The sequence below is a fragment of the Notolabrus celidotus genome, chromosome 23, assembly GCF_009762535.1.
Source record: "Notolabrus celidotus isolate fNotCel1 chromosome 23, fNotCel1.pri, whole genome shotgun sequence".
NCBI classification, from domain to species: domain Eukaryota; kingdom Metazoa; phylum Chordata; class Actinopteri; order Labriformes; family Labridae; genus Notolabrus; species Notolabrus celidotus.
In genome coordinates this window covers 15,159,146-15,406,131 of record NC_048294.1, presented here as the reverse complement: position 1 = coordinate 15,406,131, position 246,986 = coordinate 15,159,146, and the positions used below count along the sequence as shown (strand labels likewise).

Genomic DNA, 246,986 nt, shown 5'->3' with positions numbered 1-246,986 from the left:
TTGTAAAGCTTGTAACTGAATACTGCTGGAACAAATACAGATCCTCAAAATTTAAAAATGAACCATACATCTCTGGTGGTTCCTTAGCGAGTAAATATGTAGTTTCAGCAAAATGTTTCAGCAGTAGTGATACTGCAGTGAAATGGCCCCTATGACGAGTTTCATCTAGGCCAGTATTTAATTGTCTGAATGAGCATTTTGACGCCTTAAACTATCAGAGTGGACCTGACAAAAGCAGCAAAAGGTCAAAGGTAGAACCAGTGACCGCTGCAGTAAGGACTCCAGCTTAATATGGAGCGTATGCTGAAACCGCTTGGCCAACCAGCGCCCAAAGATCAGTCTTTGTTGTTGTGACTTCAGATGCTTAAATTATTACAGCTCCACCCCTCTAAATGTCTACGATGTATCAAGGCACAGGGAAGCTACGCTTTGTAAGAACTTATACAGAAAGCAAAGATTGGAGAAAGCTCAGAGCAACACATTTGTGTTAAGACTAAGACACTTCTTTATAACAACTTTCATAGCTCTGGATCGCGACACTATGTGACAGTTTAACCTGTCTTGAGGGTCTGACTCCTGGGTTGAGCACAAATGGTCTAATCCCCAAAGCTGTAAAAAGTAGGGGGGACTGGGGACAATCGTAACAAGGTGCAATTGCAACAGGTGGCAATTGTAACATTAAATTCCCCAAACAAGAAACAAGTTAGATTGATGACACTTACTCTGCACATGCTCAGTATGGTTCTCTCCATGCCTTGTCAAAAGAAGCAGGATCACTTCACCACAGCAGAAGTTTAATCTAAATAGAGATTTTAAAATTCAAAATGTTATTTGATATTTTTAGTCATATAGTATATTTCCTCTGCTTGATAAAGTGTAGATGACTGGGAATTTAAACTTCAATTTTAAAGATCAACTTTGAACACCAGTACAGGAACAACTGATGCTAACATACAGTAAGTATTTATAAGTGGGATAAAAGGTTAATCATACCTGTTGTATCAGGAGTCTTTATAACATTCTAAAAATTGACAAAACATAACTGCATTCAAACATTCATGCTCGTAAAATTCTGCTCCTTAACACTCATTTTATTAATGCAATGAGTATTACCTCCACATGTTTGGTTAGAGACTGACCTCAACACATCAGCTGATCTATCTATTTGAGTAAAAGAATCATTTGATTCAATTTAATTCATTTCAATCTAGTTACCACCAGAATAGTTGCTTAGTTATACCTTTGGTTTAAATACATACAATACCCGAAATGTGAAAAAAATTTAACCATATTCAACAAATGAATCTCAAATAATCTTTAAGCTATAAAGGAAATTGTGAAAAATAGAACACCCTGTCATAAACTCACAACTCCTCATCCAGTTACAACAATAAAATGATAGTTTCACTGCTATTGATGTAAAAATGTAATCTACCTTCTACCTTTAACTGCATAATGAGTCGTTTTGTTTTTTGATACTTAAAGAATGTTCAATCAATATCATTCAGTTCATCGATTTCAGAGGGATTTCAAATTAAGAGCTTCTTGTTGTAGATGAGTGAAGTGGAATTTGAATTTTAACCACTCAGATAACAAAAATAGAGACACATAGAAAAATACAGATAGGCCAAAAGTTAGACTGACTGACAGTGAATGCATCGTGAGTGAATGTTCAAAGTGACCCTCTACTACTGATTGGGTATTATCATTTAACACTCATTTTTTTAGCCTTTCTGTATGCTCACTTCATACATTATGCAAAATATTAGGATAAGCTCCACCTCTCCAAGTCTGAGGTTTTTTTATAAGCAAAGATGTTAAATCATATGAATGATTATGTTATCCCTGCCAGTTGAAAGTGATTTCATAATTATGTCCTGTTACAAGCAAGCTTTAATTTTGAAGGTCATGCAGCAATTTTCAGAGATGCTCCGTAATGGTGGCCCACTGATCATCCCAGTCAGGGAGACAGCACTGCTCCACCAGCTCCACTTTCTCATTAACAGCACATTAATAAAAGGCATATTTCACACAGGCAGAGATGTATTGCCCGGCCATCTTGGATGTGACAAATTATAATAAGACTTTTGAATTATGTAGCGAGCAGTTACGCCTTGATTGGTGGCAGCCTCGCCGATTCCCTCCAGGCATGAAAGAGTGATCTTCAAGTAATTGCCAAGGTTCTTAGCCGAGCCATCTGTCAGAAAGTTCATGTGAGGTCGTCTGCAGGGCGGGAACGATGAGCTGAGGATGTTTGTGCTGCGTGGGAAAAAAAAAGCTCATCAAGGTAAATAAACTGATTGGATCTGTGCTCAGAGATCAGAGGGACACCTTGGGTAGAAATCGATTATGAATTAAGATAAAATAAATTGAGCTATTCAGATCTTTTTTTAGTCTCAATCAGAAGCTTTGAGTGAGAGTCTCCCATCTCTGGTTTACTACGTGTAACATCTAAAGCCTCATATTAACCATCTGATTTGGATGCAGTTATGATCTCCTGCTCTTCAGCACAGAAGGCCAATCCACTTAAAAGCAATCTGATTGAACAAAAGCTATCAAACCTTTAAAAACAGGACGTTCTAAAGAATAAAAACTTCCAAATCAGACAAGAACAGGTAATCCAATATTTGTATTATCTGGATCACAACTCTAGTTTGTGTTGCTAAGAACAATTGTGAAAGGACGCCTAAGCATGCACGTACTGAGGCCACTGTTGACCCTGAGAGGTTGCCGGTTTGACTTTCAGCTGCTGGATGTCATCCCTCCACTCCACATCCTCCTCTTTTTAGCGTCATTGTCTAATAATAGCAAAAATACCCAAAATGTTACTTAAAAGATTGTTTATAAAAAAACATTGGTTTATTTAAGCAAAATATTTTACCAAGAAGCAGTTAATGACAAATATTTTTTATAGATTATTTTCTGTGGTTTTGGTGCCCCTGTAGACAAATTATACAGTATAAAGTCCCATATAGCACAATCATAATCCACAAGAGAAAACCTCAAAAGTCTATATTTGGATACCTTTTTCTTAAAAAAATTATCAGCACAAAAGTGAGTCTGATTACCTGATCCTGGACAACATCTCGATTTCAAAATCTCATTCTCCAGAATAAACTTTTGGAGCAACCCGGCTCGTTCCCTCTTTCTGTGCAGCACATTTGAGCATAACTCTAACCAGGAGGCCCTAGAATGACTAAAATCAGACAAGTGATGCGATGTTTACATTTTCCTACCTGCCTGTAGTGCCTGAAGGAAGCATCTGCCTGTGTTGTGGAAACTTGCCACAGGAATGAAGATTGATACTGTTTAGTGAGTGAAGCCATCTGACTGTGCTGACTATAATTAGGTGGCTCTGGCCGTCCAGGGAAACCAGATTTTTTTTCTCTTACTTGCATCGTGCTAATCACCTAAAAACCTCCCAGGCCTGATATACAGATGAAAACATTAATTAGGTTTGTCATGATGGCCATCACTGTCAAGCAGCTGTCTGCAGCGATAATTGGGGAATCGGTGTAGTTTGTGAAGTTCATGTGGACTGTATTTAAATGCTTGCAAATGAGGAAAAGTGGCATCAGTATGCAAGCTGAGTTTTAGCTAAGGTCATGGCTTTTGCAAATGTTTGCATTTAAGCACTTTGACATTCAGCACCCACAGTTACATCACACTCTGCAACTTTCTGGGAAAGACAAACGCATGGTTGTTTGGCAAGAGCTAGGCTCTGAATTACTAAAAAGTTTATTTATATTTTATGTTTTCCTCTCTGAGATATATCACATTCTTAAAGTTTATTTTATTTGCAAATTACTGCATAAAATTCTTCACCTCCAAAACGCGACTGACTGCAAGTCAGCTCTCTAAAATGACAATTTGAATTTTATTCTGATTGTGCAGCATTCAGGGGAAATCAAACCATTAAAGCAGAACATTTTCCCCATGTTATGTATAGTATTTACAAAATAAAAAGTCGATAAAAATATAGTTGAGTTAGAAGAAAATAAAAGTCAACAGCTCTAAAATGACAAAAATGAACATTAGTCATTTTACAGAGAATAAAGAGTGTTCAAAACTTGGGGGATATAGACTAACACAAAGGCCCGTCCACACTTGGGGAACCACACATGAATGAACCCTGAGATCACCTTTGTTATATTAAGTCTTGTGTCTGAACAACATGAATGCTTTATCTGTAAGCTTTATTTATTTTTGAATATCCAAAAGCTATCATAAATAATCGTGTCTGTTGTTGGAGCAAGCTCTTCCTGTTAAGTTGCACAAAACAGAAAAGGCAGCTGCGATTCCCACCTCCTAATTGGCTCTCCTCTCCTGTGTTAGTGGACCACAAAAATCCAGCCCTAACCTGCAGAGGTTTCCATACACTTTCATATCATGCTAATGTTTCAGCTGTGTGTTTAAGTGAATCGAAGAGATGGAATTCTAACACCAGCACAGTCCCCTCATTAAACACGGCACAGAGACCTTGTGCAAACCAAAATATATCATGATTAAACTTTGGGCAGCATCTGAAGGGAGGACTGAAATAGATGCTCATTGATCTCAAGGGTGGAGGCAGCAAGAGGAGCAGAGGAATGTGCTTCTGGTTGGATATCATTAGATCAGAATCTTATTTAAATTTGTGTGTATCGAAATAGCTTTCCAATGAGACCTCTCTAGTGAAAGTTCTTCCTTTGTATCCAGACAGCTTGGACTTTAATTACACATTAGAGTATCATTTTCATTGCCTAGAAGATCATGATCAAACCTAATCAAATGTTGCTTTATTTTTCTCCAAATTCTTCCTCCAATAATTGTAAAAATAAGGTTCAGTCCTTCTCTAATGCTATGTTCCATCCTTACACAAACACACACACTGCCATATAATGATGACATCAAGCCATCTGCAGAGCTCCCATCCCCATGTGTCGGTGGACCTGTACTCTCATTAATGCCCTCACATTGCCATCCATCTACCTGTGCCAGTGTGTCTGCGCACAGTTTGGCTTCATCTCTCTGTCCAGGTGCGCTGTTATTTATAGCCAACTCAAAAACAGTATCAGTCATTGTTCACACTGACAGTACAGACAGTTCAGCTCTCTCTCTCTGACACACACATGTTAGACACTGGAGGTTGTCTAAGTGGAATGCATTTGTCCCGTCAATACTCTTGGGGGGGGGCATAAACATACCATGGCAACAAAAATATTAAATAACTATTACTATTTAACTGATTGAAACATTTAAAACCAATCTGTTTTTAATTCTAAGGAGAATTCAATAACTTTAATTTGAAGTTCATTGACAGGCTAAGTCTCGTATTCTTGTATGTGAAATGTGCTGTCCAGGCTACAATCAGTTACTTAACTTATCATTGTGCAGTTTGGAAATAGAAGGATACAGCTAACTAGTTTTAAGAGGCTAAAATGAAGGCCGTATAATCAAGTAGTCTTGAATCAATTGTTCTAAAATAGAGGAAACCCTTATTTATGGTCCAGCACAGAGTTGTCTGTGAGGCTAATCCTTTTATTTCAGTGTAAATGAAAGGTTAGCCAGTTAGCCTCACTAGTAGATATGTAAAACATAAAGACACAGCTAACTAGTTATTATTTACCACAACACAGGTCAGTATACTAATATCAAAGGTTAATATGTTAATATGAAAGACATGTAATTACTTTCTTTACCAGAATAATTTGAGGAACTTATAATTTAATATCTGTCTGTTAAAAGATAGGCAACAACCAGACGGTTTGCCTAACCAGTGCATATCACGATGAATCAGCTACCTAACATACTTCTCTCAAGGCTAATTGCTAATTGTCTTTTACTTTCCCTTTGACTTAATAGACAGGATTTATTAGGACAATTTAGGATTTAACAGGTGCTGATGAGCAAATAAGCTTTCTTTTATCAAGTCAATATGAAGCTACCGATAAAGGTTACACGGGCACATAAATACATTTACCACATACAGAGCTGTACCAAGACTAACATTGAAATATCCACCACTAAGTGACGTATAATTGTAATGCCAAAGCTTTTGACATAGTGATTAGAAAATTAATGCTAGAAGTCCGTTTAATGCTAAAATGAAGAACAACAGAATACTACTTCAGCATCGAGCTCGTAGCTCAATGCAAACTGCCGGTATTCAATTTTAAAGTGAGAAAATGTCCCTTTTTTTAGGAAAAGCCCCATTATGCTTCTTGCAAATTAATATTTAAATCTAATACAAAACACAATTGCTGAGTTAAATAGCGTTTGACCATATCTAGCATGACAATTAGCTTTGAAGTGCTAATTTTAGCAATGTTTGGAAAAGTAATCATTGCTTTTACATAACTGAGCAAGTTCAGACTTTATTACTGTTTGGTGCTTGTGCTAATGTCATACTGTGTTTTGGCAGTAACTCTAAGCTTTCTAAAGAGAAAGAGGCTTTGAGAGCTGCACAATATTCTTTAGTGATGGTCATAATCCCAAAGCCATTTTCAGATTTTATACCAAATGTTTCAATATAATTTAATTACACACAATAAATAGAAGACAATACATTCACAATACACAACAAGTAAATAAATAACTCCACTGAAACCATTTGAAACCAAATTTACTTTCGTGCATCAGAACCACAATAAAACTGCTCATTTAAATATCTGACTGCTGCAGGAACAAAGGACCATCACAGTCATCAGAACACTGAGGTATCACTAGTTGCTCACTGAAGGAGCTGCTGAGTCCATTAAAAACATACCTGCACTGCAAGAACACAGACGTAAATATATTTCTTACTTCAAGTCAATAATTTCTCATTAGACTTAATATATGCCACATATATGTGAAAAACCCAGATTAACATCCTATTTCAAGATATTAGGAGACAAAATATGGCCTGATTTGCTTCTAATGAGTTAAAATATCTTCTAATGCAGTAAGAAAAATTGTACTCGTTAAGTGTTGAATAAACCTGCTAATATTTTAGATTTTGCAGTGTACAAGGCTGGTGTAGTTTTCATGCATGCTTTAGCCTGTCTAACATTTCTCTTGAAGTATCACTCTCAGTTTATAAAGTTCCCAGCTTTCCTTGTTACTGTCATTTATGCGCTGAAATCCACGTCACCTATCTGGAACATGAAGCATTGGGTGCCACTTTCCTTTGTATCAGCTGCATCTGATTTATGCATATTCCGGAAATAAATATGTCTAAAAATAACCTATTCATGACAGTAAAGTTCAAAGTAGCTTCTAACACACATCAAAACCATTTAAGGGAGAAGCTACTGTTTGTTAGGAAGTGTCAATAATTTCCCATTTTACCAGCTGAGTAAAAAGCCCTCCTTCTTGATGATATGTCTCAAGCTGTCTATTGTGTTTAACAAAAGTCATGGTCTGTTTTACAGTGAGATGGGAAACTTTATCCTTTGTGGTATTCTTCAGGGAGAGTTAAATAATCCCTCTTAAACTCTTCTTCACTGCTATGAAACAGATGTTGTTAAAAATGTTCTAATTTTCAAAAGAGCTGACAGTTGTCTAAGCTTGCTAAGCCGAAATCTGATTTATTCTGGCTTTATCTTTTCATTGTGGGCTTTATTGTCATCTGTTTTGGGATTGTGCCATTGTGATGAAATAAGTATCTGTGGAAAACCTCTACTTGACTTCTTCTGTCCATAAGCCGACGTATTGTTTATACTGCAGTTTGTTTGTGTGCAAGATAGAAAAGACAGAAAGGAAGAGACTGCGCTGTGTGTGTTTGTCTGCAGACTCCCATTTTAACAGGCAGCATCCCAGAGAGTTTTGACTTGCTGCAGACTTATGTAACTGTCTAAACTGTTTGTGCTGAGTAGGGAAAGGAGAGTTTTATGATAAAATTGCTGTTAAAGACCCCTCAGCCACACTTTGGGAACTACTATTTAAAAGTTTAATCAAGCCTTTGGCATGCCAAACAAACCAGACTGCAAAAGAGACACCCTGGATTCAGTTAATGTCAGTAGACTGGATTTGATGTAGGCTATGTGCAGATCTGCAGCACTAAAAATCACTTATGGACTGGGATTTGACCATCTGATAGGACATGGCAAGAATTATGTGGACACCAGGACATTATAGTCTTGTTGAGTAATGCCTACAGGGATAATACCTCTGAAGCTCCCAGATACACTGTTAGGGATGAGGACTGGCTTATGCATGCTGTAAAGGCTTCAAGTAAACACAAATGTGTTGGATGAGAACATGGTTCTGTTGAAGACAGCCAAGTTCTTCTATCCAAAACAACAAAACCGTTTCTTTCTTTGCTGACCTGAAAAGTGTGTATTAGGGTCACCTGATGATGAAGAGGGCATACTCTAAGCTGGTGTTGCACACATTCCTCCCTAAAGGACGCACTGTTTGCTTCAAAAGCAATATCACACGAGAGTGAGCGCTGTTACATTAAATATCAGTTCAAATGTGATCCTGTCATTAGCACAAGGCTGCTGGTCAAGTTCTGAAGATAATCACAGATACTACTGTAGTATAAAAAATAACGTTATTCAATTCACCTGAAGCACAGTGATACATCTAGTTTAAAGTCTCAGTGCTGTACCCAACACCAGCACCCATGGAATGCCATTTTACATCCAATTACTAAGGGATTCATAAGGCTTTTGAAAATGCTTATGGTTTAAATGCTGCTCTTGCTAGTGACTCTATAACCCACAAGAGGCACAGACAGCAGGCCCACATGGACAACAGCCATAGAACAAAAGTATTAATAATGTATGAGCACACTACTATAAAGGACAAAAAAGAGAGATAGAGAATTAAATTGTGTTTTTAATCTGTATAGTCTGACATTCCAAAGACTAACACTTTTATTTATTAAAGCTGCTGTTGGTAGGAATGCTGTAAAAAACGTTACTTTTTTTCTGCTGGGTTTGGAGAAAAGGTCATAATACCCATCGGTACTCATCGGTAAGTAGAGTAATTTGAGACTATTGCGAAATCTCTGTGTTTCCCAATGCCTTTGAATCAAGCAATGTTATTATTGCCCTCGTTCCCGTTATGACGAACCAATCATAGCTAATCTTCAATCCTCTATCCTGATTGGTTAAGGGGCGGCCCCTACTATGTTCTTTGATTGGTTATGAGTCTGGCACTATCAAGACTGCACACGTCAATCTGTGTTGGGGGGCTAAGAGGAAATCTGGTTGGGAAGGATAGTGTTGACATTCGAAGTCCCTCTCTCTGAACAGATGTTTACTCTGTGACTACCAACAGCAGCTTTAACTGATAAATCCCAATAATGTTTCTTCAGAGTCCGATGTGATGTCTCATTTTGTTTTTGCGCAAATTTAAACACAGGATGCAAAATTTTGATTCCTAATCATGTAAAACACAGGAGTAAATAGTGACGTTTTGTTTTTTGGTGCAGTAAAGTAATTGTGTCTTGACTTGTTGTTTTATCTTTCATTACCTAAATTATTCTATTCAACTTCAACCAAACAATCAGTCAATTACCATAACTTTTCCTTTTGGCCACACATTTCCAACCAAAAAACATTTTACTAATTTACAAACACTATCACGACCAGTGCCAAACAGAGCATGCGCGGCCCAGCCGAGAACCGCGTGAACTACCAGCGTTCCAGCGCGCGCTCCCTCTCTCTCAGAGCGAAACTTGGGAGTAGAGTGAGCAGCAACTGGTACCAGACGTTTACAACTCCGCGCTGACGAGCACCTGCTACACAAACAAGGCTGCTTCGTCGGAGAGAAAAGTCCACATTTGGAGGAAACTATGGACGCAAAGAGAGTGGAGACCATTTCTGCACGCGTGGACGCTGCTGTTTCTTCACCTGGTAGGACAGCGGCTGCATGTTTTGGAGTGTGCAGTGATTGTTTGGAGATGAATGAGTCTTTGCTGTTTGGTTTTGCACGGAGAAAAACGTCAAGCAAAACTCCTTGCATAGAAACTACCATTTAACGTTGCCTTGCTTCCGGGTCAAAAATATACACTTTTGCAAGCTATGAATATTTTGGAGGTTATTGGACCCATGTTTTGTTTCACTAAACAAAACATTTTTGAACGGAGTGAGAACTTTTGAAGCGGAAAACCAAAAATAAAATTTAATTTAAAAAGTTAAAATGTTATCGAAGTAACATGGTTATTAACTTACCTGAGAATATTGATTAATTGGAGGCATGTTACCTCTTAATAGTTGCACATTATTTGTTGAAAGGCAGCATTAGATTCATTCATTTTAATGGAGTTCAGCTTGAGTGTTTCTCATGCCAAAACTTGTATTGCATGCTTACATTGTGCATTTCTTAAGCTTGTGTGTCTGTTGTGACTTTTGCCTTCTCTTGAAAGTAAAATATAGTTGTGTTGTCTTGATCTTGGCGACCTGGATTAGTTTACCAAAAACAACAGCTCCAAGTTTTCTCCTTCTTTTTTTGCTGAATAATTTAACCTCCTGCAAGGTTTAGAACATTTACTAGTTTGGCCAGGTTTAAACAGTTATGTGTCAGTGAAGACAGTCTTCTGTAGCTTACGCAGTGTATACAATAAACTGCTGAATCCCATTGTGATAACTGACTGAATAAATTGGCATAAATAACATGAAAATCCAGAGTAATGGATTCAATTGCACAAATCCTTCCCTTGGTTCCCTGCTTATCAGTACTTGGCCTGCATCCAGAATAATGATCACTCCGTTATAGTCTATAGGTTTCCCCTCTGGCTCTTCACTGCCTCTGTCAGAGCCAGAAGAGCTGTTAAGTACTCATCATCCCTGGTTCAGGTTAATGTTTGTTTGCACACCTAATTGACTTCTAATTACCTTTGCTGAGGATGTGAGTCATACCTTCAAGGTTTAAAGAGATTTGAGCTGTCAAGGGGTATATTTCACATAGCCCCTTTTAGCAAATCTTCTATTCAACCATTCCCATGTATAGCCATTCCAAATGGAAAATGATGCAGTAATCAAACACTAAAATAACTACTAAAAGTTGGTAAAATGCATGCCAATGTATGAGGATATGCAGACATGTAGACAAACCTGCCAAAAGGCTGAATAATCCAGATCTTGGATCTTGGACATCTGTTACAGTGTCTGTTGTCTTTATTTCTCAGTTAAGTGATACAGCAGCACCAGGATGTAAATGATAAGGTTATTTATGCTATAATTTAAACACAAGTGCCTGCTGACCTGAATTAGCATTATTCTGAAAGGTTTTGTGTTTCACTTGTTTGCCTCTAGCACAAAGTGACTTGTAGTCTCTCCTTCTCGCTGTAACTAGTACTCCCAACCATGGTCCATGAAGGGTCATCAGTTTCTTGAGAGGATTATGTTACTCAATGTTTCTTCTTTGCCTCTTCACCCAGTGTCTTTACTCACTTCCTAAGGCCTCAATCACTCTTTACCAGTGGGTGACCACATCATTCCACCTCCCCAGGGAAATCTTAAAATGTAACGATCGCCCACGAAAAATGCTACAGCCACCCAGCCATGAGTTGATCCTCCCAGGAGCTGCTTCCTCGGTGCAGTGATTCCTTGCATCAGTGCCTTGGAGCTCTCTCAGATCACCATTGTAACTTCTGTCGGTGCCTGCCAAAGGCTCCCCCTAGACATTCCTCTCCTTTAGTACCGTCTCTCTGAGCTTCAGACATGCGATATATGAAGCGCAGGCGGCCCCGTAAGGTTTACTGTTCCGAATGAGCTGAGTTCAGCACCACGGCTAGCTCCTCCATGCTCATGCTCTCAAATAGTTAGAGAACGAGTTGTGCACATTGTGGGGTTTCTATGATGAATGTCCTGTTTCTCTTTCTTTCAATATGAATTATCATTTATAATTATGCCTCATATGGTCTATCCAAGTGCTTAACAACACTGAGTAATAAAACAAACAGTAAAGTGTTACCATGAGGCATTACCTCGTAGCTGTTGAATCAATGCTTCATTTACTCTGATTTACATTAAATCACTCAGGCTTGTGTTTGGCCTGCTACAAGCACTATATTTTCTAACTAAATGGAGTCCACTAAACCTCTGTAGGTGTGCTGTGGTATCTGGCACCAAGACGTAGCAGCAGATCCTTTAAGTCCTGGAAGTTGTGATGTTCAGCACATCCCACTACTACTCGTCTCGTCACTATCATCAATGTCTCTCTTATTCTCCTCTATCTCTCTTTCCAACCCCACCTTGGTTGAGGCAGAATACTGTCTAGAATGAGTCTGGTTCTGCTTGACAGTGTTGCAAACTCCTCAGTGAGGAAAGTAGCTATTGGCTGTCCTGAAAGTCGCTAGATGTCGCTAAATGATGTCATCACCTAATTTGTACAATCTGAATTGTAACAGACGCTGTAGGAGAGACTTGTAACGTTAAGGGAGAGACAAAAGAGGTTAAAAAACACCCTTAATATTTTTAAACTACACTTAGGAGCCTAGAAAAAATTTAAGTTAAACATTAAATTTTTCAACAGTATCATTTTCAAGGTAGTTATTGTATACAATCTACATTAACAATCTAAATGGATCAGTCAGCGGTGTCTTCGTACATGTGATACATTTGCAGTCTGGATGCTGAGGGGTGAACGCCTCCTGCTCTGAATGCAGCTAGGAGGGACTCACAGCAGCGTCCACTGCTCGTCGAGAAGAGAAAGGACCATACATACTTTCACGTCAGTCTCCAAAAGTGTCCATTTAACACACCAGAAAAAGTCGCTTGATTTGTCACTAGTCGCTTTTTTGAAAAAAGAGTCGCTAGAGTGTTCTGAAAACTCACTAAATACAGCAACAAAGTTGCTAAGTTGGCAACTCTGCTGCTCGAGGTTTCTGCCTGTTAAAAGGAAGTTTTTCCTTGCCGCTCTAACTAGCTAAATACTGCAAGGTGCAATGCCCATGGTGGATTAAGATGAGATAAGGCTGAGTCTTATCCTGTCTTGGTGTTGGGTCTATGTTAATAATTTAACATAGAGCACGGTCTAGACTAGTATGGTCTGCTATGTTTGTAAAAGTTTCTTAAGATAACGTTTGTTGTGATTTGGCACTATACAAATAAAGATCGATTGATTGATTGATGTTGAGATCAGGACTCTAGAGACCAAGTCAACACCTCCGACTTGTTGTTGTATTCCTCCATACTGTATTCTTCAATTGCTCCGCGGTACAGTTCTGATGCTCTCGTGTCCATTGTTGGTGATCTCAGTGGTGGACAGGGGTCAGCATGGGCACACTGAGATCTCACAGATTTGTAATTGACTAGAAAGTGCACAGACAGTGCTGAGTAAGCATTTGAATCTTTGAGCCCAGTGCGTTATGTACTTTGGCTTTGATGCAACCAAGTGTGATGAATGGGTTGCAGTACTTTTTTAAAAACTGTTTCAATTACCAGGACTAGAAACTGCCAATTTGTTCCTTAAGCGTTGGGTTGGTGATTTAAGTTTCAACAAGATGATGCTTGCTTTAGGAAGATGGCCCCAAAAGATAACTATTGATAATTAACAGTATACTGTATATAAGTTATATGGAAAGCCATGCATTTGTTAAGTAGAGGACAGGAAAGGAACCACAGTGTCCTACAGCTGTTTGATTTGAGTGTCCGTGGTGCTGAAAGCTGACCACATGCAGTGTATTTGTTTCCCCCGCATCTGTCAGCCAGGGGTCCAGAGATCACAGTGAAGCAGAGGGATGAAGAGGAGAAACTGCTCCAAATCTGTCACACTGCAAAACTGTGTGTGTTTGAGCTTTTCAGAGCAAAATTTGGACACCGCGCAGCTCAGGATGACTGATGTGAAAGTTTCTTTGTCTTTGCTTCTGCAAAAAGATGTCCTTTTTGTTAATTGTTATTATGACAAATGGCTTGTTCCTGAAGATTCAAAGACTAATTAAATAATTTAAAGGCATTTTAAGAAGTGAGTGCTCATATATTTTAACAAGTGACAAGACCAATTTAAAGGGTGGTGGTTTTAATTCGGAAAATTGTAGAAGTAATTGTTTAACTTGTTTGGTGGATAAACAAACAAATCTTAGTTTTGTTTTTCCTTCTATTTATAGATAGGACAGTTTGACTCATTCAGACATGGCACTTCACATTGTCGTGACGGCATACCAACTACTGTTAAGTTGGGAAAGTGAACTTTTTAGCACCAAAATCGGAGCCATGAAGATGCGTTTGTCCTCGGTAGATTTGTTTTGTAACCACCTGTGTGCGTCCACCTGTCGATAGGAAGCCAAATTCTTGATTTCATAACAAACTTGTCTTCTGGGTGTCCTCCAGCAGAGTTTGTTTTCCTTGGATCCAGCCTTTGTTTTCCCCCTTTGAGAGACTTGGTAGGGAGCATCTGCCTGCATGGACCATCTGCCTTGGGACTCCGGCCAGAGAAGAAAGAGGGAAGGAGAAATGAAGGGAAGGAAATAGGATGAGGTGAGAATGAAAGAGTCAGAGATGAAGAGGTGGAGTGGGACAGTGATGGATAAAGAGAAGGTTACTGGAAGGGGAACTCGTGGAAAGAGGGTCAAAGCCAAAAACTTTGATGTTAGCTGGAACCCAAGTCATGTGTTTGATAACTGAAGGCTAAAGGAAGTGGACCGTCTTTCATGTTTGTATTTCCACCCGCAGGCTTGTTTATGCCGCAGATTCACTCCATTTGACTTCCTCGGATAGAGTGCCAAACAGCAGATGCCATCTGAGTGGCAACATTTGGCCTCAGCTTGTGAACGTGTCTTTCTTTGTTTGTGCCAAGGTCATAATGAGGATGAAGCACATTCGCTAGGAGCCAACGGAAAACGGAAAAAGGAAACTTTGGTTATCTGATATTACTCACGTCTCTGTCAAGAAATTTAGGTTTTTCTTAAAATCATCATCCAAAACCGTCTTCTAATTATGGTTAATTGAGTGAAACTCATCCAAAACTTTCTCAGATCTGTCACATTGTATGTGAGTTAGATGATTATATGCTACAAGGCTGCAGTTCTTTATAACTTTGTGCTAACTGCGCCTCATTAACTTGTCATTTGTCATTTTATGATTGGGATTTTTGAGAGTAGGGGAGTCTCAGTGAATTACAAATGTGCTGTGAAAGATTTGGCTCTTCATCCTAAGTCTCTTAATATACATCAGTGTTTCCAACAGAATGACGGTGTACCTGTGGTGGCAACGCCAGATGGGCAAGGGCGGTGTAGAGGTGGGGGCGGTCATCTATTTAAAGTATATGAAGAAATGCATTACCCTATTCAAAGCTGGGTTGTATTTGTTTACCATTGTAATCGTGCTTTACTCTGCTTAATATTTTAGTGTTAGTTCACAAACTCCTTCTATCTGCTCGCCTTGCTTCTCTGCAGTTATCTTTCCACACACCTGCACCTGCTCTCTTGTACTATTACATCCGCATGCTGAGGATGCTCGTTAATGACGCAGCATATCAATATGATCCAAAACAAAGAGTGCAGAACAACATCCTCAGCAGCCAGCAGTAGGGTTGCAAAGGGGTGGAAAATTTCTGGAAAGTTTCTGGTAAATTTCCATAGGAAGTTAAGCTGGGGAATTTTGGAAACATTCCAAATTGGAAACTTTCCATGGGAATTATAGGAATTGAGGGTAATTTAATGGAAAGGTATCATATCCAAGCATAAATATTTGTTTTGTTATAAGCAGACATCCATCCAAAATAGAAATCCTCTGTGCAAGTGATGGAGGAATGCACAGTGCATATAGGGGCATGGCCTCAATAGCCCTGCAGTTAGCAGTGTTCTATGTGCATGTGATTGAGGAATAGCTTAGATATTCAACTGTATTTGCATGAAATCTTTTTTTTTTAAGTCAGGATTATGCTAGAATATATTTTCCCCAACTATGTTGAAGTTCCTTATAAAGAGCCAACCTTCAATTTGGTAAATTCCTGGTTTATTCCCATTTATTCCCATAAATTCCTGTTAATTCCTGTGGCAAGTTTCCAACTTCGAAAATTCCCAGAATTTTGCAACCCTAGCCAGCAGTACAAAATACTATTAAAATACTGGTGAAGACAGGTCTATTTCTTACATGAAATATCCCACTTCACACCATATAAGATGAAAAAAACAAAAGTGTCTCTGATTACATGCAGACCATGTGAGAAGAAGACACTACACAGGACACGAAAGTGAGGGGATTGTACATTAAAATATTTAGACTGTGAAAGTGATTTCGTAGAAGTCAAAATAGTTCAGCAAATGTACTTATGCTGCCTTAAATTGACTGCAGTGGCTTGCCTAAGCATGGTAGACACTTTCAATACACTGTTGTTTACTGGAATACACACAGTACTGCATCCATTCACCAGTGCTGACGACATCAGACCACAGGGTCCTCCACTGTTGTCACATTGTGTTTTAAAGTCAGAAAAAGCTAAAGTGAGTGTCCTGGTTGCACTGCTTTGGCTCATACGGTCCTCTTCACGCTACTCTCAGCTTGGATCCAAGTTTCCATTTTCTGCCACAGTTTGTGGTTAAAAATAAAAATCTGGTGACCTCTTGAACTGGTACCCACTTTCAGGATCAGCTGTTGTTGCTTGAAACTGTCCATCAGCCGAACACTGAACTTCTGTTTTCCAATGTTCTCTGAAAAAAAGAATAGAAATGGAAAGAGATTTAATAAAAAAAAGAAACAGAAAAGTTAGTGTTTTGGTAACATATTCATCCCTACATATGACTGTATATCTACTTCTATAATCAATGTGTCTTATATTGAGCAGTAAGGTAATTTGGCAGCAGACTTAATAGTTGTGACCTTGCTGCCCTGAATGTTTTTTCTCATGCAATGACTTTGTTTCTGCATTGAGACAATTAAGTAGTCTTCTGCTGCTTGCTGTGTTTACACTCTGCTCTGTACTATGTTGGCAACTTAGCATTCACACCCTATTATTGAATTCTGCTCTGATTTTGCTTGTTATCTTTTGTCTGTAGTGTTTCTTTGAGATAAGATACCATGGGACTTAAACTCATCACTATCAGTAATTAGCAATCAAAAGAGTTTATCAAACTGAAATTTCTGTCGTTCAACAATAAACTCAAACAATGAAGCACTACGTCCTCTTTGGGATTTTGGGATCAGTTACAACTTGTCATCTTCTCCACCGTGCCGCATAAAAAAAAAAGAATAAAACAGAATTATGCAAGTGCCATCACAGCATACGCCATATGTGTAGTAGTAAGAGTCTTTCCAGAGAGTCCTTGATGAAATGGTGTCAGTGCTGAACATCATACAGGCCATATGTGGAGGCAGGCCTGGCATGAGCAGCCAACTGGAGGGTCCGTCTGTCTTTCTTCTCATCCCAATGGGGGGGGCTCAAATCCTATTCTGGGCTTCAGTCTCTCCAAAAGTCTGTATCCTACAGGGCACAGCCAGGACTCAATATAGACCACATCATACTGAACATCTCTGTCATTCTAATCAGAGATTATCTCAGAAAGCATAAAGAAAGGAGCCATATGCTGGTTTGACTCAAGCATGTAGACCTGAAATAGGCTGGATATGTTTGCGTTGAATATCACTGACTGATTAGGCTTTTGTACGGTGGCTTAAGTAATTATCACTCGATGTGTAGAAATCATGGAAAGAATGCGTCTGCTGTTTGTATCTGTGGCAGCCATGCGGTGTGCAATGCTGACATCAAGTGGTTGAATAATGAAAGTGTTTCAGCAACAAGAAGAAGCTTTTTCACACACTTGATGTCTTGTTTTGAGTTAAAAGCCTGCATGCAAATGTGAAAAATTATTTCACTGGTTAATAATAATAATTATAATAATAATAATGTATTTTATTTATCACGCACTTTATATTTGGAGCAAATCTCAAAGTGATACGGGGCATAATAAAAGGGCAGTAAGAATAAAAACAGGGTTAGAAAACAAACAGTAAAATGCAGACACTTGTTAAAGACACTGTAGTTGAATAAAAACAAGTACAAGCAGTAGGGAAGGTCAGATAAAAACTATGGATATAACCAGGGAAATAAAAACTAGGGAAATGCCCTCTGAAATAGGAACGTTTTTAGTCCCTTTTTAAAAGAGTCGGTGGTCTGTGGTGCTCTCAGGTGGTCGGGGAGAGCCTTCTGGTGCGAGGGCAGTGGAGGCGGTTGGTGCTGGTGGAGCGGAGGGTTCTTGTAGTGGTTTGTGGGTGTAGCAGTTCTTTTAAGTATGTGGGGGCGTGTCCATGGATGCACTGATGTTTGAGCTGAGAAATTTTGAATTCAATCCTGTGTGAAACCAGGAGCCAGTGGAGTGAATGCAGGATGGGTGTAATATGTTCGTGTTTCCGCACTCTCATCAGGATCCTGGCTGCGCAGTTCTGGATGAACTGCAGTTTTTGAAGGCTTTTGCCAGGGATCCCGATGTTATATTGGTACACATTTACTTTAACACTGACATTATGAGACAGAGCCAAAGTACCCTATTTTACTTCTAATAGCCTCCTATCTCATATATAAAGATCAGATGTCTTTAAATACGCTGTTGTGTATAGAGAGGCGGCTGTGGCTCAGTGGTAGAATGGATTGTATTTGAATTGGAAGGTTGGTAGTTCGGTTCCCAGGTACTCTCTACATTCTCAAGTGTCCTTGTGGCTAAATTGCTCTGGTGGCTGTGCCAGCAGTGTGTTAATGGCACCAGCTAAAACTAGTGGCGCTTCTTTTGTCATTATCAAATTACCAATGGGTAAATTATTCTGTATAGTATTAGACACTACACTTTTATACGTCTTAGTTCATGATGACTATGTATTAGTTGGCCAGCAGATTTACTTCCAGAGTTACTTGTCAGCAAGTACACTTTTTAAATAACCCCTCTCTGCAAACACTTAGTATAACAGGCAGGTAACACTCCTGATCTCCTCTCTGCATTCATTATGAGCTGACAGAATAACTGCCCCTCTTTTGATGAGCTGAAAACGAGCGTATCCCCCTGAGAAAAATGAAAGTGACCTTACAACATAAACCTGCAGATAGGCTGTATTCTTTTCTATGCTTCACTGCCACAGTGACACGCATCCTTACACAGAAGGTGCCCCAAATCCCACTCGGTGCTTGTATAGTCACCGGCGCAGTGTCTCTGAACACGCTGACCGATAAAGAGCCACTGTTATCTTCAGATAGCAGGCGCTGCGGCTGAATAATTTATGGAGGCATTCCAACATATTGACTCAGAAAACGACACACAACTACACAGAGGGCAGGGGAGTGCGAAAAGGTCCGACATGTGTCTCTGGAGATGTGTGTGTGTGTGTGTGTGTGTGTGTGTGTGTGTGTGTGTGTGTGTGTGTGTGTGTGTGTGTGTGTGTGTGTGTGTGTGTGTGTGTGTGTGTGTGTGTGTGTGTGTGTGTGTGTGTGTGTGAGTTTCTCAGCCTTTGCTTTTTTGGATAGTGTGCATACATAAAGATGTGCAGTACCTTTATTTTTCTTGTGAATTTTGTGTCGAATCTGTACTACTTTTTTTCCGGGATGATTCTTTTCAGCTTCAAAAGTGGCAGCTAGTTTGTCACAGTTCATTAAACAAGTGAAAAAGGGAACAACTGACAGAAACAAGGCAAATGCAAACTGAAGCACCATCCAAGCTTTTCATTTTCATTAAATCGAGTTGCCTTCTCCCCAGAGCTTTGTCACTTACCTATTCAAAAAGTGCTGAACCCTTACTCATGCAATAATTAATATAGGTGCTTAATTAAGCATAATAATGAACAAACACTGTGATTGACACATAGTTGTATCAGCAGGATTGTTAGGAAGGTGTTCTTGCCTGGGTTTCGCTATCTTCGGTGAACCTTTTATTAGCCTTTGCAACTCAGGCTGTTGAAACTAAACCAGTTGCATTCAGGGGCTGCAGGAGTCCTGACATACAACCAAGCAACCAAAAAGTTAACTAGAAAGTGCAAGAATCTGCAGTTCCTCAAGTGGGCAGTTGAGGCGTGCTCCTAAAGCCAAATGTTCCCCATTAAGGCCTCTATCAATATTATTAAGTAATATCCAAGTGGTATCCTCTGCCGCGAGAATTGAAGCCAAGCCGGAAGTGTTAAAAACTGCAGTTCATCGAGTGTCCGCTTGAGGATTGCTCTTGGATTACCGGAAACCACATACACACAAATTCCAAAATCTTATATTTATACAGTCTATGGTATTATCACAGCAAAATTAAACAGCCTAGTACAAAATATCAAACAGTGCCAAATTTAATTTTTTGTGACAACTGTTCAGGTTTGATCCTTCCTCAATGCATCATTTTTGACTGAATTAAGGCTGAGAGTTCTACAAAACTAGGTATAATAAAGGGTGTTTCTGATACTACTGACAGGTGGGCTCATAGCCGTTTGCAATGTGACCTTCCTCAACCTTAGGTGTCTAAAGGTGTCAGTATTTCCCATATAGCCACCATCTTAAGGCTTTATTATGCCTCTTTGGAAACCAGTAGGTGACATCACTAACACACCACCCACGTTGAAAACAGCCAGTGCATTCAACCATGGCTACGTCTCATTAAAATCTTTCATCAAACTCCAAGCTAGCTATCATTTTGTAAGTGGAATATCTACAGCCAAACCGAGCAGAGGTATATCACCAGCTGCTGAATGATCCTCCTTTCTAAGTTTTGCACATTTCCATTTAATATCAATCTCTATCCAATGATCTTCAGTCTCCTTCAATGCACCAAAAACAGAGGGTGTCGGGGGGAACCTAAAGGTAAGCTGCCATTAGCCTGGTTGAAGTATCCATCTGAAACAGACAAACATATGAAACTTGCAAACATTGCAAAAATCAGTTTCATAGTGTTTGCTGAAACTCTGTGCCAGGGCTTTGGGGACTACAAGCCAGGCACATGCTAACTTCAGCTTGGTGGTAGAATGATGACAATAAGGCAGATGGAAATTGTTATTACATTTAATATCTTTCAATTAAATGTAATTTTCTTTTTTTGTATAGCTTCGTGTCAGTCAGAGTAGTGTGCATGTGTTAGCTAAACATGGGACTTATATAGGCTGATATCAGAGTGCACTGCTGATGCTTCGCATTGAATAACATCTGATTCAAGTGACTTGAGTCTGAGTTGACTACAGCCATAGAAAGTATTCTCTTCTTATAGGGTGAAGGGTTGTATAAAGAAGTGATAGACACCATTTCTTTTGTGAATCTGACACTGACCTTGGTCTGCTCATAGCCACTATAAGATTACCTATCAGATTACTTAGACAGGGTTCAGAAGGTTATTAACGATTTCAGGTCAGCGTAAGTGAATAAGTGTACAACCACTGTTCCCGCAAGGCCGTCTTTATGGAGCTCTCATGTTTCAATAAGAGAGAAAATAGATTTAGGTTATACTTATAGAAAGTGTGAGTCCACCGAGATCAGCCTACATCTTCCATCTTTAAGTACTGCAGTGCAGCTCGTTTAACCCACAGGGCTGTTTCCCTCATGCATTCTGCTAATTTTAGCCGCCACTTTGGAGGACAAGGTCACAGTTGGTGTGTGAGAAATTGAGCAGTGAAAGTCCGAGCTTGTGTGTGTGTGTTGGGAGAAGCCTAGATGGCTCTTTGCGTCTTCAGTCTAGCACTGCTGCGGCTACCAGCTGACCCGCTAACACTGAACCACAGGGTGTCTGACCACTGTGACGTGGGAGCTGGGAAGGGAAGATGGCATCGAAGCTTATTTCAAGCTGTTGCAACACAGAATAATGAGCACTGTGATTTATGGCTGTGCCTGGTGACAGCATCTTTTCCAGGATTCTGCAGAGGATGTGTAGCTGTTGTGTGTGGATGTGGTATGTTTAAAGTTTCACTGGAGGTGTGCTTGGATGAGGCAATAACTGTAAAAAGTTCTGAAATCCTAGAAAGTAGAGTTTTTGTTTTTGGAATATTTAATTTATTCATTTATTATTAACAGATTGACAGCACATACAAAATCTGTTTTCCGAATGAGACATTTGTAAACTTGATAAATAATATATTTCTACCTTCATTTATCTCAATTTAGCCGTCATTTGTACATTACGTTTCACTACAACCTCTTGCAATAGTTTCAGAATCGAGGCACCGCTCAGCTGCAACAGCCCAAATCAAGAAAACAACACTTGAGAAGTAAAGGTAATTAGTGAGTTCTACTTACGAATGTGATGAGGTATAAAAATGAAAATAAAAAAACTGAACTCAAGTAATGTTGCTCATCCTTCGCTATGGTTAATGGCTTCTGTAATGGGCTATTGCATTATCCTTTCAAGTTTTTATGGAAATGCAGCGCTTGGTTCAAATGAGCCTGTTGTCTTGAATGCATGTCTTCCATTATTGAAAACTGAGACAGCAGAGTTGTTCGCCTCCCTGAAACTTTTTCAGAATTACCCACAGCACTGTGAAGAAAATACCATAAATCACATTAGGTCTTAACGGGACGAAAGATGTGGATATGTGGAAGGCTCTGCTCGGTACAGTCGTGGTATACTGGTTTGAATTGTGGCTGCATTGAGCTACAGATGGTGGTGAATGATGCAGTTAAGAAACAAGACCACATATAGATTATAAACAAGCCTGCACTTGAAGGACATATTCAAATGATATTTAAATTAGAAAAAAAACAGATCTGTGCATCCACAGAAACATGGCTCAAATCAGGAATCCAGTCAAAAATCATTCAGGATCTTAATTATTTAACGTGCATTCTTCTTTGAAAGGGCAGTACGCAAACACACAACTTGTGGTAAAATATAAATGACATGATTATACGTTCATTTATTCAGGAAAAGGTGGTGTTCTGTTAATGTGTGGCCTCAGGCTGCTGTTGTGTCTTTGTTTATGATGAATAACGATGTGCTTTGTAAGCAAGCTTGTGTGCCAGATATATCATCTCCTAAGGACAATTCGAAGGAAATACAGTTAGTGTGACTCTTCCTCTGCTGCTGCCACAATTACCTCTTTAAATGTGCTTTCCTAAGTTTGCTGGACCAACAACAAGTTGCAAAATGTTTGCTCCTTGTCCTTCAGGTTTAGTTTGTGGAAGTTGTTTACCTGATGTGCGGTATGTTTCACTGGTGGTTGCAGGTATCCATTAGGCTGCCATTATATTCTACTTCCCTCACATATTGTCCTAACAGTTGTACAGAATAATTGCTAACTTCTTTCTGTTCATTCTTCCCTTTTGTTTGTTGTTGCCACTATGACACAAGTTCTTCTTTTTTTGCAATAATACAAATTGGACTATATGATGGCATTTACTTGAATGGGTTGCCTGCTTGGGCTGATATCACAAACAAGGTCCTTTTTTAAGTGACTTTCCAGCTAATGAAGGCTGCTAGGTAATGCAGGTAAAGATCACTGACCGCAGAATGGCATTTTCCTGTGTAGCATTCACGGTTTAGAAAGCAGTTGTTGAGCTTTCCAACCATAATACTTGGAGTTTCCAGAAGAACAGACACTGCAACCATATACTTTGGAAATCGAATTAAAAATACATGGCCTACAACACACTGGGGAACACTGAAGTAGTCAAAGTATTCTATAAGTTTGTTTCATTGCAAGCTCACATTGCAAAGTCTGTTTATTTTCACATCTTTCAACATGTTCACAGCAAGTGGCAACCTCCAGTCTCAAAATTTGAAGCCCATGCAGAAGTGTTGTAGACTGCAGTTTATTGAGCGGCCGCTTGTGGCTGGCTGCAGAAATACCGGAAACCACATACAAACCAATTAAAAAAAGATGATCTTTGCAGCAATAGTAAACATGTTTACAGCCTGGTTCAAAAAACTGTTCAGGTCTTAGTGGCTAATTTCTCTGTCCGCACACTCTCTACAAGGGTGAACATTTTTCTTACGCAATGGTTAAGAAGGTATTAAGATTTCCAGTTTTGCCCATTTAAGGACATAACTGACTTGACTGCCAGGCAGGAACACTGTAGCTGTTGGCTTGGAGGCTTAAAGCCCGCCTCTTTACCTCATACTAACTCACCAGCAGTTAGGTTGAGTTCAGCATTTCCAATATGGCTCCCGCCGACAATTGGCTTCAAAACAGCGCTCAGGAACAGATGGGTGACATCACTGATACCATGTCCATTATTTATACAGTATATGGTTCACAGTGAATGAAATAGAAAAAAGTTTGACACTTCTTGTTTTGTCAGCTGTACTTCATTCCCATGTATCTTATAGTCTCTCGTTCATATTTATATGGCTTCAATATTTCACTGCAACAGTGTTTGTCTTCAATGAACGCACAGTTCTCTGGCATCAATGACTTGACAACTTCCCTCTCTGAAACAAACACAAATACAAACACACTGGTAATATAACTCTAAATCTATTAACAGGATCTGGCTGTTGACATTGATTTTATGATACGTTACAGCAAAATGCCTCTAACATAACCAATAAGTTACTGTATCAGAGGAATGATAACAATTGAAGAAGGTAATGCACACCACAAGCTCAGTAATATGTCTCGCAATGCAAACCACGTAGCACCCACAAGCCTGCATTCAGCAGCTAATGTGTGCAGATTATATTTCAGTTATTTTTCATAGCTGAGATGAGCAGGACAGGATATCATAAATGAGAGTGATTGGATGGGAAGACTCGCATACAAACCCCAAATGGCTTCAGCTTTGCATCCTGTTTGCTCGCTTAACAACATACCTGAAGAACTGTAACATGTCAAGAGTAGTCAGTCATGGTACTGAGTATGTGAAAACTTCAAACTTGTTTCTGGATTGGAAGGGAAATGTTGATGATTATTAGCTTCATCTTTATTCATCCGACTGCAGTATGTGGGATGAAAAACACCTGCAGTTGTAGCTAATCTTCTCTCTGTCTCTGGGGTGTGGCTTGGTGCATCAATAAGGAATGATGTTTTTCTGGCCACCAGTGCTGATTTTGAAATATGTTTAAGGCCTTTTCAAACCTTCTCCTTTGCTTGTGTTGCAAAGAAGCTTCTACACTACAAAGAGTTTTACCCAAGTACGAGTGCAATGGATGTTACGAACCTGAATACAGTGATTTGGCTGACTTGCATGCAACCTCTATGTTGAATGTGCAGACGCTCACATTGAACATATGCTTGAAAATGTAGGAACTGCTTATTTTCAAAAACTGTGGAGCATGCATAGAAAAATGTATTGCTTCAATTTTCTACATTTTATATAAAATGATTGGACACTAAGATTGGATGAAATGGAAACTCCTTTATTTAAAGCCTCAATAAACAGGGAGTTGGATATTACTGAGCTCCAACTAACTGTGCATTTTTCTTTAGCTTTGTGTCTGCAGTATTGATTTTATACTCATCAACTTCTTCAAGTTATTTCTCACAGCTCCTCTAGAAAGTTGCAAAATTTCTTACTCTACTCACTTTCATTCTATCTGTTGGAGAGAGTTGAAGAATAACTTTCTGTGTGTTTTTACCACAAGTGATCCTGTACGATAAGTAATTTAACTCAACCTTATGAACCATACTCTTCAGCTTTAAGAAACTCTTCAGACACTTGACTTCAAAGTCAACTGTACCTGCCTGCAGTTTACTAGAACAAGACTATGGTGGTCTTGAATATCAATGAGCAGCGACGGCTACCTGAATATGAATAATTCAGTGTATTGAGGACAAAGCTTTCAAGCTGACACCCTTGGGATAATCATGTACGTCGGGCTGTGCTCAGCTAACAAGTGTTACCAAAGGATCTATATTACCGTAACACCACCACCAATCTGTTGGCTCGTTTCACACAGGCGTGTCTCATCCTGCCGGGAGAGGATGGCTCTATTCCCGGCTCACTGTCCTGGGCCCCCCTTTGTCTTCTCAGGTACAGAATATGGCTCACTTATCTCAGGGGAAGCAATTAGATTTAGCTCTGCTGTCTCCCCTAAAGCACGACCATCTATCACTGCATGCCAGTTAAAGCTATGTGCATTTAAATGGAAGCCCATTTTGTAGATGACCAGGGACAAATTGTTTGCATATGATGTATGTAAATGTATCACACTCACTGAATGGAAGGATTGCTTCAGGCGGTCTACTACTCTGCTGTAATGACTGTGCTGTGGTATGCATAATGTTCAACCAATCACCTGAGGACAGAGTTTTAAAAGGAGTGCAAAATTCTCCCTCCAGGTATACTGATCTACTACTTCATTTTTTAACTGTAACAAGGTGTCCTTTTACTTACTCCACTGCCTGTCTGCTTCATTGGGGTTAATAAAAAGGTTAAGTACACACAGAGATCAGAAGGCAGGATCAGGTGCAGGACAAGGCTCCTGGAGTTATTTGGATTTCCTTTATAAATTGCAGCCAAGTGTACCTGTGTGCTGACTCATGTTTGTACCTTTTTAAAAATCTCTTTACCACAGTTGCTCCGGAAATTATCCTGGCTGGCAGAGATCTGAAACAACAATTTATTTCCCCTTTCTCCTCTTGCCGTATAGAGAAGGCAGAAGATTTGCTTTTTGGAAAAAATATGTTTGCATCAGGATGTGTTTGATTCAATAAAAACAAAAGCTTGAAAGAGCTGGTGTCCTGTGCCAAAAAGTAAGTTCAACATACCCAGGTTAAATTTGGTTACCTGGCTTTGTGTGAGCAAATAGGGGAGACTCAGGATACTGTTTGAAGTACACCATTAGCTGGTGATTTTGATGATTTTGTCATCAACTGCTTCAGCTTTTGGGTGGTCTCAGGTAAACTTTTAATTGGTGCTAATGCTAGCTGCATCTTCTGCTACTTTGTTTTACTTTAATACATCTCTGCTGTGATGCCAACTTTTCAGGTGATTTAAAATATTTATGTTAAAACTTGCAGACTTTTTGCTCCACGGCATACTTAAGACACGTTTTGCATATTGCAGTTGTGGTATCCTCATTTGAAATCGTGAAATACACCAATGCAATGATATCATCTTGACTCTTGCTGCAGCTGCACTTCTTCTTCTCTGTGTTGAATGGCAGATTGCATACAACCACCTACAGTGTTAGAATGTGGAGGCTTGTAAATTCGTAGATGAAAGCAATCATTATTGTTTGTTATTATTAGATAAAATTGTAGAATCTGAATAATAAATGATAACGAAATATCCCCATTATCAGCCAATAGTTTATCAAACTGATATATATATATCGTGCTTCCCTAATAATACAAATGATAACTCATATTTCTTCCCTTATATGAATCTGTTGCTCTGATGTACTCTTGTGTTGTGTATGACTGTTTAAAACATGATACTTCAGCAGCAGATGATATGGAGCTATATGGGGCTACTTAGAAATAATATATAATTCCAAAACCACAAGCACGCTCAATTTGATATCTTAAAAGTACTTCAAAGTTGAGGCCCATGATATATCAGCAGAGCACATTAATATCTTTAAAACATATATTTAAGATGAAAATTCACACAGTAACCTCCAAACTGAGTCCTGCATATATTTGCATATATTTGCATGTATAGGCTCCTGCTTTAGTGACTACAATGCATTGTTTTTTCAACTTAATGAAGAGTTATAGCCAATTTCCTAATTGTGACGCTGCTCTTTTGTGAGGCAGGCTGAGGTGTGTGTTTGTGTGAAAGCCTTTCATGCTTTTCAAGAAGTTGAAGGAGGACGATCAAAGGGATCCACTGTGAGTTCAGAACCACCAACTTCACTGACTCTCTCCTCTTCCTCTGATACTTGAATAAAACGCACACAGGTATGGTCCCCCAACTTGAAGCAAAAGCCAGCGAGTCAGTCTCTCTCTCACCTGCTCGCTCCCTCTACTTCACAGAGCGGTCCTCCTCACACTCCTCCTCCTCCTCCTCCTCCTCCTCCTCCTCCTCATCATCATCCCACCCCCTTTCACACTCTGTTGATCAGCTCAGCAAAGGGAAAGTGACTGTGTGAAACCTGAGGATCACTTGCAGGCTGAGGAAGCAGAGAGAGCGTGCACGGCGTGGTTTAGCCTTCAAGGTAAGAAAGGACAAATGATAGCAGATAGTTTTTGTTTTGTGGACTTTAGATTCTGTGCATTGAAGAATACAAATGAAACGATTGTGGGAGAAAACCTAGAGCCATCCCAGAGAATAGTGGAGTGACTTGTGATCTCTTGATGTCTTAAACTTCTGCTCCTGTAATAGGACCTCAATGGGGATCGTAATTCTAGCACTGAATGGAGTAGAGTATCGTAAAGTGATGTTTTATTTAGTGTCATAAAATCTTGTTTGTTTTGCTGTGTGATAATTAGTGAGCGACAATAAGTGTGTTTGCTGGCTTAATTTCAAAATCTATTAGCATAAGGAAGTCTGTGGGATCATAGCATGCCAGCTTAAGAAAAATCTGCAGTGTATAGACTTTTTCGTCCATCATAAGTCCAGAAACTGCTGCAACAGTAACTTGCTTCCTCTTTACAATAGCTCAGGACACATAAGATGAGCATTTTCCAGCTCTAAAAGGGCACGCTGAAAGGTCTCGCATCTCATTATGGCTGTGCATAACTTAGGGCAAAAAACCACCCGAAATTAGCATATGTTCTCAGGTGGATTGCCTGAACTTGTGATGCTTTGTTTTGCATGCTGCAATAGCTGTAGCTATTTGTGTTCCGGTGTTTACCAGAGGCTGTTAAGGGGTCATCGTTAGAATCATGAGGCTAATAATACTCACAGCTGTGTTCTGATATTGTGTTATCAGCCACAAACCCCCAGGCTGTGAGAAGAACCTAGATTATGAGGATTGTGTGATGAGATTTTGCTCTCTTAAAGTTCTTGGAAATAATATCAATCTACGTTTCAAATTAGAGAAGTTCCAGTCATGTGCTCACCAAACAAGAGGGCCCAGTGGAGGGAGGACCTGCAGCATTTCCGCAAAGAACACGGCTTCTCCAAGAAAGTGCTGCTCAACTGCTGCCTGGTGCGACGCATCATCACCTGGGCATCCCCGAACCCAAAAGGTCAGAGTCAGTCTAGATATTTGTTCCCCTGTCTTAAGTGACCTCAAAAGACTACCTGATAGATGTTGATGAAGAAAACTTTTGGACGCACTGCTCTGGCTTGTGATTTTTTTCTGTTGTCTTTAAAGAATGAGGAGTTGAGCTTTCTTTGCATGTAGATCCGTCTGCTGCAATATCATTGGACTTTTGGTAAAATTCTTTGAAACAAAAATGGCAAAAACTGTATTTTTAGTGTTATAATTCTTTCCTCTTAGCTCTATATAACAGAGGTGATTATAAAACTAACACCAGCAAAATGTTTTAGAAAGGCCTGAACTCCTTTGTAACTTTTTTAATATCAGTCTTGATGTATTTGTTGCCTGCTGACTTTGGCAGCATTATACCCAAGGTGGATTGCTCGGGGAAACAAAATGAATGCAGGGTTAAAATGAGTTTAGCTCAAAGTCAGAGGATTAAATATCACACAGTTTGATTCAGAAACAAAAAAAGGAATGGCAAGTTGTGAAAGTCAAACAACAAACAGAAAGTCAGTCAAACACAGTCGAGAGAAAGCTTTCATCAGAACTGGGAAGACAAGGAAATGTCATCTCCAGATATGGAATGATGTAAGTGCAATGTGCACTTTAAGGAGTGAAAGTGTATGAATGAATTACAGGTTCAGGATCCAATTGAACAGCAACATGAACCCATATCAAATGTAGTGTTAACTTAAGGTGAGACAGAACCAACAGTGATGTGCAGAATATACTCAGACCAGGAAACTGTTAAGGTTCCCTTTGAACATATGACTGCTGTATCGATCAGCTTCCTCATCAATGTACAGGAACGCTAAGATTTATGATTTTTCTGGAACGAGAAATTTATCCAAACGCACTGCACCACCAGTCAGCAGACAGCTCAAGTAAATTAATTCACTTTGAACCTCGATCAGTATTGATTACTTCTCGGGTGATAAATTCACAATGGCCTTATAATAGGATTTACTGCCACTTTCTTTGCCTCTGGATCTGAACACCTATATCAGGTAGTAAAATAGAGAGGAAGAACATGATGATTTCATGGACTGATACCAGTGTTTTACATTTGGAACAAACAGAGCCTCAGTAAGATTGCGTCTCTTGTACAGGGAAATTGAAACTTGCAGATTTAAGATCTTTATGAGAACATGCTTAACCCTCCTCTGATCCTTGGGGTCAATTTCCTTTTTTTTTGGCTTCATATTTCATGACTTCTCCTAATTTAATGGGGACAACTGGGAAACGTAAAATTAAAATGTTGATCTGTTCCAATTTCCTGATATATATATATATATTTTTCAGATCAGTGTTCCTCGGGGTCAATTTGACCCCAGGTTGTTTTAAGTGTATATAATATAAGAATTATCAAAATTTTACACACATTTGTTTTGGTTGTTTTGGACGATATTGAGGTCACTATAACCAAGGACACTTCAGCATGTGACTGCAGGAGCTGGGATCGAACCGCCAACCTTCAGATTGAGATATAATATTTCCAGCCACCATGTCTCTAAAGACATTCAATGATGTGTCCTGTCATACGTTTTGATAACATGGAAACAAGGCAGGGCCGACGAGAGCATGACAAACTTGCAGCAGTTTGGTGTTCTGTTTTACAAATAAAGTCCTTCTGCATGCTTTACATTGTGTTTATGCTTGAAATATATTTTATTTAAAGGGCTATTTAGGTAGTCAACAAAGAAACATAATGTAACTGACACATAAACCTGGGTAACAATCAGTGACTGGAGGCTTAAATTGCTGGGGTCAAATTGACACCAAGGATAAAAGATGTTTGTAAATTTGAGGGTAACAGGAGGGTTAATCACATGTTCGGTGATCAAGCATGTCATCATTGTCTTTTCCTTCCTCATCTGTTTTATTGGCTTTATGAGCTCCACTTCCTTACTTTCTGTAATTGTGTTAGAGCTCAGTAGAGTGACATGTCGAGCATCACCATGAAACCCTCAGCTTTGTTTATAATTGGCAGGTGCTGTTCCACATTGATGTGCCTTGTCAGATAAATTGGTTCTGTCTGGATGATTTAAGATGCCTTTAAACAGTCATGAGCGCCACTGTAGGGACGGACTGAGTTACATCTGCAGTGAGCATTTTACTGCAGGGGAAAAATAACAACACAAGGAGCCCAAAGCAGCTGTTGTTGTCATGAATAAGAGACGGTAGATTATGCATAATCATCTCTTGGAGGAAAACAGAACTTTTCTTATTTCATATTGATTACACAGGTACGACGCAGGCAGGTGCAGTCTCCAGATCACACAATTAGTTTAGATTCTTCTCGTACCTGTTTGTGCATGTGTGCGCATGTGCTCAGTCACAGTTGTCATTTGATTGCATCCCTAGAATAACACACATGCTACCCACCTCAGATGGAGCCACACCAGGACTCAGGTGTTTCTGTCAGGCATATTTGTATTAGACGGAGCATTTTCTCAGACTTTCATTCCTTTCAGCGCTGCTTTATTATTTGAAACATACTGCGTCTATCCCAGGGCAGGCTGCATTTCCATACCACCTTAAGTTAAAGCCCAAGCCAAAACAGAAACAAAGGTACATACTGCAATAAGAAAGACAACTTTACTTTTACATTAGCTCTGCAGCTATGGACTTTCAAACCTTTATTTATGCATGAAATGGAACTTTTAAATGCCATGAGCTTAGCTCCTAAAGCTTTTTGTCTGCATTCTTTTAATGTATTGTAGATTAATTCATAAAATCATGAATTAATCAGCACAAATGAACACCATTTTAAATATTTAGCCACTAGTTTGGGTTTTAAGCTTCTTCTCTCAGCATTTGTTTGTTCCTCCGTGTTCTTGCCATTAGGTGGCGTCTTAAACCAACAGTATTATCCCCTGGCGTTGCCCAGAATAACCTCCCAGCATGTAGATGATGACTCTTTAGCCTGCCAGGTGGCAGTCGAGCCCTCCGGATGTTGGAGCAGTCTCCAGAAAATGAACATGCTCTCCAAAGCAGGTGTTTCTAGAAATACACAAGCCCCATGTTGTGTCCTCAGGACAGACGTCTGCTCTGAGGGAGCATTTTACAAACCCCTGCTGTCTCTATGACTCACTGAGACACCTCAGTTATGTCCACTGAGAGAAAATAAGGAAATGCAGTACAGTATGTAAAATGTTTTACCCTTTTTGGGGTTTAAATTTATCCACAACCATTTCATAATTTATGGAAAGCTATTCTTAACAGAGCGTTCACTGCAGAATTCTGATTTGTAACTCATGTTGGAGATCAGACAACCTTTTTATTATACACTCTTTCTTTGTATTAAAATGCAAGCCTGAATATCTGTTTATGGAAACCATGTGGTAGAAATCCATTGTTGTATCTCATCTTAACTGCCAGCAGAGGGCAGCAGACCACAGAAGAAATCACTGGCTCACATGATGCACTGTTCGCAGTTTTCAGATCAGTGTAGTCGTGGTTCCTAGAATATTATTTAGCCTGAATTGAATGAGAAGTGCTTTAATTGTATAACGTCATGACAATATGACAAAGCATGTATCACTGAACACATTATCCATTTGCTGCAGTTTTGCTGGAAAAAAGCAGCAAGCAGGTTTAAAGAAGACGCATGCTGATAGGCTGCCATTGTTCACCACCTTTGTTTACAAGCGTGGGCACAATATCAACACCAGTACAGTTCCATTTAATCCAAAACAACAACCCTGGAAGAAAGCACTGCCCCTGAATGCATCACATGTCTTAACACTCATGTGGTGATACTGTGTCATAAATTCAGTGATTGCCTGCACTGCAGCAGTTCAATGGCCCCAAATGCACTCACTGTAGCCAAGAGGATGCAGAGACCCCTGTGTTGTTGTGGCATGGCGGCACAGTATCGATACATGATAAAGCGGTTACATGAATACGGGTTCTCCACTCGCAGTCTGCTTTATGATTGAACATCAGCTTTTTCTATTTCACAGAGAGCGTATTATTATTTTCATTATATTTTCTGACCTTCATTCTACATACGGGATTTCTAACAGAACATATAACTGAACGGTAAATCTACAGTGCAGTGTCATTCCTATCTTATCACATACACTTTTATATTCCCTGGCAAATCCTTTCTTCAGATGTCTGCTGGATCAATATAGCCTTTGACAAGCAATCTGGACGTGCTACTTCCCAGTTCTTCCTCTTATATAAATCTCCACCTGCATCTGCCATTATTCTCCATGGAGGCTACTCTATGCTGCAGATACCCACCTTCTTTATCCGGCATTTCAGTGTCATGTCCTTCAAACAGCACACACACACACACACACACGGCATGACAATGGATTTGCTTACTGCTTTGGTCCATGACAACAGTAATGAATCCTCATGTGGAAGTTCACTGTTGCATGTGTTCCTTGATTTATCCTTGTTGTCAAACGTAGACCCCCGGCTTTTTAAATTCCGCACACACATTGGGATGTTTTTCACGTCACCCCATCTCCTCACTGATTTGAATTTAATTGCTCAGAGTTCGATCGCAGTGTGATAGCACATCCAGCAGTCAGACATCATGGTAAGAGGCATTGTTGGAAAGACCCTTAAACGTTGAGATATGATATGAGTTGCTATGGTGCTCTTTTCTGAAGGAAAGGTTAAATATCATCAGCAAGGTCCTGCGGTGTAGCTTCTTGATGAAAGTGACATACTTTGTAGAATTTATTTTTATTGGCCAGTGGTTTTGGGTCACAATTCTGCTTTCTCAAAAGCAACTTGCTTTACATTTTAATCTGTTTCCCCACTTGGTCAAGAGTGCAGGCCTCTGTAGATGTGAGGTGGAAATGGGAAATGGCAATGATGGATTAGAGAGGGAGTCGTGGCAGCATGCAGCCTCTCAGTTTCAAAGGAGAGCGATTGCCCGGGGATTGCTGGTTGCCTGAGATGCATTCATGTTCAACTGTTGTCATGCATTTGATTCATATGTTGCGGAAACTAGTGAGCGGGAAGGGAAGGATTCTCCAGTGATAACTCTCGCTCACATTAATCTTACTCATGGAGCTAGCTAGTGCTGATGACAGCCAGCAAGAAAATACTGCATGTTGTTTACAACGAATGAGCTCACAGATGACGTTAGTGAGTTTGTTGAAATGCAGTGCGGCGTGACTCACATCTCTGCATGTAATCTTGCATATTTCAGTCGCAGAGCTCTTGGATGCAATCGCAGATTACTTCTACGCTGTTAGACAGTTTTGTCCCTTCATACATAAGTGTTTGTATCTGTGTTACTGTCCATGTTTGAAGTGCAGGAATATGTTGGAAACCATCATTGCAGAAAAGCCTTCCCGCTAGTCCTTCTGAACACTTCTATAAATGGATCAAATATCAACTACCCGAAGCACACATGACTCCAGAAACACTTTCCATTATTTCACACAACACTGAGCTCAACCTTCTCTCTTTCTCAGACTTGGCCTTGACCCATGCAGCTCTGTTGATAAACAGGGATTAGCAGCTAATAGCTAGAGATTAGTCAGAGAATAGGCGACCCCTGCAAACCATGTTGTTGGTAAAACACCTTAAAGCAGCCTGTTGACAGACAAGAACACTCACACTCCTTCCTGACAATTGGATACAGATAATTGAGATGCTGGCCAGTTCGACATGTGACCATGTGCCAATCACTGCTGTAACCAAGCCGGGTCCTTTTCTCTCAGCTATACCATGAACTCATTCTATACATCATGAAATATGCATCTGGAACCGCATGCAGGTGTTTTTCCACTGACTTGGTCACATTTTGTTCTTGTGAGGATGCAACATGTGAGCCTTTGCACCACTTAAACCTGAGAGGGGACTATTTTCATTATTTATTTATCTGCAGAATACTTTCTGCATTTTTGTAATCATTATTTCCATCCCAATTGGACATATCCTATCTTTTTCTTTCTCTAGACCACTTTCTTACCCAAACAGCAGTTTCTTTAATACCATATAAGAAAACCAACATTTATTCAGATTTTAGGACTGGAAGCGAGCCAGTTGTTGGCATTTTTAATCTATTTTTACTATGGCTAATGAGAATGTTTTTTTTTTTTATCTAAATAAATGCATTTTTAATTCCACTGACCCATTAGATTAGTGTCACAGCATTTTATTAATCATTTTACCCACATAGTGAAACTTGTTGGGAGTGGACTGAAAAGGATAGTCAAACTAGAAGTAGTGGAGGTAAAAATATCCCCACTTTAAGTCCCTGGTATAGATAAAGCTCTGAAATCCTTTTGGATTCCTGTAATCCAAACATATATCTCCTGAGACCTTACCTGCAAGGTAAATGCAGGAAAACAAGTTTTCTGAGTCCCCAAGCCCAAGCTGAGATAACCCCCATGACTTCACTGTATTTTCATCAAACCTCTATATGTGCAGAGAATTCATTTTCCTCCTTAACGTTAGGAACAGCTGTTGCGATAACAATGGCAGGAGAGCTTTTTTTTCTGTAGCTGTCCTAAAGCTTTTGATGATATCACAATATTCAAGTCAAAAATGTCTTCAGAGAAGAAACATTTTTTAAACTCTTACAGTTTTGTGATAACCAAGCAAACTAAATATGATGATGATGCTGTAAGCAAAGTAATGACAGCTGTAATGATGTAATGCATGTTGCATTGACGATGTTATTCAGAGTAGGGATTGGCTCTTGAAGCACCTGAAGTGTGGCGTCCTGCCCCCTCTTCTATCAAAACCACAGTTTTAACTTATTGATCCCTCAGGCTGGGACAGTCTTGTGTAACAAAGCAAAACAGCTTTTGGTGTCTGTTTGAAGCAGACACTCATGGTTACTGAAACTTCACTGTTCCATTCTCTCTTGCTGTTCCTCCTCCACTCTGCTAATCTGGTGCACACAGCATTGCAGGAGCCAGAACTGTCAACAGAGCTGTCAATCATGGCATTATCCCTTTCTACAGCAGTGAAGAACTAATTTAAAATATACTTTTCAGAGAAATGAACACTTTGGCAGTAGGGATGGGCATTTCAAGCCAAAATACTATTCGATAATCATTGGCAACTATTGGAGGATTATTCCACCCCAACAGCCCGTTTGTGTGGCAGTTGCGTTAACCAGCAGTAGGATGAGTTGCTGCCAGTGGCGGGCACTGACAGCGTCTGCCTCAATCTTTATGTCGGTGTTTCTGTGATGCGGCGTGGCGTGTGTGTTTACATTTTACAGCCATGCTCAGTTTCTGGAAATACGTGTATAGTTGTGCGAGATTCAGAAATGGAGAAAATGTTTTCCTCTACTTTTGCTAATTAATGCAGTTAGCAGTCATCTTCTTCTTCTGTTACTTAATGCGGTTAGCAAACAGCTTTAAGACGCTCTATAGCCACCATCTGGTGGGAATACCTTATTACAACCAGGCATCGGTAAAACAATGAAAATTTTTACTTTTAAAATGAGAAAATATTGTTTTTTAAAAAGTGAACAAAAATTACAGCATTCGAAAATCATTGCCATTCCCTATTGGACATACATTAGTGTGATAAGAATGAACTGTAATAACAGAAACCATGTTTGAGAAACATTTATTTCACATTTATTTTGATTTTGAAGTTTGGCCCATGTCCCATCTGTTAACATGAAGGAAGCAGACTTATATTGCAGCCAGTCAGTAGGGGGAGCTCCAGATGTTTTGGCTTCACTGTTTGGAAGCTGCCATGTCATCCATCTATAAGTCTAACAGTCTGATGATAACCCGCATGCAGCTCTGTAACCTGTTAAATGCAGCAGGAGAAACACTGCTTAGATGCCAATGCTCCAAATCTTGGTATAAACGCAACATTAGTCTGGGAAAAGTTGGTGTGAAGTTGTGAGTGCCATTAATCATCAACCTGCCTCTGCATAATTTATACTTTAATAAGCTTCTTTCTTTCCCCCACACGTCCTCCTTCTGTCCTCTAGTCTGCCTCTGATTCACTTTTTTGCCGGTAACCTACTTCAGTCAAGTGTTTGTATTCTAGCAGCAGCCGGGGTCCTCTATAAAAATAACCCCCTGATTGATACCTGGCACGGTCAAACCTCGTAAGCCTCTGGCTGCCGCGGGGCATGAATGACTTTCTTGTGTGTGACACTCAGCTTTAACACACCTGTCCCTGTCACCGGTCCAATTTGTCTCCCTGGCTTGTTTGTCAGGCCGCATCCAAACAGCAGGCCGAGGTCCATTTCTAGACCTGGAAGACAATCAAGTCCCTCTACATTTCCCCATGAGATCTAATCTCTTTGATGTGTTTAATGTTCAACACAGAGGACAAGCATCTCTGGCCTTCTGTAATTAGCCTTTTCTGGAGATTCTACAAATTTGATTGAAGTAGTGCAAAGTTATCTGTAGCTCTAAGTCCTGTATACACATTTCCATATTGACTTAAAGCTTGAGTTTTCAAATCTATGATCTGATCATGACATTGTTGATTATGTTTCCAGTTAGTTTCTTCAATGGTTTGTTCTGGTAAAAGAGAATGTATTTATATAGAACAAATGTGTTGTTTCCCATTAGAAAGAGCAGCTGATTGGAATAAACTGAAGAAATGTCATCATGAAAAGCAGCACCATGCTACAGAAATGTTTCAACCAAAAATCTAAGGAAAGTTATGTCATAATAACAGATGGCAGGGTGGGTTCTTCATTAAAAATAGACTGAAAATATTCAAGTCCAAGCTTTTAGTTCCCTTTCAATCATTAGAAACCCCTTTAAAAGCAGCAAATTGCGCAGATCAGCTCAGGAAATCTTTCCCGCAATCTATCCTACGAGCTCTGTTTGACTCTAATGGATAATTTTGCCGTGACGAACACGTCATGTGACATGTTTGTGACAACTGTCGCACAAGGTGTATCAGTGTCCCAGATGGCTGCATCAACCTGTCATTGTGAGAAAACAAAAATGAGATTGAAGCCCCGCAGGGAGCGTCACAGTGATACCGTAGTCCAACAGTGCACCTGTCTGCAGTTTGGTCCCAAATGGCTCAGGCTGCTTGGACTGTGTCAAAGAACTGAACAATACAAGAAAAAACCTCATTCCACATCCCACATTTTGAGAGGTAAAGCTGCACACAGATACTTGTTCTGGAGTAGTTAAGATAGTAATTTATTGCACTGATCTTACCTGTTGTCAGGATAATACGCAGAATGAATCGAATAGAAGTACGACATCACAAGGATGGCCGCTGTGGGAATATGGTTTGTAGAGATTAAGACTTTATGCAAGTATTAATCTTGCTGTGGTAAAAATAACCCATTAAGTAAACAAACTTAGGGCAATAAAATTGATTATGTATTCAAAACAGGATGAAGTCATTACACAAGAGCTTGGCTTGGAGTGGTACGCATAGGTTTGTTTACCGTGTGTCTCATTTGCCCTCTCTGTTAACCTCTGCTTAAACTCTAATTGCAGCACTTTCTTTTTAAGAATACAAATTTGCTTTGTGCTCCTGAGTAAGACGAGAATGAATAATTAAATGATGGTCATTTTGAAACCTCATCAAGAGAACAAATCACCAACCCTGAAATAGAAGAGATTGTCTGCCTGTGAATGTCTCCTTACTGTCTGTCCTGTACTCTGATGAATACACTCATAAAAATGAAACTATTAACTGTTAAATACATCCGGAGCCCACTAATCATTCTTCATAAGTTAAAGCTTGAGTTGTTGAATGGAGTTTGTTAAAAAAAGAAGCTGCGAAGAAGTAGTTGGCGTGTATACAGGGAGTGCATGTGCAGGAAATACACTCACAGTTTTGGCGGCATGGAGCTCCCTCATGTTGCCAGTATCCTGCAGTTCATCCTGTGAGACTAGTGAGCTGTTAAAGTAACCCCTAAAGCTCAGCACTGCTGACCACCAGGGCCAACAGGGACATCTTTGAGCACACAAACACAGTGGAAGGTGAAGAATAGAAGACAGGGGGAGAGTCATTGAGACAAAGGAGAAGTGGGGAGAGAAAGGGGAGAGTAATTAGCAGGAGGAGAGGTGAAAGGAACAGATAAGGACAGTGTATGTACAGGAATAGAGGCAGGGGACAGATGGCTGGAGGTGGAAGCTCTGTCCAAAATGCCAGTGAAAAGTTGCATTTTACAGCTCATGCTGGCAGGCTGCAACAGAATGAAACCTCTCTGCTCCTCAGAGACACAAGCAGAAATCTGGAGTCTGCAGCAGCTGGACTAATAAACCTGGACCTGTTTGACAGTATCGCAACAAATGCTCCCATGTTAGCCTGCACAAAAAGTATCATTACTGCCAAAAAAAGGTTTGAAAAGTCTGCAGGTCTGTTGTGTACATTTCTTGTACAACACAAATTCCGTTTATGAAAGCTCAGAGAAAGGTACCAGACTCCGGCTTTTTTTACTCATGGATTAAAATGTGTCTGTAGTGTGGACCGCAAATTCTAGTTGCTAAAAGTAAGTATGAGACAAACATTGTAACGATTATACCATTCACAATATACTTTTCAAACTCCAAGTGTGACCACCGTCTAGTTGATAGCAACTACAATAATGCAATAATGCTCTACAATCCTAGTTGTATGTAGTCTGTGTCTGGTTAACTTGACTGGAGCCATGAGTAATCAGCACAAGGCTGTGGACGTTAACCCGAAAGAAAGGCTGAAGACTGGGAGTGATGTTTTCCTCACTTACAAACCAAGTTGTTTGAAAAATGTGCTTAATTTTGACTTTTTTCCTGAGCGTTTTCTTGCCTTTAGACTCATCTGTTAGTTCTAATTTAAATTTCTGTTTTAACAACTGGGAAATTAGTTCCTTCAAAGCATCCCTTCATTTTGATTAATACAGGCCCTCAGGGCTGTTGAATGTTGTGTATGTAAGCTGTAATGCAGTGTTACCAGCCTGAGCCTGTTCCTTGAAGAGAGTTGCCTGATAGGAGAGCAGTGTGTGTGATTTTTTTATGTTCCTGAAGAGCTGCTTGTAGTGTAAAGTGTTTACCTGTATGAATAAAGAGACCAGATTCAGCAAATGTTCTCCTTTTTTGTAGAGCTTAATTAGCTTGGACAGCTTTTTTAACGAATCCCCTTCCTGTGGATAAGGGACCGCAGAGCTGGTAGACTCATCACTAACTCGGCAAAGATGAACTTAAGTGCTAAGCTCCACTTGGTTGTGTTAATCTAGGCCCAAATGTTATTATTTTGTACGTCTTTTATTGGTAATTCTCTGATGACTCATGATTTTTACATGCGTTTTATACTATTCATATGTTTCATATTACATTTTATGCACTGATCTGTCATGTTTTTAAATTTAAGTTATATTTTTGGAGCATTTTCGCCTTTATTGGTAGGACAGCTGAGGAGGGTCAGGAAATGTGGGGATCACAGAGTGGGGGAAGACCAAGCGGCAACCTCCAGCCGCGAGATTTGAAGCCAATGCTGAAGTGTTAAAAACTGTAGTTTCTCAAGAGTCTGTTTGAGGCTGGCTCTGGAAGTACCAGAAACCACATACACACAAATTCACAAGAGACGATCTTTACAGCAGAAATAAACATATTTACAGCCTGGTACAAAAAATGAGTGTAGTCTCGATCGGCACACACTGTATTACTATTAAGATTACAAGTCTTGCTTGATTGACAGGCAGGACCACTGTAGCTGTTGGCGAGTAGGCTCAAAGCCCGCCTCTTTACCTCACACTAGCTCGACAGAAGTTAGGCTGTGTTCAGAATTTCCAATATGGCATACGCCGACGATCAGCTTCAGAAACAGATGGGTGAGGTCACGGATACTACTACGTCCATTATTTATACAGTCTATGGGGAAGACATGCAGCAAATGGTTGAGACCGGGATTCAAACCTATGACCTATGTAATGAGGACTATAGCCTCTGTATATGGGGTGCGCTTAGACCGCTAGGCCCCCGGTGCCCCATTTCCTGGGTATTTTCTTAAGTTTGGACAAGTCAGCTAGTCTGAATTTTAATTTATGCTAGATGACTGAGAAACTAAACGCTAGCAAAATCCCTGTGAGAAGATGCCCAGAGTTGTTACATATGAATCAGATAATTAATCTAATCATTGTTACATTATTTCACATTTGAAATAAAACGTTTATATTGGACTGAACATGTTCAGGGGTGCAGATTGAGCCCAGCATTCAGAGTGTACCCCACATGTATGATGGCCATAGTCTTCAACACAGCAGCCCAAGGTTTAACCCTGAACCTCAGCCCCTTGCTGCCAGTAACCCCTCCCCCTCTTTCATCCCAGCTATGTGTCTTTCTTCAGCTTTCCTATCAATAATGACAAAAAATGACCCACAAAAATAATTAAAAAGTGTAATATTACTCAAAGTAGGGTTCTGAAAGAAATATGACAGTGACCTTGATTTTGAATATAAAGTCCAGTTAAATAAGACTGAAAAAGACTGATTGTGTGTCCTTTGAAATCTCAACCAGTGTCCTGGATGGACCTTGGAGAATTAAATTTCTCATATTGTGGTATACCCTCTTGTGAAAGAAAGCTCACCTTGTTACTTTTATGCTAGGTCCTTTTCTTGCTGCAAATTGGTGTCTGGTTCCTCGGTAGTATTGACCTCATCTAGAACATTATTTTTAAATGGCACTTCAGAGTTTCTCTCTCTTTGACAGAGAACAAGGTTGGCAATTTCTCACCCATCTACAAGTTAAGGTCAGCCTCTATATTTGCAGCTAATGGCACCAGGCCTATTTCTTCTCACTTGAGGAAAGAACCACGCGTTATCAGTTCTCCCCAGTGGAATAGTCCTATCCTCCTTAAGTAACTGCTGCAGTTTGTGCATGTCAATCTATCGACAGACTCGCACCCTGCAGAAATTAGGTCAACAAACCACGCCAGGCCTCCTGCAGGAGACCAAACAAAATGAGGTCATGGAAAAGTGAAGGCTCTCAGCTGGCTTGCAGAGCTCTTTAGCATGGCACGATATATGCTCTGTTATGACAGTCAACTCCGCCTTAATACTAACAGAGGTCCTCACTAGAATAAATTGTGCGCATGACTTGTTGCTCTGTGTTTGTTTGACATTATGGACCCTGCTTAAATTACAGCACCCATTCTGGAGTAACAACATCTTTAAATTTGAAAAATCCTCAAAAAGAGGGTTTATATGAGAATCATTTAGTGCATGTATCATACATTCATATATGCAAACTCATGTAAAAAGCAATAAGCAATCCATGATTATTTTCAAAGAAACATGGCCAAATTTCCAGGAAATGCTAAATGAAAATATGACAATTTTTATAAAACCTCAAACATTTCCACTTCTGCATAATCCCCTTGTGATTCATTTCCTCGTACTTCTACGAGTGCTTACTGACAATCCACTTCTGCTGATGAATTCCAAACATGATGGGATCCCAGTAATTACATTCCTAATGATCATTTGTGAAGCATGGTCGTGGGTGTAATTTGCCCATTCCCATGACAGCAACTTTGTCGTTTTATTTTTCTCATGTGCAAAGCAGTCATTCAGCAAATAGCCTTTTTGCAAAAAGAATAATGCTGTGCCCCTTTATTGTAAAACTTAAAGAGAAACCTCCAGGAATAGCTGCATAAGAAGTGAATTAGAAGTTATTTCAGGATAAGCATGTCATGTTATAACTGCTGTGTATTTCTTTTCTGCCACCTACCAAGTCGTTATGCCACTATCTAGTGCCATTTCAGCTGTGGTATAATCTCATTTCCAGCATCATCTTATCGTTGATACTTTTGTATGAAAGGGAAAATAGAAGAGCTGCTTCTTGTGAGGGATTCTCAGGAAATAACAACCCCAGATCTGTGTTGCAGATAAAGGTAATTCTCCAGTAGTAGTGGGGAGGTCTGGGCTTTTATTTGCTTAGTGTGTCTTTGCCCAGGGCTGGTTAATAACACAGGCGACCATACACCAAATCCTAATTGTTCCCAGAGGGAATCTGAATGACTTCACCAATGGTTTAATGGCAAGTGTGATTTGAATAATGAGCAAGGTTATTTGATGCCGGGCCCCACTATACAGATCAGCATTGTCATCACTCTAATAATGTGGAGCACACCAGCAGCATATTACCCCTCCTAATGCCACTTGCCAAAGGTTTGGCAGAGTGTAAAATCTTCTCCTGTTGCTGAGAGTTCAACATGGCTGCAATAAAAGCTTTAATATTCATATCAGCTGAGCACAAATATTGGTAATAACTTTGTTAAAATCAATTAAGATCTTGCGCTAAGTAATGACATCTGTTTTACAGTTTTATGATTAAAAAAAATTACCTTCATCCCCTGAAGACAAATTCAACCCTGTTGAAAAAAAATCCACTTAAAGAGGCCCCATGAGATAAAACAGGAAACTGTGACAATAGGTAGTCTTTCTCTTTGATCCTGAGCATTCGTAGAGGCACATAGGCTTTCTTCTGAATACAATCAATATTTTATTCAAAATTTAAATAAGTAAACACTTATCCTATGAAATAATTGAATATGAACTTCTAATTTTCTTTGCAGATTTTGTATCCAATTGAGTGCAGTGACTTTTTTTTGAGTGTGACTGTGAGGTTACCATTTTAGTCTTGAACAAATTGTCTAAGAAAACAAGTAATCATTGCATAATCCCTGACTTTTCCTCTTCATCAGTAGTGCGGTATTTTGACTCAAATAAATGCTGATGATACGAATATGTATCATGATAAATGATTGGCAGTTTAATTACAATATTCAGCAGAGTTATGCTACAAGCAAGACAAAATTGTGCCCTCTATGACTGCCTGTTTCAACCACCTTTGTGCTTTGCCAGCTAAGCCAGCATTTGGTGCCTGCTTCTTCATGTCTTATGCTGCATTCATGCTGCTTGAATGGTCACAGTTTCTGAATTGGAAAGCTGTTCTTACGACTTCAGTTTGTTCATATGCTTTAAATTCAGAAGGTCGGGTTTAATGTCACCTAACTTCTTATTCAAGATGGAATGCTTTAAAATACTAGAACGCTGCTTCAGCTAACATACGTGACTTGTTATTGGGGGTTAAATACCGCACTAATATTGTAATAGTAATGAGTTTAGGTCACTCTATGTGGACAACAACTAATGGTTATTCTATATTACAAATTATATTTAAGTAAGAAGTTGATGTGTAATACGGTAATTAATCAAAAGTTCCTCACACTAGCCAAACATTGTTTGCCCGCCATGTTGATGACGAATAATACGTGGAGTTGGCAAGTCAGTCACCAAATTCTTTCCTGAGGTTCTCAGTTATTGTTCCGTCATGAGAAGGCGTTCACATTAATTCTTCAACTCAGAAGGTTTTTTTTCCCATGTGTCTGACGTCACGCGAATGCCACCTGAAATTCACCTCAAAGCTCCTGTGATGAGTTTTGAATCTGGTTTTAAACAGACTGAAATCAATACTGTTACCTCTTTCAGGGATAGAAAGTCAAATGGGAGCATAATGGATGAGCTATATTATTTCTATTTTGTTGTTTAAATGCCTGAAACTATTGCCGTGGGGTAGGTTACAGATTAAGTTACATTTCCACAAATATACCACAAATTCTTGATGAGTGGTACAATTGACAGATAAACACAGGGGCATTCATTTTTTTCATGAAAAAAAGACAACACACACAGGTACAGGAGAAAATAAATTTTAAAAAAAGATAAGAGGTTTCAGTTTGTCCACAGTCAACATAGTTTTTCAACACAATCCAAAAGTTCCTAACAGGAGCTTTAAATTCAGGAAGCAACTCAGAAAATGCATAGCTGCCGCATTGTTGGATGTAAAATGCTCATACAGTGTTTTTGAGAATCCATGCAGTACCTGAAAACATAACTTTAATTTTGTGATTGCATTCATATTTTCGCATAGTTTCACCCATAACCAACAGGTTAGATTTTCACAACAACTCATGACCATCACCCTTTATTATGCCATGTATTAAGCATCCATTTACAAATATAAGTACGCTAACATTCTGAGATAAGATGTTGAGCTTGCCAAGTATTTCCTTCCAAACTTTAAATGTTTGCATTGTTTTGGATTGATGTTAGTAAACAATGAAAACTGTTCTTTCTTTGCCATGGCTTTAAACTTGTGCTAAAATGTCTAAATAAGAACATCTAACCCTGCAGCTGTTGTGGACCCTGTCTTGTCTTGTCAAACAGGGTTCAGTATAGTTGAATCTTAGATCTATATTCTGCAGTGTAATGCTGTCTTCACTCATTTTTAACTGCTCCCCTAGTCACTACAGTATCTGCAGAATCCATAACAATGGCAGCTAGTGTGCCCCTGTGGGTTAGCTCTGAATTATGAAATAAAAAGCAGCCACACAGCATTAAACCCAATCTTCTGCCTTGTAGTTTTCTCTCCTCCATCAAATCTCAGGGCTACCTCTGCCACATTATTAGTCAGACTACTAGAGGTGGCCTTGGTGGGGTTGCTGCAGGACAGTAGAGCAGTTATCAATGATTTAGTGTGTAAGGCTTTAAGATCATGCTCTGTCCAAATGCTCAGTACATTTTTGAGATCAGTGTTTTGCAGATTTTGTGAGGAGCTTTTAAAGACATAAGATGGGGAAGAAGCCAAATAGAGAAAACATTGTCTTACATGATATAAACCCTGTGCCTGTGCATTGTCTTAACTAGCTTTCCAAAGCGTGTTAACAACATGCTACCCTCTTAATGGCTCTGCTTACCCCCACATTCAAAGCTCCTGAGAGACTGCAGGAAGACAGATTGGCTTCTTCTCTCAGAGATTTACATATTGAACTCCCTCATGATTACCATACACAACTAGAGTTGTGCAATTATTTGAAAATTAATCAAAGTAACAATATTCAAAACAACCATATTCAAACCTTTAGAGAGTGAGATGTTTCTGTTTCTCTGTGGAAAAAGGTGTGTGATGCAGCTTCATAAACAGGCTGATCTGATGCAGTGCCTGGCCGGCACACCGAGATTGATGCCCGAGCAAATCTGTGGTTTTATTCAAACCCAAGATTTGCACAAGATTTGCATCTAATTCCACAGTGTCAACAGCATTTTGAGAATTTTCAGGCTGCAAATGAAAATATGGAGATAAAGCGGTATCTCAATTCATTACCATGTCAGGACTGAACAAAAACAAATGCATGTTTTTTTCACTATCTCATAACTCGAGCCATACTTATCAGTCAGGAGCACCTCACTCCTTTGTATTATATTTACATGTCTTGTGTTCAGGATAATTATTATTTCCAAAAACAATATTTCTGGTCAGGGCTGAGGATAAATCTTTAAACATTGCATTTGCTATGAGTGGTTGTGTTTAATTCACCTTCAGATTGTGTGATGACCTTGAACACATCATGCTGCTACTTTTATGTTGCTTGCAAAACAAACATTTGCCAGTTCTTGTGATCAATCTGCAACAAAAGTCTTTCTGATATCACTTTATCAGCAGATCACAGGGTGAACTGACATCTGTGCGTGCAGAGTCAGTGTGTCACGACTGTAAACATGCACGTGATGTCAGCTAGATGATCGATGCACACGCTCAGTTATGCAAGGTGGCTGTTTTGATAAGAGTTCTGCAGTCGTCAGCAGCACCCTATGCTGCTGCTTCTTAACACTGTGGTTACATCTGTGGTTAGTTAATGGAGCTGATGTGCTGCAGTGTTTGCTTTTAGCAGCTGCAGTTCACACACTGCGCTGCAGGTGTGATTGTTTGAGTTGTTTGAGACATATTGATGAAAGCTGATAACTTAACCATCAACAAAGCAGACTCTTTCTTCTCAGGAGACTCAGGTCTTTTGGTGTGGAGGGGGCTCTTCTGAAGTCCTTCTTTGACTCTGTGGTGGCATCAGCCATCTTCTTTGGAGTGGTCTGTTGGGGAAGTAGCATTTCTGCTGCTGACAGGAAGAAGCTGAACAGACTGGTGAAGAAGGCCAGCTCTGTCCTGGGCTGCCCACTGGACCCTGTGGAGGTGGTGGCTGACAGGAGGATGATAGCAAAGCTATCTTCTCTGATGGACAACACGTCACACCCCCTCCAGGAGACCATAACAACACTAAGTAGCTCGTTCAGTGACAGACTTCTTCACCCGCGGTGTCTCACAGAGAGATATTGCAGGCCTTTTCTTCCTGCAGTGGTCAGACTCTATAACCAATATATATATATATATATATATATATATATATATATATATATATATATATATATATATATATATATATATATATATATATATATATATGTTGTAAGATATGCTTATTTTTACTTCTTTCATTTTAATTGCTAATAACTTTTTAATAATTGATATTTTATAGGCTCTTGTTTGCTTTATATACTTTTTTGCACTGTCTACTTTGCTACTGTGACACTTGAATTTCCGGATGTGGGACGAGTAAAGGACTATCTTATCTTATCTTATTGTATCTTATCTTATCTTATCTTATCTTATGACAGAATGATCAATGCTATTTAAGGAAAGTTTTTCCAAGAAATGTGTCACTCAAGTTGTTGCTTTCTTTTTTTCACGTCAGAGCAGTGGGGGTCAGAGTTGGTTGTAGAGATCTGAAACAAGTGTGGTCAAAGTAGAAGGGAGGTTTTCTGTTAAAGCAGAGAACAGACCTAACGTCCCAAATAATATAAGTATGATTTATCATTTTTAGTGTATATGTTTCTTTGTGTTATTGCTTTATATTGTCTAGCACTGTAAGGACAGATATTGCAGTACCTGTTGTTTCATATCGTGCAACCCTATTTCTAGTTGCCTTTTTAGTCACCCTTATTTTTTATGTGAGTATTAGTAATTCACAGAAATACTCATTAAAACTCGAAAAGAAATTACTCCTTGAACTGAACTTGGCTCGGTATTCTCAGTTACATGTCCTGCTAAAGACGAAATAATACGTCGATCTAAAGTTTCATCCTTTATGTCCCTGAAATGCTCTTTCTCAGAGAAATGAGAAAATGAAAAACCCTACTCTCTGAGATAGGACCTTAACATTCAATGCCGGACCAGTTCCATTTCAACTACAGGCTGCACACTCAAGTAAAAACCCATCATTTAAATACCATCTACATTTTCTTGGTGCCACACTCTGCCCCCTTTTCCTCATTCAGTCACCTCCAGAAAATAGTGTGAGATTCATGAGGCCTACGCCTTTAATGGGTCATCTTATTTAAAGCCCAGACTGGTCGGAGGAGCAGTAAATATGTGGGACTGATGCCTTCCAGATCATTATTGTGTTAGCTCGCAGTGAGGACGGATGCTGACCCGTCAATGAATCAAAAAGAGTGATGAGGAGAGGAGGAAGTGCATTGCTTTCCCTTTGCTTGATGTGTTCATTACTCACATATATTGTAATTTCGCTATTTTTCCACTCTTATCACTCTCTTCTTTCTCTTCTCACCTCCTTTTAGTGTCAGGAACGCTCTATGGGAGGTTGTAAGTGTCACAAGAAATCTAAAAAGGATTCAAAATGAAAGAGAACTGGCAAAATCTGCCACCAGAACCACCAAGATCTGTGAATTCAGAGGTCTGCAGTATTCTTCTCTCAGCTAGATATTTGCCAACTGTTGTGTATGGCTGTGTGGAGCAGGAGCTGTGGATATCTTTTTCTCTTCCTTTATTTTTATGTTGTCTCCTCACTTCCTTTAATCTAGCAGATGGAAGCCTCGTGGTGTTTTGATTTGGTCTTCTTCCTAACACTTGTGCAGCTGCTTCACTGTAAACCTGATGCTCTCTTGTTGCGTCTTCATTTCTTTTAAACCTGATTCTGTATTTTGGGCTGTTCTGTTTTGGTATTAAAGAAAGAACACAAAACTGGAAAACTGGACCAATGTTGCACAAAGAAAATGTCATTAAACAGGACTTAGAGGAAAAATAAAATGCTGTCAAACCAAGAAGCAACCTCCAGTGACAATTGACAAAGTGTGTAAAACTGCTGTTGCTTGTGTGTCCGCTTGGGACTAGCTTGAGGGAACCCTGCTGGGGCCCATGTAAAAATGCAAATGTTTGCAGCTGAAAAATTCTACCACATACTTAACAGTTGTAAGTGCTTTTAAATAAAACAATAATTGCATTTTTCACATATTATTAAAAATTACATTAATTGCAGTTAACTATTGAAATTCTGTGATTAAAAAAATTTATCATTACACAGCTGTATTAAGTACCACCAAGATTTGCATTTGATTTTTGTACTCAAAATTGCAGGGATTGAATAAGTGGTCCTCAAATTGAATTCAGCTTTATCCAAACTCAGGTTTTATTGCTTGCAACATTTCAAATGTTAGTGCAATTGGATCAGAACTCAATGGATATGTATGTGAACAGTGTAGATGCCTTTTAAACACTGCAGAATATCAAAATGTTTAATCTTCTTAAGTTTCTTGAATACATTTAAGAAACTTATTAGAACTCCAGTCAGACCTTGTTATCTGTCCAAATATAGAGTGATGTTCGGGGCTGCATACATTTATTTCATTTAGACGATTAGTTTGTGTTTTTTTGCTAGTTTGGTTTTGTAAAAGAAGTACAAAAAAAAGTGAGTATTAAAACAGTATTATTTATGAAAAAAGAAGCTTCAGATCTTCAATTTCAAGAAAGTAGAACAAGAGAATGTTTTGAGTTTTGCAGTGTCCACCAAAATTAAGCGAAAGAAAGCCCTCAAATCCCTGGCCTGCATCGTCTCTGTTGTGTGTTTTTTGGACCAACCTTAAGTGTTACCGCTCAAGCCTTCCCTCTTAAGAGGACGGTCTTCTCAGTAATGTATGACTGTGACGTAGTATGGCATGCGTTTGTTATGGGAAATGAGGCTCTCACGTTTGAGAGTTTCAGGAATGAAACACAGGCGTTCCCTGGGTGATGGGTCTCTGAGCGGAGTAGAAAATAGCTTCAGGTTCGAGTACAGCTGTTGCGCACAAAGCACTAAAGGAGCTGATTTTACCAACAGAGCTGTCAATCATGGCTTTAAACTCTACGCCTAGCACAACAAATAACACAAACAAACATCTTTGTGAAAGATTTCTTTGACATGCATGTCTGCCCCATGTTCCATCTGTCAACGTGGAAGTGGAGTTCATTACCTTTTATCTTCAGCTAGTCAGTAAGTGAAGCTTTAATTGTTTTGCTTCCACTTTTGGGCAGCTGTCATTAGGGTTGCAAAATTCCGGGAATTTTCAAAGTTGGAAACAACCAGATTTCATGCAAGTACAGTTGAATATCTATGCTAGTCCTCAATCACATGCACATAGATCACTGCTTACTGCAGGGCTATTGAGACCATGCCCCCTACAAGCACTGTGCATTCCTCCATCACATGCACAGATGATTTCTAGAATCCTGCAGAGGCTAGGTTTCAGAAGCTTGAGGGAAGATGCTTTTTTATTTGCATGTTGAATGGGACTTTTTTGGAGGGAGAGGGGCTCTTTTCATTTAAAATTTTGAACGGGACTTAGTTGAGATTGCATTTTTTGTTCATTTTTGAATGGGTTGGGTCGGGGGATGAGTATTATTTAACTCAACATTCATGTTTTCGTTCTTCAAAAAAAGAATTGATTGTTCAGTAAAATATTTAACACTTGATAAAGTTCTACTTACAAATAACTGTTTTAATTGTATTATTTTGGATGGATCTCGGCTTATAACAAAACAAATATTTATGCTTGGATATGATACCTTTCCATTAAAACACCCTCAATTCCCAGTTAATTCCCATAAATTCCCATTAATTCCAATAATTCCCATGGAAAGTTTACAATTTGGAATATTTCCAAAATTCCCCAGCTTAACTTCCCATGGAAATTTACCAGAAACTCTCTGGAAATTTACAGGAAATTTTCCACCCCTTTGCAACCCTAGCTATCATGTCATTCATCTTTTTATATAGTATTTACGTCAGACCAAGACAGCACAGTGTTTTAATTAGAAAGTACCAAACATTATACATGGATGCTTGTGACATTTCTGAAATGTACTAATTATTTAGATGCCAAAGTGTTCCAGCTCTATTGAACTTGATCACAAAATTTGATTCAGTGCTACTCACATTCTATTAATAACCCCATGCTTGCACTGGTATTTTATTTTTAATGTAGTGGGTCAGCAACCGGAGCTCCTGATTGGTTGAATGGGTCCTGATACATTGAGACAGCTGCACTGTTATTTGAAGATCACATGAGGTGGAATGGTTTAACACCTCCTTGTTTACTACACGACTACAGCTGCGTTATTAGTCATCTGAAACTGTTGGTGCTTTAGCATGTTTGCTAATAGGATGCCTTATCTGTTGTGCTGTCTTTTTAGTTACATTTTTGGGCATTTTCGCCTTTATTGGATAGGAAAGCTGAGGAGAGACAGGACATGTGGGGAGTAGAGAGCAGGGGAAGCCTGGGAGTTGAACCGGTGGCCGCTGCGATGAGGACTACAGCCTCGGGACTACTAGCCCAACGGGACCCCATGCTTACCAATTTCCAGCACTGCTCTCTATTTGTTGACTCCTGATACCATTAGCATAACAAATCAGACATGTTCAAAGTCAGGGCACCTGCATGCATTATCAGGCTGCAGGAGTCCCATGTATTAGCTTCTTGCCCTCAATTTATAAGATACACAGCAGCAGGCTTGGCTGTTTGATAAGCCCAGCTATTACACAGAGGGTCACCTATTCTGCTAACAGATAACACACAGAACTGTCTTTGGTTCAGAGATGCACAGGGTTTGTCTTTGATCCATGCAGCTGAAAAATTGTCCCAACCAGTATTTTCCCCATTCAGTATGACACAAATAGGATTTTTTTTTCTATTCTGATGTACTCCAGTTCACAGTCTCAAATCTGAAACATGACAATTCCAAAAAGTCACATTAGACTTCATACAACTTTGATTCCCCTCCAGCACATTTTCTGTCATGGTGGCTGCGTAACATACACACAGTTTGGCGGTACTCTTGAGCATGAAGGACATTGTTGAGTGGAAGGATAATGAGGTGTTGGACCTCGTGAGGATTTATAGAAATGCTCCAAGCGAAAATTCAAATGCCTTTTATGACCGATCCATGTTCCATGAAAGGATATCAAAGCTTCGGCTGGACAGGATCACAGGTGAATGTGGCTCCAATGTCGGCACCAAACCAAAAGCCGTAGGGATCAGTCCAATCATCCAGAGAATTCAACAAAAGGAGCATTCATAGTTGATCTTAGGTATGTCATCTTTTCACTGAAATCTGATCTCAATAATACATCAGAATTTAGAATTTGCCCTTTTTGTGTGTTTGTCAAAGGGAATAACAACAAGGCTGGATGCCCCTCAAAAGAGCGCTAGAAGCCAATTTAATCATTTCTTACAATAAAAAATGAAAACATTATAAAGTATTTAAGTTTGAAGTGGGACGATATCAGGCTCATCTAGTTTGGGGCTAAAATGTCCTAAAAATAGACCGTTTCATGAAAGGCCCCTTCTCAGCTTTGTATGAATGGACACAAAGCCAGTTTCCCTTATCAAAGTCTCGTTTGAGAGCCTTCATCTCCCCAAATAGTCTCCGCAAGAGACTAGAGTATAGATAAAACACTGCCTCTGCATTCGAGGAGCAATGACAGAGATATACAGAACTGTATTCTCTCTGGAGGGAAAGTGAGATTGCATTTCAGGCTTCATTGTTCTGTTATAAGTATCCGATCAGCAGATTTATAATAAAGGGGATTATCTAGTTTTCGGTAATGACCTTTTCCAAACACACTGCCTAATTCTAAAGAATGGTTATGAATGCAAATGATCGCTCTCTGCATTGGGCATCCTGATAGGCATATAGATCATAATTTCAAACCTGCCATATGTTCGATATGATGATCCATTACTCTGTTTTTGCACAGATTATACTCACTCTGTCTGAGTGCTCCGTAAAGCGCATACAAAGCAGGAGGAATGGATTTTAATGTGAGGAGGCATCCCATATGCTTTTCAGCAGTGCCCTAAGGGAGCAATTGTGCTAACATTAGTGCTCTGATGTCATAAGCAATTCATTACTGTCTGCAGATATCGACCTGGCTCTTATCTGCAGTGACACCCTGCATTGTCACATCTACCAGTGACCTCGTGATTCAAAAAGAGACAAATTTGCTGGCTCCGACTGTTTCCGAACTAGCAGCTTTCCCACTTTCCCAAGAAAGCTTATGACCTCTGTCAACACTTTGAAGTGAAGTAGTCATATGCTTTATACACTTCACTTTTCATTTACTCAGCCAGAACAGAACTACACAATTTGGTGTCGTCTCATCTGCAAAATGGTTGAAGTTGTAATGATTAGTTTTGACATCTTAGCTTTTCCAGTAAGGCAGCTGCTGGACTCTCTGTCAATGTCAAATTTCATTGGCTTTCAGTCACATGTGCTTAGTATAAAAATCACTGTGAACCTTCACACGTGTTTCTTACACTTAACCATGTACTTAACCAAAGTTACAAAGCTAAATCAGAGTTATATCAACTAATCAATCAATCAAGCTTTATTTATATAGCACATTTCATACAAATCAAATGCAATCCAAAGTGCTTTACAGCGATTGAAAAACAAGAAAGAAGCAGAAGTAAAACAATGGCAAGACATATTAGGGGAAAATAATAATAATGGTAATAATAAAAAATAGTACTAATAAAAATAAAAATAAAAATAGAATAAAATAGAGACTAAAATAGAGACTAATGCACACCAACAATAAGAAATGTGTTATTAAAATGAGTTAAAGCATCAGAATTAAGAATACAAATAGTTAAAATAGTTTTTAAAAGGATAAGAGTTGAAAATAAAACTAAGGCTAAAAAATATAAATAAAAACTGAGTAGATAAATGAAATAAATAATTGAATGAATAGATAAATAAAAATAGAACAAGATAACAGTTAAAAATGCTAAAATAATAAAGCAGCATTTAAATCAATATTACAGTAAAAGGTAAGTAATAAAATTGTTAAACCCTACATTAAAGCCAGACTGAGTAAATATGGTTTTAGTTTACGTTTAAAAGTCTCAATATCTCTGTCAGCTCCTCTCAGATCCTCCAGCAGGCTGTTCCATAGTTTGGGAGCGTAGTGGCTGAAAGCAGCGTCACCAAATGTTTTTGTTCTGCTCTCAGGGACAGCTAAAAGAGAGGAGCCGGAGGATCTGAGAGGCCTTCCTGGTTTATACACTAAAAACATCTCTGATATATAGTATGGTGCATGGCCATGCAGCGCCATATAGTATGGTGTCATCAAGAAATGTTTAAATATGTATGATTTTTCATGAATTTTCAAGAAGATTTGCCATGATAAAATAAAACGTGATTAAAAAACTTTATGTACACCAATTTGGAAATATCATCTTGGTCTTATAATACTGATCAATCAGTCATGAAGATGTTCGTTGTATCCAGCCTTGGTATTTTTTTTCATAACTGAAGATGCTTATAAACATTTAAATTTAACAAAACTACATAAATACAGTTTTTGTCTTCCTGCTTAGTCAGCAGTAGCAATGGTTATCTATCACTGGTCATTGATTTTTAGTTGGTACTGCAGCCCTGTACTTAGATGTTAGCCTTTGCATTAACTCCCAGATCACTAACTCCATCTGTCCAAGAAGAGCAGCACAAATCTTGTGTTTCATTGGGCACTTTGTCATTACTAATGTCAAAAAACACCAGTAGACCCTGTGTTTTTTCATCCTTATATGCTCTTTACAAATTGGCTAACCTTTTTCCTAATGGCAGCTTAACAAAATCGATCAACCGTTTTCCCTAATGGCAGCATTTGTGCACTTCATCTTTCCATAAAGGTTACTATAGCAGCCGTTTTGCTTGATAGCTTCAAAGTGGCCTGCATCTCCTGAGGCTGGGCTCTTTTAAACACACAATGTGGACCCAATGTTGAAAGCGATTTCAGTCTGGAGAACAATTCCTTTTACCATGTGGGACCACGAACATTGGAAATCCTTTCCAATTCTTTTGGAAATGTACAACTACTCAGCATTTTGTTTTTTACTCTTTGGCAGCAGTTTTGAGCCTTTAGCGACTATAAACTCCATGTGGAGAAAAAAAGAGCTGCACTGTGCCCATTCTCTGACTTTATTACATTCACCCCGACAGAAGTGTGAGACAGACACTCAACAGCCCACTCATCCATTCCTTTACATGAGGGTGTTTTAAAAAGCAGATTTATTATGGTCATGTAAGGCCAGATGCTAAAAAAAATGTGTAATTTCATGTTGCAGCATCACATCCAGGTTTTAACTGCCTCTGTAGAAGTGCTATGGATTCAGAGGTAATGGTTAGAGCACAGTCTGTACATTTTTCAAGCTTTTTGTTCATTTAGTTACTATTTTCTTCTGCGACTGCCTCTGCTCTGTGAGTGTCCAATTTTTCTGTCATTGTGCATGTTTGGCAGTGATGCATCATATTACCACCTCATCTTTGAGGCTCACAACATTGTGTATTCAGTAAGCAACTCTGGGCCAGGAGCCCAGACTTAACTGTTATTTGAGAGTGAATGCATTACCCTTAGTCTCAGGATATCTACTGTTTCCAGTTATTTCTCCTCTTACTATTGAAATCAACTGCAGTGGAAATGTTTACGCAGGCACTCTCTGAGGATTTATTCCTATGTACTCTAACCGCACACACAATTGATACTGCGGTTAGAACCACCCTCCAGCTTTCTATGCACTCAGCAGAATGTCCTGTGTTGAAGCCGTGTGACTCATGATGATGAGATTTTTTTTTATTGCGTTTTATATGGGATACACTGGTGCCTGGTTGTTGGATTCATGCTTATTTGCATGTTCTGTTGTAATGATCATGTAAGCTTTGCTTGAATCATGAATGCAAGTTTTGTAATTTTCCACTAGACTGCATCACCCATGTGAGAAGGATGCATATTTCCCAAAAGTCCTAGAAATAACTAAAATAAAAAAATCAATTCATTAAGATAATTAGCTGCCAAGTGTTTTCATTATCACCATCAGTACAAAGTATCAAATACATTTTTAATATTTTCATGGTGTTGTTTTTTGCGCTTGAGTACTAATCTGAAGTTTGTTAACCATCATCAATCATTCCAACTCCTTTATCCATGCACCACGGGGCCCTCATTGCAACATCACATCATCCACATCGTATCACATTCTCAATTCAGCACCACACCTATCTGAGCATCAGGAGTCTCACATTTTTATTTGTGACTCACGTTTTAATGCCGTCCTCTTTCATCTCTGTTTCATCAATATCAGATTTCCACACATACAGAGAAGAAAAGAGGTTACGTCCTCATACTCAGTTTTAAAATTGAAGCGCACCATGGCGTCTCAGACAACAGCAGAGCTTGTTGTAATGAATAATACAATCATCAGGTTTCCTTGCTGCCCACTGTTTGTGTCACCCTTTTCCACTTCTGTCATAGCAAGTCTCTTTCTTTGTCCCAATTCAGGTTTGCTTCCTTTCAAAGGATGCATTTTAAGACATAGTGTCACAGTGGTGTGGCAAGGCTGTCCATTTTGTAACCTTCTTGAGAAATGCATCCTCCAGAAAAGAAAAAGAACATCCATCAGGAGCAAGCTTAGTGCTTAAATATTCTCAACCAATGTTGAGATATTTGCGCAACTTTAGACCAGATGAAGGACCTCAGGCAGTCGAGGCATACACTTGAAAATCAACAAATTTAATTTTTAACTAAATGAAATACTTATTGTTATGTGGGACATTTCATATTATCTTTATCTATCTTTATGATTAATGCAAAAAATTCATGCATGTACGTTGAATTGTGTTGAGGGACAAGCCTTTTGAAATTTGGAAAATTGAAGGTTGCACTATTGAGCCATTTTTGTGACTTTTTGCACGGAAGCAAAAGAATATCACATTTTCCACCTGGCCTGATGTGATGAGTGTGTCAACTTTAATGAGTGTTCGGGAATGTTGAAGGCTCCAAAAAGGCAATTCAATGCGAGGGAAGAAAGAAAGAAAGAAAGAAGTCGGTGCTTGGGCTCTAAAAAAGTTTTATTGTGGTTTATTCACATCATATTATATGATAGGAGATAACCCATCAGCTGGAATGCTTCACTCAGCTGCGTCTTTTCCCTGTAAAAAATAAATAAATGAATCACTACATTTTCACAGTACATCCCTGAATACATATATACAAAAATTGCTTGATGAAACTTGAAATACAGGGAAACTTATCAGTTCAGATTTTGAATTTCTAAATATAGTTTTACCTTGCCAGAGTCACGGCTCTTAACTCTCAGTTTGTTAACCTGGGACTCAGCGATGTCGGCACGCTCCTCAGCCTCCTCAAGCTCATGCTGAATCTTCCTGCACTTGGACAGATGAACATTGGCCTGTTCCTCCTGAAAAACGCAGAAGACGACACAATGAAATTTTCAAATGTTATCAAACTTTACATAAAGACAAAATTTTGTCAGATGATTTTTGTTTGAACATGTGTGAAAACCAATCCGATGTCCTTACCGCTTCCTCAGACTGCCTCTTGTAGGCCTTCACCTTGAGCTGCAGCTTGTCAACCAGATCCTGCAGCCTGGTGACATTCTTCTTGTCCTCCTCAGTCTGCAATAAAAACAAAATAGAGATTTAGATTTGTATTTATTTCAAATTGTGTTTTATTTATTAAAATGTTACATCTTAATAAAAGTGACTTTACCTGATAGGTGAGCTCCTTCACTCTCCTCTCATATTTGCGGACACCCTTAACTGCATCAGCTCCACGTCTCTGCTCACCCTCAACTTCAGCCTCCAACTCACGCACCTTCAGAAAACAAAAGTACAGTAAGTAATGTAAAATAAACCTATTTTTAAAAAATGATTTAACCTCTTGACTCAGTTGTCCAAATTCTTAACACAGCCTTCTTACCCGAGACTCAAGTTTCTGGAGCTGCTTCTTGCCTCCCTTCATGGCCAAGTTCTCAGCCTCATCCAGGCGGTGCTGCAGGTCCTTAACAGCAACCTCGAGGTTCTTCTTCATTCTCTCCAGGTGAGCGCTGGTATCCTGCTCCTTCTTCAGCTCCTCAGCCATCATAGCAGCCTAATGATAACAGAATTTAACACTGGTGAGAAAGACAACTCATCATGACCAAAAATTAAGAATGAATGAAAGTACACCTACATCAGTGATGGCCTTCTTGGCCTTCTCCTCTGCATTCCTTGCTTCCTGAACAGTGTCATCCACTTCACCCTGAACCTGGACCAGGTCAGCCTCAAGCTTTTTCTTGGTGTTCAGAAGACTTGTGTTCTAAAAATTTAGAAATAAAGAGTTATTATTTCCCCAATAAAAATGGTATGAATGCAGAAAGTGGCGGATATAAAAGAATAGTCACCTGTGAGTGCAGAAGTCCAACACGCTCACTTGCGTCCACCAGCTCCTGCTCCGCAACTTTGCGGCATCTCTCTGTCTGTTCCAGACCAGCTCTGAGTTCCTCAATTTCAGCCATCATGAGACCGTTCCTGCGATCCACCATTGCAGCTTGTTCTTTGAGGTCTTCCTGGGCTCTCACAGCATCATCAAGGTGCAGTTGTGCATCCTAGTGAAAAATGTCAGGAAAATATGAAGATGACTGCTAAAATGAAAGAGAACTGACCACAAACTCTGCACAGTCTCTGTGTGCTACAGTACCTTGAGCTGTGCCTGCACATTCCTCAGCTGCTTCTGGGACTCAGCAGCCTGGCGATTGGCATGGCTCAGCTGAATCTCCATCTCGTTCAGGTCTCCCTCCATCTTCTTCTTGATTCTCAGGGCATCATTCCTGCTCCTGACCTCAGAATCCAGAGTGCTCTGCATGGAGTCAGTCACCCTCTGGCTGTTCCTCTTGATCTGTTCCATCTCCTCGTCTTTCTCTGCAATCTTCCTGTCCACCTCACCCTTGATCTGGTTGAGCTCCAGCTGGACACGCAGGATCTTAGACTCTTCATGTTCCAGAGTTCCCTAGTGACAGAAAAGATAATTATTAATCTCAATGTTCCTACCTTTTGTAAAGTATCTGACAACAGATTAAAATATTTTTGATTTTACAGAAGATTTCTCCAGAAAAAAAGTATACCTCAGCCTCCTCAAGAGCAGTCTGGATCTCAGACTTCTCAGTCTCCACCTGCTTCTTGGACTTCTCCAGCTCATGGATGCTCTTGCCAGTCTCACCGATCTGTTCAGTCAGATCTGAGATCTCCTCTGCAGAGAAATGTATGTGTTTTATAATATTAAGCCTCAAAATGTAAAATGAGCATTGAATAGAAGACAGAAATACAGCCTTTTTTAGCATAGTGTGTCGGAAGTATGTAGTGAGAACTTACGCTGCAGGTTCTTGTTTTCACGCTTCATGGTCTCCAGCTGATCCAGAGCTTCCTCGTATGAGTTCTTCATCTTGAAGAGCTCAGTGCTGAGAGAACGAGCCTCCTTCTGAGCTCCCTCAAGCTCTGCCTGTCCCTCCTCGTACTTCTGTTTCCATTCTGCCAAAACCTGAAGTGCAATTCATTCTCTCAGTAACTGATCAAAACAATGTTGAAATGCATCGTGGTTTCTTGGATTTCATGTAGAGCTGACAGAAGTTAACATTACCTTGTCAAAGTTCCTCTGCTTCTTGTCCAGGTTGGCAGCCAGAGCGTTAGCTCTCTCCACATCAATCATGAGGTCCTCCACCTCACTCTGGAGCCTCTGTTTGGTCTTCTCCAGAGAGGCACACTTGGAATTGACAGCCTCAATCTGCTCCTCAGCCTCCTGAAGGCGCTGGGCAAGCTTTTTCCTGTGTGAAAATTGTGTGGTTGGTCTCAGTGAAAACATGGAACTTACAAACACTGACAATATTTTTACATAATAATAATAATAATTCAAATATTTCTTCATGTGTTGTATGAAAATGAACTCACTTGGCTTCCTCAAGCTCCTCAGTGCGCTGGATAGCATCAGTTTCATACTTGGATCTCCACTGAGCTACCTCACTGTTGGCCTTGGACATTCCACGCTGCAGCTCAGCCTTTGCCTCCTGCTCCTCCTCAAACTGCTCCCTCAGCAGGTCGCAGTCATGGCGGGCCGATTGCACTCCATGAGCAAGAGCATTCTTGGCCTAATGTATGAAATCATATTCTGAGTGAAACATGTTTCTATAAATCACACGTACAAAGTTATCTTAACAAAGTCACATTTTTCTTACCTTAACCTCCTCCTCAATCTGTCTCTTCAGCTCCTCAATCTGCTGAGTGAAGGCCTGTTTGCCCCTGGTCAGTTGGGAGACAAGAGCCTCTTTCTCTTCAATTTGACGGCTGAACTCACCTTGTTAGAAAGATGTGTTGAAATATTAGTTTGTGTCACACTTTAACAACAATGGAAAAAACACCTTTCAGTTAAAATTTGTAGATACCATTTTCTGTCAGGAGACGTGCTTTCTGTGCACCCATGTCATTGTTTTGACGGACATTTTCATCATTCTTGGTCTTCAGTTCACTGAATTGGTCCTCAAGGGTACGGCACATCTTCTCAAGATTTCCCTAATGAGAAAAAGAGACATTGAATTAGTGATCAGATTTCCTTTTAATATCTATGACATTGTTCAATGTACTAACTTTGTCATGTATGATATATGTACCTTTGCTTTAGCTACAGCCTCCATGTTGCTGGAGAGATCATCAATCTCCATCTTGTATTCGCTCTTCTCCTTCTCCAGCTTCTGCTTGACACGCTGGAGGTTATCGATCTGCTCTCCCAGCTCAGCAACGCTGTCGGCCTGCTTCTTGCGAAGAGCTGCAGCTGTGGCTTCATGCTGCAGAGTGGACTCCTCAAGATCACGACGGAGCTTCTGGAACTCAGCTTCACGCTTCTTGTTCATCTCAATCTGAGCAGCAGTGGCACCACCAGCCTCCTCCAGCCTCTCACTGATCTCCTCAAGTTCCCTGGAGAGGTCAGCTCTCTGCTTCTCAACCTTGGCACGAGCAGCCCGCTCAGCCTCAATCTCCTCCTCCAGTTCCTCAATACGGGCCTGGAGAATGTAGGTATGTCGTCTTTCAGTAAACTTTTACTTAACTTAAAAATGTATGCATTTTCTTTTAACACAATATGTCACCTGAAGCTCCTTGATCTTCTTCTGAAGCTGAGCACCCATTGACTGCTCATCCTCAATCTTGCTGAGGAGCTGGCTGATCTCAAAGTCCTTCCTGTGGGGATTACACAAGATCATTTTAAGAGCTTGTGTGTTTGGCTATAATCTTTCAGTATTATTTTTGGTAGAATTGAAAGACAATGTTACTTTTTCAGTTTCTCATCAGACTGCTGCTTGTCATTCTCAAGATCCATGATGGATTCCTGAGCCAGTTTCAGATCACCCTCAAGCTTTCTCTTGGCTCTCTCAAGGTCCATACGCAGCTTCTTCTCTTGCTCCAGAGAACCCTCAAGCTGAACAGTAATATAAGTTTTTAATGACGAGGCTCATCACCCATGTTAATTTGCAAAGCTGAGTGACTATTAAAACTTACATCATCCACTTGCTGTTCAAGCTTGGTCTTGGCCTTGGTCAGAGTGTTGACTTTGTCTTCCTCTGCCTGCAGATCATCAAGAGTCTGCTGATGAGCCTCCTGAAGGGCTTTCTTTTCCTTGGTCAGCTTAGCAATGCTCTCATCCTGAGAGGCCATCTCTTCAGTCAGGTTCTTCACCTAAATTAGTAAGCAAAACATTGTTTATATGTGGTAATCTCTGGATTGTACTTAATGTGCAAGATATTCAGTTGTTCCCAAACCTTGTTCTCAGTGGCATGTTTCTCCTTCTCCACTTTGGCCAAGGTAAGCTCCAGGTCATCAATGTCCTTCTTGAGCTCAGAGCATTCATCTTCCAGCTTTCTCTTCTTGGCAGTGAGCTCAGCATTGATTTCCTCCTCATCCTCCAGTCTCTCAGTTGTCTCTTTGAGTTTGGCCTCCATCTGGATCTTGCTTTTGATGAGTCCCTCACATCTCTCCTCAGCATCTGACAGATTTTCTCCTTCCTGGTTTGCAATAGAAAAAAAGGTTGTTTGCAGATCCACATTATGCTAACAGAAGGAGACAGAATATAAATGTATACTTACTGATGCGACTTGCAGCTGCAGGTCATTCTTCTCCTGCACGAGGGAGACCATCTTCTCCTCCAGTTCCTTCTTTTTGGCCAGGGCAGCAGCAAGATCTGTCTTCATCTTGTCGTAGTTCTCCTTCATCTGACTCAGCTCCTTCTCAGTTTCAGCGCTCTTCAGCAGAGGCTTGATCTTGTAGTACACCTTCATCCATGGCCAGTGTTTGACATTCATGAATGAGCGGACGTTGTACTGGATGGTATAGATGGCTTCTCTGTGGACAAGAAACAGCTGTTACGGACAATGTCGTTCTTTGACTTTTCCATAGTTTTATTTTTATACAATTTGTTTTCAACATACCTCCTCTCTGTCATCTTAACATACTCCTTTCTCATGACGTAACCACGGCACAAAGCTTGAGTCATTGTGACCAAAGATGCCAGTTTTTCATCTCTCATCTCCTCAAGGGTACCCAGGAGACCAGCCTTGAAGAACACCTTGATAAATAGAAAACAGTAATTTATGGTTCATTTTGCATCATACACTACTCTAACACCAAATACTCCACTTTAGGACCTGGAAAGTGTGCACCCCATTCAATATAAATCTCTCACATGTAAAAAAAAAAAAGAATACTTCGGAGAATATTTTTCAATGTGCCAGAGATTAAGTTTCTTTTAAATTTCATACTGTAAAAAAACCAAGACATGTGTGCCACATGGCCAGTGGCAGTTATGCTTAAGATAACTTGAGACACATGTGGGAGCAGTAGCAGTTTTACAAGAGTGAATTGTTGACAAATTTCACTGGGGAGACACTTGTGAGAGTGAAGTTATTGTGATTGAACAGGCAAAAGTTCTTATATGTTCTATGCTGTTTCGCCTCATCTGCTTCTCTTTACTTGTTCCTTGGCCAGTGGCCTCAAACTCCATCACAATGTCTTCTAACTTGGAGATGTGATTTTTAATTAAGATTAAAAGCAAAATAAATTGCAACGTACATGTACCCTCCTTGGTAACTACAATTAAGTTAATTTATGTGAGAAGGGTGCTTACCTTGGTGTGTCCAAATCTGTACTCGTCATGGTTGACATCAATTGATCCAAGCAGCTTCTCTGAAGCCTTCTTGTTATCAATGAACTGTCCCTCAGGGATGACACTGGCATTCAGCACCTTGTATCTTTAAGGAGGGAGTTCATTATCAGTGTGAGCATTGTCTTTGTATCCACTGCATTAAATCTCCATTCATATTTCAATTGATACCTCTGCTTGAAATCAGCATAGACGATTCTGCTTGGGAAACCTTTTCTGCAGATTCTGATACCCTCCAGCACACCATTACACCTGAGCTGGTGGATGACCAGGAAGTTCTCCATAAGACCTGTTAAAAAAATGTATTATAGCAAATTTGTGTTAAATGATTGACACAAAATTAAATAACAAGAACCAGCAAAACCAAACTATTCCTCAAATAATCTATTTAGATTGTATTTTCCATGTACCTGGAGTCTTTGACTCATTTGGAATCAGGCAGCGCACAAAGTGAGGGTGGGTGCTCCTCAAGTTAGTCATCAGCTTGCCCAAGTTCTCCTGTGGATCCAAAATGTTAACTTGTCATGCGATATATCAGTGGTGCGTTTGTTTGTCATCTGAGAAATGATTGAATATCCAATTTTGCAATGGGAAACCTTACCCTGAACTGTGAAGACACAGTCTGCATAGAACCACCCTTCTTCTTGCCTCCCTTCTTTGCACCACCAGTCTCTGTTGACAATCAAGAAAATACTGTCAGAACTAGTAAAACAGTTCAGGTAAATCCATGCTAAAGTTTGTTAAAATCAACAAACAAAACACATTACATAAACCCAAATGATTTGTTATATATTGATGTTGTCACAATCATACCCTCAACTACAGGTGGATAGATAACAGGCATCAGTTTGACTGAGGACTTCTGGTACAGCTGAATGACAGACTCATTCAGTGGATCCTTGTTCTTGTCCAGCCAGCCAGCGATATTGTAGTCCACGGTACCAGCATAATGTACCAGGGAGAAGTGGGCCTCAGCCTTGCCCTTTGCGGGCTTTGGCTTCTCAAATGCTTTGTTTTTGCCAAGATGCTGGTCATACAGCTTGTTTTTGAAGGATGTGTCTGTTGCCTTGGGGAACATGCACTCCTCTTCAAGGATGGAGAAGATGCCCATGGGCTTGAAAAAAGAAGAAGGAAGTATATTATTAAAGGGAATAATAAGTAAAACTCAGAGTTACATAGTTACCGTAATGTAATGTAATCATTACCTTCTCAATCAGCTCAATGCAGGCAGCCAAGTCCATACCAAAGTCAATGAACTCCCAGACAATACCCTCCTTCTTGTACTCCTCTTGCTCCAGAACGAACATGGTGTGGTTGAAGAACTGTTGCAGTTTCTCATTAGTAAAGTTGATGCACAACTGCTCCAAGGTGTTGAACTGTGAGCAGAGAGATGAATCAGTTGTTATCTCAAAAACAAAGGGAATGATTGTTATATAGAAGGTCACAAAAGGAAAGCCAATGAAAATAAAATATGAAGCTTACATCAAAGATTTCAAAGCCAGCAATATCCAGCACACCAATGAAGAACTGTCTTGCTTGTTTGGTGTCCAACATCTGGTTGATACGGATAACCATCCACAAGAACATCCTCTCATAGATAGACTTGGCCAGGGCAGTCACTGAGTTTCCGACCTAAATAACAGGTATTATATGATTTTAGTCAGTCAAGAATTTCATTTAAAATACCAAGTTATTAGTTTTCTGAACTTTTGTTTATGAGATGAGTGACACCAAATATCTAAAATAAAAACTACATCCAAAATAGTACTCAGGATATGCTACAAAATACGTTTCATGTTTCATGTTTGAAACTCATAAAAAACATTATTACATTGAATTCCTTGTTTTAGTAAAAAAAAACAAAAACAAATGTAGTACCATAATACTTAAGTGGAACTAAAGTAACCCTAATTTTTGTTTATAGACATTGATATTTTATGCTTACCTGAGGTACAGTCTGTCCCTTGGTGACAAACTCATTTCCGACCTTCACTCTGGGATAGCACAGAGCCTTAAGCATATCAGCAGAGTTGAGACCCAGCAAGTAGGCAACCTTGTCAGCATCTGACAGAAATTAAATGACTTTAAGTTTGTACAGACAGCATGTGATAACGTCAGTCATGATAGAGGACAAGCTAGTCTAAAATAACATTTTGCAAGCATTAATTAACATATAGGAACTCACCCTCTGTGCCATCTGGCTCAGCCTGCTCCTCACGCTGCTTCTGCTTGAACTTCATGTTGCCATGGTGGAGCACAGCACCAGTCAATTTGTAGATGCCCATCTTCTCCTCACCAGTGAAGCCCAGGATATCAATAGCATTCTGTGTTTGAAATAAGTGTAAAAAGAAATCTTAATTTTCTGGAAATTTAGTAAAGGGCAATTTTGGTATTGCAAACATTCACAAAAATACATGTAAACATTTTGTAGTCACGGTCACGTACATCAGTGGCTTCCAGCTCAACTTTGTCATCAATGCTGGCCACAGTGATCTGACCCATGCTGCACATGGGGAAGTCATAGGGGTTGGATGAGATGAGTGCCATTTCTGGAAAACAAAGAAAAAGGTGGAGAGCTCAAAACATAGTTGTATAAGAAACTGAGGAGTAACACAGGGATATTTGAGTTCAGCTTTGTGTATACCAATCAGCTCAGGCTTGTGGTTGGTCATCATCTGGAAGAAGATGTGGTAGCCTCTTTCATCGGGAAGCTGGAATGTCACTCTAGACTTCTCCAGCAGATCTACAAATGTTCATAAGTCAAATCCTGGCCCAAATTTTGTCCTTGTTTTTTGGATGTATCACAGGATTTTACTTACATGTCTCAATATCAGCACTAGCCAGTTTGCCAGTTGTGCCGAAATGGATTCTGATGAATTTACCCTGTTTGGGGAAAAAGAGAGTTTTGACATTCATGAACATGGGCAATGTTTCACTAGACCTATCTGATTTGCAAAAATCCCAGCATACTTACAAAACGAGAGGAGTTGTCATTTCTCACAGTTTTGGCATTACCATAGGCCTCCAGCAGGGGATTGGCTGCAATAATCTGATCTTCAAGGGAACCCTGTAGTGAAGATTAAGAAGTGATTTGAGTTTTTCTTTTCTTTCCAATCGAATCATATGAAAGAACACTGAATTGTAACCATTAATCATGTTGATACTCCCACCTTTGATGTATCCCTCTTCTTGTCTCCACCAACTGAGATTGTTGCAAAGTACTGGATGACACGCTTGGTGTTCACAGTCTTTCCAGCACCAGATTCTCCACTAGGTATAGAAAAAGACTTTTAAAGACTTGTTCATTTTCATTGTCAAGATATAGAACTAAAAAATATCAACAAATACAAAACGTACGTGATCAAAACAGACTGGTTCTCCCTATCTGTTGAATAAAAAAACAACAAAGTTATTCATTCTGTTTTTCTTGCAGCAGAAAAATATAATATCTGACAAATGTTGTGTATGTCTTACCAGTAAGCATGAACTGATAAGCGTTGTCAGAGACGGAGAAGATGTGGGGTGGAGCCTCCATACGCTTCTTGCCTCTGTAGGCACTGACAACCTCTGAATCATACACTGGGAGCCATTTGTAGGGATTCACAGTGGCACAGAACAATCCAGAGTAGGTCTAAAAGGGGTTAGAAGGATCCAAAAATGACCCCAATGTTTCCTACATGTGAATCAAAGTGAAAAGCAAATTGTCATAAAGTTCATTTTCTTACGTAGATCATCCATGCTGCATAACGCTCTTTGAGGTTATAAAGCACAGAGGCTTCATTGAGATGGGTCATCATGGCCATGTCCTCAATTTTGTCGTACTTGGGAGGGTTCATTGGAGAGACGTCATCTTCCTTGACTGTCCTCTCCTGGAACAGGACAATTGTCAAATGAGAACTGATCAACTGAGGGAGCATTTGACTTTGTCTTAAAGATACCAACCTCCTGAGTGTCCAGGACTTTGACAACGACTTTGCCGCCATCCTTGCTGATGATTGTTCCCTTCAGGTACAGCTCTTTGGCATCAGCCACATAGCAGGCGGACTTGGCATCAAATGGTTTGCTTTGAGCCTCAATCCTCTCCCTCTCCGGCTTACGGAGGTAAATGGCGGCTTTGCCATAAGTGGCCATCTCCGCGTCTGTACTCATGGTTGCGGTTTGTTTCTATACAGGAATTACCAAAAAGAGAAATAAAATGTCTTTAACTTGTATCAGCCTGCAGAGCTCATTATAACCAAGTTTACGTAATAAATATCACTTTTAAATGAATGGAATTCCTTGGAAAAGTAAAACGTATGCACATTGAAACCTTGTTCCAACATTCTTACATTAAGTTTTTAAATGTCATAACAGAATAAGCTGATAAAGGAATCAAAGTCTAGCATCATTATAATTCATCCAGATCTTTGTATGAACAACTTTGGTCATTAAATGCAATATCTGTACAGAGAAAAGAATGAAATTCCAAGTTTTTCTTACCTGACCCTCTCTCTCTTAAATTGTCTTATTCACCAATCCTGTTTAAAGCAATTTGTTACATTTGTTAGGGTAGGTGTAAAATCATAGAATCACCAAATAATGCCTTGGATTTAACTTTTATCATGTCAAAACATTGTAAATGGGTCTGATGCATTGAAGAACGCAGCCTTACCACAAGCAGGAACCGACAGATCTGCTGTGACACACCTTCTCCTGGAGGCCTACTTATATTGTATGGTGTTTGCTGACACGTATAAAGTTAAATGTGGATCGTTTCCAAATGTGGTATGGAAATGCACACTGATGTGGTGATGATTTAAATGGCGTTGACAGGATGTACATCTAATGTTTCAGGTTTCATTTAGTCTAGGAAACATTGGATTTATGCTCGATCATTACTTGTATTCTGGTTTACTTTGAGCTCTCGGACATCTAGTATGTATGTGTACAGATTAAAAAAAATATCTGTTAGTTTTTGGTTTTGATTAAATTAAGTACAATATTTAGGAAACCAAATTTGCCCTGTTCCAAAATATAATCTACATATATTTTATTGTCTTTTATTTTTGTACAGTCAATTAATCTATGGACATAGTCGGTAGCTTATTATTTTTTAAATGGCATCCACATCCTTTAAAATAATTCATCATCACTGATATTGAATTGAAATAGATTCCTCTGGTTACAACTTTAGGACCCCAGCAGCACTTCACATTCTTCAATGAAAGCCATGTCTGGGTATCATTTTTTATTGGTTCCATTTGTGCACCCAGGAAACTGGAGTGCATATTTGAAACAGCTGGAAGCAGTAATGGAGTTCACTCTTATATATTTCAATGTTAATCTCAGAATTTTCAAAACCTGGATCCACTGCAATGCTCATACTAAAATCATATAGGATTTTTTTTTTTTTACATTTTACTTAACATAATTTAAAAATTGATCCTGGCTTTGAAGGAGGTCAATTTGGAGGTTACATTTTTTAAATAATAAAAACATATTTAAAGGACTTCCGGAGGACTTAACATTATTTCCTACAATGTAAGTTTAAATCATCCCATAAAGAGAAGGAAGGTATACAACCAACTATAAGAAATCCAATGTTCCATCGATTTACTGCAAGAAACAAACCTAACTGAGGAAGAATATAAAAAACTGAGAAGAGATTTAAGAAGAATTGGTAAATTAAGTTTTTCACGCCTCCTATGGTAAAAACAAAAAGGGGGGGGAGTAGCTATACTAATAAACAAATTCCTACCATTTTCTGCTGAGAAGGTGATAAAAGATAAAATGGGAAGATATGTCATTTTAGTGGGCCGTATAGGAGACATGGACATTTCTTTACTAAATGTATATGCTCCACAAGAAGAGAAAGGGATATTTTTCAAACATTTAGCAAATATATTATCAGTGACGGAAAGGGGATGATAATAATGGGCGGGGATTTCAATACAGTACACAATGGGAAATTAGATAGGTTACCATCAGATCAACAAAGTTTGTAATTTTCAAGCTGTTGCTCCTGCATTAGTCTATTTCGAGTGAGGAAGCCTGAAAAATAAGCTGCTAGTTGACTCGACAACTACCGGCCATTTTTCTTTGATTTTGATTAAAACTCATAAAGTAAACAGGTTCATCTTCAAGCTGCTCTGATGAGAATAGACACATTTTCTTTGCTTTCTTTTGGTGCAACAACATAATAAGCAACATGATGATCATCTGTAAAATTTCATTAGCATATAGAAAAACATATTTCCAGACATTTCACCGGCTTCATTCTTTTTAGATCTATAAAATGAAATAGAAAACAACTGTGACTGGGAGGCCTTCCCATGATTGTAAGATAGAGATGACATTAAACTGTTGTACTGCCATCAATATAAAGTTTTTTTGAAGTTCCTGAGTCAAGTCAAAGTTGAATGGGTCAAAACTCAACTGTGGAAAATAACATTAAAAAGAGTATCAATAGATCCTGACTCATGAGGCATTTGACTAAATATAGATGTAGAAAAAACAAACCTACAATACCTGAATGGTTAACATCACTTCTATGGCGTGCATCCACTGACTGTGTACTTTGACTTGTATTCACTCCGACTTTCCCTGCACTGTGCTGATGGCGTGTTGGCGATCACATTGTTTACCAAAACTCAGCTCAGCTGGCTGTTGCTGCTGAAAACTGCAGATGTTGTTAATCTCTGTGCGCACTGGTGTTCAGCGATATGTACAGGTACTGGAAGACGTCACACTCTGTGCTCATCTAATGACAGCCTGCGGATACTGTGGCTGCAGGGTTTTACAGCTTTGACGTTAATGAATTTTCCTGTCTTCTGTGTCTGAACAGTTAAATCATATCCATCATTTTCATGTCTGCTATACTCCCATGATGCAGGTAGCTGCAGTGTAATTTGATATAAACTAATACAAATAAATAAAGTGTAATCCTTCTCAAATATATAAAAATGTGACATCTCGGACTATCTGAAACACATGCTGTACAAGTAAACTGTAAGCTTTGGATGGCCAGTTGACAGCAGACAGCATCCCGCTCCACTTCAACAACTTGCACTGCCTTTTTTTCTGGATAACGTCAAGCAGGGGAAGGTGAGTAGGTGGAGCACTTACCCAGCGCAGTGAAGCACACTCCACTGCAGATGGGTGCTCTATAGATTGTTGCTCAGCTCTCTTGATGCTCAATTTGGTGGCCACAGTGTGAAAAGCTCCCACATTCTTACCTGCCCTGATTGAGATGTATTGTAAACTTTTATTTTTTCAATTCAGAGGTGGTTGTGCTGTCCTCTTGTCACGATAGAGCTTGTGCTTGGGTAAATTTGTCATTCCTCTCTCACATTTTTGTCATTTTACTGCTGTTTAGCATGCATACATCTCACAGTAAAATCATGCCTCCATGTTTCATGACAAGCCTCCCTCTGCAGTATTACAGTTGATCAGGTTGCTTTCATTCAGCAGGGGAAGAAAAGCTCTCATGGCAATGGTTGTGCAAAACCTCAGGCGCCCACGGTTAGTGTTTTCTCGATGGATCAATATATCTGTCAGCTTCTCTGTGAGCGCTGCGTATTTCATGTTGCTCCTGTCATTGCTGCAAGGCGCAACTTAAAAAAAGCTTCTGATCCATCAAAGTCTGGAAAGAAAGGAAAGTTTTCTGGTAATAAAACTGCACTTTCCTCCCCGACTTTTCAAAGAGTGCATGGCCATTATTGTATTGTTTGTACCATACAGCTTCCTACAGCTTAGCTCCCTCTTTACAGGAACAGAGGATAAATCAGTCCATTCTTCATCCCATAAACTCTGCAGGTAGGCTCAAGGGTACTTCAGAGCAGAGTGTCCAGACAAAGCCTTCTGCGGCAAGGCTCTAAAGACTTTGATGCGGAGTAGCTACGTCTGGCTGTGCTGAATACACATATATATTTATAGTTAAAGACAGTGTTTGCATTGGTCCCTGAAAGCCACAAATAGTATGATGTACTATTAGGCTATCTTAAGAGACAAGATTGAATCTTTTTATTAAATCTCAGGCCACAGAGTACAAATGCGATACCAGGGTTGAAGTAATGACATGTATTTCTCTCTGTGAGGATAGAACTGGGAATCATTTGTGTAGTCAAAATCAGGCTTTATTGAAAGGAAGCAGTGTGGACACTGTTGGATGGACATTGATTAAATATCTATATGTGAAGTATGGGTAGAGGGCATCTGACAGTGGTACGATGGACATCTTGTTAACTTGCCCAAAATGTCCTTGTTAATACTGGTGTTTGGTTACTCTCATTATTTGTCCATTATTTTATTTTTTTTATTTTTTTTATTGTCTGATACAGCATTTATCTTCTGTGTTTGTTGTTTTCTCTGTTTGTTTTTTATTATTTTCATGCTGGTCAAACTCACACATTTTATCGTTATCTTTATGTTTTTTTTTCATTCTTCGGCCTGGCACTATTTGGTCCTTTATGTTGTGGATATGTGCTGTGGAAAATTAAAAATCCAATAAAACTTAAGTCATTAAAAAAAAAAAAAAAAATCAGGCTTTATTCACTTTGTTAAACTTCCTTAATTAGATAAACACATGAGTAAAGCTGTGACATGAAATCCTCTTTAAATATGAGCTACTTGTGTGTGCAAAGTAGCCTTAGATACACATTCTTATTTTGTGCTTGGCTTTATTCATGATGCTAGAATTGCCTCGCTGCTGTGATCTTCTGTGACACACCTTTTCCTGGAGGCCTACTTATACTGTAAAGGGTTGCTGACACATATAAAGTTAAATGTGGATTGCTTTCCAAATGTGGTATAGTAATGCACACTGATGTGGTGTTGATGATTTAAATGTATGACACTATGTACATCTAATGTTTCAGCTTTCAGCTAGTCTGGCAAGCATAGGATTAATGCTCGATCATTACTTCTATTCTGGTTCACTTTGAGCTCTGGACCATCTAGTATGTATGTGTATAGATTACAAAAATATATGTTAGTTTTGGTTTTGATTGGATTAAGTACAATATATATAAAAAAACAAATTTGCCTAGTTCCAAAATGTAATCTACAAATATTTTATTTTCTTTTATTTTTGTACAGTCAATTAATCTATGGACATAGTCGGTAGGTTTAAATTTTTTTAAATGGCATCCACATCCCTTAAAATTATTCATCATCACTGATATTGAATTGAAATAGATTCCTCTGGTTACAACTTTAGGACCCTAGCAGCACTCATACAATAAGACTATCTTAAGAGACAAGATTTAATTTTTTTATTAAATCTCAGGATACAGAGTACAGTAATGACATGTATTTCTCTCTGTGAGGGTAGAACTGGGAATCATTTGTGTAAGTCAAAATCAGGCTTTCATAACTTGTAAAGTGAGTAAAGCTGTGACATGAAATCCTCTTTGAATATGAGCTGATTGTATGTGCAAAGTAGCCTTAGATACACATTCTTATGTTGTGCTTGGCTTTATTCATGATGCTAGAATTGCCTCTCAGGTGGACAATGGCTTTCTAGTCAACAGAATATGCCATTTATATTTGACATTTCCTTGATTGCTGTTGAAATTGAGTCACTTTTGTGTGTGAAACATGGAAATTTGTAGCTTGTAGCACTACACTGTGTGTCATGCGACTCATGTCCAGTGAACCAGTGTCCTGTTAATCGTGACAACAAACGTCAGAGCTCGAGATGTCTGAGGTGAAGCTAATCACTGTTTCATCTTTATATTTTTTTAAAGCTATATTTGGGGTCTTTTTGCCTTTTATTGGATAGGACAGCTGAAGAGAGACAGGAAGTGTGGAGAGTGGAGAGGGGGGGAAGACATGCAGGAAATGGGTGACCGGCCGGGAGTTGAACCGGCGACCTCTGCGACAAGGACTATAGCCTCTATACGTTGGATGCTTAGACCGCTAGGCCACAAGCGCCCTTTCACTGTTTCATCTTTTAACTCTGTGGCACACGTCTGCCTTTGTCTCATACATACACCCTTCACCAAAATGTGGTCGTCCTAAAAATAAGGCACAAACTCACCCCAGGGAACACACCCGGAAGTGGCACAGTCCATCATTGTAGTCTGTCAACCCAAGGTTTGTCTTTTCACAACGTGACCATATCCCCAACCCCTGCATCACCTCTTTATCACACCTGAAACTTTCCATACAGCTCTCTCCCAGAGGTTGGCAGCTTCCTCTTATCCGTATGTCCGGCGGTGGGGTTTGACGGAGTCCTGCAAACGGAAGGTCTCACTCTGTATGGAATGCTTACACAGAAAGTGGCGATATACATATTTACAGACAGAGAGAGCTACTCAGGGGGACTTTGGGGGAATTGTTTTGTTCTTGGCTGTGTTGTTGGTTGTTTGTACTCATTTTATATAACACACTGTTGGGAAAATGGAAATAATGTGAAAGTGAGGGATTTTTGGGCTTGCGTTGTCGTTGTGAATACTTCTTGTTTATAAGGGTTGAGCTGTGTGAACTTCTTTGTGGGGGTTCACTGGTCAAAACAGTATGTTTTTCAGAGGCCATCTCTTGCTGGAGAGTTCAGACTCCCTGAAAGATGTTGACATGATGGCAAACTGTACCATGGTCCCAAATGCTCAACCCAGCAACAGAACACCTCACTTTCAATGAGCTGCAGGGGCTGCTTGTCCAAAACAGTGAATCAGAGAAACTTGTCATTTTATTTGGCACGATGCTTGATTTAGTTTGTTGTCATATTTTGCTTTGCTACCACCACCCCTTAAAACATTAGCTTTGCAGGTGTTGCTTGAAGCTGTAGAAGTAGTTGGCATAACAAGCGTGAAATATGTCGATCCAAATCTAAAATTAAACAAATTTCTTTCTTAACACTGAAAGTCTTGGTGAATAAGCCCCCTTTGCCTGATATCTCTTGCACATGTTTTGTCTTTAAACTGACCCGCACATCCTTCAACTTTTTAACAAGTGTTTGTGTTGACCCCAGCCTCCATATCACATTTTCTCCTTGACCATACTCATCAAGGTAAACATGTCGAGACAGTTTCCTGACTGTATATGGACTTGGAATGTGCTGATTTGTTCCACACTTCACACTTCGCACTCAACACGACTGAGGGAGGCCTTGAGAGCCTTCTGCGAGGTTTGTCAATACAAATTATGGCTTCAGATTAAATACTGTGTTTCCTGTGACACAGTGTACCCGGATGATGATATTTGGGTCAGTAGTTTGTTTCCCAATCGCTCATGTGAGAAGCAGGACCTCAGAAATAGAGAGGTGGCAAACTCTGGTTATCTCATTTTGTCATGAACACGGAGAGATGTGTGTTGTGTGACCTGAAAGTAATCCAGGGTAGCTGCTGCAGTGGAAACTCCTGAGTGGAAATTTTAAAGACTCAAGGGGTGTTGTTGTTTATCGGAACCACGGATAGAAAAGGAAACCAGTGGCAAAGATGACAGGTGATTGAGTTGCACATGTGCTGGAATTAAATGTTCTCATGGGATCTGTGCAGACGATGATGTCTGCAAGCATGTATGAACTTAAGCAGACACTAACACACTTGGGGATTGCATGAGTATCCTAATTGTTTGTTCGTCCATAAATCTGTCTGCAGCAACAACCAAGCAAGAAGCTTTATTTTTAGAAGAAACACATTAAGTACTACATAGGATTTTTTTCTTTAGAAGCCTCACAAAAATAGAAATAAATAATTATCACAATTTTTTGAACCGCTTCCTGTAACAGCAGTTGGCTAATCAAAGTTTAGTCACTATACTTATTTGCAGTGGGTCTCTCAAGTATTGTATAGCTCCACATGCAAAATAATTAAATAAATAAATGAATAATAATTACATGGGGCTCTTATAGAATGCATACTCGGTTACAAAAGAAGTTCGAGGCTTGTGTTGAAATGGTTAATCAGGGTTTATCAACAATTTTTTAGCTGCAATCAAATACATTAACAATTTGTATGTAGGTCAAGAAAATGCAGCTGGTTTTGGGTCCAGATTGATTTTACTTCCCCAATCTGCTTGGAAGAAGATAGTAGTTGCACTGATATGAAATCATAAATATTAAAGACGTTCAATACTTAGGATCAGATATCCTGTTGGAACAAAAAGATAGTCAGTCAGAAGATAAGCTGACTGATGTAAGAAGCACAACAAATGCAGCCATGAAGACAGTAGTAAACGCGAAGCATCAAGTTAGATGGATGTCAGAGATGGAGGATCAACTTGTTGATTTGTGGCAGCAACATAAGCGTTTGTTTTTTAGGGATGCAACACTACATTTATCCCGCAGTTCAATACATACCTCAATTTTTTGGTCACGGTTTTCAATTTGATTCATTTCTGACTGCCTGGGCTGCTTTAGCACATTAGGCTAGTTTGTGTCTATTTTTACAGCTTTACTTTTAATTCCTCTTTTTTTGTCTGTTTAAAAAAAAATCTTGCAGCAAAATCTGCTGCGATGATGACGGCAAGGAAGGGAGGGTCTACTTTGCCAACTGTTAGTTATTTTATAGAAAATAAATAAATAAATAAAACACAAACCTCTGTTTAAATAAAGTTGCCACTCAGGAGATTGTTACAAAGATCTAAACCTTTCCATGTCCTTGCTGACTTGGATTTTGGTCACATCATGACAGCCATGCAAAGAATGAAAGCCTCTTCTTCGAGTGTTTTTTTTGTTGGTATACGCTCAGGTATTTCAGATGAATTTTTTCAGGATCAGCAAGAGGAGAAATAAAGCTTTTTTATAAACCAAATTTTTTTTTTTTTTTTAGCAAAAAGTAATAACTTTTCTATGCCATATTTATGCCTGTACTAACTGAATGCAGAGGCTCTGTGATGTGATGCAAACAGTTTAACAGCACAGGTTTGTTTCAGGGCTTTATAAAAGTAAAATTATAGTTTACATTTTTGCTATATGAATTTTATTTTGGCTTAGGATCCAAACTGCCCACTAAAAACACTGTCAGGGAATAATTACTTAAAGGACAACACTTTTCAGCCCATTTAAGCTGAAAGTCTGACTGTAACCTGGCCATGACCAGGTTAGCTTTACTAAGTAAGTTAGCATGGCGATCCAGACAGGCATTGAAAACTCTCCCTTTCAAATGAACTAATTCAATTTCCCCCTTGAATCCTGCTTTGTAGTACACCCCTCAGCCTTTAATTAATACATTTTTTTTTCCTTTTCAACACATTCAGGCAGAATGCTCATGCTGATGGTGCTACTCGGTGCTTTGGGAGCTTAGTGCCTTCTTCTGCCACTCATTGGCTGTGACTGCAGTGACTCTGCTTACCACTATGCTATGTATATTTAGCGCATAGTGATTGATTGAAAAAGGGTTTCCTAATGCCAGCGCATGAACTCACAAGCGCACACAAACAGAGCCAATAAAGATTGAAATGTAATGCAGGCAAGCTAGTTATAACAAAACTGGCAATTGATGTAATTAGCAGCTAGCAGTGTTTAGCTTTAGAAGCATCCCATAGTCTGTCATGTTTGTTTATTTTGAAGTCACATTTGACCAACAGGATTTCCAGTTTTGAGAGTTGGACTCTGGTTGTAGCTGAATGGACTCTGTTAGCCTGTGGTGTAATGCATTGGCCCTTAGCATTTTATTCAGACTTCATTTCAATCACAAAATCAGATGCTAGCTTCTGCTATTGAGAGGCCTGTTTTTGCGGACATCTGGGGCAGGATTTATCAAATCATCAATTAATAATGACACTCTTCTAAAGAGGCTACATTACAATTTGAAAAGTCATTTTCTTTTTAGATTAGGTTGTCATGTCCCCTGTTAAAGTCTGTGAAAGCAAGTCGTGACACAAAAGCACCTCTATGCCCCTCAAGCACCTTGTAAATTATTCAACTAATTGTGACAGTGTACCAATTCTCTGTGCTGCTTTGACCCACTAAGAAGTTTCAGACACTTCAAGTGTCTTGAATCTTTATTTTTCCCTCAAAGCACACCTTTTATTCTGTACCTGCCTGTGGAGCATCCCCTCTCTGCTCATCCCCTTCTAAAAAAAAGTGTGTGCTGGGATAACCGCGACAAGAACTCAAGGTCAGACGGAGCAGGATTTACCAAAATAAACCTGCCTTTTTCTCTGTCAAGTGACCCGTTTCAAAGCAGATTCACACACCAATCTCATCTCCTACCTGCGCCTGTCAGCTTGATGGCCGTGTAATATTGAGAAAGCGTGTTTTCTTAAGCAAATTCACCGCAGTAATGCGACTGGAAGCAGTTAACGGTTTGAGTTAATGACAGGCGTCTCAGATGGGAGAGCTTGGCAGTGATAGATGAGTGCAATTGAGATACAGTATGGGCTAATTAGAGGAGAAGATGATGCACTTGGCTGCTCTTAATGTCATCACGGACGTCTGGCTTAGCCTGTCAATCACAGTTAATACTGACCTTGACATTTTGATGCACCAACCTGGCAGTTTTTTTTTATTTTTACATCTCTCAGCGTCTTATTCTTGCAGTATTTGTATCAGTCTTTTAACCACTTTACTTATCTGTGTCTTAAGAGCCTGTGCTGTACCGTTATCGTCATCCATTACTGTCACTTATTCTTTTAACATTCAATTACACATGATGTGGCAGGCTCATAATGTACTGTCACTGCTGATTCACCGGTGGACACTTTCCCCTTAATTCTCCTTTATTTCTTTCCTCCTCCTCCTCCTCCTCCTGCTCCTCCTCATGTGCTTTCCATCTCCCCTTTTTCTTTCTCCTCCTCCTCTCGGGCCAATCAGGCCACTCCTCCATGGCAACCGTCAGTGAGTGTAAAACATCCACAGATGGTGCTGAGTAGAGCAAGCGGCACTGCAAGCGCACTACGAGATCAAGTGTGGGAGTGTGTGTTTGTTTATGTGTCTGAGAGGAGACAGAGGCGCAGAGGCTCATTGGATAACCGCTGCATCGTGGAGTAGTTTCTAGTAACACTGAAGAAGAGTGGGGGTGTGTGAGCCCAGAGGAAAAGTCTGAAGAGGAGGAGAAAGTGTTGGAGGAGGGAAAAAAAAACAGATAAAGAGACACCGTCCCTAGAGAGGAGGAGTAAAACCGCTGATGAGGAAATATTAATGACCTGACAAAAAAAGCACACAACAATCCCCGGTGTGGATCAGACAACCTCACGCTGGAGCCGCACACCAGGAGAGACGCACGCGTGCAAAACGAGCCCCCCTCTCTGCGCTCCACTCACTCATGATCATCACTCCAAACACGCGCAGACACAAGGGCCACGCTGACACAGCCAGAAAAGTGGAGCCAAGAAGAGGACGCTTGATTCGCCTTTGGACTCTGTCACAATAAAAGCCATCCTTGGTGTTGCTTTTAAATACCCCGGACCCAGAGTCCTGCTGTTGTGCTGACCTTTTCCGACTCCCCCTCTTCGCCCAGGAGCAAAGATGAGCTGCAGGAAAAGGTGCAAGCGGGAGATCTTCAAGTTCGCACAGTACCTGTTCAGACTTGTCACGGGCACGCTTAACACGGGTAAGAAACCTGGTGGGCTTTGAGTGGAGGAATTCTCTGTCAAGCGTTTTCATTAGCGGTGATTTTTGTTTCAACCTCTCATCACTTTGGTCAAACTTTTACACTTGACTCATATTTTAATCAACTAAAACATAGTCTTTTACTAAGGTACATTGGATATGCAGGGCTCTGTAAGGACACTTGCATGTCATCAGTGTCTGACAGTATTTAGTTTGTGTGTACATTAATGGCTCCAGACTCTGCTCGAGCATTGTGAGGATTTCCAGAGTGGGTTTGAATTTATTATACACTCTGCACCATATTTTATGTGACCGCTTGTGTACGTCTAAGTGTAAATGGGTGCAAGACAGAGTATGAATCGAGGCAAAGGTGAAACCTTTAAAGCGGGAGCCAAACTTGCTCAGAGAGCTTATAAAGGCAGGTATTTAAGAATCTTTCAAACTTAATATCTTCATCGGTATCCCGCTTTTGGCAACTTTTCATTTTGCTCAACATAACTTGTTAATTTTGTGTTATATTCTATTATTCTAGTGTTTGTTAAGTAGGTTTGATCACACCATTAATTTGACTTTTGCTAATTAAACATGCAGCTGTCAAAGGCACAACAGTGAAATTAATTCATCACAGTCTGTTGATGCTGAATGCACCTGCACTCGTCCCTAAAACGGTTGCACATTGTGCACACACAGCATCATTCATCTCTGTTTCTGCAGCTGTATCAAGCTGTAAAGTGTAATAGACCCTGTCTTCTCTTTTGTTCTGCATCCACACAAACACACACACACACACACACACACACACACACACACACACACACACACACACACACACACACACACACACACACACACACACAAACACACACACAAACACACATACCAAGAGCTTTCCTAATAAGACAGATAGTGAATCAATGGTATTAACAAGATTAAATCTCAGATTAGAGTGGATTATCAGTAGATTACTCAATAAAAGGTTCAATACAGGATAAAGGTTAGCAGGAGTAGCATACACTCATCACCAGCCCATATATCTGGTATGCATCAAACCAGTGCTGAGGATTATTTACATATGTCATTAACAGTGTGCAGTCTATTATTCTGCCGAGGTGTACAAATGTGACTACACTAGTAGCATATTTTAACACCTTCGCCTTGCTCCTGTCTCGTCTTGCATTAACTGAGCTCTGTCGTTGAGTAAGTTGTTGATTATCACGCTGTATGAGCGAGATGGTGCTAAACCCAAGAGAGAGGTGCTATAGGAACATGATAATGAATTCCAACATACCTCTGAAGATATAAGACTTCATTTATTTCTTCGACCAGTGGCTCCTTCCAAAACGCTTTATTTAATGCAAAAAAAAATCATACATTTCACACACACAAAGAGTATATTTCCACACAGACATGGCCTACTTTCTACCGTCTCCTTGACCTTATGGAAAAAGACGAACAAGTGGGGAGGATGGGAGGCAGCTATAAAAAAAAAAGCTGCTCCATCACTGGGCTGCACTATCAAAGGTTTAGACGGCTTCAGCTTTCCAATCATACAGATAAATATATCCTCGTGGGGGAAAGCATTCTTTGAGAAATCCACCTGCTGTATCTGCCAATAGGAGTCCACTCTTGGTGTCCATAGCTACCAGCAGGTCAATTAGGTTAAATTTGAATTCCCATTTACTGAAAACATGATCTGAATATGTTCAGGTATATTTTTCCTTTATTGCAGTCAAAGCTTGGAATGATATAAAGCATGGCAGTGCTTTACAGTGTGTCATAGGCAACAGCAATTGTTGCCTTTAATGTCAATGTCAGGACTTGTTAATTATTGATCGTGTTGAATACAAGGCTGAACATATTTCCCTGTGGACCCAGTCCAGTCACTTTGCTTGTGCTGAGTTGGGGGAATTTTTATTCATGACATTGTCTGAAAATTATTAATCTAGTTGCTATACATTTGCCACGAAAAAGGGTAAAACTACGAAGGCCTGTGTCCACAAATAGCCTTCTTTGTGCTGGCAGTGACCCTAATTTTACAGTGCTTCTTACCTGTGGGACCGTTAAGTCTTTTTGAAGCAGCTCTGCATGCCTAATGCTTCCTTTCATTTAAATACATTTTGTAAAGAAAAAACAAAGACAATGGAAAGGAAATAGTGTCCTGGCATTAACAGCAGCTCTAGACCTTGAAATTGTAGCCTTGAGAAATCAAGTCTAGGGCTGATTTCGAAACCGCCTACTATACTAGCAGTATGTACTGATTTGGCCAAAATTCAGTATGTAGTAAGTAGTATGTGAACAACAGCTAAATCTGCAGTATGCCAAAACTCCCCGGATGTCTACTGATTCGGGAAAATTTCAAAGTATGCATCGGACCAGTCTGCCTCGCATACTGTTTCCCACAATGCACAGCGCTCGTTCTGCTTTTTCTTTTTTCTTCTTTTTTGACGGGATGAAATACGTTTTTTGGTGCTGTGAAAGTGATCAAATTCCATCACTTCCTAACTTTTTAAATCTTAAGTGAATGCTAAAGAAGCAGTTTCTCTATTGGCTTGGCCGTTGTCTACTTCCGCTTTCCGAAACTGGAAATCCAGTGACGTCTGGCCCAGCGTACTGCAACACAGATCGAACAGAACAGTCATACTACATACTAAATTCAAACGCAGTATGTAGTAGGCAATACCTACTGAATACTACATTGGTAAGTAGTATGTAGCAGGCCGTTTCGAAAACAGCCTAGGTGCATGAGACAGACAGTGCATTGTTTCATCACTGCCATTGTGTACTAAGGTGATACAGGAAGGCCTACCTCTTCTCTTTTTGATTTTGACTTGTCAGTTAGGGGGAAGTGACATTGACAAGCACTGTGGTGGTCTGAAAGTTGATGAAAAAACACTGACAGTGAAGGTGTTTAGTGGACACAGGCCCTTGGTTTTCAAACTTTTTGGAACATAAAACATACGGCAGTCATGGTGACAAATGCTAACTTTAATGTTTTTTATGTAACATCTTTGGAAACCAGGACATCAGTTCTGAGTGTCCATGTTTGTTAGTCCAAATTATGACAATGGAATGTAGAACTTCTCTTTGTCACACATTGTTTGGCTACAACTTCTGTGAGCAACAAGATGAGGAAGACATTACCCAAGACAAATTCTAAAACGCATTATCATTCATCCATTAGAGTCTATTTCCACTTGAATGGATCCATCTCTCTATAAACACACACCATATTAACTTATCACACACACACACCCCGTGCTGCAGATGAATACAAATAGAGTTTGACCAGAGCAAAGCTGGCTCAGCCGTATTTGGGTGACCGGGGGAAGAGGATGATGGATGGAGTCAGTTAGCAGACCATGGGATTTTAATTGAGATGTTCATTGTCCCAGAGCTGCCTCACAGCCATTGCTTCATTGATCACTAGGTCACCAAAGCCAGCACAAACACATAGTGTAAGGTCGAGGGTAGTGTGTATGATTTAATGAAACAAGCATGGGCTGATTGGGTTGTGAATTACATGTGAAATGTCACGGAGGGTTCATGATCACACAGGCTTGTTTCTTTCAATAGGTCTATGAACCAGATGTTTGATGAAGGTCTTGTTATCTTTGTCTACAGAGTGATAAATGAAGTCTAAATTGAAAGGTAATTAGTTTGATGTCTTCAAGCACAGGATAATTTATTGATGAACAAACTGCACCACTGCAACAAAGGCTGCCATTTCTATTCTGCAGCCCAGGAGGCCTTGAATTTTCCATCTGTAGGAGAAAAAAAAGAATGTAAACGAATCACTGATGCACATTCTTCCAGGTTATAAATCCAAACCGCAGTGTCAGCAGTACTCAATATATTGGAAAAGAAGAAATGTATTTGTTGCACTCACCAGGGGAAATCTTCAATCTTTCTTACATTTTCAAGACTGCCTCTTTGAAATACAATCTGGGAGAGCTACAAGTCCACTGTAGCATTTAGATGTTCCAAAGCTGTGTTTTTAATGCAGTTTGCCTGAAAAGACCCATTCTCAGTGTCTGTTTGTTATGTAGTCAATACCCAGGATAGCTTCAAGCATGTATTTCCTCCTCCATTCAGCCCGATTGCATTGTATTGCACAGTAAATCTGCCTTTTTTCTCAAGATCCAAGAAGTACTTTTTTGGAATCTTTCACCACATCTTCACAGTTCATTTCTCCCCCCCCCAGGCTGTCAGGCATCTCAGCTTCTGTAATGCATCATCCTTCCCTTCCTCATCAGGACAGCCTCACATGCTCATAACTGAGTCCAAGCATGTCTTTAGAAATAGTGCATAGCCTCTGAGCCTCTGCACTCACTTTTTACATCAACACTGGTAAAAGTTTCTTTGGGATGACTCTTATTTGAGCTGTCAAAGCTTTGATGGCCCTCTGAGCAGCGAAACCATTCTTGTATTGATTGCATGTAGTTTGTTTCAGCTTGTTGTTGAGGTTGTTTTTCTCTGCAGGGGAGATGGATGTTCCCTTGGTTGATTTCTTTATAATGGAACAATGCTGAATGATGTTAATGTCTCAGGTTTGCAGTAAAGGCTAAAAAGCTACTTTCTCTACTCTCAGGATGCTTCACTTTTATTGCCAAATAAAATTGATCCTTTTTACAGTATTAGAACAGGAAGTAGTCTGCTTTCAGTTTGTTGTATTTTTGTCGTCAGAGTAGTATTGGCTCATCATGTATCAGCAGGCTTTAAGTGTATGCAGGAAAACAGGATGTATGGAGAGTAAAAGTAGGCAGAGAGCAATCAGCCATAATGACATCTTGTGGATTCTGTGGTGAATGCAGTGTTACCTGCAACCTCCGTCCCACAGGCGCTACAGCAAACTCAATGCATTGTGCCATTTCCATAGCCAAGCCATTCAAAGTCTCTTAGCCGCACTCTCCAAAACCGTGAGCCTTATTTGCCACTGGTGCATTCGTGTCGCAATCATCAACTTCAGGAGGTGCATCTTCTGTACCGTTAGGCGGCCTTCAAAAGAGATCTCTCAGCATTCTCTTCATCTTCTCTTCAGTTTTTTTATTTCTTATATCTCGTCAATGCAAATTTTCCTGGTTCACCGCAAGGACTTTTCTCTTTGTTTATGTTTCAAATATTATCGGAAAACCCAGCCTGAGTTTAGACTGGCAGTTTAGTGTGACAGCTTGTCTGGGTCAGGACTGCAGTGGTAGCAGTTCCAAGAGAAAGACGCCTACATCTTTTCCCCTGCCAGATTTCTACACTGCTTAAAAAAGCACTCAAATGTCGCCTTGGACATGTTTTTGTCCCGGATCCTTCAGGAATGTAGTCCGGTTCAACCCCAATGGGACACCCTCAGCCAGGTGCCTCGAATAGTCCTTTTCTGCCTGCATTTCAAGGTCCTTTGTGAAAAGTAGTCACCAAACTAACTCTACAAGAACTAAACCTTTTTGATCTGCTGCCTTCAATAAGTTGTGAGTATTTATGTAGAACTTTTGAGAAGGATTTCCGCCTTGTGTAGTTCCACAGTAATTATAAGTTGAAAGGGGGTCTTATCTTGTGCCAAAGAACCCAAAATCAAAGAAAAAAAAAATTGCACCAGCATAGGAGAGGTCTTTTCATGTGCTTTTTGTGATTTAGATGAAAGGCATTCAAGGCCATGTGACATTATTGTGTCTTTAAGAATTGAACTCTGTGACTTCTCAGCATGTCCTGAAAAGTGCACCTATACATGCAGCACATGTATAGGTGCCCAAGCAGTGACGCAAGGCATTGTCTTTGTTTCCTTCTCTTTGGTTTCCCGATGGCTAATAGGAGGTCATGTTCCACCTGCCCCATGAGGACAGCACGTTCAAAGCCCATAATCCCTGACCAAACACTGAATATTTGATACCCGCAGAGAGGCTTGGTTGGCATCATGTCTGCGTAATGTTGCTCCCCTTCTGAATGGCAAGACAAGAGTCGCTATTTAACACTGCTTGTTTTCACTCTATGGGCTGTGGTTGAGAGTTTGCGGAGTTCATGGCTCTTATTGTTGGTGATACATTGCACATGCATACATTTATTAAAAGTTCGGTTTGTCTGGAGCTTTTTTTTTTACTAATGGAGACCTGTACAAAATCTAGTGTATGGATAAATTGCCATCTTTTGTGCCACTTCAGTGATAATTTGCTGGAGTTTACGGACCTTTGCTGAATCTGCAGGGCTCATTGTTATGTTAAGGTGTTAGAAAATGGGCAAAGGTCCATTAAGTATTTCATTTTAAATCTTGTTATCTGTCACTTTAGATATTTTCCCTCATTTAACAACAGTCCAAAAGCACTTACTTTATATGATTTTGAATAAAGTATATTCTCTGTCCTAGTGGAACATTTATCAGACAGCCGCAACACGAACAGATGGCTAACCATGTTGCGTAATTCTTCCTTTCACAGTCAATGAACTAACATGGCGTCTGCTTCATTCACCTGACAAGCATCTGTGCGTATCACAGTCCAGAGCTTCATGTTTGTGTTCAAACCGTGAAAAAACTTGACGTGTCTATAATGTGTTTCACAAACTTCTTTCCTGAAATCCTTGGTGCAAATTTAGCCCAATTATAACTCAACTATCCCACTTTGTGAGACTCTATGAGGAGTCTCTGAATTTTGACACCAAAATAATGATTGAAAGAAAAAGCATTAGCAGACAGCAGACTTCCAAATGCTGACAAAACTTGGATCACACCACAGTTAAATCACCACCATCCTAAGGGAGGTATTTGTTTAACGGTGTGTGTCTTTGTGTTCAAATCTTCCACTGAGAATACTTTGCTAATTTAGTTTCCTCCTGTGAACCTACTGGATATTTTTGCTTTCATTTCACCATAACAAATGAACAAACTGATGGGAATCCACACTTTTAGTCTCTTAAAATAAGTACAGGAGTACAGCCATATTCAGAAAGTCTTGCTGTCGGACTTGAAGTAAGATTAGGAAGTTGTTTTGATCCTGAACATCAAAGCACGTCCACAGAACCTCTTGCATAATGGAAAAAAGCCTGAAATGAGTATCAGTGTCATCTGGTAATGGCTTTCTTTTAACCTTGCACCCTGACCTTTCATCATGACCCCTTTTACAGGGTTCACTGTCTCTGGTCCAGGCAGACAGGAGACATTTGACAGTGATATCTGTATACGTATCAGCTTCCTGGCAGACTCAGTACTCAGCCTTTGTGTTTCACTGTGTCCAAAACCTTCTCCTGGTTTCTGGTTTCTGCTGATGTGTTGTCGTCCAGATCCAAGGCTGCACAGATTTATCGGCTTGTGGTTTTTATCCTACAGTAGCTGAACCCATGGCTTGTGCACTTACATCCTCCTGCCCCTCAGTAAGAAAGACCTAAGGTCTGTAAAGTGCTGTGAGACAATCTGGCTGTGAGACGTTAAAGAGGAGAGGGAGAGTGGACTCACTGTGGTGGAAAATGAATGTTACAACCTCGTTCAGTCTACAACTGCTTGACAAAATAGTCTTTCACCTTTCAGATGTAGAGCTCAGGGTTGGGAATTGGTCGCACATGAAGCTTAAAAAAGCTCAGGATCATTGCCTCTGCGTTATAGAAAGCCCCAAAAAACTCAATTCAGACGCAGCCATTCGGAACCTCTGGCTGTAGTTGCAGAGAAGTCCCTCCTTCACTCACCATCCCTGCAACTTTGTAATTACTAGATGTAAAATAATTAATTAGTCAATGATGAGCTTGTCGAAGAAATGTCACCCTCTCAGTTGAAAAGAGTGATTAAAGCTCTGTATGTCAGGGGACTCCAGCATGCATTGTTGTGTATTTTATGCCCTATATTGTATCTTCACTCCTGTGAACAATAACTGAGATAAATATGTGAACCTCATTAAAAAGACGGTGTAGCGACTGAGTGGTGTAGTTGTACAAAGTTTTTGAAGATTAGAAATGGAAAGATCAATTAAAAAAACAGATGAGTCAGAGATCGATCGCTCTTCAAATCATACAGTTTGGTACTTTAATGAGGTCCAGCTCTAGTACACAATCTTGATTTTAAAGGCTGATCAGACCCAGGACAGTGGGCATCTCTAACATGACATACTAATCGACTGGATATATGAATTTGCAAATATCTGAATGGCCAACACAGAGTTGATGTTCAGCGGGTCCTGATTAGTGTTGTAGTGGGGTCACCGACCCTTGAGTCTTGAGTCCCCAGCGTTAAAGTTCAAGACACCAGAGGAAAAAAAAGAGTCAAGTTTGTGTCCCGTCCCCTTTGCTTGAGGATTATAAAGAGGACTGATGTTTTCAGTCATAACTGTTGACTCTATGAACCCGACTTAGCTGTGTGAAAACACATTTCATTCATTGCCATTAGTTTCTGACTGGTCCTGTCTTGAGATTTGAATAATCAGCAAAGTTACAGCACTGTGCATCATGCATAAATGTGCATCATCTCTTTTTATTGAGAGACATTGTTCTGTGGTGGAATCACTTCAGATTTCTATTAGACTCAAAATATGTACGCATCTTAGACAGTTACTGTTTGCTAGCAGCTTGCTAACAGTTACAGTCCAAGTAACTTTACCTGCTCCCTTTTTTTCTTGTTGCATCCCGGACAGATTTCTGCTACAGTTAGTTTCACCCTCTCTTTTCTGTGATAGTTCTTTTATACATCCAACGTGTTGCACTGCTCTTGCTTGCATTTGCTGTACAATCTTTGATAGCAAAACTCACAATTAGTGGTGTCACTTCAAGCATCTTTGCAGGATCTTCTGCTGAACAGGATCGCATGCAGGTGAGAAAGCGACAGCAGCTCTAAACTGAATAAATGATGAGAGCCTTTTATGAAAAAAAGCTAAAACAGTAAAAGTATTATCGATAGATACGTCATAGTCCTCCAATATTCTGAGACTGAATTCCTGCAATACTTAAGTCGCAGTATCAGTGCGTGAGCCCAAGTCGGGTTATCTGCTCACAGCCCCCAAATCTCCCCCAAAACAGAGTCACAGAAATACTAACGAATAAATAAAGGACTGGATTTGGTGTTTTTACCTGTTTAATTAACATGTCCTTGTGTTTTTGAGAGGAGGAGACCTTAGAGGATAATTTAGCCCCTATCAAAAGCCTCGTGAATAAAGAACACTGTAGAGTTACATAAGATTCTAAACTTAAGATCATCAGGTTTATTTTCTCAGACATAAGAAAGCTCTTGAGTGCTGATAAAAGTATTCTCACAGGCTGTGTGTAATCTGTGCAAGAACTCCGTAATCATGTGCAAAATTGCTGAATTCCTCCTCCCTCAAATGCAGCAGATTGTGAATGTCCTTTCATCATATTTTAGCTTAAACAGGAACACCTCTCTGAGAGAAAGTTGTGGTGTTTGTGCTTGCATCGATCTCCTCTATGTCACCACCACAACATCCACTGCTCCCTTTTTGTCTTCCCCATTGTTCTGCGGTAATCCCGTGCCACTGTCCATTTAAATTTCACCCTTGTCAGCCCATGTAATCGGTTTTCCCATTTACGCTAATGTTTGTAAACGAGAGTCCTTCTGAGTGGAAAGAATGGCCGGGTTATTTTTAGCACGGTTGAGTTACAAAGCTGCCGTGTACGAGGGTATTACTGATTTCAATCCTGCTGGAAATTCACCTCCATGGGTTGCGTTTGATGAGTCAACAAAAGCAGAACCGTTGCTTCAGTGTTTCATGATTAAGTTAGATTTTAATAAGAAGAATCTGCAGCCTCAGTGGAGCAAAGCTCAGCAACACACAAGAACTGTCAGAAGAAGACTACGCCCTTTAAAACTGCAGACTATTAAGAGGAGAGTTAATTTGTTTTGTTAGTTTTCTTTGCTCATTGTTGTTATCACCTCAGAGAATTACACCAGCACTTTTTGCTATCCTATCTGACTCTCCCTGAAGTGATCATTACTACTGTTATCTCAAATTAAAAAAACAGGTCCTTACCCATCCCCTCCTTCACTTTATTTTGCTCTTTCTCTGCCATATTATCCTCTCTCTTTCCAACTTTTCTTCCCCATTTTCCCTTTGGACTCCCACTTAGCTCTATCTCCTCTCCAACACTGGGATCACTTAATTTTTGGGTCCCGTCGAGGCTCTTTGCCTCACACTGTCACTTGTCCTGGCCGAGTTTTTACAAAAAATGAACCCTCTGCCCCAGACGCTCTGCGATATCAGAGACAATGTCCTCTTCATGCACCGTTAGCCCGCAATTACTGTGACGGCAGCCCTGCTCCTGATCTCTGTTAACAAAAGGAGACTCAGTACACCTTTGAAGGTATTAGTGGAGACTTAAGGTAAACAAGAGGAACTTAATAATATATGGGCAGATAATGACATATTTGCAAGAATTTAGTCAGTAATGTCCAAGAAAGTGCTGAAAAGAATCCTCAGAGCTCTCGTATTGAACACGTAATGTTTTTTTGAGAGACTTTTCTTTGCTGCAGTCCCGCAGGAATCTGGGCTTTTGTATTTTTCTCTTTCATATTTCATTTTATCCCTCAGGCGCTGTGCGGATTCTCTGATGAAAGTGGCTGTTTCTCAAATTCTCAAATGGTTTTCTTGTCTCTTTTGATTGGCTGCAGATTGAAACTCATAAACAGATCAATCTCCCTTACCATAAAATCACAGACTGGCGTGAAATGTCAAATGGCTGGCTAAGCCGAGGCAATGAAATGATGGACAAGAGGCGGCATGTAAATGACAGCTGACTATTCCTGCATCCTGTTGTTTTTGACATATTTGGTGTAGTGTTCGTATTTGTGTGTGTGTGAGAGAGAGATTCACGACCAGATTTGTGATGTGGGTATAATATTTATTTCGATATATCACTTTGAAGGCAGTTGTGTTTAATGACCTAATACATTCACTCTTATTTCCTGATGTTCATGTTTCAGCGACCAAGTTAATAAAGTGCTCCGTCTCAGGAACGCTACGCTACGCTACCTGCCCTTATATACAGTGCTCTCAGTGTTTTCCTTGTAATTACTCCGTGCTAGCTTATGTCAACTTGGCAGCATGTTTGTTTCTCACATCGGTGTGTCATTGAGTTAAAGTCAGCTCTCTCTGTGCTCCCAGCTGGCCATGAAACGGCTAAAAACACACTTTAACACACATACTGTATATACAGTCCCATGGAGAGAGGATGTGCCATTCACACTCTTGATCTAAGATATACCACAGTGTTATTGGAGGCACTGCAGTGTAAAATAGCTGCAGTAAGGGGTGTTCACAGTCAGGTTCACAGTCGTAAACAGGTTGTTTTTTTTTGTGACACTGTACTGCACTGAAAGATTTTGTGTGTGCATTCCCTTGTTGTATCGTTATTTGCAGTATAATCACACTTATTGAGGTAACTTAATGCAAGGTAACTTAATATTTTTCAGATTGTTCACAGTTCATTCAGTGTGTAGACAAGAACAACTTTGCAGACAGAATGGAGTGATGTGAGGCAGTAAGGGGAGGTAGAACCTTTTGTACTCTGTATGCTTAACATGCAAACTGTAGCTTTAACTAGCTATCACATTCAGTTGCGCATGCTTATCATAGACTTTGTGAAACATGGATGTAGTCTAAGTAACATCACTAGGGATGGGTACCGAATTCGGTACTTTTATAGGTACGACCGAATTCCGTCAGTACTACCGAGTACCGATTCATGTGCAATCAAACGGTACCATGTTTCGGTACCTAAACACATCCTTGTGACTGTGAGGGAGTGGAAGAATAGGCCATTTTCCATACTTTTTCCCCTGTAATAAAGTTTGAGACTGATCTGGTGGACGTCTCTGCTCTCTGCTCTCTGCATCTACGCGAGAGCGCGCCAAACGAAGCCTGCAGCTGATGGGCGCGTGCACTCACCGCAAGGCAGAGCTGCAGGATGATTAAGTTGAGACGGTTCTCTTGCTCCGACTACCTGCCCTGTTTATAACGGTTACTGTGTGCGTGAATGCCAAGCGGCAACTTCTGGTCTCAAACGATGAAGCCCATGCAGAAGTGTTATAAACTGCAATACATCAGGAATCTGCTTGAGGCTGGCTGCAGAAACACCAGAAACCACATAGACATGAATGGGAAAAAGACGATCTTTGCAGTTTTAATAAACATGTTTACAGCCTGGTTCAAAAAACGGCTTGGCCCTGCATAGCTAATTTCTCTAACGGCACACACTGTACGGGGGGTGAATTTTTTTCTAACGTGACAGTTCAGAAGATATTAAGATTTCGAGTTGTTCCCCAAATAAGGACATGACTCACGTGACTCCCTGTCGGGAACACATAGCTGTTGGCTAAGAGGCTCACACTACGTCACACTCTGCCTGGTTGAGTTCCGCATTTCCAATATGGCTGCTGACGTCGATTGGCTTCAAAACAGCTCTCAGGAACAGATGGGTGACGTCACGGATACTACGTCCATATTTTATACAGTCTATGGTGAATGCCCAACAAGTAAGTTGTGTGTCCTGTTATTATACAGAGACGGAGAACTGACCGATTCCCAGGTACCGAGTATCGGTACCGTATTGGTTCAAATGTGAAAGGTACCCATCCCTAAACGTCACTCATTGGTTTCTGAAGAGGTGTTATGAAGTCCTTCTTTCAAACAGCTGCAGCCTTTATTTGAACCAGGCTGGAAACATGTTGTAACTCTGCTGTAAGAGTGAGCATTTGATCGTGAGCTCTAACAGGGTTTCTCTGGCTTTTTAGCCTCAAGTGGACACTCAAGGAACTGCAGTTTTTTACACTTGCATTGGCTTCGTATTTCAACAACAGAGGTTACCACTTGCCGGTTCCCAGGGTTATTTTATAGTATGCTAGTTTAAATTTACAGAAAAAGATTTCATTGTGTTTCACCCTTTAATTATCACAAACTTTGGACTCTTTCTCTGGGACGTCTATCCTTTTTGCCTCCAGTTATTTTCCCTTGTTTTCTGCTTTTGCATTCTTATTCCGTGTCTTCTTACATAGGATGGGAATTTATAGAATTTATAGAATTTATTACAATTTACGAGAAATACGTACCAAATTAATACATTTTTCGTTTTTGGTGTTGGAAAGAAAGTAGTGCATCTCAGGTTTGTGGAACTGCGGGAAGCAGGGGATAAAGTGCTATTCTGTGACCAGAATGCTTCTATCTATCTTCAGCACTTAATCCGTGATCTTGACTATGTAAGCCCCAAGTCAAGGACGCTCCTATCTCTCCACATTACAGCCCGGTCTGCAGGGTTGACGGCCAAGATTGAGCTCAGCTACATTTCCCCCCATCAGCTCTCTGCACCTCTGTAGTAAAACGGTGTAATTACTCACTTTCTCTGGCACGGCTCGTCGTGGACCGCCATGCAGAAAATGGAGCCCCTTCTCCATCATTGTGCAGATAGATCCACCCTTGGCCCCATTACTTACCTGGATAACTCTGTGTCAACACCAGGCAGGTGTAAACAGGAGGGATCTGGGCGGGTTCGATTTAACTGCTGAGGCATAGCAGAGGAGCTTAAATGTTGAAAGGCATAGATTAATTGATAAATTAGCCTAACAGGGAAAGTCTACCTTTGGTCCACTTCATTAGTGCTTGGAAGTTAGTTGTATTTTCAGAATGTTTGTGCGTGTGTCTCTGATTTGGCACTGGCAATTTGCACATACATTTCTCCTTCAAATATCAGTATAGGTAAGGGCTTGACAGACAGTATTTTTTCTCCAACATAGTTTTTGGCAACCAATTAGCATACAGTACATATGTGCAACACCAGTGTGTGCCAGCTGTTCATGGTACATGATGTTTACGCTGAGTAAATATTTAAATTCAAGGCTCCACTGAGGGAAACTGTTCTTGAGCTTAAAAACAAATGTCAAGGAGACTATTTAGCTCAACTTTCACAACATTTTTTGGGGGAAATTCATTAAATCAAGTCAAGAGAGCCCTTTTTTGATTTCCCTAACTTTTTTTGTCAAATTAAAATTAACCGTATTTGAATAGCACATTCCATACAAATGCAAAGTCAATATGCTCTACAGGAAATAATGCAAAGCACCAAATGGTAAGGAAGGTAATCTCAGGAAATTTAACAAAAACAGCAGGTGTAGACTGTGCTGGTTGTTAGTTTATTTGGAGAGCACACTGGATGCTAAACAACATTAACACACTTAGCAGCAGTTGTAAGGACAGTCTTTGTGTTAACAGGCAGAAACCTAGAACCGAACCAGACTCATGATGAGCAGCCATCTGCCTTGACCTAATGCAAAGAAACTGGGAATAAAGAAGATCCAAGTTGAAATGCTCTAGATGTTAATATCCTCTGATACACATCTACTGAAATTCAGCATGATAGGTATCAACTTAACTGTAAAGTAGTAAAGCAGTGATGTCATGTTACATGTACACTACATAAAGCTTAAAAAACATAAAACTGTAGCAGCTAAGGCAAATGTATCTGTGCTTTTAATCGCATGTATTGGTTTAACTTCCAATGCACTGAATTCGTCATTTCTAACACTTGCAAAAATATAGAATTTTTATTTCGTTTATAAGGTATTTTTTTGTTGCTACAATTGAAGCTAACCTTGCACTGTTCTTCAAAATGCAGTACACATTAGAACGTGGAACAGGTGAGACAGGTCACAGAGCCTTCCACACTGCAGAATGACTCAAATAGCTTTGATGGTTGCAGCCCAAGTTGTCACTGTAGCAAAGGGTAAAGGAAGTAAAGTATGACACATCAAACAACACAGCACCCAACATGGCAGCAAGGATATCCCTTCAGTCCCCTACATTTTCCACGCTCCGAAGAAACCATCACAAATTCAATTTAAATGCAAAGCAATACAGAAAAAATGTATTTGTGTTGGCCATTTTACAGTACTTCTACCACGGCAAAGGGGCCCATCTCCTCGTGGGTGCTGCTCCACAGACCACACTCTGCCCATTCTATTGCCTCTGACTGGCTGCTTGATAAATTAGATTTGTACCTAATAAGGATGGATCACCCTTTTGCTCTTGTCCCTCCTTTCAGGTTCCTCGGCCTATTTTTCCTCCTGCTGTCGTTTTTTTCCTTTCCTTGTGTGATTTAGCCGTACCCCCAAAGGAAATCTCTGCCTTTTCCTCTGATGTGTAATTCTATTTAAACTGATTTTAGTTGAGCTTATGGGAACAGACCCACAGTTAAATGGCATCATCAAAAAAGTAGGATGTATTATTATGGACCTTTTTAGAGCCATTTATCCACCTGGTAAAGGGTTTGATGCTATAAATGTAATGAAAGGATAAGCAGTGATATCAATAGTCATGGATATTACCACCTTCATTGCTTTTACTCCCTTGTTGAGGGGAAAACCAGCTTCACTTAAATACAAAGTTACAGGTTTTCAGCCCAACAGTAACACACTACATACCAACTGTGAGGGACTAGCATGCTTTTGATGACACACTGACGTCCAATGATCACTGGATCTCTGGTCCTGTATGCATTAAACACAGTAATAAGGCAAACGACTGATCACAATATCCCAACCTGAGGTTGTCCCTGAAAGCTGAGTCTTCCACAGTGTTGACTGGCCTACTCCCTGCTTCAAAGTTAGGAGCACCCCAATTAAAACACGGTGGTTGATCAGTAATGCCTGCTAAGAGGTGCAAGTCATTCTTGATTGATGCCATAACGCTGTGGCCTTTTAACAGGCATTACCAACCAACCACCGATCACTGTGGCAGGGGCCTTTTTTTTTATGTTGCTCTACAACAATAAATGGCACCCTCATAAATACTCCAAATATTTAAAAATGCTTGCTCTTTTGAGCCCTGCTGTTTGTTAAGCTTAGCTTAGCTTGTAGTTTGTAGCTTGGTGATATTTTGATTCCATTTGACACAAGAGTATTTGACTTTTTAACTGAGCCTTCTGAGAGTATCTGAAAGTGAAATTTGCCATTCAAGAGCACAGTCATGATAGTACTTTCCATTACAGTAGCAGCAGGGGGCAGGAAGCTGCTGTGGTGGGTTAACTACAGTGTGCCTGTTACAAAAGAGAGCACATTAACTTCTGACCTTAATTGCAAGTTGATTAGCATGTTAACGCTGACAGCCCTTGTAATAAATGAATGAAACTTAAAGAAATTTCCATGAATTGCCTTACAAATTTTGCAGTGTGCATGCTCATTTCAATACAATCTACCCTCTTGGAGATCAAGACAGACTTACTAATTGAGCTGGTTGAGGGAAAGTATGGAACACCGCCTCTTATTGGTTAGTTAGTTAGTAGGCTGAACACATAGCACCTGGAAGCCATTATGTAGATAGATGATGCAAAGTCTTAGATTTAGATTTAGGGATTCACTGCATGGAGTCTTCCTAAGATAATGAAGTTTGAGGCCAAATTAAGTCGCTGACAGAGCTTTGTGAGAATGGCTGAGTTGTGAGCAGTACATAAAAATAAAAATAAACTGTTGAATGTTACATTCAAGAAATACTAAGGACAGAATAAACCAAAACCTCTAATTTTATTTGTTGCAAACCTAAAAGGGTCAATATTTTGAACCAACTGTAGCAGGGTTTTGGAGATTTGTAGTAGCAGAAAAGTTGCATGGTTGCCAAAGATGCAGGATCTGGTTTACTTTGTGTTGCTTCGCTGAATTTCAACCAAGCAACCACCCAGAGGGAATGCCAGGTGTGTGTTTTTTGTTTTACATTTATCATTGGCTGTTATAGTGTCAGTATAGAGGTCAAAACAGGTCAGACCCTGGTGTGTGAGGTCAGATGGCTAAAGGACAGCGCAAACAGGAAGGAATTTGTGGATGAGTGAATGATGATACCTACCAGTAATTTGTTTCCTTGCTGAAGTGTCAAAATGTATTCTGATGAAAACAGCCCTTCACAAACTGTCGATAGAGTCATAGTGGTGCTGTTTGAGAAATAGATTTGTGACACTGCAAAACAAGAGTAAACATTATCCAACAATTTCATCACAGCAGCAGGATTTTCATTAAAAGTAGACAAACATAATATACACTAAGAAAACTGTTTGGAGTAGTTTTTTGCATGTCTCTCCTCTGGTTCTGCCTGGGGATTCCTGTCTTGTCGTGTACAGTTCTAATCTCTTACAGACAATAAAACTGCTTCCTGTTTGCAGGAACAGAAAAAAATGTAATCTGAGCTTTGCTCGAGTAAATAGACTGGAGTTAGTGAAGTGGAAATAGGAAAAGCTGGAGGAGTAAATAGAGATGCAGACAAAGCAATATTTGCCTCCTGTATTTCCATTTCTGTCCTTTGTGAAATGTATCACTTGATGCCAGGGAATGAGCCACAAAAACTATTCTCTGAGGTAGCAGCTTCACCAGAGCAGCCAACCGTTCCCCAATGCCAGCTTTGACAGACAAGAAAGCAATAAAAACAGCTTTTGATTAATTTTTAGTCTTTGACTGCAACTCCTGACAGTTTAGAAACAAAGTGAAAAACAGGAATGTTGGTTTTAAAATAGTATTACACCATCATACAGCCAAGGTAAGGGTATGAATATTTCAGCCCTGAATGATGCAAAAAAAGGATGAGCTTGTCCAGACATATGATGAGAAAATTAATAAATGAGGCATAATCACATTCCTGTATGTGTGGTAGATTGTATGGCTGTGTGCTCAATAAATCAATTAACACATAGAAAATGAGCCACAATTGAACTTTGGTCCATTGCAATCACTGCCTTTGGTTCAGATCTTGAGATCTGCTGATCAGTGGAATATTTATCATTGTGGTTGTGTGATAAAAATCGGTCGTTCACATTAGAAAAGTTATTCCATAGTCTCCTTTAGTCTGTAGCTGAAACCTTTAAGTCAAAAAGCTGAAGATATGGTACCCAAATGCATGCTCCCCATGTTTAGTCCAACTCAGACAACACACACTGTAGGAGCAGCTAATGCACACACACACACACACACACACACACACACACACACACACACACACACACACACACACACACACACACACACACACACACACACACACACACACACAAATGTTCACATTTTTTTTTATTGCTGACTGTAAAGTTGAGGAAGATGAGGATGCAGTATATTATTGCACAAATGCACAGTTACAGTCATGGCTACCCAAGGGGTGGAAAAGTTGTATCATAATTAACTATTTTTAATTTTGGCCAATGGTGAAATGATCTATGACATGTAGTCTGTCAGATTAGTGTTCCGCTGCACTCTGGACATGACAAAACAAATATGATCTCAGACCTTGTCTCATTATTTGCTCTGTTTTATATTCATTGGCCTAATTTAAAATAACTTTTTGTTTTATCACTGTGTGTGGTATGCATACTGCAGCTGCAGAGACATTTCAACAACAATCCAATGAGGCCTGAGCAGCAGGGTATCAAACGAGAGGCAAAGCAGAAGAAATGTTCAAACTAAGTGCATTCCTCATTACTATCACATCACAGCATGTGCCTTAACACATCCATCTTGGAGATTACATTTCACTTACTATGCAACATAGTATAATTCTCTCTTTTTTTAATCTAAAACAAGCTGCTGGAGGCAATGTCATAAGAAGAGTCTATACTGTGGAGTATTGCATGCATTAATGCATGTGTTGGCTGTATATTGGTCGAGATGCAGTGATATAGGATCAGGGTTTTGTGTTAGAGCCTTGCCTTATTGTGTAAGGTAGAATTACAATTAGATCAAAAATATGCACATGTTCGCACCTCCAACATTTCACTTTTCACATTGCACTTTCTGCAATTTTATGAAGTTCTGCTTTAACTTTTCATTAGCTTTCCGATGGAGAGTGTGTCACTTCACTCTGCTGTCTGATGAGCTAGAACTTCAAACGTAAAGGGCAAATATGGAGTGCTGCTGTTCTCTAGGTGGCTGCAACTGAAGCAGTTTACTCCACAGTGTGCTGATGGAAAGTGCCATCAAAGACAAGGCCCTCTCTGGGAGGTGGATATTGTCTGCCATGCAGGGGGAGTGGTGTAGGGTTTCAGTTTGGTACAGTAGCAGGCTTGATTCCTCTGCCATGTTTCACACTGGTATTGTCTGTGTAATCAGACACTCAGGGGTTTTGATAAGAGATTATGAATAGCACTGGTCGCTGGCAGTTTGTTGTTTTAAATCTCTGTTGTCACCTGGTTTTATACCGCAGCACATAAACACATTATCTTTAAATTTGGAGCTCTACAGGGTAACCTTCTTGAATAAGAGACATCTGATAACTTTGCTTATTGTAGTGTTACAGTTTTCTTAAATGTCAATTTTCTTTGCAATGGAATTTTCTTTTTCACTTGACTTCATCAACTGAAAAACTATCATTTATCGATTTCTGACCTTTTAAGAGCCACAAAACAAGCTTTAAACCATACCGTTGATATTGTATCACCGTATGAATGAAGGAAAACAGTTGCTTTTTGTGACATAGAACACATGTTCAAAGATGTAACTCCTGAATACACTGTCCACAAACTCCTACCTCTGTTACTGCTAAATGCTGTGTCCTGCTCTTTGCTAAATTTGTCTGACTTTAGGTACTGAACCTGGTACAACACAGGGAGTTCATTGGAGCTGAAAATCACTTGCTGCCATTGGAATAGTGGTTGAAAAGGGAGCTGAGAGTGATCTTGCACAGTAGTGTTCAGGTTCTAAAACCAAATACTGAACCAAAACATGATAAAAAGCCACAGTGAGCTGATGTGAACCACACATCAAAGTATTCTCTGGTTATTACAAGCAACACGTTTGGCATGGTTTTTATTTTTGTTTTCAGACTTTATGTAGTTTTGGAATGTTGATAACCATTGATGGAGATTGTTAATTTTTATTTGTAATGATGTCATGAACAAGCCTCCTCAGCAGTCCTAGTCTTGGTCGATTCCACTATCAATACTTTTGTTACTTTTTAGAAAGACAATACAACTTGGTTTGACAGAGCTGGTAGAGCTTCAATTGTTGACACTGTTTACTTTTAACCTGAACCTAGCCTTGAATATTCTGCAACATAAATTGCATTTTGCTTCCTCCTTATCTTTTGCAACTGTTCAGGAGAATTCTTCTTCTTCATGCAGATTACCTACTGTTGGCTGCCAATTCAGTTTTATATTGAAACTTTTGAAGACAATAGATGCATGTTGGACTTAACTCAATAATGAAACAACATAGGATCCATGAGATTTGATTGCAGAATCCCTTAGCTCAACTATTTTTTATATTATATTACTATTGATTAATACTGATGGAACGAAACATCAATACGGGGATATACCATCAATCTGACTCAAGAGATACATTTATCATTTGGCAAGCAGCAAATGTAGATCTTTTGGAAAAAAAAACAGGGTGTTTGAAACAGATTTTTCTTCCAATTTGACCTGTGGTTGGTCGTGATCGGGTTCCCTTGAGGTATATTCTCTCTTTTCGAAAAATACCAAAAGTCCAGTATAAACAGCTTTAAGGTGGTGCATTGTTATGTTCCCCTCTAAATCTTTACCTTTCCAGTGTCTCATCTCTCCTTGCATCTGCTACTGGTTTGTAGAAGTGGTGGCGCCAAGCTAAATGATGATCCCTCCAGGTTCATGTTTAATGGAGGACCCCATTACACATGAAAAATGGGCCCTGTTCTGTAATGGCTGGCTAAATCCAGAGCCTGGAGCACCCACGGTGAAAATGCTTGAAAGGAGAAGACACAGTAAAGGTGATGATGTCTTGTGTGATATGTTGTGATGAGGTTGCATGAGATGTGTTTGTAAGTGCTGCCACGCTGGAAAATGCTATCACAGCATGTCGTTTTTATCAGGAAAAGATGCCAATGGGATGTGTGAAATTCCACTTAGCTTGACACAAATGGGCTTGTTATGGATTGTTCATGGCGTCGGCATGTTATCTGAAAGGATCTTATCGGCATACTGAAGGATCCTTTCAGGAGGTTATGCTGATTAAGAGATTCGCTCTGCCAAGTCAGGGTGTTAATCCTCTCTGGATCATAAAGAATAAATAAAGCTGAAGTGGATCCATTGATTTTTGCTTGTGTTTTTAACTTGACTTAGAAAACATATCAAACGTAAATTCACTCTGCTGCCAAGCAAAGCTTTTTTTTATATCTGCAGAGTCAAACTACACCGGGGTGAGTCACATTTGAAATACTATTCTCCACAGCAACAACTCAAACAGAAGGAGTCTCATTATTGATCATCAGTGTTGTGGTGCACAGCAGCACACACAAACAGGGAAATACACTCGCCCATCAGCAAGCAAAGTCGCACAAACAGACAAGAAGGAAGCACTCAACACGTCACAGAGAGATCACATTTCCAGTCAGACTCCTTCCTCTGCCCCACACCGAGTTCTGAGCCCCAGCCATCAAGTGACAAGCAGACAAATTGATCATGAAGAAGCCCAGAGGCAATAAGAGCGCAGCACTCGCCCACAATTACTCGTCCTTTAACACAACGATCAATGAGCTCAGTGGATCTGACGGTTGCTGCAGATTGGGGGGTAAATCCCTCCAATATGAGATTGAGAGAGGTCTAAAAGGTAAACGTGATATGAGAAGGAAGTCTGAGTGTTTAGCTCAGCTTACATACATACAAACAAAAAGGTGTCAGTTCCCTCTTCCATACAATACTTTTTGATCAGCCAACCAAATGATTGTCATTGTCACTCTTGCCTGTTGGCACCAGAGTTTTTTATTATTAAACCTTTATTCAACCAGATAAAAACCCATTGAAATGGGATCTCTTTTACAAGGCTGACCTGGCCAAGAGGTCAGCAGCACATGTCATAAAAAACAGTTACAAGACATGTTGCTGCTGACCTCTTGGCCAGGTCACCCTTGTGAAAGAGATCCTGATCTCAATGGGTTTTTATCTGGTTAAATAAAGGTTTAATAATAAAAAACTCTGGTGCCAACAAGCAAGGGTGACAATGTTTACAGTTGGTGAAGCCAATTATTCAAATTTTTTGTCAACGGGGGCCACAGCGCTGCACAATGACGTGTCTTAGCTGTAATGCAGACGCCTGCCACTAGCTAGGCCTATAGCCCCGATATGGACTTCTCTCCCAGATGTAAACCAGCACAGGGACCTGTTGGGGGGGGGTTGGGGCATCGTTGTTTGGCAGCATTTTGGGTGCTCAGGACTTATTTTTCTATGCAACAGGTGTTAATATAGTTGTCACTGGATTATGGATGTTAAAAAGTTGGTATTTTCACAACCCTATGGACCAATAAATTAGAAGAAAGACGAGAAGCAAGTTATTATATTCAGCCCAACTTTTACATTTTTAGTAAGTTATATATAGTGCAAAGTATTACAATGCATACCAAATTGTTATGTATCATGGAAATATCAAATTGTATCCTATTGTATCTCATTGCATCGCACTGTATCATCATATCATATCCGATTGTATTTTACAGGTCCTCGCCGATGCTCAGCCCTATTATGTGGCGACTCTTGTGTAGTTATTTCCTGTGATCATCTGTTGGAATGTGCTTTGACCCAAGTTGCCACACTTTTGGCGACATTTGAAACAGCGGTCAAAGTCAATATCGAATAATTTGATTAGCTGTTTCATAAATAGAACACAGAAAGGTTCAATATGGTTTAGGACAAGTTAAGCCATGTTAAATGAATTTGCGAATTTGAGTTTGCTTAGTGTGTTTTTTTTTTACCTTGGGACCCATGGACTCTTCAGAATTTAAATATCTAGTTCAATCAACAAGGGATATTAGCGGCTAGAGACAACCCTAGTGGAAGCACAGAATTATAAGTAACTACATTGAGTGTTTTTATTGGTTTTAATTACTTGATCAATTTGTTTTAGAGAGCAGGAGACCTCTGTGTGGAATTCCAGTACACCTCTGCACTGACAGGTGTGCTGCCAATTATCGATGCCATAGTCGCCATACTGTTTTTGGAACAGCTCTATCTAATGTAAAGAAAACAGAAAGAAACACCGTTCACATTCATTACCACGCACAGATTAGCTCAGTTTGTGTTGTGTAACAGTTAAACATCAAAATAAAGGACAATTTAGTTTCATATTGATGGATCGAGACAGCAGAAGAACATCTGTCTTTACTGCAGTCTCATTTTGTTGTCACCTCACGTTGTGCTGTTCTGATTGATGACCATTGTTTTATAACCCTTGCATGGGTACAACCTATGCTAATACTGATTGCCCCCGCTTTGCAAGTCTGATCAGCCGAGCACAGTGATAAAATGTGCTTTCAAAATAAATGATGATATTGGAACCGAAAGCTGTTTCATATTGATCCCTTCGTGCTAACTTATGGTGCATGCATGTCTGTTGACTTGACTGTATTTTTATGATGTTTTTATGATAACTGCATACACAGACAGTTTTTTCCTCTGTTAAACCAACTGCTGGAATTCTTTTCCATAGCAGGTGGTCACTGCAGAGGATTGAGAGTGCCTTTGAATGAGGTTGTTAGTGAGTTCATGTCACCCTGGCAAGGCTGCTGCTGCTGTTTGGGCTCTGACAGGACAGGATGAACATATGTGTACATTTCAAGAGGATTGGTACATGTGTTGGTCGTCACAATACATCTCAATGCCATAATTAGCTCTGAAAATGTCTGTCTTTTGTACACCAGTTCAATGGGTTACACATGGTTCCTTTGTTTTTATGGTTTTTTTTGAAAAAGTGATGCATTCAGTCGGTAAGGTTAGGAAAAGTTGTTTCACTATATACATTTCTTTCAGAAATTACAGTTGGATTATGTAGTTTCCTCACTCTTAAGTTGAACTGGACCCATATTAAGTTACATTTATGTATGAGATCATTGCAAGTGCCTCTGCTGATCTCTTATTCATGACCCCAGCATGACTCCACTTCTCCAGCACAGAGCCCAACACACCAGCTACACAAACTTAACACACAGGCTTCATGTTCACCACCAAGACAGTTGTGTTCTCATTATTATTTCATATTTTGCTCATCTTTTGTCTTTCTGCTGTTAAATATAAACAAACACAAACAATCACAAAGGCCTTTACCTTTTTGAACCTCCTCTTTACACTCTTCAGCCAGGAACCGCCTTGATTTGTGATACGGCAGGATTTTATTAGGTTTAAATTCAATTTCCCACTTCTGGCAAATGGAAGAATGTGAATAATTGATGCATAAGCCATGTCTGAGGGAAAGAATGAAAGAGAGCGTGTTCTTAACTGAGTTTAAAGGTTTACAATCCTGCAGGCGATAAGGGGGATCTGACTCTGACGGATCCTGGAGGGAATCAAGTGTAAATCCATGCTTACTGTGAATCATGAAACTTTGGTGAGGCATAACGATTTTACACAAAATATCCTAGGTTAAACATGAATTATTCATTTTAGATATGTAAATAATAACCAGCCAGCTGAAGATGAATTGTAATTGGATATATATTATTGGTTAAAAGGCACAACAAAGGACTGGTGCATTTTTGTGTGCAGTTGCTCAGCCATGAAACACTCATAGATTCTCTGTGGATTCTACTCTGTGCTCTCAGATACAAATACATTTGTCTCATAAGCTTCAAATCATAGCTTCATACCAAATTGCCTGCTTCAGAGAAATCACACATGAGCCATATCTGTTCAATTCTCTCTTGTCCTCCATTCAGTCCGTTGCTGGGCTCTGGAGACGGGAAATGAAATTCATCGATTTCCTATTGACCCCAAGCACCATCCCGAAACGGCGCTGTGATGCCACAGTTTGACCATGAAATGGGATTTTATGATGCTTCCAAGTCCACCCTGTTTGATGTAGACTTTAACCCTTTCAGCTCGGTTTCACCCAAACATTACGAATCACAGTTAAATATGTGAGTCACTGTGACACTTCATAGATGTCAAGATAGCTATAAAAAGTATCACTGCTGCTTGGTGGGATTCAGCTCTTCCCTCAAAGATGGTAAACTAATGCAGACACCTGCCATAACGGAGACTCCTTCTGCTGAAGGGCTGTCTGCTTACAGCTGCAATAAACTGGAAGAACATCATCAAACCTGTGAAAGGCAAATTGCTTTCAAATACCTGTCAAAAGATGCTGCGAGCAAATGTATGTGATCTCAGTCTGTGTTTCTTTTTTTCTGATACACCAAACCAGATGGAGAGCTTTCAGTTTATTGTTTGTAGCATAATATATGTGGGGATGCTCTGTTATGCCTCTGCAGTTATTCTAAGTACGTTTCCCACATAAATTCAGCAAGAGCAACCTGAAGTTATTAATCACGGAAATGAGCAAGGGGAAGAGAAAAATGGAAATGAGTTGTGAAGAAACAGCCCAAAAGAAAGAGGGGTAATTCCAGTTCGCCTGCATTGACAGAGCGATAGATGCAAATTTGACTATTCAGCTGAAACAGCAGCATTAGAAGTCAACTTAAGCTCTCATTTGTGGTCATAAATTGTCAATTTATTAAGCAAATATGTCGTGTTCATTTGTAGTTCTTCAGTTTTTCTTTAATACATACCCAGCTGTCTTTAATAAATGAACAGATTAATTATGTTAGCCAAGCAACGCAAAAAAGCTCTTGGGTTTGTTCTCAAATAATTCACAAACTCATCATTAGTCTCCACAGAGGAATATAAAAAGATGAAATATTATTATTGAGTAACAGAGATGAAGCAGTACTTCCCAAGACAGTTAAAAACAGCACACAAGTTATGAGTACCCATTTATGAAACAGCTAAAGGGCGCTATCTGCATTTGGCTTCTCTTGTTTGACGTCATCCATCTCTTAAATCTGGAGATGAGTAAGGCTGTACACAGATATGAATGCAGCAGTTGAAGACTTAAGTATGCACCATCATTGTTTCCCATACATGATGCCAATACAGATGATACCTACCCGCCTGCCAAGGGATACTGAACGACCACTTTAGCATTTATGTTTTTGATTTTTCTCACCTGGATTGCTATCCGCTAACAATGATCACTCTCTCTATTCCTTGTGTATGTGTCATGATTAGTGTCTACACACCTAATAGAGACAGAAACATTCCAGACTAATTTATGACTTCGGTAAGAGCTTATGCCTCTGGGAGGTACTGACACCTTGAAATCTTTTTTTACTGCTGATCATAGAGCTGAGCGATATGGCCTATAACATACAAATGACAAAGCATGACATTGGCTTTTTTTCCCCTGTTTGCACTGGCAGCACCTATTTTCTATTCAAACCCAATGTGATTCGGCATTTCCACTGCTCAGCGTCCTCAGCGCAAAACTGCCCTCGGCTTCAGCTGATTTATGTCTCAGCGCTCTCAATTGAAAAGAGTTCAACTTTTGGAACACCACCTTGCTCATCAATGTCACTTCCTGATCACAGACCAATTAAAATCAAGAAGGGGCAGGACTTCTGATATCCGCTTTATCAAAAACAATGGCCAAGGTTCGTATGGAAAAGAGTTATCACACTGGCATTTTTGAGTTACAATTTTAGAGCTGCTAACAATCCTAGGACATGGTTTTTATCAATAGTTTTTACAGGTTCTTGTTAAAATGTCATTGAATGAAAGCAAGAATTTTCAAACAGACATAACAGTCAATACTTACGGAAATGGAAGTGCTGGGGGACGACTTTTATAACCTAGCAACAGTAAACAGTGGTGAGAAGCGCTCTGAAATTGAGGTCATGGGCGCTCCCAGCATAAAAAACAGCACCTTAATTGTATGGGAATAATAAGAGGACGCTCGATCATGTCACAACACACCCAGTTAAGATGGAGAAACTCCAACAAGATGCGAGCCAGCCCAGTGAGATGCTGACCAGAGAGAGGATTCACTACCTCAGAGAAAAGTCTGAGAGGATCCAACTCAGTAAAGAGTTAGATGAAACCAGAAAACATCTGGAAAAGCAGAAAGCCCTCAAAGAGATGTTTGTGAAGAGGTGCAACAAGCTGGAGGGACTGATGAGAAACAGCTCAGTTGCAGTTCCTCCCCTGCAGTTGGTATACACCAAAGGGCAGAAAAGGAAGAAGATCCTACATGGAAATGAGGAGATGCAATTGGACTCTCTCATCAGTGCTCCAGGCGGAGAAGAAAAATATTTTACTGATTTAAAATGATTTTACACAGCTGAAGCTGAGGTTGAAAGCCCATACTGTGTTTCAGTTTGTGGTTGCTTTGTTTCTTTTGATGACTCTTTTACTCGGAAGCTCCTTCTGTGTTTTAGCATCTATTGCTAATTCCTGCTGTATTTTCCCTGGTCCTCTATTCTCTGCTATTGACTGGTCAGCCATTTAGCAAGAATCCAAAGTGTTGTACCCTCCAAATGAATTGTGAGTAATATTGAAAATATCTTCCACATTTTTGTTAAATTGTTAACATGTAGAGGTGAAATCATAAACAGTACTCAAAATACAGAAACAGACACAACAAGATGATTGAAGGCTTACATCAGTATTGTGGAGCAGGGATTAAGTAGTGGTGGTTTTTTGATGTTGAAACTATTCTTAAAGATTTAGGGTTAAAATGTAATTCAGATAGAAAGTACTGAGTCGCTCATTTTACATTTAAAAATCACCCTGTCAACAGGACAAGATTTACAGGCTGAAATATGCACATTGAATGGAAGTCATTTAAATCCAACTGTATCTGCAAGATTCTACGTCACAAATCATCCTCCAGTTTGCTGTGCTGGATAATGAAAACACTACTGTGGATGTAAATATCCAACCATTCTCTTATAGCTGTTTCAGCGTGTTGGCTGTGTGATGGTCCTGGCTTAAGCTTTCATGGTGTTCATTCACACAGGCTCCGTGTTTGCGGCATGCAGTCAGCTGGGTCTTTATCCTTAAGGCCATACATTATCTATTATTATTATTTCAAGTATTATCTATTATTTAAATTTCCCGGTTTTACAAATGTCACAGGGATTGATTCTATGCAGCAAAGAGGCAACTGGAGATAATTATTAATAGATGAGAATAAATACACATATTAATCCCTCTTCACTTAACAGGCTGTTTGCTGAGAAGACATCCCAAGCGATTTCTAAAGCTATTTAAAATTGCTTCCCTGGTTTCACTTTTATTACTCTCTCACGTTAGTTATATTATGATTGTCCACTCCTTCTCTCCGGATTCTCTTCTTGTGTCAAAACCTTAGTTGTTCCCTCTCCCTCTGGTCATTCCTGGAGAGCAGAAGTGACTACTATTTAAGAGCTCAGGCTTACAAACTGATGTGTGTCCTCCCCAAGAGATAGATGATATGGTCCAGCAGTCACATAACTGCACTAAAAATCCGACGTTCGACCATTCCTCTGCTCCTAGAGGATGTACAAACCTGAGCTCTGGATCGGTGTGTGTGCATTTGTGTGAATGCACACCGCCAGGGGAAATTTAGCAAAACTTAATTTTCCTGTTCCCTGAAAATTAACGTATTAACACTTGAGCGGTATTGCTGGCACTGCTGTGACGAATGCATACAAAACAGTACTTGCTGCAATTTGAGGTGGCCTCTCATTAAACCTTCAGTGAGGCTTGTAAACCATCAGAGTGGGTTACCATAATTGACTTCTGCAAACAGCATAATCGAAATTAGTCCTTTAATAGGTTAGAAACTGGCTGCTTTCCAACAGTGTGTTCTGCTTTAAAACTCAAACCCTGAAAAGTCTACCAACCTGCCAGTGCTGTCATGGCCCACAGTCCTCTGGTGCCTGGCATTGAAAATGAATCCCTCCCTCAGGTGAGTGGAGAAATGCTGGAATGTATTTACCTGCTCTTCTTTATTGTATCAGTGGGTGGAAATGGAGAGGGAGTACAGTAGATATGAAGGAGAATACCTTTAAGACAGTCATACTTGTTTATGTGTGTGTGTGTGTGTGTGTGTGTGTGTGTGTGTGTGTGTGTGTGTGTGTGTGTGTGTGTGTGTGTGTGTGTGTGTGTGTGTGTGTGTGTGTGGGTGTGTGTGTGTGTCTATGTGTTTCTTATTCATTTGATGGCACCATATAGGCAGACTACATGGTTCCAGGCGGGGACAAGCCTGACAATTTTGGGGGGTGGGTGGTTCAGCAGGGGGGATATTTCATGCTAGGAAGAAAACAATGGACTCTTTGCCAGTATTGTTAGTCAACCTGCCCCCCCACCCGCTTTATCTGAGCAAGAATCCTAAACTGTGTTATTCGTAGTAATATGATGTCCACTTTTCATCATTTGTCTTTATTGTTGTTTTATACCAATTTGTAGGTGTTTTGCCTTCATTGGTGTTCACTTTGGCCTCTTAAGCAGTTATTTTGCATCTGCAGGTAATCATGTTATATCCCCTAGTAGTTATTTTTCTTCAGTTTTTTAATGTCATTTTTGAAGTCATCTTAATGTCATTTTGCAGCCATTTCTTTTGATTTGGTGTCTCTTTTTGTGTATCTTTGTGAACATGTATCCTTTTGCAGTTGTTTCCCTTTTTTGTTATTCTCCCCCTCTATGTAGTTGTTTATTTCATTACAGTGTATCAGTCTCTTTCTTTGTAGTTGTTTTATTTTGTTATGCTAAATCTAGCTCTCTCTTTGTAGTTGTTTTATTTTGTTATGCTAAATCTAGCTCTCTCTTTGTAGTTGTTTTATTTTGTTATGCTAAATCTAGCTCTCTGTAGTTGTTTTATTTTTTTATGCTAAATCTAGCTGTCTCTTAGTAGTTGTTTTATTTTTTTATCCTAAATCTAGCTCTCTCTTAGTAGTTGTTTTATTTTTTATGCTAAATCTAGCTCTCTCTTTGTAGTTGTTTTATTTTTTATGCTAAATCTAGCTCTCTCTTTGTAGTTGTTTTATTTCACTTTTGTATTTTTCCGTATCTACTTGCAGTTGTACATGTCATTTCTTTGTAGTTGTCTGTTTTTCTTCACTCTATGTTTCTTTTTTGGGTTGTTTTGTGTCTTTGAGGTCACGTTGCATGTTTTTTTAGGCCTTTGTGTCTTTTTTGTATTGTTTTGTTGCCTCTTGCTACTTTTGGGCTCTTTGTGGTGAATTTGCTTGTTTTTACAGTCATTCCGTGTGCCTTGGCTGTGGCCTTGCATCTCCTTAGTAGTTTGCAAGTCTGTTGTCTCTCTGTGACTCTTTTTTTAATCAATTAGAGTCTCTCTCAAGTAAAGGCAAGTATCTTTTATGCATTTTGTTAGTGAACAAGATTTCCCATGATGCTGTTGGTTAACCAGTCCAGCTAAAATGTAGTATCCACCCCACAATGTGGTTGACAAGAGATCTGTATTTTAATGAAACTTCACTGTTGCCCTAACACAGGGGGCTGGGTATGGAGGAAAATATTTCAAAAAGAGACTGTATTTTATCTGCATTTAACCAGCATCTGTTTCTTGCAAAGTATTTAAAGAGGGACTTCAAATAGCCACCTGACTCTTAAAGCCATTGCCCAATAAAGACTTGTTCAGTTATCCATACATGGTTAGCTTACACAAATTTTGCAACAAGTCTTTTTTATAATAGCGCTCACCATATGCTTACACACATCCACATATGGGTTATCAATGGGCCATGCCTTCATCACTTAATAATGATAGAACTAACTCCTAACATGCCTTAAACAACCACAGCTGCCAATATTTGTATGCCGACGCAGTTGTCCACCTGACTCCCCTCTCCATCAAATATTTTCCGTACCATTAACCGCCGTCCCTCAGGGGAACGTTCAGTGTTTTATGGTTATCCTATATCGAGCAGGAACCTCTCAGTTAGTCAGGAGTACCCAGTCAGAGCTCTGTATTTACTAAGCAGTGCATTATTCACAGAGACATTCCTGCCTGTCAATTTAACCCCATGTTATTTTTATGAGCCGAAACCCAACCTTGTTCTTGAGGGCTCAGTGTACTTAAACTGGTTCTAAAAATAGCTGCCATAGGGTGAAAGGTCACTTGCTATAGTACCATGTGGAGGTGGATGTAAAGGTCATCTTGACTCAGACCTTCACAGAACACACGGAGGTCTGAGGGAGATGATAGAATGCGTGTGTACAGTTGCTGTTACACGTCAGATGATTGCTGTGTAATTAATTCATAGATTTGTGTGTTCAGTTATGCATGGCTTGTATTGTATGGCACGCTCACGTAGGAGGTTTACCTACTGTATTATCTTACATGCCACAGTGATGAATGTGCTGTTGTAACCTAATCAGGTATAATGAAAAGTAATTGGATTTTCACTCTTTTGTAGTTACCTAATTGCTTCAAATGTATACACTGAATTGTTTTGGTTTTCTTTAGTACCAATCAGCAATCAGATTAATATTGAGCTTTTCTACTTAGAAGTCAAAAACATTTCTTCCCGCTCTGTCAAACAGTATCCTTTCCTTTATCAGCTTGTTCCAACTCTATATTGAAGCTGAGAATCACCAATTTGATGCAGAGTAAATTATTCAAGAACAGCCGAACAAAGTTGATATGTTTGGGATCTCAACCAGAATACAAAATATAGTCTGTTGGTTTGAAGAGTGTCTGGCTACACAGCTTGGGTTGGTTTTATTCAAACAGGTGTTTTTTTAACCTGGAAGTTTGGAACCTCAAGGGGTTTACATGATTTCCTTTGAAACATAAAGTTGATACAAGATTCAGAGCGAAAGCTATATTTCTTTTGAGAAAAGTTAGGCTTATTTTTTCCCACCTAGTCTGTATCCGTGTCTTTTTTGTCTTTGTGAAACACTGGATGGTTTGTCTAACGTGGTGTCTAAACAAACAACCTCAAATTTTAAAAAGTTAGAATGCTGTGTAAAATGTTAATAAAACACAACTGATGGTTTGAAAATAATTTAGAACATATATTAAATGTAAGATTTAATCCCAAGGTCCCATTTGGGGGGGGGGGGGGGGGGGGGGGGGTTGGGGTTATATTTCAGACATATGGTGGCATTACTGCTTAGTGCTGACAGAAATGTCACTGTGTAAAATCCAGTTCTAGTCAACTTTATGTGGGCAGCATTCTGTTACAGTTGTGTTTTTGAAGAGAGCATTTCGGATTTGAAATGCTTTTGGTCCACAATTAATTGCTGAGTTTTTGGGGTCCGAAGCCAAAAGAGAAGCCAAAAGCAACTGATCCAAGTCACAGAGGACACTGCCATTCTGCTGTCTGTTACCCTAACCACGTCCAACTCCATCAGCACCTCGATCTCTACACTTCATTTTCCAGAGATGCAGTTGTCTTTCCTTTTGTCTTGACATGCAAAGAGACACCAGCAGCAGTAATCAAAGCATTTGTTCCCCACTGTTGGTGCGGGCTGAATTTGCCTGACAGGATATGAAGTGTAGCATCCACTTGGAAGACAATCAGCAGCCAGCAGTGCTCAGCCTTTGCCTTTGTCACTGCAGTGTTGGTACATTTGTGCAACGGCCATGGGGAACAAAGGCTTAGAAACAAAACCAATAAGAGAACATTTTGCTGGTACACTTTTGCTTTATGCATAGTGTAGTGACTGCTTTGTGAATGACTTTGGTTTGGATGATAGCTTGTAAATTGCATGTATTGAATGGCATCTGTAGTTTCAGATCAGAGCTGCAGGGAACCTCAGAGAATCCACAATCAGGATAGAACTATTTTAATGCAAGTAGACTTTTGTAATTTAGGGAGGCATGAAGCGAAGGCTCATTCTTGTATCTCCTGTCAGACTATAAGGATTAATGCCCACAAGCTGTTGGCTGGAGTTCAGCTGCTAAATTGGATAGCTCACATCTTTTCAAGGAATCTTCCTCTTATCTTGTAAAGCATTCCTGTTTTTCACGTTTACTTGCCTCCTTGCAGTCTATCAGATAAAGTAGATAGTATAAGTAGCCTGTTTCCACCAAAATCATCACTTTTTCCTTAGATCCTTAAATTGAACTGAATATTGGCTTAGCACAATAAAACACACGCTTTTACCCCTGACACCCAATCTGGCTTTGATATGGGAGGTAATACTTCAGTGTTACCTAGCCGCCAGCACAGACAGCGTTTGTTTACGTGCTGTAAGTCTGTGTGAGAAAATGGCTTGCAACATGTTTAACCATTTACCCAGGGAGAAGGGTTCCCGCTCCACCCCACTCTCTGGTTTATTAATAGAAAGAGATGTGATGCATGTCGGGCGGGGCTTGAGTGTCACAGCAGCATTGGCATCATTGACACGGTTAGTGTTTCACTTGTCACTGTTAGTGATAAGCTGTCATAAGAACCAGCCAAATAGATTCTAGATGAGATTGCAGCCAGAGGCAGTTGATGAATGTGTCATTCAGGGTGCTGTTTGTGATCGTGGCACACCCATAGGCCGTTAGGTTTGTCCATCCAAGAGTACACAGTTGGCATCATCCCAGTTGTGGTACCTTTGTTTAAACAGATATCATAGCTGTAGCTCTAAGACGCTGCTAAAGATGTTTGGGTAAAGTTCTGTCACTTTGAGTCAAACATGTAGAGAGGGATTCTTGAAATATAGTGTTTAACTTCCATTAAGCCTGAGACATTGATGATTGATTTTTAATAAAGTGGACAGAGTTGACGCAGGACCGACAGAGATATTGTGTCTCTTAGTTCTAAATATATGCTGATGGCATCATTTGAATAGTACTGTCATTTAGGGCTGTTGTGATAGCAGTAATAATGGAAAACCAGTCTATCAACAAGTCACTGCAATAATGTGTTTACTTTTTTTTTTTTTTCATGTTGCGAGTCTTCTTTTATTTTACATAAGTGCATGAGTGAGGAATATTCAATGAATTCAAAGTGAAGCATGAGTTAAGAGTGTCTCATCTTCAACCACTAATGCCACTTCATTCATTCAACAGTCCTTAATACCCGGCTTTCTTACTAATCACCCGGCTGTGTTAAATTCTTGATTCTGATTGGTCAAACTTAAACATCATAACAACCTTAATTCATTCAGAATAGCAAAAGCGATGTTAGGGACAACCAGATCTCACACATCATATCAAATTAATGTACAGAAAGGGGTTCTGGCACATTTCTCTTCTGCCTGTTGACACTGTGGCAAAAATGTTAGTTTCTGCTAGCATTTTAAATCATAGGTAAAACAAATGGAATTTTGTGTTATAGTTTTAAATATGCAAAATCTATGCCAGAAAGTTCTATGTGTACCTGGGAAAAACAATAAGTGTGTTTTTATGGCTCATCTAGCTCCCAATATTCCAGCTGTCAAAACAAACCCGCCCCTTAAAGCACAAATTCATGAAGTAGCCTCGGCAGTGACAGCTCAGGCCTGGGATAGGAGACGGTACAAAAGGGCCAATGCCTTATGTGCAAATTCACCAATACAGCTCTGAAACAACAGTCATTAATGCCTCACAGCCACTATTACCCTTTGTGTGGCTGATGGTCCTTGCTTATTTAGTACTAATATCAAGAATAAGAAAATTTAGAAAATACATGAATAAATAAATAAAAAATAACCCTGGCTTTGACTGCATGAGGAGTTTTTGCACCACCCTCGATCTCCACAGTATCATCTAACCTTTATGTGTGACTCAGTAGAGTGACTTTCACAGAAGCAGCCTCAGGTTTTCTGCTTGGTTTCTCTGCCTGCCCCTCTGTCCTCCAGCAAATTCCCATATCCCCCAGGTCTTTGCTTTCCTGAGGCACTTTCTGGACCCACCACCTACCACCCTCCACCCACCGCATTTGCCAGTTCACCATGCTGCCAGTGCTGTTGGAGCACTTTCTTTCCAGCCATCTGTACCTGTTCCAGATTTTCTCCTTGATATGTGCTACCCTTGTTTTGACCTGCAGCCCGCCGGCCTGCCTTTCCCCCGGGATATTTTTGCTTGTCTGAACCTTGAACCTGCCTTCTGAACAGCATGGCCTGACTGTAAGCCTTTTTCTTTGAAAACCAACCCAAAGAAAGGCTTTTTTAAAATCAGTTCAGTATCTGTATTTGGGTCTTGACTTCCGCTGCCTTGAACAAACAGTGCAATGCTTTTATTCTTCCACAAATAAGATAAGTGCCTCAGCTTGCTCTTTTGTGGTCCAGCAGAGAATAAGACCCATAAAAGCCTCATCCCACATTCTTTATGTGCAGTGACCACTGCTGTGTTCATCCTCCTACATGACCTTACATCCTGGATAAATCCCACTCTCTTAGCCGAACAAGATATGTGACTGAAACTGAGCAAGCTGATTAAACTGTACATATTCAATAAAACGTTAAAGAGCTCAGTTTAAATTTCTCATGCAGAGGACTAAACTGCTCTTGTGATATCTCAAGCAGAACACAATTGGCTGAAATAGTGCGCAGAATGATAATGTACAAAATAAAATACTGCCAAAATGAAGTGTTTTATTGCTCCTGGCGCTAAGAAACATTCGGGTTCAAAGAAGCATCAAATTAAGCTCTCATCTTGCGTGTGGCTTGCTTATTAAGCGGTATTTGTACACCCCAAATAACAGCAGCAGTCATAAGACTGCATGTGCTCTAACACCAAAGGTTTTATTGGGTTCATTTTCACATCTCAGCATGTCTGTTTCATAGTTTTTATTTGGATATGAATCAAGTGTGAGGACTTGTGATGCAGAGCGAACACTGCTCATTACATGGCTGAAATGTAATATCCACTATTTAAGGAGGGGATGAAAGCAGGATTTTGATCTCCTCACTCTTCGGAAAGCTTGTTTTTGCTACATCCTGGTTTGACCTGATAGATTTCACACCTGGCAGAGTCGAAAAGCACCAATCTTGCAGCTTTACTGTAATGCTTAGTTGAAGCTTTGGACACATTTTGACTTCCTTTACAGCTCGGTGAACACTGATCTGTAACAGCAGGCTCGGTGTCACACAGACAGCAGCTACATGTCAGTCGGTAATAAAAGAAAGTGACTCAGGTCGAGCCTGCAGGGTGCACAATGGCAGCAGGTGGGGCTGTGCTAATGACAGATCTACTCGACTGGGTGCCATAGGGAATCGCGTCCAACTGTAAATGCTTGGCTGGCATCCATGTTTGACAGCTTATGACCACGGGTGCTCGATGTGAGATAGTTCCATTCTGGGTGTTTTTACCTGCAGTTAAAGTGCAGTGAAGAAAAAGTCATTTGTTTTCTATTTCCTCTCTGTTGTACCAAATTTCCTGGATGTGTTTAATGGTGCATCAAAGCAGCTTGATGTAAATTATGACTTGGGCTAACTCCTTGCTTTTATTGTAGCTTGAGGAAACTTCTGCACATGGGTGCGTCACAAAGAGTGCTGAGTCATGCACCTTTTTCTGTTTAGTCAGCAAATCTGGAAAGTAAAAAGGAGAGAAAAACGAAGAAAGAGGTGTTTTCATCGAGTTATTTATACATATCACTGAAAGGCAACATATCCCCCTGAACACTTGGAGTGCAACAAAGCTTGCAACATCACACTTGCCAAGGCTTTTTCATTACTTATTCAAGATGTCCCCAAACAAATGTGCTACCTCTTTAGGCATTGTGAACAAAATATATTTTATAAGCCCCATGCAACAAAGCGCCAGACAAACAGCAGGATCAATGAATATAAGAGTGCCTGAGCTGTCCTGCTCGGCACAGTCACAGAAATTAGCCTTTTGTTTTTGTGCCACCATTTGAAAGCTGAATAACCTTTTCTCTGGACTGTATTTGTCTGGTGATTGATGGCACTTGGATGCAGCGCTCACAGCGAGGTCCAATGCCCACTGATTCAGACCATCTGGGCAGGTAGCTTCGCCCGTTGCTGTTGCGGCGAAATATTGTGTTTGAATCAGGGTGATAGAGAAGTAGCTTTCAGTGACTGTGCTGGGGAGGGAAAGTGCTGAGTGTGAAGATACTTGCAGACATTTTTATTGTTGCATCATTATTGCTATGATTTCTCTTGCTGCGGCATGCAGCCATCCTTCATGTATGACATTAACTGTGCAGAAGAGCATAAGCAGACTGTCTCATCATCACCTACTTACTGAATGTGGGCTTTGAATCAAGTCCTCTTGATAACCTCAGCGCCCACTGTGAGTCTCATGCCCTCTAAAGACCCTTTTTAATTGATCCTTAATTAGAAACAGCAGGTTGCAGAATCCCAAATTGAGCATTTGGATGTTGATCTTTTGTCTGCCAACCACTGCTTGAAAACTGGACAGGGAAGTGACTCCTACCAACTGATTAGGTGTTGTTTATTCTTGTGGCTGCACAAGAATCATTAGCTGCTTTTCTGCATGTTCATTTAAGGCATCCGAGTGCTAATAGCATAATACAGGAGAACCACAAAGCCATTTTTCTGTTTTTCCAATATACTGCAGCCCACAACACTATTTTCTGTATCGCTCCTTTCAGCATCTTCTTCCGTATGCAGAAAGAAATAATCACTTTTCATTAACAGATTTCCATTCGGTCTTATGCTGATGACTTGCCATTTGAAAAAGCTTAATGTGAACCATTTTCTCCACTTTTTCCATTCCATTTCCTCTGCACACAGCGCTGCTATGCAAGCAGTTTTTGGAGAGCGAAAGTTTCAGGGAAGCACTACCCAGACTTCTCAACTCTCAGCAGCCGTCAGCTTTAAGTTCATATTGGAAAATGAAAGATTTATAGTTTGTTTTGGAGAGAGTTCTGACACCTTGCAGGGTGCTTTTGGCAGGCCGTGTGCTACGTCATGGAAAAAAAAAAGGAAAGCTTGTCTGCTCTCTGTTATTTACATTGTCCTTTTCCTCAAGGGCCCCTAATCTCTGTTGTAAAACCTGTGTCACATGTTCTGTTTACTTGTTCAAAGGCAGAGTGCTTTGGATCTAAATACTGTTCAGATTGGATAAAAAGAAACCTAATCATGCATGCTTTCAGCAAGATAACATGAGACTGCTGCAAAATAAACAACTTAAAACTCACATTGATACCTCTCCAAGATGTGTTTTGAGGATGAGGAAGACTGCTCCAGTGTTTATTTTGTTTGAGAAGGTAAATCAATTGCACCCTCTACTGACCAAAACATGACAATGTTTTTTCCAACGTAATAAAAATCAGGCTGCTGTGGGATAAAATCTTATGAACCAAAGTCTCTAAAATATGAATCAGTTTTGTTAGCAAGTAGATGTTCACATACAAGGAAACCACACAGTTATTAAGAATAAAGCATCATGTAGAGTTTTGTTTAAATTAATGTGTTATGTAGTAATATGTCGTTGATGTTTTTAAAGGCACATGCACTCATTTATCTGCTGGGCATCAAAACCATAGTGTCAATGGTGTGGGTAATAGGTCTGAATTACAATTGTGGCTGGTAATTGGTTTGTGAAGACAGACACATACACTTAAGCTGCTAAATATAGATTTTTAATCATACCATATATGGGACCTGTATCTTATATCAGGTATGACCAGTGTATGTTAACACCTAGACCTTACAGTGACACTTTACTCCTTAGAGTTAGGGGACACCAGGATTGTAAAAACTAACTGTGCTTTATTTATCACCCTTCACATATTTGGCTTCTATCCCTAAATAGCCTTTTACCCATAAATCCTAGGAAGACCACTTCCTTAAGTCCTTGCCCTACATTTAGCACTGTGACAACAATATTCACCTCCTCTTTGATCATTTGTCCAAGTCTGCATTTCTCCCAGCTTGAAAAGCGTGTCAGGAGCTGCTTATAAACAGCCATAGTCTGGTCATCACTGTAGGCCCACAGCAGGAGAATTTGTGACACAAATTAATCAAAGCTTTTGTGTCAGTGCTTGACACTCAATTCATCAATTGGCAGGAGCTCCCCCTGTCCTTGTAGAACAGGCTGCTACATTAGTTTTATTGATCAGGTGTCAGGGCTCCTGCTCGTGTGTGTCACTCTCATGTCTCATGTATATAAACCTGCATTGCAGTGCAGGAAAACAAGACTGAAGCTTAAAATATCTTGATCGATTAGAGAATGAGAATGTTTTCAAGGCAAAGGCTGATGAAGCAGAAGCTGTTTGCTGCCACTTAGTGGACAAAAGAAAAACTGTTCATGAGTGGATGAAACAAATATACTGCAGAGTAACTGAGCCCTGCAGAAACAAATACTACTGTTTCTAAACATCCAAGAAGAAAACAACATGAAACTTATAAAGAAAACCAATAAAATGAATCAATATTGAAAACCAGAACTATTCATGAATTAAAGATATGATGTGAGGACATATGCTCATTGATATAAAAAGCACTGACAATATAGCTTTAATGATATGCAAATTATTTCCCTATTTAATCTGATTCCTCACACAAAGAACAAGGTGTGTGTGCATCTGTGTTTCAGCTAACTTTCAAAAATATCTTCAGTTTTTCTTTCTCAAAAACAATATGCAGTTTTTTTCAGAGACTCTTATGAAAATGATGATGTAGTTGGTAGAAAAAACGTAAGGTTAAGGGCAGCAGCTCATTGTATTTATGTTATTTGCACATACATTTCCAATAAATTAGTCTAAAAGTGACAAACTAGACATTCGACCAGACAACCAGCCATTTTTATGTGGATCCTATACTTTGAATCACTTTGATTCATCCAATGTTCAATGCTGCAAAAATAAAACCTTACTCTTTAGATCAGAGAGGTATCTTCATTGACGCTCTAATCCAGATTGAGAGCGTAAATCTAGTCTTTTAAATAACTAACACATTTCAGTATATGTTTCACTCTTATACAGCTGGACACAGATTTTGTTTCCAGTTTGAAGACCTCAGAATAACACATTTGCTTTTTGGTGATTTTTTCCCCCCTCACATTTGTTTGGTTTCTGTTTGTTCGTGCACCCTGTACCTTTTCCATGAATTTCTCTGGTACACTTGCTTGCAAGAAAAATCTTTCTCTTATGTTAACTCACAGTTTGGGGTTAAATGAATCACAAAAGTTTCAGTTTGGATGACATCAAAGTTTCTAGTCCTGGATGGGATGACTTTTTAGATCTGAGAAAGATTTAAAAAGGGCTACAGCAATGACTGTGTCTCTGTGCATAATAAATGTATAATGATTCTCCATGCATAACACATTTCAGTGTACCGCACCCTCTATTTTCTTCATGACTGCACATCGCTAGTTATTTTAATAATTACTACAAGTCAGATAAGCCTTGAATCTCATTTTTTTTTTTATCAGAAAAGTACTTCAAAGTAAAGTCTTTGTAAATATGTAAGACGGAAAGTGGACCTCAGTTGGTTCCAGTTTACAGTTTTTGCAAACTTTCTTCCCCTGGTTTCCAGTTCTTCCAATTCTAATCTACGAGTCTGTACATGGTCAATATGTGCCTCTGTTTGGGGTTTTTAATGCTCATGAAATATGTAGTGATGGATTTTATTTCTATACCCAATATTCAGTGCACCTGGATTTGTTTTCCTTGTCAATAGTTTTGTGTTTTGGAGAGGTGATGGAGCTCTTGGTTTTTCAATTGATAGTTCTTTCAACTTTTCAGTCTCTGGGCAGAGGCTGTTGTTTAGAAAGGCCATGTGGTGGTAGGATTCAGGATCAGCTTGTGCAAAGTGAAGCTGGAATTTGATCGCTCTGTTCATCATGTGGATGGATAGTGGAGATTCTCCCAGCTCTGCTCTTCACGCCAGGTTCAGGCAGTTTCTGTGGCTCTTGAGGATTTCCTTACATTACCACCGGTTCATGACAGGACCCCACACTTCACTTTCAGACACCAGGATGGTTTGAACAATGTAACTCAATAATATTAGCTGCGTCTTAATTGAGTGATTGTGTTTATTCCAAAATTTTCTTTGCTATAGCAAACTCTATGTGCCTTATCTGTGAGAGAGTTATTTGCTTTTTTGAACTTCCTAGATGCTCTAACTATTACAACCAAGTAGACTACTTGGGTGTAATACTTGCAGTAGTTGTATTCCATTTGGGTACTCCTCTTCTGAAACTTTTGGAGGTTGAAGTCAAGAGCCCAGTCACAGAACAGACACAGAACATTTCTAGCAGAGAGAGATTTTCCCATAAGCCATTTCATGGGCACAGACTGCCATTTGATATCCGAGAAAAATCCAACCAAGAGCCAACTTCAAAATCCAGTTTTGCAGAAGCTCCTCAAGCTAATCTTTCTCTCCAAAACTCTTATGATTATGTTCTGTCCCTTCAGGATTGACCATCTCTGCATCGTGGTACATCAAGTTTAGTTTGTCTTTCCTCTTCTCAATGGAATTTGGCAGCATTAAAATCGTACTACTTCACTTGTAGTACTTTGTAAGTACTTCGCTTTATGATCTTAAACTTTGTGTTGGTCCTCCTTGGATCACAAGAATACTGAACTGTATGTATCATAACATATATATCAACCATGATGCATTGCACCCACAGTCTCTGAAAGTTGTACTTGGTCTCTGTGACATCACCCATTTGTTTCTGAAGAGGTGTTATGAAGCCCAGTGATGGCGGTCCCCATGTTGGAAATGTTGACCCAGCCTAAGTCTAGTAACTGGCACAGAGATGGAGCTGAGGCGGATCTCTATTGGCCTGTATGTCAACTCAGAGGTAAGCTATTTAGACCATAACTGTTTTTTGAAAGAGGCTGTTAACATGTTTGTTTCTGCTGTTGCATGGCATGTCAACGTGGGCCCTGTTGGGGGTTCCTTGGCCTTTGGAGCCAGCTTCAAGTGGAAGCTTGAGAAACTTCTTCCGTATTGGCTGTATTTTTCGTGACCAGTGGTTGCTGCTTGGTTGCACCACTACCAGCTGTGGACAAAAGGTGGTTTCATGACAAAAGTGTTATGTTCTTGCCTCCTCTGCTTTGCTAAACTTATCTGAATCATCTTTCTCATCAAACACCTGCTGCTGTTCAGCCAGCTTCCTGGGGCAATGGCTGGATTACATGTCCATTTATCATTGCACAACCTTAGTTCAAAAGAAGCAGGGATGGCAACCCACCCATTGCTCGCCAGCCTGTGTCTGAGTCAGAAACACCTACTTACAGTCTTTTAATGACAGCTGTATATAGCATCACATTGATTAACAGGGAAAAAAACAGTGAGCTTACATCATAGAAAAGAAAAGAAAGCTAGCAGACCAGCCACTTAGGATAATGGACAGCCATCTCAAGTACCAAGGTTATGTGTGGGCGGGAGACCTCCTACACACCTCAGGCGTTCAAGCATTTGCATTTTCAAGCACATGTTTCGTGTGTCGAACATTGTCCCTTGAAATCAACAGACCTAGTACTGGTAATCTCTGTGTGAGAAGTGTTCACTGGGCACTAAAATACAACTTCATTTTGATTCCCAAACACTCGTGGTTCTGCTGCAATTTCTTTTTAATCAGATTGTTTTTAGATTGTTTTCCACAAGTGTTGTTGAATAAGCCTCAGTATGTGTGGCGAGCGATTTACCCGAGAGACATTTGATTATTTCACTCAATTCTCTGGAGTGTCTAATTTAATGAAAAGTCATTACTGCTCCAACTTAATTAAGCCACCCTTTGAAAAGCCATGCCCAGCTTATTTAGACCAATCTTTAAACTGAGGCCACACAACAAGTGTTCCTGCTAAGTGGCTATGCAGATCTTCAACTGGAATTGCCTTCAATATCTGTTTTAAATTAACATAACATAACATAACATAACATAACATAACATAACATAACATAACATAACATAACATAACATAACATAACATAACATAACATAACATAACATAACATAACATAACATAACGCAACATAACATAACATGTGTCACTTCAGACAACTCTTTTGGTTTCCTCTGGAGCGTGGAAGGCCTTACATGAATACTATTATAGACTTCTATTGGTAAAGTTAGCCTTTGAAGACATTACATTCAACTAGGGTAGGTTTTATTACATGTAAAATAAGATTGGCAAATAAAGTTTCCAACACTCAAAAATGAACATGCAATACTTTGTATAATACATTGCAGTAGAAGAAAAGAGACGCTAACACCCAGGGGCTTTCTTTTCTTTTTTGGATGGTTTGCTTCATTAAAAGTATTACACGCTCAGTTGTGAGTGCCGACGACTTAATGGTTACTATTGGAACGTTTAAACTAAATTCAACTCTGAAGGCATTGTAAGGCACACTAGCTCATATGCTACGATGTTACAATGTCATTTAGCAGACGCTTTTATCCAAAGCGACGTACATACGAGAAAGAGAACAACACAAACAAAGATCTAGACAAGAGGAAACAAGATCAGTACGAGTAACAAAGTGCTTCAAGTCCATTTGGACACAGTGTAAAGGCTATGCACAAAAGTAAATAAGGATTTCTTTTTTCTTAATGAAATAAGGAACATCTACAATGAAGCAACCAAACAATTTAAGACCTTCCATTATCATCATCAACAATTAACTTGTCATCACCACAATAATGACCAAAGTACCAAGTGCTGGGTCACTCCAGAGCTGAACACAGATTCCCAGAGTAGAGCAGGACAGTGCAAGTCAACTGTAGCTGGAAGACAGGATCTGCCACTGGGGACAACAGTGGAGAACAGTCTAGCTAAGTGCATAGTGTTTCCGAAAGAGCTGGGTCTTTAGCTGTCTTTTGAAAGTAGAGAGGGACTCTGCAGATCGAATGGAGTTGGTAATGCATGGGATAAATTAAGAACCGTTTAGCCATGGATAGGTTATAACAAAAACGATAAGGCATAGGGATGTAATAATAGCTTCCAAGACAGTACAAAATTGGTACAATTTTGGAATAACTAAAAATCGATGTGATGAAAAATCAGCCCTGATACCATTGTGTCCTTCAAAATAAAAGCACTCTTTTTTAAAAATAGGAAATAATGTAACCTAGCCCTAAGGCAGTATAAAGGCAAAAATAATGCATCATAAATAAATAAAAATGGAGGAACTCCCTTTTGTAAAGCTTTAACATAAACTGAATTACTTATATTCTTTAAAAATGTGTAAAATTATGTTGTAAATTAATCATTGTGAATTGTTTTGTATCAAGACTTAAGTTTATGGTTAAATCTCCGGTAGAAAAAACTGTTGTGTGCGCATGTGTTTGATGGTTATTAGCATGCTAACAAGCTAAACTGACATGGAGATAGTTTAAACGTTGAACATTTGCCAAACATTAGAATGAAAGCATTATTAATGTGAAGATGTTAGCATTTAGCTAATATCGCCACATGGCTTCATGTCTGCATGCTTAGAACAGCTCTGCAAACGCACATGCAAAGCCTTCAGTGGAGTTAGCAAAGCAACACCTTTAATATGGTTTTAAGAAGAGGCTGGATATTTCATAGTATAACAATCCAAAACAAGGACAAATGGCAGTCCAAGAAATGTTATTTCACGTGATTAGGTCTATGAATGTTTCATCTTTATGACACCCAAAAAGCCTGACAGAGCCATCTCTGATTAAATATTAGGAGAACACCAATGTCTAAAGCAGAACAAAATGGCACAAAATAAAAATTAAGTTCTTGTTGACTTTGAGGGTTAAACATTTTCAAATCTTTGCCAAACTATGCATAAAATCTCAGCCAATAGATGGCAGTAAACCTGTGTAAATCAGCCATTCACTCACATTGTTTCTGATTGTGTAAGGGTTTCATTTTAAGGTATTGACTAGCATACAATGTCAGAGTTCTGCCTAAGTTATTGCATCCATTGTTGGCCAGACTTCTATAGGAAATCTAATTACAAATCCCTCCAGAACAACCACAGGCACAGGTCTTTTGTGAACACAGCTGCAGGTTGCGGTGTGTAACTTTCTTTCCTGTCTGACATCTGTGGGAGTCCGTGTACAGTCCACAAGGTGGACAGGAAGCCGGTTAATGGAGTGGGAGCAAATTGGTACTTGATTGCCGTGATTGGCTGCACAGGAAGTGAATTGGTCCGCCGTCACACAGCTCATGAAATGGATTGTGCGTAGGTGGCAGTGAGAGCGGAAGTATTTTTTTTCTTCCCATTTTCGCTTTTGGCGAGTTACATCAGGCAAGAATCTCTGCTGTATTTTTCACCCACTGAGCACAAAGGATAGAGAGGGAACAGTCGTGAGCCTTTAGATGCTTCTGACCTCCAGGCCTTCGCTGTAATCCTGAGGATCTTCACTGAAGTCGGTCTGAGTCTGCCACATAACCAGCAGCAGGATCAGTTCTGAAGAGGCAATCATTTTTTTTTCCCTCAGAGGTGGTGTGATCGGATGGGAAATAACTATCACACAGCAGGAAGAGATTTGTCTTCCTGCATTTAAGATTACTGAGTGAATATTCCTCAGCGAGACACTTTTACTCGCCTTAAGTACTATGTTTTTTTATTTTTCTTGAGGTTGTAGGGGTCAAACTATCAATCTTCTTCCATTTATATTGCATTTTCTCGTATCTCCAAATATTAGGAATAGAAAAAGAGAAATTGTGTATTTTTGGTTATGATTTGATGGTTAGAAGATAAGTTTCCATTACAAATAATGTTTAATACCATATAATTCAACCCTGTTTATTCATTAATTCACTCATAAAGTGTCTCTTCAGCATTGGAGCATACTGAAGAAGCTTACGTGTGATTATATGTCCGTAATAATGATCTTTTTCACTCATTTGTTGGTTTGAATACATGCTTCCACGCCAAATCATGTTAACAAGCACAATAACTGCACTCCCTACTACTACTACTACGCTACAAAAGGCTCTCTGACTTTCAAAGTTATTAAAAAAGTGCACTAAAGATGTTCACCAATGACCGCTCGTACATAATTTGAATATTTACACAATGAAACTGCCGACCCGAGCTTTCAGAGTCATGGACACTGCATGGTTTTCTCCACCTATCCACAGCAGGAGGTGTAGTTAAAAGGCAGCTATTACGTACTAATGGTTATCTCCAGCATGCGCTCCCCCCATCTCTCTGTCTCTCTCTATGCTGAAAAAAACAGCAGTACCTCTTCCCAGCATGCTACTGGCTCCCTCTCGCAGCACTCAATTAATCTAGCTGGTCAACTGGTACAAAGCCTTTTTTTGCAGCACAGGGATCAGTTAGCTCACTCTCACTTCTTCAGAGCGGGAAATTTCAGAGGAAGGGAGGGGTCTGCTGGGCATGCACGTCCAAATTCAAAACTCAACAGAAGCACGCATGTTTTTACTCCCACTCCTGTCTCTCTCTGTACTGCCCACCTAGCTGGGATGAGTATAAAGGGAAGTTCGGACCGACAGCTTGGTTTTTCATGTGCAGCTCCCCAGCAGCATCTTTTTTTTCCCTCCATTTTTTTTTTTACTATCAGACCGATCTAGAGTGGGAGTGAAAGTGTGTGTGAAATTTGAACAGGACTTCCAAATCACTGAGCGAGAAAGTGTGCAGGGCATCATGGGGGCGTTAATGGTCATCTTCTCTCTTCAGCCGAAAGAAAGACGCAAGGCAACAGGTAGGCATGAAGGCAACAGTTTAATTAGATTGATTTTTGCAGCTGAAATTGTATCATAACAAGACATATTGAGGATTTTCTCCCATTGTGTCTCAACCAATGGAGTTATCATAAAACTACTTGAGCATATGCATTGTTTTTGCTGTGTTTGTGGCTGTACTGCTGTCCTGTGTGTTTTGGACTCAAGCGTCCAGAAAGTTGCCCATTAATATGCAGATTTCTTTTTAATCCCATCTGAATGTATGCCCCATACCATCAGTCCATGAAATTGACTTGAAAACAGCCACCTTATGGTAAACATATCATTCTGAACGCTAACTTGCATGAGTTTTTCCATTTGCTCCCCCAATATTGATTAAATACTGACAGCACGCACGCAGCATGACACAGACTCTGCCAAAGCAGAGCTTATGTTACATCTACGTCTCGCTGCAATACCGTGCTGATCAGCTTCATCGTCAGAGCTTGTCACTGAAGAGACGAGGAAGTCTTTATTATAGAGAACAATGAAATATTTAATGGACAGCCAGCAGACAATAAGTGTTACAGGTTATATTTAGTGGTGGAGTGGGAGAGAGACAGAATGGATGACACGTAAAGTACAGTAAGTCATATTTCACTGGGGTGTATAGATATAGAAAGCCTGAAAGGAAAATGAATGAGGGACTCTTTCGAACTCTCTCCTGCAATAGATCACAGAGCGGGCAGATGTGTGCACTGTAAGCACATTTCTCAGCCAGGGACCTAGAAAGGGCGATACAGAAACACACAGCCATAGATAAGACACATGACTACTATATCCCCATCTTTAATTGGAAACAACCTGATATGTATGTTCTGCTGCAACTATCTTACATAAAAGGGAACACTTGTAAATGCCTCATAAGTTATTGCTTCCTTCCTCACTGTCCTCTCAGTTTCTTTGGCTACAAGCTTTTTAGTTCTCATGCAATGTCCCACATTTCACAATGATACAAGCAATACATGTACCATTAACATTCACTGAGATTAAAAGAATGAAAGGTCCTCAGCGTCAGACAAGCACTGAAAAGTAAAGTCGCATTCTCACTTTAAACAAACCCTAGTGCATTTCCTTTGGTAGTCCGGTACATTTAGAGTTGTGTGAAAGCTCTTTTTGAACTCTGATGCATACCTAACAGGAGAACTCTGGTCCGTTTGAAAACGATTGGTTTGCTTCCATGTGAACCCTAGGGGGGTTTGTTTGAGGTGTGAAAGCAAAGCGGACCAACTGATACACCAAAGACAGGGAGTGTGGAGTGCAGCGCATCGTGAGTGAAAAAAAAGAAAACAGTGAATCCATAAAACTCTGATGTGGAAGGTGATTGAATATGCTGTAGCTTACATAATGATTTACGGACATACATGTGATTTAATACTTTCAAATCCCTGTAGATACCGCGCTCGGCATCTGTGTAACCATAGTCATAGTCTCTGGCTCTCATCAGGGCTCGACTTCTTCTTTGGTAAAGATTCATTCATCTTATGTAAAGGACAACATGCTGGACAGCTCACTTCCTGGCCTGCTGCTCATATAGGGCATCTGTTGTGAAACAGATACATATATGATATGAATACCAATGCAGAAACCCCAAGTCTGCATAAATTTGGTGTTGCTGCATTGTTAATGTGGTGAAGAAGCCGGCAAGATAGGATGGATTTTTGTTACAGTTCTGGCCAATAGGTGAGCCATTTTCTTCTATTTCTTCTTCTTTCATCCTTTTTTGTTTGGTACAATATCGCCACTGATTAGCATTCATTATAACTGCGTGATTATATCCACGCAGTTCGTTTGACCAAGTGCAACGTGAAAGCAAACCAGATGAAAGTGCAACAATGTTACTATTTCACCCCCCAATTGAACCAAGTCCCCCGGACTATCATATATGGAAACAACCTAAAACTTCTCAATCCTTGTTAGCAATGCATGGTTTTAGCTAACTTTTGCTTGCAAACTTTACTAGCTCCAGCTAGCTGGCTTGTAGGCTAACCACAGCTCTGTAAGTTTGCTGAAAAGCTCAAAAGTGCTGACAATGTATTATTTAAGTATCCAACTGTAACCAACAAATCCTACAGCAACATCAACGAATGTTGTAATGTAGTGTACCCCCAAAACCCTGGGATGCACGTTCCAAACTAAAACAACCACAACATTTGATGATGAGCCGCTCTGTATAACACTATGTGTAACTGAAGTGCAAGAAGTAGCCTGAAGTCTGTGTCCACAGTGACAGCTGTCTCGCCAGCTGGTGGATCGGTGCATCTAGACTCAGAGGATAGGGTGGAAATGAATGGACATTGAGATCATTTCATAGATTGTGTTACTGCTGTTTTTCTTTCAGTGTGATACCAGCTGGTATATGGATCCTGGTCCTGCTGTATATTTTTCTTATGCATGTTAGATTACTGTGAGCTCACTATAGTGTAAAAATTATTAGCCTAATATGCTGTATCAGATATCAGTGGTATGCCTCTCAAGACATAAAATCTTTTATGAGATAAACTAAACTCTGCATCTGCTATATCATTTAACGGATTAATAGTTAGCATAAAAGGTTAGCTATCTGTTGATTAATTTAATAATTAATTGAATTACTAGATGACACTTAACATTTGTTATATAATCAAAATATATAATCAAAATATGTAACCATATGCCCCTCCTAGTTTTTTTTCATCCTAAAATGAATGAAGTATTGTAACAGTCACTTGTCCTGGAAATTGTGATGTCATTTATTTATTATTTTACCTAAAGCTCTTGTGAGGATTTTTTTCACTTGTTATGAAACAGACTGGAATTCACAGCAATGCCTATTTATGAGCTACAAAAGCAGACAGGAGCATTAGCAAGAAAGATTGACAGCTTTTATTTTGTAATTCTCACTGCCCATAGTCGCAGTGAGGGGGGAGATGTTGTCATGAGTGATACATTCGACTGTTAAAAGAAAGTAGGAGGAGATTTTTTTGTCTGCAAATAAAATTTACACATGAAAAAATCAACAAAGAGATAAGAGGTATTCATTTGTCCACAGGGGGCGCCATAATCCACATCAATGGAAAGTTCCTCACATGAGCTTTAATGATCTGTTTCTTAAGAGATTTCTCACAAAGTGAACTGACAACTAAAATGATGATTAAATTCATTTTGATGCATTTAAAGAATATCGGAAAAAGTTGAACTCTTAAAACTTATAAAAAGTTCAAGGTTTGTTTTGCAAATCCAGCTAAAAAAATTCACTGTTAAAACTTTTTCAACATATTTGTAAACTCGCCCAACATACTGTTTCAAACTTCATAGTTCTCTTTGGATGAAGATAAAATAATAAAACATTCACTGTCTGAGAGACTTAAGTGCTATTAAACTAACCACTCCAATGCCCTCTATTTGTTTCCATAGCTGCACTCAAAAGACGACGGTTCAATAAGGACTCATAGGGACCTTGCACTCCAGCTCCTTTTCAAACTCGCTCGGCTCGGCTTTGAGTGTTCCCACAAAGTCCCAAGGATAAGAGACGCGCTAGCATCATTATGATTGTACTCAACAATGTGTTTGGCATTGTTTCATTTTGAATGTCCTGCCTGTTTGTGTTGTCGGGAGCTTTTATGAGTGGAGTTTGTGTAGGAGGTGGACAGGTGCACTAAAGAGTGGAGCTGCTCGAATGGGAGCAGAAAAATATGAACTATGACTCAGACTGCCAACTGGTAAATTGATGTTAATGCTGTTTTGGCTCTCTTTCAGGTAAAAAAAAAAAAAAAAAGAGCACAAACTGTATTGAAATCTGCTCAACAAAGCCTCACATAGACAGTGGATGGCTAGAATAAAAGCACCATTGGTTATTTTCCAAATTGTTGGATTTTATACATTTCAGTTTTTTCTTTTTTTAGCTAAGTATTCGTGACATTAACACAAGGGGTGACGATAATGTCCAGTATGGTTCTTGTTTCTGGCTCCCTCTCTTTCCATGCCTTCTGGTGTTTACAGAACCAAACGGACACTCAAATCAGGACGACCACAGGGAGAGCAGCTGTCTGTTTCGTGTTAGCCCTGCCACCAATAACCATATTTACTTAACTCTAAATCTCATCCCATAAAAACAAGGCATCTCCTGCCTAAAAAAAGAACTACTCTCTTCACACAAATAAGGAGTATATACATAACCATAAGTCCAAAACACTTAGAACTGATCTCATTACATTTTGCCAACCCATCTGTCACATGCAACAAATCACACAGAACAACTCATCTTCGTCAGTAGTGCTTGCTGGACGTCACAATGTGAGAAAGATTTGACAGAACATTTAGTGTGCACATGGATCTTTAGCACTCTCATCCCTGCTCTCGTTTCCTGAACCGTTTCACAGCATTAACTACAAGCCAATGAGAAGTCCTCTAAGGGCTCTTGTAAAGCCCAGTGGTCATTAATATGGGGTACATGATGTTGCTGGATCTTTTTTAGATGCTATATACTGCAGAGCTTTCTCCATCATCCAAAGTTTTCCCTGCATTTTCAAGAAGCATACGGATGAATCTATAGTCTCCCAGTGGAAATTAAAATGCGTTTCCTTTTCCCAAGAGTTGTAAAATGTGATAGATTTTATTAAGCAGTACAGTGTAAAAAGACTTCAGATGTCCATATCCTCTGATATGCAAATTGACATGATGAAACAAGGAGGGGTCACCTACTGTATCCAGCTCTCTGTTCTTTTCCATTTGTCATCAGCAACATGTAATCTCAGCCCTCTTCAAAGACTCCATGTCGTAAGACTGCATTGGTTTTTCTGTTCTCTAAATTAGCATTTAAATTGAAAAGCAAAGTCGCATCAGATGACTTTTGGGCTCTGAGCTTGTTTTGAGTTCCCCGTCATGGACGGCACTCAGCGCAGAAGTTTGTCCAGTGAAATTAATCACTCCATCCCCACCAGGCAAAGTGACCAGTAATGAGAGGGCTCACTTAGGACTGGATTAATGAGTGGCTCCCTGCTCAGAGAAGCTCCACAGGGGCAGACACATGTACAGAGAGTGATGAGACTCACAGGAGGGTATTGAAATGTATACTGTGAGCTGCAGATACAGACACTCAGTGTGACCCCAGGGACGGCCTTGGTTAATGTTAACACCTCCTTTGCCACCATTAATTAGTTTGGATCCATATCACTCTGAACTAAGTTGTCAGACTTTCTGATACTTTTCAATACCACATGCTTTAAATCAATACCATATCCTTTATATGTCAATAGCATCAAAAAGTATTGAAGTCTATGTAAAAAGCAGGCCTACAGTCATATTTAAAACCATAAGCTGTTGTGAGCAAATTAAAGAAAGAGAGAGCAAGCAGCAGTCATCGATCCACATAGAGATAAAGTAGAAAGAGAGAGGGGGCCCTGAAAGTAAACAAAGCAGCACAACTGAAAAATTATAAGTTATTTTCTGATTGTGTAACAGCTGTTACGCTCTGAAGAACATATAAACTCGTCCATGTCTCCTCACAAACCTGGTTTGCTTGCAGCTTTGTTTCTTCCTGCCTGCTGTGTGACTCTCTGCCCTGCCCTGTCACAGCCAATACACCGCTAACTTTCCTCTTCTGTGGGCTGGCATATACGGATGTTTAGCAGGGTCACTTAGCATCTAATAAAGACACACACTTCAGGTTTATGCCTGTTGAAGGGAGAAATTAATGTCACCTCATCCCTTTATGTTTTCCATTAGTCCCATCCTGCAGCTTCATGGCACTGCACAACAACTGACGCTCATTAAGCAACCACATTAGTGAGAATATTTGAAACACAGTGACCACAAACCCTGTAAATACACACACACACTACCACACAGGTCATCTGGATTATGATTGATAATTCAGGGGAAATAATATATTGTTGTTGTACATTATTTTTTAGGAAACTTTTTTATTTTGCCTCTAATTACTGTTAACAAAAGGTCAAACATTGGTCTGTGCTCAGTGTCTTTTTCTGGGACATCAGTGTGTGCAGGTTGTAAATCAAAAATAACTAAATTAACCACTTTGGATTCATTTTGGAGCCATTTTTTTGTTGCGGTAAGCAACTAAGCCAGCATCAGAGGTTTTATCATATCCATAACAGAGGCAAAATGGCATCTGTGGCTGTGTGCGGTAGCTTGAGCAGTGTGTTAAGAAGCACATACTGGGTAGTAGCTATCATTATTAAAAATTTATTTCTTTCCACAACATTCAATCAGACCTTTTTCTCCTCTTCAAGTGACAATCTTCCACCTACTTTACGTCTATGTCATGTTGATTCTTATAGTTTCCACATGATGGCAGCAAAATCAAACACACAACCTTCTGTCCGTAGGCAGAGAAGACTGCAACACCACTGGGTTTGAATGGATAGCTTCTTTGAGACATAGAAGCTTTATGTGTATATTTGCTCAGATTTAGGGGTGCTGTAGAGTAGGATGTTGCATTGAAGTGCATTGCATGAGCTTTCTTCAAAGTGTAATGTGTTCACATTTTGATCAAGTAGCCTCTGTCAAGTTATCACTTTTCAAAACCATATGATTGAAGTTTGAATATCCCCGTATATATAAAGGAGATTATTTGATGTTAACTGAAATGCTCACTGAGAACAATTTCACTTTCATTTAGTTCCTGTCTTGCATAGTTTAACCCTGAAGAATTTGTTTTCCATTGAACCTGAGCTCCTTTTTGATTTGATTGCATGAATACTTTTTATTAGGTTCTGTTCTCTTTCCAAGAAAATGTCTTGCACAACAAATTTGACTGCAAACTCATTGTACCGCAATCCACTACCAGGAATTTAACAAGATCCAAATCACATTAATTTGTAATTAACGGTGTTATTCCAAGGTTACAGACCACTGGGGCCTTTCTGTGTAATTTCTCTAAACTAAATGAACAACGTTAATTTGTTTAAACGCCACACTGCAGCGCTGTGCTCTGTCTGGAGATGGGAATTCAATTGTAACTCAATTTGAGCAGGGTTAAGGAAACAGATTCTTCCCCTTGTTGTGTTTATTCATTTAGCGAAGGAGAAAGTTAAAACTGCAGACCCACCAATCACAATAACAATCACTTTGATTTAAAAAGGTCTGACTACAGGGGAAGGAGGAGGGCTATTCAAATTTCTAATCCCTTTACTATGAGAAATTAATGAGAAATTGTGAACAACCACAAAGTTACAATTGATTTCTGGATTATAGTGCATATAATAAGTGTAGAATTGGGAGATGGTCAGCATTGGGAATTAACTCTCATTTGACAAGGACATCTCCAATCCAGAGTCAGAAACTTCATTATGTAATGATGAGGACAAGAAATCACACCTTGCTGCAGGCTGAGTTTTAGTGCATTAATAAGTCACATATATTTAAAGATAAGCATATGATCAATACCGTCAACAAATCCCACTCGCTCAGTCTATTTATGAGTCTCAGCCCTGATTTGTTCTTGGTTAAATCATGTCCTCTCACAGCTGGGGACTGTATTTTGTCACAGATGTTATAATGAAAGTACCTTTTGGGGAGTTCTTTTTTTGCTGATGTTAAAAATCAGTGCCTTTGTAGTTATTTACAGAAGCAGCCATGTTTCCCACAGATTTAGGATTACACTGATTGTTTGCCGTTGGGGTTGGGGTTGGGGGAGTGTCCTGATAGACTTGCAAATGGTACATTCATGATGACTTGCAATTGCTTAACCCTTGAGCCTGAATGAGTTTGACACTTAGGTATGGGATGATATATAGTAAATGTATGGTTATGCAAATTAGAATCCCGTCAGGACGAACAGTTTCATCATTAGGAAGTTGTAGACTGGAAGCAGTCTTCTCATAAGAAGCCTACAACAATCCTTCCAAACTTGAATGGCCATGTTTTAATTTGGATATTGTATGCAGAAGAGAGTTTGTTTACAGATGGGTCTGTTGTCGATGTGTTCTGAGACAGGGTTCAAGGCCATCAATCGATGCCAGAGCACAGTTTAGAATAAGAATCCCCCGTTTGATTAGTAAATAAATACAGATAGACTGTCAATATGGCAGCAAATGTTGATATTCTGGTATGGCAGTCATATAAAAATCAATGTATGACAAACACAGAAGATACAAATCCAATATTCACAGTATTGAAGGAATGTGTTTTCGGATCAAGAAAAGGGGTTCCTATAAATGCCACACAGACTGTATTGCTCAACATTTGTTAGAAAGGTACATTTAAAGCACTGTGATTTGGAGGTTTAATGAGATTTCCCTTCAAAAAGAAAAATATGTCACCAGTCATATTGCATATAAATAATTATAGAGGACAATTAAAGGCACTATGAGGAGTTTTTCACCAGCTTAGAAACAGACTGAAACCAACACTGATGCCTCTTTAGGACCTTCAAAAGCAAACAAAACCATAAACAACAACACTGACCTTTTCTGTTGTCATTTTTAATGCCTTAAACCACTCAGTGGTGGAAGGTGTCGGACAACATGATTGACATTTGGCTTTAGAAACACCCTTTTTCGGATGTTTTCATGGCAAATAATCACATTGAGTGATAAATCTGGCTGTTAAAAGACAGCAGGGTGCGTTTTTTGTTGAAAACACTACTTTTGCATGTACAGAAGAAGAGATAAGAGGTATCACTTTGTCCACAATGGGGTGCCAAAATTGATATAAACCAAAAGTTCCTTAGAGCAGCTTTAATAAAAGAAAAATTGAATGATTTTAAACATGTGGTAAATCTTTACTAATTTAAATTATCATTATAATCTTGGTGGCTAAAGGGTATCAAAAAATGACCAAGTAGCTCTAACATTGGAAGGCAACACTGCTCTAGTCGTATTTCTCATGCAGTAGTTTTTCAGCTTGCAGGTGCTGCACACATTCTTCACTACCTACAGTACAGTGTGTGCTCCCAGCTTTACCCAACACACCACAATGCTCTCTGCGATGGCAATTACCTTCAACACCAATCACACGCTGATTGATACGGCATACTGTGTGCTGATGACTCGCACAAACCCTGATTATTTTCATTACCATTAGCCAAGGGGCCTTGATTACACCCTATGCAAAGTTGGGAAGTGATTGGAGAGCAGATGTTGTAAAGTGGAGAAAGTTTCTGAGGGGTTAGGTTATATTCTGATATCAAAAATGAAAGCATCATGTATCAGGAGAAAAAATGGAACATCACATCATTTCAATTTAAAAACCTGTTTCTCTCCTCCTTGTCTTGATCGTCTATCACACCTTCTTTTCACCTTTACAACTCCTTTCTTCAGGAGCTTCCTACGCAGTTGCCTGTCATGTTATGTCCAAAGACAACACACGCACACACAGAGACACACACACGTACACACACGCACACACATGCACACACATGCACACACACGCACACACTCTCGGGGCTTAGGAGCTATATTTGGCTGTTGCTCAGCTGCCCTAAATACAGAAAAGTAACTGATAGTGGGCTAAATGAGCTGCCCAATTGCATGCCTGGTGCAGAAGTTGTTTCCATGGTGAATCACAGTCCTAACAATTCCCTTTGAGGAAATGGGATCACTTCCATCCATCCATGGAGAGCTTTTAAACAAGAACTGATATGTGGGGCAGCATTTAATCATAAGCTAAATAATCAATTTCTAGGGGAGATAATGCAAAAGTTTGTGTTAAAGACAGACTACCTGTGTTTTGGTACAGGGCTGTGATGGATGTGGATTCATATGGAAGCAAAATTTTGCATCCTAATCTAAGTCTAATTTTTGTGAATTTCACAGATGCAACAGGATCATTTGATCTGCTTTGGCAGCAAGATATCAAAAGTGTCTGTGGCCTATTTAAAAGACACATCCAGGTCACGCTGCAAATTATAAAAGTGTCTGTAGGATGTGTTTTAGTGAAAGAAACCTGCATGAGTTCTCTTTCAGTTTTGTTGTTTGACTGAAGATTCTGATCATCTCATATTACATCTGCTAGTTTTGCACATCATGTTTTAATACAATACCTAATAGCCAGGGGATTCCTCTCCTTTGAGTCCAGCAGCTACCTGACAATGACCGCAGACACCTCCAGCCCTTTCCTCTCTGCAGTGTTGTCTTTCTCTTTGACCTCCCTCTCATCATCTTCCTGCTTTATTTTCAGTCCAGGTTGTGGTGAGGTCACTCACACACAGGTTGTTTCTCGAGGTGACATTTTCCACTGATCAGTCTGCCTAAAGCATCTTTGTTGAGTGTCAAAATACAAGAAATCTATTCACATCAGAGCTGAGAAGGAGATTGCATGTTTGCTTTTGTTTTTGTATGAAAATGCTGCAACAATTTCAGAATGATTTGCTGCTATTATTTCAGACAAAAGATGAGAGTTTGTTTGCCATATTCAAGCTCCTCCTCCTTGATTCCTCCAGGACCACAGAGTGAAAGAGGGGTTTGATTTATGTTTTATAAGTTGTCTGTTAGGAGAGGTAAACACTGACTTCATTAAATATAGAATAATTATTATACTTGTCTACAAATAAAACCTTTTTTTGCACTATAGTTGAAAACTAACATAGAATAGCGAAGGTTTGCTGATTAATTTTTAAATCACATCTTTAGACATATTACCTCAATATGTGATAAAACAGTGTCCTCAATAGAAGCGACACCTGTTTATTTTAGGAAATATGAAACCTGTCATTGCTTGAATATAATCATCTATAATTGGCACTGCTCAAACATGTAATTCAAACATGTCAAACCCTCTGATTAACATTATTTTCAAGATCCAGGCCATTTTCTATAATTTAGTTCAAGGATGAGTGACCCTTTTGACCTAATCAAGAGTAAAGCCTCATGTTATGGTTTGTTGTTGTCGGATAAGAAGAGCGAAAATGAGCTTGATGGAAACACAGTTGAGGATGTCATTCAGAAAAAAAGTGCATTGTACAGAACACATGTTTGACTTGTTATGCACCAAATGAAAAATTAACATGTATTATGGAATAATACAACACATAAAGATTGTGAAAAAAGACATTTCTGTAGTTCTGAGTAGGTCATGACGTCCTCCCATGGTGAGTGAGATGCTCTCTGCTTGCTTGAGGCTCTGTGTGTAAAAAGTCTGTTTCTTTATAAAGATCTGTTGTTAAATATTCTTGTGATGGGAATTTATACTTTGGTTACAGCTTGTTTACCATTCTTCTGACTCCTTTATTGTCGACCACAGAAAATGTCTGTATGTCTTTGGCTTCATATTCAGCGATACATCTTGTGATCTCTTGAGCTCTCATTGTTATGGGAAAGTGAAGCTGTAAACACTTTCTGTGGAGTTTTTCGACCTGGCTGGATCTTTTTCCTTGCTTCTTCCTGAATCTTTTAAGGGGAACAATTTGCTTCTTATATTACTCATATTCCCCGATGTGTAGCTCAGTATTGCAGTGTCTCCATATTGTTCTTTTGTGTCCATCATCTTGTGTCCTTTCTCATTTCTTGACACAGGGAAACCAAAATGCTTCCACACATCAAATTCAAAAGTCACTGGAGCAAAATCCTCTCTCTGTTCCTCCCTACTCCGCCATTTTGATGATGAAGGACATGATGGGACGATAGTCCTTGTGGTTCCAACTTCCCTCCACTCTGCTCCACTCCAGACCTATTGTTTCATACCATCTGAAGTCCATGACAGTATCGAGACCCTGATGGTCTTGAGATACTGTGACATCGGCATTAAAGTTACATCCCCACGGAATAACGTTAATTAGGAGAACTTTGTTGATTATTTCCCGATTGAAGGTTGACGACTTTGCTTGCAGCAACTCTGTAAGAGAGTAATTCATCATAGTACAAGGTTTGACAGGTACATGGCCGTTTTTAGACCTTGTTTAGGTATGCCCACCTTAACAGGTTTGTAAGTGTAGCAAATTAATGATATTATAAATTAAACATATTCTTCTACCTAATCCATTTAGGAAAAAATGCACTCCTCCCTCTCTGTCTACAGTTCCAAAAGTCCTGATTGGACTGTATACATGGATACAGACATGAGAGCAACAGGTAGCAGTTTGTTGCAGAAGTGTTCCACAGGCGGAAATGTTAAAATTAATATTAAATATCACAGGTTATACCGTACTTCTGCAGCAGCTAAAGACATTAGCCTTCCCTTATTCAGGTGGTTCAGTCCTCTGGCTCATTTGCTGACATTAGTTATGACTTGTGATAATGTAGCAATAAGATATCACTTTTTGACAAAAACAATAATTTCAGCTCATGTTGGCACTACAGGTTCTACAGATTTGTAAGATAGATCCTCCTGGGACCATGCATATCTTTACAGAAATTCCTTGTCAGTATTAGTTGTTTTTTGTTGAGAAAGTGGGTCCTGAGTCCTTGCATGAAGACCAAAAGAAGCAGAAATTGTGGCACTTGTTGCTTTTGACCTTTGCTCACACTTTCCCCCTTTGTCACAATCAAGTACATCTCCCCTCTTTCCTCTTTCCCTTTTTTTCCATTCTCTCTCCTTACGCCCCCTCGTCTTTATCCTTGCCACTCCATCCCCCCCCCTCCTTCCTCACACTTTTCCCCTCCCTCCCTGCCTCTCCGACTTTTACCGGGTTCTCATCAGACCCTGAGATGCGGTGCCTGTAAAGTGGCGTTAAATGGCCTGCAGACAGCGCTGCATGCTGAGCTCTGCGTCCTTGGCCATGGGCAGGCTGTGAGCGGTCAGACATGATGACTATGAACTTGGAGGGACTGGAGATGATTGTTGTGCTGGTGGTTGTGGTTGTGTTCGTGAAGCTGCTGGAGCAGTTTGGGTTGTTAGCAGATGGATATGACGGTAAGGAAACTGCAAACTGTTTTGTTTTCTTCTTTGGCAGTGATCAACCACTTGTTGCAGCCTTTGTTTAGAAGCACAGAGAGTAGTTTGCTAAGACTTTTGTTCTTACTGGGAGTTTGTCTGCAGTGTCAGTGTACAATTAATGTGCTGAATATGTGGAAAAAAGTTACAATTTCAGATGTAGGTCAGTGCTATAATCTTTAAGACAATAAATATGTACTCTTAAGCAAATTTAAACTACATGTGTTTTTATATTATGCAAGTTAAATCATTCTTCTATTCTATTGTTTTACCCTCTCATTTGCAGGACTGTCAAGATACCAGCATTTTAAACGTCCATATGATACTAAGAAAAACCAACAGTATTGAGACCTGCTTTGATACCACTGAAAAAAAAAATAACTCTTGGGCACCCATACTTGTGTAATGATTATCTTTTGTTTTTTTATTACCACACTTCAAACAGTGCTGCTTTACAAGAAGTCATTGAATAGACTCAAACATGTGACAAACTGATTAATGACATCTTATTTCTGTTTCATCACTTTGTTTTCATTAGCAGGGCTTGCTCTCTTCACTTTTTAAAGATAGAATTAAAGATTGTTTGATTTTAAAGCATGTCGTATTGAATAGGTTGAATTTTTTTTTTTAAGTTATATTTTTGGGCTTTTACAACTTTATTTTATAGAGGAGAGGACAGTGGATAGTGTAGGAAACTGGGAGAGAGTGGGGGAATGACATGCAGGAAAGAGGCCACAGGCTGTATTGGAACCTGGCCACTGGCTACATGGGCGCGCAACTTAACCATTAGGCTAAGTCCGCACCCAGTAGGTTGAATTTTGGCAACCTACCTGTTTGATTCAGTGGTGTGTTTTCTCTGTGAAGTCAACTTTCTGTTGTTTGGACAACATCTGCATCAGAGTTCTTCAAGCCTCTACTTTTCCATTTTTAACATCCCACCATCTCATATCTAATACAAACAGATATCCTAATATGACATTATTGTGACATTAGGCCCTGTTTTGGACATGCAACCTAATATAATTTCAAGCTTTCATTTCACATCCAGCTGCCTTTGTAGCATCATGGCACAGTTTGTGAGGGTTAGTTCATTAAAAGTGAATTAAATTACATTGGACTTGTACGCTTGCTTCATCTGTGGGTTGGCTAACTTGTTTATCCTAATGAGAGGGAGACAGTTGGTGACTGATGGAAAGTTTGAGCTGGCAAAGGGAAAGTGATGAATCATAATCAATTTATTCTTTTTTGTTTTGTTTGCAAGGAAAAGTGAAGAGAAAGTTGGTTGGTTTTTTAAAAGTGAAAAGTTGGCAAAAGTTGAAGTAGAAGTTATTTGTATTCACATAAATCACATAAATGCAGTTTAAGTGAAAGAGGACGCTTGTTTTGTAGTCCATGTAGCTCAGAAGAGAAAAAATGGTTAAACCTGAACCCAGTGTTATTTTGTAAAGACACCACATTGTTTTTTTCTTCTCATATTGAGGAGTTTGGTCTATCTGGCTCTGAAGAACCACCTGTTATTTATATGCTCTGCTAACTGCCAAGCTGTTTGCCTTATGGCTTTCAAATTGAGAGGCGAACAAACATTTCCAAAGCAGGCACAGCGGAAGGAAAGAAGTTATCATGCATATTTTTCTTTATAACATAGCCTTCATAATAATGGTTATCATTGTAGTGATGTAATTCTGTCCTCTTGGTGTTAAATCCAGAACAATGTTTTTGTGAGAACGCCCACTTAAAGCAGCGACACATTCACACATGGAATTGTGAAAATCTCACAAAAGCCATTTTTCTTTATTTTAGTCTCGACTGTGTGCAGCTCATTTTGTTCTCACACCGTTTGTTTTTGCTGCTGGTGATGGCTGCTTTGAGCTTCGGAAGCTTTTAAAGTTTTGATTTTTTTGTCTTGTCATCAAACTCCTAATCCTTGTTAGTTTGAAGTAAATACAAGCCATGTGCTACATGTCTTATCAGTCTTTTAAAAGCCATAAATTGTCCTCAAAAAACATTAAAAGTGAATGAGGATGATGAAAATATAAAAGGTCCCAGCTTTGGAAATGAATGACAATGCCAGAAAAATTTAATCAACAGACTCATGAGAGGAAAATCTTGATTAAATCCTTGATTGCTCTTACATTAAATTCATAATGATTGATATCTTCCTACTAATCTTACAATCAGCTCCATGCCAAGAAGTCCATTATAATCACTATTTGATGAATCGATATGTTGCGTTCTTATTAAAAATAACTTCAAGCAGAATCCCTCTAAGTGGAGGAAAAAGCTCCATCACAGGAAGCAATTTCTTAATGTTTTTTCAAAAGTTATGAGAAAAGTATTACTTCAGGACATTTGTGTATCTGCTTCATTCTGTAGTTCACACATGGTTTGCCTGAATATTTGTACCAGCCTTTATTAAAGACACCCAATGAAAAGAAATGAGTAGGATGAGCCCTTTGTTAGAGATCCAATTTGAAGAAAAGATTTCATGTTTTGGTTTTACAATCTTTTTTTTGTTCATTGGTAAAAAAACAGATCTTTGGAAAACCCAATCCGGCAGATATTTGCTGTACTCTCCCACTTGATGGATTTGGGTTAAAAATAGACTTGCAACGCAGCCGGACGCAAATGGCTCTTTAGAGCCTGTGTGCCTCTGACAGTGAGTGACAGCAGTGTGCCGCCAGTGTACGGGGACGTGACAGCTGACAAGAGCAGCCTTTGATACAGCAGATTTTGCAAATTGTTCCCCCTGCTGAAGGTGTGGCTTTTATCAGTCGGGGAGAGATGCAACAAATGAGTCCAATTACAAACGGACTGAACAACAGAGCAGAGCAGATTGTCACTTATGATTTCAATGCTTCTGCTGCAAATTGAAGGGGAAGGGGAACAACTTCCTTTATGTTTTTATTCTTTTACTTTACAAGCTCCTCATGATTTGTCCCACAGTGTATTGTAGTAGTATTTCTTTTTTTCAATTTCCAGCAAATATTAATCTGAAAAACAACCCTTTTTTTAACTGTCTCCTTGCTACCTCTCGCTCCACTAAGTGGAACCACCTGCGCCCCATACAGTATGTCATATTTGTAGAGCTAGGGGTGTCACATGATATATGACACCCATTGTTACCAGGTACTCACAATGAATGCTTCTCAGCCTTATTTAAGAATCAAGCTCTACATTCTGTGCGCCTTGACTCACAAAATACAGTTTTATCAGGCACTGGTAGCTACAGCTACACTGGTGTGATAAAACGCTACTCTTCAATATGGATAGTGGTTCTCAATAAGTAGAGAGCTGTGAGTGCTCAAGGAGATTTATGTGATGAATATAGTGGTGGCCTAAGCTGTGCATTCAGTATTCATTTTCAACATTCATATTAATCACTTGAAGCATGTGGTTTGGATGTGCACAGGAACCTTCTATCTTTAAAGTGAATTAGCATTAGATGAGTAAATGTGTTTGCATCATAATAGTGTGAGGTAAGGAGATTTCTTAATACAAAAGGAGACGGGTGCAGTACTGTATTTGAAAGAAGTCTCATGAAATAGCTTCATTCTTTGGCATGCCAGCTACTGTAATGAAGCTTTTACATGTGTGTTCTCAAGTCACTTTTATTTATAATGGCACAAAATATATAATATAAAAATCTTGTAAGAGAAACTGTCCTAAAATAAAAGCCACACTGAACTTGTCTTCAATGATAATGCAAGATTTAGTATTATTTACACAATAATCACAGAATAAATGGAGCATTGGTCCACATGAAAAGCTGATAACTGCTCCTTGAGCTATATGCATATTTAAAGTTTAAATTAACACAGGAAAAAAGCTTATATTTTTGGAAGTCTATTCGACTATGTATTGATGTCAGATGAGACCTTAAACTTACATAATGTTTTCTTTCAGTGATGTTCGTGTGAGAGTGAGCAGAAGTTCCAGCAGAGGGAGTCAAAACGCAGTTTCAGTCAGTCACAGAAGCCTCCAGTCTGGCTTCAAAGTGGAGAGCTAATATCAGAAAAGCCTGGTTGTTCCCTTTACTTTAGAAAAGTGACTTAAATCTTGAATGCAGAACTTCTGTCAAGATTGATTAATATAAGTGTCGACATGCTGCAAAGAATGTTGTCCACTTCTGTAGAATTATTGCTGTTCATTCAGTTATATTCAATGAACCTTTCAAAGCTGGAAACGAATCAGATTACATAGACCTGTTCTCTGTAAGAGATATATTGTACAGCTCCAGACAGAATCAATAACTACTAACAGTGCAACTAAATGCCAAGTGCACAAAATGTTAAAGTTACCAATACTCAGTTGAAAAGTGTGTCTAATGCAAAATGCACAGCCTAACAAGTGATGCTAACCTGCACAAACCTGACTGGTTTGCGATCCAGCTCCCATACTTTCATAAGATCATGCATTGTAATATGTTTCTTGACTTGACAGGTTAAAAAATGCAAACACGGCCAAAGTGTAAGAGGTTCCAGGTTATTGAGTAACAGTTCCAAGATCCCAGAGGTGATAAAATCCATTTTTATACATGAGAGTATAAAAGGCATTAGGTTGAGTAGAGCAGGTAAAATGAACCTGACAAACATGAATGTTTGCTTCATTCTCTAATGAAATATGTTAGCGTATTCAAATGTAGACTTTGAAAACAAACCCATTTATTTTGTTTTCTAATATTAGCACCATAATTCCTAAACATGTCAGCATTGCTAATGTGCTCTTTATTGCCTCCCTTTTACATTCTAAACAAATTACTTCCATATTATAGTGAGGGAGTATTAAAAACTCTACAATTTATTATAATTTCTGATAATAGCCCGAGGACTCAGACAGGTCTTACACACATAATGTTGCGCCTCATTTCTTTTCACTGAATTAAACACTGTTAGCCGTGTTTCCACAGGCAGAAGCTTTACACTATCATCAATCACAGCAATGTTAACGGAGCTACCAGTGACTGTTGTTCACAATCTACATGTACGCTGCTGTAATTACTTCCAAGCTCTCTCTGCAGGAGGACTTGTTGTAAAAGGGACGATTTTGTTCAAGCTTGATTAGAAACACCCAAGTTGAGAGTGAGAAGTATTGTGTACGTATATATGAAAGCCATATTGTTGATTAGGGCACCCCTGTAGTCTGAACTAAGTTGCAAGCATTTGCATTTAGTGAAGGTTATCTCATCCAGGCCGCTGAATACAAAATCGAATGCATAAACGTATGGATTTTGTAACAATGAAAATGTCAATGTCACCTGGAAAAAAGGGCACTTAAAGTCAAAATTATGTAGATTTAAATCTTTTGGTTAATTCAGGGCACAACCATGGCCTTCACCTGTTTACATTTTTAAACATAAGGAGAGTCAGGAGAAAGAGGTGCAGAAGGACTGCATCAAGCCCAGTGTCTGCAGATGCTTGCACACCTATGCTGAGTTACATTAGCTTGTAGATTTGGCAGAACAAGCATATCGGTTAATGACAAGGAAGATTAAAGGCAGTTAAAAGGGGAAAATCTAAAAAACAACATGCATAATCAGACGCGAAAAATTTGACTTTTAAAGGGAAAAAGGAGAAAAGGTTGAACACCAGACGACTGAGTAGTTATTGTTAAATCTTGAATACACGTCACACCAGAATATGAGACACAGTCTATTTTAGGGGCTTGATTGTCTTTCTATGCCTAGTTTTCCTTTGCATTTAGCAATGTGCAGTTTCTGTGCAACTGTGTAGCTCTTTTAGTACCATCTGTCTTCACAATCCTGCGCCTGCATGTATGGTAGCTGAGCTTAGCCTACGGTAGCAATGACAGTTGTGAAGTATGGATAGATTCACTGCTTGCAATCAATTTGCAGACACTCACGCTGCCCCCTCCTCTGTTTGTCATTTGTTGTCTTAAATCTAGAAGTCTTTTAAATTACACCTGTGCTCCAGGTTTCTTTACTTAATAGTATCTTGGAATTCTTTCAAATGCATGATTAATACTCAAATAGTTAAAAATGCATTAAAAGTGACACCACTAGACTGTCTGCCTAGTCTGTCTTGCTTTATATCCAGCATGCTTTGCACAGTCATCTTCTCGGTAAGGTACCATAATACAAAACATATCCCTCTCTACTTTTTTACTAATATATTGGTTGCAACAGTGCTGAGAACCTTGCCTACATTGAATTTCACTTAAAGCTTTATGTATTCAGTGAGCCCTCCTTGTCTCTACTGTGAGTTTCATAAGAAAGCTGTTGGGCATTTTTCTGCAGAGAAATGAATACACTACCGTTCAAAAGTTTGGTGTCAACAAGACAATTTTGTGTTTTCCATGAAAACTCTCACTTTATTTATCAAATGAGTTGCAAAATGAATAGAAAATATAGTCAAGACACTGACAAGGTTAGAAATAATGATTTTTATTTGAAATAATAATTGTGTCCTTCAAACTTTGCTTTCATCAAAGAATGCTCCCTTTGCAGCAATTACAGCATTGCAGACCTTTGGCATTCTAGCTGTTTATTTGTTGAGGGAATCTGAAGAAATTTCACCCCTAGCTTTCTGAAGCACCTCCCACAAGTTGGATTGGCTTGATGGGCACTTCTTGCCTACCATACTGTCAAGCTGCTCCCACAACAGCTCAATGTGGTTGAGATCTGGTGACTGCGCTGTCCACTCCATTATAGATAGAATACCAGCTGCCTGCTTCTTCCCTAAATAGTTCTTGCATAATCTGGAAGTGTGCTTTGGGTCATTGTCCTGTTGTAGGAGGAAATTGGCTCCAATCAAGCGCTGTCCACAGGGTATGGCATGGCGTTGCAAAATTGAGTGATAGCCTTCATTATTCAAAATCCCTTTTATCTTGTACAAATCTCCCACTTTACCAGTACCAAAGCAGCCCCAGACCATCACATTACCTCCACCATGCTTGACAGATGGCATCAGACACTCTTCCAGCATCTTTCCACTTGTTATGCATCTCACAAATGTTCTTCTGTGTGATCCAAACACCTGAAACTTCGATTAATCTGTCCATAACACTTTTTTCCAATTTTCCTCTGTCCAATGTCTGTGTTCTTTTACCCATATTAATATTTTCCTTTTATTGGCCAGTCTCAGGCTATGGCTTTTTCTTTGCCACTCTGCCTAGAAGGCCAGCATCCTGGAGTCACCTCTTCACTGTAGATGTTGACACTGGCGTTTTGCGGGTACCATTTAATGAAGCTGCCAGTTCAGGACCTGTGAGGCGTCTATTTCTCAAACTAGAGACTCTACTGTACTTGTCTTCTTGCTCAGTTGTGCACCGGGGCCTCTCACTTCTCTTTCTACTCTGGTTAGAGCCTGTTTGTGCTGTTCTCTGAAGGGAGTAGTACACATCGTTGTAGGAAATGTTCAGCTTCTTGGCAATTTCTCGCATGGAATAGCCTTCATTTCTAAGAACAAGAATAGACTGTCGAGTTTCATATGAAAGTTCACTTTTTCTGGCCATTTTGAGAGTATAATCGAACCTACAAATGTGATGCTCCAGATACTCAACTAGCTCAAAGAAAGGCTAGTTTTATAGCTTCTCTAACCAGCAAAATGGTTTTCAAGATGTTTCTAATCATCCATTAGCTTTCTAACGCAATTAGCAAACACAATGTACCATTAGAACACTGGAGTGATGGTTGCTGGAAATGGGCCTCTATACACCTATGTAGATATTCCATTAAAAACCAGACGTTTGTAGCTAGAATAGTCATTTACCACATTAACAATGTATAGAGTGTATTTCTGATTAATTTAATGTTATTTTCATTGAAAAAAACAGTACTTTTCTTTCAAAAATAAGGAAATTTCTAAGTGACCCCAAACTTTTGAACGGTAGTGTATATCATTCATAAACACCAGGAGGCCATTTTCTTATCTTGAGAATCATGAAACTTTGTGATGTTGTTTACCCATCTTCTAAAGAAGAGATTCTTAAAGACGTGTTTTGTATTGAACTCCAGTGGATCCTTGAAAGCTCCAAGTATTCCCTGATGTATAGACCAATATCTTAAGTTCTTTTATCTTGAAATCTTATGAACATTTTAATCATGTGTTATAGTTGTAGATAAATGAAGCTCTTGTCTTCTTGCTGTGGCTTTAGCTTCACAGTTGTGGGTAACCATGGACTAAGTATGGAAAAATAGGGACTTAATTGCTTTAGGATGCTTTTAGTCTCTGCCTTTGTACAAAATTACCACCTTTTGTCTTGTCACCTTTAATTATAACACCTTGTGAATATGTGCCATGTAGGAAATTGGTGGTATTCATAGATGCAAGGTTTGGTGAGAAAGTCTCCTCTGTGATTTGGTCAGAGAAAATGCTATAAGCTTGTTTTGGTATTGTGATGGCGAACAATTCCTGTAATGGGTTGATTGAGTTATCGACCAATACTATGTCAGGATCAGAGTGTACTGATGTTGATCATATGGCGTCTTAGAAGACATATAGCCAGTCACTAGAAGAAAAACTATACATCAAATAGTATTGATTTCAACCCCTGTTCAATTAGATGTGCTGTGGATCCCAAGAAATACTGTAACAGATCTTCCATACTGGAATATTATGCCCCTTTTTTATCCCTGACTTTGCCTTTTGCTTCATCGTAAAATGTTGATTTATGATTTTTATTTAATTCCATGTGCTGCTCTGCTGCTGTAATATCAGAACTAGCTCATAGACCTACAACCCAAAAAAACTCAACTAATTGACTATCTCTCATTGGCTGCTGTAAGGGATGTTCCCACACAATTAACTCTGAATCAAGCAGTATTGAATACCTGAATATTTAGTAGTGAGAGATTATTAACACCTACCAAGTGCTGCTTCAGGAATAGCTTGTGGAATACTAAACAGGTCTGCTCAATGTAGATGTTTTTTTATTACACTCTTTATGAAGATACAGTTTAGCATGAAGCTAAATTGTTTTTATTACTTCCAAATTTTAAATCAGGAATCAGAATATTGCTGCACCTTCACATTCATGGACAGGAGGAATGAAGAGGGTAGAAGATTCATTTTGGAGGCTGTAATAAATAGAGAGTGTGTTTGGTTTGGTTCAGAAGGTGGACCCAGAAGCACTTCACATATCCAATTAGATCATAACACAGTCACCAGAGGGAGTACAGGGTTGATTTACTGCAGTGTTAATGAGTGAACAAGTTGCAGGTGTGCTGATTACTGTGAGTTAGTGGAAGTGAAGAGGAGACAAACAAGTGAGCTTTATTCCTATACATCTGCATCTTCATCATTTAGTATGCGAGGTAAGGATTCAGAATGTCTCATTTCTGTTACCAAAAGCGCTATGAAGATCTTAATACTATGCATGCATAATGCTGACTATGTACTTTTTCTTTGCATCTGATGTATGTAGTCAAAAAAATATATAACACATGTGTAAATGCACACGCCCCATGTACAGAGTCTACAGTCCTCAACAGCCCAGGCTCGAATCCATCCTGCGGCCTTTTACCCCATGTCATTCCCCGTTCTCTCCCCTAGTTTCCTGCTCCATCTACTGTTCTAGCCTCCCAACAAAAGCATAAAAGCCACAGGTGATCCAGTCAGCTCTGCAGACACCTAATTTAACTAGTTTTAACTAACTCCAACCAAAGCAATATTCTTGATGTAACTTAACATCTATTTGCCAATTTCTCAATGTTCTACTTTGCTGACAGAAAGCCCATTCATTTTAGATTATATTCTTTGTTTTGAATTAGTTAGAATTTAGACATTCATCAAAATAAGGCTCTCTTACTTCTTCAGTGTATGGCCATGAAAGTGAAGTCCTCACATTCCTTGTTCAAGAATTACCTTTAAAATACTGACTCATGTTTTCCCTTAGGTTTTGTCCACCATATTCAGGTCTCTTTGGCCGGGTAAGTTATCGAAATGAACACACTTGGTGTTGACATTGAGCTGAAATTCTGCCATTCTTTTGTAACAATACATATGATAGGATTATTTTTATGAACTATGAACTATTTATCACTTTAACTCAGTTCTCATGACCTCAAACACTCTTACATGCTGCTTATAACCAGGTTTATAACCAGTTTTATAATCAGTCATTATGCAGTGTAGTAAAAAAAAACACCTGTATTGATTTTCTCTCAGCGTTGATTTCTTGCTGAAGATATGTACTCGCCATATCTCATCATGTGGACGGTGGCTCCAGCTGCCCCATACACTGTCTGCCATTTTTATTGCCCCCTGTGTCTTCTCTCTTTTTTACTGTCCCTGCTAATGCATATTCCCCATTGACCTTTGCACTTGAAGCTTGGTTTGACTGGCACTTCACTACTGAAGGATAGCACATCTTAAATCACTTGACAGGCTGGCTGTACAGAGGCGACCCATGTCCTGTTCTTTGCCTGTACCTGTTGTCTACTGTGAGCTGTCAGATAGAGCTAATATGGTTAAGACAGAGAGAAAAACAGGTCAGTGTTATCAGCTCAAACACATGACTGTGAGCTTTGTCACACTGTCCGTTCACAGACAACGCTATTGACTTTTTCCTTTTACACCTGAACTAATCGTCTGGGTTGGATGTTGATAAAATCAGATGGTCTTGCAGCAAAGATGAAAGATATCTTTGGGAAAATGAACAGTGGGTACCAAGGAAGGTAACATTTCTTAAGAGAAGCCGCTCAGGACTTTCACTGAAATTGACATGAGATACAGAGCAAGAAAAAACATTTTTAATGTATGTTTTGGTTGTAGAATTGTATGTAAAAGTGGTTTGCAGAGTGTGGCTAACATTGGCAGAGCTTGCACCACCAGCCTTTGGTCTCATTGCAGGTGAAGGTCTTCATACCTGTGCTGGTTACACATTCTTCTGGTTGAGTGGTTATATGCCACTTTAACCAGACACAGCCTACATACAACTTTCTTTCTCAAGTATTGCCAAACTGAACTACGCTTCAAGATAATATCTGTCAGCTGGCCTTTTGGGTCTACAACAAAAAAGGCATACCAGTGATTCTGGTGCCAACTAGCGAGGGTGACAACATTTAATCTTGTAGTCGACTTAACATACACATTCCCAGTAGTGACAAAATTGCAGCTACCATTTTTTCCAGTCTTTTGATTTGGCATTTTTATTTTCATCAAAGAAAAATTTGGGATTTGTTCTTTTTTCTTGATTCAGACAGCAAAAGAAAGAACATGGGGAGGAGAGAGAAGGTGTTACCGATAGCAAAGGACCTTGGTTGGAAACACACATGAGCTACCAATTTTGTTTGTTGTGGTGATATAAATGAAACTGATTCCTACTAGAAAACTTTTTGCTGTCAAGGGTGCAACTTAAGGCTGTAGCTTAATATTAGTTAGTTGTATATTTCCCAAACAGACTGGTTGGTCTGTTAAAATAGGGGGAAAAAGTTGTTGTGTATGCCTTCCCCTGTTTTCTAAAGCCCAAGGTCTCATCTTAAGATTGCTTTTTTTTGTCACACCAACAATCCAAAATAAATAATGTTCACTTTTAATGAGACAGGGGGGGGGCTTTCCTTACTCGAGTAAATCTGGAACAACACAGCTTTTGGCATTTTACCAAAAACTGAAAATTTAATTTAGTAGTTTTTACATTATTTTCTTTTGATTGCCTGAACAATTAAATTGTTTCAGCTCAGCACCTTTGTTTGAATGCCCAGTGAGGGTTAAACTATTAAATTTTCAATTTCAGTCTTTGGCAAATGGGTGAACTCAACTGAATAAACTGTTTTGGGTTTGAAAATGATTACCACAGAAGGGGCAAGCTCATGTGTTTACTACCCATCCAACCTTGAATGATGGGACGTCACCAGAGTATCTAAGAAAGCACATTGAAACACATGCTGTGATAACATCAGCTGACGTAAATGAGGGCTTTACAGATGACGCTGAAACCGTGGAGTCGTGTCCAAACCCTTTCCTTCAATCATTTAAGCTCTGTGTATATGGATGTTAAAGTGTTGATTATGAGCATGCACACACACCTGGAAACTGAGTCCACAAAGTAAGTCCTCAGTATCTAAGTCACCCCATGGCACTGCATGGTTGATTGCACACGCTGCTTCGCTGAGGGCAGCCCTGGTTCACAGCTTATAATTGCCTTCCCCCTTTCACAGGTGCCGCTTCAGTAAATATGACAGCCTCATTTTAATGTGCCGCGGAAAACACAACCCAAACACTAATGCCGCTTTGCATGCCTGAGCAAATCGCTGCAGGTGTCACCTAATTATATCACCCACTTGTACCTGGAGCTGATCTGTAAACAGCGGGATGATCTCATCTTTTCCTCTCTCCTAGTCCAAGGATTGACGGTTCTGTGATTGATGACACTGAAGCCTGGACTCGTATTTTCACATGGCCTGCTTTGTGCCTGGAGAATTACACAAGTCCAATATATGATGGAATGTTGGTCTGAGGGGTTTGTTTTGTAAGTGACATTTGTAGCAGGGTGGAAAAAAAGTAATGAAAACCCAAAGGTTGTTATGTGCTCAGGAAAATAGCTGTTTAAATTACACTGCACCTGTGGTGTTTAATTTTGTTTAGCACCTTTTACTGTTTCGCTAACAGTCTAAGGAGTTTGCAGAAAATTATAACAATTACTTTTGACATTCTCGACACATTTTGGGCTTGTTTTAACATTAGAGACTGCTTTTCTGTTTGTCTTATTTTTTCTGTCTTATGCAAACTTGGCATAACCAATGCTACTGAGACTGCTTCATTGATTCTTGTGTTTTCTGCTCTGCCCTGACAAGAAGTGATAAGATCGGCCCCATGTGAATACCAAGGTTGGGAAGTGCTGAGACAGGTGTCAGCGATGACTGAGACAAATATGTAATCCTTCCTAAAATCAATGATTATCAGTCTGAAGAAGCAGATGAACAAAGGCTGCAGTTTTGTTACTTATCTGTTCATTACACACAGAGAGGGAGATTGGACTACAGAGATGGTGACATGGTAGTCTATAGAGCAGTTTGACATTTCAGGCTTGGATCAGTTTGAGATAACACCTGTCACAGGTTAGAGAGGATGGATGAGGGCTTTGAGAAACGTTCGCTAAAGACATGATGATATGTTGTGATTTAGGTGTGGTTGCAGCTGGCCCTTTTCTTGTGAAGCTAGTGAAAGTCCTGGAAAATACAATTCTCCATTAAAAAGTTGTTTTTAAATTAACATTTTCACCAGAGCCTTAACGCTCCCATGAGGAGCTTTCAGCTTGAGACTTCTTTGGTTTCCTCATGTGTTTTCCTGCAAGTGTGTTTTTGCCAGGCATACACTGTTCAATTTTACAAATGTCATGGCTGAAAGTGAACTCTCACTGTATGGGTACAACCAAAACTCAGTATTTATGTGCTCACATTGTACGTGTAAAAACGTTCTGCCGCGTCAACCAAAACAGAAAATGTAGAAGCTTTGTCAATACTGGCATACTTTGTATAGCTGTTGTATTGGATTGCAGTCGATTGCACAGGTTGTGGCAGATAAGTGTATCTATGTTTATTTCAGTTGTCCATATCATGTGTTGCCATGGTGTAGTCCAGGGAGATTAATTGATCGGATTGATACATTTGTATTTGTGGTTTAAGACTATTTTTAAAAATTAAAATTTACATTTCAGACGCTTTCTGCCATTTTGAAAAGAAAATGGCAATGATTGGCTCTATTCCCCCCTGCACTCGGCACAGCAACAACGTGCAAAATTCTGCCCTACTTCAAAATCTGTTGTGCGACTCGCGACTTGCGAATCAGATCAGAGTCAGCCTTGACTCCCACAGTTTATGTCCAGCTTAAATAGTGATTGCTGACAAAAATCTGACAATGTGCTATAAACCCCATCTGACATCAACCCATTGTCAGTGGTTACAGGCGTTAAAAATAATTACACCACTATAATCAATCATGGCACTAATGATCGGTTTCGTCAGTGTAGATCACATAGAAGCAACAGTATTATTTATAACCAGCTTAAAGTTGTTCACAGCAGCTTGAAATAAAGAATTGAAGTGCATGCAAGGGTTATTTTTATGTTTTATGTAAATGCTAATGCATTACTAATGGGTTGAGGAACATACTCTTGAGGTAGGGGCTGCAGGACCTTCATCAGCATCTGTTCAGGATGTACTCTCCAATAATGGCCCTCTCATTGTGCATTATTATCCTGCCCATGACTAGCTTTGGCAGAAATCCATTATTTGACTAAAGACATTGATTTGAAAACCTTGCTTAATTGGCAAGACTGGATGATCAGACATGGTTGTGTGGTGTTATTGATCAGAGCTCAAGCAAAGCAAATGCCTGTTATTAACAGCTGCAGTCAGCTGTTTGTAAATAACGGACTGAAGAATACTTGATTGACCAATCAGAATTAAAAAAATCTAAAACACTGTTATAGGATAAACAAGTAAGTAAATAAATGATATGAGAATATATATAAATTTTTTTAAAGTAGATATTAGAAGATATTTGTCTTGGTGTAGCTACAACACTGCAGTGCTCTCTTAGACAAACATCCCTAGTCATTAGTGGCCATAATAGCCCTCATCACAGCCCCTTTCTCCCCAAATCTTTAAACCATACCAATATCTACAGCTTCTCTTTTGAAAGTCCCATGTTCAAACAAACCAATTTTGTGTTTTTTTGTCAAAGCAGGGTATTAAGCTTCACTATCTGTCAGACCTGCCATGCTACAAAATTGTTAGAGTGGTAATTGTTCAAAATTTGCCTGACATTAATGGAGGATGCTGTGGAGTGCCATATTTACCTGTCAATATACCTGTCAGCAGCATTGACGCACAGTAATCATGGCCTGTGGGACGCATGGGACGGATGCTTTAAGACACAAAACCCCCACCATCTCTTTTCCCTCCCTTCCTATGTGTCACTCTTGCACCTACACCCATACTATGAAAGATTTATTGGTTGGATATATGGTATCTTTATGATAGAGACAGGTTATGAATGGTCAATCATTCCCACATGTTTTATTAACCATTGGTCTACCAGGGACTGTATGGCTGTCCAAAGCCTGAGGCGATGTAACCCCCTGGCTTTTGGAAGCTTGGCTTCATCCAGGCTTCTGCTGGCCACTGTGTGTGTGTGTGTGTGTGTGTGTGTGTGTGTGTGGCTTCAGTGATATGTGATGTGACTGTTGCTTCATTGATGTACTTCCCACATGCTGGCAGTGCTACTGTGAGCTGGATGTCGCATACAGCCAAGAAGTCACTGAGGCATCCACCAGTTAGGTCAGTTTACTCTCAGTACACTGCAGTGATCATGGCAGCTTTGAAATGTAATGCTTTGAACCAAAGCAACAAGCCTTGCTTTTGGGAGTTTGGTATTGACTTTGATCCATTACACTGTGGTGCTACAAGGGGGCTTCAAAATGTATTCAGTAGCTTATTTTTGTTAAATGTGCAAAACAAAAAGTTGGTTTGAAAAGATTTCCAAATTGAATTACAATGGTGGTTTGATGTCAAGCTGTTATTTTTTAAAAAAGAGAGATCTAACCCATTGGCCGCCATCTGACAACAATATAGCTTCTCAGAATGAAGGCCAGATATTTGGGGTGGCTTGTCTGACTGTGAACAACAACCCGCATAGAAGTCTAAGCCCTGGCCTAAAGTCTTTTATAACTGTCCAGGTTGCTGTACACAGTCAGACTAGCAACTAGCATGAATATCTGGCAGCCACATTGTAGCTGGTGTTGATATCTAAGAGTGAATGTTAGCGGAAAAATTGTGCAGCTATATATATATCTCTTCACACAAGCAGTGAAATAAGAGTCTTCTGCATGTATGGATCATAGACAGTAATAATAATGGACGTAGTATCCATGATGTCACCCATCTGTTTCTGAAGCACTGTTTTGAGGCCAATCATGGGCGGGAGCCATATTGCTGCTGTTGAGCGATTGTGACATAAAGAGGCGGGATTTGAGCCTCCTAGCCAACAGCTACAGTGCCCCCGCCTGTCAATCAAGTCAGCTGGGCCTCTCATTTTTTGGACTCATATTTTTAGACTGGAGGTTGCTGCTTGATATGGATCTGAGTGATCAGATTGATTCAACAAGACAAATGCTGTCTGCTGGAATGGTAATTGGCTGTATTTGAAATACCTGTTCATGACAAGTTATATACAGAGAAAAGTCCCAGTGATGTTGCGCTTTACATCAGTGCTGACCGAATGCCATTTGTCCAATCAGATGGAATTAACTATTTGAAAAATAAAGATTAAAATACTGACTAATTCATTGACCTTCAAACTGTTTTGTTGTGTTAATCAGCTGGTTGAGGGCTTTGTCCTTAAGTTGTTGGATGCTGGATAGCTTAGAATGAAGAGTGGATGGAACTGAATCAACATAGCAGAGTTGCATGCTGGAAGTCCAAAACAATGTGCTGAAAGAATCCAAAATGTTTTGTAGAGCTCATCATCTTTTTTAAATCTTCTGCCACCTCCTCACTCACAGTTAGGACAAACTTATGATATTATATTGCTCTAATGTGGGAATGATGTTTCCCTGGCTGTTGTCCAAGGTGTGGTCACAGAGATGGCCTGAAATAAAAAGGACTTCAGTCTTTATTTACTGGAACAAGCTAATTAACAAGCACATTCACCACATAGGAGGGATACGCCGCTACATTGAACCTTTTGACACACACCATCAAACTGTCCTTGCTTATTGTATACAGCATAATATTACCCTTCAGCCTCCCCTTTATATTCCCCATCCTCACAGTCTTATTGTCCCTGTTCATTTTTCACTTACTGCGGACAAGACTCACATAACAACTCCCAACACAGCCAGGGACCATCCTGATTAAATAGAACATGTGGACTGAATGTTGTTTTTTTTTTTTTCAAACAGCATCCAGCTAAATTATTCACAAAGATATTTTCATCTTTAAGCAGAATTATGTCCCTCACATTCTCATTTTGTGCTGTTGACAGACTGAATATAAATGAATGCATGTGTGTTTTTTTCCATCAGGGGAATGAGCACCTTCTTGTTGAGCATTTATCACTGAGTAAGTGGAGAGTAACTGTTGCTCTCAGGGCGCTGAAATAATACACCGCCCTGAGGATTGTAATTAAGGTGGCTTTGTGGGTTTACATCAATAATCTACGGCTGAGTTCATTTTTTAATGGAACAAAAGCAGGGACAACAGTGCTGAGGATATCTCTCTCTCTCTCTCTCTGTGTTCAGAGCTGTAAATTAATGAAAAAAATTCATGAGCTTTTTTTTCCTTTGGATGTTTTGAAAGTGTGCTTAGTGTTTAATGTTGTGTGCAGAGGATTTAATATTCTTGTTAAGAAATTTCAGACACTTTTTGATCTGTGTAGAAATAATTAATTCTGAGGTGGAGGTTCAGTCTATGACTACTCAGGGACAGCAGATGGTGGTGTCTTCACTCGTGCTGCAAACAGGAATTCAGGAACCAGCCTCAGCCTCTCCTCATCAGTCGGATGCATCTCACTGGAAACAAACTCCCCCTAAAGAAAGCATTTGATGAAGTTGTTTAGATCAATACTAATTTCTCCATCACTTTGTGTACTCTTACACTGTAGTGTGTCAAACCATTTAGACATATTGACTCCACTCGTTACCCTTTCCCCTCCCTCTCAAACTCTCTTACGCTCGGCTGTACGAACGACTCTGAAGCCAGACTAGAAGACATTCTGTCTGATAATTTTCACTTTTACTGCCATCATAGTGCATAATCTGAACATTGTGGTTGTTATTCTTTGTGTGAGATCATTTCAGTGTTTGTCGTGGCATCATAACTTTTAAACTATTTAATCACCATATTAACAGCTTCCTGAAATCCTCTTATGACTCTAGTTTGAAGCATAAGAGACTTAATCTGGTTTCTCATATAAGTGGATTAGAATGAATGCTCTTGAAGAAAGCCTTTGTTTTGGTCTTTCGTCCTACTTTTCATAAACGTCATCTTGATCGTCATCCTTCCTATAGCCTTGAAGTAGTGTGCTATTTTATTTGTATGTTTCATGACATCACTGAAGAGCACTTTGATTATTAACACAAAAGCTGTCGTATTATTTTCATGCATTTTTCTCATTCAGTGCTCTCTACATTTTAAATCCTGCCTCAATATCATGTCATACGTTTATGTTAATGAGAGGTTGTGCGTCTTCCACTGTAGTACCACACCTCCCCCTCTGCCTCCGTCTCATCTCCCCTCCCTCCTCACTCAAATCCACTCCCTCTCATCTTCCCTCCCTTTACTTTGCAGTGAGGCAGTCAGTGCGCCTGAAAGAGCCAGAGAGAGCCAGAAACTGTCAGAAGAGCAGAGCAGAGTTTTCTCCCTCTGCTTCCTTCTGTTTTCACTTGTCTCCTTATTTAAGAGGAGAGGGAAGGAAATTAAGAGGAATCCAGTTTGAGCTCAGCATGTGTGGACATTTGTGAATCAGCTTCTTGAAAATCTTGGTGACCTTTCAGATCTGTGAGATCTTTTCAGACTTTCAGCTCCTCTAAAACTCTCCCATTTTGACCTCACCCAGACTGGATTTAGGAAGTGAGCGGGCAGTAGGCGGAAGCCAGGTGGCGCCTGGCCCGTGCGTTTGGGCCGGTGTAGCACTGGAGTGGGTGCAAGGGAACTGGAGTGCAGGGGGGCCGGGTGGTGGTAGAGCTGGTCCTGGAAACGGCGGACACGAGGGCGAGGAGGCCGGCTCAGGCTCGGGCTCCGGGTTCGGGTCGGGGTATGGTGGTGCCGGCGTGGAGTGGGCCGAGGGCGGAGCAATGCTGAGCGCGATCTGGGAGACGGAGGGGCTGCAGACGGTGGGCATCGTGGTGCTGGTGTTTGCCTCGATTAAGCTGCTGCACCTCCTGGGGCTCATCAGCTTCTCAGAGGGTAAGAGACTGAGGAGGAGGAGGAGGAGGAGGCAGAAATGAAGAGAAAGAATTGGAAAAATCACAACAGCAACACAAAAAGTACTTTCTCATAGAGATGTAATGTGTTGTGAAAATTGCTAATGCATTTTATTCAGTTGTTTCCCCATTCGATTTCCAGCTTCTGTTGCTTTGACACATCAGGGTCAGTCTTTGGTTGCTGGAACTCGTTTGAAACAAGCTTTAAGTTCAGCAGCAGTCTGAGAAGTTGAGAAGTTAATGGAGGTCACAAACCCAAAGCAGGAAAGACTCAATGACTCAGAAAGAAAATAATAGAGTGCCTTCTCTCATGCAATTGGAAAACAGAAAATGTAACAGACATATGTGCGAGTTTGAGAGGGAGGGAGGAAGATTCAAGCAGGGAAAATGTGTCAGTTCAGAAAGATCGAAAACCTTAAGAGGCAAAGTTTGTGATTGAATTTTTAGAGCTGAAAATTGAGCCCGCTTCTCTTATTTTCAAGTGCCTGAGTTCATTTTTTCTCAGTTCAAAGGGGTAGTTTCACCATATTGTATTTATAGATCTTTTAACAGTTTATGTTGAAAAGCTCAAATCACAACTTATTCCAGAGTGGCACTCCACTCGTATGACGTGCATACCTAAATAAACAGTTTGCTTCTGCAGTGATCTCATTACATACAGAATAGTTGCATAGTAAGCAGTTGGAGCTCATCCCTCAGACTTCTAATAAACATCTTCAAATGAGACTGACCTATAAGATGTCTTGCATGCTGTTGAAATAGAGGATATGGAGTGATAGTGTGAAATTGATTGTAGCTGATAAAAGCTGACCTGACACGAGAGGAGCTCTGAGGTGTCTGTGTCCTCAGATTGGTTTTCCTTGTGTAATTTCAAAAGCACACGAGAGCGGCGGTTCATTTGTCAGGAACTGTGAAGCTCATGCTCCGAGTTACAGTTTTTCACGCTTCACTTGACGGCGGTGGGTCTACACTCGCTTTCTCCGTGCTCTTTATTAACAATTGCAGCCGACATCATATTGATTACTTTCCACGGTGACATGATACAGACGTCAAACTCAGTGTGTCAAGTGCTGTTTGCCTGTTTCTGTGATCTGTAGTCCACTTGTGTCACAGAGTGAGATTACTTGCTGAATATCTGCCGTCTGAGCCTGCGGTTTCTGACAGACAATCAATACAGGTATTGATGATGTGCATGTGTTTGAAGTTATGATCAGGTGAACGAGAGGAGCATGGAAAGTGAATCCAGTTGACTGATTGTCTGAACTTTAATGCACACTTTACCTGAGTTGCATTGATTATTTTTATCCTTGATGTCATGCATTGAGTGTCTCTCTCATTAATCATCATTTCTAAGTCTATCAATTGAAAGAAATCAGTGAAAACTGTCTTTAAGGGCCCAAGGTGAAAACTTGAAGTGTCTTGTTTTGCTCTACCAGCAAATAATGGCTCCAAACTATTCAAGGCAAAGGCAAGAAAAGCAGTAAATCATGATGTTTTAGAAGCAAAACACTGTTGTCATTGTTTCATAAGACGATGTTTCAATCATCCTTATATAAGACCAAAAGTTGCAAACTTTACTCCATATTCAGGACCTACTTGCTGAGAATGACATTTCTTTTGCACTCATTCCTTTTTTATATAAAGCCCACAGTCACAAGGATTTCTTTTGTTTACATTGTTCTGACACAAATCTCTTTTAGCAGCTGTCACCTTCTGCCATCACTGAAACTGTTTGTTTTTAACCTTTTTTTTTTTTTTATGAAACCACAAGGGAAAGACTTCACTTAGCGTGCATGCTCCGTTTAACATTCATACAGTCAGACATGACTGCAGCTGGAGGCTGCCCAGTACAATCACATCCCTCCACGTCCACCTGAGCAGCTCCTCCGAGCCTCACATGGAAAACGAAAAGGTCTTACTTTAAAAGCTGTCGAGTAAATACTCAGGGACTATCTCAGTTGGGCTGCAGATTTAAACTGGCAACTTTCCAGGGGCAGAGAGAAGCGCGAGCTGATGGTGTGCTCTGGATGTGTTGCATGATCTCTATTGAAGCCTCAGCTGGCAGTGAAGAGTGAGCTTTGTGAAGATCAAGTCGCAGCAGACTCAACATCACAAAGAGAAGGGGGGCATGTCTCGTCTGCAGGGACGAGGCATTACTCTGATTACTTCAGTTGCAGATTCTGAGGACTTCAGACCTAAAATCATTGTGTTACTACAGCTTCTCTCCGCTTTGGCTTGCATTAATGTTGGGAAGTATGAACAAGATTATTGCATTAACCTATGCATAATCACAAGTGAAGTTTTTATGTATGCAAGCTAAGCAGAGCTTGAGAGGTGACCAGTTTCACTTTTAATTAGATTTTTAGCTGCAATAATGTGTGCACGTGTTCATGCTCACTATCCCAAAGTTGGTATTGGAATTTTCTTCAGCTGGCTAACTGTCATCTTAACTTTGTTTAAGCACTCTTGTTAGAAATTCTGTTTGTTTCGCAGAAATTTGGTCTTGATGTAGTAATTTATCTCATTTCCTAGTCGGAGTGGTTTGGATGCATTGCGGCACAGCACTTACCCACTCACACACTCACTGATCCTTCACACACACATGTACAATTGTACTCCCAACACAGAGGCATTAGCCCAAACTGCTGAGCACAGCCTCATAGGGTGCAGACTAATCAGAGTGTCACACAATGATAAATAATTCTCTGTTGCAGCCGTGTGCAGCAACACCCCCAAACACCCAACCTCTAACCTCGTATCCCCTCCATAACACACACTTTCACAAGTACACAACCACTACAGCAGGGATGGAGTGTTAATTTGGACCCACCATTTGCTATTATGAGACGGGAGCTGAGAGTGTCTTAGCGCTGATATCCATCTAACAAAGTTCTCTGTGTCCTTGATGGGGATTTATGTCCGGGCAGCAGAGAGAGAGAGAGTGTCAGCGCTGACACAGGTCACTTTTGCAGACGGTGGTTTGTTTCCACTTACAGTAATGAACTGGTCCCTGTTGTGTTGGGTCACGGGTTGGATCATGAGTGTGTTTGGTTGCACCTATAATGTGTTTGAAGTAAATGCAGCTACCAAACCATATCTAGAGCAAAGCAAAGTTACCATAGTTACTTTGAAAAAAAAAGTGTTATGGTGACCTTTTTTTGAACTCGCTTTTGTCCTTAATAAATCCTAAATGAACATTTGCTAGACCCCAGACTCTGAGCAGATGAAAACTTCTGTACTTGCAGCTATTGTTATATGAATCAAATGGGTATCCAGGATTGGACAACACCACTTTGAAAGAAGGTTGGGTATGTAGGTGGGGCCTGGTTTACAGACTTTCCCTCTGGTGAGAAAATTAGGTTGAATTGATCTGTGATATTTTGCACAAACATCTCGACCCCCTAATAACTTCAACATTTCATACATTTTTTTGTGTAGCTCCAACACAACTTCAAAGTTTCGATTCAGTTTCCAAGTGTTAGCAAACTTGCACACTGACTCAAAGAGTTACCCAGCACTTCCACTAGTTGCTTTGGTGTGACACCTCCATGCTCCCTTATCCATCAACACCCATCGGCTGTGTTTCCAGAGCCCAGCGTGGAGCAACACCGCCCAACCCCTGGAGTAGCAAGACCAAAGATTTCCCACAACAATTACAGAATCAATAGCTTCCCACCTCCTTGATGAGCTTCTCCTCATCCATGTTGTTGTCGATAGCCCCTGAAAACCTATGACCTGCTGAGGTCAAACATCTTCTCATTCTCTCAAGGCGGATTTATACTTCTGCGTCGCCCCTACGCAGCAGGGGCTGACGCGGACATGAGCCCCACATACTTGTGCGTCGATGTGTCTGTGTCGCGCAGCAATTCTCCTCTGAAACGCTTGAGGGCAGTGTGGTCTCTCTGATAGCCGGTCGCCTGCTTCCGGCCCTGCTACAATCTCTGTTTACTTTTCCACATCGATTCAGAGCGTGTTATGTTAATCTACAGCTGATACATGTTGCTGTTTATCATACAGACATGATTAAATGAAGAATAGAGAGGAGGAGATGAAATACATGGCCGATGTGTGGCCGATGTCCGGGATGTGCTGTGAATGCGGGAAAGACAAAGCCGCCGAGCGGACCAATCACGTAGGTCTGCGTAGGTACGCGGACCTACGGCGTAGGCTACGCCGTCGATTCGACGCAGAAGTATAAATCAGCCTTTAGTCCTTGCTTTCAGGGAGCACAACCATTGTCCAGAAGGCAGCCCCTTGAACAGGCCATGATTTGGATGACGTAAATCTCTGGTGATCCAGTCTGTCTTCTTTTTACAACACTTGATGCAGATGTTCTGCAGAGTGGGGAGGCTCTCGTTTGGTTAAGTCTAGGAAAAATGCAATGGGCATGTTCTATACTGGTAAATTTATGAAAGTAAAGTTATAAAGAGCCAAACTTTGACTTTTCATCTAACACTGAAACAAACCTGTTGGATTATCAAAATGTAAAATTCTGAATGACCTTTCTCCTGTTGTTTAGTAGCATTCAGTTCTGATCTCACAGTTCTGACGTGTCTGTCATCGATTGTCACATTAGGTTGGTGTAAAGCTGTCTCCACAGTGGGGAGTCACAGCAGTGTGGTGAGTCCAAAGCTTACAGAGTTAGTCATAGGCATCTATAAGTCTTCGTCTCTTGAACAGGTTTACCGCAGGCCACCAGTCAGCAATTTGAAACACTCTGAAAATTTTAAATGGGTGTTTCATTTTGTTAAGTGCAGAAGAGTGTGCACTTCCAGTAAGCACAGTCTTATTAATGGCTGTGTTATAGAATTTGCTGCATATTTATGGGATTGTTTCTTTGTTGAGTCACATATCCATCATCAAAGTTCAGTCAGCAGAATTGTTCAGCATATTTTTTATTATTTCAGACACTGGCATTTAAGATCCATCCAGTTGATTTGATTGGAAGTCTCCATTGGGGAAATAAATCTTATTGTTATATAACCAGGCAAAAATAGTTTACAGACTTCATATACTGAAACAAGACTCAGTAACGGGTAGTGAAATGTGATATATTTTCAAAGCAGCTCCTCCTGCAAACTGTAAACATCCATCCACTCACCAATCCATTAATGGAACAACAATCAACTGGTCAAATTACCCCTATGGTCATTTTCCATGATGCCTACTTAGAACGGTGACATGATTGACTTAACCTCTGCTTGAGCGTCCTAACATATGGGTCCCTGTGGTGTCTTTAGAGAGAGGAAGGGCACAGTGGAAGAGATTATTGAAAACAACAGGACTCTGGATGTCAATTTGAGTCAGAAAGGCAAGGACAAGTATCACTCGAGCAATCAATTTGAATGAAAACATCACAGATAACAAACAGTGAAAGAATGAGGATGACAGATACGTCCGAGCTGCTGCTGTGGATGATTGCAGAGCTTAAAGGCTCCCAATGGAGGATGCAGATTGTTCTCTTAAAGATGCATTTAATTAAATGACCTGTGTGCTATAGCTGTGCAGAGATGCAGTACACTGTACAGTGCCTCTAATGCGCCTGTTCTAAATATCCTCTGATGTTATTAAACCTGAATATAGTGAGTGTAACCCAGTGCTGTTTTCCTATGCGGATTGAGGGTCTTATTAAAGGAAAACGCTGCATACTCTGGAAATGTAACAAAAAAAAAAAAGAATTCTCTAGAGCTTTGAAGCTGCACATGTGGTGTTCATTTTGCAATCAAGGTTATACCACCGCTCATTCAGCATAATCACAACTTTAATTAGCAGACAAAATGAATAATCATGTCGCCACATGGATCCAGAGACAATATTTTCCATAATTAAGGCAAGGACATAGGTTTCTCATGCATAATGCAGGAGCTCCTTGCCTACAACTGCATTGAAAATTCCAGTTATATAGTCTCATCTAATATCCATAAATGAAAAAAAACAGTTTGAATGTTTTTTTGTCAAGTCTGCGTACTGTCTCTGCTTCTGATTGATCTCCTGTGTCTCATTTTATGCAAACTGGAATCATTTTTTATCCCGTCCTCTTTTAACCTATCTGATGAAAGTGAAGTGAGAGAAATAGCTGGCTCTTTCTGCAAACTTCATCACTTTAATGTAAAGAGAAGTGGGACACTGGGATGAAAAGTGCTGACTTGTATCTGTAGTGAACTTATCTCATTACCAGGACCTTCTGTAGGATATTGAAACTGCACTGAACTGAGCAATAATGCACAGAGTCATACAAAATATCACACATCATTAGGTGTGAAGCCAGCCAGTCTTTACACACAAAAAGTAGTGTTACCTTAAAAACACACAAAGATGTGCATGAAAAAGTTGAGGCACAAAAGAAACAAAGAAAGAATAACTTCAAATACAGGTAACTGCATTTGTTTTAGTGAAGCTAGCTTAAGTAGCAGACTGTTAATCATTCCGTCACATAGCTGGCTCCCACCTTGTAACGGTGATAGTGATTAAACGCCTCATTGTCTTAAAAGCAATAAAGCAAGTAAGTTAAAAGGTAATCAGGCCTCTAAGCCAATTCTGGTGCCAGTTTTGCTGAATTTCGTGCAGAATTGGCCCACAGTCTCAAACGGCAACAGATGCTGTATTGCCCCAGCTCGGAAGTCTTGTTTGTCTTTTGGCTAAGCTACAAATTTATATAGAAAATTAGATTCCAGCTAAAGAGGTTGTTTGGGAGCTTGAACTGTTTATGTGAATTACAAACAGTGAATATCTCGTCTGAATTAAACCCATAAATCCATTAATGCACTTTTGTGAATGCATCAGCGCGAGCTTCCTGTGGCCGAATGGAATCCAGATGACTCACTTGGATGTGATTCATAAACACAGACTCTCTCCTCGAAGAGTGCTTTGTGTTAAGACTCTGAAGCTAAACTGGATAAAATTTCCTCCTTTGTCCAACCTTGTAATACTCTAAATGATAGGAGTTAAAGGGTAGAAAAGCTCTCCTTCCAACACCGGAGCAAGGTTTTCTCTGAGACGATATTGAAACTCTTCCAGCTGACAAATGAGTGCAATTAAAAGCGTAGACTGCTCTTTCCCCTTGGTTCCAATAAATGCCTCTGCCCTCTGATGGTGTGTCATTACAGCCAGCATGAGCACATGCCCCCCTCTTATAAAGAACCTTGGCTTTAGTCCCCAGCACAGCAGTGGTCTCACTCGGTTCAGAACAGTGAAGAACAGCATTTAGTTTGAAGTCCATCTTATGGAAAAAAAAGTCTTCCTTTGTAGACCTATAGGCATTTATATTTCTCGCGACATTTTAAGAGTGATTACAACCATTTTTAAGTGTACAAGCCAAATACCAAGCCAACTGCGCTGTAGTTTGTACTGTTTTGGGCTTCTGTGTTGCTATAGCTAACCTATAGGGGATAATCAAGGCTTCTTTCCAATGGGCTGTTTCAACAGCTTCATTCCAAGTCTTCTTTAAGTCAGATTTATTGGGCAGTTAAGTGTCAAACTTACTCCCAAGGATGAGTACATTCAAATCTCTGTGGAAACATTTACAGTGCAAAAAAGTGTTTCTGTTTTCAGGCAGCTTGAACAAACAGTTTGTCTTTGTTGTCTCAATAGTTTACCCAATTGGCTGCAGTTTTGACACCGGCAACACAGTGACCCGGCCTCCCTGTGCCTTCTAAGTCAATCTCCATTTTTCCAGTCTGCTGTAAGGAACTGGCAGCTGTTTTATTAAATAACACCAGTGACACATCGCTCTCCTAGGCTACAATCTCTGGACTTATTCGTTTCTGCGCCCTCCAAATGGGAACAAATGGCAGACCTCCCTCATTGTCCACCGATGTGACTTATCTGATATCTCTCTGTACACAGTGGGGCCTGTCTTTTGAATTACTTTGCTTTTATTGACTTGGATCTGAAGATCCAACACTTGCAAAAATGCAGAATTGTTATCAGCAGATGTCCAGTGTTGGCAGCATTGCCATTCTGGATGTCGGCTATGATTTGTTGTGGAGCATTAGGAAATATTTATATTCATTACACCTCAGGAAAGGCAGAGTCAGCCTTTGCAAAGGAGCTAGACGCTACAAATCTTCTTGCCTCGGGTAGATGCATTTATTTTTTTACCACAGTTCACCTTTCCAGAGTTCACTCTTTTGATATTAATTGGCATATTTCTATGGGGATTATTCTTCCAAGTGAAAAATGTAGACAAACAGTGTAGTGTCACCAACTTTTGTAACATGTTTCAATGTAGGTCTCCACCTACCTCTTTTCACATGATATTGTGAATTTGTTTTAACTTTTACTAGCAATTAAAGTAGAATTCCTGAGGTACAAAATGCTGAAATAACAATATAGCTATGTCCCAAATGTCCCATTCAATTGAAGCTAATGACTCATACCACACTGATAAACAGCCTTTTCTTGCATCACACTATATGATTAATTCCCTTTTACTCTAATCTGTCCATTTAAAACCGATTTACGCCAATTTATTCACCTTATGTTTTAAAAGAGACAGAGATCACCTTTAAGCTGATGTGTCATTGACCGAGTGATAAATCCCCACAACACTTCCACCAATTTAGTATTCTGCTGGCAGCATCGTGAGCAGGTCAGACTGATAGCAGACTCACTTTTTTATCTTTGGGACTCATGCCAACATGAATAAAAATCCACCACTGGCCAGCCGTGCCAGACCCCGCTCGTCTGCCGTCCTTGTCCCCTGTCTTGCTGGGTTTAATTTCAGTTAATTGCCGGCTGCCAACTGTCTGTCACATTTGTCCCTGTTTCGGTGAAAACACAAGCAGCCTCGGGACTTTAACGCTGTGATGAGGTGTTAGGGTGAACCTGCTGTCCTCAAGCTAACCCTTTAAGTATTTTTCTTAAAAAATAAAAGTCTTCTACCCACTGGCTTTTGCTGATTGACATGGATTTAATTTGCCCAAAAGGCTTCTGCCTCTACATTTCTGTAATTGACCATATGACAATATGACCTTCTCTAAACGCTCTGTGTTTACACTGTTGCTAATACCGAGGTTGACCTTTACAAAGATGGGAGACTTTAAATTTGAAATCGATTGATGTATTGACCGGTCTGCAAACCACGTCAGCAGTCATTAGCTTTGACCGAAATATAATCTGATTACACAGTAAGTTTAGAACAGCCATCTGGTTGGTATAGATGTAGACTCTGTTTTAAAGGTTTAGTTTCTTATAATGATGGATTTTTTCTCTTTAGCTGGCAATGGATGGAGCTCATGATTGATCTTTTAAAAGACTCAGTGGTTCTCTCATTTTGACTTTGATACCATCTGTCTGGAGATCTACGGGAGACAGATTAAGGTATTAAGAGATTAACACCTGGGAACCACTGAGTTTAACACCTTCAGTGACATCCAATGTTAAATCAAATTCAGTCAAGTTATTGTGCACTGCAAACTTGTGCTTTAAATGTGAAAATTGTATAAAAAAGCCTCAAAATAACTTTTAGATATAGGTTAAAAAAGACAATTCTACAACATCCATTATGAAGTAAATGTTTTCAGTCAAGTTATCATACTGTCAGTGTCCACGTTGCTGGTCTTTAACATTTTATAACCAGTTAAATTAGGCCAAAAAATGATGGAACTTTAAGGTAGAGTCTGCAGCATTTTTCAAACCTTTTCTGAAGGAAGCCAAGGTTATATATTTATACAGGTAATAGCCTCGTGAGTAGTTGATGGCAAACTTTCCATGGATTTAAACATTCCTGTTTGGTCCTATTTCAGATTCATCTCCCAGGCAAATTCCCAGAATGCCCCACAACCATCATTTGCTCACCGTTGTATCAGTAAGATGGATATCAGAACAAAGCTTCTGCTGCCTGACATAACTCAGGGAAATGTGTTGCTGATGCTACATTGGAATCATTATGTAGGTTGACCCAGTATCATGATGAATTGAAATAATCATTGCCCGCGGTCAGATTCTCTGTCAAGTAGTTGATCACCTCTTAATTAGTAAGCAGTCTGAAGCACGGCCTTAGTGTCATATTAAGATGCTGGAAGATGGGAGGGCAGTGCTGGTGTCGATCACCAGATAAGATCACACACAGAGGGGGTTTGAAATGTCCCAGAAATGCCGACACCATGCCTAAAGCAGCGATAAAATCATAATGAAGCCCAAGAATTTCAGTATGAATTTCAAAATCTCTGTTATATCAAATGTGAAAGGTAGCCCAAGCCTTGAACTAACTTTCTGAATACATCTAACTTATGCTGCTTTTTTCTACCATGGCGATTATCCATACTTGTTTAATCACTATGCTTACATTTTTTGCCCTTAAATGGAAAGCTGTGGTCACAGTGCAGCTTTGTGAAGAACTCTGTACCTAAAGATTGGCTCTTGATTGTTCTTTGTTTTACTGCAGGGACTGAATACAGGCTATGTTAGGAGTGAGCTCAGTCAGGATAAGATCGGGTGTAAACTTTGTCAGGTCATTAAGTCATCATCAGCAGAAGGTGCTTATCAATGGGAAGCAACGTTTTGTTGATGAAATCACTTATACTCCCTTCATGAAACTGTTCTTGGTGAACCAAGCACTCACAGACTTTCTTGCAGCTTTAAAACATGCATTACATGTTACGTTACTAAGTGAACATATGCAATCAATGTGCTAAACAGCAATTTAACAGAAGTGGCTCAGTGTGATGAGTCACACTGAGTGTCAGCCTTTGTTATATGTGCTTTGGAGACATATCTGTATACTTGGAACAAAAGTGTGTGAAAGTGTGTCTGAATCAAAGATTTTCTTGTCCTTCTCTTTATTTAAAAGTTAAATATCAGACTCATAACTCCTTATCATGGCTTTCACTGTGTTTATGTCACTAAACTAACAACTATTCTGATAGTCAACTGGTCATTGATTATTGAAAGGATTAATCAGATGATCAGATAATAAATTACACAGTAACTTAATGGTTGTTATTTATCTTTCAACTCTTAAATTTGACATTGCTCTATTTAACACAAATATCGCCATATTGATATGTTTTGTTTAAATGTTGCTTCCTGGTCACTGTTTTACATTAGCCACTCTCAGAAAATATAGTAAAGATGCAAGAAATCTCACCCCACAGCAATTCAACTCCGGAAAAACAATGTTATTTCAGCCTTGTGTGAAACAAGGGGCGATGATTTTAATGACTAAGTGTTGAGCATTACATTTATTGGCAACAAATCTTATTAGCGATTTGTCAACTAATTGTTGCCCCCCTGCTTTTGTCTACATAATACTGATTAGCAAATGTTATCATGCTTTTCGAGACTATTAAATAAAAACATTATTCCGCTATATTGTCTACAGTATAATTAGCATTACTGTATGTACCTGACCTGATAAGAAAAGTTTATATTTCCTTGAAATACATCTGAAAAGGTGGGATCGACAGCACCTCTTACCTTCAAACCAAGCGGCAACCTCCGGTCTAAAAATATGAGTCCAATGCGGAAGTGCTAAAAACAGCAGTTCATCAAGGATCCACTTGAGGCTGGCTCCGGAAGTACCGGAAACCACATAAACACCAATTCAAAGAAGCCTATCTTTGCAAGCAGAAATAATCATGTTTACAGCCTGGAACAAAAGACGAGTGTATTCTGGATAGCTAATTTATCAACTGGCTCACACTGTAGCCTTTCTAACGCAGCAATATCGAAGATATTGAGATTACGAGTCTTCCAATGAGAGGCAAAGCTGACTTGATTGACCGGCAGGAACACTGTAGCTGTCGGCTAGGAGGCTCAAAGCCCGCCTCTTTACGTCACAATCGCTCGACAGCAGCAATATGGCTCCCGCCAACGATTGGCCTCAAAACAGAGCTTCAGAAACAGATGGGTGATGTCACAGATACTACATCCATATTTTATACAGTCTATGCTTCAAACTGAGTGTCCCCTTCATGACAGATTCTAGCGCTGTCACTCACAACTACAGCACCAGGGAGATAAAAGATGGAGAGACATAGTGATGGCCTGGAAGAAAGTGGCTCAAATGAGGCCAAGTCACACCCCTTTGGTAGATTACTAGATTACTAGAACTAGATTTTTCCAAAAATTCCTCTTGAAAAGGGCAATCGTCTTACAGTTATATTCGAACCAATATTGTATTCAGAGCAAGTTGGCAAGCTTATGTTAGCATTTAACTCAGAGCACTTCTGTGCCCGAGTATAATCTTGCAGAGCAGCTGGCATGGCTGTGGACCATAAGCCCTTTATGATTAACGAAATTAGCTTTGTGCATCTGTGAGTGTATTGGTATTTACTTCAAAAATGGAGAGTGACTGATGAAGTCACTATTTTCAAAACCAAAGAATACACTTTGCTCTTGCTTTTTCATTATTTAAAATGTCTGTTCATTAACTAAGTGGAAACAGGCTTTTCTTTTCAAACCATTAAGTGAAACCAAAAGAGGTCATGGAGACTCAGTCAATGAGATCAAGTCAGCCATCATGTGTAACACGGAGCCACTGTCACAGAGTGGTCAAAGATCTCCAGACCATTGCTACAGCTGTGAGGCCTTGCATGCTGCTGCCTGTAACACTATCATGTAAACTGTCAGAGGATAAGTTGTGCTCTCTGGAAGCTGTGGCCTACTTTAGTGAGCCCCGCCTTTGTTGGCGCCACAGTGCTGAATTAACAGCAGAGATGGAGCTAAACTGGATAGGTTAAGACCTCAGATCAGACACAGAAACACAAAAACAGAGGCTCTAGAGAAAAGATACACAACATTGGAAGTGAGGTTGAAAAAGCTAAGTAAGAGAGGGAAAGTGAAAAACTAAAATGCAGTGCTGATTGATGCTATCACTGTCTGAAATGAAGAACTTTCCCAGCTAATTTCACACAGATTAAACCATATATTCCTCAATCATAGATCCATGTAATAACTTTAATTTCAATCCCATGCTAAGTAATGGCCTTTTGCTCTTATTCTATTAAATCATCAGTCCCACGTGGCCCCTCAGGGCATTATTTGCCTCTGCTTTGCGCTTACTGTACGTACATCCTTGTATTTTAACAAAGCAGCAGCAAGCTCAGCAGTGGTGTTCATCAAACTGCTTCTCTATTGAAAAAGAGAAGCCAACCGTGGTCAGCTGAAGCCATTTTGGTTTGATCATGTTTTAAATGTGAGATATATACATCAGCCATTTGTTCTGGCTTAATGGATTTGATTGATTTTAGGTGGTGTGGTTTTGCCCTCAGGCTTAATTTTGGCTTTGCAAAATCGACTCCTAGGTCACAAACCTTGAGGGAGTGTATCATTTTCTCCTGGGTTCATCAATCTTGACTGATGGGAGGGTTTCAAGTTTTTTTTTCACCCTGAGTTGCATTTTTGTTGGCTCATGGAAGAAAAGATGCTTGAGTCAACCATTATGGCTGTAGTCTTCAAAACAGGTCACATTCTTCTTATTTGGAAATATATTTGGGAGCACTGTTCTTTGTTTATTTGCCACACAGGCACTTTCAATTTCATTTTCTTGTATAACTGCAGGCTAGAATGGCTGAGGCAGCTTTGTTACTCCGAGCATCTGATGAATTACATTTCTGATGAGCTGTGCATTCAGCTACAAGCTGCCATTGCAGCAGCAGTCACTCAACAGCATGCTAGCATCTGTTTTTTTCTTTCAAGGAAGGCAAAAGTGTGGCATGACGCTATGTGTGTGCACGTAATGATTGAATCAGTCTTTGTTACCTGATGAATTTCTTCAGGACAACATCACCCAGTTCTGTTTTGTTTTTTATACCACCAAAATGGTAACCTTTGACCTTTGTAGATAATAGCACTTGAGCAAGCACAGCACAAGCAGCACACATTATCACACACACTCTCAACCGTCAGATCCATTTTGTCAATACAGTAAAAGGGCAAACATTAATCAGACAGCCATGACTGCATGCTCTTTTCCTGCCCGATTAAAAGCTGTGTCACTCACACTCTGCTGTGTTTCCACTTTAGAGATCAGTTTTTATTTCCCATGGCTTTTTACTAACATCCATGCTTTCGATTCCATTTGTTATAGCACTGATTTTGCACTTTAAAATACTTCAGCCCAACACATTGTCCTTGAGCTACTTGCTAGGAAAGATGCCTCTGTGTCAAACAGTGATGCATCCATTTGAAGCCAGCTTGCTGTCAAGACTGATATCACCTAGTAGTAGCAGCAACATCTGTCTTTTTCATCCTCACTGAGGGCACTCAGACGTCTCCTCTCCACTCAGGTAGGAAGGTGTGTGTCAGGCGAGTAATAAGAACAGATGAGAGCTAAACATTGTGTCTTCATCCTCCAATTCCCAAAGTTATTGTGTAATTTAAGAAGGCTTTAAGAATCAGCACTAAGCTGACTGTGAGCTGTAACAGATTTGAGAGTGTCCTCTACTGATTGAGAACTTTGTTATGCCTCTTTAAGTTATTGTGTGTATTTTGCTAAATCGTAGCCAAGAGCTGTTACCATCTGCTCTATAAATACGCTGTGTTTACTTTGCACGTTATAAGGGCAGAAGGGCTCAAACTTGCAGCATCTCAAGAGTAGTGAGAAAGAGTTTGGCAAGTGTGAAGCTACAAATTGAAAATCTGGCTGGAGGACAGTTTATTTCTTCCAAATACTCCCTCTACCTCAGCCCTTCTTCATCTGAGCATTTTCTGAAAATATTTAACATGATAAATACAATATGATACAAATAATGAAGGTATGAGTAATAGAAAGAGGAAGTGAGAACATCAAAATAGGTTTTCCTACATATTATGTTATTATTATTGTCCATTGTGAGGTAGACCTTTGAGTTTTTGGGGATATATCCCAACATCTGTTAGACTGGTTGTCATGAAACGCGGAACTGGCCCTAACCGTCTTGGTGCCCTTGGCAAGTTTCGAATGGTGCCCCTTGTATTATAACCAACTCCACCAACAATCACATCACATATAAACTTAAAGAAAACTGACATACAGCTACTGATATACTGGTTTCCTTATTTTAAAATAAAATTACTTCTTAAAGAACGTTAATAAAATGGTAATAACAGAAAAAATGATATTAAATATATATTTTATTTAATCCTAGCCTATATTTTCAATCTAATTAAGCTAACAGCTAACAGTGTAAATCATGAACACTTATAACCTTCAAAAACTGCTCCGCAAACCAATTTTAAAAAAATCAAAAGTGAATCACACAATTTTAAATGTATACTGGCATCACTCTGCAATTTGACCCCAAATTATATGAATTAAAACAATATTATTTTTCCTGTTGGCTTCAAATTTTCTTCCTCACTCATTAAGGGTGCAAGTGGCGCCCCCTTTGGAAAGACGGCACCCCTAGCATTTGCCTAGTCTGCCTATGCCACGGGCTGGCCCTGATGAAACATAGTACAGCCACTCAGGGTGTCCACAGGGTGACTTTGGTTAACTCAGATGTTCGCTGTAGTGCTACCTAAAGGTTTACAATTATGGTTCCTTTTGGCTATAATTACATTTTAAATATGCTGACATATTTTGTCCCCAACAGGATGAACCATCATATTGTTTACCCCTGAACTTTCATCTGGTGTCATCGTATGATGTGTCTTTTTTTCTCTCTCTTTTGGTTCATCATCAAAAACCTGTAAAACTACAAACAATCCCATCAGTCTCAGCTATACTTTGTCTGAAGGGCACATCACCCTTCATGCTAACTAGCTGCTGACAATCAGTATATTAGCATTATCATTCTGAGCCATTGACTGTATCTTAAGAAGGACAACACGGCCTCCTTCTATTGAACAAAAATGAAGCCAAAATACCTCCCACAACGAGGGTGTCAATCATTGCATTATACCCTTTTTATAGCATCAAATAGCTATTCAAAACACAATTTTACCAGAATATGAACAATTTTACATAAATCAGCATGATAAGAGTCAACTGTAACAACATAAATTATATATACAGTATGTTTTATTCAATCTGACATTTATTCAAATTTTGAAGTGTTTGAAGACGTTCCATATGTTAGCGTGGCAGGCTTTATGGCCTTTTCTGCAGCCTATCAGTAGCAATCTCCAAAAGTTTTGGCTTTACTTTTTGGGAGCCTGCGTTTGAGCATGTTGGAATTGTGATCTTAGCATGTAGAATTTTAATTGCATAAGTAGGCGCCTTGCTCACTATTGATCATAGTTTTCTATACATGGATGTAGTTACAGTGTTTTTGGAGGAGTTTTTTAATCTTGGATTTTATCATCCACTTTTTTCTGCCTAAATACATGTCTTGATAATCTGACAACTTTATTTTAAATGGACTTCAGGCAGACATCAGGAAAAAAAAGTGCAAAAGTAAAAGTTCACACTAAACAGTTCTAACACTGATTCGTCATGAGTGTGAGAATGACCCTAATTTCAACTGGCTTTACTTCCAACAAGCATTTTTCTGTTTTCTCTTGCCCTCCAGTTTTACAATGAGTCATTCTTATTCTTACAATCTGTTTTTCACTGGACAGCTCAGATATTTCATGGACACTTTTCAGATTTATAATGCAATTTCTCACAGCCTTTATACAATGATGTAACTGTTAGTGCTCTGTCCCTTTATAGCCTGGGTTTATAGAGTCCCCTTACTACTCCCATCGGCCATCCTGACGCTGGGTTGTCTCGCCATAAATATGCTATGAGCTCTACCTCAGCTATTACTTTTACTTGCCATCACAGCCTTGAAATTAATTGAGGGTTGACGTGATTGACAAATGGTTTGCAGCACTGGAGAGCACAAAGCTGCTATCAATCCTCAGGCTCAGTTTTTTAGAATAGCACAGAGCGGGAGGGGAAACAGGCTTGTGCACACTTCTTACTTTGAGAATCACAGAGGTGCTGCATATGGTTTTTACATTTCTGTCCATGTTGCGGTCATGTACCCAGACCTTTGAAAGCCAAGACTAGTTTACCGGTAACAATCTTCTTTTGTTACACTGACAGTAAGAAAATACACTTAAGTCAAAGAGCACGCTTGACTGTGTGTGAAAGGAATTGACACCTGATTAGGAAAAAAATGACACCCCCACGTGAGGTCACAGGCTCCATAACATGATTACAGCTAGTCTTTAACACAGATGGCCTACTGTGTGCTAAGAGACTCATAAATAAATAATGTCACCCAGTGAACTAGTTATTCAGGACATACAATGTTGCTGTATTAAGCCAACCTTGAACTAGAACTTTGTTGCTGTAGATTTACACTACCAGTCAAAGTTTGGACACACCTTCTCATTCAATGTTTTTTGTTTATTTTAGTTATGTTCGACATTGTAGATTAATACTGAAGACCTCAAAACTATGAAATAATATGGTTGGCCATAACATGGATTACAACAGTAGTCAAATAGGGCTATCCATTGTGGACTAACCCTACCTCTGAACAACACAACTGATGGTCTCAAACACATTAAGAAGGCAAGTAATTCCACAAATAAACTCTTTCCAGGGCTCATGTTAATTAGAAACCATTCCTAGAGACCTCATGAGGCTGATTGAGAGAATACCAAGAGTGCGCAAAGCTGTAATCAAGGCCAAAGGGGGCTACTTTAAAAAATCACCACGCTTCTACCAATCTTTAACCACTTTTTTGTTAATTAAATAATTTCATATGTGTTCTTTCATAGTTTGATGTCTTCAGTATTAATCTACAATGTTGAAAATAATTTAAATAAATAAAAAACATTGAATAAGAAGGTGTTTCCAAACTTTTGACTGGTAGTGTACATGTAGATAACACAGAAAAGCCACTGTTTCCTCTTGACATCATGATACTGAACTGGCTATGACTTCAAAACCAACTTCAAATATGTTCAGTTTGTTAGCACGCTAATGATTGTAATGCTGTCCCTATGTGCTGTGTTACAGAGCCTCTAGCAAATTTCAGAAGCGATGCTATACAGTATTCAAATATCTGCTCATTGACGGTCTTTAAGGATGGATGACGTGTCTCTGCCTCCTCCCTTTGAACAAAAGTGATGCCAAAAAATAAAATGTGTGCTGACATTTATGTATTGAGAGCCAGAGTCTGCAAGGCACAGCTGGTGGAGCAGCAGTAATGACATTACGCCCCCTCTGCCAACCGAAAAATTGGTTAACATTTAAGCCTTTAGCAATTAGTGGCAAAGGTCACTAAGGTTGGCACAGTCCACAGCCGTGTAACAGCTTCTGTTTGTTTGTAGCTCAACTTTCTTTAACTGACACTCACAGTAAAAGAAAGTTCAATATCTCTTAACTTTTCAATAACTTGTTAGTGTTACTTACATTCCCTCTCGCCATTCCATTCCTACTCTGCTAAGCCAATGCAGAAGTACTAAAGGGGCTGCACATTTCCACAGAGCAGTCAATCATGCCTGAATAGCCTGTTTTCAGCATCAAAAATTATAAAAACCAGAACTTCGTAGAAAAATAAATTTTGGAAATAAATCAGCATGACAACAACTCACTACAATGACAAAATCTGTGTTTGAAAAAAAAAAGATATATGTTTTAATTTTATAATGTGAAGCATGTCCTGTGTTAACTTGGAGGAGGCGGGCTTTATGACCTGTAGTGCAGCTAGTCAGTAGTGAGCTCCCAAAATTTTGGCTTCACTTTTGGGGAGCTGTTATGTCATTCATCTTTTTATACAGTCTACGCATAGCATAAACACAAACTATGAAATCAAGCCACTGTAGCCTACTGCAGATACACCATATACCATCTGTCACTATCTGCTCATTCCAACCTAGTTAAATGTGTTTGTTAAGGTTACGTATGTACGCCTCCCAATTCTTTCAGCACAATAAATTGACATCACTATATGACCATTCACATTAAACATGTTGCAAAAGGAGTGCCAGTTTAGCCTGGTGGTTAAGTCTGTGTTTTTTAAGTCTGCCTACTTCAGGGGGTAATGTCTTGCTGCCTCTTTAAAATAACACTGTGCAAAATATTGTGTTGTTGTCCTGAAGAACCAGCAGTAATTCAGCCTTGTGTATCTATTAACTTATAACCCTCGCCTCCTGCATGCCCAGTTTCGTTGAATGCACTGAGGCTGTGAGTTTCCCGGGTGACCATACAACCTAACGCTTTATTTCCCAGGTTACCCTCAGATTGTCCACAAGCGTGGGGTGAGGGCTCGACTCATGAGGCTTTTTCCATGCTCCACAGCCAAAAAGGCAACTTCCAGTAATCAAAGCAAGTGGTTATTTGCTGGCTTTTCTCTCTCTCTCTGTGTCTCTCTCTTTCTCTCTGAAGGTTTTGTTGTCGTTGTTGTTGTTGTCAAAGATGCTTTTCCTGTCTGTAACCCAGAGCGGGTTACAAAAATATAAGACTTGCACAAGATTGCTTTTGCTGAAGTTCATCTACAAGAGTCATTTTTGGGGAAATAGTTATTGACTGTTGGGTTTTACAGCTGAAGAAGCACAAAACGCTTACTGAATGAGTGATTTGGGTGGATATTGAAATGCACATTGAAGTGCCCAGTCATTTTCCTCTGAACCCTGTTTGCTGCTGAAATGTTTCATATTTTCCATGTTAATTCATGTACAATTGTAACAAGACAGTTGCAATGTCTAGAACTTTTTCATATAATTAAGAGGTAAATGCAAATTGGATGAACATGAATCCAACACAACTTCAAAACCAATTGAACAATGAGAATAAGATCAAACAGCCTATATTACATCATGTACCATCACCCGTGTATACAAAGCACTAGCTGTAGTAGCTGCAGGTTAATTGTGCTCCATCAGAATACATGGCCTTTTGTCTGCCCAGGCGACAATAACACCCTTAGAGCTAATGAGCCATTTAGACACCGTGTCACACTTCAGGTATGTGGGAGGCCCTGCGCCAATAAGACAAGCCAAATGCTGTGCTAAGAGGACGGTACGGTCAGTGACAAGGCCCAGACAGCATCTGCCAACGTTACAGGCCCATTAAAAAGTTTCACAGGGTTCAGTTGCCCTCCTTCATGAAGGGGCTCTCTGCAATGAGGACTTTGTTCTTGAGTCACAAGAGCTCTAATTACCTCTGCTGTCTTATTAGTGTAGAGGAGGAGGCGACAGGTTTTCTTTGGTTCTCGTGAAGTAACATTTAAAAATTAAATGATTTGGTAAAAGACTAAGAAACAGGACCTCAAGGGGATTTATGTTTTAATCTATTAATTATTCCTATTGAGATACAAAATCTCCTGCTCATAAAATTACGCAGTATCAAGTGACTGTAGCTTACACTAAGGCTGGGAATAAAAGCATTATGAGCACTGTTACCAGAGACAGGAGCTCCTTTCACATCAATTAACCCCTTTTATTTTCTAGAAAATCTTCATATTGCCTTACACAGTAGGAAATAATGTGCACATCCATATCAACAGGTGCATAGGAGAGGAATGAGTCAGTTAGATATTCTCACAGACAGACTTTGCCACAACAATCTATCTGACGTATCACCAAACTGGAACAAATCAAGCTCTAGATGCAGAGCTTTTTACGGTGAAAGCGGCAAAAACGGCAAACATCAAATATTAAACAGATGCCCCCCGCTTGTGTCTTTGTCACTAACGCACACCGGGGGTTGAAAATCATCAATGAAAAGGAGGCTGGTTCACACACTACTCCTGCTGCAGGTAGAGACCAAGCTAACACTGCGCCCCTCAAATAATAACTCAGCCTGTCACAGGAATGCATTACTTTTTTTATAAAGATTAGATGCACAGCGGGAAAATATGAGTTGTTAATGTCCGATGGTCCCTAAAGTTTTCATCTTAGTTTGTATAATCAGTGATGCACTTTAGCTCATCATAGTCTTGTTTTCATCTTGAAAAAACGAGTTGTTGATGAACATTTATCGTATCATTGTGCTGTGATGTGTGTATGTGAGCACACGTGTTTGTGTGTCTGTGTGCACATCGGGGCGGAACTCTGCCATGAGATACAGAGAGCAGATGAGCATAATGACATCCTGTCATGTAAATAAGATAAATAACATAAGGATATTTAGTCTGTTTAATGAAAGAACAAGTTTAAGACCTGATCTATAAGAGAGGTAACCCTGAATTACTTCTGCTGTGATCTGCCGCTATATAGAAAATAAAATTAACTGAACTTCCAAGGGGGACGGGTGCCGCTGTATAATGGTGGGGGAAACACTGGAATATTTTTTTACAAAATATGCAGTTTGAACTGTTAAGATACAAATAATTGAGATTATTTCCTTGTATTGTATATATTTTATATATATTTTTTTAATTAACGTGTTAAAAATAAAGACATCAAATAAAAAAGAAATCCCAAATATATTGCTGATAGTCTTTTAGATTTAATGGCACATCTTAAATTTTCACTTCCAAAGGCTCTCTCCAACATCTGTTCAAATCTCATCTCTTCCCTCCTCCTCTACAGACAGCGTTGAAGATGAGCTTGAACTCTCTGCAGTCCGCCATCGCCCTGAGGGCCTGGAGAGCCTCGAAGCGCAGACCCGATTCTCCCGCAAAGAGCTACAGATCCTCTACCGCGGCTTCAAGAATGTAAGTGAGGAGGCCACCATGCATAATGTACGGCACAGTGGGCTTTGTTCTCTGCTGGACATCCCTTCCTAGACTCACATTTCATTTGATTTATTCTCTTTTATCACCTTCTGTAATAGGAAAGGGTGGTACAGTATCTATAGCTTCACTTTAGTCTGATCACATCGCTGTGTCACATTTATTCTGCTTTCATAATCATAAATGAAAATCAAGCTTTGGTATTAAACGCTGTTTTGCTGAATCATCTACATTGGCACGTATGGTTATCATGTCCAAGTGTGCTTACCTCAGAAAATTGAGATTTTATTCCTTATTCACTGTGCCAAAGATAATTAGGTCATATCTGGAACTCATTGTGGAGGATAACTGATGAGCAATCAGGTCAAAGTCCTCCAGAGCAGCTCATCGAAACCTCATTGTCACCTCTGGTGTGAGGCGTAATGAGATGACCCAGAATCAACTCAACCCAAATTGTCTGGCAGTGAAAGAGAGCAGGATAGCGAGAGTCCTGTGATGGTAGAAGTCCCATGAGGCTTTAGTTTCCTGTTGAGCCCGCACTATGCTCCTGCAAAGTCCCTACAAAGCCTGCCCATTAGTCCGCTTCCACTTGAGACAGAGGAAGAGGTAAGAAGTGCACTAATGAGGCTTTTAATTTGTGCCACACACTCTGCCTGACTTCCTCTGAGGGAGAGAAGACTGCATATGTTTATAGACACCCCCTCAATATTTTTTTGTTTTCACTCCAGAGATTTTGCGTTTTATCTTATGCCGCGTTCGAGGGATGGCATTGCCAATTACTTCCCCACTGGAAGCCTGAAATGTCCTATTAACTGTTGGATGGATTAACATTACATTATAATGGACTAGATGATGCGTCTTATTGATTTTAGTCCACCCTGAGTCCTTTTGAATAAGCATCCGCAGTCAGTCAGAGTTTCACTTATCTAGAAAATATGAAGAAGCATTGACAAAATATTTGTCTCCCCAGGTAATGCTAACCTAAGTGTCCCCTCAAGTCACTGCTGGCGTCAAAAAAAACTGTTGGATAGTTGGCCATGAAATTTGGTACATGGATTCTACTTCCCCATTTCTGTAATATATAAAACTTTTGTGGATGCCCCTGTTTTTGTCTAGAGCCAGATATCTGCAAAACTAAACTATCAACTCAACCTAAGCTGTACCTTGTGTTTGTGATTACAGGCAGGCTCTTAAACAGTCAACTTAGATAACAAACACTGTGAAGATCACACCTCGGGTGAGCAAGTGTGAGCATGTCCCCATGCTGACGTAAGCATGTGGTTTAGCCTCACAAAGCACATACACTCAGCTCTTAGGCTCACACTACAGGATCTATTTACTGGGCCTATCTGTGCCTACTCCACCCTTCCTGAAGGAAATATGATATGGGACCTTTGCTACCATGTTTAGCCTTTATCATCTTTTGATTTGAGGCGTTTTCTGATCTATTCTTAAACCTTGTTGGATGGTATGCTGACACATCTGAGACAATATATTCCATATGTGGAATTTATCTGGATTTAAACACCATTACTCTTCTAATACATCTTTTGGACAAACGCAAGCCGGGTTGTATTGTCAGGCTGGTGCTCGCTCTGGTTCGGAGCTGGATGAACTCGTTTGTTTTTCTGCACGCTGCAGCCCATAGAAGAGGCATGTCATGACGTCAGATTTACGTGACCGCTTTTCCCAACAGTGCTAGTGTGAACTTTCCCTCACAACAGCAACGATGGCGGACAATGGCAGCTTTTCTCCTCAGCCGATCAATGCTTTGCCTTGGAATCCATTAGTCTTCAAATTTTTTCACTACAGGAAAATGGCGGAAATACTTTGGTTCGTGTTTTTGATTACCGTAACCCCGCCCCCCGCCCTTGACGTAAGCAGTTTGCGGTTCTAGAACAGCAAAGAGTTGGAACCGCTCTGGAACCAGTTTTCCTGGAAAAAACGGTTCTCAATTGAGCGCTGGCTCCGAACCGGTCCTGAAACTGCCTCGGTTGAAAAGGGGTATAAGTGAACCACAACTGCCAATCAGGGACGCAACTTTACATGTTGACATAGGAGCTAACAGAGTCTCTAAAGCCAGCCAACATGTTCGCCCGTAAGACTGAAGTCCGCTAGCATTCTATTTCCAGACATGAAAAAATCTCTCCTGTGGCTTTCATAAAGCTCCTGTAACAAACATTGTCGACTTCTGTTGATTTTGGCGCCCCCTGTGGACATCTGATGACTTAACTTATCTTGTCTTGTGGATGTATAAATAGGCAATGATACCACTCACCATGAATCTTTTGCTCAGTAAAACAGGTTATTTTGAAAGTGTGTTTTGTCTGACACCTTCCCTGCGGCAGCATTAACAAGCATTAAAAACAACTCAATTAAAGTGAATCATCTCGCTGATGATCTCTTGTACTTTCATAGCTCATATAAAAGCATCTGTGCTCATTTCAGTCTGTTTCATGGCTAGCTAATGACTCCTCACAGGATCTTTAAGAACTGGCAGTCTCTGTTGAAATTGCCTCAACCATTTTCTCATTGTTTGGCCTTTATACATGTTTTTGCCCCTGTAAATTACATGAGGTCATGCATCTCGTAGTCCTCATGCACAGTTAAAGTGTGAGGTTAGGTGATTTTGTGCGGAGGACAACCATCTGTTCATTTTTATTTTCAAAGCTACCTCACTCTGCTGCGTCATTGGACAAATGTGGCAGAAATCCAAACTGCGCAAAAAGAAACAGTCCTGACACTTCACAGCCTTCACATTACAGCTTCTAAATAGCTTTGTCCATCACCGAGTCCTTACTTCCAGGGTCAAATAACTCATCTCTGTCTCACCCCAACCTGGTGACATTGGTAGGATAAAGTCAGGCTTTTAAGGCCAGCCAGACTAATAGAAACTGGCATGGTTCCCAAGATGTGAAATTTGGCCCTTTGTCCTTGTCGTCCAGGGTTTCAAAGCAAATCAAATACCTCCTAATACAGCCGAAGAAGGTCATTTATCTTGACAGCAAACTTGTCATTCACAATGAGAAGGTGCTCAAACACAGCCAGCAAAAATGTTCAGCAGATATAAAAACAAAGCCTCCGATTCTGGGATTTGCTCTTCAAAGAAATGAGAGGATTCATTTTTTCATAAGTCCCTTGACCCAAGACAACAAAAAATAACACAATATTGTCCTCACGTCTGCTTAAGTCTGCCGGGCTTTCACAGTTCACAGAGCAGGGCATTGCTTCAGGCGTAAGATTAAGATCTCACAGTTTGTATTCTATCAAAGATGATGCCTCTGTTCATGGGTTTATTATATTCCCCACAATGCTTATTGCTGTTTCGCTTCACTGGCCTAGAAAAGAAATTTCAAAGATTGTATTTATGTTATCATGGGCGGGCAAAGTTTAAAAGCATTTTCAATGAATATCAATGCATTTTTGACCACTCATGCTGACTGTGATGATGACACCTAGTGATACTAGATTAGTCACTAAAATTGCTGTTTTCATTTTATTGTAGTTTTGATTGAGAAGACAGGCAGATGCACAAATCGAACGCTCTTCCAACAAAAGAGAGCTAAGATGCAGGAAATGGACTTCTACAAATGCAACTTTAACATAGATTTGCATTTCAATAAGTGGGGGATGGGTTAGAAATGACAGAATCGCTTCAAGGAACAAAAAGGAAATTGAAATCTTCTCATTTTAATTCAATAACAACCATGTTTCCAGAGACGCAAAGCTAGATTGCTTAAATTCTCTAATGTTATGTCTCTAATGAGGAAATTAATTCATTGTTCAGTGCTTCCTGGTGCAGAGAAAATGTGCATTAGAAGTAAACAACATTCCCAAAAGCTCAATATTAAGGACTTCTATCAAGAACAGTGAGTGAATGAGGTCCTGACTTCATCAAAGTTGATCCTGACTGGAGCTTAAGGCAGTGCAGGCATCAACTGAGTTTAAGTCTTTCACTGAACTTTAAATTGAATTTGCAGGGGCACAGTGTTGTACGTGATGATAACTTGATAACACCCTGGCTTCATTCTCAGTTGAAAAACTACCTCTCTCACCAGTATCATCGTGAGGCTGGGAAGAAATGCGATATAATCCGATCAGTGGAATTTAGTATTTCTGTGTGAAACTTGGTTCAGCAATCACAAAGTTTTCTGAGTTTAAATTTCCCTTAGAGGGAGAGCCAGCAAGGTGAGAGGAAGAGGCTCACTTGGAACACAGCCGCACATATTACTGTCACATTTAATCAGTGTGTTTTTACTGTTGACAGCTGTAATTGCCCATCTGTGAACAAAACACACACACAAGCTCAGTCTGACTTTACACTGAGTCACATGTTTAAAAATCTCCCCCTCCTCACTTGAAATATTTAATTACATGACATTTCCCTGCACTGCCTCAACAAAAGGTTGACTGTTGACAAGCTTTTGCTGCAATGTTGTAGAACATAACAAAGCTCTAATTAACAGGAGCACTCCCAAACAACAAAGAAATACTGTCTGTTTTTTCAGGCGTGTAAAGATGCTGTGGAGCAACCTCACTGTTCAAGTGGATTTGTTTTATGTTCAAGGTTTTCTCCCAGCGCTGAAACATTCTGCAGTCTTAGCTGGAATATAGTTCAGAAATTGCTCAGTAAAGTGAGGCACTCAGTGGAACAGTTAGACATTGAGAGGAGTACTCTGTTCGCTTTCTTGCAAGAGTTTTAAAGATTGGAATCACTTAGCTTAGCAAACAACAAAGCCTGGTGAAAGCCATATTATCTAGCTAACAAACATATATATAGTTTTTGTGGTGATAAACAAAATGAGACACTATGATATGTTTCCATCAGCCTTGCCTGTACATTTGTCTACAGTGCTAATGAGCTTATTAACTAAGAGAGTATCAGACCCAGTTAGCAAAAGTGACGTGGAAAGGGGTCCGTGTACCTTCCGTTCGTTCTATTTCCAATTCTGAAACGCAAATCGGAAAACAAAAGAACACGCATTTTTCTTTTTCCAATATATGTAGCAGATTTCAAAACAAACAAACAAAAGCCGTTTTCCATTAAAATATAGCAGTACAATTGGATTTTGTGTTGTTTTCCTATTATGGATTTTTATAATCAAGAAGAATCCAATCTATGTTAATCCAAAATGCAAAAATGCAAGGATATCTGTATGATTACATGGTGAAGTTGGGTAAAGTTAGAAAGATATTCACAGATTCGACCTTCTCGGATTAAGAATTTGCTAACGAAAGGTGGTAAAAACACAAAATATACTTCTTTCCCATCAGTGTAAGACGGACAACGAGCTACAACCATAGACTGTATAAAATATGGACGTAGTATCCAGGACGTCACCCATCTGTTTCTTAAGAACTGTTTTGAGACCAATCATCGGTGGCACCCATATTGCTTCTGGCAAGTCAGTGTGACGTAAAGAGGCGGAGTTTGAGCCTCCTAGCCAACAGCTACAGTGTTCCCGCAGGCAGCTGTGCCTCTCATTGGAAGACTCGTAATCTCAATATCTTCGAAATTGCCACTTTAGAAAAAAATTCACCCCCCTCACAGTGAGAGCAGATCGAGAAATGAGCTATCCAGACTACACTCGTCTTTTGTACCAGGCTGTAAACATGTTTATTTCTGCTGTAAAGATCGTCTTTTTCCCATTCATGTTTATGTGACTTCTGGTACTTCCGGAGCCAGCCTCAAGCAGATCCTCGATGAACTGCAGCTTTTCACACTTCCGCATTGGACAATATTTTTAGACCGGCGGTTGCCGCTTGTCTACAACGTAATTTTCATCAATATAGGCCGTCTTTCGCTTTGGGCAATAAATAACGTTGGTCTCGAGGCGAGTGGGCAGGGACCGTCTACAAATTGTACTGCTGAAAAGATATGCTACTTAAAAAAAATCAATGACATCACTCCTAAACAGTGCAGTGTCCTGAAAATCATTGCAAACCTTCATCATGTCCTTCTGATTATACTACTACTGAGAAGTGTTGTAGTGTAGTGTAGTGTAGTGTATAATCAGAAGGACATGATGAAGGTTTGCATTGACTTTCAGGACACTACACTTTATTACAGTGAAGTTATTGAATATTATTTGCAATAAAAATTCCCTAAAATTCAGAAAAAACATGTATTTTCAAATCAAGTGTTGTATTGTAATCAGAAGGACATGCTGACGGAAACATAGCTTTTTCACTGTAATCATGTTAGCATGCTGAACATGACAGCCTCACAAACCTTCGAGTTTAACGTTTTCCCCATAAAGAGTTCTGACTAATCCAGTCCTGTGACAATGTGAATGGCTAGGCCTACTACTGTCCTCATTGTGTTCAAGGCTTTATCTGAGATGGACAGTTAAATGTTGGAGTATGTGCTCGAACATGCTGTTTTTTCCTTTTCAATGTTTTATCAGGTAGAGATAAACAACTTGTGGTCTCACATTGCATCCAGCTTTCAGGGTGGTGTCATTTAAAGCATGATTCAATGCAAACAAACTGGCTAAGCCAGGAGGTTACAGCCGGTGTGCCAGGTCTCAGTGATAGTTTCTTATTTCCGGGGGAGCAATACACAACACTCGACAAACTGCTGGAAAGTCAATGCAGAGGGATGTCCAAGACTGGCAAATTTGGCATGCCAGTATCTCTGCATACCAGCAACATTGGCGCCTCCTGAGTGAGTTTTCTGCCACCGGGCTGATTGTGTGACTCAGTTGACACTTTATAACTTGTTTGTGACAACAAGTAGGCAGAAAACTGGAGACTGTGAGTGCGATACATTTTTCTGTTCAGTTCTCTTGTTGCAGAAATTCCACTTCATCGTAGTTTGAGCCTCTCTCTGTATGACCATATGTCCATTGAGATTATTATTATTACAATTTGAATCCCTTGTGGGCCCCATATCGGAAATGTTGACTTAGCCTCATTTTCAATAAATGTAGAAATTGGCAGGCTTTTTTGCCTCCTGGCAAACAGCTACCACACACCCTCCTCTCCATTAAAGCTGCTGTTGGTAGGAATGATGTAAAAAACGTTATTATTCCTCTCGTTCCTGTTATGACGGACCAATCATAGCTAATCTTCAATCCTCTGATTAAGGATTGATTAAGGGGCGGCTCCTACTACTTCCTCCGATTGCTTATGAGTCCGGCACTATCATGACTGCGATCCGATCTGTGTTAGGGGGGCTAAGAGGAAATCTGGTTGGGAAGGATAGTGTTGACATTCGAAGTTCCTCTCTCTCAACAGATGTTTACTCTGTGTCTTCCAACAGCAGCTTTAATTTAACCCTACAAATGCATGTATAACTTTATGTATAACTCATTCACCTTTATATGACCATTATGCCCCCCCATGTGAAGATAATGAGCTACATAATGCACTCCTGCATTAGCATTATTTTCCAGCGCTAGTGACTGCAGTTCACCAAAGATCAGTTCAAGAAATGATTTCGCACCAAACTGTAATTCTGTTACAAACATTTTAAATTTGAATATCGGCTCTAGAGAAGTTTCGATGTTTTTTGGAGTGTGCATAACTCTAGGGAAACACAAAAGGAACTTTTGTTTTGAACTTCAGCATTGGCTTCAACTTTCCAGCACTGAAGGTTGCTGCCTGTGGGTGACCCATTTGCTTTTCATGCCAATCACAGCACAATAGTATAACCCAGTTAGTGAAGAATGAAAGGATTAGACATACAGTAGTTCTTTGGGGGGAAATCAGCCACAAACATGAGAGTTGTATGTATTATATCATCTTCATTTTTGCAAGAAAGCAAATAAGTTTATCCCCACAGTATCATGCTATTTCTAAAAGTGTTTGCATATTTCCTTGCTTTCCAGTCCTAAAGTTGTTTTAAAAGGCTCAGTTAAGATTTTCTAACAACTTAGAAAGTTACTTCAACCCTCTTCATGATGGTCTCTATAATTAAGAGGCTACTGAGTCAGTCCAGCATGGAGAGTTGTTTTTCACTGTCAACATTATCAGGATTTATAAGCTAGTTTACAAGAACAGCACCGCACACTCCACAAACTCTCAGGCTTCATTAAATCAGGTCGCACGCTGCCAAACCACAATATGGAGACGATTGTGTTCTCATTCTGTCTCCCTAGCTTCCCTAAAATTCTTGACCTCACCTTACCCAACAAGAAATAAAACTAGGTCTGTGCGACAACAGAAGAAGAGTGTCAGGGGACCCATGCTGACAACCTTGCAGCATCCTCTCCGCTTGAAGTACAAGAAGCACTCTTTGAAGCAAGACAACAAGGTTTCTTCTTTACTTTTCTCAGCCCTATAGTTTCCCAGAGAACTTGTTCAGAGATGGTCACTGGAAGGAGGAAACACAGCTTGATACTTACACAATTTTTCACACTGAGGGAAAACTGTTTCCTTTCCCATCATGTCAGAGAAATATCTGGCAGGAGCAAACTGTCAAGACTTTATTTTCTTGAATTAAAGTGAAAAAGATTTTAAGTCAAAAAGTTTTGAACACGAATTTTCCTGTAAAGCTGCAGAATATGTAGATTCAGAGATGCATGGCTAAATTTCATTACTTCTTTCTTTTCTTTATCAGATTGTTCATTTTCTTGTATCCACCTCAGGTGCAGTGCACTCCTTATCTATGGCTTCTTGGAGGCATGGTTATTTTCTTGTTTGTAAAAATGAAATTATCTATATAGGCTGAGCATTTCCTCCGCTCCGAAGATTCAATATCCTGCAAGTGTTCAGCCTTGCAGCAAACAGAAATTGAACCATGCAGCTGTGAGCAAGGTCATCCACCAAGTCTTTGGTTGGCTTTCTTCTGTGAAAAGACACAAAAGCATCCTTCAGGTGTTATGTAAGAGTATTCACTGTTGTCAACTGAATGCTTTCAGACAACCACAGGTGGGTCGTTTTGAATGGCCCTGGACAAGATTTCTTGTAAGACTTGAAAGGTTTGCAGTTTGAATAAGACCATGTTGAAGAAAAGTGTTTATCTGTTAGGTGCTGCCTGACTTTAAGGGGTGCAGGTTAAAAAAATGAAGCGCTAAATCCTTAATGGAACAGAATATCACTTTTCTTGAAGCATATTTCATCTGATGGATGAATAAAAAGATCAAGTGATGAATGTGAAGCTAATTTGTTAGTGTGCAGAGAACCTTTAGCTTAATGGAGGGTCTGTGCACATTAGAGTTAAGGCGTTTTTCGACCGCAGGAACTTTACCCCAGAAATAGGGACTTTACCCCTGAACTACGGAGGAACCAGGGTCTGAATTTAGTTCAGGGGTAGATAATCTCCCCCCTGAAAAGCCCCTGCTTGGGGGGTAGTACTTTTCAAAGGTCCTGGGACTTTCGGTTGAACATAACGGTGTTTGTGGAGTTTACACAGTTTTTGAAACACAGAAGGAGTTCCTGGGAATGCATACTAGTTTAGTTTTGTATTAAGATTTCAAAATATTCTTCAATATAATTTTTTTTTCTCCATACGTCACTGGCCTGATTTGCACAATCTACCAAGGACTTCAGCCCACGGTCGAAACGCAGACAACTAAGGGGGCAGAGGAACCTTCTGGGGGCTCAAAGACCCCGGAACTTTTTGTCGAAATGCACTTCTAGTATCCAAGTATCAAAAACCAAAATATTGCCATTGAGGTTTAGGTAAATTGTCATATTATTGGATTTTAAGTGGTCATGGTTACACTAGGGTATTTATCACAAAACAATATACAATTTACTCTCTAAACCAATCACAGGAAGACATCACAGCAGCTATTGGCGGTTAACACCCAGTTGCAGCTGTTGAGTGTCAGCCATAGTTGTCTCTCTTTGGCTGTCAACATGCTTCCCACTACTTTAAAATTGGTGCTAATGGTGTGTCCTTGGTTTTTGGAGCCAGCCTCAAGTGGACACTCCAGGAACTGCAGTTTTTTACACTGCTGCATTGGCTCCTCTTTTCAGCATTGGGGGTTGCTGTTTGAAAATAATCAAACTGTACAAAACAAAGACGTCCTCTCTGTGACAGCACCCATTGGATTCTGCGGAGGAGTTTTGAAGCTGAAAAATGGCTGTCACTGTATTAGAATTGCTGACTCATGCTAACTTTTTGGTCAACCTAGACACAGGCAAAGAGGTGGAGCTGAGGAGGACTTTTAGCTTCAATGCCAAACAGCTGTCTCAGGAGTGCCACTAATTATGTAAAATTATATTAACTTCTGAGCCTTTATATTGACAGAGATGAGTGACATAAATATCATCCCCCATACAGTGTGTATGATTAGAAAATTAGCTACATACCCCAAACCGTGTTGTGAACCAGGCTGTAAACATGTTTATCTCTGCTGTAAAGTTGTGCATTTTGAAGCGTGGGGGCTAGGCAGACCTAGGCACATAGGCTACGCTGTCGATTTGACGCAGAAGTATAAACCAGGCTTTAATGGGGATTCTTGGTTTCTGCAGCCAGCCTCACATGGACATTCAAGGAACTGCAGTTCTAAACACTTCCACACTGGCTCCACATTTCAACAGCAGAGGTTGGGCTAAGTGATTAATAGCACTAGCTAACTACAGAGTTCAAAGAGGGGCACCTCTGCTAATGTTGCAAGTGCATTCTTACTGCTAATTTTGATAGGGATTGCAAAGCAACCCACGATGCAGTGACTTGTCAAAATTATCTCCAGAGAGGATGACTTTTTTTTTGACCCAGCATCCCTAGGCATGCTACTCGTGTTGTGATTGTCAACACAATTAAGAGAAGTAGCTGTTTTTGAACAAGGGTTTGTACTAGATAGGAGCATTTGAATCACTCAGACCTATGTGAATGCTTTATGAGACTATCAGTTTGTAATCATGTGCACATTTCTACTTTTTCAACCCAAATTTCAAAAAGATATAGAGTTTGAGATTTACCTAACCTCAAAATGAAACACTGAGTTGCTGCCCTCTCTGCTTGAATATGTTGGGTCTGTTGCACCTTTAACCACACCTAAAGGTAATGTTACAGTACTCCACACTACCTCTAATTAAGAGGATACAGTGACAACACTGTACACAGGCAATGAGTTCAGAGACGGGGAGTGAAGCTGCTCATCAGCTGCTCTGTATAGTTTAAGATGATCTTTAGATGTTTTTCAGGGTTAAGGCATTGTTTTGACAGCTCTTCTTGTTGAAAAAGCTCCAAAAAATAAGTCAGCATTTAATGGAGCATGTATTCTTTTTGGGTCATTGAAGCCATGAATATTGAATATTGTTATTTTAAAAGTGGAACTGTTGGATGAAAAGTTTCTCCTCCATCAAAAAACTGACTTTTCAGTGCGGTATGTATCCTGACAGTTTCAATATTCAGTCAAACTGAGCCTATACATTTTGTCTTCCAGGAATGTCCCAGTGGAGTCGTCAACGAAGAAACTTTTAAAGACATCTACGCACAGTTCTTCCCACAAGGAGGTTTGTGTCATGTTCTTCTGCTTTGCTTTTTGCAGCTTCCTTTGTCTTTTGAGGCTGCTTCTTATCTCCTCTTTGAGCTGGACAGACACAAATTGACTTTCAGTCCTGTTTACTAAAGTGACACAAAGAGCTCTTTAAGTTAAACTTCCATCCAAGAAAAAGTGTTGGCGAGGAGAAAGGGACAAAGTATTAATGCAGCTGGAAATGCTCACTGCTGGCTCTCATCATTATGCAAAGATTGCACCCGAAGAACAAGAGAGAAAACATTAGGAGGCTTTGATTTATCTGTGCTGAGAAAAGAAAGGCGGTGCAGTAAATATAATGGCTTACCAAATAGGAAACAATGATAAAGCTCTAAGCTCTTAGTTTATTGTTCTCACTTATCAGGAAAGAAAACTTCCACGAAACTATCTGTCTTTGAGGTTGCTCAAAGAAACTACAAAAACTCTCTTTCAGACTTTCTCTACTTGAAGTATGTGAGGCTGCTGATGTTGATTGAGCTAAGGTAAATGTCTTTTTGATTTTATGTGTTTGTTCTCTCCATAGATGCTTCAACATACGCTCATTTCCTGTTCAACGCCTTTGACACAGATCACAACGGCTCCGTGAGTTTTGAGGTAAGAAAAGTGTTACCAGTCCTAAAAAACTACATCAATATGAGTCCTAATTCTTACACAGGAGCATTATATAACCTGCAACCCCAGTGTATTTTAATTTAGTCCAAACAAACCTAGTTGGAATTATTTCAAAGCTTGATTAATATTTATGATGTGCATACATTTGCTTATTAGGACAAAAAAGCTGTCTTTATGCCAATCCAGAGCTCCACTGGCTTACATGTAGTCCAGTCTGTGTAGAAGTACAGAAGTTCCTAAAGGGCTGACTCAGATTATGAGTCAGCAAATAATTTAGATAATGAGATACTTTTGATTTGTAGTGTATGTACTTTTCCTGTTTATGTCTGGCCTCATTGCAGGAAAGTTGATGTACAGAAGTGGGTGAAATTCTACCTCTATTTTATAGACATGGAAAGTATTGCTGTGACTTTCTGTGTTTATTTGTTGTTTCCCAAAGCAAGTATTTATACGACAAATTTTCTCAGTGATGCTTCTGTTCCCTGCAGGATTTTGTTATGGGCCTCTCTATTCTCCTGCGAGGAACAATCCAGGAAAAACTCAACTGGGCTTTCAATCTGTATGATATCAACAAAGATGGATATATCACCAAGGAGGTACGTCCTTTTTAACATATGTTATGAAATAGTCACTGAAAGAGACAAATATCCATCTTTTTATATGAAGTAGGTTTCAAGGTGAGAGGTTTTCTTAAAGGGCTAATGCAGAAAATTGTTAAAAAACTTTTTCTTGCAGATTTTGTTAATTTTTTTCAGTTATTTTCAGGTTTTTAAACACTAGTCTCTCAGATATAAATTCCATTCAAGTTGCAAGGCAAGGTCAGGCAACTTTATTTGTATAGCGCATTTCATACACGAGGGCAACTCAATGTGATTTACATTAAAACATTAAAGCATTGGAATCATTCAGACAAGCATAAAAGAACACAATTAAAATGACAAATATAATAAAACAGAAAAGAAAGGAAAATTAGAAATATGTTAAACATAAAATTAAAATTTGCATTTAAAGCTAGTTAAAATGAGCTAAGATAGGAAGGCGGTGGCAAATAGAAAAGTCTTAATCTTTGATTTAAAAGAGGTGAGAGTTGGAGTGGACCTACAGCTTTCAGGGAGTTTGTTCCAGATATGTGGTGCATAATGACTAAACGCTGCTTCACCATGTTTCATTCTGACTCTAGGGACTGAAAGCAGACCAGTACCTGATGACCTCAGAGGTCGAGGTGGTTCATAAAGTAGTAGCAGATCAGCAATGTATTTTGGGCCTAAACCATTCAGTGCTTTATAAACCATCAGCAGGATTTTAAAGTCTATTCTCTGACAGACATGAAGCCAGTGACAGACTACACCAAGGTTTCTGGCTTGGTTTGAACACAGCAGATTGGAGCTGAGCAGTAACCTTTAACCTTTCTTCCCTGGCTCCAAAAACAATCATTTCAGGTTTTTTTTTTGTTTAACTGAAGAAAATTCTGGCTCGTCCAGTCATTGATTTGTTTGATGCATTTACTCAGCGTTTGTATGGGACTATAATCCCCTTGTGATATGGTGATGTAAATGTGTGTGTCATCTGCATAGCTATGGTATTTTATTTTGTTATTTCTTATTATCTGACCTAATAAGGTCAGATAATAAGAACAAGAGACAGTTGAAGAAAAAAACAAATAACCTGCGTTTAAACCAAGAGGTTTTCAAGGCTAGAGTTTCTCTCATAGGGATGCTCACGCATATTATTAAACACAATATCGTGCAAGGTCTGATATTTCTTTACCTGTTTTTTTATTTCCACGTTTTAAAACACTAGTCTCTAAAATGCTTACCTTCAGCACTGTGTATTTAAGCTGAATGTGATGCTGTTTGTCATTTGTGCTCTGAGCTAAATACTAACAACAGAAGGCAAAAATGCTCACAAGAATTTCAAACATGCTAATATTTATCCTGTCTTATATGTCAACATAAAAACATACATACGTACACCATCTCAACACACAGAACAGCCTCAATGAATTATCATCAGATTAATGAGGAACATGAAAGACTGGACCAACTTTATTTCACACCAATCCACTAGTCGCAAGTAATTTTACACAAAAACAGTCTCCACCTCTTGGTGGCGCTAGAGGGACCATCAAGGGATTATTAAAGTTATGAGGAGTCAGCCTCTGAAGGACATTAATGTATGTACAGAACATTGTAGCAGTGTTGTTTGTTTGCTCTACCGTCACTCTGCTAGAGAAACTTCAGCCAGGAAAATCAATTTTATCTTTTAATTAAAAACCCATTTTTTTAAGAGGCTTTTCTGTGAATCATTTATTTAGGGTTGTTGTAGTGCTGCATCTCTTGTGTATTTTCCTGTTGTCCATTTTTTTAAGATTAAAGCCTAACCTGTGTTTAGACTTTTGATCTCTTGTTGAAATGTATTTTTACATTTCAAGTTTTAAGTTGAGCTTAACAAACTTTTTTAAATGACCAGTCATCCTTATTTTTTAATGTTGGTGTATTGTTGTTTTATGGAAAATAATGGGTTTTTTAAAAGGTTGTTTTTGTTATCAAAAAGTAACTGAGATACTTAAGTCTTGGATCAACATTTGACTTGACAAACAGCCATTGCCACATTGTTCACATGGCTAAAACCTCAAGAGTGACACTGTAGCAGTGTCGCTGTTGGCCTGGATAATCAACAGACCTCACTGTGAACACTTTGTACAGGGACTCCTTTCAGTGTTTAATTAAAATCCAGGAGCAGTCAGGTTGTGGATCAGAGTAACAGCTATATTACAGCAGAGGGAAAACTCAACATCTCTGCAACAAATGATCTACATCGCTTCCCCGTCGGTGTAACTGAAGAGGTGATTTTCTTGTACTTTGTGTGAACTGAGCCTTTTCTTTCTGACGCAGGAAATGCTCGACATCATGAAGGCCATCTACGACATGATGGGAAAATGTACATACCCCATGCTCAAAGAGGAGACGCCTCGCCAGCATGTAGAAGTCTTCTTCCAGGCGAGTGTGTCTGCTGCTCTCTCAGTCACAGAAAAGAGGCTTTAGAAAACCTCCTTTATTTATTTTTCCTTTCTCCTCCTCTCTGTCTCAACAGAAGATGGATAAAAATAAAGACGGAGTGGTTACCATAGACGAGTTCATCGACTGCTGCCAAAATGTAAGCTGGATGTCTCCTCCTTCACTTCTCTATGGGCACTCTTGGCACACTTTCACTTTCTCATTATGTTTGTTTTTTTTCTCTCTGTGCGCAGGATGAAAACATCATGCGATCAATGCACCTCTTTGAAAATGTTCTTTAACTTTTGGCTGACTGTGGAAGAGAACTTCATCTTTAGCTCTGACTTGGACTCATACTGTGTACAGTGTGCTATGCAGACATTTGACCATGGATAAAACATTGTTCATTACCTTGGGCCACACGTAGGAGTAGGCAATACAGTGCGAACACTCTGGGATGATCTGCCTTTTGAGGATTTTAGTGAATAAATATAATCAAATACAAAAAAGAAAGGAAGAGGGTGAAAGGTTTTTAAAGCTTGGTTGATTTTTTGAAGTAAAACACTTAAACTTCAAGGTTGACTCCCCCCCCCACCTGTCTTTGGAGCATCTCGCAATTTACCGAACGCTGCTTTCTGCGAGCAGTTCTCACCTTCGACATCACAAAAACACACAAATCGAGATTTCTGCAGCAGCCTTGACTCGTTGTATTTACTGCCGAGTGAAATCACTGTGACTTTTTACAGCCTGAAAACAAACTGAACAAAACAAATAGAGTCTCACATTCCAGACCGGCTCACAATCCCAGAGTGTTCTCACCCTGACTTATCATGGGGGTCCTTGAGGGAGGCATTTAGAGAAAACATGAGGATGTAACATTTTGAACTGTATATACTTATAGATAAAGCATTAGGTATTAACTCTGTGAGAACTTTTCAACTTTGTCCATGTTTACTTGCCAACTAGAAACAAGACAACACAAGGATTGTATTGATGTCAAATCGGACCATAATATCAATGGTTTGTCCACAGAAGCACACAGGTAGCTACATTTACCACAAGTATAACAACAGAAGATATCTTTGTCTTAATCAAATGCTGCTTTCAGTGTATTTCTGTTAACCTTATGTATGTATTCTCCCTGTAAAGTAGACCATGGATCTCTTTGTTTTGAAGCACTGTTTAGGGGTTTACACTGAGAGCAGTGCTGGAGGTTATTTATATGGTATTATGCTCATTGTACAAAAGATTGTCAGTTGTACAGTATTAAATCAAAGTTTGCTCTTGTGTGAATTTCAGCTCTGTATTTGTTCTCATAAGTCTCATAAGGATTGGGTTTGGTGGTGGAACTTTTAATCATACTCATTTGGTGATCAGCTAATACGCCTCCTGCTGTTTTCCTCCTCCTCTTCCTCCTGCGAGCTGCCCACACCCACTCAGCCTGATTGGTCCCAGCTGCCTGTGATTATAATGTGCGCAAACACAAAGCATGCTGGGTAGAAGTGTCTCTCACTGACTTCCTCTTCTCACAGTGGAAACCACTGCATCACTGGGAGGAGTTTCTGGATATCTTGTGAGTAAGTTCTGAGGTTTGCAACATCTACTTTTTCTTTTTCTTCTTCTTCTTCTTCTTCTTCTTCTTCTTCTTCTTCTTCTTCTTCTTCTTCTTCTTCTTCTTCTTCTTCTTCTTCTTCTTCTTCTTCTTCTTCTTCTTCTTCTTCTTCTTCTTCTTCTTCTTCTTCTTCTTCTTCTTCTTCTTCTTCTTCTTCTTCTTCTTCTTCTTCTTCTTCTTCTTCTTCTTCTTCTTCTTCTTCTTCTTCTTCTTTCATTCACAGAAAGTATCTTTTAATAAAGAATAAGAAAATCTGAGAATAATTGATTATTTGTTGTTTTTTGCAGAAGAAATTGTATCATAGTACATCATTTAATCTGTATTGAGCATTCACACTGTCTGATTACTCTGGGAATTATTGTCAGAGACAAAAAAGTCTCTTCAATAAAGCAGTTTTTCTTTTGGTTCTCTTGACCAATGGAGAAAAATATGTTTGTTTACATCAAGAAAAACATCAAATTCTCAATTTTTCCCTTGATTTGTTTTCCTTCCTCACAAAATAGTTTGTAACTCTTTGGTTGGCGACTAACTTTCTATTGTTAGAAATATTACACCAGACATTTCAAATAACTTGAAGACATTGCGGAGTCACAGTCATCAACATGTTGAACGTTGCTGATGTGACCGATTCAAGTGTTATAAAATACATTCAAGTGGATAAGAAACTTATTTCTAATAATAATAATAATAAGGCATGTTTACATTCCTTCTATCACATCTGAAGCCCAAAAAAAGTTCAGTTGACATTAATGAGCTATCAGAAATGTTGGTATTTGCTAGCAAAACCACTTAAATGTGCTAAGAATAGTGACTATATGAAAAAGCACAAGTATCTGAAAAAATGTCTTACCACTGTATATTGTAGATGTGATCACTGTCCTTTGTGTGTTTTTAAGTATATTGATTCTTTGATTTCCATAAGGCCTCTGCGAATAACATAAAAGTTGGGGACAAACTTACTTTTTTAAACTCTAAACAAACATGACAATCTAAGTTCTGTGAGTGTAAGTGATGAATAAGATATGCTGCTAAGACAGCTAACATCAAACATGAAATGATAGAATTTGTCCCAAAAGTCTGACAAGAAAAGCAACCTGCTCTGAATATTTTTTGGATGAACCATTAGCTTTCTAACATTATGTTTGGTGAAGAGGAATCATATGACTCCCCCTGATGGTGAAATAAAGACAGCACACACTAGGACATAATAGTTATTGTCACCTTAAATGTATCAGTGCTCTCTCTCTCTGTCTACACTGATTTGAATGTGAGAAAATGAAGAGTTCATTTGCAAAAACAGATAACTCACTTTTAAAAAATTAAAAAGATGTTTCAAAAAACCTACTTTTTCTATTACTAACTTTAGGTATTATCAATCAATTGAAGTTGGGTTGCTTTGACTACGTCAAAATGACATTACTAATCAGAGGTATCTTAAAAAATGTAACTATTAAAAATCTATATTAAAAACACATTTTTATTTTGAATATGTATAAAACAGAGATATCTGTCTTTGCAAAATTAACTCTTCAAATGTTTCTGGTTGAATCTTTCGCCTTTGTTGTCAGATCATAAGTAATCTACTTTGTGTTGTCTACGAGGTTAAAAGAAAAAAGGGCAACAGATGTTTTTTCAACAATTTAATACGGACAGATTTGTGAAGGGTTTGGAATGAAAAGTACATGAAACGTCCACATTGACTCACAAAACAACCGTTCATCCTTCCAGTTTAATTTAAATCACTTCCTCCAACTTCAAATAGTAAGGTACTCAAATAACCTGAGATAAGTTTGTGTACAAACCAAGAAGAATGAAATCAGCCACAGACCTCAAGGACATATATATTTAACATATTTTCAACAATTACAACATCAACTTAAGGCATATGGTCATAAGTGTTTCTTGTACAAAACAAACTTTTCATCGGGCACACTCACACAAATATTTCTTGAATGCGTACATGAATTATAATGAAGCCCTAAAAGCAAGCACTGCTATATGATATGATGCTGAAACTCAAGACTGGAATGTTGCGTCATCATTAGGCTACACATAATTTAGCAGATTACAGCTTCAGATTGTAACTGAACTGTGCGATTCGTTCACACTGAAGCACCGTCACGTTTAGCCTCGGCTGACAGTCATGTGCCAGTTTTGGAAAGTTTTACTTTTTGGTCCTCAAACTTTTTCCCTTTGATGCCTCTCAGCATCGTTAGCGGTCTGTTCCTATTCCTCATTACACATTTAAATAAGTTTCCCTTATGCATCCTTTTCATTTTCTGGCCACATTTGAATAATGCAGCGATGAAAAAAAAGACATATTTTATCAGGAGATGATTTGTTATCTATGCATAGCAGCAGAAGCATTCACTCTATTGTACCCTCAGAGGACCTTAACTCAATATTTCCTGCATCCCTGCACAGTGGAAATAAAATCTCAACCTAAAGTCAAACAATGAGATGTTTGAGAGAAGGAATGAGTGAATCAAACACTTAGAATCACTCATGGACAGGATTTGTGTCCCATTGGCAGCTGTTCCTTTCATTTTGGCATTTTTTCCTCTAAGTTCAGAAGAACCCGGTTTAGTAAATAGACTATGTGGATCTTCATCTTCATACCTGTTCCATTAGGGACAGCAAAAGTGTGATCAAATAGAGACGTCTTTAAATACTGTTACATATCTTTGAGGATTTCTTGCATCACAAAGCTGCTGCAACTCCTCATATATATATTTATATATATTTAGTCTACAATGGGAGAAAGTCGTGTTTAACAAAGACTGGCAACTTTATTGATTATTATTGAAAGCAAACATCTACAGCATCGCCCCCAAATAACCCCTTATCCTAACCACAAGAACTACAAAGTGAAATGTATACTGAGCGCACAGTGGAGATGTATGTTGTATTGCTTATGCCAGCAGGCTTTATGCCAAAATGCACTCAAGTTGCGGGTGCTGACGTCATCCCAGCTCCACGGCCCATCACGCAGAGTATTTTTTGAGAGAAATACCGGATGGGTTCATCGTTTGATTCTTCCAGAGGCCCTTTGAGTGACAAGCGGTTATTTGAGGAGACTGTAACGTGTGTGCACTAAACAATGTCAGAAAGGCAGCTTTGGACTCTTGCTGGTTAATCTCAAAAAAAGCTTTCTCTGGCTCCTCATTTCTTTCTCCTCAGTCTTTGTCAAACACGTGAAAAAGTTTCTTTCTGTGGATCGTCTCTTAAGATTAAAATGCAGCCAACTGAGACCGACCCTGTGAAGTTCATGCATGGTCAGTCAGACGCCAGGTTTCTCACAGGTGTTAACACGGAGGAGTTAAGTCAGCAGCTGCCTGATCTCTCGGTGAACGTAGGTAAGGAAGTCCATGTAGGAGGCTCCGCCGTGCAGGCTTTTATCCTCCACCAGGAACTGTCGGAAGAGCATCTCTGGTTTGTCCCGCTGCCTCACGATCTGGAGCTGAAAGGGGAGGAAAGTCAGTGGATATGATTTTACATTTACCAGCCATGTCCCATGTGTACCTGTTATTCTAATTCACCCAGTGAGATAGACCCATGTGGATGAACTGCACCAACTGGAGGTTAATCAGACTGAACTGTTTGTTTTTTTTAAATAAATTCTACGTTTTTGAACTGTTACACATTTCAGCCATATATTTAAAGAGTTATATGATATATTGTTGTTCTACAAGTAATAAAAAGTGGCTTGAAAAACCTTTACTTGTGTCTGGTGTTGCAGGGGTTGTAAGTACCAAAAAGCTCCACTAGAGGGAGACAAAGATCATTAAAAGCTACATGAACCTTCCCTCTGATTTCCATGTGTTCCCTCAGTCTAAATGTATCATTTTCTCCTAGTTGAAAATAAAAGAAAGTTTGGGGTTTTTGGGGACTGTTGTGTTTCTCAAGAGATCATACCTTCATAGAGTTTGGCCTCTTTTCGAGGAGCTCGTTGATGATGGATCGGACTTTCTTGGACAGTGGATTGTCAAGTTCTGGCAGTGAACACTGGAAAACACAATTAGAAGGTGTAAGAGAAGGGGGGTATAAGTCACCGGCACTAAAAGCATAGAAATCACATCTTTCTCATATTTTTCTCTTGCACATTTTGACGTGGTGTTAGTACCTTGTCTTGGAAATAAATGTCTAGCTCTGGACTTGTTATGACTTTTATACATATCATTACTCTGTCAGTTCAGCTTTATTCAAAGGTTACATCTGTTTAATCTTGCTTTGTGAAGAGGCATCTTTCACGCTAGACATTCTCTGACCATACTTCAGTACCTCCAGGTACCACAGAGGACAGAAAATGTTCCATCCTCCATCTCTAAACACAGATTCTGCCTCACAGCTTTGTAAATATGTTGAACATGTTTCGTTATTCTGACCATGTTTCCTTGCAGGTGGCCGAGGGAGGGCACATTAAAGATGTTCTGGACGAGGTCTGGCGGGCTCGCTTGGCCGAGCCACAGAAACATGGAGTGGCCGTTTTCCAGCAGGTACATGCCGGAGTCTGTCAGACCCTCCTCTGAGCAGCGTACCGGAGCGGGGAGGGCCTCGCTGCCAGTGTCCATATTGTGCTGAAAATAAAAACACAAAGTACCTGCAGTTATTGACAAACCTTACAGAAAAATTTCCCCGTCTAGTGTTCCCTTTAATGCCAATGCCAAGTATATTCATATGTATAGTATCTCTTGATTTCTGCTCCTTTTTTTCTACACTGAATGACTCACACCCTTATATGGGCATTGAGGGGGTGTGTACCAAGCTTCAAACTTACAAGGACACGGTATTCAATTGAAGAACACAGGTGCAAACAATTCTGCAGTTCAAGAACCTGGTCATGAATTTTTTCATCAGAACTTTCTCAAGAACACATTTCAAGACCGAACTGAGGAGGATGCTGGTGAATGAGGAGCAGAGTGTTTGGAGTTTGTTCCCTACCAGTGGGACAAGACGTGGGTAGAGCAGCAGCTGCGTGTCCTCCACCCCCATGGCCATGACTGACAGCCGCTGATGAGCTCTTTCGTCTGTTGAGAGCTCAGTGCTGCCAACCAAGGGGCCGCTTTTCATCAGGCTGTTCATGTAGACCGGTAGCACCTTCATGGCACTGGGCAGGATCAGCTTTATGTGGAGGTAGGTGTATATAGTTATTTTGTGTAAGTGATCTAATACATACATCATGTTCTTTTTAACTTAAAGTCAAAGCTGGAGTGCAACAGTGTTCCTTCAAGGTGTTGCACTACACTGACCTGGCTGGCAGCAGACGGGCTGGCACAGTTCTTCCTGTAGCAGGCCAGCATGTGGGCCGTCTGGTTGACCAGGATCTCCCTCACATTCTTCAGCGGCTGGTTCAATATGGCACGATAAGCTGAGTGGGCATGGGAAAAAAAGAAGTTTAAAGACGGAAGAGGACCGAGGGATGAGGAGGGGAATAAAACACAAAGGATGAAAGGTAAAAAAACAGGGGGGGGGTGCTAAAAGCGGGACCAGGGAAAGAGGTTACAAAGCTGTACTTGAGGCTTGCTATGTGCAGATTACAGACAGGCTCATCTGTGCTTTATGTGAAACATGTGGTCCTTATTTTATCAAGTCATATTTCTTTTTCTCATAAGTCTGTGAGCATGAGCAGATTATCAAGTGATGCATGGGGTAAATTCAGCTGAGGTCAGGATGAAACCTCACTAAATTACATCCCCTGATGCAGGGGGCTGACAGCATTGAGCGACTCCCTCATGAAATAAAGGACAGTTCATAGATAAGAGGAGATGAAATACATATTTTATGCATTTAGTTACATAATGCAACCTTCTATATTTAGAACGCACACTTTATATTCTAAATGATATTACCTGATTTGGAAAAGAAGTTGATGAGTGAGTCAGTCTCACAGCTCTTGAACAGCTCCATCAACTGTGAGCTGCAGTTCAGACTGAGGTTATGGATGCGGAGACGTCGCTGCCCGCTGATGGTGGTGTACAGCAAGGCACACTGGGAAACAGAGTCCAAACATTAGTTATAACCAAAGTTGTGGATTTGGCTCCTGATCAAGCGGCAACCTCCAGTCTAAAAATATGAATCCAATGCAGAAATCCTAGAAACTGCAGGTGATCGAAGATCTGCTTGAGGCTGGCTCCGGAAGTACCGGAAACCACATACACACCAATTCAAAAAAGCCGATCTTTACAGCAGAAATACACATGTTTACAGCCTGGTACAAAAGACAAGTGTAGTCTGGATAGCTCATTTCTTGACACACACTGTACAGGGAGTGAATTTTTTCTGATGCAGCAATTTCAAAGATATTTAGATTACAATTCTTCCAATGAGAGGCACAGCTGACTTGATTGACACTGGAACACTGTAGCTGTTGGCCAGGAGGCTCAAAGCCCGCCTCTTTGCCACATAATCGCTCAACAGCAGCAATATGGCTGCCACCGACGATTGGCCTCAAAACCGCGCTTCAGAAACAGATGTGTGACGTCACAGATACTACGTCCATATTTTATACAGTCTATGCTCCTGATAAGTATTTGGTTTTAACTTAAATAAAGCAAATGTATAAAAGATACCTGCATGTGTGCCCCCGTCTCCTCACTGAGCGTGTCATCATGCTTCAGCTCTACGGTCACAGCCTTGTCGCAATCTACGGCTGCCATCTCCACATCTGTGGTGTTGTTCATATGGATGGCACCAAAGAAGTCTGTGGCTCTGAAGCCTGACGGCACACACACGGAAAAAGAAAGCTTAAAGTAAATTGAATTCTGAGTTTCTAATTACCAAGCTTTACCAAGGCGTCAGTCTGTGCTTTACCTGTGCTGGTACGGACTCGCATGACTGCGTCAAATCCGATGTTCTTCTGCACGTCTTTCCTCAGGTCTCTCAGGAAGTGCTCTCCATCTGTCTCCACCTGGTAACATGTCAGTCAGTCAGAAACAAGTATTTTGCTCAGTTGAACCAGCAGATGGCAGTGTTGTCACACGTGGAAGAGCTACTCAATATACCTTAACTCAGATTTTAGTCAAATACTAAGAGATTACAGACTTTCAGTGTTTTAAAGAGAGATAAGAGCTGAAACTGCTGAAACGTTGTGGCTTTAAAGTGTTAAACATGTCTTATAAAATGCTTTAGGTTGTACCTGGAAGTTGTTGTACTTGTAGACGGAGCCTCCGGTGTGTGAGGGCACGTCACCCATAGTTGCCAAGTCCACATACTGGCTTGGGAAGATAAAGAGATCCACACAGCAGCCCTGTGCCACACAGTCCTTTGACAGCTGCTCGTACACTCCTTTCTGAGGCTGGAACAGAGTCTGAGGGAAAACCAGAGGGTGAGTGAGTGGTCAGTCACAGTTGGAGTATTTCATTTTACATTCAAGCACAAACAAGCTCCTCACTTTTTCTTTCTCTGTGTTGACCAGCTTTTTGTCATCCCTGTTCTTCAGTTTGCCGGGGGCCTCCGCTGTGGGCATGGAGGACTGGAAGATGAAGAGCTTCCCGCTGCACTCTGCTGCCTGCAGGGGAGACAGAAAGCACTCAATAACTCCAAGGTGTGTAGCATGTTCTTGACTTTGTTTTTGTAGCTTTACATTCAAATCACTAAGCCAGGCAGTTCTCTTTGGAATAATAAACTGTGTTGAGAAAGGTCTGCCCTGCTGGCCAAATAAACTAAAGAACAGATAAAGTTGTAAGCCATACCCTGAACAACAATATGAACACGAGCTGGCATGAATAAACAAATAAGTCTCAGGCTCATTGCTGTTGTGTAATACTACAACTGCTTCCAATTAAAAGCTGTGTGAACTTTTCCTCCAATGCATGCCAAGACACTGACCTCATATCAGTGGGAAAGTTTGTTGGACTTTAAAGTAAACACAAACATATCAGGAAGAGAGAAAAGAGGATCTCTGAGTTGGTGAGTTGAGTGAGTTTACACACCATCGGAGAGTGTTTAGATTGAGAAATGCAGCTTCTTATCAAACAAGAGGAGTCCAGTAGTGCTAACGATGTCTGATCTCGCACTTTCCGAAGACAACAGTCGAAAGCAGCCATACATGATTCCCCACTCCCCCCTTAGTGTTGACAGACGTCACACTGCAGCTAACCTTGAATGCCTCCACACCAGCCTGGATGACGGGGGCAAAGACTGTCTCGCTCTCGCTGGTGTCGGCAAACATGTCAGGGATCTGGTCCAGCAGGCTAGAGAAGAGAGGGCAGGATTATTGCTTAGTCATTTTATCTCAGCTTGTTTGTAGTGTACTGTATTTTAGTGCTTAATGATAAGTAGTTAAAAGTAAAAGCAATTTTTCACTTAAAAAAAACACCAAATCAAACAGTTCCTGACCCAGTGATACAAAAATAAATGAGTTTAAACTCCAGAGAAAATTCCCTCTCCTGAAGGAGATCAACACTATTAATTAAATTTTTGTGTCTTACTTGAAGATCACAGCCCTGGAGTCCTGGTAGTTGACGAGGAAACCATCGAGCAGCGGGACGAACATCTCGGCAGTGTCCGACACCACCATCATCTGGGGCTGGGCCAGAGCGCTCTTCACATTGTAGAAGTGGAGGACCTTGTTGTAGGTGACGAAGCCCACTTTGATGGCAGAGCTCTCCATACCGTCCTCTCTGGTGAGGGAACAAGAATCAGTGAGTTTCAGGATGTTGAACTTGACACCCCTGCTTTAAATTAAAAAAGGAAAGAAGCTCAGTGACACTCATTTAGATTCTTCTTTTGGAATAAAATCACAAAATAATAATCGGGTTATCTTTGGAACATCTCTGTCAAACAGAAAGGCTGTTTCCCAGTCGTTTTGGAGTGGACATCCAACATGGATGTGTTTATTATTGTTTAATCTAACGCCAGACATAGTGATCCAAAAGGAGGGAAGGAAAGAGCTGCTACTGGGTAACACAATCCAAGTCCATGTGAGTAAACAGAGAGGAAACAACAAACCCCTTTTACTTTTCATGATTAGTAAACCGCTACATATGTTCCTCATCAGATCTTAAGTTTTCTGGGAAGGAGTATATGATTCAGTTCTTTATTAAGGAATTTTCTTTGAAAGGTGGGTCATTCAAACTGTAGTCATTAATAATTAAAAGTACTTATATCCTCATTCTTTTTCCCAGATTCAGACTTGGTGTACAATGACTACAGTTTTGTTTTTACGTTAAGAAAGCAAATCCCTGGACTGCATTAAGTCTAACGACCGAGCACTTTTACCTCCTTTGATTCATGCAAAATTACAGACTGAACTTTGAGGAGATTATCCAGAACATTTAGACTTGTAAAACTTCCTGTTTGCCAAAACTGTCTTTTGATTGTAGTGGATAAATGGCACTTGAAAAATGAAGACGTTTAAACTGCTGACAAATACCAGAACACTCTCAGCTGGGGCGTGAACCTGGGACCAAAACCATACATTAAACCATGATCCTGATATAGACGCATTCTCTACTGACGCTTCTTAAATCATGCAGACACACTAAAGAACATGTAATGTGGTTTTTAACGGTTACTGAAAAAAATACACATGCCACAGGTGAACTCGCAGCTGCTCGAAGACTGTAAGTCACAAGTGCTTTTAAATCACATATTTTGTAAGTGATTAAAAATACATGTCTGTGTCTACAATGCCGACTTTTATCTTCACTGAATTAAAGATGCATTAAGCAAATACCTAATTACATGAACCATAAAATTCAGAGTGTCTGAATGCTTTAATGTGAGCGCCTGTTGAAACAAAAGTAAAGAGATTTAAACACAGCTGAAGAGGAGGCTTATCTAGTGCATGTTTTAAGGATGATGTCATGGTGGAGGACAGATCAGAGTGTATTGCTGCTGGCACTAATGAGATGGAGCGAAGAAAATAAAGTTATTCTAGGAGCAACAAGGTGAATGTTTCATCCTCTTCTGTGTGATACATCAAACTCATCCCTCTGGATTAATGTTTACCACAAAGTCAGATCTGTCTCTTACGCAGAGATTTTGTTTTGGATGCCTTTAGAGAGTCTGCACAATAATATCTCCATTTTTGGCGCCTTCACGAACAGATACCCACCATCGGCAAACCTTCATGCCAGGACCATCCAGCTGAGGAGAACAAATAGTTACCTTGGCTAGAAAACCTGGGTGAAGTCCTTTTGTGTGCATGTTTGATGAAAAGAATGGATTCTACATTTCAAACAGGTCCTCAAGCTCTCTAAACTTGTTTGTGGTATTCTGTATTTCTCTGATGTCTTGAGCGTACCTGGGCAGATTCTCCAGCAGAGTCTTAAGCTCTTCACATATCAGCTTGACCAGTCCGCTCTTAATGTTGTTGTAGGACACGTCAATCATGAAGATGTAGGCAGGAGGGTTTGGAGCCTTGTTGTTCTGTGTGGGAAGAAGGTGAAATCGGTCGCTGTTTGGACATTTTTTCAAGTTAACATGGCTTTAAATACCTGATGTTCACAGGAAATGAGGAAGAATGTTCCTTGTGCATACAAAAGCTCTTGAATAAGCTTGCTGAAAGCTCGAATCAGAGAGTTTCTTGAACTTGTTTATAAGTAAGGGTAGCTGTGAGGGAACCATGACAGTTGTAAATCCCTGGATGGAGAGCAGTAGTTTGTGTGTGTTTGTGTGTGTTTGTGTGTGTTTGTAGGGGGGATTGTCAGTACAACATTGTTATGTTTCCACAGCTACAACCCATGACAAGACACTCACCTTGCAGGCTTTTGTTTAATATCTGGCCTGCAGAGGCTGTTTATAAATCCTAATAAACAGAGAAAAAGTAGGACAGTGGAGTGACTCAGCTTTGCCCGCTCTCTCTGAACCCTCTCATGTCGTTCCCGAAAACCACAGCCTCCGTGGGGACACGCAGTCGTTTAGCTATTGCTATTGTTTTGTGTTTGGACATAGCTGAAAACTCTCTGTCCTGTGTAGTTTGGACGTAGTCAATAAGAGAGTGCCAAAAAGATGACTTGTTTGGAGCTGAATCATGATGCACACACCTTGCTTAAAGGTATAGCTCAGATTTTTTAGGATTTGGTTTTTAAGAGAGGGCACAGTGGGCTCTTTACTTTTGGACTACATCCTTAAACATGTAAGATCATGTTCCTTTATTTGATTTTGTGATAATCTTAATATGCACAATATATATGATTTAATAGCTGACAGATCTATCAGTAGCTGTATCTTACCTTGCAGTACTCCAGGGTGGCTGCAAACTCATAGGACCCCAGAGACAGCTCAGGTCTCTCATAGAAGTCCACCCTCCGGCCCATGTGGTCGAGATGTTGGAAATACTGGACGGGAACTAGTGTAAAACAAAACTGAACTTAGAACCAAGCACGATAAATTAAAAGTGAAATGTCTAGTCCTCAGAATTTGTAAAATACTGTTCCTTCATAGCATAGTATGAGGTGTCTTTTTCTTGCTGCTAAACAAGTTAAGGATGATACTGTACCTTCGTTGACACAAGTGCAGAAACCACACTGGTAGCGACGTCCTCCGTCAATAAACTGCATGTAGGGACACATGTAAGCCTTGCATCGATTGCAGCGGATCGGTCCTGTGTCACCATGGTTCACGATATAAAGAGGAGTCTACACAGGAGAACACAAGTTTTAAAAAGCCGAGTTCCTTATACGGAAACAAAAATCATAATGTATGGATGATTGTGTTTGTTTTTCCATGGGTTGTTAAGTATCTACATTCCCCATACTCAGCCCTGCAATATTTCCTGTACTTGGAGCATAGTCCAGCGCATACTGTCTTCCATCTGAAGCATCTGTGATTCCATGGCACCCAAACACACACTGCACTCTCATATACAAAACATTTGTCTATCTTCCGGCTTTTAAAGAAACACACCATGACACTGGAGATGACGGAGACTGTCAAAACCTGATTTATTTAAGAGACTCTGCAAGCTTTGGCACGACATTACTTCTAAATGAACTCATCTGCCATTTAGACACATGCAGACGAGCCAGGTTTATTTTTAGACCAGAGACTTCAAGGTGCAGAGTAAAAGTGTTTATGTTATCTTTTAGGTGGTTTACCCTCTGAAGAGAACCAAACCTTTTGGATCACCACACAAAACACCCCGAGCACAACAGCATGCTTTTAGAGAAAATCCTCATTTTAACAATTTCAGTCTAACTGCAGTGTGAATGTGCTCCCTGCTGCTCGAAAACACTCAAGTTTGACTCCTTTTGTTTAAACCTTCTGTCTTCTCCAGAGGTCCCAGCAGATCTCACATTAGCTAATTAGCCTCAGGCCACATGAGAGAAGGCTAACATTACCTAAAAAGGCTAACAGTGCCTCAAAAGGCCAACTGCTGTCTGGGACAAGTTGAGAGTGGAGGAAAAGGATCCAAGACAGGATTCTTGGACGGGTCAGAAACAGGATAAATTAACAGCAGAAGAGCAGCATCTTCACCCTCCTTAACTTAAGTCTTATCTCCAATAGTCCTTTAAATGTAAAACGGTATACAAACAGTACAAACTATACTGCATCCTTTATCGTATGAGAGGAAGCAGTCGTGTTAATGAAGGCCTTTTAGACAGAGGAAGTGCTTTAACATTTTAACATGTTTTTTTTTATGTGGAAGAATGTAGCTAAATTCTTCCACGTTAAAATGTTTATTTTCTCCTACAACAGAAATCCTGTAAGTTTTCCTTGTTTTTTTCATGAGTCAGTGTCCAGAGGACCAAGTAAAGACTTGCTTTTCTTGTGCGCTGAATGTTCTGTGCATGCAGCGTTTTCCGTATATAGAATCTAAGGCCCACCCTCGAAGATTTCGGCATTGTGTGATTTTCTTCCCTTTCAGGACTCTGAATGTGCAATGGGAGAGTGCAAACTGACCGAAAATATGTGTAAACATACACAGCGGGACAAAATTCATCAACAATCTGGGCGCAAAGCTGTATCACAGCCCACTCAAGTGATGAATGCTTCCCAACATAGCTAGAAATAAGCCTAAATCTGTTGGGGGCACTTGTGCAAATTATCATTAATAATTTCCTTTAAAAAATATTTCTCTCTGTCTTTTGTATCTCAGCCTCTGATTATCATTTTAACTCTCTGTTTCAGGCAGGACAACCAGAGATGTGTTACTTTAAGTTATGTATAACTTACCTCATTCTTTGGCAAACTGGCGAAGGGTTTCACAATGGCAGCCAGGGGTACTTGGCATTGTTTAGCCAAGTCGGCGGTACACGGGAGGGTGTAGGTGGTGCAGCGCATGAACCTGGGACTGGCATTGCCTAGGATATGAAAAAAGAAGGGTCGATAATGTGGATCTCATAACATCTGATACGACTCTCTTATAATTAATATGGATTTAAACACTGAATGTCGAATAATCATGACCACAAACAGCCAAAACCTTTGAATTACAACTCATACTATCACACAATTAGAATAATTAATCCGATTAATTACAGCCATAGTGATTAATTAATCCCAATTCATGATTCCTGTGTCCCGTTTTAACCTTATTATGTGTTCATCCCCAAACTAGCCCCCCCCACACACACACCCCTGCCCTCTACACACACTTGATTACCTCACCTATGTTTGTCTCTCCCTGTCCTCATCAGCAAAATATTCCATAAGTCACAAGTTTTTCTCCTTACAAATCAATTTCCACAGCATGTAAGACGTGTATGAGGTCGGGGAGTAGAGGTCAAAGGGTGACATACACTTAATCCGTTGTGGATTGTTATTCCTATATGGATACAACTTGTGGAAATGAAGGCCAGTTCTTTGTATAGCCTGTGTTTTCAGCATCAGCTGTGGATGCATGCACGATCAGTGATATACGACATCAGTGTCATTAATCTGTGTACTTTTTTAAAGATTTTATTAATTAATAGAAACCAGCATGTTAATTTGACAGGCCTAATAATGACAGCAGCTGATGTGGTAAACTGTACTGATGTGGTCGGGATCTACATCTATACATGCTAGATGTGGAAATTGTTGAAAAACAGCAGCTTTAATGGGGATGATAAGATAAGAGATTCCTTTACTCATCCCACAATGGGGAAATTCAAGTGTTACAGTAACAGAGTAGAAAGAGTGCAAAAGAAATATATTAAGCAAACAAGAGCCTATAAATTAACAATTATTAAAAAGTTATTAGCAATTAAAATTTAAATCAAAATTAAAGAGATAAAAGATAAACAGATCTTAAAATCACACACACATATATATATATATATATATATATTATTGATTATAGAGTCTGACCACTGCAGGAAGAAAAGACCTGCGGTATCGCTCCGTTAGACATGAGATGAGATGCTTACTAACAGTTGCTACAGAATAACAGCTACTATGGTGTTTTGTTCTTGAAGAGGAGTTTCAGAGTCTTCATATGACTTACCTTGATCCTGTACTGAGAAGTCTGTGGTGACCAGAGGAGGAACCTGTCCTCTGATGTTTGTGCTGTAGACTTGCCCTCCTTGTTTCCCCTGGTCTTCCTCGATGACTTGAGTCTGGAACAAACAAGTAATGCATAATTGTACAATCAGGCCTCTAGATGTGTCTAAAATAATCTAATTCATTTAATAATCTGCTAGTCCAGGACAGAAAATGTGGAATGACATATATAGTATGTTGGTATGTGAATGTATACAGTCCCACAGGGATTAGGAGTCCACTCACTGTGCTGGGAATGGAGTCAGCGTCCAGTTTCTTCTGAGGTGGTCCCGCCAGTCCACCTGGTGCTCCAGGAAAGCCCCCTGGCATTCCTGGCTGGGGCCCAGACATTGGTCCCCCAAATGGACCTGTGCATTAAGACACAATGAACGTTGGGTATTTTAGAACTGGGTGCAGCAGAGCTTGGTGTTTTTGACTGAATTTTAGCTGTATAATAAATACTAAAATAACTGCGGCAGTATTAGAACTGAGAACATCTTGTTTTCATGTTTATCAAACAGACAAAGACTGATGGTCCAGCCAGGCTCCTATTCAACTGACAAAAAAGCTCTATGACGCAGAGAAAGCTTAGAGTGGATTCAAGCTCTAAAGATGAACGGCATGAAAAGACGATCTAAAATAATTTAATTGAACCTCTCTGATGTGGTGTTTACAATTAACTATTACAATGTATGCTTAAGACAGGGTAGTCGCATCACTACCAGAATGTAACTCATTTTATTCTATGTTTAAAAAAATTCTTAAATCTCTTTCAGAACACTTCCTATGACTGATATAGTGACCTGCTTGCTGCTGGTATCCCAGTGGACTGGCAGCTCCAGGACCAGCCTGCTGGAAACCTCCAGGGCCTGTTGGAGGTGGTCCAGGAAAGGGTCTACCCATGCCTGCCATCGGTGGGCCTGCCATTGGTGGACCTGCCATCGGTGGGCCTGCCATTGGTGGACCTGCCATCGGTGGGCCTGCCATTGGTGGACCTGCCATCGCTGGGCCTGCCATCGCTGGGCCTCCCATCGCCATGCTCGCTGGGGGTGACTGTGGTGGAGACATCTGGGGGGACATGAGGGGCGACTGTGGACCTGGAGGCATTGGGGGCTGACCCATCGCTGGAGGAGGAGCTGTTTGGAATGGCTGCTGTGTTGGAGGAGGAGGGTTCAGCATGGGACCTGGAGCTGCAAGGAAAAGGTAAAACGATCTTGCAGTCAGTGTTTTGGTCTTTGTTTCGTCCCCTCTGCTGATATATGATAATGTACAAAAGCTGCTTTGTTGATTAAATATTTGTCACGCCCTGTTGTTATATCAATAGCAAGTAGAAAGCTAACAGTTGCAATCTTACCATAGTTGCCCAAGTTCATAGCACTCATCTGATTGGTGAGCTGCTGTGCTGGAGGCGGGGCCTGTGAGGCCACGCTGTTATATGGTGACTGTAGAGGTTGTCCATAAGCAGAGGAAGCAGGTGGAGCAGGGTATCTGGAGTAAGAAAATATGTTCATGTACACATGGCACAGTGAGGGTCATGATTTGAGGCATTTTCAACATGCATTCAAGATTATACTAACATGCTCCTGTGGCCTTTAATACTTCATAAACTGCAACTAACTGTGACTTGATCAATGAGTCATGTATTAACATCCTTCAGTTCGGTGTCAGACAGTGAAGATGCTACCTTTGTGGATGTGCGCCATTCTGCTGGATGTTTTGATTGTACTGACTGGATGCTGGAGGTGGAGGCATGCCAGCAGCAGTAGACACCGGGGGTTTCATCACACCTGCAGTGAGTAACAGACATTATTTGTGTACCATGTAGAAATCACAGGTATACACTGTTTGGTTTGTAAAGGTAGAGTCAGACAAAGTCATGCTTTTCAAGGCACCAGAAAGTGGCTTTAAAGGGGATAGCTTATCATCCAGTTTGCCCTATAATACTTGATTATAGACAGATTCTGATTTCAGTGCAGCTAATTGTGTCCACCCCACACATTAAGTCAGGGCAGTGTTGATGTTTTTAGGTACCTTCTTTTAAATAAAGCCACCAAAGTTTCTGAACCTTTCCTTTTGCTGCCTGTACTTGACGTACAAGCCATTCTGTTAATTCTGTTACATAAAACATATTTTACAACACAAGCTACAATTCAAGAATGAATGGTCCAATCTTGCTGGGAGGCAAGATCAAACTTGTTAAGTGACAGAAGCTACAACCTAGCAGTAGTGTTTTACCTGTGGGTGGAGCTGCAAATGCCTGAGGCTGTCCCCCATAGTGTCCGTAGAGGGGTTGAGCAGGACCAGCTCCAAATCCACCTTGATAGCCCCCCATCCCTGGCTGGGCTTGGGAGTAGGGGGGTGCAGCGACATAACCTTGTTGACTCATGATGATAGGATGACGGTTAGGGCCTTCTCATGCCAGGATGAATCCGTCTGACAACCTGTCAAGTTCAAAGGTATACATAAGTGTTTCTACTTCAGTTTTCTTTCTGTCTTTAGGTCATCTGTTTGTGTTAAAACCTTCCATTTGTCAGCACTGCATCCACAATATAAATGTCTTTCCTACCATGTATCTAGCATGTTAATAAAGCCACACCAACAGCAAGTGATATTTGCCCTCATACAGTCATCAACACTCTGTCACATGGACTTTTGACATTGCCTCTTGAGAGATAAGAGAGGTTTCTCCTTCCTTATATTATCTTAAACGCGAGTTGTCTGTTTCAGTATCTGAGTCATAGGTCTATGACAGTTTATAAGCTTATTTGCTATGTTTACATCCACGTTTGCTTAAATCTAGCATCATCAGAAGCTACTGGCTTGATGTAAGTGCTATTTTTAAAACACTTTCAGTCAACTACACATTTCACTTATCTAAGTTTTGGACTACAGGTGGTCAGTGTGCAAAGATAAGTCATCTGTAGTGAGCCAAGACTCAGGAAAGCAGTGGGCCTGTGGGGTTATTCTGGGTGTCAAAGCATCTAAAAGTTGAGCTCAGCTGGGTCAACAAAAATAACAGCTGCGTATTTACAACTAAGTGAAACCCCCTCTTTTACTACATAATACACTTGTGATAAAATGTATAACAGGAAAGAGATAAAACGGATGAATTGCTCAGTTCAATGGTTAATTGTGACTGCCACGTCAAAGACCGTTATGATGGCTACACATCCGAGCATCCCTGCCTTCCTTCAATTCACATCCAGATGTAATTACACACATAACAGTTCAATGTTTCTGCTGAAATGACAGCTGATAAACTTATCCAACATGACAGCACAGCAGCTCATCCACAGTTCATTGCATATTGATGGAAAACATCTTGCTAGCTACGCGGAAATTACTACAAAGTTTTCCCCAGCACCAGAAAAGGGTACATTTCAGACATGGAAAAAACCCTTACATCGTTATCAATCTTATATAAAAGTTTTCTTTCTTTCCTGCATGTGTAAATAGAGTCGTGGTGATATTTACCTGAATATTGGGCAGAGTCCTCTCTTCTGTCTACTAAGTGAAATCAGAGTGCCACGTCAAACTCCACTACAGCGCCGGTCGCTGTGTTGGTTACTAGCACCAGCTTCGACGTGTACAGGGAGGCACATAACTTCCGGTCTTATATTTCAAAATAAGAGTTTGATGCAGAGATAAACTGTCTTACACATGATTTTGGTCAAAGCCGCAATATCAATTTCTTCAAAATTATTATTTCACACCTTGTTAAAGTGATTCCAGTTTTCTATGCACCTTTACATTATTTTAATGACCATTAAGTTATACTCTTACGGTGAAAAGTAAACAACTGAACTTCCGGTTTTGCGTGACGTGCTTTGAGCGAACTTAACAAGGTTGAGTCGTGCCTGGAGCTGTGCGCATGCGTGAAATAGTGGGAACCCATACACGTCAGCAAATCAATGATGAGATATCGACCTGTGCTGAAACCATTCACTATCCTATTATATTATTATATCTACATTTAAAGCTTTCTTATCCTATAAAAATGTAACATACGCAGGTTATATTCATTAGTAGTGAGTTTGATCACTAATTTTACCTCCAGTGTTTCCTCATAAGATATCATGAGAGCGTTTCCTCAGTTCGTTCAGCAACTTCTTTTTTATTTCTTATTTATTTATTTTATTTTTATTGCTTTTATTACTATTGTTGCATATATTGTTTTCTTAACCTTAGGATTGTGGGGTGGGGTTGGGGCTGGGGTGGGATCTTTTAATTTATTCTATTTTAGGTTGGTTTTATCTCTTAGACCTACACAGTATGAAAAAAGTCAAAATATAAATAGAAAGAAGGAATAAAATAAGATACAATACGAATAAAACAATACAATTGGATTAATAATAAGTACAGAAACGCAGAATAAGAGTTAGCTATGTACAAAAGCACGAATGAAGGTATTATATATAGAATTTTGAAGTGGCAGGGATATTGCACAGTGTATTGCACAGTGTATAATCTATCCAATATATAAATGACTACTGATTGGGGATGGGATGGGAAAAGTGCTGACCCAATATGTTTATTACACGGGCTATAAACAAATACAGTCCTTAAACCATTGGGAGAAAGTAACAAGGAATTTTCATTCAACATTGATTGCTATCAGGAACAACGAAAATATCTTAACTATTTTAGCAGTGTTTTAAACGACCCTAAATCATAATATAGTTAGAAGTGTAAGCTACGAGAACATATTTTGCAATATTTGTAAACACAAGATTGGATTACTTAATACAGATGCATTGATACACTGATATTACTGATTGAAGGCTATTTTTGTTGTGAGTTATTCAAAGTCTTTAGGTCTCCAAAGCTTTCACCCAGGATATTTAGAGGATATTTAGTTATAAAAGCACCATTGGTCGTCCTCTCTTTATTAGGATGCTGTAGCTCGGGGATGTCAGAGCGTGAGATCCAAATCCACGAGCTCAACATGACAAACCACCAGTTGCATGCAACGACGGCTGCAGGCGGGTCCGTGCGTGGTGACGTCTCCTGAGCGGGCTGGACTCAGGGAGAGGAGCTCAGATGATGGGGATAATACAGCGGTGTGGTGGGGTGGAGGTGGTATCTGTTAAGTGCAGCTGGTGCGGCTGACAGCTCCATGATCGCGCTGTGGAGGTTTGGCTGAGGAGCTGTTCGCAGCATGGGCACCGGGGATTACATCTGCGTGACGCTGCGTGGTGGTGCACCCTGGGGATTCACCCTGCGGGAGGGAGAGGGGGACACCTATAGACCCCTAATACTCACCCAGGTATTTATCTGTATGTCTGTCTCTTATTTGTCCAAATAATGAGTGAGAATTACGCCAGAGTTTGTACTAAAAAAACATCTGAGATGAGTATTTCTGCAAAAAAAGATACAAGTTTAACCGATGTATTATTAAGTCTTAGTTTTGATGATATTCCCTAGTTTTGTAAAAGTTTTTAGGACTTATTCATCATAAGGAAAACACTAAAAAGTTGAACTATGTTTGGTGAGAGAGGACTCACTGGGAGCAGTGCGTGTGGCTGCATTTTTGTGCGCGTTGGCTGTGTTTTGGTTCTAGATTCCTCGGGACCCTTATATGGTCAAGGCCGAGAAGGAGTGTGAAGCTGAGGGCAGCTCGATCTGTTATCACTCACAGAGACTTCAGCAAGAAAGCGACGTATTACTGAGGCAACCTGGGGAGTGAGAGGGAGGTGTATCAATGCAAAACTATAGCAATAACAAACGTCATCCAAAGCTAAGATATGTGATGCAAGTATCGTTTCAATAGAATATAAAGTTAGGCTAAGCAAATTGTAGTTAACTCTATGGCCACTTTGGCTAAACATTTGAATTGCAAGATAATGTGATGATGAACATGACAGATCACACTCAAAGGTTTCATGATGTAGTCTCTTTACAAATTTTAATTACATGCAACAACACATTGAGATTTTTATGTTTTTTAAAATTGGTCTTTTATTTGTACATCATTATCTTCATGTCAACTCTTTATACTAATGTCTGCCATTCAGTGATTACATTCACTGTGTATTACCTTATGTTGAGGACTAAGGTGTCTTTAGTGTTTTACATGTTGCATATCACTAGATAGTGCAGTTCCAATAGTGTACAGTCACATTCTTAGTTTGTGTATGTATCATGAAAAATTCTAATAGATTTGGTTACATTCAGAAGTTAAATTGCAGCTTTATTCTCATAAACCCGGTCTTAAATGGCATATGTTGGTCCTTAAAATGTAACATTCAGTTACAAAAGATGTCACATAAATGCAGAAGTATGGGCAGCTGTTTCAGGTTAAGTTGAATCTTTTTGCTGTGCTCTGAAAAGTAAAGCCAGGAGTCTTTATTTTAAAGAGTTAAGAGACTCTATATTTGGCATGGCAGTTCACAGTCAAAAGTACTCAGGCCGCACAGATCTCTCATCAACTTGTAGTGAAAACGTAAATGTTTTTCCAAAGCTGCATTCCTGTGACTTCAGAACTCCACCAGAAGAAAGTCTTTGATGGAAGATGACGATGAAGATTTAAAGAAAAATGAAACTCAAGTTAAATATGTGATTTCTTATGATCAGTGTCATTTACTTTCACATATGTTGGCATGCAATAGACTGCAAGTTGATACGCAACCACTGACGCTTTAGATGAGCTCATAAACACTTGAGTTTAAGAGACTGATTTTTGAATACAAAACATGAAGTATATTATAATTGATATCATCTCTTATACCAGGGGTTTGTGTGGAAGAAGCTGCCATTAGGAAATGGCATAAGTCACAAATGTTCACTGCAGCCTCCCAAGCCTATTTTTCTATCTTGGAATAAGTACCCCCTAAAGTCTCGAGCATTGTTTGGAAAAGTAATTTTGCATGGTCCTATATAACCCTTGTAAAGTGCCATGCCAGAGCTTGGCAGCAACAGGTCTGCCTCTTTCTCTGTGAGAGGGAATGCCCTCCGCATTTTCTGTTCCAGTTTTCTGTCAAATATTTTCTGTCAAATTTAGAAATGTGATGAGATTGAGCCTCACTGTAAGACATCTGTGACTCTCAGTCCTCCTCATCTGGAGCTCCAAACATACCTCCAAACCCCTCTCATGGGAAACCAAGTCTGTTAGTTATAAGGCAAAAAAAAAGCAAACATACCAACACCATGACAAAAACTCTAAATCTAGAGGCTACCCTGCGTCTGATCAAATGTGATTTTTATTCTGGGTTCTTTTGAAAGTAGTGGAAACTGTTTTGTTTCTTGGGGGAAAGTGATTGTTCAGTGTACTGACAGGCAGTACAGAGTACGAGCACGGGGTATCCACTCTTAAAAGGTTCTTTCCTTATAAGGGAGGCAGTATTTTTCTTCTCATTTGGAGTCCTGGCTTCAGTACAAAGTTGATGAGGTCACTTCTTTTTAAAGCTACAGAAACTGCACAATACAGAATTACTACAAGACACGAGCCACAAATACATATTAAGAAAACTCAGAACAAATTACATTAGATCTATAGTCATGGTTTAATGCTTTTTATGAATGTTTTGCTGAACAAAAAAAAAACTTAAATTATATCTGAATAAAACCCCAATAGCTTAAATCCTTCCAACCTGAACAAGAGACATTTCACCTGCTAATTACAAAGGTATGCCATGCTGGTATGTGGAATGTCAACATGCATCAGATCAGTTATGGAGCTCTGCATGACAAAGCAAATATCTTAACGCAAGTCAGACACTCTCCAGACTATAAAATAATAAGAACTAATCTTAAACTTATCTGTGTTCTGTTTAATTATATTCAAGTTTGAAGAAAACGTCCTGTTTGCCTGGGTGAACTTGACCTTACAGAGAGAAATGGGCTCCTGTTGCAGATGCTTGGCTCCTAATTGTGCGCCATAGGAATCTTATTATGCTGCCAAGCAATCAGCACAATATATGCTGTCACTGCAGTCATTCAGTGCACATTTTTTCAGAGTAAACAAAGTGCTTCACAGCTCCCTCTCAAGCTGAGGTATTGGCATTATGCTATTTAGCAAAACAGAGACATTTTTTCCCCTTTTCTGTTCCTGTTTCACATCATTTGAACTACTTAAGATCAGGGCTTCAACTTTATCATTTTCATGATATGAGTTGCAGTGTTCCTGGATGTGGCAGCTCTTTTTTTTTTGACCCAAAGTAAGGCCCAGTTAGATGTTGATATGACTCACTAGATTATGTAAATGAAAAAACAGATCATCTTAAATATAGTGTGGAGGGCTGCACAGAGGTGCAATGGTTAGTGCTGGTGCCTCACGGGATCTTGGTTAGATCCCTGGGGTAGGAGTCTTTCTGTGTGGAGTTTGCATGCGTGGGTTCCTTCCAGGTACTTGGCTTCCTTCCAAAGTTCAAACACATGCTCGTTGGGTTAACTGGTCACTCTAAATCGTCCATAGCTGAGTGTGTGAATGGTTGGTTGTCTCTAAGTGTCAGTCTTGTGATTGACTGGTGACCTGGGTGCAACCCGCCCAGCCTCTCGCCCAATGACTGCTGGATTTGGCTGCAGCCTCTTGCTTATCCAGCATTATAGATAATGGATGGATGTATGAAGTGTTTTGATAGAGCTTGTATTTTTGTTTGTACAACATTGAATGGGGTCCAGTGAATGCAACACCTCTTTACTGTTTACACATGTAAGAACCATGTGATAGCTATGACCACATTGTGAGTTTAAGCATACCACCAGTATTTCACTTTTACATAGGATTGTGATTTGATAAATATCTACACCTATAAAAACACCTTTCTACAAAATGTTATCATCCATTCATGAGTGACAAAGGAAGCTGTTTTTGTGTTTATTTTATGCAGTCTATGGTTTTAACACGTTATCTCTCAGTTTATATTTAAGTTTGCCAATTTGGAGGAACAGTTCCCTCTCTTGGCAGTCACAGAAATTATTTAATATTGCAGAAATGAGTTGTCGCTGCTGGCTAGGAGGCTAAAAGCCTGCCTGAGCTTCACTTATTTGCTTGTTTTTAGATTCATGGAATGATTGGGCCTCAAAAAGCCTCTTCAGAAAACAATGAGTGAAGACACAGAGACCATGTCGGTGTTTTATAAGGTCTAGGGTTTTGACTAAGTTTGAATTGTTGGCATAGGAAGCAGCCTCCATTGTTATGAGGATTGATATTGCATAGTATTTTGTGTAATGACTGATATACATTTGCATATTCCTTTAGTTTCTTTGTCTTTGTGTTTACATGCATCTGCAATCAGATGGCAGTTAGCCCATTTAGATTAATTTGATAAAGTCCACCACTGTTTTATGTAAATGAATCAAAAACATTTGTACATTGGGCCTGTAAAACACAGCTTAGTACAAGTCCTTCGCCCTGAAAATGCTTCTGCACTTCTTCTCTGAGGGGAAAAAGGAGAAGATGGTTGAACAAGGACAATAACTCCAACTATCCCCCCACATGGTGCAGCGTCTACCTGTACTGCAGCTGGAAAATGTTTGCCTGAAATGTAAAAACATAATTACTTAAAGCTGTGAGGGTCAGGAAATGCTGGGAGCTACGTGAACACGTTATGCAGTCCTGTGTTTCCTGTGATTTTCTGTTCTGTTTAAACCCATTAAATAGATAATTTGAAAATGAGCAACCCAGGATAAAACCTGCATATAAGGCTGTGTAATTGAGGCCCCACACAATGCCAGTTGTAAATTCTGACGATCAGGGGAATGGTATTTTTTTGGGGAAGCACTATGTTTGAAATGGTTCTCCTCTTACGTATGCAGCAGCTTTTTTTCTTACCTCTGTTTGCAGTGTGTTTGGTGGTATCTCTCTCCTCTGAACAGTGTCTCACTGTGTATGTTTCTGTTGTGAGGAGAGACAACGACAAATGTTTCCCCTCCTTTTTTGGAGCATGAGCCCGTTGCTGTGGCGTTCAACACAAACCGTCCTCCCTGTAGTGAAGAGGGAGTCCCTGAAGACAGAGACACAGGCTGCCTTATAGGGCCTGTTTGCACTCTGTTAACTCTTAAAATCTCACAGGGGTTTTATCTGAAAGCTGCCAGCTCTATAAAGTTACCCATAAAATGTTTGTGTATATATATGTAGCATATAGGTGACTCTTTTGTTGCACTTAGTCATGTTAGAATCAGACATGTACATTTAAGGTTTGGCATGAAGTGCAGGTATAATAGAGCTCCTTGTATGTACTTGTTTTTGATGCATCATAAAAAAGGGCATCTTAATTATGCATCTGCATTTAAAATACATGATAAACTATGGATGAACTGTTTAATCTGGATGGGTCTGACTCTGTCACTGACATAGAGCATAACAAAATCTGGGCTGTTTTATGTGCTTCAAGATTTTTTTTTGTTTTTGCATGCAAACTTAAAAAAATGTTCCCCACTTTAATGCATAAATATGCATGCTTCCACTTTTTCTTTCCTTTTTGAAGATGCCTTTCCACTGCCATCTAGTGGCAGGGTTATTTTACTGCACAGGGTAATTTTACTGTAAGGATCCCCAGTTCAGATGCTTGCTGAAGGAGCTGTTGTTGCTGGTGTTGTTGGGTTTATTGTCCCCATAATTCAGCATTCTTTATTTTTTATGTGTCTGTTGCCTCTCATTAATGACCATGAAGAGATCCACCAAGGTTTGAGGAAAGAATCATAAACTTTCTGTGATGTACTGTTAAAGATAAAAAAAAAATGATGACAGTTGTTTTGAAGTTTTGAAAAAATCCTGAGCTTTGAGCTGCCGCCTCGTATGAATGCTTTCAGCTTCAGTTTATAAGAAACTTTAAAGGCTATTTTGTGTAAAAGCATTGTCATAGTTTAAATCACCTGGAAGAGAGCGCTGCTGTGATGGCAGAAGGACATGAGCATGATCAATGGTACGACAGTGCAGTCATTTAGTCATCTTTAGTGTCATTCTATGTTAGCTACATTGATTCTGATGCATGTGGCCATTACTGCGTTAATTTGTGAATTAATCCCGTTGGAGAATTAGCTGTGGCAAATATTAAGACTCATGACCTTGTTATGTGGAAGGAATTGAGTTTTAGAGCATTGACTTTTCAAGTCTATTTTAGATGAGTATTAATTTGACTGCATTTTGCTTTAATTTGACAGTGGCTGAACAGAAGAAACACAAGTAAAGAGCGATCATCTCCAACAAGAACTGTAAGATTAAAGATTCTAAAGTGGTTTCCAATCAAAGCAAACCATGCAGATTATATTTTCCCAAAGCTGTTTGCTCTGTTCAATATGCAGAATATCTTCTTTATTTCCTGAGAGTGTATCCTCTAATTGCACAGTTCTGAAGTAATCATTTTTGCCTGCTAACTGTATAAGTGGCCTTTTGTGCAAAATTTATGGGCTCTTTCTCCTTATTAAATCCTCTTATTAATGAACCGTTTTATAGGCCTCAGGAACCAATTACAAGGGAATGAAACCATCAGTCATTAGTGTAACTGTGTAAAGAGGTGCCCTTTAAATGAGTCTGCACAGAGCCGGATCACAGCAATAACAAGGAGCTGCACAGTTTTAATACAAAGTAAACCCAGCTTATGTCTTTGATATAACTGGTTGTACAGAGTTATGTGAATTGGACAAATTGTTGCTAATCCTTGCTAAGAGTTGTTGATCTTCTGAAACTTTTTAACAGCAATTTGATATGTTTTGATTTGGCTAGGTGTGGCTAACATTACCAGTGCTAGCACCAGCCTTTGGTCCTTCTTCAGCTTAACATTCACATGCCTGAGCTGGTTACACAGGGCTCCAGTCAAGTGGCTATGTGCCAATTTGACCAGATACAGCCATCTGTCATCTTTGCTTGTTTACATCCAGGGAGAGGAGCATTACAGCATTATGGCTGTAGCCATATGTTGGAGCTGCTGCCCCAGCTTTGTTTAACTTGTACCATAAAATCAGGAATATAGTACCAGTATATAAGACGCAGTCTGTTTTGAGGGGCTCCCAGAGGAGAAAAGGTTTAATCTGTCTTCCTTCCGTTGCGTTCAGCAGCGTGCAGTTTCTGTGCAGCTGTGTAGCTCTTGCTGCAACCCACTCTGTTGGTCACTTGTTATCTGAAGTTGTAATATATGCACATAATATGCTGTTGCAACCTTTAAGCATTCCTCAAAAGGCCTTATATTAAGTACAGAGGTAAGCACTTAGCTTGGTACTAACAAAAACTGTTTCCAATATCATTTTTGTGTTTTGCTTACAGAACTTTAATTTGTAAGGTGTAAGGTATGCATGTATTAAGGAAAATACTTCTCTCCTAACATTTCCATTAGAATCCATTCTGTATTTCTGGTAATGCATTAATGTATTGGTTGAACTTTGGTATTGGCTGATGTTTGCCTTGTTTACACACATCGGCCCATCAGAAAATAATGCACCATGCACGCAAGTGTTGATCTGTTGTTTCGTTCGGTTTAATGCTGGCAAGCTCATACACCTAACTGCTGATTCAGAGAAGAGGGTATTTAGAGGACAGAAGAAGTAACCTGTTGGACAAACTCTGATTAGTTTTCATGTTCAAATGTTGAAAGAAAAAATAGGAAGTGTGGAGGTACAACACGGTCTGTACAAGATCTGCCATACTGTATGTAAGACACGTTCAAGAGGCATTTTCAGAGGAGGGACTGCCAGCAAGAATTCAAATACATAAAGTGTGATTGCTCATTTTAAAATAAGACAGAAAGTAATCTGTGTCTGAATCTATCTAATTGTTATTTTAAACAATTGGCTTTATCATTAGTATTGGTATTAATATCAGTATCAGCTGTGATTTTCAAAATTGGTGCATCTGGATGTATTTCTGCTCCTTTTTATGACCAAAAAGTATTACGAAGATACCATTGTCCTCATGCTTTCCTTGTAAAAGTGGATTTACAACACTGACCTGGAGGAGAAGTCTCTGTATTACGACCTTAGAAGATACTGACAGCATTTTTGAAGTGATTTATTGTGACCACCTGTAACCAGCAGTGTTGGACAGGTTACAGAGCAATTCTCACACTTGGAGTATCTCCTCTGTACAGCCAGTCAACATTTTTATCTGTGGGAGTACATTTCTGTTTATTGGGTCACAGCTGAGGGGGCTGCGTTGACATTGCATGTTGAAAGGTTACCACACTGACCTGGTATGTGAAAGGCTTGTTTTTTTATTTCTTCTGCCTCTTTAATAAAAGGATCTTTTCTTCCACAGGTAGAAGAAGACGGACGTGCCTTTCAGGCCGGAGTTCGGGATGATGATGAGGCGGTGTCACTTAATGGCGAACCATGTGCTGACCTCACCCTCATGCAAGCCTTGGAGCTCATTGACGCATCCATTGACTGTGTGCAGCTGCTTGTGAAAAGGTAGAACTGCAAATAAATACACATGAAATGACTGACATTGAATTGGCATTACAGCAAACCTATGAGTAAACACAAACGTCTGTGCATTCTTCAAAGGTATGATATTTGTGTATCATTGCAGCATTACAGCACTCTTAGACCTTGGTGTTCACAACAGCATTGCAAATTATTATTCCCCCTCTGTATTAGCATTTAGATAGCATGTTGGTTTATGACCTATTCCCTTTGGCATAGTTCAGTGAGCTTCTGACTGCGTAAATATGTGCGTCCATGTCTGTGTGTGTCTTAGTGAGTTTATGTGAGTTGCCTATGCATGCTGACCTTCCAACTGTTAGGCCAGTGTGTCAGTGTGTTACAGCTTTGTGAGTCTGATGAAGTGCAGCTGCTCAGCTGTTGCTCAGTGTGCTTTGCTCATGAGCTTAGGAGAGTGACATGTCCTCAAATGCTGCTGCAAATGCTATATATGTCTGCATTAAAAAAGCAGAGGGTTATGCAGTTATAGCTTGATTGCTGTCTTTGTCAGGTCCTTTCATTTAACTTGTGAAGAAGTGGGTGAAGATGAAAACATTGGCAATGCGATACAAGCTTTATCGCTACATTCATCAGTGATTATATTTTTCTAATTCAAAGTGTATTCATATTATCCGCTATATATCCAGAGGAGGCACTATCCTTAAATTCATATATATGAACAGCAGTTTGTATGTGTTAAATAAAACACACTTGTCCCTTTCACTTTTCCTGTCTCTCCTCTTAAAGATACAGTGCCATCCCTTCAGATGACAATAAATCAGAAGAGGCATCCTGTAGTGAAAGGGACTCATCTGGTGAGGTTCTTGAGAGCACCACCCTCCACATCGTCTCTCCAAAGCACAGGTCCCAGAGCCCAAATGAACTCTACATATCTGAGTCCCAGGATGATGCCTTCAATGTAGAGTTGGACATCCAGTTCCCCAAGAGACCCCAGCTGCTTTGCACACAGCTCCATACTCTCTCGCTTGGTGATCAGAAAGTCCAGGAGGAAAATGATGAAGGAACACAGCGGTGTCTCTCTCCTGGGGACATGGTGGAGCTCCAGGTGTCTCTTTCCGAGCAAACCTTGGATGACATAGGGAGAACATCTCTTGGGAGTGCTCTTGGTATTGAGGGGGAACTTTCAAACAGAGAGGCCATCATCACAATCCCGATCATCACCGCCACCACATCTCATGATGGGCCAAGCTCCTTCAGAGAGCCGCTTGGCCAGCGTGGAGTGGTGCTCAGCTCCCCTTCCATGCTGGGGCAGGTGGAGGTCATTTTGCAGAAGCAGCCAGCAGCATCAGGAGCAGGGAGGGGCATCCTGAATGTGGGTGGAAGTGTTGGATCCCAAAGCGAGGGAGAAGAAGGAGGAGGGTGTTGTGAGGGAGTCCCTGGGTCATTTACTGTCTCATTTGGAATTCCCTCAGAAGAGGGGACTGCCACAGAAGAGCAGGACTCTGACTCAGAAGGGGATCAAGACAAACCCAACAAACACCGGGCCAGGCATGCCAGTGAGTACCTCTGATCCCATTCTTATTTATTTGTTCTTATGTACATTATGTTTCTCTTTATTTGTGTCATTGTGTGTGTGTCATAAGAATCTGTTCATTTAAGGGAAAATCTGCAAGGTAATAGGCTGACACTAGAATGCATTTGTCAACAGCATGTGTGCATTCCTAAGCCTGATGTCCGGTGTGTGAACTCCTCAAAATAGTATCCGTCACTGCAGTTGGAGGAGGGTGCTGAGTCCTTCAAACGAGAGCAGACACATCCGGGTCTAACCTGGAATACAACATAATCAAAGTTATAGCAGATAAGAGGGTACAAGTCAACAAAAGTCTCCATAAATGTAAAGAATCAACTGAAAAAGAGAGAAAAGGACCTTGAATGTGTCATATTTGGAAAGCACCTTATAAAATACCTCAAGTATCCATTTGAAGAGGCTTGATGATTAATATGGATACTGAGGCGTTCCTTCAGAGCTGTGTTGAAGACATAAATATAACACGAGCACGCTGATGATGCCTGCAGAAGTGGCCCTTTGACAGACACCAGCATGTGCTCCCCCAGCCCTGTTACCTGATCCTTTCAAACTGGGTGCTTTAACTGAGCTAAAAAAGTGAGCCCATTGCTCACTCCCGCTGTCTCCTCCACCTTCAGGTTAGTCTTGCAGGAATATAAAAAATAACCTTCTCATTTCTATGTAGCAGCCGTGCTTTGTTAGATCTTTTGAGGGGAATTGTCATCTGGTGAATGTTATCTGATTGGCCTCTATATCAGAGAATTTGGTAGTAAAGAGGAACAGAAGGTTTTAAGTGGATTTACACATAAGGACTGGTAAAGAGGCTTGGATCGCTCTGGATTTATTGCATGCAGGCTATCTATAATCCTTGTCAGATCCTATTCCTGGCAACATTAGGGGGATTTACTTATGTAGTTGATTGTCCGTGAACAACTCAGTATATGACATGGGTCAGAGATTTTCAATACTTGCTAAATAGGTTGGTTTTTAATGTTGAGCAGTGTGAACAAACTTAGAATGATGCAATCAAAAAAGAGGAAAGGAATATTGCTTTAGTTGGATAACTTGTGTGGACTAGAATGTATGGGAAATGGAAATGATCTTGTGAAAGTGTCCGTTTATAAGTTAAATTTACATTACATTCATTGTTTACAGTACAAATGGGTTATTCTGTTGTCATTTCTCCTTTTGTTTTTACTTTAAACATTGGCTGTAGTTCGAAAAATTGTATTCAACACAGGGTTGATATCAATGTAATGCAAATAATCTGGATAGCTTTGCACCTAATTTTGCCTCTGTTGTTATTTTATATGCATGAGCTTCATTTTAAAAACTAAATTATATGAGATTTTTTTTCTTCCAATTTTTGCATTGGGTTATACATATTTTGCATTTAAAGTAGCATTCTAAATACAGAATCAATTAAATTTGGTTAGGCTATAGTACCTGAGCTAGCAGCCCAGGTTCAGTTCTGACATGCAGCCACTTTGTATGTCACTCTTCTCCCCTGGCTTCCTGTTCTATTCTCTCTGAGTAAAGGCTTGAATCCCCCAAATTTTACCAAAATAAAATAGATTGTTACTCATTGGGAGACAGGAAGCTAGCCTATCTAGATTTTTTTTCCCTTGCTCCATCATTTGATAATAATGTCTTTGGTTTCCAGTGCAATCCTTCCAAGAGAAGCTTTTCTTCAGGTTTCCCCATATGAAGACCCTTCTATCTTAACACCCAACTCTCTTTTCCCTTGTCTCTTCAGGGCTCAGGCGAGGCGAGAGTCAGTCAGAGAAGCAGCTGAAGGAGGCCAAGTCCAAATGTAAACGAATTGCTCTTCTTCTTACGGCTGCACCGCCCAACCCTAACAACAAGGGGGTGTTGATGTTCAAGAAACATCGGCAGAGGGCCAAGAAATACACACTTGTGAGCTACGGTACAGGAGAAGACGAACCTGACTACAGTGACGAAGAAGACGAGGAAAACGAGGACAACAAGCAAGGGACCCACACTGTTGAATTTACCCTTCTGGCCCCAAACAAATCTGAATCAGACAAGCAGTTTCTTGCTAATGCCCAAAGTGGAAAAGGTGTGCTGACAATCAACTTGGACAAGGGTCTGCTTGAGATTGAAAGGAACTTGAGTAACCAAGAAGAGATGGAGTGTTTGCCCGAAACCAAGGGAAAGGGCGCCTTGATGTTTGCCCAACGACGTCTAAGGATGGATGAGATTACTGCTGAACATGAGGAGCTAAGGCGCCAAGGGATTCCTGTAGAAGGAGTGGTGGAGGCAGAAAAAAAGATAGAAGAGCACTCCTACATGCAGTCCACAACAGAGAGCAATGCTTATATGGATGTAAATATACACCAACAAAGCCAGCAGCAACAACAGTACCAGCAATATCAGGAGCAGCAGTACTATGAACAACAACAAAGCTATCAACAGCAACAACAGAGCTACCAACAGCAACAAAACTACCAGCAGCAGCAGGAACAACAACAACAACAACAACAACAACAGTATCAGCAGCAGCAGCAGCAGTATGAACAACAGCATTATCAACAGCAGCAGATGTATCAGCAGCGGCAGCAAGAATATCATCAAGAGCAACAGCAAATGCAGCACTATTCTACAAACATCAATGGCACTGTCCAACACCAAACCAATGAAATGCAGAGCTCTTTCAGCAATCGTTCTGCAAAGCCGTTCTCAGCAGAAAGCATGGTAAATACCACTTATTCTCCTGCAATGAGTGGGACCAATCAAGATTCTATGGGCCAAGGAGAGCAGATAGCTTCTCGAGATGAGCGTATTTCTACCCCTGCAATCAAGACTGGCATTTTGGCGGATACGAAAAGAAGAAATGCAGGCAAGCCGATGTTCACATTTAAGGAAGCACCAAAGGTATCACCTAACCCTGTACTGCTAAACCTTCTTAACAGGGGTGATAAGAAGTTAGGCTTTGAGTCAGGACCTGAGGAGGACTACCTCAGCCTTGGCGCTGAGGCATGTAATTTCCTCCAGTCTTCAAGAGGTAAACCCAAGGTTCCTCCACCAGTGGCTCCAAAGCCTATGATCAACCCCAACTCTCCTCCTTGGTCCCCACAGATAGAAATGACCAACCAGGACATGCCTCAACAGGCTGAAAATAGTATGTCAACACCTGCTGTAGCCCCCACCGCTGAGACTGCCCTTGCTCCAGAACCAGAGCCAACCTCTGCACCTGCCCCCGAGCCCTCCCCTCCTCCTGCCCCCCAGGAGGCTCCTGCCACTATCACAACAGAGGAACGGCACATATGGACTCACCAGCCAGAATCTCAACAACAACCTTTGCAAGTGCCGACCCAAGAGGAAAACAGTCACATCAATGCTACCCAGCAGGCTGAGCATGCTCCTGTGACAAGCTGGTCTGCAGCACAAGCCCAAGCCCAAGCCCTAGCCCAAGCCAAAGCCCAAGCCCAGGCACAAGCACTAGCACTAGCACAGGCCCAAGCCCAAGCCCAAGCCCAAGCTGAAGCCCAGGCCCAAGCCCAAGCCCAAGCCCAAGCCCAAGCCCAAGCCCAAGCCCAAGCCCAAGCTCAAGCTCAAGCCCTGGCCCAAGCCCAACAACAGCCATCTACTAATTCATGGCACCCATCTCAAGTGCAGCCACAGGAACCACCTCCAAGTCAGTCACCACCACAGCCACCTTGGGTGACACGTCAGCCTCTGCAGACCCAAGCACAGGTTCAGCCACCCACAAATACTTGGACCCCTCAAATTCAGCCATCCTGGAGTCAGCCTCAAGAGCAACCACATCCTCAGCAACAGTCTCAGCCACCCTGGACAAACCCTCATGAGCATCCAAATCAGCAGCAAATGCAAGCAAGTTGGAGTCAGTCTCAAGAACCAACGCGACAGCAGCCCCAGCCCCCATGGGCACAGCCATCATTAACAGAGAGTCAACAACAACCACCATGGGTGACACAACCACAGCAACAAACCCAGCTTCCTTGGGTTCAACAAGTTCAGCCAGAATCCCAACCACAACCTCCATGGGTTCAGCAACCACAGCATCAGGCTCCTCAACAAGCATGGCCGCAGGCCCAAGCCCCAGGCCAGCCTCAACCACCTTGGGTTTCAGCACAGCCTCAGCAGCAACAGCAACCTTCAATGAATCCATGGCCTCCATCACAAGCTCAAGCCCAAGTTCAGCCACCCTGGGCCCAAGCAGCCCAAGCACAGCCTCCAGCTCAACCCCAAGCCAATTTGAATCCATGGGCACCAGTACCTGCACAGCCTGAGTCCCAACCGTCATGGGCCCAGCAGCCGCCAGAACATGGACAGCATCCAATGAATACTTGGGCCCAAGATCAAAACCCTGCTCAACATCAACCACCTTGGGCTCAACCTGCTCCACCCCAGCCAGCAACAAATACATGGCCTTCAGCTCAGACACAGCCTCAGGCACCTGTGAATACCTGGGCACCACAGGCACAACAGACACCTGTGAATGCTTCTATGTCAATATTGAACCCCCATCCTTCTCCAAAACCTTGGAATCCACCACAGAGTTCCCCCCAAAGCCGGACCCCTCCACCCCCACCACAGCGAATGCACTCATTCACCATTGGTCAAAGAGTTTCATCACCCATCAACCCAATGGCCACTGTCTTAAATCCATCATCCCAAGGTTCAGCTTTTGAGATGCCAGCGGTTAAAGGAAAAGGAGCTGATATGTTTGCAAAGAGGCAGTCTCGCATGGAGAAGTTTGTTGTGGACTCTGAGACTGTGCAAGCAAACAAGGCATGCCGGGCAACATCGCCAGTTGCTTCCTTACCTACTGAGTGGAAGTATACACCCAATGTACGTGCTCCACCCTCACGGTCTTTTAATCCTATTCAGTCACCTTCCTATCCCCCAGCAGCAACTAAGCAGCCCCCACCAAGTAGTCCTTCCACCAAAGCCAAGAAAAAAGGCAAAGAGAAGCAAAAACCTGCCCCTAAACCTCTCAATGTTATAGATGTTATGAAACATCAACCATATCAACTTGATGCTTCTCTCTTTCTCTTTGGCCCAGCAGCAGAGGCTGCCAAGCAAGCTGCAGCTAAACCTGAATGCCCACCTTCTAACCCACCGGTTGAAAACCAACCAACTCAATATGAGCAATTGGCTCCTGTCCAGCAAACTGGACCATACAATGCTCCATACCCCCAGCAAGCCTATGGGATGCCAATGCAGCCTATGATGCATGAGGGCCATTATCAGCAAAACCCACTTAATGTTTATCCTACCCCCAATCCATATCAGCAACCTCCAGGTGTTCCATACCAGCAAGCCTATAACCAACAGTATCAGCAGCCTGTCCCACCTCCTTATCAACCCCAGGCACCTCAATCTCCCAACCATCCCTACCAGCAGGCCACATACCAACAAGCCAATAACACCCCTTACCAGCAGGCACAGCAGCCCCCTTACCAGCCAGCAAATAGCCCTCCTTACCTTGCTGCTCCCTCAGTACCTTACCAGCCACAGCCTCCCTCTAGCTATGTTACTCCTAGTTTTACTGTAGCAGCAAGGCCAGATTCTGCATCAGGTGGCAACCCTGCAGCTGCTCCTAAACCAAAGTTCACAGCTAAAAAGAGCTCAGCTCAGGTGTGGAAGCCTACAGCAGTGGAAACAGAATGATTCTGATTGAATCATGATATGCTTAATGTCTGCATAAGTCAAATGGGTGGAGCTCTTGCAGTCCAAAGCCAAGGGGACTACTTTGAGATAGACTTGCTTTAGCAATAATCATCTTCACCTTCACTTGCACTTGTTATTGTAATAAGTCATGTATATGATGGGTTTAAAGTTGAGGGATAGCGTGAATGGCATCCAGAACAAATTAAGAATGTAAGAAGAGAATTGAGATGTATGTCTATATTTTAAAACAAAAACAGCCAAAACTGAACTTGTAAACCACTTGTTTAAAGAGCATGTACATTTAGGCAGGTTCACAGAAAATAATGCAAATGATAATTCAGAAGTAACTGTAAATAAATGCAGTTTTGTGCTTAAGCATCTAAAGTGATGGCAATGTAAGAATGAAGGACTTAGTAAGAACTGAAAGAAAGAACTGATAGAAAAAAATCAGTGAATTGTGATTGGTACCAGACAGTGATAACAGAAAGCTTATTTTTTTAAAGGCGAAAGTGCCAAATGTGCCTTTTGTAAATTAGATGAACAAGCCAAGAAAAAAACAGAAATACTGTTAATTATGAGTGTTTAAATAATAAAGTGAGTTAAATTAAGATGAAAATAAAGTTGTGAAGGGAAGGGTGTGGTCATGGAGTGTTATGATACCAAACTAAAGGCTAAATTTGTAATGTCAGTGAAGTCATAAGTACAGAGATTATGTAACAACTTATTGGAGTTGAAGTTAAAACCAGTACACCCTTTTGAACAAGAGAAAACAATTACGCCACCTTAACTTCAAATGGTGAAATTGTAAACAATTGATTCTTCAACAGCTTCCCCCGTGTCTGTTCCATTGCACCACGTATGTGGGTTAATTTTATTTTAAGCTTTTTTACCAGCTGTTGCATCATGTTAGGAACTATATTTAAACTGCCTCATGAGGGGGGCTAAGGTCCAGAGATAGTAGGCTTAAATTTCAACTTAAGCCATTGAAAGCTACTAAATGTCAGAGCCTCGTAGTATTTTTTCTGATAACAGAGAATCTTAACTATTTAACTATCCTCAATCTTCTTGCAACTTCTGCTTTTGTTTTATATGATTAGATGTTAAATGGAGAATAATTAGGAGGATGATCAGCCTTTTAATGTAAACAAATCTATTTTTGGAACAGGGCTGCTTTTGTTCTTCATGTTCTTTTCTTTTTCCTCCACTTTTGTGTGTTTCTCTTCATAGTGCACTTTTCTGTATGATTCACTGCAGTGCTATTAAAATGTCTTTTATCCTTGTTTGGCTTTCCTTTTCTTTGTTCCTTGGGCATGCTTTAGGGTTTCTCCTGTTTCTCATCTGTTTTCCTTTTATCTTGCCACATTTCACCTCTTTTTCACCTGTGCTAAAAATACTGTCCACATTATTCTGTCACCACTGAAACACTCTCGTCATCAATCAGTCGAAATTAAGACTTTCACCCATGATCTTCTTGCAAAATCAGTGTTGCAAAATGAATTCCTTTTTTGCACAATAAAATGGAATACATGAACTCTGTAGCCTGTAAGAATCAGCCAGAACCACCTTATTATCCAAATCACCTTGGTTTACAGCTCTTGAGGTAAATGCTGGAGCAGCACATTCCTGCAGAATGACTACCGAGTGATGCATTTACAAGGGGTATTATTAGATTGGTGACTTCACTGAATGCAAGCAACCTCACTGGGTAAATTTGGAGGTGAAGTGAATGGGTCACTGTTGAAATGAATATCCGTGCTCTGTCATGCATTTTCCAGAAGGGCAGTAACTTGTTAAGCGGAAATTTCAATATCAAATGTTGTCTTCAATAGGCAGTTATATGTGGAGGAGCTTGCATCTTACTCAGATGGCAAGGGTTGACCTCTACTGCCACCATGATTGGATATATTTCGGGGGGGATTTTTGCCTTTATTGATAGGACAGCTGAGGAGAGACAGGAAATGTGGGGAGTAGAGAGTGGGGGAAGACATACAGCAAAGGATCATGGCCAGGAGTCAAACCAGTGACCTCTGCGACCAGGACTATAGCCTCTGTACATTGGGCATGCGCTTAAACCACTAGGCCAAATGGTGCCTCGATGTTTCTCAGTATTCTATGATCACGTTTTCATTTTAGATCAGATTCATGGAAGAGTTATTTGACAATTATGTGACAGGCCAAACTGGCATCCCAATCTTTACACAAATCCTAAGGATTAAATAACGCTCTGTGTACAGAGGCTGTCCTCGAAATTGGGCAGCCCTGGTCGAATTCAAGCCCTGGTTCTATCATCTCAGCTAAGGCATAGGTTACAATTAAGGCAGGGTCTTCAATAGCCACAAAGCTTAGAAACCACACATTTATAATGAAGTTCCAGAATGAATTTACACTGATACAGTCTAACATTTTATCCGAATCCTGTGTATTTTTAAGCTTTCTTCAAGACAGTAGGACAATTTGATCGAACCACATACGATTTTGATCTTGCATGAATGAAACCCTCCACTCAAATCTATTTTTCTTGTACACCTGCATTGACAAAGAAAACTTTATCATATAAGTGGACTGTTTTTATAAAATAGAAGCCTCTACATGCATACCATCATGAATTCCCACTCTTAAGACATGCTCAAATACAATTTTTGAGATATACGTTGAATTCTGAATAAAAGCTGCTGCACAACAGACCAAATAAACAAACATATATAGTTATCTCTGCAATCTTTCCCAGTGGAATGAAAACAAGACATGACGTTGTCCACTAATCTACTCAGATTTGTTTGTGCCCTAATCCAGGAAGGCACTGCCACAGGCACTTTGGGACTACCAGATACCTGAACAACAGATAATTTAGTCCCTCTTGACTCGTTCATCCATGTTTTTTCTTTTTTTATGACGGCTCTCTCCTCTTCTCTGCTTTTTTCCCTCTATTTTCTTGCTAGTTGTCTAGCTTATCATTCACACATTCCACCAGATGAGGGCAGCACTGCCTTTTTCTGCATGTCAACCATATGCATCAGAGAATGATTTCAGCGACCATAAAACGCCACAGAGGCTTCATCACCCCATATAACCTTTGGCCTCCTGAGCTTCTTGCTGGTTATTTTTATTTGAGGCATTGAGCAGTTTTGCCATGTGGTTGCCATACTTTTAGAGGGTTACTGTCAAACAAAACAACCCTTACTCTGGGGATGCCATTCACACTTCCAAGCCAATTGTTCTACAAAATAATGATGCAGTTTACTTTAAAATTGAAATTATTTTTGCCTGGTAATTTGTGTTTTCCCATATTTATGCTAAAAGACTAAAACAGAAAACATTTTTAGACATAAAATACAATAATAGTGTATTACATCACTCGAAAGAAATGTGTTGACAAAGACCTACTCTCCTGTCCAACATTTTCAAAGCTGCTTTGATTTGGCCAGAAGGCCAGTCAGCCAAACAAAAATGAACCCTTACTAAAATAAGCATGTCTGGATCTTTCTTTACAGGCACTTGGCAGGAGCTACTCCCTCTCTCCATTAGCCAGAGTGCCAACCACCACAGGCCAGAGGTCAGCCTCTTCCTCCCCCAAGCCTCCTTCTTGGGCCTCCTCAACTCCCCAAGCAAGGCAGACACACTGGCCAGAGAAGGGTCACAAAGCCCCAACGCCCTGGGAGGCAGCCTCCCGTCACCCCTTCGGCATGGTGGATGAAGCCTTCTCTCACCAGAACCTCCAGCAAACCCTCGCCTCGAACATCCGCATGGCAGCCCAGCGTAAGATTCTGCCTGAGCCACCGGCAGAGTGGAAGGCCAGGGTTTCTTACCAAGCCCCGCAGAAAACAGGCAGCCAGACTTGGAGCCAGAGTCAAAGCTGCAGCCCACGTCGAGCTCCACTTCCATCATTTGTGCCCCTGACGAGGAGCACCATCTCCAGTCCTGGAGGGGGTGCTGGATACAGGTCTCTGCCCAGACAGTGGCAGCCTAAGAGGTCTTCGACAGAGGGGAACCTGGGGCCATCAGTGTCCTACTCTGAGCATAAGAGGCCCTTAGGGAACCAAACTTACAAGCCTATGTACAGCAGCAACACTTGGAGTTGGAAGCGGTAGGATACAATTCAAACTCTGTGACTTGACATCTATAACACATTCAAGTGCATGTAGACATTTTACTTTTCAACATCTAAACAAGCAATAATACAGCATGTGAGAATAATGAGTAGACATAATGAAGTTAATATTCTGAATCATTACTAGATTTCTCCTGATTTTGATATATTTGTTCAAAAATGCTTTTTGTTTTTTGTTGTCAAATCTTTGGGACTACTTATGTTTGACAAAATTGTGCATGCTTTAAAAATAGAGATCAGATACGGTTGTTTGGTGTAAGTTGGCATGTAGTGCATCAAGTGAGGCAATGGGTGTGTTGTTTAAAATAGATTTGAAGAATACTGATGGCGAAACAAGAGGAAAGGTTTACTTGGAACAAAATGTCTTATAGCACATCGTAGGTTGCAATCAAGTATTTCCTCCTGAAATGTTTAGTTTTTTTTCATGCAGAGTTCATTGTCTGCTGTAACTGTACGTATCTAGCATGCTGGTTCTTGCAGTGGTAATGCACTCTTAATTTGGATAGTCTTGGTTGATTTTAAATCCATAAAACTTGAGGATGCTGTGTTCAGATCATGCAGTCATTTCACAGGCAGAACACAATTAGAGATGCATCAGATGTGTGAGGCTTGAAACTTTGAGAAAGGTTAGTGCTATAACTCAGAATGTTGTGGGCGGACATGTTGTTATGTAAGCTCTAATAAGTGAGATTAATTCACTTATTTGCCGGGGGAGATTTAATTAGTGCATTAGCATGTGGCCACTAACTCTAGAGAGAGGGAGAGTGAGGATGAGAAGCTGGGAATGAGGCATCCTTTCTGTCATTGATGTTGAATATTTCTCTGGGCGCCAGGCAGACTAATGCATCGTCACATTTCAGCCCAATTTGTCTGAAAATGTGAAGAATGGAGGTTTATTTGGGAGTAAAAGTTGAATTTGGGAATCTAAATGACTGTCAATAGTTGACTGGCACTTTGAGATTTTCTTATAGAATGATATGAGACTGAGGCTTGTGTTTGGTTTATGTTTTTGCTTTGACTATTAATCATCTCCAAAGACTTTTACTAGGTTGGTGTTTCCACAGAGTGTACATAATGCCTTAATGTGATTCTCACCAAGCACTCTCATAAACATAAATTAATTTGATCACACTGCATTGTTTCTTTTTTGGACTGATTTTAAGAACATACAGACATGTATCTTTTATTCTAACACTATCTCTGCAATTGAATCAACTCTGGTCATAATTGAATACCAGAAATAACTTCTGATCCAGACCAATTCATATATCGATTCACATAAAGCAAAATAAATACAACCAAGTGGCACTTAGTCACATATTGCACTGTGTGTTTGTGCTCTTTGCTCTCGATTCTGAACATGAAACACTTGGCTCTGGGCCATTTGTTGCTCACCGTACCATCCCATGAAGCTTTTTGTATGATGCGTTGTCTGGACTAGTCACTCGTTTCCGGGGGGGTTGGGGGTGGGGGGCCATGGTAGGGTTGGTAGGGACTTGTTCCCATAGTGACCACCAGTTACATAATAACAGCGGGTGCCTACTGAGGCTGACCCATTACAGAATGAGAGATAAGGAGACAGGGGGGGATGATAGACAGACACTATTTCTGTACCAATTTAGATCTGGAAATGCTGTGCAGAATTGAAATGCTATTTTAAATTGGGGAAGCTTCAATGAGGGTATGAGCAATCAAAAAGCATAATGCAGACATCTCACTTTGTGTATTGGATCCTTGCACTTCAGTATGTCAATGAACTTGCTGTTTTATCATCCAACCTTAAATTTCCTTCTCCTCCGAGTTCAAACTCAAACTCCTTTGATTCTTTAACCAAGTTCAGAAAAATGTAGCAAGTAATTTGATTCAGCAAGGTTTAATTAAAGCTTAGTGACTTGATTACAAGGTAAGTGGGCTCTATTAGACCTTGGTCCCACTGTATTATATGATGGCATTTAAAACTGATAGAATCTGATCAGTCAGCAGGCCCTGAGGGAGCAATGTTTCTATGCTAGATGTTACTGAATATATTTGTTGTGCAATGAAATTCTACAGCTCTCATAAAGAGAACTGCTGCTGACACAAGTTTATTTTTGCTGTGATAGCTGTGTCCAGGGTTTCTAATTGAGCTTTTATCTTTTTTGTGCTTTCCAATGAAAAGTTGCCCTTTGTATTGGTAATTTAGATCACTAATTCCTCATCCATCATAGCTATTTGTTTCAATAAATGCTTCTCTTTTTAGCTAACGCTTAAGACCATTTATCATTATCTTAACTAATTTTTTCAGCCATCATGTAAAACATTTCTTTGCACTTTAAACCAACTAGAAGGATTTTTATTGTATAGCTCTTAGTTGTACTACTAATTGATACATTATTTGAACCAAATATTTTAGCTGTTTATAGACAACCCTTTATTTGTAGCTAACAATTTTAACCCTTTACTTTTTTTCGGTTCAAGCTATTTAAGCCTTGTTTTGAACTCATGATGTTATGCATTACTTTCAATCACAGACATTCTTCAATTCTTCAAAACGAATTATTACAACCATGTATTTACAAGCCTAGCCTGTATTTAGCTAGCTATTTCATTGTTAATTAAACTGTTAATTCCAATCATGCCATGCTTTATAATTATAAAGTTATGGACACAATAATAAATGTGTCCATAGCTTTTAACTTTCTCAATCATGAACTTGTAAGTTCAAGCTATCTACTGTTATCAAACATCCCATTTTTTTTTGCTGGCTGTTTATCCATTGTGTTTAGCTATTGCTTTAGTGGTTTCTATTTGAGGCTTTCTCTTTTTTATCCAGTCAGCTGTTAACTTGCTTTTAACCTTTGCCAAGGGTTCATTATTCACTTACATTGGTTTAATTTAACTCATTTTCTTAGCTAACATTTACAACCATTTATCCATTTGCCTAGCCCAATGGTAGCTAACGGTTTCACCTTATGCCTTTTGCTAATTTTTAATTGTTTATACACCTTACCTATTCCAATCATGTTGTACTTCTTTACAGCTAGTTATTAATTTAGGGAATAAATTACAAAAGGAACCCACTAGTTGTGCCAGTTATTAGCTAACCATTTCTGTGTCTTGAATAATTTAAAAACTAAATATCCACTCAAACTATTAAGACTTTTGGAACTTCTCTATAAGCTAGTTCAAGCATTTATGCATTGTTTTAACCGACACTAATTCCAACCATTGAATCAATAACTTCTTACGGTGATTACTGTTCAACCATAATGCTGAACGATTTAATGTAGTTATAATTTCAAGCCAATAGTAACAACCAATAATCCCCTACTTTAGCTCACTGTTCATGGATCAGTAGATATATGTGTTAACTGTGTATTTCAACTCTTCAAACTTTTAAGCTGTAAACTTACATTGAGCCAAGTTAAAGTGATTATATATCAATTCAATCTTGCTTTCTTTTTCAACCATTATCCGTACATTGTGCTCTCTTACCAACAAATTTAAACATACGTATACTGGAATAACTGATATATAATCCTGAGCCTACTGTACTAACAGTAGCAGAGAAAGAGAGAGAGAGAGAGAGAGAGAGAGAGAGAGAGAGAGACATAGGGCAATGCAAGCGTTGTGGCAGTGCTCTATATTTAGTATACCCACTGCTTGTGCACTAAACACCAATGACAACACACAACATGCAGTCACTCTGTCAGTGTGGTCAGGCTTCAGCCCCCTCTGCCCACACGCCCATCCAATGACAAGTCCCAGTGCTGGGGAGTACCCGCACCCACACAGGTCGCTCTGCCTAGTCTGACCCTCTTGCCTCTCACCTTTCTAACTTCCTACCCTGTGGAGAGAGGCAGAGATTACAACTCCCCCCTGAGGGACCTTCAGGACAGGTAAGCCATCACTTGGACTCCCCACAGTTGTGTTGTCAAAGTCTAACATGAGACTTACACTTTAGATGAAGCATGATTCTCACTAACACCAACTGTTCTCTCTACATAGCATCTCAATCAGGCTTGTGGATTTTTTAAATAAGTTTATGTATGTGATTTTGATTAATTTATATTATTTTTTGTCTTATTGCTTGACTGTTTTATGTAATATTCTGACAGCTGCAAGCATAGAATAATTGCATAACATGTCTCCTAGTTTTCCGACAATAAGATCCTGGAGTCAATTTTCTGTTTCTAAAATTAAACTCTGCAAACTTGAAATTCATCTTCAGGGCTGAAACCAATCCTTTCCAAATGATGCTGGAGTGATTTGCATGCTGAACACGCTTTGTAACTTGCTGTGAAACACTCCTTTGTTCCATCAAAACTCTTTTGTAGTGGGATGAAACATTTGTGTTGTGCTCCATTACAAAACTTTCCACTGGAGCTGTTTCATCCTCTGTCTCACGTGTGTGCTGTGACAACACCATGTTCTCTATCTGTGTCCTTTCAGCCCACTTGTGTAATTTCAAACATATTGATTCCCAGACCCCTGACACAGCCGGTTGCCATGTCTGAAGAGCATGTGCTTGGCTTTAACAGCCCAAGGTTATTTAAAGGGATGTGCTAACTTTGCCCTTTTCATTGCCCCTATAAATTCTGTCTACTTCGGTGGGTCTTTGTGTGAGGTGTGTGTGGTCAATGTTGGCCAATCGATGGTGAACATGCTGCTATGTTGTCTTGCTTTTGTGTCTTGCTGTATGTTTGAACAGGCTGTACTGATGTAAGCTGTCTCCTGTGACTTCTTGCCTCACCCGGTCTCCCCAGGGGCAGCCATGTCACAATTCTCCACCATGACGACCAGAGAGAGGAAAATGCAGGCTGCAGCAATCTGCAGGGAGATCCAAGCTCAGGAAGGTAGCCGTATCAATTCCTCTCCACTTTCTTGCATCCAAATCCCTGTGTGCTCTCCGTTTCTCTCTCTTTCTCTTGTTGCATCCTCTCTTTGCTCCCGTTTCTATCTCACCTTCTTCTCACATCCTGCTACTTTCATCCCTTTGATTTAACACCATAACTTAGCGCACATTAAATCCTCTGACAGATATATTTTACTGTAAACGCCAGCTCACCCTGTTTGACATACACGTGCACTAGACCCTGCCAGATTCATTTTAAAGAAGGTATGAGCACACCATTTCCCAGGGCAGCAGTTGCCAACCCTCCCCTCCAGGAAGCTGACTATAAATACCCAATTGAATACATTTATGGGCCAAAGTAACTAATCCCTTTGTCGTTGTCCTTTAAACAAGCTATTTCAGGGTAAGGCCAACTGCGTGGCATAGGATAGGGAGGGTCTGAAGGCTACTGACAGCTGAGAGATATTCTGGCAAATTATGTGTCTCACACTTGGATATAGACCTGTGACATCTCCATGATCAGCATGCAGTTGCTAGCACGCAGCGCTAACCACAAAACAAGCACCAGGCATGAGTGGATTACAAGGGGAGATAATTCCTCGTTCATCATATTGGCAGGAATACCAAGTCAGCAATACATGTAGAGGGCGTTTTTTTTTTTTTTTTTTACTGCAGCAGGGTTGTTTTTGTCTGTCTGAATATTAGATGAGGTTTAATTGGAGGGAGAATAGGTAATCAGATCATTTTTTTAAATTCATTGTACACAAGCTCTTTAGTTGCAGGGGTCCTGTAAGCATTACATGAAATTGATGAATGGAAGCTCTTTTGTTTTTTGTCTCCTGTGTCCAGATGTAGAAATGGATCTTGGGAAGAAAGTCAGTATGCCTAAGGACATCATGCTGGATGAGCTATCCTTTGCCTCAAACCGGGGCTCCAGACTCTTCAAACAGCGCCAGAGACGATCAGAAAAGTACACGTTTGAAAGCATCCAGAACCAAAACAACAAACAGCAGATCCCTGTAAGCAAAAACTCTGATGCACAGCTTTACATTTTGCAATGCATACACTGTATTGAGTAAAATCTGTACTTGTTATTCATCACAGGGGTAAAACATTGAATCACTGTACCAACTAGAGTTGGAATAAAAGATCAAAACCACATACAATTTCTGTGCGTTAACCACAGAGCTAGAGCGTGAAGGTAGTTAGCGTAGCTTAGCATAAAGACTGATACATCTGGCTTGGCTTGGACAATTCATAGATAGAAAGTAAATCATATTTCCCAATATGGCTACATGCATTAAAAACGTACTTATCCTTACAGTATGTTGACCACAAAGCTAGAGCCAGGAGGCAACAGTTAGCTTAGCTTAGCATAAAGACTGGATGGGGAAAGAGCTAAAGCATGGCTCTGTCATTTCACAACTATATGGTGAATGATCATTGTCCCAATATAGCTATAGACATAAAGTAACTAATAATCAGTATTTGAAGTATAACGCTAGAGTAAGGAGTCAGTGTTAAGCATAGCTTAGCATAAAGATTGGTTTCAGAGGGAAAAAGTTGTCCGCGCTCTGTCAGTTCTGAGAGAGAGAGAGAGAGAGAGAGAGAGAGAGAGAGAGAGAGAGAGAGAGAGAATTACTATAGCTATGGACCTACAAGTCATCCGTCACCATGTTAATTATAAAGCTAGAGCCAGGAAGCAACAGTCTGAGGTCTAAAATTGGGCAATGGTAGATTTCCTCTCTCAGCTACAAAGTATAAAATCATATTTCCCAATTCCAAATATGTATAAATGGAGAGATACAGACATAACTCACTGGATATATTTGCAGCAAAACTAGTGTCTGGAGGCTAGCTTAGCTGACTAGCATGTTAGTTTAGCACAGCATGAAGACTGAAAGCAGGAAAAGGACCCCTAGCCTGGTTCTGTGAGTTTTGAGCAAGAAAGTAAATAACAGACTTAAATAAACACACAAGTTGTTATGTTAACTACAAAGCTGGAGCCAGAGTGCAACAGTCAGTTCAAAGAGAAAAAGGAAGTGAATAATAATTTTCCCCAACATGGCTATAGGCATCATTTGAAAAAAGGAGTTATTGTAGCCTTGTCACAGTGCCTGAGCGTGTTTTTCTTCACACAGCCGTCCATTTGAACCACGAACCACCACATCCCATTAAAAACATTAGCACAATACTTTACATCCTGACAGGGTATATGTGGAATAGATTAAGTACTTGAAGTGTTTATTTGACTCGTGTTGCAAACCTGGAGTGGTACAGTTGTTTGAGCCATCGCACTGGTCATAAGTAGCTTTATTGATGTCCCTTTTGTGTGTGAATTGGCAGTGTGCCAAGCCAGCATTTTCTTTTCCCAGCAGCACTTATCTAAACTTGATCTGGTCATACATGAAACAATTAATGTACCAAAGCCCCCAGTAAATTCAAATAAAGATAAAATAACCAAGTTTGTCTTTGTTATATCTCATTAATTAACAACACTGGTGACTTCCTCTTTCATTTAGCTGTGTGGCGCCCTTGTGTACTTTTCATAGCACTTTTTAAGTCCACAGATAAAATAATTATTACGCTCCAGGGAAGTTTTTTCTCCTCATCTTTGAAGTGAGTGGGACTCACATATCTCTGGTTTGTTTATTGCTTGAGGCAATGGAGGGATTTTGTTTCAAGTTGTCAACATTTCCTGAGGAAGTCCTGGAGTAAGTCATCATAAATATCTTTCAGAGGGATGAAAGCTTGCTGCTTGGGCTGCAGTTTTATGTCTTCCCGGCTTTACAAAACAATGTCTCTAATGTTAAGGAAAAGTGTACACACAGATGATTCTTCAGCTTGTTACTGTGGGAAAACACGTAAAAAGGCAATCAAGGTGATCTGCTTTAACTTCACATGGAAAAACAGCACTCTGCAACTCTACTTTACCATAGTTTAATGAGCAAGCTGATCACATTTTCCTTTCTAAATCAATAAATATAGATACCTCAGACAAAGATAAGATAAAGCTTTTATCTGACAAAATCTGTCTAAACAAATCTGATATGCATACTTAATTGTTCATAATCAGTTTCACCATATGGTCCACTTAATTGCTGTAGCTGGAACTTTTTTATCATATCACGTGATCTTCCTGAGTAGTTTCAGTTTGCACAGTTGTCAATGGATATTAATTTCTCCTATTTTTTTCACTCGTCAATGACTTCTCTTTTCCAAATTGGAATCAGATCTTTGGTTTTTGTCACACAGTCTTCTGCAGCAGATGGAGTTAGACATATTTGGGTGTTTTTAAACCATTATGGACGTAACTATTATGAAATGAATATAATAACGTTGTGTTAATGACAGATGATGATTGCTGATGGGTTCCAAGTTTACCAGGTGACCAAACACATGACTCCAAACAGTTGCTTTTATAGCTGCAAGTCAGAAACAACAAATGTGATAATGTGTCACTATTGTCCAGCAACTTCTGCCATCTGCTCCCTAGTGGACAAAATGTGTCAATGAAGGACTTTTGTAGAACTTTTCTTTTAAGGTCAACTCACCACCATGATCTCTTTCTTTTAGGACACAGTGGTCTCTCAAATCGAGAACGGGAATGACACGGACCACCAGACAGCCGACAACAACTTGGAAGCCACACAAACACCAGATATAACAGTTGTGCCAAATCCAGATAGTATCGCCCCGGGTAGGTGACAATGGTGATACAATGTACCAGTGTACTGGAACACCAATACATTTAAGAGAGCCAAACCCATTACAGTGGTGATATAATGTAGCTAAAGCTGCAATAACAGACCAGTTGGCCTCTGTTTAACTCAGTGACCTTACTTTGTCTCTGTTTCAGAACATTAGTTTCTATTCTGACACAATCTAGCCCTGGGCGGTGTTTTTTATCTGGAGTTTTTGCTGATATATCTCACAAAGTTTTACTTCTACACTTTTTTTCTTCTTTGGTACACTGATAGATTTCATGTACCTTACAGCTCATAAGACATGCTCCTGGTGGATGTGCTGTGTTTTGATAAGGATTCAACCGAATCTCATTGTTTGTACTCACGCAGGCTTTGATCATGTAGGGGAACATTTGCCTGGAATCTGCTGGCCTCAGGCAGAAAATGATTACACGTTGTTCCTAAACCTTCTCTTTGCCTGTCGTCTTTCCCTCTCTGTCTTTCTATCTTCTTCCCACTCCCTTTTTCACATCTACTCCTCCACATTCATTTGTTTCTCTCATTCCACACCTGTTTTTTTTTTTTTTTTTCACCCCCTTTGTCATTACAATCAGCTCTGACCATCTCTCCCAAAAATTGTTGAGTTTTACCCACAGGAAGAATTTCCTGTTTGCCTCTCGTGCCACTGATACCATCAGGTTTGCACTCACATCCTCCCCTCATGTCCCAATTTTTGCCTGGTTGACACAAAACCAATACTGATTTAGGAATGAGTACATGTCTGCACAGGGGTGGGGTGATATTTCTGGATCTCAGGACCAGACATCACCCTTCAGTGTCTGAATGAAGTCACTCCAGCTGTAAGGGGAATCAGGCCAAAGTGCGTTAGGTATCAAATGGTAAGAAGTCTTAAAATAGCACACTCATCCACCCGGGGCTGCGTGTTGGACGTCCCTCCACTTGGAGCAAATTATTTTTGCCAGGCTGCATCGAAACTTTTTGATCCTATCAGAGCTTTAACAACAATAATTTGCAGATTTTATGCCTAGGTATGAAGAGCTTACGGCTAAAGGGCTTTCATATTATGTAAGTGTGATAGCTTCAAAAACTTTTTGAACATGTAAGAGCATTTTGTGCCATTTTCAAATCAAAGCATAGGAAACATCAAATATATCTTTCTTTATGACACTATGTTTTTAAATGTTGCCACATTTTAGTGTTTAAGAAGACTAGAAAAACCCTGAATGTGCAAAAATCCATTTCACTGGCTCTCCTCCTATCCTTTTTATCGCTTTTTAGGATCCTTCCTTCATCTCCGTACAGACCTGGGTGTGTGACAGTCCTCTCCCACAAAAATATAAACTCAGCCAAACGTCCAGTCTCACAAACAACATCACACCGACCTTAGAAAATCATTTACACAATGTTTTGTAATAGATTCTCTCCCCCCAAAAATCTGTAAACTTCCCCCGCAGGTCTGTTTGGTCTCTCCTGCTTCCTCCTCAGAGCAAAGTATAAACTCAGGAAGGGGGATTGTTCATTGTGAGAGGTTAGGACGTGACACAACGCCCTGTGTTATGCAATGCCTGAGCGAGCAAGCCCCCCTGAGTGAAGCGCTGGGTTTGAAGGATAGTGCTTTGGAAAGGCCTCTGCCATCAACACACATAGAGTACACAGGGAGACGTACATGTAGGCGTGCACATGCACATTCTCAGAAACACAGGGAAGCTGTCCCTTAATTTGCTTAGCTGTGAACATTAATAAGGGAAAAGTGCTGAGGGGAAAACAAGTGGGAGGTCATGCAGATTTGACCACTCAGACTGCTGTTAATGAGTTACACATTGCCGGAATTACAAAATGTTTTTAGATATGTTATCTAAATCTGTTCTCTGTGGACAGCCTGTCTACTTTTTGCTCTCTTGCCAAAAAGATTCAAATTTTGGCTCTTAGGTTTCATGTCATCACCAGTTAAATGATGGAAAACTCCAAACCCTTACACCAGAATATTTTAAGATAAAAAAGGTAACAGATTTGTGTTGACACCAAAAAGCCTCACTTTCAATCACTGTCTGTGTTGTAAACCCTCCCAGGGTACGGAGGTCCTCTGAAAGACATCCCTCCAGAGAAGTTCAACAGCACAGCTGTGCCAAAGTCCTACCACTCACCCTGGGAGCAGGCCATCAGCAACAGCCCAGGCTTGGCTGATACTCTTGCCACCTGCATGTCGGTGCCAGAGCCAAAAGCAGAGATTCCCGGGTACAAAAGCTTCAACAGGTACTTGTACAGTTGAACAGAAAGCCAATCATAGAGTAAAGCCAAGTACAACTTACCAGATTAATAGAAAAATCCTAACTAAAGTGTAAATAATTGTAATATGATGTGGTACATGTGGAACAAAAGTGAAGCAAAATGTTTCCTGCCATCTTGTGCTGGTGACATAATTTGGAGTCAGGGATCAGCTGATGGATCCACGGTATTGACATCCTGCCCTTTTCACCACAACCCACATTTCACTTAGCGATGAATTGCAAAAGATCTCTCAGTTCTGCACAGTCCACAGAGGAACTGATTATTGTGTTGTTCTGAAGCAAGCACTCACAGTTAGAGATTCAATGATGTTTGTGTTGGTATTTGTAACCTCTTCTCTCAATGATCTTCCTCTACACTTAAAATCTGCTGGGCTGTCAAGCATGATTTTAAAGGCCTTTTATAACATCAAATGGCTAATTAAAACTAAACGTCTTTATAAAATGCACACATTGACATAAAACTAGATGATAAGAGCTAACTATAATTACAGGAACGGTGTTTGAGAAAAACTTATTGGGCCTGTACTTTTATTTTAAAATTTGACCCATGTTCCATCTGTTAACCTTGAAGAGGTAGGCTTCATGACCTATACTTAAGCCAGTCTGTCAGGAGAGCTCCAAACTTTTGGCTTCCCTTTTGAGGACTTTTCAGGATGTTGTTGAATTTGGTTTCTTCCATATTAAAGCTAGCAGGAGAAAATTTGTAATATTTTGGTTTTAAATGACATCCTCTGTCTTTGGTTTGTAATGTATAGACCTGATGAGTTAGCAAAACAAGTAGTGTCCTTCATATAACTCACAATGAAACGCTATCTCTTTACATTTTCCCCTAATGTCTTTATTTTTCTTGTCTTTCCTTGTCCTTGTCACAGGGTGGCAACTCCATTTGGTGGCTTCAGCAGGGGACCAAAACCTGCACTCATCAAGCCCCTCACGGTGGAACCCCTCCCTGACTGTCCAGAGCTCCAGGCAGACACTCCAATCGATCGACCTTCCTTCAACAGAGCAGCCCTGGGGTGGGTGTCGGCGGGCAATCCTGTCTCCCTCCCTACAGCTTCAGTTGAGCCTGTGCTCATCCCTGAGTCAGATGACCTTTGAACCCTTAATGTGGTCACTTGGAGATGCTTTCCTGTTAGTTGAGACAACAGAGGTTATTGTGAGTGAGGTGACGTATCAGTATGAGCAAAGTCAGGGTCAGAGAAAGCATCATGTTTGGCCTTGCAGGTCAAAGTTACCATGTTTGCAGATGAGACCTTAGTTTTCAAGGAAGTTAAATAAAAAAAATAATGGTTACCATGTACAGTAGATAGAGACACCAATCAAATATGAAATCTGTTGTATATTGATGTGTATAAGAATATTTTATCTCACAGACAGAAGTTTTTGCTCAATAAAGTGGTGTGTAATGCACAAAGTTCAAGTTATTCTTCCAATTTGTATGCATGAATTTCATATTCTGCCTCTAGAATTGTTGCTAAAATTCAAGATGCTTCTGTTTTGGGACATGGATGCAAATCTGTAATGTATTCCATAACAAGTCCTCCAGTCATAATTTCACAGTTAGTTGGTCTGAAGGCTCATATGAGTGAGTGATGCTTCCCTACATGTTCTAGTCATATGCAAAGCATAGCATCGTGTGAGAGGCCAAAGATACATGTGAGCCACTGTTATGCGCCTCAAGGTTACACTGCCTGACAAATCAAATCTGCTTCACTGACATGAGCCGCTTGACTGATGTGTCTCTCACCTTTTGGCGATGCCCGGGCGACAGGATGGGATTGATGGCAGAGCGGCATGATGAGCTGTGCCCACTCCTTATCTGTCTGTGTGTTTACTGCTACAGCACTTAGGAATTTATGTCAGAGATAACAGGCTAAGGCAAGGAGACTTGACTGATTAACAGTTACCAGCGGGCTTTAGAGTTGCATGGGGATGGTACGGCTGGTTAGCCATGTTTAAATAAAAGCAAAGCCAAGCCCACTATGCTATTTAGCCTATTTCATCAACTTTACATTTCTGAGTGGACGATTAGCCAAATTTTGAATTTGCATCATTTGAACTTGAACTAAGTGAATTGGGATGGAGTGAAATTTGTATCAACAAAGCTGTTGTAACAAATCACTGCAGCTCATATTCTCAATCTAACATGCTAGCTTGTACGCTAGTTGATTCTTGTTAAAACATGTTTTCTTTATGTATTCACAAACTTATTTATTTCCCGCAACGAAATACGTGCCAGATATAACAGATTGTGAACATGTACTGTTATACAACATATTCCTGAATAGAATAGAGCCTGCTGTGAGTTTGTTAAATCAAGGTGTTTATCTAATTGTGGGTAAGTTATTACAATTTCACTTTAAAAAAATCCAGATTTTTCCTGTGTTTTTGATACGAGGACAGTGACACATTAAATATCACCATTAATAAAGCTTTAAAATCAGAAGGTAAGTCTAAGGTGTTTTCAACTACCTGAACCGACT

The 246,986-nt window shown here is 40.0% G+C and overlaps 5 protein-coding genes across 9 annotated transcripts; 3 read left to right on the top strand and 2 right to left on the bottom strand.

Moving 5' to 3' along the window:
* The first annotated feature begins 9,598 nt into the window (after positions 1-9,598).
* Positions 9,599-194,302, top strand: kcnip4 (Kv channel interacting protein 4). 4 transcript variants are annotated; one of them, XM_034676440.1, is made up of 11 exons: positions 9,599-9,827; positions 27,498-27,641; positions 27,717-27,898; positions 28,723-28,874; positions 177,824-177,948; positions 189,309-189,378; positions 189,925-189,995; positions 190,502-190,609; positions 192,908-193,012; positions 193,107-193,169; positions 193,264-194,302. In XM_034676440.1, the coding sequence occupies exons 4-11, from the start codon at positions 28,736-28,738 to the stop codon at positions 193,309-193,311; spliced, it is 729 nt and encodes a 242-aa protein (XP_034532331.1). In that variant the 5' UTR covers positions 9,599-9,827; positions 27,498-27,641; positions 27,717-27,898; positions 28,723-28,735; the 3' UTR covers positions 193,312-194,302. The 4 variants fall into 4 exon arrangements, with proteins under 4 accessions (XP_034532331.1, XP_034532330.1, XP_034532332.1 ...); XM_034676439.1 differs by lacking the exon at positions 27,498-27,641; XM_034676441.1 differs by lacking the exons at positions 27,498-27,641; positions 27,717-27,898; positions 28,723-28,874 and having other exon boundaries at positions 9,601-9,827.
* Positions 56,854-67,150, bottom strand: LOC117807248 (myosin heavy chain, fast skeletal muscle-like). Its single transcript, XM_034676437.1, has 39 exons — positions 66,944-67,150; positions 66,727-66,870; positions 66,476-66,632; positions 66,359-66,386; positions 66,166-66,271; positions 65,976-66,068; positions 65,821-65,884; positions 65,646-65,744; positions 65,447-65,550; positions 65,187-65,325; positions 64,947-65,065; positions 64,484-64,633; positions 64,207-64,377; positions 63,815-64,115; positions 63,603-63,673; positions 63,412-63,499; positions 63,173-63,290; positions 62,966-63,089; positions 62,271-62,407; positions 61,929-62,184; positions 61,605-61,847; positions 61,345-61,521; positions 61,119-61,264; positions 60,936-61,026; positions 60,462-60,851; positions 60,237-60,363; positions 60,030-60,148; positions 59,746-59,942; positions 59,438-59,621; positions 59,173-59,338; positions 58,926-59,050; positions 58,502-58,810; positions 58,206-58,409; positions 57,995-58,120; positions 57,743-57,913; positions 57,533-57,637; positions 57,343-57,438; positions 57,090-57,221; positions 56,854-56,952 (listed from the first exon to the last, which is right to left on the bottom strand). The coding sequence occupies exons 1-39, from the start codon at positions 67,148-67,150 to the stop codon at positions 56,932-56,934; spliced, it is 5,805 nt and encodes a 1,934-aa protein (XP_034532328.1). The 3' UTR covers positions 56,854-56,931.
* A 3,083-nt stretch (positions 194,303-197,385) lies between the features above and the next one.
* sec24d (SEC24 homolog D, COPII coat complex component) lies at positions 197,386-212,612 on the bottom strand. Of its 2 annotated transcripts, XM_034676643.1 has the most exons (24): positions 212,502-212,612; positions 211,263-211,468; positions 210,712-210,814; positions 210,382-210,515; positions 209,963-210,217; positions 209,831-209,932; positions 209,274-209,395; positions 208,993-209,104; positions 207,741-207,868; positions 206,065-206,203; positions 205,799-205,914; positions 204,868-204,992; positions 203,051-203,242; positions 202,720-202,813; positions 202,012-202,128; positions 201,757-201,927; positions 201,432-201,528; positions 201,191-201,336; positions 200,471-200,609; positions 199,871-199,989; positions 199,563-199,742; positions 199,007-199,198; positions 198,537-198,626; positions 197,386-198,081 (listed from the first exon to the last, which is right to left on the bottom strand). In XM_034676643.1, the coding sequence occupies exons 2-24, from the start codon at positions 211,411-211,413 to the stop codon at positions 197,941-197,943; spliced, it is 3,165 nt and encodes a 1,054-aa protein (XP_034532534.1). In that variant the 5' UTR covers positions 211,414-211,468; positions 212,502-212,612; the 3' UTR covers positions 197,386-197,940. The 2 variants fall into 2 exon arrangements, with proteins under 2 accessions (XP_034532534.1, XP_034532533.1); XM_034676642.1 differs by having other exon boundaries at positions 209,831-210,217.
* A 1,433-nt stretch (positions 212,613-214,045) lies between these two features.
* LOC117807374 (synaptopodin-2) lies at positions 214,046-239,515 on the top strand. The gene is made up of 7 exons (XM_034676641.1): positions 214,046-214,293; positions 222,217-222,368; positions 223,128-223,897; positions 225,665-228,744; positions 233,058-233,650; positions 238,420-238,509; positions 239,358-239,515. Exons 1-7 carry the CDS (start codon positions 214,186-214,188, stop codon positions 239,395-239,397), a joined length of 4,833 nt encoding a protein of 1,610 aa, XP_034532532.1. The 5' UTR covers positions 214,046-214,185; the 3' UTR covers positions 239,398-239,515.
* On the top strand, positions 239,405-245,923 carry myoz2a (myozenin 2a). Its single transcript, XM_034677203.1, has 4 exons — positions 239,405-239,527; positions 242,085-242,208; positions 244,276-244,468; positions 245,376-245,923. Exons 1-4 carry the CDS (start codon positions 239,405-239,407, stop codon positions 245,599-245,601), a joined length of 666 nt encoding a protein of 221 aa, XP_034533094.1. The 3' UTR covers positions 245,602-245,923.
* Positions 245,924-246,986: the final 1,063 nt, after the last annotated feature.

What these genes read in the sequence shown, in the direction of transcription:
- kcnip4 (XM_034676439.1), top strand. Translation starts at nt 28,736, where the DNA reads ATGTGCTCACCAAACAAGAGGGCCCAGTGGAGGGAGGACCTGCAGCAT. An exon ending in ACAGTTCTTCCCACAAGGAG is followed by an intron (nt 189,379 to 189,924) that starts GTTTGTGTCATG and finishes TTCTCTCCATAG; the next exon opens with ATGCTTCAACATACGCTCAT. An exon ending in ATGTAGAAGTCTTCTTCCAG is followed by an intron (nt 193,013 to 193,106) that starts GCGAGTGTGTCT and finishes CTGTCTCAACAG; the next exon opens with AAGATGGATAAAAATAAAGA.
- LOC117807248 (XM_034676437.1), bottom strand. Translation starts at nt 67,150, where the DNA reads ATGAGTACAGACGCGGAGATGGCCACTTATGGCAAAGCCGCCATTTAC. An exon ending in TATGCTGATTTCAAGCAGAG is followed by an intron (nt 63,090 to 63,172) that starts GTATCAATTGAA and finishes CCCTCCTTAAAG; the next exon opens with ATACAAGGTGCTGAATGCCA. An exon ending in ACGTCTCCTGACAGAAAATG is followed by an intron (nt 60,149 to 60,236) that starts GTATCTACAAAT and finishes CTTTCTAACAAG; the next exon opens with GTGAGTTCAGCCGTCAAATT.
- sec24d (XM_034676642.1), bottom strand. Translation starts at nt 211,413, where the DNA reads ATGAGTCAACAAGGTTATGTCGCTGCACCCCCCTACTCCCAAGCCCAG. An exon ending in AATGGCGCACATCCACAAAG is followed by an intron (nt 210,516 to 210,711) that starts GTAGCATCTTCA and finishes TTCTTACTCCAG; the next exon opens with ATACCCTGCTCCACCTGCTT. An exon ending in AGACGGGGGCACACATGCAG is followed by an intron (nt 200,610 to 201,190) that starts GTATCTTTTATA and finishes TCTGTTTCCCAG; the next exon opens with TGTGCCTTGCTGTACACCAC.
- LOC117807374 (XM_034676641.1), top strand. Translation starts at nt 214,186, where the DNA reads ATGGGCACCGGGGATTACATCTGCGTGACGCTGCGTGGTGGTGCACCC. An exon ending in AACACTTGGAGTTGGAAGCG is followed by an intron (nt 233,651 to 238,419) that starts GTAGGATACAAT and finishes CGGTCTCCCCAG; the next exon opens with GGGCAGCCATGTCACAATTC. An exon ending in GGAGATCCAAGCTCAGGAAG is followed by an intron (nt 238,510 to 239,357) that starts GTAGCCGTATCA and finishes TCCTGTGTCCAG; the next exon opens with ATGTAGAAATGGATCTTGGG.
- myoz2a (XM_034677203.1), top strand. Translation starts at nt 239,405, where the DNA reads ATGCTGGATGAGCTATCCTTTGCCTCAAACCGGGGCTCCAGACTCTTC. An exon ending in TCCAGATAGTATCGCCCCGG is followed by an intron (nt 242,209 to 244,275) that starts GTAGGTGACAAT and finishes CTGTGTTGTAAA; the next exon opens with CCCTCCCAGGGTACGGAGGT. An exon ending in GGGTACAAAAGCTTCAACAG is followed by an intron (nt 244,469 to 245,375) that starts GTACTTGTACAG and finishes TCCTTGTCACAG; the next exon opens with GGTGGCAACTCCATTTGGTG.